The sequence below is a fragment of the Sturnus vulgaris genome, chromosome 6, assembly GCF_052056855.1.
Source record: "Sturnus vulgaris isolate bStuVul1 chromosome 6, bStuVul1.hap1, whole genome shotgun sequence".
In the NCBI taxonomy this organism is placed as follows: Eukaryota; Metazoa; Chordata; class Aves; order Passeriformes; family Sturnidae; genus Sturnus; species Sturnus vulgaris.
The window spans coordinates 32,487,617-32,702,854 of NC_142248.1; the positions used below are offsets into that span (position 1 = coordinate 32,487,617).

The 215,238-nt window shown below is 38.8% G+C and overlaps 6 protein-coding genes and 1 long non-coding RNA gene across 9 annotated transcripts; 2 read left to right on the forward strand and 5 right to left on the reverse strand.

Annotated features, from left to right (window-relative positions):
• Positions 1-34,396: 34,396 nt before the first annotated feature.
• Positions 34,397-52,500, reverse strand: TC2N (tandem C2 domains, nuclear). Its single transcript, XM_014869891.2, has 11 exons — positions 52,373-52,500; positions 51,478-51,711; positions 48,811-48,975; positions 46,971-47,062; positions 46,298-46,373; positions 45,010-45,110; positions 44,216-44,332; positions 43,174-43,365; positions 41,172-41,286; positions 40,499-40,698; positions 34,397-38,224 (listed from the first exon to the last, which is right to left on the reverse strand). Exons 1-11 carry the CDS (start codon positions 52,437-52,439, stop codon positions 38,114-38,116), a joined length of 1,470 nt encoding a protein of 489 aa, XP_014725377.2. The 5' UTR covers positions 52,440-52,500; the 3' UTR covers positions 34,397-38,113.
• Positions 52,501-82,856: 30,356 nt separating this feature from the next.
• Positions 82,857-125,790, reverse strand: FBLN5 (fibulin 5). Its single transcript, XM_014869895.2, has 11 exons — positions 125,303-125,790; positions 123,130-123,184; positions 120,697-120,748; positions 119,292-119,534; positions 94,699-94,821; positions 91,795-91,911; positions 90,746-90,865; positions 87,866-87,988; positions 87,193-87,319; positions 85,454-85,649; positions 82,857-83,692 (listed from the first exon to the last, which is right to left on the reverse strand). The coding sequence occupies exons 1-11, from the start codon at positions 125,392-125,394 to the stop codon at positions 83,531-83,533; spliced, it is 1,410 nt and encodes a 469-aa protein (XP_014725381.2). The 5' UTR covers positions 125,395-125,790; the 3' UTR covers positions 82,857-83,530.
• Positions 125,791-137,392: 11,602 nt separating this feature from the next.
• TRIP11 (thyroid hormone receptor interactor 11) lies at positions 137,393-164,971 on the reverse strand. The gene is made up of 20 exons (XM_014869896.2): positions 164,833-164,971; positions 162,351-162,427; positions 161,277-161,387; positions 159,920-160,195; positions 159,046-159,114; positions 158,198-158,363; positions 155,987-156,349; positions 155,246-155,286; positions 154,038-154,241; positions 150,041-153,070; positions 149,691-149,831; positions 149,283-149,476; positions 148,295-148,458; positions 147,885-147,988; positions 147,548-147,647; positions 143,862-143,943; positions 142,963-143,077; positions 142,216-142,338; positions 140,780-140,927; positions 137,393-139,479 (listed from the first exon to the last, which is right to left on the reverse strand). The coding sequence occupies exons 1-20, from the start codon at positions 164,969-164,971 to the stop codon at positions 139,271-139,273; spliced, it is 5,856 nt and encodes a 1,951-aa protein (XP_014725382.1). The 3' UTR covers positions 137,393-139,270.
• Positions 164,972-165,353: 382 nt separating this feature from the next.
• On the forward strand, positions 165,354-166,508 carry LOC148223404 (uncharacterized). The gene is made up of 2 exons (XR_015804677.1): positions 165,354-165,492; positions 165,771-166,508. It is a non-coding gene; the product is annotated as an uncharacterized LOC148223404 (long non-coding RNA).
• A 774-nt stretch (positions 166,509-167,282) lies between these two features.
• Positions 167,283-184,208, reverse strand: ATXN3 (ataxin 3). 2 transcript variants are annotated; one of them, XM_014869900.2, is made up of 11 exons: positions 184,097-184,208; positions 180,857-181,021; positions 180,291-180,335; positions 178,934-179,019; positions 178,444-178,510; positions 175,926-176,013; positions 175,568-175,700; positions 174,345-174,520; positions 173,832-173,955; positions 172,994-173,082; positions 167,283-172,468 (listed from the first exon to the last, which is right to left on the reverse strand). In XM_014869900.2, the coding sequence occupies exons 1-11, from the start codon at positions 184,118-184,120 to the stop codon at positions 172,374-172,376; spliced, it is 1,092 nt and encodes a 363-aa protein (XP_014725386.1). In that variant the 5' UTR covers positions 184,121-184,208; the 3' UTR covers positions 167,283-172,373. The 2 variants fall into 2 exon arrangements, with proteins under 2 accessions (XP_014725386.1, XP_088023602.1); XM_088167476.1 differs by lacking the exon at positions 184,097-184,208 and having other exon boundaries at positions 178,934-179,035; positions 180,857-180,997.
• A 509-nt stretch (positions 184,209-184,717) lies between these two features.
• On the reverse strand, positions 184,718-187,253 carry NDUFB1 (NADH:ubiquinone oxidoreductase subunit B1). 2 transcript variants are annotated; one of them, XM_014869901.2, is made up of 3 exons: positions 187,126-187,253; positions 185,749-185,893; positions 184,718-185,037 (listed from the first exon to the last, which is right to left on the reverse strand). In XM_014869901.2, exons 2-3 carry the CDS (start codon positions 185,886-185,888, stop codon positions 185,001-185,003), a joined length of 177 nt encoding a protein of 58 aa, XP_014725387.2. In that variant the 5' UTR covers positions 185,889-185,893; positions 187,126-187,253; the 3' UTR covers positions 184,718-185,000. The 2 variants fall into 2 exon arrangements, with proteins under 2 accessions (XP_014725387.2, XP_088022282.1); XM_088166156.1 differs by having other exon boundaries at positions 185,749-185,890; positions 187,126-187,229.
• On the forward strand, positions 187,230-201,602 carry CPSF2 (cleavage and polyadenylation specific factor 2). Its single transcript, XM_014869899.2, has 15 exons — positions 187,230-187,350; positions 187,881-188,066; positions 189,562-189,721; positions 189,806-189,911; positions 191,398-191,527; positions 191,826-191,941; positions 192,498-192,685; positions 193,098-193,388; positions 194,475-194,575; positions 194,910-195,110; positions 195,704-195,856; positions 196,408-196,633; positions 198,314-198,613; positions 199,576-199,710; positions 199,859-201,602. The coding sequence occupies exons 2-15, from the start codon at positions 187,918-187,920 to the stop codon at positions 199,949-199,951; spliced, it is 2,349 nt and encodes a 782-aa protein (XP_014725385.1). The 5' UTR covers positions 187,230-187,350; positions 187,881-187,917; the 3' UTR covers positions 199,952-201,602.
• The last annotated feature ends 13,636 nt before the right edge of the window (positions 201,603-215,238 follow it).

Genomic DNA, 215,238 nt, shown 5'->3' on the forward strand with positions numbered 1-215,238 from the left:
TATAGATTTACCCCATAGATAGCTGTGTTGTGAAAATAAATTAGTAACTTTCAAAGCAAAGATAGCCATTTAAAAGAATGCAGTAAATACCATGTTTGCACTGACAGATACATTTGCATTGCAAAATTTGCTGCTGCCTACTAATTAGTGCAAAGGTATAAAGGGACTTGTTTGAATTTATCTTGGAACCACTCATTTCAAACTGTCTTTCTCCTTCTGTAATGCTCCTACAGCAATGATCAGAAGACCAATTAATTGATTCCTCTGTCTTTGAAGAGTTCATAGTTCTACCTTTAATGTAATAAAAGCCTGATGTTAGTTTTCAGTGTATGTGGCAAGGCCATACTTTTACCAAAATTCCTTGGAGGAGCAGTTGCAACTATGAATTGGTAAAACTGGTAACAGAAATGACGTGGACAAGTATGGTACAAGCAGATCACAGCCACATGACAGGCGCTGATGTTATTTATGTGCTTGCATATTTTTAGCTATTGGCAATGCCTGTCACAGCAGAGAGGGGTGGTAGATACAAATGGAAAGAATACTTTGCAAAGGATGTTATTTTTATACTGAGCTTCTCATATTGCTCAACTGATGTTGCCTCAACATGACACTGAACACGGAGGAAAAGTGTCAGTCAGAAGACTGTAAGACCTGCCACACTGGTCGGATCAAAGGTCCATCTGTTTTGGTGTTCTGTTCAACTAAGTGATGTTTATAAAAAAGTGTTTCCCTTTTATTTGTTTGAAATTACTATACAGCTCTTGTACTTCTGAGAAACAATGAATCACCATAATTATACAACTGGTTTTTTGTTCCCTCCACCTTTAATCATCTTTTTTTCCATGAAAAAATGTGCTACTTGGTTTCCCTTGAATAGAACCTATTCATTATTTCTGATCCTCACTGCGTAACTTACCTGTATCTTATCTAGTGCTACTACATTGATCTTGGAGATCAATAACCAGAAGTGCATGTATTTGAGATCAAGGTTGATACAACAGCATCACGATGTTTTCCTGGTTTGTCCTCTATTCTTTTCATAAGGAAATAATTGTAATGTTCAGTTTGTCTTTTCTTGCCACATCGCATGGTGTTGCCTATTCAAATAACTCCCAAATCCCTTCCATGAGTAGTTACAACTAAGAGCTCTCTGTTTTGTATTTTTCTTTCAAGTGCCTGTGTTTGAATTTGATAAGCATACATTGTTTGAGAGGTTTTACTGTCTGGCTGCTCAGTGTTGGTTAAAATTTTATTCAGCTTCTTGCTGTCTGCTTTAGTTGTGGCTTTGATGCACAGCTAATTATCTTTGCAAACTTTCCTGCTTCAGTATACATCTTTATGTTGTAATTTGTGAAGAGCTAGTACAGCAGGATCTGGACAGCTGTAGATCCAGTAGAACCCCATTTTCTTTGCTACTTGTTGAAAATAATATTTTTTTTTTTTATCTCCTATCCATGGATTGTTTGTGAATGGATTATCTTTTCTCCCATTCCATGAGAAGTTAATTTCGTCAAAAGTTCTTAATGAGGTGCCTTTCTCAAATAAGCATTTTACAAAACCAAACACATAAAAATCATCAGCTCAGCCTCATAATTACTACATTTGCTGTGCAAATTTCTTCATCCAATACCATATTGATTGTTCCTTCATATTTTAATTTACTCAAATTTCTACTTGTTCTTTTTAATAATAATTTCAATTAATTTGCCACCCATGAAAGTCAGACCTTAGGTACTGTTGCTCCTCAGATAACACCAGAGATTAGTGTGGGACACATATTGAGAAAGTAAGAAAATTACAGCCTGAAAAATATTCCAGGCTGGAGCTTTTCAGCTCTGTTCCCAGCCGATAAGCTGGTCTAACTCAAGGCTAGGGAGAATTCCTCCCAGGGTGATAATTTGGTCAAAATTAAAAGGAATTAATAACAAAGATAAAACACCTGTTGTGGTGCATGACCAGGCACTGGGAATGAGGTGCCTTCTCTCTGAACCAATCACCTTTTCTCTACTCTTGGAATTGCGAATCATGCTATAAAACATGCTATAAGTGTGTTTCTGAATAAACTTGTCTCTTTCTTTCTGTCATGAAAAACAACCACGTAGCTGTGCATCTTATTTCCGCAGCACTTAAAGGGTTAAAACCCCTTTCCACGGCTACAGATTAGTAGTTTTTAAAAACTGGTGACATGTCTGTCATCTTCTGTTCTCCTGGTTGATTGAAATGTTGGGTTAAACACCACAGTTTTCAAATGAGGAATTTCATGTTTAAAATTCTTGAATGACCTTTCCATGCCCTGGCAGTCATTTACTATTTCTTTAACTGGTTCATTTGACAACTTTTCCTTATGATGAATCAGCATAAGAGAGTTCTCAGATTATTTTTCAGTTCTTGAAATGTGCCACTACCCATCTAAAATTTCCCTTCTGTATCAAAATAGTTCAATTCCATCAGAAGGCATTTTTACAAAGATTGATCTCACCCAATGCCTATAGTTTGATTTCCTTCAATCCTTCTGAACTACATCTCATATTTGCAATTAAATGCACATGTCTATGGAATCAAAGAGAAAGACCAGAAAGAAACTGACTATTTGGAGAATGATATAAATGAATACAAGAAATAATAAAGTAAAGTAATAAGATTGAACCAAAACCAGAAGAGGGACATTTCCTTTACCTGAAATTTCATAAAGAGTAGTATTTTTTGAACAGTTTTCATTATGTAGAGGAATGCTTTGTTGACATATATTAATAAATTATCCAAAGACTGAGGAAGGATGACCAGGGAATTTCAGTAAAATTTTATATAACTATATTTTACGCTATGTAAAATAAATAATTACTTTTTTGACTCAGTCTAAATGTAACTCTCCCATTTCCCAAAACTATTCCGAATAAAATTTATATTTGAACGATCATTCAGAATAAAAAATGTGGAAACAAAGCTGTTGATCAGAATTAATTTTTTCTCCCTTAATGGCTTATAATGGGTGCATTTTGTAAATGTAATGACTTTGCTGCAAACAGAGAATTCCAGTGTGTAGCTACCCATTTAATCCCAGTCCTCTTTTGATTCACTTCTGGTTGTGATTAATTGTGATTAATTAATTGTGATTAATTGCCAACAACAAGGTTTATTAAACATGTTTGAAACATTAGATAAGCTGTGAAATTGAGCAAGTTTAAGCAAATCCCAAGGAAAGAAAAAGAAATAATTCAAGCTTTAGGACTCACTTCCAGTCAAAGCTATGTGAATGGAATATGGAAAATTTCTTCATCATAACTGTGCCTACTTCCTCCATGACACCAGTTATTGCTTCTTTACCAGTTTGGCTGACTGGCTAACTAGTCCTTCATTGTACTGTAGCCAAGTAAATGAAAGTAACTGTGGAAGGATATTTAACTTTTTTTTCTTTGTCTGTAGCTCTTCCATCTGCACGTATTTCATGCTTTAAAATCTGTACAAAGTGTAGATTTGAAAGTTTCCTTTCTGACTTAAACTGCTCTGAGCTTTCCAGCCTTTGGGTTTAATTCTTTCTTACAAGGCAGCTCTCTCCCTCTTTTTGTTGTTCTTTTTTAACAGACACACACCCATCCACCCACACACCCATCCACCCCCATATCACAAACACTTCTTTTTAAGTTTAACCATGTTAATGCATGAAAGAAAATACATGCAAGTGTAAAGGAAATTCTCACAGCTGGTTTTCTTTGCTTTGATCTCAGTGAGGATTTGGGTACTAAAAATAGGATCTATTTGAGTTTCAAGAACAAAAAGCTGAGTCTGGGGTCAGAGTTTGCCTTTCTGTTTGGCTTCAAATGCCCACTGTTCACAGTAACAGAATAATTGAAGTTGGAAGGGACTTTTGGAGACTACCTAGTCTAAATCCCCTGCACAAAATAGAATCCACGAGAAAAGAGCTGTTCTGGATCTTGCCCAGTTAGGTTTTGAATGTCTCCAAGGATGGAGAGTCCCCAAGAGGTGTTTAAGCATCCTCACAGTAAAATAGTTTTCTCTCATGTTTAAATGGAATTTTCTTTGCTTGCTTTTGTGACCACTGCTTTTGCCACTGTGTTTTTTCAGCCCTTGTCTGAACATTAGCAAACCTGCTGTGGCCTATGCAAGTAACCTCCCAGCTCCCACATAAGTTAATAAGGATCCAAAAGTAAGTGGAGTGGCACATCAATTTCCTAAGGAGATTTGTTTTGTTGGTACATAGAGCTGGGTAAAAGGAATCCTAGGTGCCCCTCTTCAGTTTTAAAATGTGTGTGTAGCTATATTAGTTCTCCAAAACCAGCTGTTGCTTGGTATGCTGGTTGTTGGCAGTACAATTCTACTAGTCAGAGCACTCACTCAGAAAATTCAAGCTCTATGTTCAACTTTGTCCATAGCCTGAGTCCAAACCCTTTTCTCAAGAGACAATCCTGACTGTTAGCTTATAAAGCTGAGTGAGGATGTTACTGTCTCTATCTTTCCAAGTGCAGGAATACTTGATCTTAGGCATTTATACAGGTAAATGAAGCCTGTGAAATTAAGAAATACAGCATTTATGAGGAAGCATGGTGGTTCAACCTGTAACACTGCAGCAGGAAGAGTGTCCTAAGTTCCTGGCTGACTGCTGGAACTGGTTTTGATTTCCTACTCGAGTGACTAATAACAACAGTCTCAAGACCAGAGACCAGAGTTCAATGATTAGGCTGCAAAGTCATTGTGCAGTGAGTAAGAATCCAGAATGGACTCATCAGGTAGCTATGGGAGGGAACAATTTCAGCCAGAATTCCAGTCACGGCAAACAAGTCTATCAGTACATTTGTAGAGTAGACTAGCATCAGTGGCAGCAGCACAGTAGCTTGTTTCTTCTTTAAGAGGGAGATAGGTCAGACAGGTATTACTGAAACTAATAACTGGGGCTGAAACTAAGAAACTGACTATCAAGATTTTAGTGTTCTTGAAGGGTATGCATACTATATAAGCATCTTCATAGCTCACCTACTCCCATCATGATCAGCTGTAAATCCTGGTGTTACCCTGATCATCAGCAGGGTGCTTGCTCAGTGTAGGATAAAGGACTGCTGTGTCAAGAACACCTTGAATTCCTTCCTGCCTCCTCCAATGGGTTAAGTGCAGCTCACATCACATCAGATGCATGTGACAGGATTTTTCTCCTCTGAGAGCTGGGATATTCAAAGGTGTTCTTTGGGACCTAAGAACATAAATTTTGCACATTTCCTAAAGGGACCTGTATTCATAAATGCTGTAATCTTTAGGAAATATATCTTTGAAGTTTTTTTTCCTCCTGATTTAGAATGTTAAATTCTAGTATCTAGACACTGGTTTCCTTAGTGATTTGAACACTGCTAATACTATGTGCTTGTCTTTTCAACAAGTGGTCAGTCAGGGTAAACTTCAACTTTAACTAGTGAAGACCAATTACTGTAAAATTACCCTTCTCATGTCGGGGTGAGTGATGTTTATCTTAGTAATTAAGACGATCTCCTCCCAAACAATTTATCGTGCAAACTTTTACCAATAGAAATAACTTTCTTTATAAGACATACCCCACCAAAATCCACATTTTTTCCACATAATTAAAATAATTATCAAATCATATATATTTTTTTCTTAGGGTAAGATTCTAATTATGTACTGATCTCCGTTACTTACATTCACTTTATTTCTATTTTATTAATTTGACCTATTCAGTGATCTGCTAAGCACCAGCTATTTAAGAGGTTGTGTATGCGAATGAGGGGCATTAACTGTGTCCACATGGAATAGGAACTGTTGCCTTGCTGGAAAGGGTTGTTTACAACAATGTTCTTTTAAACCTCATCAGCACTACGAGTTTACGGAAGATAAGAATGTAACAAATTTACTAGACCTGTAGTATTGGTAGGTAAAGGAATCACCTTTCAGTAAGAGCAATATAAAAGAGTCAGCTTCTTTCTGAAAGAGACAAAATCTGAGGGGCCTCTGCCTCAAAAAAAGTCCTGGAGAAAAGTGGAGTACAAGCTATGCCCAAAGAGTAGAAATTGGCTGAAAGGGAGTGTTGCCTCAGGGAAGGTGAAGTAGAAGGATTAAGCAAAAACTCAGAGAAAAAGGAGCAATTACTTAAGAATTAGCAGAATAAACACTATGAAAAATGAGGTATTGAAGTGACTTGTGAGCTCATAAAAGATTTTTAAGTGCTAATAATCACCTTGTAGTTGACAACATCCTCATATACTATAGAGTCATGGAATTGTCAAGGCTGGAAGAAACCTTTAAGATCCTGAAGTACAATTGTAAACCCAGCACTATCACTGTAACTCCTAAACCACTAAACCTTATCACCCAGCATCAGGATCCAGATGCCTCTATAGTGACTACTAATTACTACAGTGATTTCTCAGAGGATTATGTAACAATGTTCAAAGCATATCACAAATAAGAAAAAACCCAACAGTTTAGAGCCTATTTGTTTATAAAGAGCTATAACCACATTTATATGCATGCTTGAAATAAATGGGAAATGTTTATGCATTTAAATCCGAATTGTTATGAGCTTAAAAGCTTGGGTTACAAGCTCAGCAGAAATGTGAGGCAGGAGCTGCTGCTCACAGAGCAATAGTTTCTGACATCCCTTGCTATTCACAACAAGACCAGGCTGCTTGTAGCATCCCGGCTGTGTGGTGGCGTCGTTCAGCAGGGACTTCTCTAAGTCTATTACTGTTGCTCAAGACAGGCAAAGCCAAGCATGATACCAACATGCATCGACTCCGTAGGGGTTTTGGCAGTTCAGCTGTGTAACTAACCCACACACCCCTGCAGTGGAGGAGAGGTCAAAGAAGGGCAAATCCCAGTGAGATCAGGGAATAATGTTATATACAGGAAGCTGAACTTAACTTCGATATCAGGAAAACTGGACGGTAACCTTGGTTTTAGTTACAGACAGTTGCATCAGTGAATCATCAGTTTCCAAAACTATTAACAAAGAGCAATGCCTTTGTGAGCCAGCCAGACCTACACTGGGGGATGGGGGGCCAGTGCATAGGTAGCTTGGCACAACATAAAGCATAAAAATTGGACAAATGATACATTTTGAAGAGAGCAACAGGCTTGAGCTGGCTTTCATCAATTTATTCTTTCCTGGTGACTGGGGATCCCCAGTGTCATGACAGTGAGCATAGAGGGACCAGCAATGAGAATCACACTACAACAGAGATTTAACTACAGCTGAATATTGCAACTGTTATATTATCCTTGTGCTGTGATTTCAACTGATTTTTGTAAAACTCTGCTAAATTGAACTGTCATGTAATGCCAACTATACCAAATAAGTAAATTTGATATTAAACATTAAACACTCCTCATGTGGAATATCTAAAAGCAGCCAGTCAGAGAGTATTGTGCTCTGACAAGCTACCAATTGCAAGAAGTAAATTTTGCATTTATAAGGTGTAAGATCTTTTGAGTCCTGTTGATGTCTGAACTGAGGAGAAACTGTGATCTGGGAGCTACTACTAATTGTCAGAGATGTAAAATACTTTGCATCTGCTAAAGGCAATGACTTTTAGCTGTTCTCTGAAACTTGCATTCCACATGAAGCTCTCAAAGAAGTGGTGGGCCTATTTTGAACAGGAAACAGTAGTATTGCAATACAGGACCACAATTCACAACTTGAAATAAGACAGAACATATATTAATGCACTCTTTACTGTAACAAATTAATGAGTCATGTTCAAATGCATCTGCATCTTACTAGGATTAGAAATGCCAGTCCTCCTTTATAAAATCCTTTATAATAGTTAACATTTGTATATGCAAGGACTTCTCAGATTCAATGGGAAACTTCTCCAGAACATTTACAATCATAGAGTATAAATAATGTGAACCATGTCCTAGTAAGAAGTCTATGACTACCAGAGCTGCTCCAACTGGTCAATAATGACAAGTAGTGTAATTTTCTTATTGTTTTGGATAATTCCCTAAGTAAAAAGGGTGTGCCTTTTATATTATTTTTTAAAATTTAGAAGAAAAAATTTCTGCAGTCAACACAAACAGGATAATACCAGATGTGGATGCCAGGTGACCTGCACAGATGAAACAATATTTGAGAGTAGGTCTTCATGCTACCAGCTGGTGGGACAGGCTTATATTCTGTCATTGTATGTCCTTTGCTCGTCTGCTGAAAAAGACAAAGAGCAATTATTTACCTTCTTTCTAGTAAATAGAGTTCATATAGCCTTGTCCATACATATTCTGCAGCTATTGCCGCAGTTATTGGCAGACGGTCCTGAGCTGTTCAGTAAGTGAAATAGTTGTATCAAATTCAAACTAAGAACCACACTAAAATTGTTTATAGTCTGTCTCTATGCACAGACATAGCCAGGATATCTGCATGCACATACACACAGAATACAGTTCCATAATCTCTCCTTCTAATGGGAGTACTCATAAAAAGCACCAGAAGTTGTTTTTTCTTTGTTAAAATGCATGGTAAAGTGCCTTATGACATATGAGAGAGCTGTTTTGGAGCACACATTCATGCAAGGGGGTACATACGTCAATTGAAATTGCCTGGTCCTTAAATAGGTCCATAAAGACAGCAAAGAATGTAAAAAATTTCTATACAATGACATCTGAAATGTACAGAGAAACCATTTCTATATATTGTGGTTTGGGGAAGAGAAAAGATGTGGGAATTTGTTATTTTTAAATGGCAACATTTCTTAAAAAATGTCCCAGAACTTTAGAATGTTACAAGAAGGTTAGGTTATGATGCACATGTGAGCATTATGGAAGACAGAGTGTGGTGGAGAAATTGTGTTAAAAGACCACCAAATTTTTACTCTGTTGATTTATTACTGACTGCAATAAATGCTGCTAAGCAAAGTTTCCTTTAAAATGCAGTATGGGATTGAATGCCCTATCTCCCCTCCATGTTTATTCCTACTTGCACGTACCTCTAAAAATTTGGAATAGATCAGAAAAACTGATACCGCTAGAGAGAAAGATAAAATACATCAGTTTAACAGTGGACACATTTGAAGAATCACTTCACACAGGGCCATGATTGTGAATTCAAGGAATACTTGTGGAAGAGAAATACTTACCTAACACACAAGAAAATAGGTAGAAACCATAGAGAATCTACCTATTGAGAATATGCAGCTTCTGAGAAGAGTTCAAATGATTTCCTAGAAAGGGGTAGCTAAGGATACAAATCTCTCAGGACTGACTGACATCTTTTACAATGCCTGTCAAACTGATTTTGTCAGCAGATATAATAGATTGTAAGAAGTGGTGGTAACCTAAGAGATTTTCTCAGGTAGTTTTGGTACTAATAATCTACTATACTCACTGATACTATATAGCTTTCTGATTCTTGTTGTGCATCTGAAAACTTCTGATAAAATAATAATACCAACAACAACAACAACATACATATTTAGGACTGATAATATAACTATTATGTGGTCATATTTGACCATACTTCCACAATCAAATTGTGAATTTTCACATTTGTTAGAACATTTATTATTTGCTTATAACTTCTAAAACACTATATCAAAAAAGTGAAAATAGAAGTTCTGAAGTAATTGGCCAACACCCTTTTGCTTGTTACTCTTTGAAAGTATTAAATACTAGCATATTAAGTATCCTCATCTTACCAAATTGTATCACTTAACCTATATAGAGGTTATGAATTTTTGAGCTCTTGATACCGCCTTTCATTCTGGTTGACCTATGCTCAAAAAATATTATATGCTGCTCAGTGATATATCATGGGCACAATACACGGTCAAATAATTTGTTTGCTTCCTAAAAGGGAAAAAAAAGTTATTTATTTTCAATTTCTACTATTACATATAAATTTTTTTAATGCAACATAATTCAATTTAAAAAGCTCTTGCCAATTGGAAATAATGAAAATTCTTAGTTTTTATAAAAGAGGCTGTTTCTTCACCTTGTAATGGACATGGTGCCCATAAAATAGACATCCTTTTCAAAGTTTCCTTTATTTGATCTCAAATGGTAGAATCTATAATACCATAAGTATTTCTTTTTTGTAGCAAAGGACTAGCTGGATTGTGGGACTGCTGTCAAAAATCCCTAAATAGCACCCAAGGTATTATTTTAGAACATTTTCTTACTGATCATTTAAATAGTTAGCAAAAATTAGTAGTAGATGGTACAAAATTTGTATTATTGGATGATGGCTGGTACTATGTAAATTCAGTAGGTGTAATATTGTGATGATGCCATTGTCAGCAGAACACTAATGGTCAGGAACAAAGCATGCAAAGGGAATTTACCTATGCCAGTACAAGTAGTAGCATTGCATGTCATGGGAGGGAGGTGACTTGTAGAGTACCCCAGTCCTTGCATTCTGCATGTTTGTTTTCAAATGATTCAAAACTGAATTGGAAGGAATGAAAAAGGTGATGAATGTCACTAATGATTCTAAGCACAGTAGAGACTGTATCTGACTATGGAGAGGGATGTCATGGTATAATGAGACTGATTATAAAAGAGCAGGTGAAATTCAATGTGGATAAGTGAAAGGGTGTAAGTCAGAAATGTAATTTTTCATATACAGTCCTGTCTCCTATGCAGCAACACCGAGCTGTGTTCCAAGAGTGAGGTGAACACAAGCCCTCTGCATCAGGCAAGGGTAACCTGGCCACATGGGCTGGATGAAAAAGCCTTATCAAGCACACTCAGTTTGGAGGGAATTGAAGAGGGGCTCTAAATACAGAGGTCAAATCATTCTCTTTGTGGTAAAATGGGGACTGGTACTAAAGGATTCATAGTTATCTCTTACCTCAATTTTACTCTGACTGCATTACTGTTGTCACACAGTCCAGCTTATACATTTAAAATATACATACAGCTATATATATGCAATGGCCTGGCATTTCTTCATACAGTAAGGATATTTTTGATTCAATTCCTTGCAGAAATCAAATTTTCTTGAAGCTGTGTACAATGACAAGCAAACTGTTCCTTGCAGATTTAAAGGATATTTTACCACACTTACTTGATTTTTTTTTGACAGCTGACCTCTACTGATTTTAAAACATTTAGCTTCTTTATTTCCAGCCTATCAGATTTTGACTTACTCAAAAGAGTTATATGCAAAGCTCCAAAAGGTTACAGTACAAAATGACAACACTTGTTAGTCTCAGACCTGACAAATGTTTCCAAACATACAAAACTGAAATATAGGCAAAAAATTAGAAATAAATAATCACATGAAGAAAAGAAAAAGATGTGCTGCTTAAGAAGATACACAATAGAATTGAGGTTCAGTACTTAAATCAGATCTCTTGCTTTGGCATACACCTAAAGAAACACTTTCAGAGCAAATTGGCAAGGGGAAGAAAATAATCTTTTCAGAGCAAATAGAGAAGTTAACAAAATAGAATGTTCTTTTCCTAAGATACTTGAAAAAATACCATGTACATTATCCTGCAGTGGTCATTGGAGTGAATACTTACATGTAATAAATTCAAGAAGGTTCTACAAGAACAAAGGGCTTTGTATCTGTATACTTATCTATTGATTGGAAAACATAGGGCTCAACTCAAAGCATGGGAAAAATAATGGTGAAATTCCCACTGATTTCAATAATCTTTTATACACAATTTCCTTCTTCCTAAAGCATCAGTACACATCTCCCTCAGTGAAATTTATGTGTGTACATTGAACTTGTTAGGTTTCTTTGTATAATAGAGGAGAAGTGAGCCAAATAGATTTTGTTTTTCACAGAATTTTCACCACACAAAAATAATGACACATTTTATTTTCCTTCATGGCAAAATATAGTATCAAAACATTCAATTAAAATCAGCTCTTAGATTGGTGAATCAGTGTTCTGTCACAGAAAGTGACTTCTAAAGAGTTCTCTCCTTACACAGGCTGTTTTTTGTCAAGTGAAGAGACTAATTAAAATACAGCTGAATTAAATCAATTCTTTCCTGATATCACCTATATAAGCCAATGTTATGCTAGTATGTTATATTTAACACACTACAACAAATGGCAGGGGAGAAAGGACAGTCTCTCTGTCAGGATTCAATCCATACAGTGACAGTACGAGTTATTTAATTACAGCCATCTGCATTCTGTAGCAGATGAACAAGGAATACAGGGTATATGACTGACGAGCTTGCTATGTCCTTTGATGACCTCTCAGCAAGTAATGAAGCATGACTGCTCATGCTTAGCACAGTCACAGACTACACTTTCCTTGTTTGTGTGTGGGTATCACTGTAGTACTTTGGAGCCTGCTGCTCTTCAACTAGGTGAAGGATTGTGCTTTGATTGTGCCAACTACACAACTAATTAAGCACATTATTAATGCTTTCTACGAATCTTGTCTCTTCATCAAGTATTCTAACCTGGAACTTCATTCAGGACCTACTAACAGGAAGAACAGGAACATGTTTATGGTAGAACAGTATTAACAAAGTATGTGTGGAGACTGGTTAATGCAGGAGCTTTTTCATGTAGCTGTCATGCCACGCTTCATGGCAAAAGCAGATTTAAATTCTGCACCTGCCTTAGGGAAGAAAAGGCTTCCCTTATCGCTCATGAAGGTGACTGAATGACTGTACACAGATATTTGCTTTTACAATTTTTTCATCTTCAAGATTTAATAATTGAAAACAATTGCCTCCATCACTAGATAACCACTCCTGTTAAATAAATGGCACTCTTAATTATTACATATGCCTAGAGGCAGAACAACTGCAGAGACTGCTTTTTAGTTAATTAATATTTTCTGGAAAAAGTACATCAAGTGTAAAAGTGCCATTTATTTTCATAACTGTAGATAAACTACTGTGCATAGACTAAACTGACTGAACACAGAACCTCATTTATAAAGAAACCTCCCCTGTTGATTTGAGATTTCTTTGTAACAATAACTGATTTACAGATAGCTTCTTCGGTAGTGTCTACAACAGCTTAAAATGAAGGATTTCCACACTAAAGGTCAATTTCTACTGATGGTACTGATGATGAATAACTACTGTTTTAGAAAGTTTCACAATTTAAAAGCAACCACTGATAGAAATAGTACAAACTCTGCAAAATAGTGAGTTTGGTAATTGAAAATGTGTGAAATTAATAATTTGGAGCTTGGTTCCTCTGTAAGTTCTGCTGAAAATTTGCTAAAACAGTTATGACAGCAGATTTGGACCACTTACATCTTTACCTTACTACTTTAGGGGGAAAAAAAGAGAAAAGGTTACGTTACACTAGAATTCAAAATTACTTCCTTTGTATACCTCATTTCCGTAAACAGAGAAAAATGACTATGTGGAAAAGCATTCCATGTGGCAAAAATCTGGTGTTTTGAAATAAAACCACTGGAAATGTGAGGTTCCAATTTGTGGCCTCCCATAGTGCAAACAGAACCATGAACTTGTGCTGAAGAAAAATAACATATTAAGCATCAATAGGTAGTAGCATAAAGGCACTGCAGCTATTACACAGACTACCAAGAAAGTTAGAGTAAACTATAAGCTAGGAATGAATCTAAAGTCAGGAAAAGACAAATACTACACATGTGTTGGAGAAGGAAAGCTGTAAATAAAAAAGCTTCTTTCTCTCAAGATCTGAGTAACGTTGTTTGCCATGAGCTATCCGGGAAAGGCTCCTCATCCCTCCCAGCCGTGCCAGGGGTCGCAGCTGTCCCTGGATGCAGCAGCACATCTGTGCACTAGGCGGCGCTGCACAGCGAAACGATCATTCTCTGAAAAACAAAAGGAAATCTCTCTGAGACCTCCAAGGAAATAGCACATGAATTATTCTCCTAGTCAGGAAACTGAAATGTCTGAACACAAACAAACAGCAGCAGCAGCACCTGCTGCTGGAGATCTAATTATTCTGATTATACAGAAGATCAAAGCTTTGTTCATTCTCTTTAAAAACATCCCTTTGCATTCTTGTAAGAATATTCACTAGTAGCATCCAAGTCAGATTCAAGCAGCTGCAACTAAACTCCAGGGTTACAATTCAAAGTTGTTTGGCCTACCCTAAAATGTGCACTCATTCTTTTCTGGGCAACACATATTCAGTACATCCATTTGTCTGGAAGTTTCAGCTTCTAGCTTTGCACTCCATACTTGTTTCTATTCTGCAACTTACTTCTTTGAAATAAACAGCTGCCACCTGCCGCTATTCACCTCACCTTCAATTCGCTATCATCAAGTTTCTTAGCACTGAACTTCAAAATACTGTATCAGGAATGAAGGAATGACAGTGAATGAAGCCTTCTTTAAACATGTAATTTGTCTTGTAATGGTCTCCAGTTCTGAGAGACTTGGAAAGATGCCTAGCAGACAAGACAAAGAATAAATGATAGGTAGTCATAGTCCCACAAGACCTGTGATAACACAGAGAATTTGTGAAACAAGCATGTCAGCATTGTCATGAAAACTAATTTATAACTTATGCAAATCACCTATATACTGGGAAAAACTGGGCATCCTGTTTCATTTTAAAATGGAAGATGCAAGAATGGGTGTTGCTCATGATCTGTTCGTTGGGAACAAGCCCTGCAGAGTTATATATCAGTAAAAGCTTATTTCTCATTTTCATATAATTCTCCTCATTTATACTATATAAATAATAGCTGGTTTTCTTAGAAAAATACATGTTTTACCTTGAGAAATCTTCTGCTATTCTTTCTTTGCAGTTAAACTGGTCAAATACTTCACAGATTTCATAGATGAATAACTGATTGAATTGGTTAAATTCTTGGCACACACCTTTTTTTCCTTGAAAGCAGATGTGCTGTAGCAATTCTGGGATCAGAGAGGCCATGATCTTAGTGAAAACAACTTCATATACATCATTACTTTCAGTCTAAAATTAACATTTGCAAGTTATGTGTTTTATGCAAAAAGACAAATTTAGGAGTGGAGAACACTGAGGATCAAATTCAAAGTTGTACGTTGCAATTAACTGAAGGTGGCAAATACGTATTTTCAAGGTGGAGATTTAAGCTTCATAACCAAAGTCAGAGTGCAAGACTGATAGCTGCTGACCTTGCTACAGGTACAGAAAAGAATCTGTGATGTAGTCAGTGCCATGGCAGGCTCAATTCACCCTCAAAATACACCCAAAGTCTTCTGACTACAGAATCACAGAGTGGCTGGAGTTGGAAGAGACTGCTGAAGGGCATCTGGTCCAGCACTCTTGTTCAAGCAGGACCACCCTGAATTTATTGCCCAGGCCCACGCTGGGATGCCAAGTCCAACAGCAAGTGCATGTTTCCAGTTACATTTTTCATAGAAAAACTGTGTGACATGTACATGACTGAAGATAAATTTTGAGATCACCAGTACTAGTCACATTTAATCAAGTAATTCTGTTCAGTTAAGTGAATCGCATGCTTCAGTTAAAAAATTTTGTAAATCTCATAGTACAAACTGTATGATAACTTCTCTCAACAGACTAAACAGATATTTAAAAATACTATCACTTCAATAAAAAATGGGCATATAAAAGAAAATCCATTATTCTATGCCTAAGAAAATCTAGTTTTTAAATGACATGTGGTCATCACCAAAATCAAAATAGTAGTCTGCCTCTGAAATGTGCATTAATGTACATTAAGGTTACTAACACAGAAAAAAATACATTACATTTTAAATTTGCTACTGGTAATGGCTCCCTGATACCCAGACCCCCTGAGAGTAAAGGCTATTGACTCTGTCTCTATTCACCCCTGGACTAACAGTCATGCCTCAATGGCTTCAGTCACTAGCGAGCTGAAATTCACCTGCATTTCACTTTTGATCTTGCGAAGACCAGCAGCAGCAGTTTAAAAATGTTGACAACCAGACCTGCCTGCTGCCAATCTCTCCTCTTGGGCAGTTAACGCAGCTCATTTCACCTTGGAAACAATAACGTGTCCTCACAGCCAGCTGAATGGAGGGGTCAGCAGCATCTGAAGCAGCCCTCACACATCTGCTTGCCATTATCTGCTCCTACTGTTAATTGGTATGAGGTACGTTATTCCTTCTGAAGGGGAGTGCCTTATGGCAGGTTTTGTATACACCAAGCCACGTGTAGAAAAGAGCAATATCTAAAGAAAATAACCAACACCCCTATTTTTTAAGGATGTAATTTCCTTTAGAAGTATCCATACTTATCCTTCTATAGACACTGAGTAAAGATCACAGCATCAGTCGGCTCTGAATGCTTAGCACTTTCTCCTTCTTACAGAACAGGGAGCCAAGTGTGAACAACCAGGTTACTGTACCATAAACAGCTGTGCAGCAATACACTGCTGACATGCCTGCAGTTCTACCAGCTGGCCAAACACAAACCCACAGGAAAGCCTTATTCATAGGTGATGACCTCCCAAGCTGCAAAGGAAAGAGCTTCAAATACGGGGTAATAAAACCAGGAAATAATTGGTCATCTGTGGCAAATATCCTGGAACAAAGTACAAAATGAGGAAGTTCAACACGTGGAAGCAAAAACTGAAGGAATAAAACCAGTAGTGACACTACTCCCCTGAATAGCCAATATATGCCCTGTATATATGAATGTATATGTATACATACATACAAAAAAGTTATTTATAAAACATCAGAAAAGCCTCTTAAGTCAACAGGACTGCAAAAGTAACAACAGCAGTAAGTCGACAGTTCTTACAACATACACTTTAGAATAACTTAACATCTCTATATTACAATGCTTAGCTATAGAGTTAATAGTAATTGCTAGTAACACTTGCAAATATGTTAGTGTTTTAAAAATGTCAGCAAGCTGAGTTCCAATGTGCCTGAGAACCAGACAGGCTCAGTGTGATGGTGAAAATGAGATACTGTGGTGAAAATATTAATTCACCAAAAATGTCTGATATAGGCAGCAAAAAAGACTTTTGATCTCAGAATTTCAATTTTTTGTATAAAACACTGATGCAAAGCACAATGGTAGTCTCTAAAAAGGTTTTTATGTATTACAGAGCCTGTTGACTCACTCTCTCAAAAATAAGATCATTGTTGTCATTATGATACTGGTATATTATCAGTGTAGGAGAACAATGCTTGCCATAGTGTTGCAAAAGCAATGATAAGCAAGTAAAACACGACAAATAAAATAAGCAATGAAAAGTTGTACTTAGTAAGGAAAATTGCCACTTAAAAACAGCAGAAAAAATATTTGAAGAGAAAAAATAGAAACAAACACAACTTTTATATTAAGGAGAATTCAAATTCAAATTAAAGAAATCACTAGTCATTATAACAGTAATCTTTAAGTTTAGTTCTCACTAGAAGGTTAATAATGAAAAAAATCCAGCAATCACTGAGAAGTATAAAGAAGGTCATAGCACAGTTCTTATTGCCAAACCAATTTCTTGGTCTCAAGGAATCTGAGAGAGCTTTCCAAATACTTACTGTAAATAGCACGCTCCTTTCCTATCACAGAAATCTAAAGGTCAGTGGTGTCCCCAGATCTAATCTCCGAATTTTCCATAAAATAGTTCTGCCTGACTTCTTATTTTCTAAATTTCTTGCTATTACTGGGTGGTCTCTTTGTATTCCTGAGGCCTGAACCGCTTAGCAGCAGCAGAAATGCAGCTTCAGAATAATACATGCTTCTCCCTCAAACCTAATCTAAAGAATCTGATGCTGAAAGAAAAATGGGTTTGTATAAGTTGATATTTGTGATAATGAGTTCTTATATTGTTGCAGGGTTTTAAGAAGTACAGATTTGTTCACTGTGAAATGGGTCATGGCCAGCAAGCATATTTCACAGAATAAAATACAAACCTGTAATTGGTAATTCTCGCTGTTCTCTGCTTCTTTTGGACCAGTGGTCTAACAGTGAAAGGTTGATCATTCAAGGGCAATCCATCAGCATCCAGCCCTTCACCTTATTCGTTAAACATGGATGGCATCTTGAAAATTTAAGACATCTGTGTTTTAAGAAGGATTTGGCTTTCTCTCTACATACTTTTTCATGATACTTGACCCTGCAGTAAAACTCTAGCAGCAAAGCTCATTTTGCAAACATGGAACACAGGATCACTGTAGACTCAGCCAAATGAGAAAACAAAGGTTAAGGAGATATATTTATCTTCAAATACACTTAGCTCCAGAATTAGCAGAGGCAACAGGGGAAGTGCTTGGCTTAGTGCATCCATTTAAAAAGGAATTTTTTAAAAGTTCATTCTAGTGTAATAAGTGTTTCTCGGCTAATGCTGGAATAATTGTTAAATGGGGGAAAGAAAATTTTCAGAAGGTCCTAGGTGAACTTCATCAGCCCAGTTATGTTCCCAGTTATAATTCTGTGTTAAAATGGAAAGAATATTTTTTTGCAGTGAAGGCTTTGAAATTTATGAACCCTCAAATTATTTGTCGGGAACATCAGGAAATGGCAGATTACTGCCATTTATCTCTTAGATTCTAAGTTCTGTGGGAGAGGTATTGCCTCTCTATTATGTATCTTTAGCTGAAACTTGGCAGCACAGAGACCTGGCCCTCGTCTGTGACCACTGGGTCAGTCAGGGGAAAAATTGCCATTAGCTTCAATGGGCAAAAAATGAGACTCCTCAGTAATATAAATATGATCCTTAGAGAGTAATACCTGGAAAGAGGGACTCAACAGGTTCTACGTGTTTATTTCAAAGATAAAAATGATTGAAAGTGTCTCTCTTATCAGTCTGGATGCTAAAAAGATGGAGAAGCCAACCCAGAAACCATCTGTTTTGCAGATGTGTAGTTGAATTATTGGAAGCACAGAGACATCAGTCTTCCTTTTCAAGAAACATGGAAACTAATTTTTTTCAGCAAATGCAATGGCATAACTAAGCCATATTTTTAAATTGTGCTTTTCTTGGACATATAAATTAAAATTAATACCATCCTGACTGTACATTTTGTGACCTTAAATGGAGAGAATTCCTTTTCAAGGAAGATCAGGAATTCATTCTGCCAAGTAGTATTAGAAATGGGATGGAAGGCAAGAGACTGGCTTAAAAGCCTGCCTGGACAATGGGGTAAATTTGAACTAGCCTAATCTAGTCTCTCCGTGCATCTTCTTCAGGTAAGAGAAGGTGGGCTGGTAAAGAGAAATATTTCCCAATCGATGTCTGTTCCGAGCTAAGTCAGAATCGTGATTAAATGAGTGTTTCCAGCTCATCAGACAAATGCTTCGATAGCTCCTTACCAAAAACTCTTTAGACATAATAAATTCAGTTCTGTGAATTACAAATCAAAAGAGACCATTCATACCCTCTGCAAAGAGGGAAGCAGCAGGTTCTCTCACCTGACTCAAGGCAGCAACATGTGCTGAAATTGCCAAACCAATTTGGCCTAATTGCTTTTGAATCATCTATATGAGGGTATAGGGCTACTTAATTACGTATAGGAAGTGCTTTTCTTGGTCGACAATTCCCTAATAGCCGTTGTTTCTGCTTTCAGCTGTTCCAGTCCGTCCCTAGAGTGGTGTCGGTACCATGCAATGCATGCAATTCCCCGTTTAAGGCTGGAGCTAACAAGCGCTTGCTGAGCCCACCGAGCCCAGTGCTCCTCAGTATCACCGTGAGGGGGGCACACGGCCCCTGAAGGAGCAGAGATGGGTTTGGCAGCCCTGATGGTTTTTGTGGGCCACTCCTGGTCCTGCCGCCTCAGACCAGCACCAGCCGCTCCTGGCTCCCAAGGCAGCGCTGATCCTACTCAGTTTAACAGATAAGAATGGTGTTAGAATAAATGAAACTCATCACTCTTGGTGTATATTCCCCCACCCCCCCCCAAAAGAAAAGAACAGCCGAGGGGCTTGGGAACAACGTGTGAGCTGACTCCGGAATGTGTCGATATGCGAGCCTGGATGGAGCCGGAGCTGAAAAAGTCGAAGGGGGGTGGCTGGGTGGGTTTTTACTTTTGTACTTCGAAATAACCACAACAGGGCCGGGTAACTAGATGTGCCCTCAAACCTCCCGATTTATCCAAGGCCCGCCAGGCGGTTTTCCGACAGTTCTCCACAGCAGCCACTGCGTGGCAGGAGAGATCAAGAGGAAGGTTTATTTTCTGCGGCGGGCGGCTCGGGAGGAGCGCAGAGCGCGGCTGCCGGCGAGGGACGGGCGCCATCTTGTCTCCGTGCGGGCGGCGTGTGGGAGCTCGGGGGGCCGGGCACCGGCACCGACAGCGGCGGGGAGAGCGCCGCGGCCCGGGCGTGCTGCTGCCTGCTGGGGGTTAACATTAGCGGGGCCAAAGGACCCGGGAGCAGGCAGCTCGGAGGGGACGGGCACAGGTACAGGCTGGCACTGCCGAGGGTGGCGGCCCCGGCCTCGCTGCCCGCCCCTCACAGAGCGGGGTGCCGGGGAATCGTGCCCGCGCAGCTCCGCAGTGGCGGCTGCGGGACGCGGCTGCGGGCCCGGGCGAAGCTGGTTCTGAACAGGAGCTGCCGGGATGCGCAGGACGGCTGAATATAAAATTAATCCCCTCCGCAGAAGATAATAAATAAAACTCCAGGGAGTTTCTCTTTGGCACAGCGGGAAAAATTAAATGGCTTTCCCCTTCTTACAATCCAGTAGACTAGGGAGCTGTATTCGTAGCAAATAATAGATTTCCTGAAAAACGTGCTCTCAGAACATAGTAATTATTATCAAAGTCATATGCCACTTAATAAGAAGTGTTTCTGGATACCCAAAACAGTACAGCAAAGGACTATGCATGTTGTTGCTGCAAAATTGGGACAAAACTATAGTTGTGAATTTACATTTCCACTGAAAAGTTGATTTTCCAGGTGATGCATAAAAGGAAATAAAAATAAACTCCTTTGTTTTGGATTGACTAAAATGTTTTCCGTTCTACCCAAACCAGAATTTTCCATTTGTTTAGTTTGGCCTCTGAAGTGAGAAGCTAGTATGTCATTATCCCCACACAACAGCAGGAAAGACATCTGAAGGACAGACAGGGTTTTAATTAGCTGCTCTTCAGTATTTAAGATTGACACTGAAAGGAATTGCAGTCACAATATATATGTCTTGGCCAGGCGTTTAAGGAAAAAAGGCTATTTTTTTCATGTTAATTTTGAATTAGATACTAAAAGCTTCAGGAGTGAGTCAGTGCCTCTTTGGATTAATCACACACGTATAGAGGAAAGATGGCACCGACTCAGTGTGCTTGTAGACAACAGATGTAAACATAGAGTTGGGTAATACAAAATAAAAGAGAAGTATGATTGGATATGATGTAGTGTGTGTAATAAGCTACAGTCTCAGCCATTTACTTAAGTATTGACATACTGAAAGACAAAACCATACCAAAACAACCCAAACCTACATCACTTAAAAGAAGTCATTGTGCCAAAACACATTTGAGGCGATACCAGACTGTTTAGACAACGGTGTTGAACATTACCATGGGAACAATTGATGTTGAAATCCAAGACTACAAAAAAGCACAAGCACAAAAACACACATATGGATTTACAAAAGTTCAAAGAAACATGATCCAAATTTTAAGCAATTGTTTTTTTTTATATAAACCCATGAAAATAAAAAAAATTAAGGAATGCAAATACAATTATTCACTCCTTATTTGCTTGTGTGGGAAATGTTTAGGAATTCTGTAAGGGATCTGTGCCTTATACCTTGTTTGGAGAGGACATGTCTTGCAAACCAGTGCAACATTTCAAAATGTTTGTCTCCCATTTCTCCTGGCAGTCTTTCCAGAACTATGATATTAGTTCTGAAAGACAAAATGCAGATAGCCTGGATTTTATAAAGTATGGAGAATGTATGCCCAGGGATGTGAGCATTAATCTCAGTGGGGCTGTTTGCTGAGAAACTTTGACTGAGCTGGCCTGCATAAGACTCTTAAGTCCCTCACTTCTACAAGCAACACCTTTGCACAGGTTAAACAGGTTTGCAACTAAACAGGAAAGAACTGTGAGAAAGTTTGATGTTGATCAACTGAAGACACTGTTGCTGCATTAAATTACTCTGACAAGACTGATCCTACTTCTTGGACACCTGATTCTCTGGCTAAACTTGAAGAGAGAGCTTTGGGTGTACATGGAATGAGGAAGCACAATCCATGTCAGAAATGGCCAAATGGAACAAACAGAAGATCCTAGAATAAGGAAAAAAACCCAAAAAGTGATTCAGATTTACTGAATTCACAATGAGCTATTTATTCATGTGATCTTTATACATGGGGTTCTTAAATTGATAGTCTTTTGAGACTGGTTTTCATTGTGCACTGCAAAGTGAAAAACAGAGAAGCACTTAATAAACAGGCCAATTTCTGCTCGTCTATTCAGTTACAGGCTGATTTTGAAGCTGTAGAATTTGACAGTGAATCTAGATTTTTCCAGATGCACTGCCTTCCCAAGCCTATGTGGCAGCTCATCAGCATGATACCAGCTTAGTATGCTATTCACTTGTCAAGAAGCTGAAGGAGAAACTGTTCATTCCATCATATCTGGATGTCCAAATATCTCCACTATTAGCTGCTAAAGCTTTGATTTAAGGACATAGAAGAAAAAGCCTTTCAGTGCTCTTATGGTACTATGCCAAGAAATGTACAAGAATGACAATTACAAGGGGAATTGTTTCTTTCCCAAGAGGCTGGAACACCCCCAAATGTAATTTTATATTAATTTATTATATTCTCTTAATATCTAAATTATTGTATTATATTAATGTATAATCCTGATACCTTTAGGATCAGTCAGCATTTGTATTGTGACCTCATTCACCTGCGGGTGTTACAAAATGTATCTTAAGATTATATTCATTATATACTTATTATATATTGTATCATATTATGCTGTATTATCTTATGTTTATTATATTTAGTATATTTATGATAGTGCATTTATTATATTTATTATATATTTATTTTATCATATTATCTTAGTGTTATTATATTTAATTAAGCTATAAGATTGATGAAAAGCTTGATTAGGGTTTGGCTCTTTCATTTGCCAAATGATTTGGGACTTGCTATCCTGAGGCATAGGTTTACATGCAACGCCAGAGGTGGGCTGATGATTTCTGTTAGACTTAGAATCCTCTACCAGTTGGGCAAGGGGTGCCTGGTTTTCTAGTCCCATCAGCTCCTGCCTTGCCTCTATTTCATCTTCAGAATCTGTCTTTGACAGCTGCTCTGTGTGAGCAGAACCTGGAAATTTCTGGCTCCAGGCACTACTAGTGGCCCCTTTGTATGTTTTTCTGATGAGTGCAAGTTTGCATTTTAAACAGGATGATTGACTTAGTCATAAACCTCCCACGTCAGCGTGTTGATAGAACCTTAATCCTTTTTCATGTTTACAGGTCATGGCAGTACATCACCAGGCAGACTCCAAGCCCTGCTCAGTCTTCATGCCACTCTGTATGTGACTTACCTGAGCACTCTCCTGGGAGCGTTTCTTTGCAGACTCACCTCTATAAGAAAATGCACTGAACACAGACCCACACTAGCCTTGTTATTTTGAAGATATGTGTGGTTTGCCTCATTTGGGAGCTGTGTAGATACATCCACAATTATCACAGAGAAATAGTTGCACTACAGTGACCTATTTCACTCCCTAGGCAAAAGGCACTGATGGTTCAAGTGGAAACTGTACGTATTCTGGTGATGTCCCAAAAAAGAGAAAGAATAAAAAAAAGTCACAAGGAACCTCAGAAACCTCAAGGATCTCTGTCACCTCTGAACCTCATCTGATCTCCAAGCAAAATGTTTCATACAGGCAGGCCCAAGTCTTCATCTGGGCCAGCAGGTTTCCGGGAACCTTGCAGCACCCAGTTTAGGACTTGGTGATTCCACTGCATTTGCACTGTGAAATGTAAATTCCACTATTCAGAACTTTTGATGTGCCACATTACAAGAGCAGCAGACCCAGAGCCATTGAGGTAGAGTTAAGATTCCATTTGTCTCTTAAGTGCAAAGGATCTTGAGGTTAGCATCTCTGTTAAGTATCCAAACACCAGCATGTACATGTAAAAAAAAGGAAAAACTAAAATTGTTGGAGAGATGGGTAAGAACCATAATTGCTTTTCCTATATACAGTACTTAGTGCCTAAATAAATAGCAAAAGTTAATATTTTAGAAAGCAATTAAGCATTGACTAGGCATGGGAAATCTTTTTCAAACAGATGTGCTGTTACGAATTACAGCATTTATCAGCCTACTGATGATACTGTTTATTGTAAGTCTGCTCTTTCAAAGTGAAACCTTATGTTGAATGGGAAAGAGTGGAAGCCAAATGTAAGATAAGAATGTTAAGCTGTGCTGATGGATATTTTGTGGATGAACTTTCTTTACAATATAGTTTAGGGTTATATAAATTCTAATTGGTACATGCAAACAAATGTGCAAACACCAGGTATAACATGATTTAAGTTAGCTGTCAGATGACACTTCTGGAAGATAGTGGGGTCAGTACTACCAGTTCCAAACTCTAACCTTGTATAGTTCCCATGTTCCAGGGTATGAATAATGCTAGCTTCAAAGGAGCAAGGAGAAAGACAAGTTGATAGTAATTTTTATTCCATTGCTCTTGGAAATTTTATATTGCAGGAAAAGGTGTAGAATCTTGGATTACAAGAGGAAGCCACATTTCCAGCTATTCCCTAAGAGTTCCAAAAGCTAGAGTCTAGAAAATGTCATCCTGCTGGTTCCTTGGAGCTGTACCCGAGGTTTCAGGGTTGGCTTGTGACTATGTCTGTCAGTGGTTGCCTGCAGTGCTTCCTTGGAGTTGCATCTCCTTACAGAGAGCAACTCCTAATAGAGGACAATGAGTCATTTGAGCTACAGCTCCCATAGGAAGATATGGGAGTATTTCCAAAGTGAGGCTTTTCAGTTTTTGGCTAAGAGACTATTTCTGAGTATTTAATTAGTTAATTCAAAAGAAAACAAGATTTTCCCCAGAAATCGGTATTTTTGTTTAAAAATGTGCATTTAATAAAGATCTAATTTTCTGCAAAAGCTGTTTCAACTGATGCTGGGAATTAGTCCCCGACAAAACTACTTGAAAATGGATTTCATAATGTAGAGTAAAATCCAGACAATTTTTTCCAGATGACTTTAGGGTGATGTTGTTATTACTCCTAAACTAAAAATGATAAACCAAGGAAACTTGTAATTAGGGTTAATGAAAAAGTAGCACATTAAAGATATTAAGAATACATCATTTGAGCATGAAAATTACTTCGATCTCTGCTTTCTCATGCTTTAACTTGATATTTAAGAAAAAAAGGTTTATTTGGTTTGATTTACTCCAGAGCATCTTAAAGCAGCCAGAGCACACTGAATAATCAAAGAGTCTTCAGAAATAGTTGGTATTACCAGAGTAGCACAAGTGTCTAGCCACTCTCAGTTCTATTGCCCGTATGTCAGCTGCCTGCTATCTTTCAGGTTTCTCTGTTCTTCTGGGGCCTTAATCTGTACACAATTATCTTGTGGTCCTTCTGCCAGTTTCTTCTACAGTTCCTTCTGCAGATTCCTCTGTAGATAGACACAAACCAGATGCATGAACATAGAGAAGCCCACGTCATCTTTTTACTACCTCATAATCATTTGGGCATGGCTTATTCTTATATCTTCTGCTTCTTTCTTATTCCATCTTTGTGGAATTTACCTGAGGCAATGAATAGTCTATCAAGAAAATAAATAAAATTAATGATGAATCTGTCACTTCTTATTAACAGACTTATTCTCCTTAGGAAAAGAACAGCATTAGAAATTAGTTTTCAGAAGTAACTCCATTGGTCTGTAAAGGCCTAGGACCTTACCTTGAAACCTAAACTTTTTAGAAAAAATTAGCTGTGGAGCAAAATAATAATAGTATTTTGTTCTGTCTGTTCCACAAAAAACATCTTGTGAAGAGAACATGACAATAAGTACTCAATTAAGGCACTTAATTCTGTTCCATTTTTCATGTAGGGCTTCACATACAAATCTTGGAACCATTTATGGCCATTGTTTTTTTAAATTCAAATTAATACTCATTCTGAGGAAGAAGGTCTAAGTAATTAGAAAATAAACTAGATCATCTGCATATTCATTTTCATCTGTAAAAATATATATTCATGATTTCTGCTGTGATGTTTTTATTGCAGTAACACAACCTAAGCATTTTAAAAGCTTTCTGTGCCCAGAGGAAAACTCACAAAATCAGCTGAGCGGAGATTGTATCACAGGTGTTATAAGAGCACCTAGCAACGCTGCATAACAAATGGAGATCGGAAATTGAAAACCACATTAAACACCTTTGGAAATTAATTTGACGCTTACTAAGGCCAAGTATGGTTATCGTGGTTGGCCTTTGTCCAGAGCGTACATTTATAGTAGTTATGTATTTGGTATCAGCTAAAATTTGTTTATGAACATGATCAAAACTTGTGCTTAAGCTAGAAACTGAAGACAGAAAGGACATTTGGGATTTTATAGCAGAATTCTTGCTGAAAAAATTCTATTCTGTTCTGTATCTCTGAGAGTATCCGGGGTTATTCATGAGGCAGGTACTCGAATGATGTCACAGCTAAGGCTTAGCATCATTTTCTCATAGACCAAATCCTTTCACACCCTTTTTAAACAAAAAGTTGGCATTAGACCACACAATATTACAAAAGGAGTCAAGACTGTATGCCATTCACACAGTGGCACGTTGCCAACAGGAAGCCCTGTAGAAAAAAAAAGAAATGGTTTCAATGTATAACTGAAGTGTAATAAAATATCATAATCAGAAAATCAACATGAGACATGGTAGGCCCGGTCCTGTTATACTGAACTTGTTCAGGAATTAGCAAAGCTGCTAGTGCGTCAAACTCTTAACAAATATGACTGGATGCAGAAGGGCTTTGAAATTCAGGATGTGCTTAATCAATTTCACCGGGACTATGATATATACACTATAAATGTGGGTAGGTTGGGACAAATAATAATGCAAATAAATTAATTTTAAAAGTCTCCATTTGTGCTGCTCAGGTTTCTAACTACGCATTACAGATACGTAAGCAAAACTACCTTCTTAAACTTTTCCCTGTGCATGTGTGCCATTAATACAGAATGTGGGAGTTTTAAAATTACCTTTTACTTGTTACAATTCAAAATATATTCGAGTTCAAGGCAGTCAACAGTTCACTAAGTTAAGGCAAATTCAGCTTAAAACCGAGAGCAGACTATATCTTCTTGCTGCCAGAGTTCTGTTCCACATTATTAGCATAGCTGCTCTCTCTGATGAAGTCCTCGCCATCCCCATAGACAGAAACATCAGATTCCAGCTTCTAAGTGAAAAAGAAACTGATGGTACCATGTGATGATACTTAAAAAGATAAAAAAGCCCTCAAAATTTAAGCATTTTTACTGATTTTAGTATGGTCTCATTTGCTTCAGGAGTGGAACAAATTCCACACTGGTTGTATACCACCATGATTTTATTGTAGGCATCTTCATCTTCTTTCATTTAAAGTCACTGTTAATAACTACACTGATGAAAGTGGGCTTGGGCAGTGAAAATCACTAGAAGAGCTTTCAAAATAAAGCTCTTTACTTGCTAAACTTTTTCAATAGTCCTTTATAAACTCATATTTCTGGCTGGTGGCTTGACCAACAAGTGCATACTTGACACACCCCTTGCAATGAAAGGTACCCAGGGAAGACGTGATGAGGCCCCTGACTGAGGAAGTCAATGAACCTTTGTTTTAGCTTTTTGTTCATACCTGATGTAATGGAAAGCTTTTACAGAGCAATGTTTGTGGGACAGAACAGACAGTAGGGAATTAATGGATTAAACAAAAGTGGAGAAGCTGTGTTTGCTGAAAGTTGTGCTTTATGGTAATACTAACATTACATTTACCATGTGGACCATTACTGTATCAGAAATAAATATCTACCCAATGGGTGAATTGTGTAAGGTTAATTCCTCATCAGCTGTGAGGTAAGTGCATCACACTCCCTTTGCAAAATTCACTTTTGGTCTGTCTTATTTCTGAATGCTGCCAAACTTTCATGAAAGGATTTAAAAGTCAGTCAAAAAGAGATACAATTTTGATGTCATTAAAATTTCCCATATATCCTTTTTGAACTACTGGCAAGAACTGTTTTTTAAAGACTCTTCTGCAGGTCAGCAGACTAAAGAAGTAAAGAAAACCACCTTCTCATTCATCTTCAGTAATAATCAAACTTTTAAGATACTCAGAGAGTATTGGAGAACATTACTTTTGCTTTAGTATCTTATAGAGATGGTAAAATATTGCTGGGACATTTAAAAAAATCAAAGCTGATATTTTGTAGCTGAAATTTCCTTGTTTCAATCTGTGATGACATGAGTATTCATCCCTGTGACATGAAGAACAGTCTTTGTCTTTCTTTTCCACAAACATTTGCATATTAGAATATTAGAATTTTATCTCAATGCTTTCTTTTCCGTCTTCAACCACCCAGTACCTTACTCCTTACTCAGAGGAGTATGGAGTTCTTGATGTCATAACTTCCTTTAAACTTTCTCTGTTTTGTTCTGTATTTGCCTTGAAAGATGGTGACTACAGCTCAACACTATTCTGCAGCTGGGCTTTCACAGTAGAAAGTGAAGCAATGCATAACTCTTTAACTCTGTCATCTGTACAAAACTCTTAACTATGGTCTCAGGATGGTACTTCCCTTTTATTTTTTTTTCAACATTAATATATTGCCAGTTCAAGAACCTTCATTCTGAAGCACAAAATACCAGTTTCACTGTCTGAAAATGTGTGCTGTGCCCATTTGTGCTTTCAGTATCAACCTCCAGAAATTACTGTGCTATAGCTTTGTCCTTACTGTCTCCTTCCTGTAAATTACAACAGGAGGCTAATTTATGACAGTTGTCAGAAGATGTTTCAATATTTTCAGGGTGTATGTAATTTGAGTGGCCTGCAATCAGCTTGGGTAAACACAAATTAAGCAATTAACCTCAGCACACTGGAATATTATCCCTGGTATGATTGCACACTCAAATTTGAATGGACTATAAAGAATCAGTGTGATCATATCATACCCCGATGGCTGTGTGGTACCAAAATGTGCCTTTCTTTCTGTTTGATAGTTGGCTGAATCTGTACTATCTCCATACAAATGTGACACTGTGCTATTCTCCCTTTGCACTTCAGATTGTTTTGTACCTTCTGCCTACACTTACCAAAAAGGCCTGCTGTCATAGTGCTAAACAGCCTTTTCCTGTGGAAATACTCAGCATAGGCTTGTGAGGACTACATGTCTGGGAGTGAATGACTGCCAGGTTGATAGCTGTAGAGAAAGATGCTAACTTCACTGGAGGAGATTATAGAAATTCTCTCTCCCAAAGCAAAATGTTCTCTTTGGTGCTGTGGCATTTGAAGAAAGTTTGATTTTTTTTTTTTTTTTTGGCTGGTTTACTTCTATTCACAGTAACAAACTCACTCAACAGCAGGACCACCTCCTGTGAGGCTGCTGCCTAAACCATTTGTCCCCCAGTCTATGGGTGTGTGTGTGATGCCAACTAAGTGACAGATCCCAGAACTCCAGAATAGCAGGATTTTTTCTTTGCCATCTCTGCCTCTAACTGACACCAAGGCAGTTGGATGCCAGTTTCCAGCACAAACACACCACCTCGAAGAATTCCTTTGGTGTAACAGTGTCACTGCTTCGTCTTTGCCCAGGGTACTGGCATGAGCAATCTCCTCTGTGGCTGTCCAGTCTGCTGCAGGTTTTGCACCTTTAGCAAAATTCTGAACATTGTCTTAGGTTGTGCCATTTGCTGCAGCATGGAGAAGTGTGGGTTTTTCTCCTATAATCTCTTCATTAGTGTTACCTGCCTTTGTTCTGCCTTTGTTCTTTAACCTTCTTCTAATATTTTGGTTCACCTATGTAATAGGTAGCAAACCTATAGGAGCTTCTGTGAGCTGGATGCCTGTTTGCTTTGCAAAGTCTAGTGGTATTATCACAAATTTATTTTATGGTTTTCAGTGTCAGTTTCTGATCTCAGTTTCCAGATGTGTTCTGATCTCATCTTGGGGCCTCAATGAACTGCTCCAAATTCAAAGATTATGACATGCTTCACCCTGTCTTTCTAAAAATGTGAATTTAGTAATTTTCCTTTTTTCATGTGATGCAGTCCATGTATTTCTGTAAGACAGTTTCATACATGGTTTAAGTTAATCTCACTAATTAGAAAATAGATCTCTGTTAAGAAGTGATAAAAGCCTGACCACCACGTCAGGTGTGCTCTCAGGAGACCAGACTCAAATGCCAAGCTCCCCCCTTTCCTATTTCTCTAGGCATGCCTTGGAATTACTGCAATCTTTATGTGTTGCAGATTCAGAACATTTCAGATTCTTGTTAGTGAAATATTTTTTAATGTCCCCAATTCTCTAACTTTTTTCCTTAGAACTAGGATGTGCTGCATAGCTCTACTTGGCTATGGCAGGTAAGACATTAGTTACCTGTAAGCCTGAGCACCGTGGGTGAGGATTGCTGGATAATGGTTTAGCAGATGCATTCTCAAGTATGTGTGTTGGCTCGTCTGTAAAAGACTGAGTCACAGAAATGGGAAGTCTCTACTCAAGCACTTCACTGGAATATTTCTGGTCTTTCCTATTGTTTTGTAACAGCTGCAGATGCCTTCTGAGAGCAGATATCCTTGGAGTGAAAGTGTTGCGTTATTTTGCAGACTGTTGAACAGCCCCAAACACTTCTTCCAGGGATAATCAGCTAGAGTCTTATTTGCACTTGTTGGAATTACAGGTTCTGCATCCCTCATGACCTACCCTTCCTGTAGATGCTTTGCCACCCTTGCTTCCAACAACCTATATAATTTTTATTTCACATGCTGCATACTGATTAATAGAAAATGTAATGTAAAAATTAAACCAAAATTCAGATTTTAGATCCAATTCATTACAATAAGTTATTAAATATTCTCTACAGATAGTCAGTTATTGAATGAATACTGCATGAGAGAAGTTCAGTCTCGCCCAGAGGCAATAAGGCAAATTTATTTGCATTGCTCAAAGTCAGAAATGCAGGAGTTCAAATGAAGAAAAAGCAAACATCTGAAAAAATCATTGCTAGCTTAACTCTCTGAGTTATTTAGTAACATAGATATGGATATATAATACTATATTTTAATGAGTAAGCAAACTATTTGCTGTTACTATATTCTAATTAATAAGCACTGCATTTTATGTAATTATTGATTTAGGTCTCTTCTGTGAGGCAAGAAAGAATTGTCTTTGTTGCATCACAAGAAGAAAAAGATTTGGTGCCCGTGTCAAAGAATTAGTTTGTTGTTTTTGTGGGTTTTTTTGTTCAGTATCTTAATATTTTCTGTTAGTGGCTTCCCACTTGCAGCTCAGAAAACTAGTTCAGAGAAATATTCAAGCAGCTTATAGGAGTGTTGACAAGGATCACAGGAAATATTCTTCCTTCCACCTTCTTCTTCTCTGTCATATCAAGAAATCCTGTTTAGTAAGACGGATACAAGTGGACAAGGCTTGTTGATCATGAAGCTGTATTTCAATCAGGAACCACTAAAACCGAGAACATAGATCTTGGATCTCTAGAGTAACTCTGCCTCAGTCCCATATTCATGTGAGCTGCTGAAAATATATTTCCAGCCCTGAACACTTCTGAGACCTTGATACACCCTGCTGAAGCTTTCCAAGAGATGAACAGCAATAGTCACAATCTCCTTACTTTTTCAGTGGAAGATTGTAGTTTCTGTGTCTTACATGTCCAGACCCCCAGATAAGATGAGCTATCTTGGATCTACCAATGCACAGTCCAGTTTACATTGCACCACCTGAGGATCTACACCCAAATACTGGATTCATGGCTTGTACTGTCAAAATTCCTGCTGAGGTGTTGATGCAGTTGGTATGGCTCATATGCTTGTACTAGTGCTTTGATCTGTTCATACAAGGGAACGTTTCAAGAAAGTGTTCATGCTTTAAGTAATGTATCTTTGGAGAGACTGCTTGAGTTGCCTTGAGAACTAGTATTGCTGGAATCAGGATCAGCACTGAACTGAAAAGCTTCTCTGGCCTGAGGCAGAGCAGAGGAAAACACAGTTAAACCCCAGGGTCCTGAAGCAGCAGAGCTTGCCTTCACTCATTTCTCTTCCACGGTCCACAATAATTTTTGAGCCCGTTAGTCATTACAGCCAAATTTGACTGATGGCAGAGATGTCACAGATAATTCTGTCTTCAAAGGATTTAAGAAAACAACATTCAGGTAGAAAAGGGAGAGCCAGTTCCCAGTTTCCTAAGTGAAAGAATAACTGCCATAGGCTCACCTCTTACTACAAATGAGAGAATCCATCAGAGACAGAAACTCTAATTATGTGATCTGCAGCAAAAAGACGGCAGAAGTCTACCCTGATTTGCATACCAAAGTCAATCAGCCACGAGGGACAAATCCATAGGAAATCAGGCATAATTAGGTCTAGAGCTCAAAGGTCAATGAATGCAGAAGAATGAAGCATTATATAAATAGAGAGGATGAATTCAGTCTCATGCCAGGAAGTATTGGTAGAACTTAAGCAAATACCTAAACACGTAAGCATCTATCTTTAGTTATGTGAAATAAAAGCTTTGTCAATAGTTACAGGCATGTTACCTTCCTTTGAAAAGCAATCGTTTTCAAAACAAAAGCACTGCTTTTATTTTACCTCCTTCGCTACTTCCCTCTCAACAATTCTCAACCCAACTTGCCCTTACTGCTGGAAAAGAGACAGCTAAGCATATATAGTTCCACCCCTGTGATGAAAAGACTAATAATACCAATGCAGAGGAAAGCCAGCCCTGTTCTGGGGTGTACATGCCCTTTTCTTCTGCTGTGTTTCACAAGTAAGAATCCACTCCCCTCCTACAACAAGTGACAAAGCTTGGCTATATTAAAACTAACATTTCTATGACTGTTTTATTCAAAGACCTCCAAGATCTTTTAGTCAGTTTTCTGCTTCACAGAACCATATAATTCCTCCTATGGAAAATGTCTCTATTTAGCCATTCCATAGCTCCAGAAAATTTGCAAGATAAGGGTAAAAAATACAATATGTATCTGACAAGGGATTTCAGTCCCCAGGCTAATGAGAGTTTCCCAGATCATACATGAAGGGGGTACAGGCTTCCTCCACCTGGAGATGCAGATTTTTATGACACTTCCTTAAGCCTTCCTCTGTCTCAAAGCACTGCAGTGGCAGTCAAACAACAGTACAGTCCTCAAAGGTTGGAAGCATTAACAGTTTGCTCCTTCTCATCACACAAAATTATTTCTTATGGTAATTTTTGAGGAGGAAAAAGGTGAATTAAGATACCCAGGTACACATAAAAATTACAACCAATTTGTCCCATTGTTGTATTCAATGGAGGTAGACAACACAGAAAATTTGAGGACCACCAAAAGGAACATAACACTGAAGCTGTGAACAAAAGTAGCTAAGACATGTAAAGTGTCAGACAGAAGCCAAGCCCTAGGATGAAAGGCTTCTGCCTGTAGTTAGCTCTTTAAACAGCAAGTTACACATGTATAACGCTGGTCCCAGTCCTAGGTAAAGAAGGGGGAAACATTACTAGAAATGCAGAAAGTTAATTGCAAAAATCAGACTTGTGTACATACTTATTTATGCTGAGGGAGAAGAGCAGCCTACAGTCAAATCAAAGGAAGGAAAAAAATGCATGCTCAAATATGGGAAAAAAAGAAGCATGGAGGATTTAAAGATTATGAAATCTATGGGAAGAATTGCATTACATTAAGATATGCAGACCCACTTTCATGTAATTCAGAAACATTCAGAAACATCAGTGTGAAGAGATTTTAATCTATTTTAAAAACAGATTAAAAAAAAAAAGTTGTGTGTCACCTTTTGTTAGATAAATCCTATTACCACTAAACCAGGTTTGAAGACTGATTGCTTCTGCTGAACACAGTGGGAGTTCTGCCATGGACTGAGAGACAATGGCCTGTTCCTCAGTGTAAGCTAGAGAAAAGAATGTACATGTGCTGGAGCAGTGTTTGTGAAACATGGTGCTGATTTTAGTGATGGCTTTTTCCATGCACCAAGCATGAGATCATGTACAGGGCTGTATTTACATGATGATGTAATTTTGCAGCAGAAGCTGGAAAAACAAGGAGGGTATATCTTGTCCAGGGTGATATATGCCAAGCTTTCCACAACTATGCAGCTGTGTCATATATATGTTGGCAGGATGAAAATAAGATGTGGGACAATCCTGCCCCAAACTTCTAGACAAGCTTATGTTTTGGCTGCAAAATCAACTCATGGCTCTAAAGGGAACTTTCATCAGGCAAACAATTTTTGAGTCAAACAGCATATGTACTTAATTGAATGCTTACAAAATCACCTTTTGTTTTATGCAGATGTTCTGTCAACAAAAGGAAAAGCCAGAGATGCCTAATGGATTTAACAACATGGCTCTATTTATGTTGTGATCACATAAGATCAGATACTCAAATACAATTATTTTCCAAGTAATGTTGTATGATAATGTGGTTTACAAACTGTTACATCCACTCATCTTCTGTGGTAGAATCTCACATCTATTTCCTTAAAGAGAATGCTATGGTGTGTCACTGAGACATAAAAACTTCAAAAATAAATTTGTTGACCTCATTTACATACAGAATGCTATTAGTCATAAATAAATAAAACAGGATTGTTTGATTACCCAGTGAAATTATACACACGCTTTTTGGAAAATCAGATGTCTATCAAAGTTTAGTCTATCGTTGGTTTCTAACTATGCAGGCTCAAATCTCTGTATGAATAACATTTAATATGAGATCATAACAGTTCTTCTAATTCATCCACATCCATTTGGGAGCTGACCAAAATAAAACTGGTGCAGCTCTGAACCTCTGCTGTTCTCATCAGATTTGTTTTAGGTTAGGAAACTGGGTGAGTCACTAACTAGAAGCAAGAGCAAATCCAACTATCAACCACGTGTGCCTTTTATCTACAAATAAAGTGAACTGACAAAATAGCTTTTAACAGTATTTTCAATGATAGTAAACTTGGATGTAACAAAATAGTGGCTGAGGATGCTTTAGAGTGACAACATACAGCTGTGACCATTAGAAGAGTGTCCCAGGACACCTCTTTTTCCTTCTTCTTGCATGTCGACTGTTAACTCATTGAATTCTTACATGAATGCACACAAATGCGGAACACACCAAAGCCTGGGAATGAGCACAGGATGGAGCAGTGCCTCATAGCAGTTCTTCAGAGTGCTGCAGTACCTGTGTGCATCTTGCAAAGAGAAGCCATATGGATCTCCTCCATGTGTCAGCAGTTAACTCCCCTACAGACAGCACTACACGAAACAGTATTTGTTTTCTCAGAGAAAAAAGTAGGAATTGAACTTCACTTTGACATGCTGCTAAACATTAGTATAAACAATTGGGAAAAAAAGAGGAATATTTGCTGTTCACAGTTTTTATTATGAACATATAGATTAAATATTAACATAGCAAAAAAAGAAAACAAACAAAAAAAAGAGATTAGTTAGGCCTTTAGAAGGGTAAGTGTCCTAAAACAGCCCCAGAAATAATTTTATACAGCATCCATTGAGTTGGCAAACTCTGTTGAACCACTGCTGTGGTAATTGAAGTCTACAAAACACTGGGATATTCCCTGTCCTCTCTTTTAAACAGAACAGCATTCTGCATCAGGAAACAGTTAGCTTGCACTTTTGTTTATTGCCACAGTGAATAAAATGTCCAGCCACAATGAATAAAAAAGATTCATGTATTCAAATAAAGATACTCCAAAAATACCAGTTCAGCCCACTTCCTTTTTCCATTTTACCCAGCAGGCCAGGCTCCTCCCAACTGTATTAACTGGCTGAAAATAATCAGTGTCAGTCAAGAACCTCTGAGCCTAATGGGGGCTTTGCAAAGAGTAAGAGCTATAACCAATGTTTGTTCTCCAAGTAACATGCAAAACCTTTTTTCAGTTCTTTTATAATGACTGGTTGAAAAGCAGAATATATATGAGTCTGTGAAAAGCTTTCTGTTTTCAAAATACTAAATTTCAACAACAACAATCTGGATGGTTGAAGTTTCAAAAGTTTCAATTATCAACTGATGAAAAGAAAAATCTAAGCAATTCCGTTTTTTCCTGCCACTCAAAGACAAAAAACTTGAAATAAAGATGCTCTGAGCTTATGCTTGAAGGGGATGTGCTTTCCTGTTCCAGCGTTTTCTCTGCTCCCCACGTTCCTTTGCCTTCCAGCAGCGAGTGCTCTCACTGCCACTCTAGTTCCTGTCAGATGGTGGAATCAGATCTAAGTTATGAAGAAAAGTAGATTTATTCAGCATCTATACAAACATACATATTTGCCCAGTCCAGACAGCCAACAGTAAATATGTAAGCAGTGGAGTTAATGAAATATGTATGTATTTTTTAAGCAGGTAGTTGAAGTAGTGCAAAGAGGTCTGTGCTTTTAGATTCATACATTATCAATTATATATTTGGCATTTTTCCCCTTTAAAAATAACTTTGAATAAACACCTGAAAATATGGGAACTAATAGAAAATATAATCTTAGGATTTTATTGGAAAAATACAATTTGCAATTAAAAATATGGTAATTTCTTTTTACTAGAAACAAGTAATAAAAACATACTCCCACACATAATTTTTTAGCATCCTACATATGTAACAAATGCCTCTGCAGTATCAGCCCATCCTTTAAACAAAGTCTGAATCCTTTACAGTGCTCCATTTTAATTAACATCAAAAAGCACGTAAGTCAGTAAATCTTTGCTTGCTCCTTTGTACATGTTAGCCTGTGTTTTGGCAATGTAATCAAATCCTAGAGCATGTTGACTAGATAGGAAATGGTTTACATATAAGTATTCTATATAAGAAAGCAATCTAAAAATACTGGCTCTGATCCTAGGCAGGGTCATTGCCTCTTTGTACTATTCCATTGATTCCAGCCAGAATTTACCCAAACAGAGCAAGTCTGGAGGGCCCCTCTTGTAAAAATCACTAAGTAAGAGGAATTTTTATCTTTCCATATCTCTGTTTTGAGAAAAGGATGGGGGCAAGTTCAAGCTACAGCTTTCTCAACAACCCTTCATCCAAAATGGAGATTAGAAAAGCCTATTGGTACTGCCTTATTGTGTACTTCCCTTTATGCCTTCTCCTGCTACCACAGCTTCCCTATGGGAATTGGGGTGGGCAGGCAGCTGGCTTCACTTGGAGATGTAGAGAGCTTCAGCTTCAAACTCTGGGAGACACCTAACTAGGAGGAAGGACATCCTTTGACATCCTGGTTAGAGAGCAGAAAGAAGAGTTGTCTCATGGGAATGAGTATGTTAACCAGTTTGTTAATAACAATATGTTGACAAGTTTGTTACAACACAAAGGTGTTGTTCTTGATTTTGATATACGGTTGGCTAATGGCCAGCTACATGTATGGCTCTGTTCCTTATCCTTGTTACTGAGTGGATCTGTACCCTTCACCCCATCTATACACCTCCGTGCTTTCTGGGTTTTGAGGTCTTTAGAGGTTGTCCTTGTACCATGTGGTTTCTACCTTTGTTATTTTAACATTACAAGTTCTTTGTTTCGAGGTAACTCCATTGTTCCAGTCTCTATATTTATGCCACGGACTTCCCAGCTGGCCTGGTTCTGTGCTCAGGCACATGTTACTCTGATCAAATGGTGTCAACAACCCCAGAGGCTCACAGGTACCAGAATCAAACCGCTGACCACGACCCATATCCTGGACTTTGGAGTCTGCCAAAGACAACGCTGCAGATGAGCATGATGTGAGTGGCTAGTGAAACAGAGTTGATTCAAGCAGCTTCTCTCCAAAACTGTATTTCTGGGCTTTTATGAAGTCCAAAAGGGGCAAATATCTTTCTTTCAAGGTGGATTCTGTGAAATCAAATGAGCACTTTTTCCAGTTCCTCAGTCTTCTTTTTAATAGTATTTAGCCAGTATTTCTCGTTGTGAAACTGAATTTTCCGTTTCCACAGAGACATGATGGAGTGGAGAACTTCTGAAGAACTTGCATAGACAACATGTTTCTTTTTATTTGTACCATTTTAGACAGCATATTAATTTCTGTAGAAAAAATAGTTCTGAATTTCATCTCCAGTCTTCAAGATGGACCAATGCTGTACCATTTAACAACAACTTTTTCAGGGTTTGCAATGGTATCTTTCCACTGCTCTACTGCTTCACTGTTGCTGCTATCAGAACTTAACCAGATCTGCATAAGGGGAAAAAAAAAAGAGTTTACTGATACAATAAAACTCAGCATTTTCTAGTTCCAAATAAATACCATGGAACTGTAGAACAAGCTACAACATATAGACTGTGACCAAAGCATAACAGCAACAAATACAGTTCTGCTAGTCCTAACATTTTGGCTGGGAACACAGGGAGTCTGTGTTTAAATTTAGCCTCTAAAATAGTTTAGAGAACCCGCTATATAATAATGTTTCTGTACTCAATAAGACGTTTTAAGTGAAGCATTCCTTGCTGTATTCAAATGCACATGCTGGGGTCAGGGGCTCCCCAGGCCAGCGGCGGCTCTGTGTGTTTGGACACAGTTGGCTCTGAGCCACGCAGCATCCGGCACGAGCTGTCCAGCATTTTCATGAGCATTTAAAATTGCACACTCCCACAGCCAGGGCCAAACCTGCATTCCACAGAGGTTACTAACATGCCCATACCACACATAGTCACGTAGTAAGGGTCCGTTTCTTCTCAGTATTCAGTTAGTGGATAGTGGCCATTAAATGAGGAAATGAAGTACAAGTAGGAAATTTTCTCCCTTAATATTATCACCAGCCTTCATTGCCAAAAGAATTCTGCTTATGTAAGTAGGTAACATTATTTACAGGACTCTATTTCCTCAAGTCTTCCAAGAATGAGTCCTTTTAAGACTTCTCAGAAACCTTGACCATGAAGTACATTTAGCCTATACTGCTGGGGCATGAGTCCTCAAGAAGTGAGAATAATATCTTCCAGAATACCGCAGACAGCTGATGTTTCATCCACAGAGATTCAATGTACATCTTGCTCATGATTAAAGACATGCCTGTAAAAGCAGCCTAATCTAAGTATTGTCTGCTTAGAACAGCATCCAATTAAACACCATTCTCTGAAGAACAAAGTTAATAGATGTAGCTATATTCATTTTTTTCCAGCTACCCGGCCAATTGCTCAAAGTACATTTTTCCCTGAGCCATGTTTTATGTCTTTATGTGTTATGTGGCAATGCCTGCCTTCATGAGCTGAAACAACCTTTTCCAAATAACCTCTGAGGAGCACAAGTTTTCCTCCCCATAAAAATAAAATTCACAATTAAGTGTAATGCATCAGATTGAGATTACTTCACGTACTGCTAGATGGCTGCAAAATCATACTCAGTTATTTTGCCCCCAAGGCAGTACAGCTAAGAAGAACATTATTTTTTCTTTTCCTATTTCAAATCTAATTTCAACAACAGGAAAATGGGACGTGCAACATGAGGCTACAAAAAATGGAGGAACTTCACATAACTTGCTGCACATCATTTCTATATCTGACAGCACATGAGCATCTCCTGTATCTGCATGTTTTCAGCAGGCACAAAACACATCACCAGAATAGGACAGTATCATTTTCTTCTACCTAAGGACAGCACAGTCCTCCATCTGACATGGGGCATTACAGCTGGGGGTCTCAAAATCAAGTCTACATTATTAATTTATGCATTTATTAAAATTCTGTTACTGCATCTAACTGGGTCGGGAAAAACACAGCGCATTAAGAACAGCTGTGGTTCACTATACCAAAAAGAAGAGAGAGAAAAGACAGTATGGTGGTAAATTAGAACAAGCAGGGAAAGAGGATGGAGAGAATAATGAAACCAGACTAAGTTTTATGGTAGTTAAATAAATATGATCACACAAATGCTTTCAAAGAGATACTACTGAAGTTGTGTCTGTTAACTAAAAAAAAAAGCTAAAAATATTTTGTGTTTGGAGTCTTATATTAATACTTTATCATACATAGACTATTGTACTGATTTCAGCATTGTTTTATGCAGGAAAGGAGTCTCATTGTAGCTGTTGATACTTCCTTTTACACACTTCTGTTGTGAGTGTATTGTTATGGTAAGGCAACACCCTCTTGCTGTACAGGACATTGTAGGTTATGGAGCTCCTGTGGGTGCTATGTTTTTCTTTAGAAAGCTAAAGGCAACCAGGTCCTATATAGAAGAGATCCTATATCTCTTGGAAGGAATCTGTCATGCAGTATTACTCCACACGAAACCGACTTTAGGATTTCTTTTTGAAAGAAAAATCAAGCGTCAACTCTCGTTCTCATTCTATGTTTAACAGCCCAGTACCATTTTTGCTTGGATTACATACAGAAGAGTTTAGTAGCATTTGCTATTTTTTTTACATGTCACCTCATTTCAAGTATTTAAAAATTCATACCAAGAAACCTGTGGAACTGGATTTTAAGTAAAGGTTATTTAGCAGAAACCAACCTGTCCTAGGAAGTGTTTTCTTCTTACTGAGCTTTTGCTGTAGAGCTTGATGAGAAAGCTAATTCCTTGTTCTGCTTGGCTAACTGGAAAAACCATCATTTCTCCCCACTTCACTTGGCCATTAGTGGACTTCAGAAGGCGAGTCTTCTTTTTATACATGATCCCTTCTGTACTAAACATTCCAACTTTCACAAAGAAATCTAGTATAAAAGGGAAAGAAAAAGGCATAGCACACAAAGGGTTACTCACAACACACCCAAAAAGGAACCAACAAGATCCATATGTATGCTTCAAATTGCATCAATTTCTCAGAAGTCTGGCCAAAAGGACTCCACAATAGCTTTCCTGACTAGTCACACAAACAGAGTGAGTTCGGTAATATTGGACTGATTAACACAGTATCCAAACAGCAAGTGCAAGCTAATGCTCTTGTATGTCAGGATTAATACTGGGATAAAAATCTTCCAAAATACATAAACACACATCTTCAAACCAAACAAAATGTAATCAAGTAAGACATCTGGGGAAACAAGCCTTGGCAATGGAAATCTACCACACAATACGTTCGTCTGAGGTTTGTAAAGAATGTTGTGAATTGCCAACTCATTTGAGCAGTAGTTTACCTGTTACAAATGCTTTCAGACAGGAGCATGAAACAGCTAATGTAACTTACGTGAAGACAGTGGTGTAGATGAAACAGGAAGGTTTTGTGCTTCAAGAATCTGTAACTGTATCCTCCTGTTTATTGCTTGAAAACAAGTTCCTATTTGAAGTTCTGCACGGCACACCTACAAGCAGAAGAATGTTGCCATAACCTCTGGATTAAGTTGCTTATAAACTCAGGAAACACAGGAATTTTGTCATATGTTGGGCTCCCACCTTTCTATCTGGGATTTCCTGGACAGAAATATAAGCATGTGTTGTATACAGAACCTGCAGAGGCACAGTAAGTGCATCTTGCACTTGTCATAGCTGCAGTACGTGTGCTCCACTGATGGGATGCTTATGTGTGCTGCACATATGGCCTTCTTGGGCTGCAGCCAGGGATACTGGCCAAATCACCTAGTCCTCAGTTTTACCTGGTACAGATTTTGCAGTGGTAAGAGCACACACATACAGGGGAAACCAGATGTGCCATTGCAACTTTACTAAGTCTGGCCGTGGAAGTGAGAGAGCACATAAGCTCTACTCACACAAAAACCTTCAGAGTTCCTCTCCCACGCTTTTGAATTTTGCAATATGGAGATATAAGCAATGTTTTCCATAGACACAAAGCCCTGTCACTTAAAGTCATGGGTGACTGCATACTGTGTAGTTTCCTGTTTGTGTTTTCCATGCCTACACACATAGACCACTGCCACACATACAGTGTATGTATCAAGATCTCCAGTCTGATTCTTGGGGGCATTTTTAGAATTTTTTCCAGTGGCAAAGTTGCACTGGCTCATCCTCTTAGCTCTCCTGTCACACTCTAATGTCCTCAGAATACTTCAAGAGCAGCAGGAAAAGGCCAATGGAGACCCACCTTTCCTGACAGCCTTCATGTAAATGGACTCTGCTAGTCTTTGTTGCCTCTGAGTTTTAATGCACTTCAATGAACCAAAATGCACAAAGCAAGAGAGCAACAGGTTAGATAAAGAAAAGTTCATCAAAGAGACCCAAATTCTCTTTGTAGTTCAGCCACAAAATTTCTGTGTAACCCTGAGAAGAAGACACTAAGTCGACTCTGAGCTTTGGCTATCTATTGGCAGAGAGGGTAGGGTTTGCTGCCTCACAGGGTACCACAGAGATGAATCCCCAGAATGTCTGGAGGGCTCTTGGACATGATGGTGATGAAAACCAACACAGACTGAGGAGCTATAAGATGATTCAGAAATTTACACTGAGATGAAATGCTTTCTAAACCAGCTTCCTCTGTCACTTATCTTACTGCTTTTGAAGCAATATGGTTATTCACATTAGAACTAAAAATGTCAAGTGTAACTTATGTTAGAAATCAAGAATATCATTCATATTACTCAGACACACTTAAATAAAATTTACTTTTGAATTACTAATTCAAGTTTAATTTGTTGAAAATACAAATGTCTAGACACAATCTATAAAAGAAACAAACAAAGTGAGGGTAAGGGGAAAGGAAATCCCACTGCGAAAACCACCTGCTTCTTATTACACTAATGGAAATGAACTGTCTGAATTATTACTTCACAGCATGCAATCTGAACATTAAATATATGACTGTCTCTGCAGTTTCAGGCCACTGAAGATCTCAGCACTTTTCTTCCATAACAAAAGCAGATTCCATTTGCTCTGAGCTCTTGCTGTGAGTCCTAAGGATCTTCTGATGCTTTTTGGTCAGAAAAGACAATTACCCGGTGTTCTTTGCTGAACATTTCCCCAGAATGTCCCTCCCTCAAGCTGTGAGCCATGGTGTGGAAGAGCTTGCTCTAGCTCTTTTCCTAGAAACATCTGCAGTTTATGACCAGAACAGCTATGGGCAGAGTTCAAAAGTCTGCATTTTTTCCCCATCAAAATGCCTTTCTCCAAGGAAGTAGGGTAAAGTGAAAAAAAAAAAAAGTTTTTTCTAGTTTTTACTACTGAATTATTTTACTTTTTATTTCCAGCAACCCTTTCTATCTGAGATAAGAGCATACTTTCACAGTATTGGCACTTACAGGTGCTTTGGAAGGAGGAGATATATCCAGCCAATGATTTGACTCCTGTGAGCTCAGCTCCCGCAGTGCCAAGGAACATTCTCCAATAGTTTTTTTCCTGGGAGTCTGTGTCTGGATTTTAAATACCAATCTGACAGCCTGAAGGCTTTGCAGTTTAATAGCAAAAACAAAAGTTTCCATAAATTCAATGTCCTAGAAAGAAAAACAGATGAGTAACATCATCATTTTAAGAGAACCCCACTGAGCCCAAATCCTAGAAACCAAGGCATCCTGGTTCTATAGCCACTGCTCCTGATTACCACTTTAGGTTGCCATGGAAAAGTGTGTTTTCATTGTGCAAAGTCCACACACATTCACCCCCACGTTGTCACACCTTGGCAGGGCCAAAGTTTTGAATTATTTTTCACTATCATAACAAGCTGTGGCCATCTCTTCTGGAGCTTTGCAACACACACACGTTGTCATAACAGATTCTCTAACGTTTTGCTATAGTCTCTCCAGCTAATTTTATTTTCTTTCACCTTTGGCTCACATTATGGGAAATTTATGTTGCTTTACCTTCCACCCCCTTAATATTCCTTTACTGCCACTATCAGGAATCTTGTCTCATGTGACCAATTTTTACTATTTTCTGTTGAGAGAAAGTGTGACTATTGTCTCCTGCCAGATGAGAGGCAGTACCTCAGCTACCTTCCCTGGAATGAGTGTGCACCTACAGGTGTGCCCAGTCCTCCTCTTGCCCCCACCACGGAGGTGCCAATGTCAGCAGCTCATGGTTCAGTCCCCTATGAGCATATCTGTCCTGCCAGCTTGTGAGAGGTGGGCAAGAGTACAGTGCAAGCTAGGATATAGAGGGAGGAAGTGGAATAAGGCTTTTAATAGGATTTTGAGAAGTTGGGGGAAGTAAAACACACCTGGGCAGTCACCACAGCAAATATAGCACAGCAGTGGATGTTTGGTCCATTTTAAAAATCCACATACATGTCACATTTATTTTTTGTGGGGAAAAATATTTCTCGGTACTTTGCATGCCTCTACTTACATTGCAGCCTTCCTTGGCAGAAGATTTGAAATGCACTGGCTTGGGCAGTGTGAGAATTCCCTTGACACAGATACGGGGATTTTCCCCAGAGCTGCAAGGCCAGCTCAGGTCTCTGCACTGCAACAGTGAAAACAGTCAGTTTAGACAATGCAAGGCTTACCATTTCATGTAGTTACAAGGTTTCTAAGGGTTCTAAGAGTTCCATTCCCTGAAAATTATTCACAGTTCCTGGAAGTATATAAAACAACCAGCATAACAGTATAACATTTATAACATTTGCTGACAAAAAGCTACCTGTCCTCGAAGTTCTATTAGGCTTCTGCCCTGAAGGAACTGTTAGATTTAAAGTCATGGAATCAAATTGTGTCTCCACAGTTGCTCCCATTTACTGCCTTCAAATTTCCACAGGAAAATGTCCATAACATGAGCAGCCTATGACCAGCTCAGCTTTCAAATCTGTGCTGAGTAATTCCTCACTTCACAACCAGAACATATGTTAACATATGCATAGTAACATGAGGAGATAGATACTATTTCTTCTTATTAACTGCAGCAGAACAGAGATTTCAACAGGAAAAAAAATTAAAGGAGAGGAAGATGCTTTGAAGCCTAGTATTACATTTGACTGAACTTTGTTTATATTAACACTTACAAATAATTTAATTTTTTTTTTCCTAAAAGTATTCACTGAAGTAACAGAGAAATATTTTATGACAACTGCCACTTAGTAGAATAATCATTGGTTATTGAAGTCATTATTTAAATAAATAATCAACTTATTTATATTTGCTTACACGTAAAACTGTGATCCAAATCTGTTCTACAGAAGAAACATAGCACAACTTCACATTCAGTCTTCCAAAGTCTCGTTCATCACCTGATAATGTAATAGTATCTATGGAAGAAAGCCAATTAATATTTTTAGAAGTAATGCAGTTATCTTAAAATTTCAGTCCAGAAATAAGGGTACTCATTAGTAGGTGGACTGCTTATCTTTGCAAACTTCTTTCAAAATAAGTTTGTGATATTTTAACACCTGCATTTCCAGGACAAAATATCCACCAAGTCCAATAACCTGACCTTCTGCATGGCTAAAAGCCCTCACATTTCATGGAATAGAATTATGTAATCATAGAATATCCTGAGTTGGAAGGCACCTTTAAGGATCATAGAAGTCCAGCTTCTGGCCCTGCACAGGAGACCACACCAAGAACTACACCACGTGCCTGGGTTATCTCTACTGAATTTAGTAACTTGTACTGTACTCAAACAACTTTTAGAAAAAAAAAAAAAAAAAAAGGATGTTCCTGAGACACCCTGAACACATTTATATCCTATCACATCCTTTTATCTCTTTCACTGTTAAGTTTATAAATTGGCCTCTCCTTTATCTGTCTGAAATTTCAATTCCAGTCTAGTAAACATTTTACTATTGTACTGTCTCCAAGTCAGAAGAGCCATTTAATATCCAGCATTTGTCTGTCAAGACTGGAACAAGGTCATTACCTCAGAATGCCTCCTTCTTTTAGGAGATGGGGTCAAATTTTGACTTATAGCAGGGTGACTTTTGTGGGGATTTGATTAATTTTTGAGGGTTTATTTTACCATATCTCCACTTCTTCAGCATTCTTTCATAAATAGGGATACTGGTTTTGCATGCAATATTCTTGTCTAATTACCAGTGTGATATGAGCATTGTATTTCAGGCACTTCACACAGAAAAATACTGATACATGAATAAGGACTAGACCTGGGACCTAGTGCTGCATTCTATCCTAGCATGGTGACTGTTAGTTCACTTTTTAATTTCTTAGCTCACTGGGTAGTAAATCCAAGTATGACTTTCTCAAAAGCATGAGAACTTCTCAAAGTCTCATTTGCTCAATCTCCAGACAACAGGACAGTGCAAGTCCAAAACTCTTAATTTCAAATTGCCAAGTCATCTCCAGCTGACCTGTTAGTCAGATTCATCTTTAATATACCCCAAACCAAGCAAAAACATCAACAGCAGAGTAGAAACAGCTTGATGTTTCATGTGCAAAGGGAAATATTTCATTACAAGGTAAACAAACAAAACATTACCCAGACTCCTGTTACTGCCTTGAGAATCCTTCCTGGAAGAGGTGCTGCTAGGTACACTGGAGACTGAATCATATCTCTAGAGACAGTAAAAAAGGAATCACTTAATTCAGAGCAGCAGAGATTATACCACCAGACAGGATATAATGAAAACGAAATACTCCAATTCAAATAATGCCCTCATTCCTTACTAGTTTCTTGATCTAGCAGCATGCAATTACTATTTTGATGCAACGAGCTAACAGAAGACCCATTTGACCAGCAGGGATTTTTTTTTTGCTCATGAAAATATACACAACTTCATTGCTGTGTAAGACATGATTATTATAGAAGGAATAAATAAACACAGTGTTTTGTGTGAATGGAAAGTTCCAGTGTTCCACTTCTCAACTGATGGGAGAAACCACAATATGATGAACCATGACATGCTGTCTGTCCTGTCAAACAGCCTGCTTGGGTTTCTCAACAGCCCCCCTGGGCCAGAACAGCAACTGCCAGAGGAGACACCAGGAAAAAGCCTCTTGAAATTGGTCAAGATGTTGAAATTTTCCCTCTGGTCCTCCCGGTGTACAGTGCAATGCCCTCCAGTGTTTGCTTTGGAAACATCATGCAACAGGAACAGATGCAGTGAGCAAGCTGAGTTTTCAGTTTAGCCTTGGTTACAAGGGGAGCTCACCTTCATGAATCGGTGGGGTGGGCTCCTGAGATCGAACATCGAACGACTCACATCAGCCGGTCCAGGCAAAGCACTGGGCCTTAAATCACTAACTAGTAAGACAAAGAGAACAATAAAAATCATGTTAACATCATTGTTAGGGGAAAAAACCCAATTAAGAATAACTCACAAACTACTGGAAGTTATCTGCTCAATCCTATAGATTGCAAATGACCAAAATGGTTTAAAGACAGTATGATCTGATGTTTCTAGCAATGTTTTCCAGGAACATGGGGATGGGGCAGGGGTGAAGAGATGGTGTAATTTTCAAAAAATTACATTATAATGAAAAAAGGTCAATTTTTATATAGAAAGCAGTCTGTAAAATATAAAAAAGCAGAAATATTTTAATAATAAAAATATGTTGTTTACCAGTAATAAGTAGAATTTCAGAAAAACAGTAATGAAATTACTTTTCAGTTTGTTTGTGTGGAGTTTTTTTTCTTAAGATGAAGAGAAGGGGCTTCACACTAAAATTCCAGAATTTAATTTTGTACCTTCCAAATAAACACATTCTGTAGTTCTAAACCCACACATGAGACATATCATAGCATGCACTGTGACAAACTAGGCTAAGAGTTTTTCTTTAATAGTCTATAGATGCACATGAAGTTCTAAGTTCTGAAACAGCTGTCAAAAAACTCTGGAGAAAAAAGTCATTTTAGGACTGTACTCTAGACACACTAGAATAACCTTTTCTGTGTTTTAAACTTACTAAGACAAAACCAGTAAAGTGTTCACTTTGCTTGAAGAAAAATGGAAAAAGAGATGATGAACTGAAGGGAAGATGTTCAAGACAGTTTAATAAAATCCATTTGGCTCCTACCACAGGTGCTTACAAAGCCTGGTAAAACCATATGTGTTAAAGGCTGCTAAAATTCTATGTGTGTTTTGTTCTCTTTAAAAAATATATGGAATAGTCTTTTCATGTAGTTTCTATGGTGATTCAGAATTATTTTAAAACAGGACACAGACTGAGACATTTTCCCCAGCTGAAAATAAGAAAGCTATACCATTCTAAATAAAACATCTTTTAAAATGTGAGTTATTGCCAGCTTCCGATTTCATGGAGAGTGTGTACCTTTCCTGGAGTGTTTGAGTTTTCTGAATGCATTTGCCTCAGCAATCACAAGAAACAACTAATAATTTACTTCAGTCTGAACAGCATCCATTATAGGAAACATGCACCAATGAACAGCACAGAAGATAATTTTTACCTAGGTAGCCAAACAATTTCTATCTAAACTTTTACTATCTCACAGCCCTCCCTTATTCTTACACACACTGAAAAGTGGGGACATGGCTGTAGCTTCAAAAGCAAACTGCAAAAAAGTCAGCATATAGCATCATGCTCCATTTTGCACCTGTTCTTATCATCTGCTCCTGAATGTGTTTTTGGTGCTTGTTCCTCTCCCCATTTATGCACTCCTCAGGCACTCCTGCCTGGCTTCCTTTTCCCATCTCCCTCACTCCTCTTACTGGTAGCTGAAATTTCCAGTACTGCATCCTGGTCTGGATCAGAGGCAGCTACAGTATCTCATTTTGCCGATTTCTCTACCCTTGTGTGATGCACACAAGCATTGTTAAGCCCCTAAAAGACAAAATATAACAGTGCAGCTGAAAATTAAGCAGAGCTGGCTCTGCAGATTGATTCACCAACCAAGGAGTGTCCGTAGCACACCGACTGGCTTGGGAACTGCTATATCCAAACAAATCTGTAGACAAATGGCTTTTATATCTCTTATGTATAAACCCTGAAAAAGGGAGGAAGACAGAGAAGCAAGGGTGTGGTCCCTCTCACCTGATCCGTATAATTTCCTGCTATCTGATTTTGCCTGGAAGCGCCTGATGAGATCAGGGGAAATGCGGTGCTCCAGGTAGAAGGGGTTGTACACGTCATAGCGGGGCCACTGGTACACACCGTGCAGCTCTGCCTTCCGGTCACCAAACGAGGCTCTGGCTGACTCTAGAGCACAAGTAAACACCAAATGCAAGAGTTCCAGACATAACACATGCTGCCTGGCTTCATAAGGCAGGCAGAGTGCCTTCAGGGCAAAGGACAAAATATTTCAATATTATCTACTTTGGGTAAAGAGGGAAAAAAAAAAAAAAGAAAACACTCATTCACATTCTGTCAGGTTTCCACAGTGTGTGAGCAAACACTGGAACTAAATTGGCTAAAAACTATGCATACTCTCTCTTGGGGTTTTGCAGTAAATGCCTAAGTAGTTCAATCCAGAAGGCTCCAAAGACAGATGGCAAAACTGAAGTTAACAGGAAAAGTAGCACTCTGTATACAGAAAACCTCCAAAATATTTCGTTACCTACCCCCAGCATATTTTTACTGAACTAATGAATCCCCAGACTTTCAGGAAGGTCTTGTACTGAAGATAATGCAGCTTGTGACTGCAGCCTCCTTATCTACTTTCCATGGCAAGTGTGTCCATAGTAAAATCACTGATCCAAAATTAATTGAATTGTTGACTGAGGCATAAATAGACATATCAGAGACTTCTTGAATCCCAGCCCTTTACTCAGCCCATAATAATTTCAGAAAAAACATGTATGCCTTGGTCAGCAAAACAGTGAAGAACACCTCTGTAGTGTTCTTTACTGGCTGGACTGAAATATAACAGCATATTAGATAATGGGGTGAGCTGGGTTCTGCCAAACTCTGACATTTGCTTCCTTCACTTCACCTCCCTGGACTTCAACCTATCCCTTAAAAAGTTCTTTATCCCGCAATAAAGTGCCTTCAGTTCTGCAAGTGTCATGCACCATAAGAGGCAAACAACCACTGCTCAAAAGTCCTCTCTTGCATGTGTTGGTAAAGTGAAAAAGTCAAAGACCGAGATGGAAATGGGAGGTTATAAAGAACACAAGCACAATGGTCTTGAGCACAACATAGACCAGGATGAACACTAGAAGTGAGGCCACAAAGAATTGTTATACAGCAGATGATGGAAAATCCAGTGTTCCAGACCGGGAGCACACTTCTTCCTGCTAGCTTACTTCTGAGAGAGCATGAGACACGCTGCAGTGAGCACTGAAGAGAAAGGCTGCCAGAACTTAATTGCTTTCAGAAGGGTTGCCAAGAGCTAACACTGAGCATGTTCTATTTCCCTAAAGGAAAATGGCCAGACATGCACAGAAAATGGTGAGGAACTGAGAGCAGGACTTGGACTTCTACAGATATTTAACAACAGTCTAAGAAAAAAGTACTCTGAATACATTTTTTGAGTATACTGGTGCTTTGGCTAATGTGAAAAAAGAATGACAGCACACTTCACTCTATTTAGTAAATCTCCCTAAAAAGTAAACACTGCATTTTTAAACACAACTTTATGTGGCTTAAAGCTGTACTTTAAAAAATTAATATTTATATTTGGAAAGATAAATGAAAGTTGCCTACTTGACATAAGAGTTACTTTTCAAATACTTGTTCAAAAATTTAAAATATTTGCTCAAGAGACTCAATTATGAAGAGTCAGGTCATCCTGCCAGAAGATCTAACAGCTTGCAGCCTAAAGGGCCACTCTGTACACCAGGTCCCTCAGAAATTATCAGGAAGCAAAATTCTCAATGTAGACAAGTCACTGACTGTTAAGATGGTGTAAGAACAACATGAACAAGGAAAACATTCATGAAAAGGCTGTTAGACATCTTCCTTCTCTCTGGAGAACATCCATGCCTCAGAGTTCTTGATGAACTTCTCTGTACAGTATCTTGAGGACAAGATAAGACTAAGCAAGGCAGAGCCTAAACCTAGACCCAGTAAGGAAGGGGGTTATCAGGAGGTTGTCCTGCTTTTTCATAACTTATCCAACTATGGGCTTAAAAGGCTAGCTACTGAAATAGCAGGCAAGTGGAAGATCCTGCTCAGAGATGGGGGTGCCTCACATGTTCTACCTCCAGCTCTTCAATTGCCTGTTAATGGCTGCTGACATGCCAAATGAAGCCCACTAGAAGACGTGGCACAGAATGGCCAGTCTGTACTGAGCAGCTTTGCTAGGCTGCTTAGCTTGGCTGTGCTGCCAGTGGTACATGCAGCAGAGGGTGGGGAAGAAGTTTGATGATAGCAGGAACAGGAAAGAAGGAGCAGCAGGGACCCAGAGAGAAGAAGAGGGAAAGGTGGGAATGAAACCCCACAAACACAAAAAAGTTAGGTAGTACTGCAACATATGGTTGACTTCTTTCAGCTATTAGGTTTTCACCTCCAGAAAGGAAATAAAGTCACATGGGACTAAGAACATACTACCAGCTTATCACGTCCTTGAGGCAAAGCAATCCTAGAGAAAACAACTGTTCAGATATGTCTCTGTGCTAAAATTTTCCCTGTGCCTAACTCTATGAAACAAGACCAGGCTTCTAGAAAATTCTGCAAACATATGCTTTCAGTAGGAATATTTGACAACATTCAAGGCAATGAAGCTAAACAACTATTTCAGCAATACTGTCTGTATTTTACCTTTAATCCCTCCAGCATGTGAGATCCCAGGAAGGTTCTTTGGCTGTACATAAGCCAGTTTGAACGGAGGGACCACAAATGGTACCTCCTGACCATCCAGGGGCAGTTTAGAAAGCAAATAATCCTCGGAACAGCCAACTTGACGCTTCACTGACACAGAAGACAATGGAGGCTGCTGTACAATAGTTGGCTTGCTTGCAGCTACTACTTCAGATTCCTGCACCATGGAAACTGCTAAAAATAAAGAGCAAGACAGACAGTACACATGTGCATTAATTTTTAACAATAGTAAGAAGAGATCTCTTTTATTGAATATCAGTCTGCTTGATACATTACTTAACAGCTGCTAGTATTCAATTTTACAGCATCCAGGACTAGTACAAGGAAAAATATTCATCCTTCTGACACCTGTACTGATCCAAACTCTTTGTTGCCCAAGCTTTTATATTTATAGCTACCTTCTTCTTAAGTTAATTTTCACAAGATACACTTGTATCATAGAAGAGTTCTTCAAACAAATAAGACACTAAAGAAAATCCTAATAGAGTTCAAAATATCCACAGAGTTTAAAAAAAAGCAAAAGAGAAAAAAAAAAGCACATTCAAATTCTGAGAGTTTGAAAGATGTAAGACCTTTACACAACCTTGGGTAAAAAGCTGGCTTTTTTGGACAGTATTCTAGACTGCAAAGAGAAGACTTCAGACAAGTGTTATTTCTCAGTTCCAATTCATAATACTAACAAGCATGTGTTCAATCTCCAAGTGGAGAAAGAATTTCAGATGTTGTAAGAGAAATCAAGTTTATCAGGGATAACACGGTTATTCTATTGATGGGAAATCTCATCACTAGTGAAACAGCAAAACTTTCATTAAACTCCCATTATGTCAGAACTCACGATCATTTTTTTCCTTGTCCATGCAGAAACACAATTTACAGCAGGTTTTTATACATTCTGTTGCCATTGTTTTCAGCGTTATAATTTAGAGGGGACCTCAATCAGTGATCCAGTGCAGCTATGAAACCTGAAAAATATAATAAAACAAAGGATAGTAGGTGTGAGTGAAATCAGAATGCAGTATATTGTCAGTTATTTAATATGCAGTTGCTTTTTTGTACACAGTCCCAGGATCAATCAGAAAGTTACTTCAGTCATAAAAGGATCAGAGCCATCAGATTTCTCTCACTGAGAAAAACCACTTTCATATAAAACACAAGGAAAGAGAAAATGTTAACATATGGCATTCGAATACTTTCAGTGATCCACTCAGAGAGGTCCCTGTCTTTTGAGAACACTAACATTCTCCTCATTTGTGTGTGCCACTGGGCTTTGGAGTTTACTCAGCTTTACAGCTGTTTTGACATGGTATTGTCAAGTCATTTGTAAGATGTGTTTTTAATTCTATTTCCCTTGTTCATGTTTCTCTTATCCTCTTTTACTCCCCTACTATTATTACATATATCTATACATGTTTACATTTTTCACTCGACATACTCCATACTTTAAACTTGAAAACAGGCTTTATGAATTATGCCAAAATTGCCTTCTTTGAGAAACTACTGCTTTCTCATAATTGTATACACATGAAACTGAAGACCTGGTTTATTATATAATTGTGTGCTGTGCACACAGAAATAAAGCACACTGACTTTCAGCAAAATAAGAGGCATGTAATCTACAAAAGAATGAGAACAAGTCTCTAACAGCTGGTTAACATTATAAGAACTTTATGGCAATGCTAACTGGCCTCATTTAAATGTCTTTATTCATATCCTTATGTTCTCTTTTCACAGAGACACAGACAGCTGCACTGCCTCCTGTCTAAAACTTTAGCTGTCTAAGTCTAGTCCTTTTACATCCACCTAAAGTAACCAAGGTTCTTAGGAGAACATACCCAAGACACAATTCTAACACAATTATGATTAGAAGACACCAAACAGAACATGAACATAGGTTGAAGAGATGAGGAAGACAACAAGTAAGATAGAGGGAGAAATCACAGAGAAAACGTGCAGTTTTACCAAAAAATGAAAAATTGACATGTTTGCTTAGTTATTTCAATTGCAAGAAATTTCTGAAAGCATCTGTGCACCAACACAGAAACCATTCTCACTGCAGCTTGAATAGCGCCATAATTTTCTTTGTATAGTCAAAGACAGCTAGACAATCACACAAAGTCTATGGAAATAACTGTAATACCCCCCAAATTTTTCTTGCATTAAAAGTCCCTCAAATTCTGTAGATTTCAAGTGGAGATACTAAGCTATGGACACTTCCTCTAACTCAAATTCCATTACTTTACACAGAATCCCTCCCTCAGTACTTGCCTTCATCTTAAAATTGCCCATGAGTGTGGGTACAGCTTGATATCTGCATCAAAAATCTTCAGAGGCAATGCCACCAGCTCCAGAACCTGCTCTGCATCTTTACAGAAGCATGACAGAAGGCACAAGAATTTCTCATTAAATTCTCTATGGTTCTAATGATAGATTTTCACTGCTGCTCCTCCCTTGGAGGCATACTCATGATAGCTAAGACTGCTAATTTACTCTGGGTTCCCTTGCAATGATTTGCCTTCCCAGCTGTTATCAGTACACAGCTGGAGTTAATATGCTTCACTCTTGTTCACCATGTTTAAACTGGACTGAAACAGCTGCTCTGTTTGCTCTAAGCTTTGCAACAATGGTATCTAAGCCTCAGTGGCAGTTTGCACAGGCAAAACAGACTTTTATCTCAAAATGTCCAGATTAAATTTATTTGCTACTGCTGGTGAAGAAACCAAAACGTTAGTACTGCTCTACTTTCTAGCTACATAAAGTAGAAAAAATAATTTTTTCTGCATCAGAGAAAATTCAGTTCATGTTAAGGAATTGTTTAGCTGGAACAATTAATGTGAGCAAATAAACAAATGGAAATCATCTGTTACAAGCAGCTGCCTTTCCTTTACAGGGGTCAGTGCCTTACCTTAAAGAAAGGGCTTCATATGGGCGTTGAGAATTTGACAGTCATAATGCAGTCCTACACCTCCTGTTCTTCTATCATTAAAAAAACTTGTTTTTCACAGTAATGCCAAGTCAGCTGTGATAGTCTTTAACCATTATCTTTTTTCACCTTTTATCAATATGCAAATGTTCATACATTTTTCTTCTATCTAAAGATAAATATAAAGCAATTCATTAGTGCCTACTGTAAAGAAGAGTTAGGATTCCAGATTGCTTTTTAGCAATAGGCAAGGCAATATCAATAGTAAATGCCAAAGTATATAGACACACATTTTAGAGCCTCCATTTCAGTTTTAGCTTAATTATAGGAGTTTGAGAAGAAAGTTCTATGACTAAGAGACTAAATGTTCTCACTGTTTACACTTCTTTAAGCTTAATGATGTAATCGCTTCAGTGACAAACCTTGCACTTAGGTCCCTAGACTTACTCTACAGCCACATTACAAAAAAAATAATTACTCCATTTGCTGAGGAACAGGCCATTTAGACATAGTGCTCCCTCATTCTGTGTAGGGCACTCTGCTTTGTTCATGAAATCACAACATGGATGGTCTCAATTACTTTAAAAAGTTTTAATTCACTTAATTAAACTACCATGATAAATATTGTTGTTTTTTTTTTATTTGAACAATCCTGGCAGTAAATTAGATGGCTTGGCTCCCAGTTAGTATATGTTCTTGTATCTGTATTTTCCAAGCTGCCTACAGTTATTCATACAACTTTCACTGCATGCAAAAGCTTTCTCTTAACCATGTGGGAGAGAAAGAAATTCAGCAGGTTCTGTTGTATATTTTCATTACTGAAAATAAGCAAAAACATTGTAGAAGACTAAGCAAGTATTTCATGATCTTGACAGAAGTTGACATTTCTATCAAAGGTTAAACTTATTCCACATCCCAGATCCTTTTGCTGGTGTTGGCTGACCATAAATCTTCAGTAGATAATTGAACAGTTGTTAAAAGGTTGTACTAACAGGAATTGATCTGGAAATATATTTATGAAATAAACCAGAACCGTAGAGACATTCGTTTGGTGCACCACCAAATCCCAAAGAAGTACTGACTTCCCAACAATGTCATCCATTTTAACAAGAAATTAAGATTCCTGGACACTATCTCAACTTTTTGGGATCAGTTTTTGTTAGGCAATATGCACATAACAAGGATATCCTCAATTTTTGAGATTTTAGACTGACAAAACAATGGTAGAAAAGAGAATTTGCCCTCATTTTCAGACAAATAATCAGAGAAAAATCAGTTTGCAGAAGAGATAACTGAACAGAGATCTTGTCACTCTGGTGTCAAATTCTCTCTTTCTTGGTCTTTTTCACCAAATTCAGTAAGCCATTTCATTTCTCTCTTCCCAATATCAAGCCAAAGTAAGATAAGCAAATGTAACTCAGCAACAGTACTTACACACTAAAGCAAAAAGAGAGCCAAGCTTATTAGAACATCATGGAAATGGCAGTTTAAAACCTAACCACACACATACACTGAGCCTAGAGAATTATAATAACTATTATTTTAATGGGTTTAGATGGAAAACATAAATTATCGTAATGATTTCCAGATTCCTCTGATAGAAATTTTGACTGAGCTAAAATCAGATAAACAGAGCATCAAAGGCTTTAGTTCCAAATGCCTCCAGAACGATTACAAGACAGAGATGTTTGGAGAAGAAAGTAAATATTTTCAACAACTCATTAAATAAAAAGAACATGATAGAAAACGGATGATGGCAATATTAAATATTAAAAGCTGAAAGCAGTCTGAAAAGAAATGTCAGGTCTTTACTGCCTTACAAGGAGAGGGTGTTTTGCAACAAGACTGCAGGTTGCCAATGAATGTTACTGCATTTAGTCACAGCTCTGATCCATACAAGTTGAACAGGTAGCACATTTATAACTACATAAGAGTAGCAAAGGTGAAATAGCTGTTCTCAAACAGGGAAGGCTGGCTAAACCAGTGGTTTCAAACATTTCAAGATTTATTGCCAGTCATAAATGTATACAATGCATTCTTAGATCTGCATTTTAGAAGCATACCACAGCAAAATTCTGGTAGCAGTACGCTCTCACACAGCAGGATGTGTAAAACAAAAGATCCGGAAATAGGGATTATCAGTTGTTATAAAGCATTTGGGACAGCTCTTGGGATGACATAAGCGTCTACAAATCCATGAGCCCCAGTGGAGCCAGGACAGTTTGCAACACATGAGGATCTGCCCTCTGGAGAAAGTGAGCTCAGGCTTGCTAGTTCACACCTCAGCCAAACACCCCGTTTATGATACCCCTTATGCTACCTGTTTATGCTCCCCTATGGCTTCTGCCTTTCAGATCCAGAAGATGCAGTCAGTCCTAGTCATAGAAATCCTTCAGAGAGCATAACAGCACCAGCTCAGGTCTCCAGATGTTTAACAGAAGCACAGCACTGCAAAAGCTGTTTTTGATGCAGGTCAGATGGATTATCTTTTGATGGTGCAGATGCTGCTAAAGGCTTAACTTCCACAGGCAGCTGTTTTGTGGTTTTGCTTCTGGGGGAGAGTGTCTGGGAGCTGTGCACCCCTCTCAGCACAGCTCTTCAGCTGAAGAGGGGTGGCTGATGGCCACCACGTCTCTAAACTGGCCAACACCAGTAAAACAGCCTGAATGGTTTTGACACAATTTCCTCCAAGTACTTGGCTACTACAGCAGCAAGGACAGCACATGCACCCACACACACTTAGCAAAGACATAAAGCCCACAGTTTAAAAAAAGCAGCAACTGTTTTATTTTGGGGACTGTAGGCAGGTCTGAGTTGTACTGCCCACACAGGAGAGAGAGGCATTTCAAGTGGGTCTGAGCATGTGAAAAGAGAGGACACAGCTTTCATTCCTATTCATCATAAACTTCGGCAGTAGCAGGACGTCTGCAGGGATAAAAAAAAATGGAAACAAAAAATGTCATGTCAACACACACCTACCAGGTGCATGATAACAATCTCCTTTCTATACCTGTTTCTGGAAGAAGCCCTCAGCAGTGATATCTGCAGTAACTAGTAGGTGTGTGTGTGTACATACACCCTCCTCTGCTTGTAGCCACAACTCTTGGAAGAGCACGAAAGCTCTGGAAATTTGCATGCAGAGATTATTCTGCTTCTTCTGCCTTCCAAGGAAATTAGGATTATGTGAAGCTTTCTCTTTTTTTTGTGACTGGAAAAAAAAGTTATTTCACCCTGAAAGCAGTGGGTCACAAAGTAGATGCTGAAATAACACAACACAAAAAGAGCAATTATAAAGCTTTTGAAGGACACAACCAGAAAGACATTTTTGTGACAGACATCTTACAAACAGTTCAACAGAAACATAAAAAAGAGATGTAAAACCCTCCTAGTCCAGCAAATTAATAAGAGTGCAATTACATATTTAAAACTGAAGAGAAGACCTTGCATCATTAACCTAGTTCAGCTGATGGAGATTTTATGACAGACTATTGCACAACCTGCCTTTGGCAAAGAGGCTCCCAGTGTTGTTTAAGCAGTTATGCAGTTGAATCAGGTAACAGAAATAGATGGTAAAGTCACACTCCATGATGCAAACAAACCACCAACTGCCTGGGCTCAGGAAGCACCTTCCCACGCTGGTAAATGATGACACAGCAGCCCATCAGGGGGAGTTTTATATACTCTCACTGACCACAAAAACAGGAAACTGAATAGAACAGATCATGGGTCTGAACTGTCACAGTTCTGTGCTGCAACATCCTCTCACTCATTAACAGTTTGCTAAAGCAGAATTTTTCTTTTGAAGACCAAAGGCCCATCAGGAGCCCTTGTCCCACTCCCCTCAGCTTCTGACACCACTGGATTTCAACAAGTTATGCCTGCACTACTCCCAGCAACTTTAGCAGAAAGACATGTTTTTATTTCAGAAAATATTACAATAACTGATTTCCTTCACTACTAGTATTTTAACTCTATCTCCAGGAACTATCCACCTCAGACTCAATAATATCATGAGATAATCTAAGGTGAGAAAATATTTAATTTAATAACATTTATAAGGACAAGATTGCTCTCGCTCTCACAGCACTGTATTGACATTCCAAACTGTTACCAGTCCACTATTGGCTCTGCATTTTTCTGACTGTATTTTGAGCAAGTGAAGAAGATGGGAAAGGTGGGAGCCTGCAGACGCTGTCTCCCTTTGGTGACTGCCATAGCATTCAGGTAAGAAACTGTTTGTTGGTCTCTCCTACAGTTGCAGGTAAAGTTTAATACTCTTGGAATCAGCAGGAGAGGTTAATGTGTTATTGCTATCAGTCATGATGTGACAGCTGTACGAAAATATTATTTAACTTCAGCAACCTTCTTTTGAGGGAAAGAAAAATACCTCAGCTATCAGTTCTTAGCTTAGGTGTGGTCATAGCAGTAAAAGCAGAACTCACTGTGAGCCCAAGAGCTCCTTTGCATGTTCTGCTGCCAATGAGGTCTAGCTCTGATTGTGCCAGGGCAGAAACGTCTCCTGGAGCAGCCCCACCTTCCCACATGCACTTTTGAGAGAACACGCCGTGTCTCACTCCAGCTTTGCCTTCTCCTTCCAGCTTCTCTGCCCAGACAAAGATGATCTAATGTATGTCTCTCTTCGTGCAGGCCCTGAGCTGAACCCTAAAGATCACTTGTGCAATCTAGCTGTGGTCTCGTTCAGCTCAGCAGCTGCTTCTTCCCAGGGCTCCTCCTGGAGGAGGCCAAATGGCTTTCAGCACATCTGCACATGCAGGCCAGGCACAGAGCACCAGAGTACACCACAAAGAAGAACTAATTGCTCCTGCCTACTTCCCCGAAGAAAAATAAAGCTGAGCAGGTGTGTGTGCTTGAGCTATTGTGCTACAGGAACAACTGCTTCTGCTTTTCAGGCACCCCTTGGAGAAGGGGAACAAACCCTGGCACGAGTACAGGATCCAAAGTTGTCCTTCTGACAGGGGCCCCAGGGACACCCTGCCTCTGGTTCAGCACTACAGCCTTGCACCTGCAGCCCTTAAATACAGACTTAATCCAATCCTACCTCAGTACGCAAAACATTCATAATATAATTTACAAGGGCCAAAAGAAAAAAATCCATAAATCTGAACCAGTTTTTCTTGTGCAAGATTTATATTCGAATTAAGATGGAAACATTATAAATCTATCCCATGATAAAGCTTAAAACTTGGGATTTTAATATACTGAATCCCCTATGCTCTGGGCTGTAACAGTTGATATAGTGTTTCTTCCTAGTGTTGCATTAGGCAAGTAACCAATTCATCCAATTACTGATCTGACATCAGTGTTCCTGTGAACTGAAGATAAATTCACTGACTTGGACAAGAATGTACAATATTGTATGTATTGGGGCAGTAAACACAAAAGAATAAATCCATTATGTTGGACTGCAGACCTTTCTGGATTCAGATGGAAAACAGCAAAGCAAGAGTTGAAGTCAGGACACCAGAAAAAGCTGAAGAGACTAAAATATCTGTAAAAAGAACTTGGCTTTTGATGAGAACATGGAAAGAATTCAACATAAGATAAGTCCTTTGCTCTAAGCAGATTAGGAACAAATCACAACAATCACCAATTGTTACTTTATAATCTAACTTAAGACTTTCTTTATGTATTCTGTGGCGGGTTTTAATCCAATTTTTTCTCTTTCTGCCAATAACGCCAAGAAGTCATGAAAATAGAACTGTCAGCAGTCCTTCTATAGCTCTGATACCAAAGAAAACTGGAAACATCTGGATTCATTTTTCAACAGGACAGCCAAGAAGAAGGTATTTTAGGCAAGAGCATCTGCCTGTGGAGTTCCCTAACATGGTTAAACGTGTCTAGTTTTGAAAAGATGGCCCTTGGAAACCAACTCAGTACAACACTGAAAAAGAGCATTAAATGGCATTCAGGACTCCTCAGGCACTGCCATGACCACAAAGTCATACAGAAAACACATGGATACACATATAACATCCAGACAGCTAATGCAAATAGTTCTTCTGTATATTTGGGGGGGAAAAAACCTAACCAAAAAAGAAAAGACAACAAACAAAAACCCCCAACAAAACAAAACAAAAAACCCAAGCAGTTTTGCATGGAAAAATAGTTTTCATTACCATTAAAACAAGAGTGAAGATGGACAATTTCATTACATACACATGGACACACACATCTACTGTCTTGTTTTAGGTGAAGCATTTTTTAAATATTTATTTTACACATAATTATTATCCTGTTTCATGATGAAAACAAAAAGCCCATCAATTATGGAGTTTCCAGTGGGTGAGGATTCCCTGTTCAGCAGTTCTGCTCCACACTGTCACTGTAGAACCAGTTACACAGTGCTGAGAGGAAGCAAACATGTAGATTGTACAGATGAGAGCTAAAAGACTAAGTCTGAGATCAAGAAAGGAAAGGTGACTCAAGTACATTTCATATATGAAAGCAGGTTAAATGAATGAATCAAGAACAGGAAATGGAACTGATCTTAAACAATTCAAATCCAAACCAGATTGGGGGTATGGCTCTGCAGGGCATGTGTACTGAGCTCAGGAAGCTGCCTAAACACACACTGAAATAAAAGTTCAGAAGGATACTGTCCTTATAAAGTACAACTATTTATTACTTTTTTTCATTAAATCCACCCAGACCAGGAAGCCAGAACACTTTAACAGCCCCAGCAGTGCCTCTCAGAGAGCTGTACTGGCTGGAGTTGTTGGCAGCTGCCCAGCCAGATGAGTGGTAACCAGGCATTGTGTAACAGAGGCATTTTTCAAGGAGTTTGCACAGACACTGGGAGAATGAGCAGAAATCAAAACTGTCTCAATTTAATGGCAGTATCTAAGATCCCAATCATTCTTGGCCAAATGCTGCTACAACTCTGGAACATGGTGGTGGGGCTCTGCTCCCTTCTGAGAAGACAGAGGTCCTGAGAGCAGAGGTTGGCAGCATGACACTACCATTCCCTGTTTTCCCTTAGGACAGAGTTGTTTAACAGCACAGTGAACACCAGCTACACCATAAATGTATGTTTTCGTTGGTTTTTTTTCTTTTTTTTTTTTTATCCTATTGAGTTTATTTCAGCACTCTTCCTAAGAGATTTTGGACCCATGATTTCATACACTGGTGAAACTAGATCTGGAAGCACATGTACCACTGAATGGAATGAAAACCAGAGTAATTTAGGCAGATGTTCTGTGTTTTATTAAGGCTTTATGGAAGAAATTCCTTTGCAACTCTGGTCACTGCTGAGAAGACAGAGAACCTGAATGGGAAAGTCTGAGAAAGTTCCCAATCTAGAGGTCAACAACTCCCTTTTGCAAAAGTAAATCATGGAGGAAACAAACAAACAAAACCAACATAGAAGTAAAAGTTTTAGAATTTCCCCCTATTGCAAAATTAAACTGGTCTTGAGAATGTTCTGTTGTCACTTAGGAGTGCTAAATGACAGAATTTCTTTCAGAAACCGGAGACACAACTTGCTTTTGTATCAGTTCACCACTAATCATAAAGGCACTGCTCAAGTGGCTTTTAGACCTTATCCTGACTAATTCTCCTCTCTGCACAGCAGGTGCTCTCCTTGTTGGAAAACGTGCAAACACAGTGCACTGAGTGCAGGCCTGAACTTCATAAAGGGAATTCTGCCACAACCTCGCATTTCTCTGCCCTCTCCAGCCCCTGGTCAAGGGCTGGGCCATCTCTGGCCACTTGAACCACCTGACCCAGCTTCACCAAGCAGGGTGGGCAAAGCCACATCCAGCCCTCCCATCCAGAGGCATGAGAACTCTGTGGGAGAGCGGGGTTGCATTCCTGCAGGGAATTCCTGAAGGGAGAAGGGTCCCCCCCAGCTCTGATGAAGAGGCTGTCCCGCAAAAGCCAGGCAGCCTTAGGCTCTCCATGCTTCAGCCAGAGCTGAGCATTATACATGTGCATTCCTGCACCCCAGCACACTCTGTGGGTGAGGTCACAGTGCCGTGCCCAGAGCCAGGCACCCCTGCCCAGGCTGCAGTACCTGCACCAGCTGAAATCCAGGTTCCAGGCTCCAAAGTACAGGTGCTAAATTAACGGAGTGCCATGGAGATTTCAAACTCATTGAGACACGGTCCTTATAGGCTGCTTTTTTGGATTTCAAAACTGGTTTAATTGCCAAAGGAGCATCTCCAGAACTCACTCTTCAGGCCATCGTAGTGACCACAAGGACTCCCCAAACATCAACACCCTTCATCCCTAATTATCTGTTCTCTCCAGTTTAAGTCTGGCTATTAGATCACTGACAAATAAAGATTCAAACAAAATCATCAGGGTACAATTTACTGGAAAGATAAGCACCAGATTGAAGACAATATTTTTTTGGCACTGAATCAGTGCAAACTTCAGCTGCAATGACAGGCAAACAAATACTCATACTAAGCTTAAGACAAGTATCCTGACTATTTCTGCATGGTTTGATGTATTAACATCATTAAAAATATAACGGAACACAAAGAAGATTAAGCAAACCCAGGTCCTGAACCTCTTCTACCTGAGGCTTCTCAGTTCAGATGTGAAGATCCATCCCAGCTGCAAAAGGCTATCAGCCTAACTTCTCTCTGCATAAGCAATTGCTCTGGTGGAGCCTGAGCAGCATTACTAACTAGAATGACAACATGGCTTGACTCAGAGATTGTTCTACTTCAAGTCAGAGCTTGCTCTGCCTTTCACTTTAAAGAGATGAGATCTTAAGTTCTCTGCTGACAGAGACTGGGTGTTGTCCTACTTAGATTAGAGAGAATATTTACCAGATTTAAGGTATCTGGGGAGATAGCAATTCAGAGTAAACAAAGCCATTCTTTTATAAAATTAAACAAGAGTTCAAAGAGGGAAGCAATAGGTCAGGATATGCATCACATAAAATTCACTAAATGAAGCAAATTTGGTGCCTAATCAAGCAAGAAAATGCAATAAATGTTTCACCAAAGTCAAAGTGTACTTCTGGTATAAGCCACAGCAGAGGAGAGAGATATGAAGACAGGAGGCCTGAGCTAGCCAAAGCCTGGCTTCCCACTTGAGGCTGGTCCTCTGGCTCTGCCCACCACACTTGGGGGCTGCATCTGCCTGTCCCAACTCGCTTTCAGGGCTGGCTGCTACTGGGGGGGCTGTTCAGCTCTGCCAACAGCCATTCCTGCAGGACCCAGTAAACATGCAGCTGCACAGTGAGTTGGCCCAGCTCACTGATTAGATACAAAATTAAATGACCAAAATAAACAATTTTTTTTTTCTCTTAAAAAAAAAAGTAGTTTTTCAACTCTCTCTGTGGTTGAATGCACAAGGTGGAGTCAGAATGCAGTGGGGGAAACAGGGGGCCAGAGCAGGCCATTTCACAGCCAAGCAACAGCCCTGGGGAATGCATTTGGAGTAACTTACAACTGAAACTAAACCACCCACGAATAGGATGAGTGAAAAGCAAAGCAGCTGATGCTAAACAAGTGACAGAACAAACAAGGAAAACAATTAAGCCTGAGGTTTAGGACAAAGAAAAAGAGACCAGTGCCTAAACTTTTTTCCAACATTGTAAATCAATAGCCTATGCACACATGACTGACTGAACAACCCTGCCCATATTCATTCTTTCCACAGCATAAGAAGAAAAGAGGAATTAATCACCTGGGGATCCATCATCTAATTTAAATGCAGGAGAGGGGAGTGGAATTCATGTGACATTTGTGAAGACCAACATACCCTCTTGGTGCAACCTTTTTAGTAGGTGTCATTTTTATAAGTATTGGCAAGAATCAAGGGACACTTCAGTAATAAATGTATTCTCTTGAAATTAAGTATTGCTTAACCACATGTATTCTGCAAATATATATTTTAATATTTAGCATACAGTTGGAAAAAGGACAAAACATTAAACTTCCCCACTACTGGATTCATGCCCTGGCCACCGAGTTGTAAGATCACAGCTCACCTTATGAATATTTCTGTACTGAAAGTAAGGTGAAACAGTTTCATAAGTAAGAAGCCAGAGACCACCAGCCCAGAACAGCACAAAGGTTTATGGGTCTAGCACTCTCTTGAGAAAGAGGCAAAATCAGAACTTGATTCTTCACATGTGTCTAACAGCTATAGACAAAACCTAGAAAGAACAGGAAGGGGAGAAAAAAGGCATGGCAATGCATTCCCTTGCCTGGTTGTTAAGTAGTCCTGATCCCGTGATATGTAATCTAAAGACACTTGGACTCTCCAAGACGAACTTATCAAGGTACACCTCACTTTTGGATGCCTGGATAGCTTGGACACCCAGCTAATCAACACTGTGAAAACTAAAGGCACATAAAGCAGCAAACCTCAATGCATTCAGCAAGTATCACTGGGAAAAACCTGAGCCTGCACAGATCAGAGACTGAGGGTTAGGATTGCAAGGGTCCAGCTCCAAGGAGCCGGAGCTCACAGGATCTTTTAGATGGGAAGGCACTTGACAGCTGTGGCCCCATGGACACGCCAAGATCTTGTTGTTTTCCTGCACAATTACAACAGACTGACTGGCAGTGTGCACTGTAGGAACAGTCACGATATTGACCTTTTCATTCTTATCTAGAGAAATCAAATCCACATCAAAGGAGAGTTACAAGACTAGCTTAATTAAAGACGGTATTTATTTCAGATTGCTATTTAACTACCAGAGTGATCTGAAACACCTAGGAATCCAGCTTCATGGTACACATTCAATAACTCTGAACAGGACAGCTTGAAACAGCTTACAATTATACCTGCTGCTTTAGCAGTGCTCTTGGATATAGCAGAACATAACTTCAGTAAATATGCGTTTTCTGATGCTAATTTCATCCCATACAGAGGGAAACTGTCTAGCTATAGTCACAATTTCCTTTGGAGTTTTGGCTAAACCTCATCTCTAACTACTTGAAGTGCTCCTAGAGAAGACGATCTAATTAGCTATTGCCAGCCTATGGCAACACTTACCTGTTAATTCACACAGAATATTTGAATTTTAGGCGGCCATTTTCATATAGCAACACCACTTTGAAACCGTTCTAAGCACAATCGAACCTCGGACCTAATTTATATGAAGATTCAATTCCCCAGCACTTCTAAATAGTTACTGCTTTCCTACCTGCCGACATCTCCCAAAGTGGATGGGAAGGGCGGACACCCGACCGCACACGGCCAAGCAGTTCCTGCTGCCGTCAGAACGGGGATCCTGCCCTGCTCTCCCCGCAGGACGGGGATCCTGCCCTGGCCCCCGCTCCCGGCCGGTACCTGATGGGAGGGCACGGCCGCCCCTCTGCCCGCCGGAGCTGCCTCGGGACGGAGCCGCCGCCGCTCTCCCCGCTCCGCCGCCGCTCTCCGTGCCCGCTCCCCGCCCGCCCGCTCTCCTCACCGGGCACCGCCGCTCCCTGTGCCCGTTCCCCGCCCGCCCTCCTCACCGGGCACGGCCGCTCTGCCCGCCCGGGCCGCCAGGTGCGCTCCCGCTGCGCTTACTCACCGATCGCTATCGCGGCGGGGGAGTTTCCCCGGCGGCTCGGGACTCTCCCGCCTCACCAGAGATACTCGCTGGGGCAAACTTACCTTCAAATGGCTGCCGGGAACTCTTTGGCGCTTGCTGGACCGTGACACCTGCAAAGTCGGTGCCTGAGCTGCCCCTCGCTTTGCTAGAAGCACAACCAAGCTTCTGTTTTAGAGAGAAAAAAGGATTTTTTAAAATGTTTTACAGTGTTCTTAGAAAACGACATGTCCAGTTGGAATATGGATCCGTGTCAAGTTAGGCTTTACTGGAACGCGTGAGAAAGCCCCTGCCACTAGAGTGCATAGTTTGTAGGGTAATTTAGGGATCACGCACAGTTGATTGGTTCAGAATTTTCACCTGGAAATTCTGGTTTGGAAATTTCCTTGCACTAAGGAAAAGATCTGTTAGTCTCAAGGTGGTTTCTCCTTGATTCTAGTTTTTGGTGACTGGAAATGCTAAAATGCCCCAAGAGGCAAATATGAGGAAAAGGTGGGGCTGGATTAGTAGGAAGAAGTACATATTTCCCCAAAGAAATGCTGTTTACACTCTGAGAGCATTAAAATTTCCAGTCATTGAAGTTTTGCACAGTTGCCCTAATGCCTCTTGATTTGCAGTCTTTAGTGGATTCCCCAACAACCAAGACTGTATTTTTTCTGTCACAATATTTTTCATTTTCATTTTAATAGCATCACAGATCTGCTGCTAACTAAGAATTTCATGCCTGTCATCATGCAGTGTAGCATCGGTACAGAGCTCCAGAGCCACCGTAAGGGGAGAGAGACCCTCTGCCAAAAGCACAGACTTATACATTTTGAGCTAACAAAGCATCTCTGTTCATCTCTGTGCAGAGCCAGTTACAAGTACTGGGTATCACATAGCAGAGAGGCTCTGATTCCTGTGAATGGAACTCATGAGAATATGCAGGGTCACTGTTCTAAAGAAATACCATACCTGGTAGGGTATTCTGGCATGCTTCCAGAATTATCTGAGTCCTCCTGAGGTGCCCATTCATCACATATTTCAAGGCATCTCATTGGATTAATTTACATGACGGAACAGCTTTATTTTCACTGTTCACAGAAGTGTGTTGTTTAACTACTGATAAGGCTCCTGTATGCAGCTTAACTATCAAGTTACCTCGGCATTGTCATGCTCAAGGGTTTTTCGGGCTGTCAATGAATTCCAGCCCTGCCTGAACGGCTCTCCAGATGCTGGAGTTGCAGTGCAGTAGCAGCCATCCCTTGGGACCACAGGTTGCCTCTCTGATGAAGGAAAAGGCATTGAAAATTGTATTTTTGACAAGACAATTAAAGGAAGAAAAACAGTTTTCAATATGATCTTCCTTCTTCATCGAGGCAAGACAGTGCCCTGTAATTTGAGGGGGCCTATTAACACATCCCTGTGGCTCTTTTGATGGTTTGGAACACACATTTCAGTCTTCTTTCAGCTGCTTGAACATTGGGAAGTTTGTTTCAATAAGCACAAAATTCAGCTGTGCGTGGTAAGGGGTGTGAACAATCTGATTTTATGTGGATGGGGAGAGCATTACTGTCCTGTGATGTTTTTAGCTGGGATGGGAGACAAACCTCCCCCCTTAAAAGATTTTTGCTCCAAACAAATCTGGTCTGAAGATCAGCAGTGAAACCAATTTACCCCTTTTCTTGTCAGCTCCTGGCAGCACCCAGGGTGCTCCAAGCTCTGCTCTATCTTTCTGTAGCTAAACCTTGCTGAGAAAGCTGGTGATGCTCCCCTGCCTCACTGACTCCTCCTGTTGGCCCCCTCTCCTCTGGTGACCATTCCAGACTGTCATCCTCACTAATTCCTGCTTCTCTGCAGCTGCTCTTGCTCCTTAGGCTGCCTCCACTCCAGGCACCCCCAGTACTAAGACCAAGCTAATAAACTGGGATGCTTTTGGCTGGCTCTGCCAAACCACAGGACTCTCAGCTCCAGAAATGCAGGGCTGAAATACTTGAGCAGACCCACGCAGGGCCAATAGAGGAGAATTTATTAGTCTGGGCTATGCTTCACCTCTCATATTCCCCAGTGAGGTCTGCCTCATCTGTTTTGAACCTCTGCAGCACAGACTTTTTCACTTGTTGCTGAGCCTGTTTATGCTATTGGATTACAACTTCCCAGTGTTTTTCTTGTTGAAAGAGAAGTAGCCAGAAGACTATAGAAAGTAGCTACAAGCAAGAGTCTATATTATCATCCCTGGGCCTCAAACCTTTAGGAACTGGACCTGAAATAATAAAACCCCCATGTATAAATACTGACACAAATCTCAAGTAATTATTTACATCTGCAAACACTTTCAAACAGATTAAGACCCTTTTTCTCCACTCTGCAAATGCTCCAGTGAACAAAGTTTTCAGCGGGAATGCTGATGGAGGCTGAAGCTTTTCCAGACTGAATTCTCCCTTGTGATCCTTTGCATCAGAAACCTGATCCCACCACCTGTGCACACTTACTGACCAACCTCCATGTTAAAAATCAAGAGGTTCAGAGGTTGAATCAATGTTTGCACAAAGCACACTGAAATATTTTAAACACAAAAGTAGAAAACATAATTGCTTAGAAGTTCTTGCCTAGTTTATGGAGAATTACATGAAATTCAGCAGCTGATGATTCCAAATAGATTTCCCAGCTCTCTCCCAGCTGAGAATCCTTCAGAGCAAGCATTTAACACTACTAGTTATGAAATACTTTAGTTTCAGAAACTAACATCAAGTGAGGTACTTATGATCAGAGTTAAATTCCAGTATATACTGCAATAGCCAAGTGATGAGCTCAGCCAACAGGACCTAAAAGCAGGGCGTTATCAGGACAAGTCCAGCACACAGCCTACAATGTCTCATAGCCAAACTCCGTGTGTAACCACTAAATTAAGTTTTCTGAGGAAGAGACTTTTTGAGAGAAAAAAAGATTTCGCAACTTAGATTTCAGTGAAATAGTAGAGTACTTTGCAGCTGAAGTCTCTAAGCAGTTAATACACCTTTGTTACAAACAACTTCTGCAGCCAGAGGATTTTACTACCATTAAAGTTTTTGTAGCAGTAATCTTTGTCCCCTGAGGGCTTTTTTGGGGAGAAATATGAAACTCTTTCCTCATCCTCTTTGTCCTGCTCTCAGCTGGAGCCTGTTTTTTTTCCATTCCCATCGTAACCTTTGGGTTTAGCTGACACCTTCCCTCCTCTGCCACAGATGCTGGGTGGGGTCCACACACTTCATTATAGAAAGCTGCTATAATTCAGTCCATGACAGTTATTTTTTATTTTCTCCTTTTATCAAATGCATGTGTAACATCACACTTTCTTGACATTACCTGTTGTAATTCTGTATTCTGTCCACCATCTGAGACTGCAGCCAGTTTCCCCCTCCTACAGAACTGCAGAAGGACAGCTTTATTACACAATGTCCAGTACCATTTGAAAATGTTGCTACAACGCTTAGACAAGTAATTACATGGAGATACTCTGCTGTTCAAATTAGACACTCTCTTTATCTCATTCAGATTTGATGTACTGTGAATTTGGAAACAGACTTTCTGGCTTGTTACATTTTGCCTTAATGCTGTAAGGCAGATTTTCTTTGCACACACACATCATGAATACATTCTGATAATAAATCCAAAGAGGGCTCATCCTTCATGCACCAGAACACTTTGGTCCCCTCTCTCCACAGCCAGTCCCAAATCTGTGTGAGCTGCAGCAGTTGCTTCTGCACTACACGGTGGCCTTTAACACTGTCAGTGACTGCCAGCCCCAAACTGCCCAAAGGCAAGGAAAGGTTCCAGGGTGGATAATCACTGAGGTGTAAGGGTGCTGCTCTGGACAGGCCATCAGCTTCAGCCCAGACTGATGAACAGGAGTAACTCTGGGTGCAGGAACAAATGGTTCTGTTTCCTCCTCAGGATACATTTGTTGCTGCTGCTCGTGTCTAGGAATCCAAGATGATGAATCCAATAGACTCAGGAGGCATTATTATTAACCTTTATGTGTAGTTGAGAAAAGGATGTAACTGAGCCAAGGCATGCTCCTTGCAGTGTTTTCTAATCATATCCTTTTCTTACCTGACTTCATTAGATGCTCCTAATCTGGCACAGGTTTGGGAGAACATTGCCATATCTACTGACGAAAGATAAGACTAAATATTATCAACATATTGACACATTCAGGTATTTTCTAGAGGTCTTATACCTGGAAGATTGTGGGTAGGTGATTCTAGCCCAGCTTTAAAGAGCTTGCTACATCAAAAATCAGTTGGCATATCAAATGTATCATTTAGATCCAAACAATTCCAGTATTTTCCTCTTTGTTTTGATGCTGTAAGACAATTTATTTATAGTCTGCAGTTTAAAAATTGCATTTTTCAGAGTTCAAGATAAAAGAGAAAATTAGAACCTTATCTGCAGCTGATTTCAGGAAAGATATGAAAGATGACTTATCTTAAAAGTTCCTGTCTACCTTTCAGTGCAGTAGTTGGACTTTGTTCAATAACACGGTTTCAGATTGTTCCCAAACCTTCATTAGGGGAAAGAAACCCTACAACAAAACAGGAAAGACCTGTTTCAGGAAAGGCTGCTGTATCACTGAAAATGGCCCATGGAACACCTGACTTTGAAACATGCTTATTTATTATAAATATTTTCCATGGCGTCACATTAACAAACATAAAAGGTCACGAACTCCTGTATTTGAAGAAAATGTGTTTGACATCTGGGATCTGGCAGAAATTCCTCCTGTGGGATAGATTGTTTGTGCAGAGCTTTATTGAAGAATAATATTAAGAATGAATTACGAAACATTAGTGTAACCTAGTAAGAAATTATTGTATTTTACAAGCCAGAGACATAATAGATCTTACAGAAAACTATTTCAGTTCATCTGATGTAAAAGCACATCAAGGAATGCTAGCTGTGACCAGTTAGCAGTGAAAATCTGCTTAAACACTGCAGTTAGAAATGGACTGAAGGAGGAAGTCCAAATGTAGGCAATGGTTTAAACGTACATCTGTGTTTTTGTACACCCCTGCTCCATGAAGGGAGTGAGGAGGGAATTGGCAGGGAGCCTCAGTAGCTGGAGAAGCCGATGGCTGAGTGGGAAGCCAGGCCACCCCTGTGCACCCCCAGGCAGTGAGCTGGGCAGCACCCCCAGCCCAAGGCATCAGACACCTTCCTGGGGCTGGGGCTGGGCTGGGGGGAACTTCAGGGCTGTGGGGAGCTGAGACTGTCACTCCTACACTTCATGGTCTCTCCCCTCTTTACCCATGCCAGTGAAAATCTCATCAGCACAGACCTTTCCCTACCTGGGGAGCTCTCCCTGGGCTGTTTGTCAAGCCCAGTCTCCCAGGGATTTGCTTTCCCACTAGGCTGGGATCATGCCACCTCATGGAGTACTTCTGGGACATGTCTCCAAACACTGTTAGAGTCCCACTTGTGATACTGCCCAGAAATGCCTCTTTCAGTGTGGAATAGGAGGCAGCTCACCCTGTCTTCCTAGCCTGCTCAGGCAAAGGGCAAACACCTGCCTGGGCCCTTTCCTCCCCTCTTCTCTTTTTGGGACCTCAGGGCCAGGTGCTGCTGCCCTGCCCTGTATTTTCACACCATCGTCTCTCTAGAGCCTGCTCAGAGCCTCAGGGCTGGCCTGTCTCCCAAAAGCAGACACAGGCTGCCCGAGGATGAGCAGATGTTCCTGTCCCCAGGAAGAAGAGGCCAGCCAGGTGTCACCCACGCACAGAGCAAGGGCTGCACATCCTTTCTGAAAGGGACCAAGTCAAGAAAAAGGCCCCAAAGCACAAAATAATTTACTGTTTCCAGTTGTAAAAAACTTTTTTTTCTTCTATTTTCAGGTGAAAGCAAACCTCATTTACCTTGCTGAAAAGGGGTGATGACAAAAAGCCATTACAGAAATCACTGCAGTTTAAAACCTCCTGTCCCCATTGAAGTAAGGGAGCTGGGAAGAAGCCATGGAGGCCATGGCTAGTTGCTCACAGAAGCTGGAATGCTCTTCTTCCATCAAAAATTACTTGGTTCAACAGGAGAACACACACTGACCTCCAAACTGCAGCTTTGGGCACATCCCTTTGGGAAAGGCAAAGTACTTAAAGCCATTTAAGAAATTACATAACTAGAAACAGAAGTTAGCAGCCTGCTCTACCCTAATTTTAACACTTGAACCCAGCTGCAGGTTGTTTTGCTCTGTTCCCAGCAAACACACCAGAAAACAGAACTCTTAAGGTACAGGAAATATGGGAAAACCAACCTGCTGCCCACGTTCCCAACCTTCCTGTGCAGGACTGGCAGCAGCACTGGCTGCTCCTCAGCCTTGCACCCAGAACCATTGGGAAGTAAATGTGCTATAGCCACAACCCTTGCTGACATCACTAGAAATTGTAGGTCAGGAGTAAGGATGCACTCTTCACCACAAAGCTGAGGATTTGCATGTTTAACCTCTGTTTGGTTACATACAAAAATACTATAGCCCTTGAGAGACTGCTGTGCCAAACAGACTGAAATGGGTTCCATCTTGGTACAACTCAGTCATACATCAGAGTGGATGGGTGCAGGTGTCACAAGCCAGTGTTTTACCAGGAAGTTTAACCGCTGAAAACTGCAGGTTATTTGTTCTTCGCAGTATTTTCTTGAGAGATTATTTTCAGGAATCCTGAGTCAGCACCGATATCTATAGATACAAATATTTATTTGTGGGACACAGCATATTTGCTACTCTATTTACCTGCACTCCCCAAGCCCAAAAGTTTATATATATATATATATCTATATATCTATATATATGATTAAGGCTGGCTTTCCATGGTGAGCAAATACTCACTTGCCTCAAGTTTTTTCAGTTGTCACTATTGCTTTAACTCTTAGCTCTATAAAAACTAGATTGTATGGTAGCAAGGAATTAAAGGGTGAAGGGTTAATTATTTCACTACAGCTCCAGGATTTAAGTTCATATTAAAACCACATGCATTTGTATCCAAGTGACATAGTGAAAAGTGTAGTAGAAGATAGAAGTTGCAGTCGTACAAGCAAGTAAGGATTTATTAAATTAGTTCTTCAAGATCTTAGAAACCCTAACCAAACACTTCTCAGCCAAAGCTGTGGCTATTCCTTTGCTTAAATGACATGGTGGTCCCATGAGTGACAAGGATTTTCATTAGCAGGCAAATGGAGGATGTGTTTCAATACTGGATTGCCTTGATGATGGTTTTGGAATGTTATGGTGACTGAACTGTGCCAGAGCCCAAGAAAGGAGGAATAAAACAGGACAGACAGGGTAAAATTAGGAGTGTAGAAGCGCTGTTAAAGATCAGCAACCAGCTGCCATTCAGAACAGTCCTCACAAACAGTGGCACAGACTATAAACATTATTGTGAAAGAGATGAGATCACACTTGCTGTCCTAATGAGTTACTGGCGTGAGAAAGTGTTCACCTGTATGAGACAGGGAACTGCTGTCTGACTTCCTGGAAAAAACACGTAGGCTCATTTTTTCCATCACTGATTTGGTTATGTGCAGGCTGACACCAAGGACAGTTTTACAACATCCAGCAGTACTTGCAGGCCTAAGGAGGAACTGGTGCCACCAAAAACAGAGAGGGAGGAGAAAGCAGGAGTTCTGGTACACAGAATACAGCCCATGGGATTTCTCAAGGAAATACAATTCATAGCTTACCCTTAAGGAAGTGCAGGAGGTTAAATGCCTGCAGGGTGTCAGTTTTATAGCCCAGCAAAACCCCATCTCTCCAGCAGTGCAGTGTCCTTTACCAGCTGTCTGGATAGCACTGACAGAAGATTAAATACAACCTACTTCAGGTTTGTCTACATTTGTGAGTCAGCTTTGGAGAGACCATTTCCTTATCCACAGAGCTCTACTCCCTTGGCTGAGAGGACACAGAACAGATTGGTTCTGCATAGTGAAAAGAACAATAAAGAGGAGGGGATCACACTATTCAGTCCCATGTGCAGCCCCATGGCAGACAGACATGGCAGCCTGTGTAAGAATAACATCAGAAGCAAATTCTAAACAACTAGAGAAAGAAAGATAAAGTGACTCAGGTGTGGAAACCCCATATTGGGCTACTTCAGCTGTATGTCAACAGCAAAGTCAAAGCAGCCGTGTTTTGTGGAGTGTCCGCTCTTACCACATTCAGTGGAAATCAATCCCCTTGTTACCTTCACTCATCAGCCACTTCAGCCAGGGGGGACTGTAGAAACATAAGTCTTTGATCAAGGGTCACACCTACTTTCTCATTTTCTTTGAGTAGTTCTAGAGTGTTGTTTTCTTCTCTTGAAGAGAAATTTTGCAGCTCAGCATTCCTGCACTTGGCCTCTCCTTCAGTTTGCACGTGTGCTCATTTCAGTGTAATTTTCCTTGAGCATGTGATTCAGAATTAATGGGTTTGCAGTGTAGTGAAGGGAAATGACGAGTCCTCGTGATACTGGAAATGAGTGGCAGCACTTCCTTTGAGTGCATATCAGCTTTCTGAGTGCCTTGTAAATCATCACAAGCCCAGGGAATGGCGTATTACCTACCTCACTTTGCAGAAAATTATTTGAGTGATAAGAATGTGAGAGAGCAACTGTGTGACATAAGTTCCTTCACTTTCCACACAGCAAACCAGGGCCGGTTTTGGCTGTCCTTGCAAATCGCTGAAATAAGAACATTCTACCTGTAAAACACAAACTCAACCAGCAAACTCAAACCTCATTAGGCATGGGTCATTGAGTATCATGTGGGTGGAAAAGCCTTTGTTGTACTGAAGTCATAAGATACGTAGTGCAGGCGGGATGAGAACTAGCCACTGGTTAATGATTTATATACGAGGAAACCAGTTCAGTCTAAATTATCTTATTTTAACACTACTTGTTATGGAGACAAGTTTATTCTGCCAGTTGGAAGCCAAATTCTGGCGGTACCTTCATGGTCACTGTACAAACACCTGCCTTCATTGGCTCCAAAGACCCAGGACAACTGGGAGAGGGGTATGGCACCATGTCAGGCTGGGAGGAGAGCTCATCTCCTGGGATTCTCTGGGAACAATTCCAAGGCATGCAGCCTGTACACCCTCCTGTTCACCCTCCAAATATGCTGGATAAAGCATGGCTGGTGCTTGAGGGGGAGCTGGGCAAGGGAGCTATCCCCACCCTCAGAAGCAGGGACCTACTCCATCCTTCAGTGAAACTGCAGGGGAAAGAAACACCTCAGATACATCAAGCTGCTAGTACAGATAAAATAGTATTACATACAATGTTGATTTGGGCCTTATCAGACAAAAACCCACCAGGAAATTGAAGGTAAAATACATACATGTACCCCTAGGAATGGGAAACTGTACAACATAAAAATTGTGGAAAAAATTAGCCTCTGGAAAATTAATTGTATTTTGCTTTGAAGTTTTCTCTACTACTTTACTGCCTGTATGTTACTAGTGTTTATGACCAGTAGGTATACCACTATCACTGATCCTCATTCACCTTGCTTTCCAAATAGGTTACATAATTCTGTCATGCATACTTGCAGTGATCTTGTAAAAAAACCACTAAACCAGTTAATGATCAATATAAGCTAGAATTCAAATATAATTTTTGTTAGCAACATATTTATTTTTTTAAAAAGACTTTAAAATAGTCCCTATTAGTGTATTCAATGCAAATTGTTAATGAGCTATAGAACAATGGAAGACTTAAAAGCTCATTTTCTGCTAGAAATGAAGTAATGATTATAGGCTAAAGGGACAGGATAAGGGACATTGAAACTATCCTTTTAAAATTACAGTACAAAATTATTCTTTAAAAAAAATAAGAAGAAAGGAAGACTTCAAAATATAACATGTTTATTAATCCAGACAGGCTGCAAGTAAGAGTTAGGGAAATGACTGTTTCAGCAGCAACACTAAGGAGCATCCTTTGAGCTGGAAAGTGAGTCCTCCTTCCACCTGTACTGGCTGCAGGATAAACTCTCGGTGTAAGGTGGTACTAAATGTGCTATACCTAAAATTGTACTTAGAGGTTTCTGGTAACTAGTGCATCTCATTAGGTGACAGATTGGCCAGGGCATCATTTTTTTGACAACTGATTCTGCATTCAAAACAGGAATGCTGCTGCCTGCCTGCCCCCCCCTTTATTGAAGTGACTGTTAGTATTTCCCAAGCAGAGCTAAAATGCATCATACAGCAAGAGAGATCTACCTCAGAGATCCTGCACACAGAGAGCAATCTATAGGAATTTTACATTATCTTGGTGTGTCTCCCCCTTGCCTTTGGCCATGCCTGCCTTTTTCTTGACTCAACCATCAAACAGCCATTGTGTCTGTGTCCTGATAAGGATCAACTGTGCTTAATCCTGCTGTGGGAGACAAGGATGCTAGAGGTCAAGGAGTGAATTCTTCCTTTTACAGATGTTGTCTGGGATGTTTTAATTTCAGAGCTATTTATAGGCTACATGGCTAAAGAGATAATCTCCTTTTAAATATTTTTGTGTTTCTGGTTGAATGTTTTTGTCTATGTCAATTACATCATAACCAAAGCATTGAAGGTTAACTAATCAGTAGGCTCTTTTTTATTAACTTTCTGGTTCAATTGTAATTGTATCCTTCTGTAATTCTCTTGCATCCATGGGTATGACTACACTGCTGTGAACCAGCTGCTGTCACACCATTGTTAACTCACACCAAATTAAAAGTGAGTACAACCCTGAGGAAAGGCAGAGGGACACACTAAAGCTCCCTGCATGTAGTAGATGTCTGCTAGGAACCAGCTTGGTCCTTTTAATTTTGATAATCTTAAATTTTCCATTTATACAGATGTATAAATGCAGTGAGAAATTTTATCGACATTATGATGTAAATCTCCACTTGATATCATTCAGAAGTCAGTGAAATGACCTCTCCTTCATCTCTATGTCTCTGAGCTTTGTTTCTTCCTCACTGACCTGGTGTGTAGACTTGGGCTAGCAGGTGCTTATGGTCACTGTAGGAGCCCAGGGATCTCTGTCCAGCAGCTGCTGTTGTTTTGGAAGCAGTCAGTTTTTCTGCCCCCCTGCACCACTTGAATTGCATCAGATGTTAGGGTCCAAACAAATAGTTTAAAATTATGAATTATATTCTAGTAATCCTGGGGATACTGATTTTAGTAACAAATCTATGTAATCTTGGCAGGCCTTCTTCCTTATTGTTTGCATTTGACATAATCTACAAAGTAAGTTTACTGACCAAAATGTTTCTGAAAAACAGGAATTTCTCATGAAGACTGGGGAACTCTGGTCCTGGATTTTTGAATTGCATTTGCATTATGTGTAGGCAACCAAGAAACACCATGCTTTGAAGATTTTTGTCAAAAATTAACCTTTGTAGCTATGGTTTCAAGTGTTAGTTGGAGAACGTGTGCAGAAAGTTGCTGATGAACAATCTCCAGACTAAGGGCCCAGTCTGGACAAATGCATTCATGGAACACTGTAGAATCTCAAGGAAATCAACATAACCCCTCATTGGTTACAGAGAGGAGCAATTCTGATTGATGTGACTATGCAGAGGCTTGGGTGTAGCTTCATGTTTTAACAAAACAGAATCTAGTGCCTGGGCTGGCCTTTGAAGAGCAGGAGTGAGGAATCACTCATGGAAACACATCAATGAATGTCTTGAAATACCAGAAGAAATTTTGAAATGTTAAAGGTTATCTCAGGAAATCTCAAAGAAGCCAAAGATAGTGCCCACAAAGAAAGAGATACTGCAACCATACTCATATTTATTTACAGGAAAGAAGCTTTCAACTCTACTCTAAAAATAAGACATATCTGCTTATATTTATACACTGACACTGAGATTTGAGGCTTAAAACTGGGTGAAATCCAGACCTGAGGTGAGGTGTTTAGTGATCACTGACTTTAGTGTAGTGATGATCACATTGAGCTCTCTCTGATTTGGGCCACACACTCTGTTTGCAAATTGGAGAAACTTCTTCTAAGGTTTGTAAAGCCTAAGGGTGTTGTGTAAGCATGTCCTTATCAGACTTCTTAAAAAGCCTTGAGACTATTAAGTCAACACAATAACAGATGCCATTTCCAGAGAAAATTGGGACCTAGAAGAGCATCTTTCACCTTCAAAACAGAGAATTCGTGGGTTTTTTTTAAAATCCTATTAATGAAGCCAGGCTCTATCAGCAGGCTGGGCAATCCCTTCAGCCATTCACAGCTAACACTTTGCTGTAAGAGTGCTCAGAACTTGGCAGTGCCTGCTTCTCCAGTGAAACGCATGAAAAGCTTGCACAGCTGGTGGATGCAGAAGAACATGGTGAAATAATGGATCTGCCCTGGATATGAGAAGAGCAATTGAGGTCAGTCAGGCCCTAGAAAAGACAAATAGCCTACAACTAATCTCCAAAAAGCAAGTGTTAAATGGTACGAGAGAAGAAGGGAAGTTCACTCAGCATGTGCTTGCAGTGCATGACCATAATGAAATCATTTGTCCAGGACAAACCACAAAGGGAAAATGAGTGATCTCTGGGATATGGGAAAGGGAATTGAGTATTTCAGGAGCTCTTGATTGCTGTAGTGTTTCCTATAGATCCCTTCACTAGTCAGATACATTCCTCAATTCTCACACTGAGGTTATTGCATCATTATTTACTTGTAAAAAGTTGTAAAAGGTAAAAAAGTTGTAAAAGGTGTAAAAGTTGTACCCAAATTCTCCCTCATGTGGCTTCACCAGTATTGGTTGAGTTGCCCAGGGGAATCAGTTTGCAAACCGCTAGAGGAATCTCAGAAGTTTGAACTAAGAATGGGAATAGGTGAGATTTCCACAGCTGATGTGCACAGTTAAAAACTTCAGTTACACTCTGCAATGAAACAGGTGAGGAAAGGGGCAGGTGCAGATAGCAGTCAGCTCTCACTGACATCCCCACACAAATACCTCTGGACCATTACACTCCCTGTGGCACTGGCCCTTCAGCACATGTCACCTTTCTGAGGCAGGCTTTCTGCCACAGGCTTTCTGCAGAATCTCCAGAAGTCTAGTTATGGCCATCATCCTCAATCTTCATGCATGGCATTTGCTTTGGGGTTGAGCTATTCAAAATTGGTTCAAAGATTTAAAACAACAAAATGTAACAGGTATAAATCACTTGTCTGGGCTTGTGTCAGACGAGGAAACAGAATTTGCTTGTGTCGTTTTGTTTTACAGCTCTTTGACTTCCAAACGCAGAGCCACATGAGCACTTCTGTAGCTTCTGTAAATTCTCTTGTATACAGATAGGTGTGCAGTGCTTTGCACATACTCAGGGAAGATTCCAAGGACCTTGTTATCTTTTCATTGAAAAGCATCCATCATGCAGATTAACACTACCTGAGGGTTTTGTCCATCCAGGATAGAGATTTATTTTGACAATAATGCCTGTCAGGAATGAATAACATTAGGGCATACTGTTATTCCCTTTTTTTTTTTAAACATCTTTATGTTATGACATTTTCATTGTGCTCTAATACAGCTGCATGCTGTGGAAGATATTCAGTAGCATATTCTATGAATAAGCCAGACTGTAGAACTTTCATGACCACAAATTTTACTGATTGTATTGTTCTGCCAACTCTAGACAAGAAAAAAATTATTATGCAAGTTCTGCTGATACTGATAACATGTTTATGAGACAATAAAAGTTGGCTCTTCTGAAGGCTAAGGAAAAAAAAAATGGTAAATATGAATACAGGCCCCCAACTGAAGATGAGAGAGCTCAAATGAATGGCCCTGGACATTACACTCAGTGATGGTGGGTGACCAGGTTCACGAAAGAAGTTGAGTTATTTTTAACAAAGTTATTGTAGTCAGAGAAAATCACCAGTTGAAAAGCAATTCTATGGGATCCAGGAAACTCTTGGGTGAAATAACATTTTGTTGTTTATGTCAAAAAAGCCAATACCCTAAAAATATCAAACAAGTCAAACAAGTCAGATGATGGGACCCATTCTATTCACTCTGGCACCTAACCTAACTAGCATGAATCAATTTGTTGATTTATCAGAATAGCTTCTTCTTCCCAATCATTTTGATCTGTATCAAAGATTACTGCCATATCTGCTTTCTTTTATCTTTACTTCAGTTACTGCACTGGCAATAGGTGCTGTACAAACACACAGTGGAGGGCAGTTTTTCTGCTGAGGACCTATGTTCAAACAGACATGACAGCTGACAGGCAGGAGAGGCAAAGAGCTGTCCCTTCCCTGCTTGGCAAGGGAACAGCTCTGCCAGCCTGAGCAAGCAGAGCCAGAGGGAGGCCACACACACCCAGAGCAGGGTCTGTGCCCTCCACTGGTGCTGGTCAGAATACTGAACAGTAACCATACAGCAAAACTCTTCATGTTAGTGGGTTAGAATAAAGAGCAGACCTGGAATTCTGTCTGCTTTTGACCTCAGATTTCTGTCTGTCCTGGCCTCAAAGAAGATCATGGATATAAGCAGCAGTTGCAAGTTTACATTTTTAACTTTCATGCTGTAAAAACCTGACATGCGTAGTCCTCCTTTTTTATTTGGTGAGAATTGCTGTAATATTTGAGTCTGCAAGGGTCTATTGAAAACAGACCCCTGACTAGGAAACAGAGAGTTTAGATGTTATAAACTGCTAGTAATTTATTATTTTGAGATTGGCATATATTTTGGCTAAGTTTAAGTTGGCTGGAGTGATAGTGAGTGATGAAAGATGTTATGGCGGTTGAGAAGTGGCTGAATTCCTTTGTTTCCAGACTTTTCACTTCTTTTTTTTAAGGCGCAGAATGTTTATATAGAAAGTGTAATATTGTTTTATGAGTATTTTCTGGACCCTGCTAAAACCAAGCACTCAAGCTCGGTTCTTTTAACAAAGTGTTTTGTTATGGAATTCCTCTGGGTTTTGATGTTTCTAAATTAGGGTTAAATCAGGTTGGCATGTGGGGGCCATGGGAGCACAGGCCAGAAGTGACAAACTGTCTGATGTCTAGCAGGGTGTACTTCACTCCAGGAGGTGATGTGGTGGCAGGAAGAAAGGACTCCTCAACTGGGCATAAAAAAGCCATAGCATAGGGGCACAAAAAGAGGGGAAGAGGGGATTTTAAGCACTGGGAAGGCTGTCAGCATTTTAAGGCTTGGACATCTTCAGTGCAAGACCCTGCCTGCTCCTCGACTGCTCTCTGGTCCACCCTTGCCTGCATGTTTCCCATGTTTTATTTTCATCATCTGGAATAGGAGCACTTTTAGTCCCATGATTATAAATTATCATTCTTCCTTCCTGATCATCTCTATTTTTCCCTCCAAGACTGTGGTACTTGATGAGCCATGATACACTCAGGAAACAAATTCTTGTTTCTGATATTTCTCTGCCCATTTTCTCTGCATTTATCTCCTCCAAGTTGACTGCTCATAAAACTTGTTGGCTTTCTGCCTTCAGCTTGGCTCACTAAACCCTGGAGTCAGTCTCCAGCCTTTTTGTTTTTACAATAAAAGACAGAGCTCTGAGGCACAGCATCCTGAGATGTAGCAGCAGAGAGAAAACCTTTAAACCATTAAGAAACGGAAGCTGCTAAATTCAATGTTTCATTGCTGAAAGCATCAGGGCTTCCTTCAAGCTGAGTACAAGGAAAAAGAGCAGAGTCTACCAATTCACAAAGCTTACTAGGAATAAGAGTCAGTTTTCTCATTGTGTCATGTGCTCTGTGTTGCAATAACTTTCCAGGTCTGTATTCTCCCATTTAATACTCCACTTTAATGAAGGCCTCACATTGCTACTCTGCTCCTAGTTGTTCACGTTATAATCTTTGTAAACTCCTTCTCCCAAGCAGCACTGAGCACTTCCAGTTCTCAAAAGACAAAGCAAAGTTTATCCTTCCTGTTCTAGCAATGCTAGAGAGCCAAGAAGCCAGTAAGGAAAAACCAAAGCAAAAGAGTTTGTTTCAGACAAATTTAAGAACAAGGCATATTAAACCCTCATCTCTATTAAAGTAAAGGACCAAAGTGCCAGTGGCTTCAACACACATTACATCTTCCAACTATACAATTTAAAATTTTTTTCAAACTATTCAACATATATATAGATTTAGCTTAGCACTGAGAGGTCTCAGCTGGAATACTTTTCACAGTTTTGGGCACTGCGCTTCAAAAAAGATGTGAACCAACTGGAGAGCATCCAGATGAGAGCAACGAGAATGATCAAAGGTCCAGAAAATGTGATGTATGAGGAAAGACCAAAAGAATGGAGTTTGTTTAGACTAGAGAAGAACAGTCTGAGGGGAGACATGACAACAGTCTTCAGACACGTTAGGTTGCTGCAATGGGAAATAAACTGCTCTCAATTTCTACTGGAAGTAGGCTAAAACTCAACAGATTACAATGGAGATTCAGATTAGACTTTAGAAGAAACTTTCTGTTGGTTACAGCAGTTATACCTGAGAAGATAATGCCCATGGAAACTGTGGGATCCCCTTGTTTGAGACTGGGTACTGGTATAGTCTGGTCTGTGGTAGAAGCACGAATAAGACTGATCCTAGTCCTTTTCAGCTACTTCCCCCCATGTTAGAAATGTAGGAGAGAGATTGCAAGTGAAAAAAGCAATTCATATTTTCTGAAGGAATTTGGGCAGGTCTGACCTAAGCAGTCTTGGAACAGGAGATGATTTGCAGCCATAACTACAGGGTTAGTATTATTACCTTGTGGCCATTGCAAATTGTTTGCTACTATCACACTCTGGAAAACAGGGAAAAATAAGATTCTGATTCTTATCTGCTCTAAAGTCCCTACTTATGCTGGATGCTATTCTGGCAGTGGAGGCCTGTGTCAAAGATCTTGAGTGTAAATAAGCATGAAATCCTAAATGTTGTAAAACACACCATCCAGTGATAGATTTCTATGAACTCTGTTATATAGAAAGATTTAATACAGAGAGGAACCCAAACATGTGACACTTCATCAGAAAGCAAAAGATTACATAGTACAACATGATTTTTGGAATGAATTTACAATTAATTTTAACTATAAAATAGAACGAAAAAACCAGTTGAAACTAAGACAAATGCAGGGTGAATTGAAACAAAGTGCCTGATTGATAATTCCAGAGATAATTTGGAATGCAAATTAGGACTTCTGAGGTCCCTTGTTTCAATAGGTGGGGTTTTTTTCTGTTTCTGCTTGTTTGTCTGCTTTTCATTCATAGTGAAAACAAATTTAAAAGGCAAGATTGCAAAAGCCAGCTTTTTCCTCAGTTTTTTTGGTGTTTTCTGCTAAGCAGCCTTGGAGCTACAAAGGTTCACAGTCTTTCACATAGACTCATGCCCTAGAAGTGTTTACAGTGAGAAGAGTCCTTAAAATACATGACCACACAGAGAATCATATAGGATCTTCAGGTGTTTGCATCCTGGTCAGGACTGTGCATGAAGAGGCCTCCCTGCTCGGACAAGCACAGGTCACCGGGTCTGTGGAAATAATGATTTGGTCTGGAGCTGCTATAGGTACTGGCTTTTGAGGAGAGAGTTCTGCAGAGGAGGAACTGTCTCTTTTGGCTGAATGTTTCCAAGGCACAAAGTGGAGGTTTAGAAGGAGTACTGTGATACGAATATCCTCAGCCGGATGACAGAGCTTCCTCTGAAGTTGATGACAGTGTTAACAGTGATCATTTCCAAGTCCAACTCAATGGTACGGGGCCCCTTCACGGGGCGGGTCATCACCAGAGTAGCACTGATTGGTCCTGTTTGCTGTGCATAAAACAGGAGAAAGCTAGTGAGATTGACAAAACTAGTTCTTCAAAACTACTGTCTCACTACAGTCTTCAAGCAGCAAAAATAGATGTTTTCTGTTTCATTGTTTGAAACCACTGCAAGTGATGGGACAGAGTTTCATTTCAGCATTTGGCTTCTTCTCAGTGTAAACTATTACCTTCTACTATTTGTAAAGCCTTTGGGAGCCCTGCACATTGAAGTAGCTATTGAACATAGATGCTTGATATTGCCCAAAAAAGATGAAAACTTGGATCTAGGCTATAAACAAGTAATGATACCTTTTTCTTCATTTATTTGTTTGTTTGTGGTACTCTTTAGTTTGATGTAAAGAACACTGTTACTGTGAAGCAGTGGACACCCAGAAGAAGTTTTATTAACAGAACGTGGAGAACAGGTGTTCCCATGTGAATGGGGCCTGGGTTTGTGGTATATTGTGTATATTGATGGCACAAACCTTACCCTCCAAAGAGAGCTATGAATGTGAAAAGGCACTTCAGAAAACCAGTCCTATATTAAATAGAAGCAGACCTTTGTAATATCTGACCAGAGCAGTGCATTATGTGCATTTAAAAACCAAAGCTGCTGATGTTAAAACCAACTGCAGTTTGTTTTCCATTCCACATAGATACAGTGGGTCCTGTTTTACCTGTCCAGTTTTACCTCAAAACTAGGTGTTTGTTACCTTTGATCAGAGAAGGCTGACATAGCCATGAGGAGGTGCTGGCATGTTGCCTGGTCCATGCCAGGCTGAGTCCCAGAGCCTCAGCAAGGGCACAGTGTCCCTGTCACCTGGCCATGCCTTCCCACTGCCCAGCACCCTCAGCACCTGCTAGGTCAGCTCAGATGAGGGGAAAAGGTCAGTGGGATCAGTAATGACTTTGCAACAGGAAAGCTCTTGTGAGATGTAAATTATTGTAATGGGACTGCTTGTCAATTCAGGATTTTGGAACATTTTCCTTTTCTTACAGTAGGAATCTGAGGTTCCTGTGAGAAATACGTCCTGGAATCTATCCCACTACCCATGTCAGTGAGGGATGGGAACCTTCAGTAGCCATAGAACAGGACTTAATCAACCTCCTGAGTGTCACAGTCCCTTATGGATGTGCCCCACTCTCTGTAGACACCCCTGTAATCTCAGCATGTCGGTAGTCTGGCAAAGATTACTAGGGAGCAAAGAGATCTTCTGAGGTAAACAAATTAAAAAACCTCAGGTAATTACATTTCCTCTAACAGCATCTACATAAAATATGTGTTCTCAGTGAAAAAAATTCATAACAAATGAAGGCAAAGAACCCAGAAAGTCAATTGTTGGCATAAAAGAAAAAAAATTGGTTTTTACTTACTTTTTTGGTTTTCACATTTTTCAATTTCCAATGAAAAAGTTTAATAAAATAGACAAGAAACATTGAGTCTTTTGGTGACAGTTGTTGATTGTCCATCAAATAAAAAACAGTTCTGCACAATAGTTTCTTTTGAGCTTGGGAGACCTGAGCTATTCTTAGACATGGCTACAGCTCTGGGCTTTCCTAAACCTACTGTCTGTCTCATAGGAGAAGCATGTTTGCTTTGGGTAGGTTACTCTCCTGAGATCAGCACACTGCTCTGCACGTCTGTGTGTAAGAAAATGCCTCATACTGAAGGTTTAAGTGATGGCCATGAAAAGCTCAGTTGTGCTATCAGGACATTCAGCTAATGACGAGACACTCCCCGTTTTCCCCCATTGAGCACTAGACTTACCCGCATGTAGAATTCCCTGCCCTCGTTCCCTGATTTGATTTGGAAGATGTAATAGGCTCCAGGGTAGCGAGTTGTTGCTTGCATCTGAAAAATGTCTGAAGGCACAGACCTCCCAGACACCATATCCATCACTCTGTACAGGATGGTGAACGGCTGATCTCTGCATCCAGGGTTTTCAGCTGGACACATGCAGCGGCTGATTGTCAGAGATAGAATTGTCATCAGGGGTAACAAATTGCTGTAATATTTGATTCTTTATATGCTAATATAGGTGTATACATAAATAAATAATGTTGTTGACCAGCTAAAAGAATAAATGAAACTTTTAATGAATTTTCTCACTTTTAGCATTCTCTGTGTTGCTATTCTGGCCTATATCCTGCCTCCTTTTTCTTGTCTTCTTGGCCAAAATACCTTGGCATTCTCCTTAGATCACTCAAAAATGTGAACTTTCTTTGAAGCAGCCCTGCAGGTGCAGAATACTCAGTACATGCTTGTTCGGATAGTAATTTAAACTGAACTGTCCCCAAATTATTATTAGATAATTTCAATGATAGTGCTATGTAAATGTTAGTAATTTTTGTTTCACCAGATTTTTTTATACTACATGAAAATATACAGTAGACATCCTGGATCAAACCAAAGCTCTAACATCAAATACAGTGCCTTAAGGAAGAAGAAGAGAGCAAGCCAAACATAGGACACTTCCACCAACAGTTTCCAATTGTTTGTGACTCAGGGAATCATTGAAACAAAAATTTCTTCTTTCTACTTTTCAACTATTAATGCATTTCTTATCCATCAGCTTTTCCAGCTCCCCACATGAATGTTTGGCATCCACAGCCTCCTGAGGCTTGGAGCTCCACAGCCCCCTTCATCTCTCTGCATGGCCTCTTTCTGACTTCACCTGATGCTCCCAGCTGTTCTACTGAAAGGAGAGCAGCCCGTCAATCCCTGCTCATCCTCCACACCCATCTCAGGGCTTCATATTTGACCCTGTTCATGGCTGACATGCTTTAACTTGGATGTTCTTCACGAGGAAGCTATTCCATACTTTTGATCATCCTCATTGCTTCTTATGAACCTTTATCCAGTTATATTTCTTTTGCCAGGAGGGGAAGGAACTGCACAGTCTTAAAGATGTGTTACACAATAGCATGTGCTCCAAGGATATTCTCTACCTATTAACACTTGAAATTCAGATTGTTTTTCTGACCTCTAGTGAGTACTGCAGATCATGGAACTAGAATCCTCAAATCTCAGTTTGCATGGATTATGATCAAATAAGAAACTATTTGTATGCTGCTCTAACTGTCCTCTAGTATTTTAAAGTACTTCCTAGGCATAAACTAGTTACCATTTGCAGGAAATATTCTTACTAATAAACAGGCTGCATCTGAGAATATGTGAAGTCAGTTAATAATGTGTCTCTTATTGCATCACAATCCTTGCTGCTTTCTCAGCTAACTGGTATCTGTTTTTCCAGTCTAACTTTACATACATCTGAGTATGATATATCATATCATATAGTACCTGGTGACCTGGCAAGGAATTGCAATTTATTATTTTTATAAAGCTTGCCAGTGGTAAAGGTAGCAATAGCATATATGTATAGCTCTTTAGACAGACTTCATGGCTGTGGTGTAAAATTACAGCTTATTTGGTTTACTTTAGATTTTGCTTACTTTACAACTCTCACAGATAGAATTTGCTTTTGTGGCTGTAGGTATGTTACTCACTTCTCATTAATCTGGAGATAAGGCTCCTCGCATCGTACTGGGTCTAAACATTTATATTCTCCTGGGATGTTGAAACATGTTTGCTGTGAAGTGCAGGTGAAGTTTCTTATTTCACATTCATTGATATCTAAAACATAAGGAATGAGAGAATGGCTAAAGGAGGGAAATATGTACAAGATACCACTCCTACAAACTAGTTTCCGTCTTAAAGAATTACGCCAAAATTCAAAAAACTCTTGCACTGTGAAAGGTGGCTTTTTCATAACTGTCCCCTCTTTTAAGACCAGTTTTTACTCCATTCATTTCTGCTTATTAGAGTGCTCCCTCATGCTAAATGCTGAAAAAAAAAAAAAAAAGGGAAAGGAATTGGCTGCTCAAACTCTCCAACCTTAGAGAATGGGAAAAGTAGAGATGTGCAGCCGAGGAGAGAGCATTTGAGGTCTTTCCTGAGTACTGTTTCCTAGCCAATAAACCTTTACTTAAAAGAACCCACCAATTAATCTCATCAGGAATATACATGTAATGACATTCTTACCAGAATTGAATAATTGGCCCCTACAAGTATTTCACTGTGCAATGCCAAGACCAAGCATCTCAATTCTTGAAAACCTCTTTCTAGACACAGGATCCATTTTCTGGTCCCTGAGGGTTTTAATCAGTGCAGGAATGTTACCTTGGCAGCTTCTACTGTCGTCAAGCAAGTTATATCCTGAAGGACAGGTGCAGTAGTAAGAACCAGGCCCATTCACACACTCGTGCTGGCAGAGGAACTCTGAGAAGCTGCATTCGTCCATGTCTGCAGTGGTAAAACAAAGTTTAGTGTCTTTGGCTTTACTGTGAAAAGAGCAGTCCTGCAGGCAGGTGGCCATCCAGACTACTTGCCCATTACATCAGCTGGAGGCTCCCTAGGGCTCTGCAGCAACCTGACAAAATGCTATACAACAAGTTCTTCATTAAACACTTTTTTCCTAAGGAAAGCAAAGCTGCTGCTGAACACAATGTATGGCTTTTATTTATTTATATTCTAATACCTGTCACCAGTTGGCCATGTTTTAATTTCTGTTTTACATCAGAGATATACTCTGACAACAAAGCTGCAGCTGTAATTTAAAAGGAAGGACTTGGCAGTAGTTTGTTTGGTTTTAAAATTTTTTTTATTTTTTCTTTTCCCTTTTTTTTTTGGAGAGAAAGCTTCACTTTCCCAGGACCACATGGGTTCCAGCAGAACTCCTGCAGCCAGCCCTGTCTGTTTTATGCTTCTTAGCCTCTAGTCAGTTACTTCTGAGTCATTCCAGAAAGTCTACAAGAGTACATCCCAGCCTGGGTCAGGCATACTGGGTCCCAGAGACCCAGGAAGCTAGGCAGTCTGTCAAATATCTGACTGAAAGCAGAAACTGTGCTTTTTGCCCCTTGCACCCATGAATTAACCAGTCATTGTGTTCTGCAGAACTGTGCTTGAGTGAGAAAGATGAACTTGAGAGCTGCCCATGGAGGCATGGCTGACTGAGGGGAAAACACATTCAAAGGCACACGGCCCAGAGAGGCTGCCACTAATCATTTCCTTATTTCCCTGTTCAGGGGAAGAAAGAAACAAAGGCCAGAGCCACAGCCAGGAACTCCCAAGTTCTTATTCCCAGCTCTGACATATTGACTCTCCCGGGCAAATCACTTTTACTCTTCAGACTGAATTTCCCTTTCTTCTACACTGGGCTCAGTCCATTTATCCACTTCTGGTGTTTTGTGCAGATGAATTGGAAAGTATTTGAAGTTGAAATATATCCAAGTGGCTTTAGGGCTGAAATCAGATTATCGAAAGGGAGATGAAAGGAACTCTACACCTACATAGTCCTGTTATTGTGTGAGTTTCCCCCATGAGTTCACTGAAATAAACATCTTCTTTTAAATACATGGACTGAGGGCTGACTCCATAAAGTGACTGAGATATCAGGCACCCTCTGGCATGCTGGCCCACACCTCCAGCATATTGGATTTGTATAACTGGTGCTTGGCTGCTGTCAGGTGCTGAGGGACTTAGAGCCCTGAGGGTCCTACATTTCTGTTGTCGAGCCCACAGTGCTCCTGAACACTCCTGTCATTCTGCTGACTATGTGCAGACAACAGGAGGTTGTCATTTCGGACCATATCTAATGCACTTGGAAGACCTCTGTGATTAGGAAATAATGATATTGGGGAAGCCAGATTGAAATCTCTGCCTCTCTCTTTGAATTGGGGCAAGAATGGCTCCCAGGTTCAAGGTAAGTTGGCTGCTAGGCCATGGAATAACCCTGCTCCTGTTGAAGTAAATCTGAATCCTGAGTGTCTCATAAGAATGTCCTCCCAACCAGGCATTCCCTCTGTGAGCCTCAGATGTCTATTTTGCCTCAGATTTCTGGGAAGTGGAAGAAGCTCATCCTGGGAAACTTGACCCTCTTTGTCAAACATTTTCTTGCACAAGATTGTCAGGAAAAGCTTTTCTGCTCTATATCTGGATGGTGGAAAGACCCTTTTGCTGACATTGCTCTCAGACATGGATGAGGCTCAAGCACCACCTTATTGGGCATTGCAATGAACTTAATGAACTTATCTGGTTCAGACCCCCAGGTAGCTCAGGAGGTGAACACATAAAAAACACTGAGTCTAACTTAGAAGAAGAAAATCCATCAGAAAGCAGAACACTAAGTTATTGCAGTCTAAATGTAAATTCTTAAGACCCTTTAGATATTTATTATTTGTTCCTTCCCTTATAATAAGGAGATTTGCAGGAAAAATATCTTGGGAAACACTAATCATGCACACTGCATCTCACATGTCTTCTCTCTCAGAACAGTATGTTACATCTCTTTACTGCAAGTTAAAACTCAAGTATTTTCCAGAGCATTTTTCCTCCCAAAAATATTGGCTGAATTCTCTAATTTTATCAGGCTGATGGAACAATAAGCAAAGAAATAAGTATTGTCTTCAATTAAAATAAAATAATAAAAGAAAAAGAAAAACCACAGAGGAAAAATTACAGTGACATAAGCACAATTTATTCTACTGTGTGCTGAACAGGTCAGCAATAACTGTACTTAGAAATCATATATTGTTTCTAAAGTGAAGCCAGAGCCATACAGGGGAAACTGGGGAAAATTTCAGGCAGAAGTGAGCAGTCGTTAAGAACAAGAGAAATACATGCATTCAACAGACAAATGGAAAAGTGCTTTATATAAAGTATTTCTTTAATCATGGAAGAATGTTCTAGGACTATCTCTACTTGCTCTAATAAAACTTCCTGTTCAGCATTACAAACTGCTTTCCTATGTTTTGCTGTTACCTTGGAGCTTTTGAATATTTAACTTACTTCTTTAAAACAATTTATGGCCCTCCTCCACTGAGCTTTTCTGGGTATTTGCTGAATGCTTTAGCTGGAAAGAAGATCATATGAGTTGCAGCTATACTGACGCTACCATGGACCAAGGCAAATAACTTTTAAAAAAGTATGTACAAAACAATAGCTTTGAAAAAGTAAACTTAATGGAATTAAAGAAACCAAAACAGTAAACTGGAGAGTTACCACTGCAGTTAACTCCATCAGCTTCCAGTTCATAGCCAGGTTCACAGCGGCAGAGAAAAGAGCCATAGGTGTTGACGCACGTCTGAGTGCAAGGGTTTTCACTTGTACATTCATTCACATCTATGGGAAACCAATGCCAAATTCATCAGTGACTTCTCCCCAAACTCCATTTTCATTCTTTTTACTGCAGAGCATTTCAAAGAGATTAGCTACACAGTCAGAATGATTTGTTCTGAAAAAATATAACCAAGTCAGTGTTATTTATTTGGATTCAGATTGATGCCTGGGAATAGCACATTGGAAGCCCAACACGTGTGGCAGGGAAGCATTTTGGGAATATCTTCAATAAAAAAAATAACATGGAAGATGGGGATGAAATTTTTATTGCAATTGTTTCTGTCTTTATCCTGCAATTTGCAAACCATTGAACCAATATTGTCATAACAGACCTGAGAAAAAATGCAGCAGGATTTTCCTGAGAAAGATAATGTAATGATGAGGGGTCGTTATGGATACCTCAGGTTAAGGCAAATATTTTTTTCCTTGTAGGACATTAACAACTTCTGGGCATCATCAGCACAGACCTGCTCCCACAGCATGTGGGAAGATGCTCCCTGCTTTGCTATGGAGACTGTGAAGATGTTGTGTTGACTTTGAGGTAGCACACCACAGCAAAAGATGGTCTAATGCTTGGGATTATAGTCTGGGTCTTGAGAGACTCTGATTTACTGGTCTGATAAAGGTTTCCTGTCTCAGCTGGGTCACACAACCTCAGATTTTAATACCAAATTCAGTGCCTGAATTTGGTAATTCCACTGAATTGAGTGAATTGAGGTTTGGGCCTCTGCATATTTCTTCTGATACACTGGTCATGCTGCATCTGAACCCCTCAGAGGTACTGTAAAACTACAGAAAAACCTGTCTGACAAACCTGTGAACATTTTCAAAAGCAATGCTGGGAGGGTTACTTGTGTTCCAAAAAGCAAGCAAGTTTTAAGGGTGTGGCTGAAGGGGGCCCGAGGTTCAGCCGTGGTTTACCATACACATACCTTGGCACGATCTCCCGTCGTCATTAAGGGTAAAGCCAGGGTTGCACGTACAGGAGTAGGACCCAGGCACGTTGGCACACAGCTGCTGGCAGTAGCCATAGCGACATTCATCTATATCTGTGGGTGGAAGGATGGAAAGTAGAGTGGTCTGCATTTCCATGTGAGATACAAAGCAGCCAGCACACCGAGCCAGCAGTACTGATAACACAGAAATAACCCAGCACACTGGTCATGGACATAACAGCCAAACTTGCAGGCGTTCAGACATGGAGTTAGACTTAAAATATACCTCTCCCCAGTAGAATGTGGTAACGTGGTTTTATCCACATCTGACATTTACAGTGTGTCTGATGAATTGATTGTCATTGCTGTAATCTTCAGTTTAAATCAGGCAGCGCAGTTTGTCCCTTTAAGCAGCTCCCTCAAAGGATACCTGGCAGCACAGGCTGCCAGCACAACCACAGCCAACATTGCAGTGAAATTTTGGCAGAATCCAAATAGAAACCTTCTTTGCCTCCACATATACCAAAGCTGCTCACTGGAATAGCAGTGTTTGTTACTACAGGCTTCTTTTTTTAGTGAGGATATTTTTGAAAGATTATTTTCCAAATAGTCACATTCTCTTTTTCATATGAATTTTTAACTGATAAATTACTTTATAAACAGTTAAGTTAATGCAAAAGAGCAGTTTGGGCTGAATTGCAGCATTAGCAATGCATGCCACTGAGTGCTATGAGCACAAGAAAATCCTGTAAGATATATAAGATGGTAAGTGCTAGAAGATTTTTGCCTCAGAACTAAAAACTAAAATGAAACACCTGGAATAGTTATCCTTTCAAAGCCCTAACATTTCCTTTTGTATCAACTGGCTTTTGATTTACGGAGATTTTTAAAAATGGCTGCTTTAAAGCTTTGAAACTAAATTTATGCAATAGAAAACCCAGTATATTATATGCAGTCAGCAAGATAACCTAAAGGCCAAGTCAGTGGTGGTGAGCACACCAGCAGCAGGCTCCACCAAATCCTACAAAAATAACACAGGTTTTAAGTAAATTAATTCCCCATTGCACTGACACAATGCATTACATTAAGTACATGCTTTGTCTTTTGCAGGACTGTTATCTCAAGAGTGCTACATTTTGAGGATAAGGAGTTCTACACGGCTGCTTCTTTGGGTGGGTCATGGGGATAACTCTGCATTGGCTCCTCTGTGTAAACTTCACAGGATAATTGAAACAGCTAGAAGTGGAGGTTTTGTAATGGTGATTTACTAACACTAATTGGTAATTAGTAATTCCACTGAATTCCACTGCACTACAAACAGTGCACCAAAAAAATCTGTTTCTAACTCCTAACTTGGCCCTCTGATTACAGCAAATATTCCTTTATGGCTTTATGGCAGCAAAAATCAGTTCTCCAAAGCCAGTATAAAGTATGGAAAACTAATACTTCTTTGAAATTTAGGGAAAAATAAAGCAACTCTGAACACAATTTGCTTTTCCTTTTTTGCATTGCCTTGAAATAATCCACCCCATGCTTACTTAAATAGGGCAATACTGGGATGTTATTCCCTATTTTAAATAGCATAATCAGGTACTCAAATCAATTCATCAATGCAGCCATTTCAGTTCTCTGCTATAACCATCATGCAGGAGCGTATTTTAGATTTATGTTCAAATCCTGAATGCTGCATACAACCCTTTCATTTGGCCTGTAACTGGGACAAGTAAATGGGTAACAGAGCAGGTAATGCAGAGCAGAATCTGTCTTCCTTCCCTCCCTCATCCCCACCCTATCACATATGCCTGTACATTCCCCAGCACAAGCTATTTTTTCCCAAGAGAAGTTGGTTTATTAAGGAGCAGTGGCCTTGGAGATTTCTTATCCCAGGGGAACTACAAGACAGGGGCTCCCTGAAGTGGCTCTGGCTGCACAGACCCCAGCTTGGACAGGGCTCAGCCTGGTGCCTGCCAGGTGAATTATACAGCAGCTGCTTGCAGTAGTCAGGAAAGCAGCCATCAATGAGTCCTTCACCGAATTGGTACTAGGGAGAAAGCTGGAAAGTAACTGGAGATGCTCCAGGGAGAAATGGGCAGGGAAAGCCCATTCTCCTTCCAGTGGAGGTGTGACAGGATGGTCCAGCTCTGCAGAGCTGACACCAAACAGCCTGCACTGTAGGGAAAAAACTAATAATGGGCAAGTTTTCTTAAAAAAGTTGTATGCTGATTCCTAGGTCCTACCTGTGTACCTAAAATTAACTTCTACATCATCATCCCATGAGCATGTCAAGTCAGGGGAAAGGGCTGGAGGAGATATGAAAGTCTTGTTTACTGTGCTGTTTGTTGGGAGATGTTTTTTCAACAGGACTGAGCTAAAAGATGAACAGGACATTGCTACAAGGAAAATAATAAAATTGAAATAAAACGCATGGAAGATTGTGAAATGGCACCCAGTCTAGAGGTAATTTTTTTCTCACCCCCAAACAAAATAATTGGTTGACTAAGGATTTACTGCCAGTCCCATTTCTTGGTACCAAATACAGACCCCTTCAGGTCCACACTGTTACAGTAAGGAAAGCACAGGTCTGTTTGGGCAAAAATCTTTATGCACACATGCTTGCAATTGATCTTACGTGAAAGGGGGTCCTTCAGACTAGGAATATGAAAAGCCCAGTTATCACACTATTATGATGCTAGTCATATGGCATTTACATCTACAGTTTTGTCCTGTGAGGGAGTCTCTCTGCCAAACATCTCACTGGCACTTACAGAGACAAAAGACAGTTTCCACATAGCTGAAGGTTTAACTGTGTACTTGCCAAAAGTTCTTAGTGATGTTATTTCAGGGAGTCAGAGGTACACATTCATGGATACTCAGATACCATATATCACATGAGGATTTTACCTAAACACTGGCCTTCTAACAGCCAGTAGCCTTCAGTGCAGGAACAGGTATAGCCCCCCTCAGTATTTATGCAGATCTGGGTGGGGTTACACTGATGAGAATCTGAAGCGCATTCATCTATATCTGCAACACAGAAATACAGAAGGAAAATGTTAGAAATAGCAACAACAAAAGATTTTTCATACTGTTCAGTGTGTACACTACCTCTGTGCACGGAATCAGAGTTTGGAGGAGAAGAAAGAATGACCATAGCCTGAAGGAAAATTCACAATAATAAACATCTGAGGGTAGTGAGAACTCAGGATGCACATCAAATCTTTCAGCTTTGCAGGTGACCCAGTGTTTCAGTTTTTCTCCTCAAGAAAAGTCTCATTTTCTTAAACTTTTTGTTACTTCCACATTTGTTATGTCACTGAGCTGGGATTTCCATGCTACAGGGCAGTGTTCGGTCCCAGGGAGAGGCTGCTGAAAGGGTTGTGCAACCCCACTCAAAAGTAAAAGATGAAGGGGAGTTTGAGAGGTGTACAAACACAACTCAGAGACATCAAAAAAATTATTTCCTACCCCCACCAATGCAAACCATCTCACTGTAATTTTTGAGACAGAAAGTTCAACCAAAAATCAACTTTTACCTGATCAAAAAATGTATACTTCCCTGGAATCAATTTCCTGACAATAATACTATTTTCTTTTAATTTTTCCCCCCATCTTTATTTGGTTTAATGTATTTGGGTTTTTATTACAACCCCTTAGGGTGTTTTCGTTGTGGGCTTGGTATTTTTGTTTTGTTTTGTTTTTTGTTTGGTTTTTTTTTTGTTTTTTTGTTTTGTTTCTTGGGGGTTTTTTTTTCGGTTTTTTTTGGGGTTTTTTTGGTTTTTTTTTTTTTTTTTTTGCAAAGGAGGTGAATAGCATTCCTACATTTATATAAGCCAGGACCCTGGAACCTAACTGATTAAAAATGCCTTTCAGAGTCAGAAGTTCATTTTGAATTAGGCCTTGCTCAATATCTTTCCTGATGTTTCAGGCGTCAGGTTTGCCTCTAGATGTCAGGAATGGAAATGCCAAAAGATAAATTGTGTCATTTTTCCAGCCAACCTAAATTTCTATGTTTTATTTATTGATACCTAACTATTTTTTATTCCAGCATACTGTGCATTGGCCTCTGCTGAAGCACTATGTCATCGTAGCAATGCTACTCCCTTGATCCTCCCCTGATTCTTATTAACCCAGACTTTGTTAGGTCATGACTGAAAGTATCTCACCAATGCCCTAGGCTGGAGCAGGCAGCAGAGGGCAGGAATTACATCTCTGTGTCTACCCCCAAGGCAGCAAGCACAGCTGTACAATGCTAGCAGTCATGAAATAACTGATCCAGTCTACCACAGCAGTATATCTAACATGTTCAGATATTATAAATAAATCCATACATATTATACATATGGAGAAAGTCTAGAGTTCTTATCTTGCCAGCATCTGTACTGGAGCAATTTATGGTGAGTCAAGGCTGGTAAGATAACAAGAGGGGCACAATTAGAGGTAATTAACTCTGTCAGAAATTGGTTCCCATGTATTTATTGGCCAGATGAAGGTTGGCAAAATGGTGGGGGAAGTGGGAAAAGGGTAAGATAACAAGTCTAGACTATATAGGTCCATAAATATGTTGCTCAGTTCTGCCACTGCTTGTACGATTGGGCTAAAAATCTGGATCCTCCCTTCATAACATATCACACATAATTGGTAGTATATAAACAGAGATTTTATCTAACCATAACTTTAATAATAACGACATTAATGTTTTCTAAATGGAAAAGCTTTCTATTTGTCATGCCTGCTTATTGTTTTAGGAGTGGTACCTTGGGATCTGGCCAATTCTGCTTTTTTTTAATCTGCACTAAGCTTAAAAAGGAGATTTTTCATTTTCCATGTTCCCTGCTTCCAGTAATATTAATAGGTGAAGTTAAAACAGAATGAGGGTCATGGTCTCACCACATATGGTAGTAAGACTATTTGAAGATGACAGATCCTCCACTCTTCTGTGGTGCATTTTTCTTGCAGGGGTACAATGTCTTTCACTTAAAGCAACGGGTGCCTATGGGATTGGTTTTGCTCCTAAGGCATCCTTGTAGCAGTTGTTTGAGCTCCACCCCAGAGAAGTAAGATGTTGATCCTATTCCATGTGCTTAATAAAAAGCAGATTTGTTTGCTTACTCCCAGTCTTCACCTTTTGTGGTGGTATTGGAAGTGTATTTCATTTGAATGCAGCATTTTTTACAATGGAGGCCTCCTGTGGAATTTCTGCCAGAAAACCTGATGATCCTGAAGTTGTCTATGCAGAATACCTTGACTCCTCACATTTTGCACTGAATAGTACCTTGGTGACTTCACTAGAGAAGTTTTATGCAACCAATAGGTATAAACAGCTTTACTGGTAAATCTTGGTCAGGCCTGAGTGGGCACACTCAGTTCTGTACTTCATGTCTGGCATTCTCTAAGATTGCCCCTTACCATGAGGTGCCATTAAACTCTGACTGACCCAGCCAATACAGTCAAATAAAGTATTTTTGGCAAGCAGCCTTCACAGTTGAAACAGGTAGTATAATCCCAGGCTGTCTGCCCTGGATTATCCACATTATATGAGCTTACTAAGTGAAAGCAGATATTTGCACATTGAAAAAACTATTGGTGCAACAATTGGCCAGACATTAGGTATCTTCTTGAAGGATATCAGACCTGGGAGACAGAGGGTGTCTTGCCCAGCCCATTTATACAGAGCAGCATATGGTAAGAGCAGATGTGGTTGGTAAAGTCAAAACTAGACATTTGGAAGGGAAATGAAAAAAGCTCCAAACAATCCCAGATTATTTCCACTGGAGAGAAAACAAGCCATAGAACTTCAAGGGATTGCCTATAATGGATAGACATAGAAGTTACATTAAAATACTTCCAAGGCATTTTCGTTTGAATGGAAAATTGCAAGAGGTTGCAAGTCGAACACGACAATCCATCAAAAAGGTGTGAATAATTTATTCGTGTGGTTGCAAAGCTTATTTCTGTCCCATTTAAGCATAAATCTTAGGTGTCTTCATGCTCTGGGACCTCGAAGCCCATTTGTACTATCTCTGCGTCTGTGATGGGTCATACACAATACTTGAGCAAAACTGTGATGCTAATTGTACATTAATATAGATTTTCAATACTTTTGTAGGTTCAAAGCAGATAAGACAAATTCAGAGAACAAAAAACTGTTAACTCAATGCAAGGATGCACCCTGAGGTGCATTTTTCTGAAGTTTGGAAGAGCATGTCTGGCACAGCCCAACCTGTGTCACAGTCTTCACCATGGACGAAATACTGCAAGGAGTTGTCATCTGAGCCCCTAAGTAAAGTCTAATCAGCTGGAGAGCAGAAGAGTTATTAAAGAGGAGCATGCTAGCAAGAAACCCTAGAAACCCACTGCCCTGCATTCAAGATGTTAACGAATTTTGATGTTTGATGATTTCAGCATCAGTGCCATGAAAGCATCAGGGGCTGTTACCCAACACTGATAATCCAAGGATGATTTTCATTACACCAAACCTGCTTGTAGTTATCTTTCATCACCATGATCTCCAGAAAATCTTACCTGCATCCAACAGCAAGTCTAGTTTTTAATAATAGCTACTGTTAGGGGAATACCTCTTGTGATTTTGGCTAGATGACTCAGTATATCGCAACAAAAAAGAATTACTGTGAGGTGGATTGGGAAGGAAATACAAATTAGATCTGTCTTCAGTGAAGATAGACTAAATACCTGGTGGTTACTGTGCAGGACAAGGAGCCAGCACAGATACACTGACCACACTGTAGCTCATGGGCTGAGAATTTATCTTTTGGGAACTCTTCCTTGCTTTTCATCTTCCATCACACCCTGCTTCCTATTTGAAAAACGGGGATTAGAAAATCCATAAAAATCCATTATCTCTGCCATAGTCCAGTCTCCCTCACTGTTTAGCACCTAAAACTCTTCAGGACAGGGCTTGTCCTCTTACGTGCAAGCACTTTTCACAGTGAGTCTATTTTTATTTGATGCCTTCCAGTCCTAATATAAACCAAACTGGACTACAAAACCCTGCAATATCCCACTTGGTGATAAATACCAATGTACCTGGATTTTAACAAGGAAATTCAAGACTAAGGAATTAAAGGACAAGCCTGTGAACAAAACAGAAACAGGGGAAGGTCAAAGACCTTTTTGTCTTGTAGTCTCTCATGTACAGCCTGCCCCTCTTATATGAACATTTCAAAATACCACTTTTTCAGAAATTTTATGCAGACTACATTGGCTAGTGAGATCTAAAATAAAAGATTAACCATCATTCCGAAAGCATTATTAGTTCTACTAGAGGACTTCAGAAGCATCAAAATTTCTTTCAGCTAAATTCTATGGTACTCAGAACGTTGCTGTTCTACCCTATGTTGCATGGAACCTCAAAGATTCTGGTAGTTACTGAAGCAGAAAGAGAATTATTGATGTAGTCCATGACAAATTAAAAGTATTATCTGTTTTTCACACCCCTTCTTACCTTTACAGACAGGACTGTGAGTGTTGCTGTAAAATTACATATGAAAAAAAAAATGAGGATGTTAAAGTTTATCCAACCTGATAATTTTGAACAAATTCAGATTTTCCCAAATGACTAGTGACTCTGAGTGACTCCTTTGAGCCTTTGAGAGATCAGTTGTTCAGCACTTTGTAAGCCCACTAGAGAAACCAAGGCAGGATAGATGGATCGCTGTTCAAAACTTCTCTTGCCAAGGAATGCTTGGCCAAAGCTGGCTCTAGTTGTTTCAGCTCTTGATTATCCTGCTGTGTGCTATTAAATTAGTGGTCATCTATATTCTCTCACCCATCCTTCCAGTTGTATTCACTTCTCTTACCCATCTTTCCAGTTGCTGTATTCACATTACTGCTCCCACAGCTAATTCCAAAGGCAGAAGTTCGGGCAGGACTCCAGACAAATTAAAATCTGACTTGAATTGGGAACAACTCACTTTGTTATTTCCCAGAAGAATACTGAGAGCAACCACATGGCCCATCCACACCACTGCTCTCTGCCTCCTAAGAAATACCACCTACAATGAGCAGAACCTCATGTCTCCAAGCCATGAGTTTTAAAGATCTCTGGGCTACTGACAGAACGAGAGAATAGGTAGATGTCATCTCCATATCCATTTGTAAGGAAACATGTGCTGCCAGAGCTGAAGCCTGAACGCTCCAAAATTAACCACGTCTCTCTCTCTTAGACCAGTGTGTTTGCCTTAAAAAATTATGGCCTGTGGTGGTTTGGTTTAGCAGCTCTGGGGTGTGATGTTGACTTTACTTGACATTTTGACAAGAGGTGAGGTGGCTGGGGCAATGGGGTTTCATGTGGGGATTGCAAGGGTGGAGAAAGGTTTTTTTTGTATTTCTGGCTGGCTGCCTGCCTTTTGTAGGATGTGATGTGCTGATGCTTTGTTTTTATTGGTACAGATTGTATTTTTAATGGATGACGGGATGCCTAGTGACTGGTTAGGTATCACTTACAATGTCAAAATAAATACATGAACTAATTGTGTTTAGCATATAAATTACTGGCTTTGTGTTTTATCATCTTTAAAAGCTAATATTAATGGATATTAGTGGATTCTTTAGAATTTAGCCACATCATAGTACAATGAATGAAATTTTAAATTCACAGCCCATAAATTAAAAAAAAAAGAAATAGTTTAAAAGCCATGCATACACAAAAAAAGGGGCAGCATATTAATATAGAAAGGAAACCTAGATGTGAAACTGCAGCACAACACTACATGTCACCAGGAAGGATAATTCTTATCAGGAGATTTTTTTTTGGTACTGACTTATGTCCACCCAGAATGCAGGACTGAGACTACTCTTATTTATATCAATAATATTGCAAGAAATCACAGCATAAAAAGAAAACCAGCACTCTAATCCCTTGAATTAAGACCAGACATATTCAGTACTTCCCAAACCAAAGAGACTAAGACTAGGAGTTCAATAATCTCAGGAGAGAATCATAAATGTGGAATTCTGAGGATCTGGTTTTGGCCCACTGTTTTCCACATTTGTGATAAAATGCAGATGATCACAAGCTGGTGAAGTTAAGAACTAAAATGTCAAATTAAGTCTTATAAGAAAGTATTTTGCTAGGTATGGTGGGCACATTTGAAAGTGTTTTTCAAGACAGATAAATGCAGTCATATATCAAGATTAAAAAATGTCGGTCCAAAAAATAATTCTGGGGTTGTTACAGATAATCACTTGAACATGAACTTTTCCTGACATCATGTTGCTGAAAAGACAAGCATAACCCTGAGAACACTGAATAGACACAGGAAATTGTTCCTACCACTGTACATTGAATTAGCGCAATAATTACTGAAATACATTTCTGGTGTCAACACTTCAAAAACTGATATTGCAAAGAGATACCAAGAGATTCCAAAGAGTTATTCCAAGCCACAAAAGTTTATCTTAGAGCAAGATAATGCTCCATTTAGAAATCTATTTAAGAAAAGGTTCAAGGTATATTTGCGTGTGAGCTGTAAGCCTCTTCATAGAAACTATGATCTTATCTGGAGATGGTCACTAAAGCCAAAGCAAAAGACATTAGATGTTATTCAGTGTTTAGAAATCAAATTCGAAATAAAAATAAGACACATGCTTTAGTGCTTCTGATTCAGCCTCTGAAAAACATAAAGCACATGGTAGATGGTGCATGGAACCTCAGAAGTTTCCAGTAGTTACTGAAGCAGAAAGAGAATTCTTGATGTAGTCAATGGCAAATTAAAAGAATTGTCTTGCTTTCACACCTCTTCTTACCCTTACAGATAGGACTGTGAATATTGCTGTGAAATTACATATGAAAAAATTAGGGAGTTAAAGATTGTTCCTGTAGTTTAGGGCCTTATACCTCAACAGTATTTATTCTCTCAAACAGACTTCAGAACACCATTTGATGGGTAAGGATCTGTGTCCTGGATCACAAAAAATGCAGATTATGTGGTCAAAGCAGTGTCTTAAAGTGTTCACTGAATAATTTAATGCCCTTCAACGTTTAGTTATTTTTATCTATATCCATAACCATCATACCTGAGATTTTCTGTTTGCCTTACCTCATTTTCCATTTCCTAAAAACTGATTTTTAGTGAGAGAAATTGTATCTCTAATGCTTTCAGTAACTTCAGAAATATGTGGAAAACATAGAAAATGTTATTAACATTTTTGTGCTAGAAGATGTTAAGTCATCAGCCTGAGTATGTTGGGCACACCAACCACTTTCCTTTCAGTATACACACATAAAAAAGTGATTGCTTCTTTATGAAGGATAAACCAAGTAAAAAAGAATCCAAGTTATTACCAAAGACAATTTGTTGAATCAAAGAGCCTCAAGAGGACTAAACTGCAGGTTAGAGGATGTGTTCATGCAGGAAATAGTAGATTTTTCAACACTCTAAGTAACTTTAAGAGGTGGATAGTCAGGGGAAGAAGCCAGCAGAAAACATGGGAGTTCCTGCCCTCTGGAAAGTGTGGTTCAAAAACTGTAAGCAAGGACTGCTTTTCTTCTGCTCAGAAAAAAAAAAAAGGTTTGTGCATAAACGGGACTTTAGGCATTAAAGCATACAGAAGGAAACAAAGTCCTTAAGATCAACTGATCAGTTCAGAGACTTTTCAGAGCCCTTCAAAGTCCAGAGGTAGGAAAAGGTTTTCTTGACAAAAAGCTACTTTTAAAGGAAAAAAAAATCTTGGTACTTATGAGCATGTGATTGAATACCACATGACAGACTAAATGCACAGAGTGGAAAGTTTACCAAGGAGGTTCCATCCCAAGAAGATGATTTGCACCTGCCCCAACAGGAACAAGGGAGGCTATTGTCCTTCAGTCCATCCACTGGTGTTGGAAGTGGTGGGATCTGTGACTGCACTTACCCCTGCACAGGCGTGGTCTGTGCTCAGAGCACTCTGACCATTCCACTCCCTCCATGGCAGCACTGTCCCAGCTGGCTGACAATGGAATAATAGCACTAGCAGAGAGCTGTCATGGAAGGATATGGGCTTATCATCTCTGAGCTAGAACCACGCTCTTGGAGACTATGACAATTAGAAGTGAAACTTTGCTTGGACTCTGTGATGAAGGCAGAAGCCAATGTGGACAGCAGATTTCCAAGACAATATGCTTTTGGCAATGTGTGCTGTTTCACAGATGGACTGTTACATTTTGTTCTCTTTGGAACATATTTAGTATGCATGACTTCCTTTCTTAAGTAATGAATTCTGATAATCGTGCTACAAATTTCTGTGGGTCACAGTAGTAGCTATGGCTGTGTTTCCTTCTTTTGATCAACCATTGACAAAAGTGAATGTGTTTTTGCCATCATGATTATTTGAGAGCCACTAGCACCATGGGGTTCAACATAGTAATACTGAAGATTAATTTGACAGTTGTGAGAGCACATGTCTTGCAGATTGGAAAATATTTGCCATGGAAAATCTTCTCCCTTTTACAGGGAGTTGTGGGTGATTTTGGGGCCCTATGTCTTTATTTTATTCTGTCTGTGCTTTAGTCCCACTGTTTTACTGTCACAACCCCAGGAGCTAACCCAGCTCTTAAGATGCAATGTTCTGGAAGAGAGGCTCAAAGCTGAGAGCTCGTTCCAGAATCTCTGTCTGCTCAAACACTAAAGCTCATTCGGTCATTTATAACCCTCAGGGCTCCATTTTAAAATAATACAAAGATTGGATGTCTGTATTTTATAGGCATAATTTCAGGCCAGGACTAAACATCCGAGCTCAGTAACATGGGTATCAGTTCCAAGATTACTTGGAACAGAGCACTTTCCCCAAACTTCTCCCCCACTCCTTATTTGGATACTGAAAAATAATTTCCTCAGTAGTAGATTTTTACTCAGTGAAATCACATGTTTTCTCAAAACTTTTTTTTCTCAAGATAATTACATTTGATAAGAAAAGGGAAGAAATAACAATGCCACATTCCTAAAGTGCAGACTGAAGCCAAATTCAGACTGCTGCTGTGTGGGGTCAGTGTTTTTTCCAAGGACAACCGACCCCGCTGAGCTTGGACACAATCCAAGATCAACTCCCTAAACACCTGTTTAATTGCATATGTCACTGTCTGAGGACTGGCCATTGATTGCTGAATTAATTTTTTATCTGCATCTCATATGCATTAGGTTATTGGCTGATGACTAAACAAGGATTAAAATGGGTTTTTTCACACAGAGGGTCAGTCTGGAAATGGATACTAAATTAGTGTGAGGCATGAATCTGTAATTCTGCTCCCTCTGCCTGGTATGAAAATTGCTCAACATGTGTCACAGGTTCTAGGTCTCCTGCCAGCTATCTGAGCCTTTCCTTAGCAAGCACACTTTTCGTATTACTCAAAGATGAAAAACAACAGCTAAACTGTGAAGGACTTTGCTCTTCGAACAAAGTTCTAGTTCTAGTCCTACTTTTGTGGCTGAGATTTACAGGATAGCCATGCAAAGAAGTGCATAGTAAGGGGATTAAAGGGCCAGCAGCCTCTCCCCTCTCTGCTCAGAACAGATCTGTGTGTGATCCAAACACTTGGCATCACCTACGTCACCACAGATCCTCACTCTCACAATTCCCAGGGCTCCCTGTTGGTACAAGATCACAGCCACTTGTGTGGACTATTCCTGGTGTCCCATGAGAGATTTTGCACAAATGCACAGGCAATATGCTGACTCTGGGATAAAAAATTAGACAAGTTACTAATCTCAACCAAGAGCTTTGCTTAAAGATGGAAACTCCATGGACTGGAACATAGCTGTATTCTCTTGATTCATTATTTCCTGCTTCAGGTTCTGCACATCTTATGAAATGTATGATCAGTGCATTTGATTTGGGAATTTCAGCTATTTTTCTGCTGCAGTCATTCTATGTCAAACAGCTGCAGTACAGCAGAACAAGAATGACCCAGGTATCCTGCTGAAGTGAGGTAGACACATTACCATTCCACTGATGACACTGAACCTGCTGAATTGGGAGGCACGAAGAAGTTTTTGCTCAACATGATTTTATTTTCATCATCAGGAATATATTTTTCAGCTGAATAAATGTAGTGTTATTGTGGTTTCTCAAAATTGCCTATTTTGTATGATCACATGCTACACTGTGATCTCCTGGGCGGGTGGTAAGGATAAGGTGAGTCAGTGAGGTTTTATTGAGAATACTCCCAGCTGCTGGGAAGTTATCTAAGTAGCACTTTCTATTGCAATGGAAAGAAAAAAAGTGCAGTCAGAGCCAGGAAATGCACACTCAGAAATAAGAAAAAAGATCCTTAAAATCATCAGTTTGCTGCATGATATGAAATAGTCTCATGTAAGAATCTCTAGAGAAGGCTTATAAAATTTTACAGGATTAGAGCTATTAATAGTGAAGAAATGAATTTTCTATGGCTGAATTGTATATTTTCTCTGCAATACTATGGGTTAGTTAAAAAAGACCCTGGAAGAAAAAAATATATCAAAAATATATGCACTTAAAGCATTATTTATAAAGCTTTTAAACATGTCGGTCAAATGCTATTGGCTTCTCCTCCAAAATTTTCTTACAAAGACTTTTCTGTTAGAGTACAGAACATGAGAGAACTAAAAGCAGAGAACTGCTATTCCCACTTTTGTTCCCTGGGGAGCTTTGAGAAATCTCAAGCACAAATAGTCCAGCCAGCTGGTTTAGCCAATTGGTGGTCAGTTTACATTTCCTCTAATAAGTGAACTTCTTGACCGTACATTTTAACTGAGTCATTAAGAGCTCCTTTTCCAAGTGTTTTGGCAGCCTAGAGAGGTCTGGGACTGTGAGTAAACCACAATAACTAGTAAAGAAGAGAACAGTCCGACTTTTAATGTGGCAGAAGAAATTTATCCAAATGGACCCAGAAATTAAAGCTACAGTGAAAACAAAGGGATACAAATATCCACCTGCAGGTTATAACAGAAGCTTTTATTGGAAAGGCTGCTTCTTCCATTAAAATGCAGCCACTTTGGATGTGCAACATCAAGTGTGTTGTGCAAACAACTGAAAATACAAGTGAGATTCTAGGTGAGTAATATGTACATACTCATTGAGATAATTCAAAATGAATGCTGTAGTCACTCTCACAGGATAACTTGAATTCTTCAATATATATGAAAAAAAGGCAACAAGGGATCTCAATCATGGGAAACTGGAAGAGTAATATGGGATTTATCACTAACTGATCTCTCACAAAAGCTTCAGCCATAATCACCAGCATCACATTCAGGCTGGATTCAAAACTGCTTGGCTTAAGCATACAAGGAGGCACCAGCTGGAGGTGGCATGGCTGTAGATTGCCTCATGTCACTTGAAACTGTGTGAGTCGTGCACATATACAATGGGCACTTTGACTTTCTCCAAAAGGCTCTTACCTTATTCCCTCAACCTAGCCATTAAAACCAGGGAAAAGAGTTTGGGTTGCAGAATGTGTGTCTGGAAGCTCATAGAGTGAAGTAGAAATAATTACCAGAAATGTAAGATTTTTTTCAGTTTTTCAGTGAAATGAATCTTCAGTTTCATGGAGAGAAAATTCAGTCAAGACCATCCAGATTAATATCTCTGTTTCATGCCAGGATCAATACAGAGGAAGAGGATCTGCTCTTATCTCAAATGATTCATTGATTGACAGGTGGGGGTCAAGATTCCTGCAAATGTTAGGTAACTTTTATTGGAAATTTTCTTTGCTGCTGTTTCAGCCTCACATCTTGTCCTGTCTGGGAGTTTTACAACTATCTAGTATTTGTCACGGGCCTGCTCAAAACTGGCAGTTCTAGGGGCTAAACAAAACACAACTTTCTGCCTCTAAAGGCTCAGCACATCTCCTTTGAGATCTTGCTATATCAGAATGTCACAAATCTTGAAATTTTCTGTCTTAATTTAGGCCCTAAAGGTAACGGAATGGGGAGAGAGAGAGAGAGAGAGAGAGAGCTGTCTGAGATGAAATACTTCTTTTTCCAGAGAGCCATGAACTGAAAGTAAGGAGAGCAGGAAAACTGCCAGTAGACATCCACATCACACACTAATTGGAACAAAGTAAACCTCCCATATCCACACAGTTTTCATTTATCCAGGACGGTTTGCAACCCAGTTGGCTGGCGGCAATTTTTGGAACATTACAAGAAAATGTAGTTCAAGCAGCGAATGCCAAATCTGAGTTAAAGCCAGTTATTTGAGCACGGCTTATAGGCATTTTCCAATGATCACCACCACTGAAATAAATAAATAGATGGCTTGCTATGTATACACTCAGAGGGGAATGTTGCCCAACATTCATAGCTCTTTGCTATTAAGAGTAATGAGGACACAGCTGTCTGAGTCTGGAAGCCAGTATTTGCAGATATTTTTCTTCTCCACTGGCTTTCTTCCACTACCCATTCTTTGCTTATAAAAGAGTCCAAAAGGTCCTAACATTTATACAAGAATTACCTTGGCTCTGTGGTGTTTTTGAGATTGCCATAAAGCATGCTGACACATGGACAGATTTGAAACTCAGATGAAATATGAAGAACAATTTTCTCCCCTGATAAGGTTCCTGATGCCCTTAATGCTAAGCATAACACTCTATTTAGTCAATCATGACAGCTCCTGGAGCAGTTGGCAGGAGTTGCTGCCATGGGCAGAGATCTGAAGGTCTCCCTTCTTGAAAAGGACTTCTAATTCTCATTGCAGACCCTGGAGTTGTGATGTGAGTTTTGAGTCACACTTAACTGGTCAGCTACACAGAGCCTCCAAAATAAATATAAAAGCACCCCGCCCCATCCAAAGACCTTACATCCCTTTAAAATCAGTGCTAAAATTCATAGTTGTAGTGGTAAAGAGAATATAATTTCATTTTATGGGAGCCTCCAATACATTAAAGGCTAGAACCGGTATCAAACACAGGCTACTGCACTTCAGGCACTGCGCTTTCAGAACTGTGGGACAAGGCATGTTGAAGTTGACTTCTGTAAGTCATGTGGTCCCAGCCTCCACTCAAAGCAGGGACAATTCAGTCAGGCTGCTCAGGGCCTTTTCCAGTTGAGGTTTGAATTTCTCCAAGGGTACAACCTTTAGCTATAAAGTTTTTGAACCTCTGTTCCAGTGTTTGACCACCTTCACTCTAATAGCATTTCTCCTGATAGCTCATAAAAATTTCCTATGTTGCAACTTTTGCCCATTCTGGGCACCTCTGGGCACCTCTGGGATGGATCTGGCTTCATCTTCTCTACACACTCACATTAGACAGTGGAAGGCAGCAAGCAGTACAGTTCCCTCATAAGCAGTACAATTCCCTCATAAGCCTCATGCTCTTAAGGCAGGTTAAATCCACTTCTCTCAACCTCTCCTTGTATGACATGTGCTGCCACCCTCTAACCACCACAGTAGTCCTTTGCTGCACGTCCTACAGTGCTCCCAGCTCTTTTTTATGCCAGGAAATCAGAATGATTGGGGGAATTGGGTGTCTGTGAAGGCAACAGAAATCGACTGCACGTTGAATTTTTCCCTGAAGGTAGTTAAGAGAAAAATACTTAAATGTGAATCTGCTTAATTTAGTAGTAAGTGTTGAGGTCAGTGAACTATTTCATTGTATGCTGAACAAAGAACCAGACTGCACTACTCACACATACAGAACTGCACACTTTTGTCCCCAGATTTTCAAGGTAAGCCTACCTTCTTTATACCAGAAGTCAGAAATTCCTAACTGGTGCTAGAAGCTGACCAGACTAGCCACATAACCAGTGTCACAGGCTGTCCCACCAGCTCTCACATTATCCATGAAAGCTCAGAAAGACACATGTTCACACGGAGCATTCCCAAGCCAAATGGTTAATTTCCAAGTGGCCTGGCCTGGAAAAAAAGCCCCATATTCTCCTTAGGTAATTAAAAAAAAGTAAATAAATAAATAGAAGAGTCAATGTTCCTAACCAGCAGGAACATTTAATCTCTGTGATTATTCCTGGAGCAAACTCCTGCTTTTACTCTCTAGAAGGCACATCCCAGTGAATTTTCCATCATGTGGGCCTGCTGTACTGGAAAGTTAATTTACATTTTTTTTCTTTACCATAGTACTTTCTTTTCTTTTCTTTTTTAGCCCCTTATTGCCACAAGGTCTCAGGTCATACTGAGTCACACAAGGGAGCAGCTCCATTTTAGAAGGCACAGTCTCCAGGACAGAAGCGGGCATAGCAAATTCTTGGCATGACTAGCATTCTACAATTCATAATCTTTCTAAGAATCTCCAAGCAGATACTGTGGACAGTGCTTAGTTTAGCATTTCATGTCCCTCCCCAGGTCAAAGGGAATGAGATGTAGATGGATCACGTATTTCTGAAATAGTTTCATGTCCCAAACTTCTAGATGTTAGCTTGCAGTTTTTGTGGAGCAGAATATGACAGCATTTTGCATCTTTAGATGATGCACATCACTTACCAGCTCCAGAATGCATGTGACCCGCTGGGGCATTAATGGATGTACTGCAAATTATCAGCTGCTCATTATCTTTAGAGGTATTATCTCTAGTCTCTACGACACAACTATGCCATAGTTCTCTGGACTCAAATCTATATTGGGGCTTATTGCCTGAGTGACATGGAGATAAATGTTTAAATTCTTTTAATTGAATTCATGGGCAGTATTTGAAGTTTTATGTGCAATCCTGTAAAATTCTCTTATACCACTTTTCATCTATAACTAGATAAATCTCTTGAAAATGTTAATGAGAACAAATTTTGTCCCAAAATGCAATGTACCACTTGAGAAACATAATACAGGTTTTAAAGAACTCTATCTTCAAACAGCACTGATTTAGTGGGGAAGAGCACCTCCTTTCTAAAGCTGGCATGCTACAGTCTTTTGGGATGAGTGCATGAAATCAACTGATCGCTGTCAATGCACAGTTCTGGGCTATTCCATGACAAAGCCGGCCCTGTTTTTAATTAAAATAATTTCAATCTGCTTCTGAAATAAAGCTCCAGATGCAGTGCTTAGTGATTTGCTGGCAATAAGTGTTGTATATATTGCTGCAGTCTACCTCTGAAGAACAGGAGCATGATCCAAGGCTGCTCCAGCCTATGCTGGGTTTGGGATTCCCCACAGGGTTTGCAATGGCAGGAAATTAGCAGCATGCTATGGCTTTGGGATCACATCTCCTCTCCCTGGCCTGGTTCCCGCTCCAGGATTAAGGAGTGGCAGTCTGGCAAACGCACTCTGCACTGCTCCAAGATTCCTCCTTTGGAAAGGGGATGTCAGGCTACCCGTTTAAGCTATTGCAGCTTTGCATTGCTCAGCCACAGTGACAATAAATGTTAAATGGGTGGAGGCTCTTACCCATACTATGAGCTTTTCTCTGCAGAATTAGATAAAGCATACTGTCTTCTTTTGTGCCTCTGTGCACACTGCAAACTGGAAATATATCAGAGGCTGAAAAGTACAGCAGCATACACCTGACAATATCTATCACACCCCCAACTTGTGTGAGACTCTTTCTTGCTAAAAATTGTTCCAGGCAGCTTTTAAATGATTCTACTGTTACATTTTGTACTATTCCTCCACTACAACATACCTAGTGTGTTCTTGTATAACCTGATACACTGCAGTGCCATAAAGGGTTTTACTATTCAGTCTGAAAATAATTTTCCTTCCTTTCAGTAAATTATAGCCTATTAAGCAATAATCATTCTTTTGTACCACTCACCATACAAACTTCTGCTTCTCTGTCATTTACAGTTCCAACTACTGTCATCTTACCCTAAGTTTTACAGTACACTTAACTCTTTTGATCAAAGTCAGCCTCAGTAATGCCCCAGCCTGCTGCTGCTCTATACTGAGATTTCCATAAACTTGTCTACATATATCTGGTAGTAAAATACTTACATCTAATATCAGTAAGTTGGAGCCATTCTCAACAGAACATACTGAAGTACTATTTGCTCTCTGTTCTGGAATGAGAAGTCTTAGCAACACTGCCAGAAACTGCCTAATGCTACACTGCTCTTGATATCACTGCCTTCTATTGATCATCTTCCACCAGATGACCATGTGTTAGGTTACCTTTCCACCTACTGCTGAGTTCCAGTCCCTTAATTTCCTGATCACAATTGAGCTTTCCTAGACTTCTGCGTACCACTGTTTATGCAATCTTCCCATTCAATGTTACCTACAGATATGCTGGTTAACAAAACCAGTTAATGCCTTTGATCCAACCAGCAATTTACTGGCTCACAAGTTAATGCTTCATTTACTTAGGGAGCTGAATGGAAAACAAGAATTTTACTGTACAAAAAAAAAAAAAAAAAAAAAAAGGAAAAAACCAGAAAATAAAAGCAAGCTCAAAAATATTATAAAAAAGCAGACATTAAAATTATTTTAAGGAAAAAAACCAAAAGGAAACAAAAAAAACCCCAAAACACCACAGTCTCAGACCAAGCAGCAGATTGTGGATTCTTTCAGACCCTGCAAGTTTATGTGCATTCCTCTCCCTCTCCTCCTAGACTCTCCCTGTTTAGCTGAAGTACTTCTTTTATTTTCAGTATCTGAATGCTTCATGAGTACAAACAGATTTATTCTCACTGTAGTGGCATGTTACAATGGCTCTCTGACATAGAGCTAATGCATTGAAAAAACAAGAAAATTTTCCATATGGACTTAGAAGTTTACATGTTCAAACTTGCAGATGCCCAAGAGAAGACACCATTCACACCCCAACTTTCAGTAAATGCTAAAGGTCTCTGCCTGAAAACTTAGACCCCTCAAGAGTTTCCAGATGATTGCTTGGATATCGAGATTCCTCAGAGAAGTAATCAGTTCTGAAAGCAACATTGAGCAAAGAGGTCTGAGGTTGCACTGTCAGCCTGTGACAAAGGCTGCAGACCAGACCAGTGGGCATTTATGTGCTAAACTCCCACAAAAGATGTAGGTCAGTGAGAGCAGGGGACTTAACCAAACTTCAGGGACCTGGGCCTGCATTTCAGGTGTCCTGACACCTCTGCTACTGCCTGTCCTCTGGACAATCCTTCTCACACTGCAGTGAGCACCACAGAGCACCTGCAACCATGAGTTACAGTTGAAAGGAGAGAAGGTTTTGCTGGTGTTAAAAATGAAGATGGATTTCAGCACATCTTGTCATCCTCAATGGGCAGAACATCCCAACTAAGAGGTGGAATGCTGAAACAACTGCCCTGAACTGGGCTGGTTGTAACTCATATTTATCTTCTAGTAGCTTTATTTTATTTGAAAAATTCTCTCATGCCATTGAATTAGTAAAATGGAAGGCAGAGAACTGGCAGATTAAGGGGTCAGAGCAGGTTAAACTCCACGCAACATCTTACTCTAGGCAGCTCTTCTATTTCAGTATGGCAGCTCTGTCATGGGTTGGGTGTTTTAGGGACATGACAAAAGAACAGTGCCAGCACATTATCACTTTCTATAGAGTCTGGCAAAACATATGGGCCATTTGGCTGATTTATACTGGCAAAGAAGAGAATTAATATTTTCTATATATTTTGGCTTAACATCTATATTGTGACATACAACCATGGCCAATTTCAGTCTGGAACCAAATGAAAAGAAACAAGACTGACCCAAAAAATATAAGGGAGAAGCCAAGAAAAACAGTGACTTTTAAGTCATTGAGAACACTGCCATCTCTAGGCATTGTGGGTGATGCAAATATATGCAAAAATTAACACGGGCCTGAGTAGAGTGCTGGTGCTATGAAGGGCACTGAAATAAATCAGCCTTCCAGGTGGGGTGAGATTATCATGTACTGAACTCTGCACATTATGCCACAGGAAGGTAGAGAAAGTGTCACTCATAGGAAAGTGAGAGAAAAACAAGCCAAAGAGCTGACAGGCTGGGGAAGGGTACTCATGGCACCTGTCAGTTCTCCACCATTGTTAAGTGACTTGATTTTCTTTCAAGCCCTGGAATTGTGTAGTTGGTAGGACTGTCTTGCATGACAGCTATTCCATAAAGGAAAGCTCATGAAATCTACTCCAGAGCATACAGAGCTAATCAGTACATAGTGGCTTTAACTGATTTGGCACTGCTGAAATCCCTGGAAGTAAGACTTAATAAAGTCAAAGTGGAAACAAAGCCCCACATATCAAACCACTGTTACCAGTGAGTCTAAGGAATCACTCAGAGATTAATGGCAGGGGTGTGAGCCCTGCCCTGGCCTGCACATGCCAGAGGAAATGGCAGGCTGGGCACAATTACTGTTTCTCTGAATTGAGTCAGATATAACCTCCTGCCAGCTAACTCTGGGTGACAACTGAAGTCTGTGTATTGTTTGGCTCAGAGCCCAGTGACCAATAACCCCCAATTCAGAGACCAAGCATAACTGAGGCCTTTAAACCAGAGTATAGGTTAAACTTCTTTTCCTTGCATACTCTTTCCCTCTGTAGTCCACAAATCTCAAGGGAGATGAGATTCCTTCGTTCTTGCCACTTTGTATACCAAAGTATCATACAGTTCCAAGAAAGAGGGAAAATTGAAACACATCTTGTAATAGAGAGGTCCAGTCTACAAAGATTTTAACCTTCCTGTGTCTGGACCGTAGCCTGCACATCTAACAAGACGTAGACACTGACCCTGCTGTGCTTATGCCCCTTCTCTGCACACAAACCCATTTATGTTATGTAACATGACCCATTCTCATTCAGCTGTCCCCCTCAGTACGCCACTCCTGTACTTCCCCCCTGTAAAAAAGAAATTAGAAAACTTTCAATCACTCCTGAATGGCAGATGCACGCTTCCACAGACAGAATCAGTTTAGCTCAAGGTAAAGTTGAAACCAAATTCAAACACTCCTGGTGGTCACAATTTTTAATCATAAGATGATGGTCTGGCCACCTGTCTATTCTGACCTCGAAATGTCAAGGAATGTCACAAAATCTAGGAAATCCTTATTGGGGTATCAGTATTTTACCAGGAGAAAAATATGGTACCTGACTCCCTGACCATAAGATACTTATGGTTAGGTTCAAGACAGCTTAACTTAAACCTAATAAATTCACTACAACAACTCCTACTTTAAGAACTTCACCAGTCTATAGAGACTGTAATCATGGGTCTAAGTGTTTTTGTCTCCAGTTGTTGTCCAGTTACCTACCCAGTATGACTGTAGTTCATTCAAGTTTAGTTGTGGGTATACTATAGTTGTATTTATTCTGTTTTCACTTTTCACATCATCACACATAAATACAGTCAGTGAGTGGAGCTTGAAAGGCGCTGACATGCACAATGATGGGCTTGCTCCTCCTGTTACACTTTGGATACTCAGGAGCCTGCTATTTTTCATTCCAATGCACAGAGTGCCCGTTTGCTTAATAACATACCAGCATTATTGGCTTGCATGTTATATTTCTTGGTTCAATTCTACTAATTTCTTTGTTAGTAGCAGAAGTTTCACAAATAAATGAAGCATTTGCCTGTGCTTTAACCACCAGACTGTACTCCTCCCACACTGCACTTAGGGAGGAATGAAAGCAGGAACAAGCCAAGCCACAGCAGGCTCAGTTTACCTTACTACAGATTGATATGTACAGCAGCTTTTTCTATCAAGCTGACTTCTCTACCACAAATGGATTGACTTCTGTGAAAAACAGCATTTCAACTCTCATTCCCCATGGCAAGCAGGACAGGATACCTTTACTGATGGTCAAATTTCTGTAGGAATGAATCTACTGATGGACCCTACTGTAGGGGCTGAATGAGTCTTGCCTTTCCTCAGCCCCAGCCCAGCCTCTGTGCTGCAATGGTTTCCTGAGGGAGGAAGGAGCTCTGACTGTTTGCAGATGTACCTGGTAACTCATGATTATTTTATAGTCAGCTCGTCATTACCTTACAAAGATTGTTGAGATTGTGAATAGATCAGGCAATCAGATCAGAAGCACAGAAGCTGGATCTAAAAGATTTATAGTTATGTTTGTCTGGAGCTATACAATGTGGGTTTATCCAGTGGGACAGGATTATGTTAAGTATGTCTGTACTCCAAGATGTTAATGATCTTTTTTCATTGCTCTCCTGACATATGGTCTTGTACCTTAATGTATATAGGTTTTATTTTCCACATGTTTATTTTACCTGGTTTGTCTAGTCTCATTACATTAAATAACCAAGAGGAAACCATATTGAGTTTTGCTAAAACATGAAAAAAATTCAGCATAAGTAGAAGATGATGGAAAAACTCCAGGATCAAATAGCTGCTGAAAACTTTTGCAGCACAGATATTCCTGAAGCAAACTGGAGATATGGGAAAAGGGCTTGGACTTCCTCTCTTCTCTGATCTATGCAGAAACATAGACAAAAGTGGCCACTGAATTCCAGCCAGGTTAGTGCACTGATGTCGTGGCTTAGGAATGGTGCTTTCCAATTTAGTACTCCCACTAAAAAACCCTCAGGCTGGTCCCCCTCCCCCAGGTTGAGACAAGAATTACTTACTGGAAACAGCGATGAGATAAGAAAATGAACAATAACAGCAACAATATTAATGTTACAATTAATACTACAAGAAGAGAGTGATTCACATGCAAAAATGCTCACTGCAGCCTGTGACAATAAACAACCCTGGATGAATTTTCTCAGCTGGAAGGAACGCCTTCTTCCTGGAGGACACAGTCCCTTTGCCCATCCCCAGCAATGACATGGTGGGGGTAGAGAATAATCTCTGGGTCCTGGCTGTGCCCCCTCCCAGCTACTGCAAAAAATGAACCCTGTCCTGCCTGGAACCAGGACAGCTGGGGAAGTAACTGAAGTAACCATGTCTTACCTTGAGCTTCACTGCTGTAGAGTTATTAAACTGGACCTTTTCCTCCTGTCTGTGTATCTTTACATGATACATGCCTGGAAGTCACCTCCACACCTATCATCCCCTTATGAATTACCCTGAGTATAGTCCTGAAAATGAATAAAATTTCACTTGAGCTCCAAAATACCCAGCACAGAATCACAGAATAATTTGGGCTGGAAAAGATCTCTGAGACCATTGAGTCCAACCTTTGACTATGTTGTCCCCTAGCCCATGGTACTGAGTGCCACATCCAGCTGTTTCTTAAATATTTCCAGGGATGGTAATGCCAGGAATGGCACACTTTATGGCAAAGCCAGGAACTGAACCCAAACTCCTCCAACCCAAGCCTTAACCACCAACTATAAACTCTTGAGAGGAAACTTTTCCATTGCTATGGCAGGAGGTCTCAATTCATGTTTCCTCATAGAAAGCCCATCAGGAAAACCATACTACATGTAAAAGCTACATATCATGGCCCTTAATTTAATCAGGAGCTGTCAACAATTACCTGTACTTCCAGAAGTCTGAGCTCAGCCTCTTGCAGAATCTGTTCTCATGTAATCTTTTCTGGTTAATTTGGGCATGATGGCAGTCATTCCCTAACAGGGATCATGCATAGCCTCCAGGAACTGGCCCTCTGGAGCAGCAAAAGAGATTGTCTCACAGACCAAGACGAAAAGGGAAAGACATAGAGCTGAACCAAATAGGGTTAAAAATAGGCAGTGGCAGGAGTGGATGCTATTTGTCTTTACTTTATATAAACTCTTCTAAGGCATAATCTCCTTCCTGCATTTCCCTACTTTTCTTCCTCCTGTTTCTATATGCCCAGAGAAGTCACTAGGAAAGTCATTAGGAGAAGGCAGCCTGGCTTGGTGGCTAAACCATTGGATAAGGAACTCTGGGCTCTATCCCAGCACAGCCATGAGCCTGATGCAAGACCTGGGCACCTCCTTTCAGTTCTCTGTCTCTTAATTTCCCTCCCCTTTCTCCACACCGGCACATCTGGTTCCTTCATTTTGCTTGAAAACTCATCTAGACATAGGCTGCTCTTAATGAGGTTGGGCACAAGGCAGGGCAATACAATTGCAGGCTTGGATCTGGGGTTTAGGTATGCTTGTAATATAAATGATAGTGATCTAAAACCCATCTGTGCAAAGGTAATCTTTTGAAATCTTTTGTTTCACTCCACAAATGTAGGACTGGGGACCCATAGATGGGGAATGTAGGAGGTCCTGCCAGTCTTTGAGAAATGAGGAAAGCTGAAGCAATGACTACTGCACAAATGGGGCATGAAAAACAAGTCTCTCTTACACTTAGAGACAGCATCCTTCCATTTCCTACTTCCTTTTACCTTTTGCTTTAAAAATAACAATTATGATTTTTTAAAATTACCTCCTCTTCCCTCCTCCCTTCTCTCTGTCTCTAGGTCATACACATCTTGCCTTATGCTTCTACTTTTCCTAACATTTACCTCTCTGTCTTTGAGGTCTGCTTTCTCTGATCTCTCTATTCAACCCACTCCAACCCCATCATCTCCTCACATTGTGAGTTTGCATTAATTGGAGAGAAAGCAATAATAAGAGCCCACCCAGTACAATTCTTTCCACAATGCCCAGAAGGATCTGTGTTTGAGGCATGTTTTGAAGATCATTGTAAATCAGGAAACAGCAAGGTGGAGTGAAAGGAAACTGGAAAGAGCTCTCAGCTTACGAATGTATAATGCAAGAACACAGGCCCTCACTCCAGTAAACTGGAGCCAACAATTACTAGACCAAGTTCCTTGAGCAAAAAGTCATTATTATGACTAACCCATTCTGTATTTATAGAGAAGTAATGTTAGAAGATAAACAGTTCAAACAGTACTCTTGCACTAGATGTTCTTTGCTTTTTTCTGTATGTGGTCTTTTTGCTGTATGTGGTCTTTTATTCCAACATTAATTGTGGTTATAAATCATTCCCAACCTGCTTTGGAATGATTTACAAAAGCTCTGTGCTGTTGAAAACACTGACCACTTACATATACAAAATATAAAGCACCCAGCAACTCCAGGGGTAAAAAATACCATGAATCAAACCCACAGAAAACTTAAGAAGTAATTATCATTAAAATATTTCTCTGTCTGCTACCACAAATGGCTACAGGTACTTCTGCAGCACACAGAGGACACTGGAGAGGGCAAAGCCATCACTGACAGGTGTCTTTGAGAGGCACTTGAACCAGGAAAAGTTTTGTTTTCACAAATGACAAGATCTGGAGAGGAAAGAATCTTGGCAAGACTGAGTGGTGATCAGGATAGGGAAGGATTGTGGACACTTAACCACTGCTTATGACCATCCAGGCCAGAAAAGAAGAGGCCAGAAAGCTTAAAAGGGAGAAGAATGGGTTATATTTCTGTTTTTTTCTGCATTGAAACATATCAGCCCCATGAGGGGGAATGTTATGTGAGCAACCAGGGGTGCACATTCCCTTGAGAGCCAAGGAATGTGGGGCCTTGGCAGGCAGGCCAGGTGCCAGACTGGGACAGAGCAACCTTCTTGCAGCCTCCCTACATTTCGTGGAGAGGTAGAAAAAAAGAAAGAACTTGTTAAAACTCACACAACTTTCAGATCAAATTTTTGTCCTGTTTCACTTTGGAAGTCTCTTAAACAATCTCAGTGCTTCCAAGCTGAGGCTGCAAAGTTCATTGTAAAAGTTCCCTAAATCTACCTGTTTTGATTATTCTGATTTGTGTGGAGCAGACCAGACAGTATAATTCAGAGGTTTCAATTCCACTTTCATTTCAACACTTCTTTTCTACCAACTACCCCATTTCCTGCATAATCTATAGCAAAGTGAGCAAAATGAAACCACTCCTGGAAATCTAAAAATTATTAGATAAAATAACAGGTTGATCAATTTGCTAAGATGAAAAGGACTAGAGGCAATTTTCAAAGGACCAGACAGTAAAAATGCCTTTTTAAAATTTTTTAAATTTTCCAGTCAGTATTACTTTGGATGTTGGTTGGAAAATATATTTTTCCCACACCTTGGAAAGTACAATGATTCAAATACAGAAAATGTGTCCCTAGGCAACTGAATTTAACTCCAGACTTTCAAGGCCCCTATGAAGCTTTTGTGGTCTCCTCAGTAGGAAAACAAAGAAAGTGCATCATCTGCAACCAAGTCCCACCAGAAATTTTAGACAATAGGGCAGAATAAGCCCAAAAGACAAGGCAGCTTTAGCTCTTGTGTTTTTCTGCAGCAGTTTTCAAGTAAGTGCTGTTCCTTAGTGTAAAGAGATGCAAAATTTTCTGCTGAAAGCTCATGGCTTCTCTGGTTTCTTGTCAAGACCAGCTCACATAAAGCCAAGAAATGAATGAAGTTTCCCTAGGCCCCATCTAACACTTCAAATGAAGGGCCACCTTCTCTCTCAGGAACAGAATCACAAGCATAAAAAGCCTGACAGATCACCTGCCATCAGACTATTGTTTATCACATTAAAACATTACTTCTTTCATGAAAGTGGCTTTTCTGCTTAAATAATAGGATTGAATAATATCTTAGTTTGTATTGAATAATGATGATATGAAACACACATCTCGTATCCTTAAAAAAAATTGGACTTCCAAATACTGGGCTTGACTGCTGCAATAACTGAAGGAAAACTGCAGGACAATTGTTTCTCCAATGCCAGACAAACTTTAATATAAATGAAAATATAGAAGAAAGATTTCTACTACTTACCAGCACACTGATTGTTTTCATCCAACTGGAAACCAAATCTGCAAATCAGAGGTCTTGTAACAGTAGGGTAGTTAGGAACAGGGCCTGGTGCTGGGGGCGGTGGATAAACATTGGAATAAGGACTCAGATATGGAGATCGATACACTGGGTTTGTTCGGGGGACACATAAATAGCCACCATTCTGGTTGACACACACCATGTCTCCTCTGCAGGCCTCAGGAATAGTCCGACATTCATCAATATCTGGAATGAAATTGCAAAAGTTTAAAGAGTCATTGCTCCTCAATGGGACCCATAAAAAAAATTAACATGTTTTTTGCAAAACATTGCAAAAAAATATTATATTCTCCATCACAATGGCTAATCCTTCCTTATGGAGCCTCACTTTGAAGTTAGATTGTACTAAAACAGGAAACATCCCTTATAATCAACATATCTTGTGATCTACGCATTTTATTTCACTATTAGAGGACAGAGGGAGAGGACAAGGCTTGCTTTGCTATTCCATAGAAGTTTGGTTTAAATGCTGATTCACACATGGCTGCAGAATGCTACTGCCTGTTCCTGCTAGAGGGTCTGTCCAAACCACAACATGCAGATCAGGATTTCAGAAACTGATGGTTTGGTCTGCCCAGCTGTGAAATTTGGATCCTGCTTTGGAAGTTCCGAGTTTCCTCCCATAGAAAAAGTTAGGGATGCTCAGATCCGGGGACACAGTTCAGCAACAGTCTCAATCAAAGCAAGAAAGAGGCCTCTCTTTCTTGCTTTAATTGAGATTGTTGCTGAATTAAATTTAGAAAGATACAACTTGTTTAGCCAAAGTGAACATTCCCCTGGTTCTTGGGCCACAGAAACAGCAGGCTATGGCAGGGCAAACAATCTGCTGCAGGGTTTTCCCTTTTTGTTTGGGTGACGTTATTGCATGTAGAAGATGCTGCCCTGGAGACTGAATGCCATTGACAAAAAGATGCTACTGTGCAAAGCACAGATTTCCTTACACTACCTCAACTTACTAGAAGTTTCAGTGCTGAGAATGGAAGATTATCTGAGCCTGCAGGTAGAGACAGGCAACAAAGACAATAAATCCTGAGTTTGAAGGAGAAAGAAAAGGAGGGTGAACATCCTTTGGCAGCTATACTGAGCTCCTATTAAATGCACCATTGTTGTTTGAGTAGCCCTGACAACCTGTTAGTATCTCAACAATGTCAAAGATCAATGCTATGTAAAGACACACACATATTTATATATACACATATTTTTGTATATACATGTATACAAACACACACATTTGTCACACAGTAAGAACTTTTCAACTAGAACATAGCAAGAGAAACACAATGTTAACTCAATAAATTCAGGATTTCTGAACCCAAATTTAAATGTATTGATTTAATTAAAGTCTTACCTAAGCATTGCCCAGAAGTACGGTCCAAGTCAAACCCATTAGTGCATTGCTGCTAAAAAGAGAGAAAAAAGGACACTCATTGACTGTGAAATGAGAGGTTTGCAGAGTCAAATGTTCATCTGGATTATTATGATTAGTACAATTGTTCAGCATGGTACAGAACGTCGAAATAAAGTCCCTTCCCCAGAGGAAAGTCAGCAAGGCATGAACTGAGGCTTCAGCACATGTTCCAGCCCCCAGCTGAGGAGTGGCACACGCAGGTGGTGGCAGTGTCAGGCTGCTCCTCTGCCCAGGGGTCACCAGTGTGCAATGTGTTATGAGCTGTTGGCACAGAATTACAGTCTTCTAGTTTGGGGTCTTGTTTTTGCGAGAACAGGGGGGTTAATCACAAAGGTTACTTGCTACATCTCTCACAGGCTCTAAAGCTCCCCAGACAGCCCATTCAGCACACAATATGTTAGACATTGACTGATCCAGAGCCACAGTTGAAACATAACAAGATTAATAAAAATAAAGCTCTTCCTTTCCACCAAACCTTGTAATTTTTAGAGGATAAATCTTTAGATAACATGTTATAGGCATTCAAGGTTATGGAAGCCTTGTCCCTTCCTATTCTGTGGTGCTGGTCATTATCAGGGCTGCAGCCTTGAGTCTTCAGTACCTCTTCAGTGACTTCAGTATTTCTAAATGGATGAAAGTCCTAGTGATGATGGTTTCAAAGCCTGTTAAAATGATTTCCTGTTCTTCCTAAATTTTGACTGGGCCTCCAGCTATTTAGTAAGGGGACAAGAAATTGACACAAGCACAGGATCTTCCAATAAATAGGTTGTACTAAGGAATGTAAGCAAAAGATATCCAGGAAACAGGAACCACTGAAGCAACCAGAGGGATGAGTGTGTTCAAGATTCTTCCCATTTTTGTTGATTCTTAATGATAAGGACACTTATTTTTGGACTTTATGGAAGAAATGAGTGGAAGAGTAAAGTACTTAATTGACGTTTGGAAAAGTAGTAAGTTTTATATGGGAGACCAAGAGTTAGAGGGGTGAGTGAGTGGAAGCGGGTCATTGCAGGACCTAGGGACAGGACATGAAGTGAAACACATGGCACTGTTTGGACTGCACCGGCCACTTGCACATATGAATACACAAAACCACTGCAGATGTGTCAGACAAGTATGGAGGAATTCTGCCTTCATTTATATTGGCATTCCAAGATGTTTCAGTATCATGTTGTGGAAAGCCAAGATATTCAAATGGGAGAATGTATAATCACCCTCATGTTTTAAAGAATGCACGTACTCTATCTTTGTTCTCCTTTTTGCATACATACACTATATCTAGGTTAGCTGGAAAAGCTGAAATAGTTTTAAATAAAATTATTATGTTTTGATCAATAAACAATGATTCAGAAACACTGAATCTACTGTAGAACTGGTTTCAACAACTTTCTAGAAAAGATTCCAATATTGTCAAAATTACCAGTTTCAGTATCTCAGAAAGAACTCATTGCTGTCGTTTCAGCTTCAAGTTGCTTTTTCAAAGCAACTTCAAAAATCAATTTATGTTACAAGATGTTTTTATAAAAACTACAATGTAAATGGTATTTTTAAATTATAAAAACAAACCCTTAAAGACATCTCAAAAATTCTCCAGGGGCACGGAAAGCATTTCCCATACAGATCCAATATTCACAAAAATATTAATAAGCATGCCCTATGCAGGAAATTTTCAATGTAAGAGAAGAAAAACAACTACATTTCAAACACTTTTGGCAACAATATTTAGAAACACAGCTCTGGACAGCGAATAGATCTGGACTACCAAGTAGAAATCCAAACAACATGCCTTTAGGAACAGTTTTTCCTGATTGAAAGTTACTTGGAGCCCAAGCACACAAAGAACTAATAATTCTGCTATTTCAAGAACTGGACTGCTTTACTTCCATCCACCGTCTTGAACAGAAATGGGTTTGGGCATAAGTGAAAGTAAGTCATTCAGGATCACTGTCCAAGATTAAACAATCTTAAGACATGGCCCTGCTAAACACAGAAAATGTGTATTTATATGAATGAATTTTCCAAATATGGATGTTTCTCACAATAGAACTGAGCAGTCTCTGGTCTCATGGGATAGTTTTTCTTATTTCCTGTTCCAGAAGTGCTCAGTTTAGAGGCAGAATCAGATTTTCATTCAGGTCCAGGTTTCTACAGGGATATTTTGCTGAGCTGGCAAGGATGAGTCAATAAGCTCAATCCATGTTGAACTCCAGAATTCTGCTGGCTCCAAGTTCTCCCCTCTAAACCCTTAGACCACACAACTTCCTTTTCATGTAAACCCCAGACCACAGAGCTTCCTATCCACCTGCTAGCCAGTTAAGTTTCATGCCATATAGCACTTCAGTACAAAACAGTACATACATCTCTGCATCTCACCTGTGCTTTTCCAGGGCTTGAAAGGCAGACAGCCAGTGTGAAAGCAGTCAGTATCCTGTAATGTGCATAGAAAATAGGCTGAAAACCTTCTGATATCCAGGCTTATTACATATAATTAAATACATATGGACCAATTAATTTCTAGTGACACTTCAGTGTATTCCACAGTTTGTTAACATGAATTTGGCCTCTGGAGAAGGTGTAATATAACTGTGGGCCAGATTCAGGTCTCAGAGCCAGTGACTCTGATGGTACTTTGGTTTTATGTAACTGGGATTGAAACCAGACTGTACATGTCTATGGACTAATCTAATTTTTATGACACCCCATGCAGCAGCTGTTAAATGAACAAGTGTGCAATATTCAATAAAGTGGTGTTGCCCCTCTCTGACACCTTTCTTTTGCAAAAATGAAAGCTTTTCTTGCACACTGTGCACGTTTTACAGATGGGTAAACCAGAGCAAGGCCCTGCCTGAGCTCACAGTGAGAAGCGTTGGCAGGGCTGCAGGCACGTCACGCAGGAGGTCCTGAATCCAAGCCAGCTGCTCCAACCGCTAAACCGCATTTCATCCCCAGGAGGCTCTATCTGAGATGAATCCATTTTCTTGGGGCCAGATTCTGTCCCTTTACTTAGTCTTGAAGGAGACACACTGTGCCAGGTCACCAGCTACCAGAAGCTGTTATCTTCAATGGAGCCTTCCCCAGGTACATCATCTTCACATCTAGTGGTCCCTACTGGGTCTCACTCCACTGCAACTGAAAGAAGAGGATCCCTTGCTAAAAGAGCCCTACACCTATTTTTGGAGCTCCTTACATGGAACATAAAAATTATGGTCAAATAACCTCCCACCTCCAAATATTTGCTAAGAGATAGAAAACCACGAAAGCACAATCAGAAACTACTTTTTTCTAGGTCCTCTGGATTTCAGTGTTTTGCTACTGATTTGTATAAAACTTCCCGGTACCATTAGACCCACACCTTGCTTATCTTGGATTGTAATTCTAAATGGCAATTGTATACAATACATTCCTACAAAACCAGTACAGGAAGCAGGGGATATTTTAGATAGCCTTAGTTTTCCTACCCATGTGAGCTGCCAATTTTCTCTCTTAGAGCTGTCCCTGATTTCCAGAGTGCAAACTGAGCTGCTGAGAAAGACCTACAAATGCATCAGACAAAACCACACACAATGACCGACACATTACAACAAATTTGTTTTAAATGAGGAGACGGGGACAAGCTCTGAAAAGTAAACATAAACCCTAAAATGGTTGTTCATAGTGCTTTGGAGACAGATTGTGCTTGTTGGCAACTTTTGAGTGACAAGGAAAGGCAAATTCTGCACAGAGTTTTCCTTAGAGTCCAATGTAAAGCATTTGAACTACAATTTTATCCATTTAGGATTGCACTTAATTTATTGATTCCTCAAACCTTTTTGAAGAGATTTAAAAGTATGCACTTCTATAAAGACTGCATGCATGCAGCAAGAACAGCACCGGGAGGGAATACAACAGGTTATAGCAGAAGACTGACATATGCAGCAACTGGGCTATGCTGCACATCGCTGCAGGACAGTGCACGATAACAAAATACCCCATAAAACAGTCAGACAAAACTGAAACATTTTTAGACAGTCTTTAGTTTCCTTTACTACGAGATGATATATTATTTCCTCTTAATGGAGGGAGTGACCTTACTGCCTCATACGTGTTCTGTCTGCAGCCATGATCCCAATTTACTCCTTACTTTAGATCTAAAATCCCCTCAAGAACTATTAACAGACATGCAGCACAGCCTATCAACACTATATGCAGCTGGTCACAGTAGCTCGCCCAGCAGGCAAAATATTTTAAACTAGTAATTAACTTCTGCAATAGTAACTAATTAAGTTCAATCAATCAATCAATCACTGTAGCCAGTGGGATCCTTGCTGCTGCAGTTCAGCACTCCCGCAGATGCGCAGAGTAAAAGCACAGATCAAGAAGGAACTCGTCAGACACAGCACAGCTTTAATAACAGGCAGATCGTCTTTCCCCACCTCTGACCATTGAGATCCCGTCTCTTTGCAAATGGCTTTTGCAAGTGGATTGGCATAACATGTCCCTGCCACAGCTATTTTCCACAAGTAGTTTTCCCGTCAGTAAATAAAGAAGTTTCATGCATACCACTTACCTTCTTAATCCTTGCATGTCCAAAACCGATGGGGAAAGGTAGAAAAAACCCAGAGTCTGTGCTGATGAATAACTAGAAAGTTTTCCAAACATTACCCTCTGCTAGCACTTCAGTTCCTCTGTCATTTATAGTCCAAAGAATGAAATGGCAAGTAATGGAGAAGATCAGGAGCCGTCTGTACCTCCTCAGACACTGGAGAGAATACAGAGAAAGCACCTGGTTTTGCTTAGTTCTCTTCTGTAATTCAGCATTAAACCAATTGGAGGAGGAATGTTAAAAATGAACACTTCATTTTCTAAGTATGTTAAACAATGCAAATGGGGGCCTCAGCCTGGGACAGCTGGTTTAGATTACAAAGCTCACCAACTGGCTAGACTCCTCACAACAACCTCGAGGAGCCTGCCAGGATAAAACACTAACAGCTTGAAGGAAAGCCTCTCCCGCTGCAAACTTCACAGTTAAATGTGCCTCAGAGCAGAGAGCACCGTTATTGGACAGAAACCCTTATCAAGGGACTGGAGAAGGGAAGGGATTGTTTTCCTTGCTCTGAGAACAAAAAAAGTCAGGCTTTTTTGGAGGCCCTCTAGCTGGTGTCCTGGACAATGAATATGCAACACTCGCTGCTCTGTGCCAATGGTGTACTGATGAAAGGTCTGACCCTCTGGGAGGTGAATAACTAGAATTCATGATGATCACAGCTACAGGAACTATATTGCTTGGGGATTATTTGAAAACAGGAATAAACAAATTAAACATTCAAAGGAAAACAAATGGTTTGTCTGCAAACACTGGCCCTTCTTAAACTGACCCCATGCTTAAGGGAGCAGTTTATGATATGAAATATTTCTTCAGAAAAAGCATAACTTGCAGATCTCCAGTTATGACTGAAGAGGAAGGAAATAAAGTGCTTTTTCAGGTGTTTTGCAACTTTGCCACAGGCAGAGCTTTAGTAGGTCAAGCAGAACATTTATGGGATGTAAAAGGTAAGCAATCAGATGCAGCAAAGATTATAGTAGATCCAAAGATGAACACTGAAATTAAACACAGACTGGGGCATTAAACAGCTAGTTTGAATTTCTGTTGAGTGTCCCATTTGAGAAAACCCTTTATTTCTACACAACCTGAAATTATTATCATACATCTCTGTGTACCAGATTGAGAAACAGAAGTACAGTTGATATAACAGATAATAATAAAATTAGCCTCTAAGCATCGACATCCAGCTTCAGATACAAAGATTGAGCTGCTTCGGGGGTCCTGAGCCCCCACAGGTTGTATTGGGGCCAATGGGAAGCTCAAGAGCTCTGTATCTTGTTAACTGGCTATAATTGTCCAAATTATCTTTCAAAAATGACAGCATCAGAGGCTCTGGGCCATTTCTGAGTTTGTCTCTCAGTGACTTGCTTGCATCACTTGCACTGCATGGAAAATTAAACACTCACCTGGAACCATTCAGTAGCTACACATTTGCAGATAAACAAGAACCAATTTACTTACTTTAAATAAAGTTCCCAAAAGCCTAACAAAAATTCCCACAAGTGGCTTCTGAAGCTGCTGGGCATGTTGTGAAGGAGTTCTGTCATGGGTCAGAAAGCAGGCAAGAGAGGATAGAAAGCAAAGACCAGGAAAATTTTCATTATGGTGAATGTTTAACAATGAGTATTCTCACTGCTCTATACCACCAGAGTTTCTCAATACACTCAGTAACCTGGAGAGCTAACAGATGTAAGAGTAGTAGTGCTTACTGTATGTTAGAAGTGTGAAAATCTACTGAAACAACAAGAAACAGCTTTACAGGAGAGCAAATGCTCTGTGAATCCAGCTGTGTGGATGAAGAGCTTGCTTCATCTGATGATACTTCACTTGCTAATCCACTGAATTTTTCTACAATCACATGGTAAAATCATTGCACGCATGCCAGAACCACTGTATGAGTGCAACACCAGTCTGCTCCCAAATAATTGCCTCAGAGTTCTGATCCATCAGCCAACTGGCAGAGGTGCTCCAGCCCTGGAGACAGGAGGTGAATCCAGATCTCATCACCTAAGGGGCTCCCTTAAGAAGAAATACTGTACAAATGTTTTGGTTTTTCCTGTCTCCATCTGACAGCTGGAGTGGATAAAAACCAGAGAAGAAAAAGTGTACCAAACCACAACCTGGGCTAGTTTACAGCATGGTGACTGTTTTTTTTCCAAAATAAAAGGATTTGATGTTGTGGCTAAGTGGAATTTCTGCAGTACCTTTCTGTAACTATCATCAGTCACAAAACAATGAGATGCAGCCACAGCCTTTTCACAACTCAGTTTGGTATGAAGAGCTGCATAAAGAAAGGATTTTGTCGTGCATAAACCCCCTTTTGTTCACCCTATAAAAATGGGCAATTCAATGCATCTTTCAACACCCTGTGGTGACACCTTCAGCATTTATGCTTAAGGTGGTGGCTAAACTTCATGTGTAGTGGTGCTCTCACTTCAATTGTCTCAAATATCCCTCCGTGTTATAAAATCCAGTACTTTATTTAGATTAGTTTAACACTGCCTTTGTCTTCATGAGGAGGTGCAGAACTGTCCCCAGTATAAAATGGGACTTTGTTAAATAACTGTGTTCTCAAAGTTTGCTTGAGAAACTCAAAACTTAAGACTTATTAAAACAATTAAGACTTGGGTTTTGAAAACTGTGTAATATATAATAAGAGGGATGTAAAGTGTGTTGTATAACTTTACTCTCTTTGGATGAAACAGCTGCACACATGAATTGAACCATGCTCCTGCAGATAAAGCACAGCATTGGATGAACAGGAGCCCTCAGCACCGGAGAACATAATCTGACAAATTCTAAATGCTAAGACAAAAGCTGTAAATAGGTCAGGATACTTAAGAATAGTTAATTACACTCAGCATCCTGAACAGAAAATCTTCCTTGCAGAAATAAGTCTTCATCCTCTAAGTTTCACATTTCATCTTTTTTAACTCTGATTTTGTTCTTACAATTCTCCTGAACCACATCTGTCAAACACACTTCCTGGATGTTCTTGTAATTTTTAAAAATTCTCCTATTCTGAACATTTTCAAGAAAATTTTTGAACTGTGAGAGGAGTCAAACCATACAAGTCTGTATGGTGGTAGATCTGTGAGCCCGAAGTCATTCTACATGCCAAGTCATAGACATCGTTTACCCTGCCACACACACCTAATTTCATTAAAAGAATTTTCCAATAACTGACACTTTAGGCCCTACATGTCCAAGCTTTAGATGCTAAAAACATTCACTTTTGCTCCTACCAAATCTTACGGAACCAACTGTTTTTACCAGCAAAAATAGTAAAATACTCAGAGCAAAACTGCTGGGTACTTGCAGAAACAACTGTGTTTTGATGCATATAAGTCCACGAGATTCGCAAGTTGAGCTTTTGCCTGACTGTGGAGATTAATCTAAGTGTTCTTGGAGACTGCCAAGTAAGCAAGCTTTTGATACTGTCACATGTTGATGTTACAGTGATTTGACATACTCACATCTCACCCTACTGCCCCATGAATAGCACCAAGCACATAGGAAACATGGTCTCAAGCCCTAATTCCACCTGAGAAAGGGTCCTTTCTTCCACCTACCAGGAAAGAATCTCAGTTGCAAACTCCTGGTGTTTGGGGAAGGTTCCCTAAAATTTGTCAAAGACTACTGTAGATTATCAGCTGAGGTCTGGTTCGTTCACTGTCTGAATTACGACTGCTATCTCATAACATGAATGATGCAATAACGTGTTCCAGATGGCTCAGGCCAGAAGCTCAAAAGCACAGCCCGACATATATTTTCCTTTCCTAGCCAAACATAACACAAGCTAGAATTAACAGTGAAAATTAACATAGTATGTAATTGTAAAGACATCAGTAGTGCTAATTAAAATGTACTGGGAATGTAGGGTCCCTGAGATGTTGTGGTATGTTGATCTGCAGCTCACAGTACAAGTTTTAGGAAGGAGAAAATCTAACAGTTCCTGTTGTGCTGCCATCTCTTGGGGCTCAGCTGCCTCAGTGTAGTACAGTTCCCACCTGCATGAGATATCCAAGTAAAACAGGGCCAATAGAGCACCCCTTCCTTTCTCCTGTACAGGGATGTCACCTGTCTGTCTGAGGCACATGTTCCTTTGGGCAGAGCACACTGCTGATACCATGGCATCCAAAGAGCAGCGTGCTGAGCCCCACTGCAGTGCTGTACTAGGTGGTCTCGCAGTGCCCAAGCACATGGAATAAATACCTAAAGTCCTTGGTTTACTCTAACTCTGCATCTTTGTCCTGGTTTCAGCTGGGGTTAAACCATACCACCTGTTCTCTCTTTACAGGTCTATGGTCACTTCGGTACCAGTTTCCAACAGCCAACTTCTTTTAGGATAGAAATTACCAGTGGAAAGCCTTGGTATCACTGGATCCACTCTGAAATGCAACAACTCTAAACATGGACTAGGATCTGACTTCACTTTATTACTTTGAAAACTCGTTACTTGTCCCTTTAGATAAGGAATATGAAGATCTAGCAGGTACATACCAAAACCCAAACAGTTTAAAACCATCCAGTGAACTGTAAGACAGAATAATTTCAGAAATATTCCCTTTAGTGAGATCAGGTTTGATGTTCATGATCACCTGTTTATCCGTAGCACTTTCTAGGACAGTCTAAGAAGATGCCTGAGGCAAATGAGAGTAATATTCTTGGAAGGATTCTTCAGTATTGCTCAGGGCTTTTTAAACCCAATAAAATTAAGGTAAACAAGCAAACTAAATGATTACTGTAACTTTCTCAGGAAAAATACAGAGCCCTTCACAGAATTTTTGGTGTATGTGACAACTCTCAGCAGAGAATAATAATTATTAGTAGTAATAGTTTGCAACAGCCTGCAACATTTTTCTTGAGTTTTCAACCCTTAGAGGACTGACATTTGTACTTTTAAAATATTTTCCTATAAAAAGTGTATAGTACATCATCCTGTACCTAAAGACAAAAGATGTACTTGAGAACTCCTATCTCCTCCTTGGTTGCTCTGAATATCCAAGAACAAGGTGTCCCAGCCCACTGTTCATATTTTACTTCTTTTTTTGTTGAATCTCAGCATAGCTCTGGCAACTGCAGTTCACATTTTGCCTGAAACTAGACAGATATTTGAGTTTGTTTTTGTTTATTTTATAAGATTGACATATACATAATCTGGGCTGTAGCCTTCTCTGCATTTTTCAAATGGTCTAGACAATATGGTTGAAAACAATGCTCTTTAACCTTGTCACAAAATGTTTACCAGCCCCTTTTAATGGCAAGCATAAACTCTTTATGACCCGTTTCAGCTAATAATGACCTTCCATAAATAAAGACCTAAAACTCTTAATTCTTCTGGACCAAGACTAAAGTCTGTTTCACAGTTGGAGCAAGCCAACATTCAGTCTTCACAAGTGCCTGGGATACATAAACCATTGGGCTCCAATTACGACCAGACAGTTAGAAGTATGTACTAAAACCTTCCTCAGAAATATTCAGGACTGATTTATTTCATGCTAAAATGCCTCAAGACTGCTGTGTCTTTCAGAGTTTCCCAAGCCCTTTACTAACATAAGCACCACACTGGGTGCATCTGGCACAGCAGGACTGGGCAGCACCTTAAAATAGCTGACTGGAGACAGGGGTTCACCTTTACTGGTTAATCTGGCAGCTTTCCCTGGCTGGATTTCCCTGGGCATTAGTGCCGTTAAAACAGCAGCTTCACCTGTGCTTTCTTGGCTCCCAGGTACTTTAATTCCACCACATGAAACTTAAATTTTAGGCAGGCTTTTTGTTTGGATTTTTTTGTTTTGTTTTGGTTTTTTTTTTTTGTTTTTTTTCCCCCCAGATTTAGTTGGGCATCCTTTCTCTTTTTTATTGTGCTTTGGCAATTCATTTTGTTTTTATCCAGAGCAAAAGATCAGCCACTGTAGCATTGAGCATATTCTGTATTTTCCATTAAAACATTTCAGGTTCTGAATAAACCCAAACAAGTCTGTGGAAATGCCATCTCTCAACGGGGGTGTTTGAATGTTCATAAGTATGTGCACTATTTTTGTAAGGGCACCTGCCAGAACCCTGGTGATGAATCCAGAGTAGAAAATATTTGACATCAACCCTCTCTTCCAGAGCTTCTCTACTTCCAAGTGGTGGAAAACATTCCCTTTTTAAACATGCTTCACTCTCATAGGTTAATGAATACAATATAAGCAAGGACTTCTGGCTTCTTTTTCCAGTAAGACACTTGGCACATCTTTGGGTCTTTTTCTTATCTTAAGATTTTTGGGGTTATATGTTAGTCCAAAATAGGAGTGGAAGAAAGTTTTCCTATAAGGAGGGAAATAATTTTGACTGTTTTGTACTTTCTCAACTGCTTTCCCAATCCCAGAAGACATTTATAAACTTTTCTTCGATTTAAGAACTACTACACTTAATTTACTTATTCCCACAGTAGGGATTACACCATCTCACAAATTACCTATTTACTTTTCTGACCTAACCATGCCATTCATAAGAATTGGCTATGAAACTGCATGGTAAACATTATGTGTGTTGTCTGTTTTCAGACTCATTATTCATTGCTTTGCAGCAACAAGTGCTGCTGTAAGGCAGCAATTTAGTGTGCTGAACATAGAAATTCCACTGAGCAGGGATGTACTCCCATTTTCTAGTTGTGCTCTATGTGCTGCAGAGCTTACAAAGTATTGCAACAGGATGCAGTTTCTAACACACAGTGTTTGGGTTTTTTTTAATCTTCTGGCCTTTCCCTTGAGTTGCACTGGTTGCCACACCAGAAGGAGCAGAGTAGTACCAGAAGTTCCCCATTCAGAAGCAGTCTGGCCATGCCCAGGGCTCCCATCCATTCAGGAGTTGTGGGGTACCAGAACCTCAAGCAGCCATGTGAAAAGTCAGTGGAACTGGGCCCATCTTCCTACAGAGGCACTTGTAGTGTGAACAGTCCATAGCCAGAGCCTGATAAATCAATCAGTCCCCATTTTGTCCACAGTTCCATAACAAAATTCAAGAAGTTGAAGTTGTGCCAGATAAAGAAAATAGAAAAGAACAAAAACTCTGACAGGTTAAATGTGAAAAACAAAGTCAGGCCAAGAAGGTTTGAGAAACAAATCATAAGAAGCATAAAAGTTAATAATAAATTCTTTTTCAGACACACCAAGAACAGGAAAACTGCCAAACAGTCTGCAAAGCCAACAGATGAACAAGGTATAAAAACAGTGCTTAGAAAAGATAAAATCACTGTAGAAGGTGAAGTGTTTCTTCATTTGCATTTGCTAGAGAAACTTCAAGAGATTATCATAGTGGAATAAAAAAAAAAAGAAAGAAAAAAGAAAAAGAAGCAAAAAAACCCCAAATCCAGTTTGGGAGGATATGTCTAAATTGAAATGCCAGCAGGAGAGTTGTATAACAAATAAATAAAACGACGAAAAACCATTCATCAGAACTCACTTAACGTTTAGAAATTAAGTGTTCTTAACTAAATTAAATATGACCATTTGCAACAGATGAATTGTTTCTCTGAAGTGCAATCTCTCACAAAATTACCTTGGTGCTAGGAGAAGACAAAGTACCAAATGCAATCCTGTATTTCATAGGTTTATATACAATGGTTGATAAAATACAGAACAGTAAACCCAAAATATCTGGAAATCAGTGGCATAGCACAGGAAGACAGTAAAATTCAGGAAGAATTTCATCATGGAAAGGGTTGTTAAGCATTGGAATGGACTGTTCATGGAGATGGTGGAGTCACCATCTCTGGAGGTGTGAGTCATCAAGAGTCATCAGTCATCAAGAAATACTGGATGTGTCACTTAGTGCCATGGTCTAGTTGATGGGGTGATGATCCATTAAAGGTTGGACTCAATGGTCTTAAGGGTCTTTTCCAACCTTAATGATTCTGTGATCTTTTAGGCACAGATTTTCTTGGAACCTATCCTTAAGAACTATTTATCTCAGAAAAATAGCTCTGCTCCAGGGCATAGAGGTTTATTTTTGTATTTACTCTAGCACTGTGCAATTGAAACCAGCTCTAGCCAACTCCATTTGAGTTTCTAGTGAAAACCTTTCCTTTCATGACCTAGATCACCTAGTCCCATTGGAACAAGGCAGTGAAGGCTTCAGGGTGCCAGCAAAGCATCAGGCTATTTAAGTACCTGTACAAGGTAGCTGGAACCATCGACTCAGTTCAGGAGAAAAACATCAGAGCCTGAGTGCAGCAGGCTCCCTGAATCTCCAGCCCTGCCTACTTGACAGGTTCTGGGAAGCACACAACAGTTGCTGTTCTGTTCAGAGTTCAGTAATGACAGAGGTACCACCTGCAACCCCTCTACCTGCAGTGGCACTCTGCAGGTCCTTCATCCAGAGCACTCTGCAGAGAACATGCTATTCAGTCTGCACTTGAGGCCAGAGAGATCTGGCAATCCTAGTTCTGACTCATTAATTTTCTTTAGAATCCTGTACTCCTCTAATTTCTGTAGTTTCATAATAAGCCTTTTCTAAGTTAGCTGAAAACTGTTACATCTGTTACTACTCCTATTGTCCAAAATAAGGCAGTGTCCTGTTTGCCTTCATTTTTATTGGCACCAACTACTTAAGCCTAGAGTGAAGTGCAGCCTAAATATTTTCCAAATATATTTCCAGAAAAAGTTTCAGTTTTAATTACTATTTTTCAATGCTCCAGTCTACCATTCAAACCACTTTCTTTACTATAGTTTTACTCCTCCTACAATTTAGTGTTGTATCCATGGTATGGCACGTAAACAAAAACACATAGGTGAACCAGAATCAACTCGGTAATTTGCTTGCAGTTCTGAAAATACCCCTTTTATTACAAACAAAAGCATCACTCGAAAACTTTAATACCTTATAACACTAAAGAAAAGTACTGCAGGAGATAAGGAAACAGTTTTATATAAAGGTTAATTTTACAACCTGTGGTTGGCTTTCTCCATGACTAGCTGAAATCTGAATTCCTAATTTCCCTTTCTCTATGCAGCTTCTTTGACACCTACAGCCAAATAGTGTCTGGAATCACTCTCATGATATCTATTCTTCTGAGAAAGTGACCTTATCAGTCTCTACAACTACCTGAAAGGAGGTTGTAGCCAGATGGGAATCAGTCTCTTCTTCCAGGCAACCAGATGAGAGGCAGCAGCCTCAAGCTGCCCCAGAGAAGGCTAGGCTGGACATGAGGAGGAATTTCTTCATAGAAAAGGTTGTCAAGCAATGACACTGTGCCATGGTCTAGTTGACAAGGTATGTTTGGTCAAAGCTTGATGATGAACTCGATCTCAGAGGTCTTTTCCAACCTAAAGGATTCTGTAAAATAATGTTTGCAGCTTATAGCTCATACTTGTTCCCATTTTGCATCTTATATCTCTTATACTTGTTCCCATTTAGGAACTAATATTCTTATCCAACTTCTTACCCCCGATTTACTCAAAACTGCTACTACCTCTTACTTTGCTCTATTTACATCCAATTGCCACTTTGTTGCTTAGGCTAAATGTATTTTCATTGGTAATACTACACTAACGGTTCAGGAAATTCATGGATTCAGGCTGCTTAAGTTGTACAAATGAGGGTAGCTTTATATACTTCTAAAAATCCAGCTGCCTCTGCCAAACAATGTGGGCTTCTGTCTTTCTCAGCAGCCTTGAAAAGGTCAAAATCCTTTTCAAAACCTTAGAATAACCTTAGCTGTCTACTCCAAAAAAGTTAGTTTTGAAGTGTTACAACTCTCAGGCTTTCTGTTCTCAGAGGGTTATGTTTGACACTGCTTCTCATTCTAGAGAGTCAGGAGATGCCACTGGTCAGTTTTTACTAACACAAAGTCAACCACCTGACTTTGCTCACCTTGTAGGAGAGCCTTGGCAGAAAGCTGCCAAACAACAAAATAGGCACCACTTGGAGTGTGTTACACACTTCTTTTTCCTAACCCCTTGGACTATTCCATCAACAAGCATTAGCTACTAAGTGGATGTACTATAGTGCTAGCGAATAGTTACTGTTTCATAAGTGACATGAAATAAATAGTTCCTAGCTGCCTCAGATCTGTAAAACCTCCTTGGTCTGTACTCCCATATCTGATCATGCTGCAATTCAATCCACATTGCACAACCATCTAGAAATTCACTGGGGGAAAATGTATCTGATGTCAAAAACGAAAACCTTGGGGTTAACCACACAGTACTGCCAAGATTCCCTTTAAATTTGTGACACTGGCTGATATTGAAACAGTATCCAGGCAGCTCTCTGAAGAGTTAGATGTTCTTTACACTAAAGGAGATAGAACATTCTAGGTTGTTGGTACAAGGGTCAGCTCTCTCATTTTGTTAACAAGAAATAGGTGTAAGTAATGTGTCCCTGATACCATTGCTCTGTAGTCTGTCAGTGCTTGTTGCAATGGCACACGTCACAGCGCTTCTAAACTCTCTTCTATCAATAACTGGCAAAACACTCTGATAATAATTGAGCATAACACAAATATTTTTTCACTTTTCCCACAGAGTATAGATTGAAAGAGGGTAGGGTTTGATTAGATATTGAAAAGAAATTCTTGACTGTGAGGGTAGAGACATTGGAACAGTTTGCCCAGAGAAGCTATGGATATCCTCACTGAAGTGTTCAACGCCAGGCTGGATGGGGCTTTGAACAACCTGGTCTAGTGAAAGGTGTCCCTGTCTGTGACAGGGGAGTTGGAACTCGATGATTTTGAAAGTTCCTTCCAAACCAGGGCATGTCATGATTCTGTGAAAATACCAAAAACCCAGAAGTATATCAACACAAGCAATAAGATGACTGCAAAGCTTTCATGAGCTATGTGATAATGTAAAATACAAGACAAGCATCTTCTATTCTGTCTCTTCTGCTTTAGCCATCAGTCATTCCTATATGTAGTCCTGATCGCCTGCCTTATTAGTAACTGCTTATGCAAAATGGTCAAGAATGACAAAAAGAAGCAATAATAAAATGCAGGGGACTGGCACTTGGTAAAAATCCCCAGTTCTTTCTATACTGGTCATTATAATGTGTGAAATCATATTGCTGTGTGACTAGCAGGTGTAATGCAGGAAAGTTAAATAAAAAAAGCAAAACCAAAAAGCCCCCAACATTCACTCCCCCTAATAAACTCCCAAACCCCACACCATGCATTCCTTTACAGATGCAATCAGAAAGATCCACCAGTTACTTCCTTCTCTTTGCATGGAATGCAGGATAAGCAAATTAGAAAGTTTAAAGAGAAGAACTGAAAACCCTAACCTTCATTTCCCCCCCTTACATCAAGCTTGCAAAATGAATCTGTTATTAGAGATCTGTTACCTTACCACTAAAAATGACTGACAGGTTGTCAGACCAAAACTAGGAGAACCAGACATCTTGCTTTCCTTGCAAAAGCCACAAAAAACAATTAAATTAAATGAAAGAATGAAAAACGTCAACTGCTGTACCTCATTCATAAATTCCAGAGATTTTTTCCTCATGCTGCTGTGTGAAAAACCCACACAATTAACAGGACAGACTACATGAGTCACGTATGTACATGTGGGAAACTGGTAATGCAACTATATATGGAACAGTTATCAAGAACAAAGTAAATACAGAAGAAAAATTAGAGGAAAAAATAGATCTACTAATCATTCAATGAAAACAAAGCTTGAATGGTTGTTATGGTCTGTGGAACATTCAAAGAAGGAAGAAAGAAACAAAGTAATGAAGTTGTTCTAACTCTTCTGCACAAAAAGTACTGCATGGAACACAGAGCCCAGCTGATCTCTAACAAAGCATCAAACCTCACCAATGTACCTGTGGAAGGAGCCTTAGAACAGAAACGTCTAAGCCATGAGGATTTTCTCCACAGCTCAAGAGAGCTCACCTCCTAGGACTTAAGGACTGAAGTCTTTTGTATCTCTGCTGTAGAAGATTTTCTTCTCCATCAAGGAGCTTAACGAGGAACTCTGAAGTTCTTCACTACCTCTGCTTGGTATTAGATTTCCCTCTTCATACTCATAGCTTAGTGTATAAACGGAACTGATTCACAGTATGCAGAAATAAATGGTCTTACTGTGTTTTCTTTATTGGCATTTAGAAAGCTTCCTGAAAGAGAAATGCGTACATATTAAGTTCTCTGCAGTTAAAGAAGAAAAAAACGCATTAAAAAAGTTAAGAACTGCTCAGTTAGTATTTTCAGAGAATAGCGAGCAGCATGACTCCATTTGTAATTTACAACACCTAAGTCACATAATTTTTGAAAATTAAACATTACCTTCTGCTTTGGCTCACCAAAAGGCAATTTTATTGCGAAGCAGCTATATATCATTGAACAGACATGACTACTAGACCAAGAGAGATTGCACAGAAGCCATCTGATTTCACTTTTCTTTATAATTCTATGGAGAAAAAAAGGTAGCTGTTCCACTCCAGTTTAAATGAAGAAGTACATTTGAAGTACCTAACTGCAGCATTCTCAACTGAGGTAATTTGAGATTCTCATTATATTTATTACATAACACAGAATTTACCTTCGTAAATATGTGGCTGCTATCTTTTCAGAAATCAAACTGCCAATAATGTCCATAATGGGTAAAAATTTAAAATCAAAATCCAATACGGTAAGTCAATCCAGTTACAAGTTGGCTAAGTCTTCCATGAAACATTACTATACTGAAGAAAAGGGTATCAAACAGCTCTTACAGTAAGCACAGCAATTAAAAAAAACCTTTGCTAGGTTTCAAGGCAAAGAATTTCAAAGAAATTCACTATTTGACCTCTATATAAATAAATGCAAAGATTTCTTGCATTATTTTGGTTGATTCTGTACAAGTTCAGTAATTAATTTTATTTAAATATAACTCTTACAACAATCTTATCCAGGACCTTAATGAAAATGAAGAAGGTTGACAGTTCTAATATAGAACTTGCACAATAGTTATCTTAACACTGACTTAACAAGGAGAGGCATATAAAAAGACTTAGAAATTACACATTTTCAATGGAAAGATGTTTTATCTCAGATTCACTATGAGGATGACTCTTATCCTTCAGTATGCAACTTCATTCTTTACCTGCTAAACAAAGTGTACAAGTTATCACAGCAAAATTTACAGAGTAATTGACTTTGGCCTTGGTTGTACAAAGACCTATTTACACATTGGAGATAAGCAAGCACCTTCCTCCCTTTTAATTCTATACATGTGTTCAAGCTGTAAGTCTATATTTGGATCTACAAAATCTTGCAAGATAAAAAAATCTATCAAATATACACCTTGGACCATTAGAGCACAGTGTCTTTGTATATGCAAATGTATCACTTGCTAAATTACCCACTCTTCACATGGATGTGAAGCCTCACTGCCATCTTTAACTCCTTGGTGCTGATGGGTTAGACTGCTGAAGACAACCATTAGTCTGGGGTGGGGGATATATCAAATCATTGTGCAAAGAGATCAATGTGCCTCAAATTGCCCCCAAATGCAATCAAACTTGTAAGAGATACATGTCCAAAAAGTACATTAAATAAACACCATTTATTGGGTGCTTTATGTATTTTTTTAGTTCTGGTTCTTGAAGGTAGATAGCAGATCAAAACAAATCTCAACACCAAAGAGTTAATGCTGTCCATGCATATCTGAAATAACTCAGTATACCTAAGGTTTAAAAATCCTTTAATTTGTCCTGTGACAATCTAGCAACAAGATAGATTTTTTCTCAGTTAAATATTTAACCCACACCCAAAATGAATGCCTGTAATTTTTCATTCCACCATTAGAATTTCCGAAGCACTGATAAGTTTGTAAGTACAAGAAAAGCAAAGTACAATTACAATCAAATACATTTTTTTACAGAAGGCCTCATTGTGGTAAATTATATACAACATAGTGTTCTCATTTTCCTTAAAGTGCTACCATCATCATACTGATACAAGATTATCTATTGTTTTAGGAGGTCTTTTAACACAGCACCAGCACTGGCATCAGGGGACACTGGCAGTGGTGTAAAAGTAGGCAATGCATCAGAAATAGGTTTCATAAGCAGATGTCCAGAACTACTAGCTGGTGTTATGAGAGGCACTGCTGCAGATCGAGGTGCTAAAAATGGATTTGCATCCGGTCTTCTACCCATTCCCGACACTGGAGAATCTGGAATATTAAAAAACCCAAACCAACAATGAAAACACTTTGTTAAAAAACATTCCTAAATCTATCCAATTTTTCAGCATTTGTTCAGAGAGATGTTCTAAAATTGCCTATTACTTCTGCAACATGTAAGTCCTTGAAAATCTTGCTGTGGACTGTACACACCATCAAAGACTTACTGTCTCTGACTACTCTCATAGAACCACAGAATTATTTAGGTTGTAAGAGACTCTTAAAATCAAGTCCAATGTTAATCCAGCAATGCCAAGACCACCACCAAAATTCTGCAACAGCTCAAGCTACCCAAGAAAATGTGCACATCTGACAGGCAACATGAACACCCTTGGCAGTTCTCTTCACCTCTGCAATGCCAGACATGAAGTATCTGTCATGCTGACTCCAGCCCTGTGGAGAGTTGTAAGGGCCCTGGCACATTCACTTCCAATGCAGAGCACAGGAAGGTTTCCCAACACACAGCACAGCTTCCCCAGCCCCAAGAAAACCCCTACAAATAAACACTTGAACATCTAACTACTTTAAGTGAATTGAAAGAGGGTTTTTTAGCATCTCTCCCTATCTCTGTGCATACATATAATATGTAGGGGTTTGGTGTTCGGGGGTTTTTGGTTTTATTTTGACTTTACAGCTAAATTTCAAACAAAACAAGTCTGTAAACCAGCAGGCCTATATTAAGGTGAAGTCTTAAACACATGTAAAATTCAGAAAAAACTGGACCAGTTAAATTGAAGATTTGAATCTTAAATTACTTTAGACAAAAGTACATTGATTTAACATTCATAATATAAGCCAAACTGCTCTCTTAGAAAAATCAAAGTCAGGCCATTCACTTAACTGATTTTATTTTGGTCCTCTCACAGCAACCAGGTTCTACACACCAGAGAGACACTGTAAACTTGTATTACTTGCATTCTTCACCCACTTCAACACAAGCTGATCAACAGGGATGCTGAAAATCAGGACTGGGTTCACTGCTACACCATAAGAAGCTGTCTACAAAGCAACTGTTTGGCTCTAACAGGTGCTGTTAAATCCTTCCCATATCAAAGAGATATTTTAGTTCCTCTAATCTTTTGTATTGAGAGTTTAGAAAGTGAGGTATAGAGGCAGTGGGATGGAGAGATAGGAGAAGAATTAAAAAAAAAAAAAAAAAGAAGACAAAGTAGGACATGGTTGGGGAGAAGAAATCAAGTTCATAATTTACAAGTGAGGAAGCACAGAATCATTAAAATTCTCTTGAAAATTCTACCCTTATTTATGTTCTGTGTAAAGATTCAAATGTTACCTTGCATTTGACTCCTGGGTGGAGTACTGCTAGTTTTACCAGTTCCTGCTGCTCCTAAAGGTTTCATGTGATGAACAGAGAGCTTGGGTGGGGGAAGGCTTGGGCAAGATTCAGTTTCAAGGAATTTCACAAACAGTTCTGAAAAAGACTATAAGAAGCTAATAGTTATTATATTTCACTGATGTTCTGGTGAAAAGCACTAAATCAAAAATACATATATACATAAAACAAAAAGCTCTCAACAGCCTGAAATCAATTTGTACTTGTACTAATTACTAAGCAGTCTTCAGTGAGTGACAATGAAATTTATTTTCAAAATACACTCTTTGTCGCTGTCTCACTAAGAGATGTTTATATAAAATTGATAAACTCTAAAGATAACACACATACTTCTACCATGGTTCCATCATTGCTTTAACTAATTATTTCAAGAATTCTGTGCTATTACTAACATCACAGTATTTCCTTAGTCTTTGCTCAACCAACCTCTCCTCCAGAAACACATAAAACCCAACCTTTTCTCTTAAGCCCACGTATGCTTTATTTCATAAGGAATCTCAAATAAAGGAAGCATGGAATGATTAAGGTGTCAGTAGCATGAAAAGATAAAATTTGCCTTACTAAAGCCTATTCACACAAAAGTACTATTCACACAAAAGCATTAATTTTTCTCTATTACTTCTATAGGTAATCAGACCACAGTCCTGTAGTGGCCTATGTACCTGCACTATTTTAGGGGGAAAAAACCCAATCCCTACACTTCAAGATGATTTACAGGAATCCATTCTCAACATTTGTAGCTCAACTGCACAAAAAACCAAAGTCAATCCAAAAACTCCAATCCCTCAGTTTTTGGTCCTTGAGTACATTATTTACTGGCCTGCAAAATGGAAAGTTCCATAGATAAACTGTTCCCATGGATCATGCTAGGAAATCTGTTGCTTTAAAGTATTTGAAAACTTAAATACCAGTTTTATATGCTGTACATAAGAGGCACTAGCCACAGCAGCGGAAAAACCTTTTCAATTTAAATTTAAAGGACATATGGGAACACAAGCATCAAAATACAATGTCACGGTTTTCTACACTGTTGAGTTTTGTGGAATTCCATACTCTCACATATTATTTTAACTTCCAGCATTCGTAGTTTGCAAGATGAAGTCCATACTGTAAGAAGAGTGATGCTAGGAACCAGCGGAACAGTAACTGTCTTCTGAATTAGCCCAAGACTCATCACTGTATAATTTTCAATGTCACAGTATTTCCTTAGTGCAGGGAAAAAACCTTTTGCCAAAGCAGTTGCACAGAACAATAAACACAAGATACAGCAGCATCAGTAAATGAAGCTCAATATACTGATGAGCCAAACATGAGCATTAATATGCAACTTTCCCATTTTTCTATTCAAACCAAGATAATGAATGATTAATTCTTACACTATTAAAAATGTTCTGATGAGTTGGTCTCAAAGGTGTATTAGGAACACTCTTTGACCCAGCTCCTCCACCAAGCCAGCCAGTCACCCATCTTGTAACGCCTCTTTGCTCTTCAGATAATAACTAGAGAAGTATTTAAAGAAAACAAAGTTAGGAAACAACAAAAATAAAGCAGCACATAAAAGAAAGTGAATAAATACGAGCTGCAATGCCACATAACAATGTGGCATTCTTAGAGATCAAGAAACATTTTTATTATTGTCAAAACCATATTCTCCACCTCCCAAAGACTGGCAGTCTACTAACCTGGCTCTTTATTTAAAAACATAAGCCTCACAATAACTACTGGTACAGATATAACAGGGTTACTTTTCTGTAACTGATATATTACAGCTACTCTACACAATAGCACAACGTTAAATCCTTTCCTTTATGCATTAGCATTCCTCAGCAAAATGAATTCTACCCTATTAAAATGTTATCGAAAGATTAAGATCATCATATAAAAAACTTTTAAAAACGTCCCACATAAAAAAAAAAAGGTGAGATGAAAGAAGAAAAAACACACTTTCTCCACAAAATGTGCAGGGACAGTCACATTTAGTTCAGCAGCAAGTTATTCTATTTTCAGGTAAGGATACTGAAAGAAAAAAAAGAGGAGAGGAGAGAAGAGAAGAAAAAGAAAAAAATAAAAAGAAAAGAAAAAAGAAAACAAAAAAAAGTGCCTAGTTTTCTGCAAAGTATTACCTGATCAAGTTCATCCTTTTTCAGCCCCAAGATACTTCCCATTAACCTTAACACTTCAACACGTTTATTTTTGGGAGTATGAAAATGTCCAACAAAGAGATTTCTCATCAACTGTCTGCAGAACAAAAGAAGGTACTTATACAAGCTGCTAGTGTGTAACAGCTATACCATAATATCGATGCATTTATTCCTCATACTCTTGCCTGATTTGCAGAAATACCAATAAACACATCAAATACAAATAACTAAAGGGCACCTCATCAGTTTCCTCCTTCTGTACGTTTGACATTTCTTACACAGTGTGGATGTGGACAGTATTAGCAATATTGTATGCAGTAAGGTAAAACTGAATGGTAACATGAGCAAATTTGGATGTGCATACTACAGTCAGGGAAAATGCTTGCTTTAAGATCTTGATTCAGGAGAGCATTTAAAAAGAAAGCTCTGTTCTGTCCCAACCAAGACAAAATGAAGGGGACAGGGGAACCCATCTGCTTATCTCTGTTTCAGTTCTGTTGGGTAGAGAAGAAAGAAAAGGACCAAGGAAGAAATTTACATGATATCCAGGTGATGCAGACACATGAAAAGGGTTGCTGTTCACACCTTGACCGTTATTAAATACATTCATTAAGAACTCTAATCCCCATTTGCAGAGACTATGCTACAGAAGTGCACTTCTACTTAAGAAACACATCAGTGAGCCAAGGTCACATTGGTTTTACTAAGTGACTATTTATAACCACCAAGCAATTGAAAAACGTCAAAATAATAGAAGTGTAATTACAAGACAACATACAGAAGTACAGTCCTGTACTACTCTAGCAACTGTGAGTGCCACATCTATACATTGAGAGGAATAAACCCAAAAACTTAGACCAAATCTTTCATTAAAGACTTACTTGTCCACTTTTCCTTCTGTGCTGTTCATAAGGTTCATTAATTTATTTTGTACATCTTCTAACATTTCTCTTCTGATCTCACCTATAAATGTAATGTCATGAAAAAGAAACAAAAATCAAAACTCTGAAACATTGTTGCAAAGTTTATCAATAATACATGCCTTCTTAAATATTGCTATGGTGTTTTTAAATAAAAAACAAAATCATAAAATTGATTCGATTTTTTTATAAAAAGGTGTCAAGTCATCGCTATTTGAAACCACAAGCTGAAATTTCAGGAATGAAACTCAAAGCCAAAGTACAGGACCACACACTGCAGAAGGTCTGATGAACTGCTGTTTTCTATCTAAATAATACAGAACTGGAAAGAAACTTTTCAGCAAGGTCTGTAGTCCCATAGTAGCAATCTTTTTCATAATGACCAAACTCCATGTTGGCATCAGGTCTTTTTGATCTCTGCCCTTAACCTCCAATAGTACCCAAGCCCAAGTATTCTGTGTCAGGTTGCTACAGTCTTTCAAGCACCAAGGAGTTCTCACGTTTCCCAGATGAATTACTGGCTAGCAGAGCAACATCAGGAGCTTGTTGAGGGTCTGTTCTGCCTGGACCTTTCCCACTCCTGTGACAGATGCAAGCTCTGGAAACAGCATGCTGGGACACACTAACACATTGCAGAAACAGTGCTGTGCTTCATAACTCGGAATACTGGCAAGAGAGGCAGACATATGCAAGATTACCCATACTTTCAGGAAAAAAAACATGAATGGAAGAGATGAAAGGCCACAGCTACCATGAACCAAAAACAAGACTGACAGAAAAATGGCAAACACCTCAGTCAGACATCATGGCCTGCAAGCTGAATAAATAGGCCAGAATTATAAGTCAGTGTAATTTCTCACCAAACTGGGGGTCTGCAAGATACTACCTCTGAAGCCTAACAAAAGTACAATTAAGCCTTATTCACACACAAAAACTTGACAAATATACTATAACATGGATTGTCCATGCAAAGACCAACTCTATACCCTACAGATATAAGCAGACAGGATGAACTTTTTCTCCTCTCTCTCAGTGAGTTTTAATGCTTATCTCCAAATCCTTTGGAAAAACTGCTGATCAACTTAGATTTCAAAAATTTTTGGGCTCATGTTAATTAAAAATGCTTCATTAAAAAGCCACAAAAGACACACTTTTCTTTTATCTATCTTGTAGTTAATTTCTAAAAAGCCTGAACATCTTTGTAAGAAAAATGACTTCTATTAATTTTTACAACCTCCATATAATTTGTGGCGCATGGAAAGGATTCCCCTCATTTTCAGAATTTTCAATTTTTAATAAGTGCATGCCACAACTATGTTGGCAAAACATGGTTTTCTCAATTAACACCATGAGAATTCACACAGAGATTTTATATATATACACATCAAAGAGCCAGTCTGTGAAATGGATACAACCTAATATGCCCTGTTCAAATACTCCACATCTTTATACAAACACTTTACTTCACAAATATGAATTTTAAGGAGTACAGAATAAAATAAACTAACTAATGTCATGCTGGGAAGGTTCTTATCCAAGGAACACACAGAGTAAGCTCCTCATTCAAAGCAAATTAAAAACTAAAACAAAACATGCATTATACAACAATATATTTTTTAACAACTACATCCATATGCATCAAAATCCATTCCAATAATGTGACTGCTCTTCAGCACTCCTCTCTCAACACACCAGGGTGAGGCACAGGAGAATTAATTCATGGTTTCAAAGTTTACATTTACTTAAAATTACGCTACTTTGTAAATGTGGTTAAATAGGGCACCGATACCTGAAGGAAAACAAACATGTATAATTATAGAATGATACAGTTGCAGGAACATACATAGGTGGGTTATTTGGATGCCCAAAGAAAAGAAGGGAATAGAGTTATACTAGCAGTGCCACAAAAAGATAAATAAGCAGCCTTTGATAACAAATTTCAATTAAATTTTACACTGTTGACATTTCTCTACAAAGCAGGACAATTGTGAGTTGCTTTTCAATTTTTATTCACTTCATTTATTCCTTTATGATGGATTTTAAAACAAAAGTATTAATAATTTAAACAAAATAATAAAATATTAATAATTCCAAGGAAAAAATATTTTATATCAACGAGAATCAACTTTTCAGGACCACTACACAGCGATATTTCATCCATAGTGACTATGCAACTTTATCATTAAACGTGATTTTTAAATGGAACATTTACCTCTAAAATAGAATCCTACAGCTGAAAAAAACTTAAACACATACTTCAGGTGTATGAAAAAACTAAGTAGCAAAAAGGTCCTGAGCCAAAATTCAGCATGGACTGCTGTAAACCAGACATTTACAGTCTCCAGTAATTTGTTAACCATTTATGGCAATCCAGAAAACTGCATCTGGTACATTTTATACTTTTCCATTAAAATCACTTCTCCTGCCAAAAAAATCCATAAAGAAATCCTTCAAAAGATTTGGCTAACAAAACTGTGTCTGGGAATGTATTTGGCCAATTTGCAATAAGACATTTTATGTTTTCTTGTATAAATAGAGAATACAAAGTGATATGTTATTTCTATAAAAATCACGATTTACTCTACAACATTAAAATGCTGTTTCCTTTATGCAACAATTCCATTTCAATTTTTTTATCAAGTAAATTGTTTGCCAATACAACACTGCTTGATACTCAGCTCTCTCTGAGTTTAAACCTCTCCTTAAGCAAGAGTTGAACATCAAAATTAAACAGTAATGAAGAACTTCCCATTTAAGAGTGCAATATTTGCCTATGCCAAAGTTAATTTCAATCCAGAATTTTTGTGAACTTTTGCTGTGAATGTCTGTAGCAAGACACAGATGTACAGATCAGTCAATTCAAAGACAGACCAGTAGTTGTACATTATGTAGCAGTTTGAAATTTAATTTAGCTTATAAAATTCATATGTGAACTCAGGGAGCAATTCTATGATGCCCACCTGGATGCCAAATTGAACTTAGAACTAAATTTAAGTAAGTACACATTTAAATATGTAGCAGAAAAGTAGTAACTTTTTTGTAGAGTTCTTGCTGGAATCTTCAAGACTTTCAAATGAGATCTCATGCCACCTATCTGTCATAAGCAAGACTACTTCAAGAAAACATCACTTATTACAAGAGTAAGACTGATTAGCATTTAAAAAGGAATAGCCATAGTTAGTTGCATATGTTCAAAGCGTGACTTACCCCTGCATCCAGCAGAGATGGCAGTCACATCTGTGCAAGAGCTGCTGCCTCTGCATCTCTTACCAGATGCATACTTTATCTCTACTTCACTCTACTCCTGTATCTATGTCAAATATCTACTTTGGAAAATCTGACAACATTTGGTATTTCACCAACTTTTGATAAAGACACTTACAGAGCTAAATCAAGTGTCTTGGTATTTACAGGGAAAAACCCCCCAAAACCCAAAAAACTTCTACAGGGCTTTCTTTTGACAAAGTATCCCTAACAGAAGGTAAACGTACATTTTCATATTTGCTTTATAAACAAGGAAGTTCTCAGAATATGGCACAGAATTAGTCTCTCATAGGATATGAATTTTGTTAAGTTTCTAGGAATACTACATTGCCTCCCTAGCTGCTTGAAATATTTTAAGCAGAAATGAAAAAAAATGTAGTTACCTTCTTTCTTAAGCTCTTCAATCTGCTCCTCTTTGATGTCAAGCTGCTCAGTAAGCCTGGATGCTGCATCCAGGGCAGAATTTGCCTCTTCTAAACTCATCTAAATAGAAGGTAGAAAAGGGACAAAAAGAGAAGCAGGGAGATCACTACCACAATTACTCTAATACCACGTACATCAGACACAACAGATTAAGAGACTGCAATCACTTCTTCTTTCAAATAACTGGATTGTAAACACCTTCAGAAAATAGAGGGTCAGGAGAAAAATGCTAGTATGCTTGCTCAGTGAAGAATTACAATTTTGTTTCACAAGGTTCAATTTCATTATTCAGCCCACCTGCAGTGATGCAACTTTTTCTTCTAGGTTTTCTGCTTTCTTTTTCCATTCTGCACTCTGTTTTTGGTGTCTCTCCAGTTCTGCTGAATACATAGCTTTTTCTTCTAAAGGATTAAAAATAAGAGACAAAATAATTTACAATATGTAACTCTTCTTGGGATATGCAAATGCAAAAGCTCAGCATTATCATATCTGGTCCTCATGAGGTAGAGGTGGAAATCAAATTTCATAAATGAGATATTGATCAAGAGTTTTTACAGAATTGTTTTTGTAAAGTTTTCTAATATTCTGAATTTTGGGCTATCAAAAAGGAAACAAGGTAACTAATACTTAAAAAGCACCAAAATATGGTAATAATTCCAGTTGCAAAATGCTTGTTGCAATCTTTGCTATTTCTCGATAAACCTTACCCTGTTGGAACTGCTCTAGTACCATCTGCAGGTTGGCCAGAGACAGTGCATACTGCTTCACTTGGTCCTGGGAGATGGTCAGCTGCAGCACAGTTTCATCTCTCTGCTTGGAAACGAGGTTTAACTGCTCTTGCAAGGATTCAACTTGCAGACTAGCCTGATGACTTAATGAAAACAAGATACATTACTTAAATAAAGAAGTTCCCACAAAGAAAAATAAATCCTAGCAAAAAATAGCTTACCAAATTTTTTCAGCTAAATTTACAAAAATTATGGCATTTCCCCCCCAATTCCTCTTTAAAAGCAATCAAAATCAAGCTAAAAAGAGATTTTAAAGAAGTCTGGCAACAAAACGTTGACAATCAAAGAAATAAATACCAATTAACTTCTTTTGTTTGAAACGCATTAGAAAAAATCCTTGGTTTTGTTCATTATTATAACAGCATCATTACCCCAAAAAAAAGAGAATACATATCTTCCTAGTTGTCTGATGCAATTACTAAGAATCAATAGGTCTTTCTATCAGTTTTTACTTTAAAACCCAATCTCAGAACTCAGCATATCTTGCTATTACAGTAATTTGGAGGGAGGGGATTTACATTTTCCATTTCAAGAGGTTCCTGTCTTCCTTAGAAGACATCTGTCTTTCAAACTAAGACAATAAAATAAGACTCTTTCAAACTGAATGAAGCCTTGACTTGAAAGTCACTCTTTTCTAACACACAACTAAATTGATGGGTTAAGGATTTTTGTTCAAGTTTGAAGCACTGTTGACAGTTTCAATAGGTTTCAATAGTTGCTATTAAAAGGAGAAATACATTAAATTCTCGACAGCAGACAAGTATATTTCAAATCACCCTCTAGATTCTGGGTAACAAAAATTCATATGTTTTTGTTTTCTCAAGTGCTTAGTATGTTACAGAATGGCAGCTCAGTATAATAGAGGCATCAGCACCAGTTTAGTTAACTGTGATATTTAAAATACTACCTGGCATTCTCCACTGCAGTAGATGAGGATGCAAGTTTTTCTTCCAAAATCAAAACCTTTTTTCTTAGCTTGACCTCTCTGTCTTCTGCAGCTAAAGCTTCTCTGGTGTAGGAGTCTTCCATTTCTAGAAGGTGATTCCGCAACCTCTCCAGCTCCTGATTTAGGCGCTGCTCCTTCTCATGCAAATGCTGTACCTATGTAGAACATACCTCAAGTTGCTTGGACTATCATTTCTTATAAAAAAAAAAATTAAGCAAATGTAACACATGCCCATTGAAGTACATTGCAAGTGTATTAATTTTAAGTGCTTTTAACAAGTGATTGCTACAAAAATAATCAAAAAAATATTACAGATGCAATTTCTTTTCTTTTTTCATTTATTTCTTGCAACTATATATTTGGTGGTACCTCACTCTGCAGGGCACTGCTCTCCATTTGCTTCTGTTTGAGTGCTACCATGACTTGGTCTCTCTCTTGCTGAAAAGTAACAGCCTTTTCCTGCATTGATTTAACTTCATTTAACAGCTGATTCAATTCTCCTGTCTTGCCCTGTTAAAGACATAAACAAATATTTAAAACATAGTCAACTATTTTACCAGAGGCATAGTCTTTGCCAGGAAGAATGTGAAGATACTACTGATCTAACAAGGAAAAGGGCAGGACATCTACAGCTTTGCAACACAGAAAACCACCCAGGAAGAATATTATTTTGAACTCGTCTAATCTGAAGTGATAGCCACAAGTATGAACATACATACCTGCTCTTTGTCTTTCAACAGCTTCTCAAAAGCAAGAGCTTTTTCCTTCATCGAGTGAGACTCAAATTCCTTCTCCTTCAGCATCATTGAAAATTGCATATTAGTCTCCTGAAGCGCACGGAATTCTGTTTCTTTTTCCCTGCACCTTGCAACTATTTTTTCATTTTCTTCTTTCAGTTTTTTAATATCCATTTCTAAAATTAAATTTCTTTCTTTTAGATTAGTTACAGCTTGCTTCAAAAGCTCATTTTCATTTTCTTTGTTACTAAGATTTTCACTCACAGAAAGCAACTGATCACTTTTAGATTTAATTAATATATCTTTTTCCCTAAGTGACTTCTGTAACACATCATGTTTTTCTTTGATCTGCCTCATCTCTGATTCAGTCCCTTCTTGACTCTTTCTTTCAATCTCTGATGCTGTAGCGACAGAATCAGATAATCGCTGATTGTTTTCCTGAAGAATCCTAATAGTGGAATCTTTTTCTTGTAACTTTTTTTTCAGTTGTTCCAACTCATTTTGAAGGAGTTTACACTCCTCACTGAGTGCTTCAGGAGGACTGTATTGAACACCTGAAAGCTGTGAAACGGTGGAAACTGTTGCCACAGATGGTGTTACCAAATCCAGTTTACTCAGGAGAAGATCCTTGGTGTTATAAAGCTGTCCTATGTTGTGTTGAACTTGTGCTAATTCCTGACTAAAACTTTTCAGCTTTTTCTCATTCTGCTCATAACTCTGAATCAAGCCATTATAATCTACCTGCAGCCTTGAAGTACTATCACTTTCAACTGAAATTTGTGCTTGCAGCTTTTGTAACTCCTCTTGGAGGTGAGCTGACTCATGCTGCATGTTCTGGACTGTGGTTATTACTTGTTGTTTCCACTCTTCCATTTTCTTTACTTGCTGTTTTAGTTTATCACGTTCTTGCAGAAGTTCCTCAAATTGGTTACTGTTCACACCCCCTGCCCCATTATCAGCACCTGTACTCGATGTCTGCAAGACAGTCAATAAGGTTTGGCATTTTTGACTTAGGGCATCTATTTCAATATCTTTTTCTCGAATGATACGGGATAAATTCTGAATAGTTTCTCTAGACATATCTTGACTGCTGTTTTCAGATCTATTGGATAACCTTCGGTTCTCCTCTTGCAATCTCACCAAAGCTGCTTCTTTAGCAGCAACCATGTCCATGATATTACGATACTCTGTTTTTAACTGACTGTTTTCCCTTGTCTTTTCACTTAGAACTGCTAGTACTTGTTCTCTTTCCAGAACATAAGCTTGCAGCTGCTGCTGAAGGGAAAGAACATCCTGTCTGCAGGAAGCTGAGGAAACTCTAGCATTAAGAGCTTGTATTTCTAGATCCTTCTCTTGAATGATCCGAGTAAGTTTACCAACTTCATCCTTAGACAACTGATCAATTTGCTGACTTAGAGAAACATTCTTTTCATTTAACATCTTAATCTCCATCTCCCTTTCCTTAATACCTTTCACCAGTCTTTCAATTTCAGCTTTAGATAAGTCATGTTTTTCATTTCCATTTTCTCCATTAAGAGTCTGAACTTTGGTTTCCTGAAAAAGATTAGAAGAATCCGTCTGAATGATCTGTCTCTCTTTGTGCAACTGAGTTTTAATTTGTTCAATTGTTTTCTGCAAATTTTTGATTTCTTCATCTTTCTCTAAAAAGAGTCTTTCATGTGTGACATTCATTTGCTCACACTGAAATTTGGACTCATCTATTTCCTTTTGCTGCTCCTGCAGTGACTGCTGTAGTTTCACTGTTGCTTGATTCTGATCTTCTATTGTTTTTTTGTGAACTTTTATTTCTTCTTCAAGATTATTTTTTATCACTTTTAACTGTGTTACCTCACTTTCAAGTTCAATAATAATATCTAAAGTTTTAGGCTCAACCACAGGTGTAGATCTACTTTGCTGATCCTTAAGGCGCTCGATTTCCTCTTTCAAATGATTATTTTCTTCCTTCATGACTGCAAGACTTCTGTCTTTTTCCTCCAAGTTCTGCTTTAAGACATCCTGCTTTTTTGAAACTTTCATATATTCCTCAAGTTCCTGCTTCACCTGTAAGGCTTCGTTTTTGTATTTTTCAATGAATATCTCTTTCTCTTTTATGAGATCTGTCAACTGCTTTTGTCCTCCTAAACTAGTAGTCAACATCTCTTTGGTTTCTTGATGGTCAATTTCCATCTGCTCAATGGTCCTTTGAAGCTCAGCAATCTTAAAGTCTTTTTCTTGATGAAGCTTAACCAGGCGCTCATGCTCAAGCTGCAATGCAGTGGTGTCCATACTACGTGCCTTTGATAACTCCTCAATAGTTTGCTTATAATTATGTGCTTGTTCCAAAAGCCTCTTCTCTGTCTCATTTAATTCACTCTCTAAGCGTCTTTTTTCCATTTTCAAAGCCTCCACAACAGTGTCTTTTTCCAAATAAACTTTCTTTTTCTCAGAAATGGCATCACTTAACTCCTGTTTTAATTCTTCAATGGCTGCTATCAGCTTTCCATTTTCTGTCCTGAGATTAGACAGAGATTTCTGTAGATCTTCATTTATTTGTTTATTTTCTGAAACATCATTCTGTAGTTTTTCAATTTCTACTTCTCTTTCTTTCAGAATCAGATCTTTACAAGTGTAATGAGATTCCTCATTACTTTTTTCTGTTAACTTGCTCAAGGATACACGAAGTTCCTCCTCTCTTTCTTTCAATCTCTGTTGCAACTCTCCAATTTCTTTTTTACTATGCAAATTACAGTCCTGGGCTTTCCTTAATTGTTCCTGAAGATCTTTAATACTATCTTGTAGCTGCTGCTTAGTTATATGTAAATCATTAAGTGCATATGAACAGTGGCTTAGTTTTTCTTTCTGACTATCTAACTCTTTAATGGTTTTCATCTTCTCAGTTTCTAATTCTGATACTTTCTTTCTTTCACAATCTATGTCAAGTTTCAGCTGTTTGATGATACTATCAGTTTCTGTGTGTTGCTTCGACAGCTGCTCTTTCAGTGTAATCATATGCTGGAAATGAACATAAAACAGAATTCATTAGGGTAGCAAACCCAGCTGAACTATGCATTTCATTCACTTTTATCATCTACAAAAAAAAGAGGAAAAAATGTTTCTTGGTTGCTGACGCAACTCAGCAAGTAGGATCAACTAGTCAATGCTAAATTAATTAAAACCAAAAATCAAATAAGGACAGATTACATGTCACTACAAAAGAAAGAACACCACCTGTAAGAGAACTGTAACTACCTAAATGAGGAAATAAAAAAGGGCTGCTTAAAAAAAGAACTGTTAGTATTTGTCAAGACATTTGGAATTCAGCAGACATCCATTGCTTAAAAAAGGGTGGCATTACATTTAAATTATCTGTATATTCTATTTTCAACTTTTTGTTCCAACATACTAGTTTGGATTAGTTGCATCGGTGATTCATTGGTAAATCAATAATTGAAAACACATGGCTTGCAACTCAAATTTGCAGGTCAAATGTACTAGAACTGGGACAAAAAGGTATAATTTAATTCTGATATTATATACAAATGTTCATATTAAAGAACTTGCAATAAAGTAACTTCAACATTATTAAAATCTATAAAAGATAAAGGTTCAAAAATCACTGTAATGCATACTGTCATAAGACAGATCAGAATATTACCAGAATAAATTTCATCTGAAATGTTGCAGTGGAAAATCAGGCACTATTTAACTGGACTTTGTAAAGTATCTCCTATGGATAGCTGACATGCCATATTACTTCTTTGTCTATAACAAGTGGGCTTTATTTGCACTTCTGAATTTCAAATTGAGGGGGTGGATATAGAGGAATACTGGCCCCAAGCATTTGTTTTTAGGCCTCAAAATATAACTTCTATTTCCCTGCAATCTATGTTCAAAGATCAACTTAAAAGACAAACACACATACGCACAGAATTCTAAACATTTATTCAGCAGTTCAATAATTAGTTGTAGTATTTATTACCTGAGTAGCTTCTTGATTCTGCTTGTCTAGTTCTTCCAATTCTGCTATTAATGTTTCTCTCTCAGCAACACTTTCATCTAATTCACGTTCTTTCCTTTCCAAATCTTGTCTTAACTGATTTATTTCTGAATTCTGATCCTCTGTATTCGAAGAAAGAATATTCTCATGTTTATGTTGTGCACTTGTCAGTTCCTTCTCAAGTCCCTCAAAATAAAAAAAAAAAAAATTGTAAGTATCAGACTTTATCTTGCTGAAATTATATTAAACTCTCAAAGCCTACTCCAGTTAAAAATTCTTTTCTGTGAAGTATTTCTCTCTACAATTCATACATACACATTTATTTTTCCATCACTTGGTTTAGGAGTGTAGTTTATAAACTCTTGCACAAAAAGCCATGGTATGGTAAGAAGTTATATCCACCTCTCAGATATGGATTGACAGCTTGGATAAACTATTATAACTGCAAGAGCCACCCTAAACATAGCAGGCTGCAGGGTGAGACAGGAAGTTTTAATCAAGAGCATCTAAAAAACATCAGCATGAAAAATGCTATGGGAACTCTTGAATGACTGCAAAGCACAGAAAAACTCAGTTGAAAAATACTACTGGATACATAGCAAATAAACCAAATCTCTCAAGTCTGAGAGTTTATAAAGGACCAAGACAACACCACCAAAAGCTAAAGGCACGTTACGTTCCACTGCTTCACTTTATCCTTAAGCTGGAATGCAGTATTATTATGAGTACTACACAGAAGAGGTAAGTATTTACATGTGTACATATTTCACAACTGGTAAGTGCCAAAACTGAAACATGCTAAAGCAGAACTGAAAAAATACATACGTTACAGAATGTAAATTATAATAGCACTTTAAAATAATTAGTACTTTAAAAGTGTATGTTACAGCTTTCTAGGTAACAATGGGACAGGTGGAACTTGAATGATTTTCCTAATAGAACACACTGTGGAACTTCACAAGGAAAAATGCATTGTTTCTATAAATTCCACATATAATTACAGAATTAAACTACAATTTTTCCTTCTAAATTACAATGTTTTTTATGTTGAAATGCAAATGTTAAAAAAAGACCAAACAAAAAAAACCAAACCAAACGAAACAAAAAAAAAACAAGCTACCAAAACATATTTTCCATCAGTTACTACTGTTATGATCTTTTTTGTTGGCTTAATTTAGAAATTGCTTTACCTGATTTAAACTGGAAAGTCTTGCTATTTCATTTCTTGCTTCTATAAAGGAAAATAAAATCAAATAGATAATTTACTACTTTTCAAACAACAATAAAACAAAATCAAACAAAATCATTCTCCCATCTTGTCCCAAAAGAACTCTGCTGCTCAGAAGACAATAGTTACACAGCATTTTGTGAAGACAGGCTCAGTACCATAGAAGATTCAAACATAGAATCAGTCACCACCACAAGAACAGAGTATTACTTTCACAACTGATCCCACACTGGGGGGGACTTTGGTACTAAAGTTTATCAGTTATGAAATATTAAAATATTTTCTATCTACAGATATGTTTCTTAAACAGGTATGTTAGTGTTTTCTTAAGTAGAAGACATTAGCAACTGAGTACCTTTATACACACACACAAAGATGTACTTTTTGAATTTAAACAAACAACTTCTATTGAGGCTTACTTACTTTTAAAGGAAAAACACCCTACCAAACAGTTGGCAGATATGATCACTTCCCTAATCAGAAAACTCTATGATAGCCATGCTAGTCCTAACAACGTTCCCTTTTCTGCTTCACCTTACTTCAATGGACAACGTTTTTCTAAGAGAGCAATACTTCAGAGATACATATTCTCATATTCAGTTTTAAATTCATAAAATAAATTTTGAGTTTTAAAAGCGAAAATCCGTGAAAATATACTAAAAATAGAAAATAATAATAAAAAAAAAAATCATAGTTTTAGTACCTAACAATGCTTGCTGTAGGCTGACAACATCCTGTGGTAGTGATGTCTTGGATTGGAGCTGCCTCTGTTCTTTCAGGAGAGCATCTTGCTCTGCCACAGATCTTTGAAGTGCATTAAAGTCAGATTTAAGCTTTTCATAATCTTGTGTTATTTGGATTTTTTCTAGCTTTGCTAATTCTTGCTCTTTCAGAAGATTTTTGTTTTCTGCTTTGGCAGAAGACAATTTGTGATTTAATTTTCTTATTTCATCCTCTAGATCCTTTACAACCTGCAACTCTTCCACCTGTCTTCCATCTAGACTCTGAGCTTCTTTTTTCTGTTCTGTAATTTTAGAGTCATCCATGGCATCAGTGCTCACACCATCTATAAGACAAAAAAAGATTATTTGCAATATTAACCAAAACCACCACTTCTAGATCTTTTACTTCTCTTCTTTCACCTCCTGACAGAGAGAGCTTGACTAAAACGAAGACATGGTCATCATGATAGAAAGCTTGGTTAAATAGATTTAACATTTGAAACTGTGCTATACATATTACTGGTAGGAAAAGTAGCTTTTTTTGCATATTTTCACATGCCTGGCTCAAAATAATTTTAAATGGTAAATGTTGCAAGCATATTTTGTTTGCAATTGAATTAGAATTAGATCAGAATACTTGATCTCCATCTCTCTTGGTGAGGAGATGACAATCTAATTTACCGGGATCTGGAATCTCAATTTTTTAAGAAAAATTTATCAAATGCCATCTAATTCAGATTGATGCAAAATCCATTTACAATTTAATTATTTACATTTCAAAGATTTGACAAATGGTTCTCATAGGGAACAATTTGCTCCAAATAATTTTCTAAATGATGTACAAAAGTTTTCAGCTGAAGAAAAACATTGTTCAGAATTAATCTTTTTACAGATCCATCATACTGTCACACTACACTGACATTCATATTTCTGTACAATATTCTATAATTTCCAGGTAAGTTAGAGAGTACAAAAAGGCATCATCAGAAGAGTGCAGGGAAAAAAAAAGTTAAACGAAAGCACACTACTTGTGAATTCACTTCTGTGTCAGCTCAAACACTTGACCCTGCCCTAATCCCTATTACGTTGTCAGGCAGAATGAACAAAATAAAAATATAAAATACTTTAGTTCTTCAAAAGTCACTAACAGTATTTATTTTGCAGATAAGTGGTAATGTAAAAGATAAGGGACTTCTGCCTTCAACTTCCTTAATTTAGTCTTGCTGGTGTATGTACATGAAGTGAAAAAACATGTACATCTTAACAGGCATCTGATTTTCAGAAAGAAATTCCCTATCAGTACTACTTTTAAAGTTAGAGAAGCTGTAAAAATACTTCCCTTCTTTCCAAGAAGGGAATAGACCTCTCATTCCAAAAGGTGAGTATATACTCTTTAGAAGTCCAAGTTTCACCAGGTAAATACAGAGGTCTACAGGCAAAGCTTATGTATTTGTGCAAAGAAGCCTCTCAAGAAACCTAACTGACATGACTATTTTTAGGGAGTATGAAACACAAGGCAACAAAAAGTTATTTGCAGGAACTACTGAGCTTCTACATTGCAGTTAGCTCACACACTAAGGTGTGGTCCTTGTGGCAATCATAGAATCACAGCATAGTTTGGGTTGGAAGGGCCTTTAGAACATCTAGATTCAATGCCTGCATCATCACAGGCAGGGATGCCACCCACTAGATCAGGTTGCTCAAAGTCCTATCCAATCTGGCCATAAACACTTCCAGAAATGAGGCATTCACAACTTCTCTGGGCAACTTGTTCTAGGGTGTCATCACCTAATCTTTGAGCTTTTGTCAAGTAATTCAATTGGCACAGAGTACTTCTCACAAAAGTTATTTTTTGTCTTGTTACTTTCTTATTTTCAATTCAGTATGTCTCATCACTACTATATTCAACATAAGTTAAAAAACGAGCCTAAAAAGTGCAAAATTTAGAGCACAATTGGTAAGTGTAGAAAATGACCCTCCAGACTGATACATGCCACAGATGAAATGCTATCATTCCAATGTTCAAGCAAAACAGAGTGAATAAAAGGAATACATGTCTTAAACATGAAGCTGAACTGAAATTGAAATTCTGAATATCATATATTTGATATTTATTGTACTGCTACATGCATATTCAACATTTTAACCAAAATTCATTCAACATAGAACAGAAAGCATGTGGTAACAGACACCTTGCTGTAACCGATTCTCAAGTTCTTCAATCCGCTCTTCATATTCACGCAGCTCCTCTCGGTGTCGGCGACTCATTTCTACTAACTTCTGTCTGTGGGCATCCTGCAATACTGACAGCTCATGCTGATGTTCATCTATTTCTTGACTTAAATTTTGTTTGAGCTCCTAAAAAATATCATTAGAGAAACAAAATGACAAAATAAAGCACAGTGTCGTCTTATGAAAAGAATAACACAATACAAGAGAAAGAAACGTTTTCCCTGGCCTAATTGAAGGATTTATTGAAGGATTTCTCACAGAAGTCAAGTTTCTTGATTTCTGTTGATTGGGTTTTTTTAAACATGTGGAAAGAAATTACTTTAAAAATACGTTTACACAAATAGTATGCTCTACACAACAGCAAATATTAAACCAATTACAAGTCTTACATACAAAGTTGATACACTAGGATGCATTTCTAGAAACTTTCTAGGATGATATATAAAATCCATATTTTGCATCTTCAACAAAAAAAGGCAAGATACTTCTGAGAAGTGAGAAATTATTCTGTATATCTAAACTATAGTCTCATAACTCATCAACAGCTTCACAAAGTGATTTGCCCTCATAAGCACTAATGTCACTGTTTCAAGCTAACATACTGTAATTATCAAATCATACAAACACCCTTTCTCACAGTAACTGTTTTTAAATATTGTACTGCTGACTGAAGTGTTGCTATGCTACTACATGTCCCTGTGCATTTTTAGTAATGTTATAATAGTGCTAGTTAAAATATTTACAAATCACGTGACCATATGCAAAACCATGAAGAGTCAAGCACAAGAAGACTAGTTTGTCATCTTACCTTAACAAGATTTTGTAGTTTGCATATTTCACTTTGTTCAGCATCATTTGTGCCTTGCACTTTGGAAGACTGAAAAAATCCAAACCACATATCCATAAGAAAATTGAGATAAACACATGTATTTTTTATCTAAGTGGTTCCTCTATTGATACTCAAAAGTAGAAAACAACAAAGCTAATGTGAAACAAAATAAAAATCCATTGTAATCTTGATTTTTAAAAGAAATACATTTTAATGGAAACATTTTAATTTTTAATGGATTTTTATTAAAAGTAAAAGTTTGGAGTGGCCGTATTATTTTTTATAGTAAGACAACAGGGTTGCTTAATTTTGAGTATTTTCACATAGGAAAAGCATACCTACAAAATCAGTCTATACCTTGAAAAATGGCAACTCCCATCAGTGGTAGCTCGAAAGATTAAATTCTTTTGTGTCTCAACAGACCATGAATTATAACTGATGTATCAAGGATTGGGAGAAGGGAAAGTATAAAAAGTATGCAAGTATCCAACTGTTCCTTTGAACAGTACTGCACTACCAGTAAAAATCAGTATGGTAGCCAGGAGGAAGAGAAGTAATTTTTTGAAAGGCTGAACAAAAACAAAACCCTGAAATAGCATTCTAGGTAAATGTTCATGAAACTCTCTACCTAACTTGACAAATCATGCATAAAAACGTCACAAAAAAGCATTTGCAAGTTAGCCACCGGATGTGTCCTTAGTCATGTTACAGCATGAAAGGTTTTAGCTTTTCCATTGAAACATGATGCTTCTAAAAATTTTTCAGCATGAACTTTTCAAAGATCCACCACACGTAATGAAAACAATAATTTGGAGGGGAGAGGGAAGGGCAGAGTAGAAGAGAAACCACTCACCACTGCAACCTGCTTCCAGTGGTGAACCTCTGATTCAAGCCTGGAAACTTCATTGGATAATCTGTTTATTTCTTGTTGTGACCAGATTATATCTCCAAAATCCATGTCATCTCCTTCAAAACCTGAGGAATGTCTGACCTCTGGAACAAAGGAGGCCGATGCAGTGGCTGCTGGCAAAACACCAGCTCCCAACTGAGCAGTCTGAGCAGCTGTCTGTACTTTCTGCAGTTGTTCCTGTAGTGCATTCTGTCTGGCTTTTAGATGGCTGATTTCCACCTGAATATACAAAATAAAATGCATTGTTTGAATAAGAATATCAAAATACACTCTACTTTACCCTTTGTGGCATTATGAAATGTGAACCAAACAACACCCCCAGCACAAATAATTGATCACTTTCACTAAAAACCAAAAACTACAAATATTCTCATAATGGAGGAAAAAATCACCCTTAGCTCAAGTGTTATAAAGTAACTCACACAAAGACACAGGGGTATTTTAGCAGCCAAAATACACAAGCAGTACAGCAATATCCAGGCTAACCGGTTATACAAAAAATTTAAATATATAAAGAGGGTATTCAGATATGAAAGTTAAGCAATATATGATTTTTACAGTTTTTTTCCAGTTTTATTTCTATTACATTTGATTTCTTTTATGCTTAAGAACTCAATGTACTGAAAATTTACTTATTTACAATAAAGTGAAATTAGTTGCATGTAATTTTCTTGTAACAATTCTGTTATTGTACTTAGCAGAATTTTATATATCTCATAGTTCTGCTTCCTCTAGCACCCACTTGAATTTGTGAATAAATCAGAAATAAAACTCCCTTTTGTGTAACTCTTGGCATGCTGGTAACTTTTTTCATTTAGGTCTATGAAATCTCATTTTATACAACAGGCTACAAAGCTGATGCTTCCATCACAAAAAGACATTTCACGAATTTTGAAAGCTAGCTCTGTTCTCTTTAATTGTATATGTTAAAATAAATAATCATATCTAAACACAAAATAATTGCTTCAAATAGGAATTTGTTCCTGTTGCCTTCTTTAAAAGTAACTGAATCAGAAATACAAAGCAGTAGAGTGTTCTCACAGTGATCCCAGAAACAACAGAAATTCTGACAGCTGCACGACATTCCCAGAGCGTTTTCTCTTGTCTCAACTATCTCCTGGCAGCTTTGCTTACATTACACAATTCAATGAAATATGTCTTAGTCTACACTAACAAACCAAGAAACCATAGCTATGACCAGTATTTCCACTGGAAGAGAACTGACACTATAACAAAGGCCTTAAACAGAAAAACAGGTAAGTTTATTGAACATACTGAGAAATTTCACTCTGTGTCCTACCTCTTTCTGTTGAAGCTGATTGCGGTACTCAACAGACAACTGCTTTATTTGCAGCTCTGCTGCTTCATGCTTTTCTTCTAAGTCACTACAGACTTTTTTCAGTCTATCATTCTAGAAAAAAAAAGAGAAATTAATGTTGGTAAACTCGAAACAGTCCTTAAAAGATCAGGAAAGCACAATGCTATCGGGCAGCAAAGAAGCTGAATTACAAAGATTTCTCATGTTATTTCATTCAAAACACACAATAACAGCAATGTGTGGGCCCAAAATCACTGTCATGTCCAAGCTTTCCATTTTTATATGGCATGGACAGTAGCTCACTTTCAGAAAAAGGTTTGTGATGACCAGAGATAAATGCCAAGAATTAAAAAACTCAGGGCTGAATCATATCTTAGCAAGATCCACAGGCAGAATTTAAGAACAGCCACAAAGCACAAATTGGAGCTAATATTCAGTGTATTCTCTCTGACCCCAGCCAAGAGCAGATGGCAAGAAACTAGAAAGAGGACAAGCAAGGAACAGTTATGTCCCCAAAATAGTATCTTCACAATGCTCTTGAGTCTGATGACATACATGAAAATTGTTTATTTAGAGATATAAATAAAGTCACAAGACTAACAAGTCCTTTTTATAAGAGTTCAGAAAGTCACTTTTCATTAGGGTATACAAGATTTGTAAGAGGTTTTGGAGGTGCACGAGCAGCCTGTGCCAGAATGACCAAACAGTAGGACAAGAGAGAGAGAACAGAACCAGGTAAAACGCTCACTCTTTTCAGAGCCAGGCCTACTGCTGCAATCCAAGTCCATCTGATAGGGCAGGGACAGTCACAGTTAGCAAATGATGAAAACTTGCAGCACATGCATTCAACAATAAACATGTGTGTCCCTAAATAAAATGTGTGTCCCAAACTGTGATGGCAGTTTGGTACATAACCAAAGTCACATTCTAACACCACTGTCACCCTTGTTTATGGATTCACCCAGGGACAAACAACGTCAGTGCAATATTTCAAGTTAATACAAAACAAATCCTATGCATTGCTTTTAATTACCATAGTGATCTAAAATTTCTTACTTCAAACTTTTGTGCTGCATTAACACTTTCTATTTCTCTGAGTCTAGCATTGGACACATGGAGTTCTGTTGCTGCATCTGAAAGAAAGTGAAAATTTTCATTTTAATTACAATCCTTCCAAAGACCAGTTATTAATAAATATGTTACTTCAGACTGCTTTAATGTTCATTCCCAGGTAAACAGCAAAAGCTGTTTTTATCAAAACACTGTAAGAACTGTTTTTCAGTCTTTCTGCCTCTCACATTTAGGCTTTAAATCAAATCAAAACCCTAACAGATTAGTATGGATTTAAGCTTTAAAGTAAGGGAGATAAAAACATTTTACTTGACTATTTTGTGTCTCTGAATCTGTTTCTCATTTCAGACTTGTTCCTGACCTGAGGATTATGTGTTTCTCTGTAATGCCATGTGAAGTTTCAAAATAAGTACTAATTCCATTAAATACATGTAACAGTGACTGAATTTGCAGAATAAAAAGCAAACCACCCATACCCAACAAAACTCACATAACAAAACATCTACCCTATAAGACTCATTGTCTCTAAACAGGTGATACATCTACCACCCTAGTTTATCCAACAGAAAAAGCACATAATTCCAGATACATTTTAATGAGCAATTGTCCTCAAACTGACTATGTTTACTTCTCATATGTCCTACCTTTAATGGGCAGAAACAGCACATTTCCTTTTAGCAATGAGAAATCATCCTCAATTGACTATAAAGCAGCCTTGACAATACTTCAAAATTTGAAATAAGTATAATTTCCAAGAAAATACTGTATTTCATAATTTTCCACATGTTGTTTAAAACTGAGATGGCTCAAGTACTGCAGAGGCAAAAATCTACACATGACAACTGTGAAATGGAAGATGTGCAAGTCTATAATCCACAAACAACTGATGGGAGTCAAAACACTGAATGTAAGGGATAATATTAAAATCTAGGAAACTTTTACCAATTAGGAAATTAAAAAACCAAACTGTAAGGAAGTACTTGAAAAGTGTTATTTAGGCCATGCAGTATTTAAAGGTCTTTACAGAAGAGTATTCGGATGTCACTAGATTTTTTTACACCTTGGAGTCTAATCACCCATATGAATGTACTACTCTGAAATTTTTAGGAAACTGAAGTGGTTCACAGCAGTATCCAGCAGTGAAGTACACCTGGAAATAACGACTAAAGATCAGTACATTTCTCTTGCACAAACTCATGCACAAATGTGTGAGTTCACAATTTATCTTTCAAAAAAGCAAAACAAACACCATAGACGACTACACAGCTCAGGAACATAAAATAACTAAACTACTACAGATTTTGGAATTTAAAACATTACTAAGTAAGTCTTTCAGGAAAGTGAAAAATATAAAAAAATACATAGTTGTCCGAATTTCTCTCCTCTGAGCATTTTACCTGTGCAGCAAAAAGGCCATCCATTGAGACCCATTATATCAGTTTGCCAACAAGGTTTACACAACATATGTTTCTATAGCATTCTTTCACAATGCTTTATAGATGAGAGATTGTAAATTAAGTAGAATTGCTTAATTTCACATTTAAGATGACTATTCAGAAGTCTTAGCTGTTCTTTGTGGTTTCTATTCTTAACAGCATTTTGAGAAAGCTAACTTTTAAAATAATTTATAGTTACAAGATGGTAAACAATACTAGGGGTATTAATCTGTTGATACTTATTACCACATTATAAAACTGCTTTACTAAAGCTTTTTTCAAAAATTTGTAACCAAAGTCATTATTAAAAATATGAAGAAAATTTACTATTATAAATTAACTATTGGTTTATAGAATATCTTACTCTGATGTCTCTGCTTTATTTTTGTTCTAACTTTCTGTTTTAAAGACAAATCGTTCTAGCCTCTAATCCTTAAAAAGCAAGGGCCACGTTCTCCTACTTGGCTGTAGGAGAATTGTAGAACTCGACAGGTTTCTCTGGGCACAACTGAAATATAAACAAAACAATGACAAACATTGAACTTTTGCCTGTGTGACACGTCAGACTTAGATCACACCAGTGACAAACAACCTCTGTAACTACAACTCTACAGTTTTATGGAACTGGCGTAGAAGCAGCTAATTAACTTAGTTTAGATAAACTAAGCAAACAGAAAGGAAAATGAGTGTTGCTTGAGTGCTGTCATTCCGGAGCAACATAACACTTCACGGAATTCAGAAACCTCTGAATAGTAAGCCTAAAACAGGTCCACACCTGCTATTAAAGCCTGGGAATATATTTGTGTATTCTCCAGACACTGAGATCACAAGAGCGGAATAAAAACAAAAACAAAGGCAGCAAAGCCAGCAGCACTGGCGAAAGGCACTAAGCCACGACCAGCTCGCTCTCGGCCGGCGCGGACAGCGCAGGCCCCGCCGCTGTCGGTCCGGAGGGGACCGGCGGCTGGAGGAAGAGGAGGAAGAGCTCCCTCCTCCGTGGCGGAGCCGGGCCCTTCCCAAGCCCCCCTTACCGCCCACTTCCTCCGCGCCTTCCAGAAGGATGTCCTTGGTGAAGCTGGAGATCTGCCCGGTGAGCGAGGACAGGCTGTCGCCCACCTGCCCCAGGGACTGACCCAGCCCCGAGCCCAACCCGCCCAACCACGACGCCATCGCGGCTCGGAGGGCTCCGGGCCTCGCTCGGCCCTGCCGGGCAGTCCTCGCAGCCGGTTCCTGCGGGCCAAGTGGCCGCCGCCGCCTCCCTTCTCCTCGCTACAGCGGGTCGCAGCTCCTGCTGCGGGCTTAGCACACCGGACTCGGCAACTGCTCCGCCAAAGCCGTGCGCATCTTCCCGGCTCCTCCGGCTCAGCTGCTCCTCCCGGCTTGTCTTGTCCCGTCCTGGCTCAGCGACTCCTCCCGGCGGCTCCGGCCACTGCCACCTCGACGGCCGCCATGACACCCCTCCCAAACACCATCGAGTGCGGCAGCCCGGGCTAGAGCGCCGCCTCGGAAGCGGATATGGCGTGTGGGCGGAAGAAGAGGATGCCGGGATGGTGGCGGAGTAGCGCGGGGCTGGGGGGACGCGGACAGCGGCGCGTGGCGGCGTGAAGCGCCGTGTGGTTTTCGGGAGCTCGCCCGCCGGGATCAACCTGGGCCATTAGCAAAACACTGTGCTGTGCAAGGAATTAGACACGGTTTGTGTTTGAATATGTGTTCTCACAAAACACACAAGATTCTGAAGCCCCGGCCGCATTTGCTGTACGTGGAGAGGACAGGGAAGGGAAGAGGCGACTGAGGGGACCTAATCGGTATCTAGCAGAGTCTCAAGGAGAGGTGCCAAGAGGCTGGGTCCGGGCTCTGCTCGCTGGTGCCCAGCAACAGGACAAGGTTTCTGCAACCGGCAGAAACTGATGCACAGGGAGAGCCACCTGAATATCAGGAAAAACTTGTTTGCTTGTTTACTTGTTTCCAGTGCCTGCACATTGGAACAGATTGCCCAGATAGGCTATGGAGTCTCCCTCACTGGAGCTACTCAGGAATCATCGGAATTCTGTGCAAGGCGCTGTGGGATCACCCTGCTTGAGCAGAGAGGTTGGACCTGATGACCGACTCTGGTCCCTTCGAACCTGACGCATTCTGTGATTCTATGTGGTATTTCCTGCCAGAACCCCAAAACTGCTCCAATTCAAAGTTCTTTCTGTTTTTGATCAAGTGAGGTATTTAAACTTGGGACTACAACGAGTACTGCACTGTTACAGAAAAAGCAGTTTTGTATTAGAATGATACTGTTATAAAAAATGCTGATACTGGGAAATAAAATACAGGACAGCTGGCTCATTGCCCATTTCAAATCGATAACTGTAAAAAGATGCATAATTAAAGAACGACATCAACGCCAAAATGAAGCTGAGAAGAGCATTTCATGAGTAAAATCTTAGATTTTTAGAAGTCTGAGAATGCAGCAGGCACAAAACACAGGCTCTAGTTACACGCTGCCAAACATTACTGGACAGTCATGAACAACCTGCTTGTTGCTTCCCAAACAATCTTGCAGAGCCTTGGGGAAGGGTTCCTGACTGGCCTGCAATACTGTATTACCTTTTAGCTTTACTGGCCTCTGCCACTCACAGGCAACTCTAAGGCTGGGCATGGTATGTGGTCCAGAAGTTTAGAAATTAAAAGTTCTCTAATAAAGGTTGTTTTCCCTCTTCTTCACTAAACAATTTTTAATGGAGATGAAAAGTTTACAGTGCTCGAAAGACCCTTTATCATTGGTTTAACAAAACCCATATGGGTCCTCGTGAAGAGTAAAGATGTGTCATTTAGTGTTTGGCGAAATAATTTTTAAGGAAAATTCTCTTAGCATTTTTCAACATCACGGATATTCTACAGACATTTAAAATATTTAGGAATGATAAAAATGTCTTCTATGGTGGTTAATTTTATAATACCAAGTAAGGCATATAGTCAATAAAGTAGCACAGAAGACTTTTGGTACCACTCTTTTTAATTACTACTGTTGCAAAACTAGAAACTATTTAGCATTAAAAGTAATTTTTTTAGCTGACTGACTTCATCCACTGTTAATAAGGGCAGAGAAAAATCATCCAGTATACTCTGTTTTGACTAAGCTACAAGAGCAATGCATTGTGTCACAGAAAGAATGAGTATTCTGTCAGCAAAGCAGGAAACTTCAGCTTACTTTAAAAGTTAGAAAGCATACCATTTTTAAAGACGTAACATAACAATAATTGGCACCAACTTCCTTAACGATAGTGTCTTTACACAACTTTTGGAGTATCAACAGATGCAAAGACATCAGAGATGATGAAATGTCAGCAACAGAAAACTATCCTACTGCTCAGTCTACACACCTGAGGTGCAAAGCCCACTGATACCAGGGACGAGATTTCAACGTTTGATGATTCTGTGCCCAATCCGCACATAAGGGAAAGCACAAAGGCAAATACTTAAGAGAGAAACATTAGAAGCTATAATCATATTTATTTAAAAAAGTGATATCAAATACAACCATATATATTCATGCCTATTTGGAGAGCATTTTCAAAATATCGAACAGTGCTGCCATTTTCCAGTCAAAACAATGACAAAGCATTTCAGCTTTCCCTTTTTAAATCTTTTCAATATTTATGCTTTATATACACAAAATAGGCAAAATTATACAGGAATCCAGAGCCAAAGATGTGATATGAAAACAGTTGACAAAAAAAATCTTATTAAGAATGATTTCTAAAGTACACAACTATTAGGCAAGAGATGAAAAATTATTCCCTTACAAAATCCTAACTCTACACTGATTTGTACACAAAGGGTTTCATGTAGCAAAAAATAAAATTTTATCAAAGCTGACATGCTTTAAAGACAAGATCAAGGTTTTTCTCTTCTATTTTATTTTCATTTAGCTTTTGCACAGTAGCATTTAAATATTAGATCACTTTTTTCAACTCTTACAAGTCACCTCCTAAATTCACACAGTGGCTCTACTGAGGATGGGGGAAGATAAAAGAAAGGTGTAGGTATAATTATTTTTCTTAACAAAGTGTATAAGTATTTTGATTTGGTGAAAGTAGTTGAAGAGTCACATGTACTAACTGTTTGAAGAAGTGTAACTGGGGAAGGAGGTGACTATGGCAGGTTAAGTACTCCAATTCCCATCTCTGAAATGCAAATAAGGCAAAATGTGTGTATGAAGATTAAAAAAATTTATTGCAGAAGAGCTCATGCTTTTAAGATGAAAACCTGAATACAAGATAAAGCTACCAATTTTAAACTGAAGAAGTAATATTTGGACCTAGCCAGTTTGAATGTATTCAGTATTATTCTCACTTGAACAAGTGATTGTGTGTATGGAATAGGCATGTATTTATTACATGTTGGACTTACTTTCCTTTTTTTGGTAATGATTTTTGAATAATTATCAAGATTTTCCAGGACTTACGTTTGTTCTATGCAAGACAGTAATGGCTTACTATTAAGTGAACAACATAATTTTCTATCTAAGCCCTCAAAAAATGTTTCCACATCAGTTTTTCTTTTCCTTGGATTATTATTTCAATTCCTTCTAAAAGTGATGTGTTGGTAATGCAAATTTGTAAGTCTGAGTTCTAATTCTCTGATCATATTCCCTTATACTGTATTTTTCAGTACAAAGGCCACCATTTTTATGTTTTCATCATTATTTGAACCAATTATTAATACTAGAAAATTTCACATTTTAGACCTGTAACGTTCATTTTCAAGCCTCTCAATTTTGTAGTAAGACAGAGCAGATTGCAAATGATAATATTTGTCCACTAGACACCTGCAGAAGCCATTTTAACCTGCCCCACCATTCTATAAGTTTGTAATAGAAGCAATTAGACATTAGAAGGTATCATAGATTTAAATGTGTATTGTTTGTTTTCAAGTAGTCTGCAAAGTATAAAGTACGACAAGTAAGAAGAGTACCTTAGCTGAAAACTACACTTAAATTTGCTGCAGTTCTTTGAAGGGCACAGGAAGACTAAATGTTAAAGTAAGCCAATATCATATCATATTAGTTTCAGGTATAGAAAAATGTAAGCTTTTAAACAGCTCATATTTATACTTGTTGTGCCAAACAAGAAGTGCATGCAAGCATGACTGCATTACAACTCTTGTTCCTCTTGCCTGCACTGTAAGACCATGAAAGCAGTTTGCAGAATTATACTTAGAGAAGTAATTTTGGAAGATAGTTATTGTATCACTCACTCCCCTTGCTCGCTCCTTTGATTTCTACTGGCAGAAAACCATAATTTATGTCACATAGACCACTGGAAAATAGTAAAAATCTATTGAATGAATGAAGTCTGAAATTTCCTCAAATATAGTTCTATAATTAAAAAAAACAAAAAACAATGTCTGCTCCCTTACAATGGACTTTAGTCTAAAGCTGTAACATGGGAAAAAACCCAACCCTTCAGCTTGACAGGGCAGATAACACTGGAAGTACACTCTAAATTAGTAAATTAGAAGCATAGTTAAGCCACACTGACAACTGGTTATCATTGAAAGAATGCACAACCAAGTGACAGCAGTGTTTTATTGACAGCTTCTTGGCAGGTCCAGACATTATGAACTTGAGACCTGGGTTATAAAATACATATTGTCAGCAATCAATATGAGTCTTTTCCTTGGGTACAGCTCAAATAGAGACCCTGTCACTCCCTACAAGTCCTGGAGGTTGTAGTGTGCTGGGTGTCAGCCTCTTCTCCCAAGTAACAAGATGAGAGTTTGTACCAGGGGAAGTTCAGGTTGGGTATCAGGAAGTATTTCTTCCCTGAAAGGGTTGCCCACCATTGGAACAGGCTGCCCAGGCAAGTGATTGAGTCCCCTCCCTGGAGCTGTTTAAAAGAGGTGTAGCTGTGGTGCTTATGAACATTACATTTAGTGGTGGACTGGGCTGGATTAATGGTTGGTTTCTTGGAGGTCTTTTCCAGCAACAGAGATACATGAATTAGCAGATGTATCTTCAATTGCTCTCTCATAACTGCTTGTCTAGATAGATATGCCTACATCATTCAGCTTGACATTTCTCTAAAAATCAGACTGGTATTTGTTGAGTGACAGTGTTTCTCCAAAGAAAGAGAAATGGTTGGCCGTGTGATCACTGACTCAGCTGCACCTTTCAGGAACTGACATTTTATATTCCTTCCATATTAAAATACTTGAATGATGAAATGCCTTATGATGTGACATGAACGTTCAAAGCAAACCTCCATGTTTTAGTGCTTATAAAATCATGTAGTTGGCCTGGGTTACAGTCAGTGAGATTTAAGGGGCTGAATGTTGTTTGTTTGTTTTTTTTTAATATAGGGCTGCTAGAGCTATAGAAATAATAAAAATATTATGTTCTTATAATAGAAGATAAAAGATCTGAGTTCCAAGTACTGCCATCAGATTGTCAGTCTACACCTATTTATAAAAATGACTCCTGTTTCAGAATTAGTTTATGGCACAACCAGAAAAGAAAAATTAAGCTGTGGTTAATTGACAGATGAGGAAAAAAAAAAAATCAGTGCTTTAGACACCTTTCTTGCTTTCAGTTTCATAGAAATTTCAAACTGAAAGCAGAAAATCACACCCTCTAAAATACAGCATTTCAAAATGGCATACACACACATGGACTTTTAAAGTCATTGTTCAGCTATATTAACTTGAGACATTGCAAGTAATTATTATGTGCATGACAGGATTATTTTAAAAAGACAAAAATCAGTTTTTAAAAAGCAATGCTGTCTCATGTCAAAATCCATATTGTGTAACACATACCAGTGGTTCTGGTGACATTGGTGAAAATCCAGCACATAGATAAGAAAAACAGAATTTAGCCCAATTATGTATAATGTAATATCCTAAGCTATCAGGAAACCATTGCTGTAAACAGATCTTTACTGAGAGGTAAGAGCCCTTTCATGTACAGTACTACTTGATGCTGAATGTGTATTTCCATCTAGCTACCATTCATTTCCTACTAATTTTAATTAAATGTTACTATTGTGCAAAGATGTAACTTTAGAATATTTTGATAAAGAAATTTGGGGTTATCTTTGAAAGATTCTTAGAATGCCTGTGCTAACTGTTAATGCTTTAACTGGACTACAGCTTATATACTCTATCTACAACATATTTCCATATAATTTATATGTAAACAGAATTTGTATCTCAAGCACCATTTAGGAAAATGAAACATCTCTCTTCTGTTGCACTGAAGTTCAAAGTCAGGTTTGGTCATCCTGTTACACATTCATCCTGGATATCAAAGCAAATGTCTTACAACCAACAGCATAAGCTATCTCACATACTTTGTTTCCCAATTTTTCTCAGGATCAGAAACAACATAATAAAAAACTGTAAGGTGCGTGAATAAAGGCCATTCCTGAAAAAACTGCAACATTCTGACAGACACTCATAGAAAGCTTTTCAGAAGGAACATCCACACAGGCATAAATATTCATTCTTAAAAGAACTACTTGCACAGGGGTCATTTCAGATTGCAGGAATGCACCTTATGTATGTGGCACTGACTTTATGGCACCTAAATCCCCTCCTACTTTCTCCTAGACTCAGTTGCAGCTCTTTCATAATGAAAGGCCATAATGAAGGGTTGGGCTTGAAGAGGTAAAGACTCTGGGAAGAGGTAGAAGAGAAAACCTGTTCAACCCAATTGAGTATATGCTGCTTTTGTAGCAAAAAGACAGTGGCTTTAACAAGAAAGAACTAAGAAAACAATGATTAAAACCAAACAAGAACAATAAAACCCCAAGCCAAATAAGATATCTGCTAAAAGACAGTATGTTAAACACGGACCTAAAATTTTACAATTAGAATTGAAGGTAAGACCAAAAATTGTTAGAAAGTCAGAAATCACTGAGAGACTTAGAAGTAACATTATAGTCAACAATACACTGATAATTTTGTCTTGAATTGGAAAGTATGAAATTTAGGGATTATTGTTCCTCCTGCAGAATGGATCATTTCAAAATTAGACAGCAGGATCAAAAAGTTGACATTGAGTCATTCATAATAAACGATCACAATAAATTATTTAAGATGAATGGAATTTAATTACTCTCCCCATTTTAGAGTGATCTATATTAAAAAGAATTTATGAGCATAACTTATTACTTGTATCTGTTTTTCCATTAGTATTTAAAAAAATAACTTGATGCTGTTTTCAGCATCGTTTGTATCTTCTGTAGAATTCTTCAAAACAATTTAAACTTGCTTTTTTAATGCAAACTTAAAAGCTTTACTTTAAGTTACAGCTGCTACCCTTGTCTAACTTGGCATTAATAGTTCCAGTAATTTTAACACACTACTCTTGTGAGCAGAAGTTTTGTATTAGGAGTGCTACAGTTCTCTAAATTAGTGCAATCTTTTTTGTATTTGCAGATCCTCTCTAAACTGATCCCCAGAAACCCCCCCTTTCATTCCTGCTTCCAGAACTCTGAAATGAACCCTGCTTGTGCAACATTCACACAGTAGAATTTTAATGGAGACTTAGCGTTTTGACAATAAGAGGGAAAAAATGATGTTATTTCTCCTCTTCTGAATTCAAGTGGTTTCTAACAGACTCCAGAGACATATTCATGGCTGCTTGAAGCATATCTTCTTCGCTCATATCACCTCCTAAAGACAATACATGAACAGTAAGTTCACAGTTCTTAATTATAGTTAAATGCTTTTGTTGTTCCTTTCATCCACACCCACCTTTTCCTACCCCACCCACAAAACTGGAACATGGAACATTTTGCAAATAGTTTTTCACCAAAAGTGAGTTTGTAAAAATACACACCAATTTTGGATCACCAATACCTAAAACTGGTAACGTCTACACAGATGTTCTGAAAACTAGTTCCAGTAGTTTTGTCAGATATTACTCCAAGTTGTCATACAACTTTAAAAGTAATTTAGAAAACAAACAGTTGGGGTAATAGCAATGCTCTTCACTTTGAAATAGGATATTGACATTCAAAGGGAGGAAGGCTTTTCAGGAAAGTGATCCTTTCCTTCACTGCCAAAACAGTAATGGCTGTAATACACAATCAGAATGGCTGCCAAAGTGACAAAGTCGGCAGACAAGGAAAATTTAGAAACACCACAAAGATGAGAAAGACACATTCCAGTGTTGGATGTAAGGTTAAAAAACAGTACCTGTGCCAGGTTCTGGAGTGCTTGAGCTAAGAGTTACTTTGTCCTGTAGATCTGGGGTCTGATCTTGCTGCTGTAGCTGTTGTTGCTGTCTGAAAGGATCATAAATTTTTAAGAAAATAAGATTAACATCAGTATGAGACCTGAATCAAGTTCACTTCACATTAGGAAGGCCACAGTCAGAAGTGGAAGCTGTTGTACAATAACACCCCTGTGCTCAAAATCCCTTTTGTCATTTCACCCTGCTAACCTTCAGATACTGATCTTCCCAGTACTATAGTCCAAGCTACAAGACTATTTTCCCAGGATTTGGAAGCTCTGCATTGTTATGCCACCATGTGAAGTCTAACTCCTCCCATCCATAGCATTTCTCCTTGGTCTTCCTCTATTACTATAAGATAGAGATAAGGAAAAGCTACAATAACTCAACTATCTAATAAAAAAATACACCAGAACAGTACATAAATACGTATAATGCTTTTGTGTGATGCACAGGAGAAGCATCATTACCGAAAGCGAAGTCTTAGAGAAATAGTATTTTTTGTTGGGAAGATAGTTGTGGAAATTTATAGGATTTAATTTCAAATACTTCTATAATGTATGTTTTCTTTCTTCACAAGACTTGCAGTAGTAGCAAGACTACTGCATTATTAACAAACACCCGCTTACTAGAGGTTTCTTTCTAGGAACCATCTGAGAACAGTAAATTCAGGTATTATTTGGAAATCATGTTAAGACAGAAAAGTTGATCTGGACCTTAGTAAGAAACCCATCCACACCCCAAAAGCACTGAAAAATACACCATGTACTTTCACGTGCAGTTTTCTATCAGCTACTTTACTTTTCAAAATATGCTTGTCTTCTCCTTCGCAGTTCTTCTGAAGAAAGGGAGTCTGTCTGACTGCTGTGAGACGACTGAGGAACATTCTGTGGTAATGAGCCTGAGAGCTCACTTCGACGACTACCTAAAAGCAGAACACGTCATATCCTACTAATTATAGTAAAATTAAATCAGTAAATTAAATATAACTAAAAATGTCTTCAAACTTGAGAAGAACAAAGAATTTTTGGAGAACTAAGCACCTAGTCTAATTTTGCTTCTCCTTACCTTAGGACTGTTTCCCTTTCCTCCTGCCAACCTTTACCAATTTGTTCTTCCTTCCTAATAATCAATACCACCATGCAAGCTACAGCTTTTCAAAATGCAGGAGGGAGATAGCTACAGGCAATCCTGGATTGTCCTTCCATGCCTCACACCAGTCTTTCCAGAGACATTGACACATGCTGGAAAAAGTGCCTGACTGATTCCAGGGGCTGCTTAAAGCACTGTAAGAAATTTAGATGAGCACTGCACCTTGCATGCTGAGCTGAATGGCTCTGCGAAGATCAGCTTCTTCATCCTCCATATCAATCTCCTGCCTACTTAGAGCAAGGGCTCTCTGGAAATTCTCTTCATCTTCATCTAACATGCCTGTTCCATCAAAAGGATGATTAACTTCTACTGCTTGGTCCACGTCACTTCTGGATAGCCTGTGATATTCATACATTCATAGCAAAATTCAGACAGAAATTATATTAGATTTTATCATGAGGTTTAAATTAGTATGTTCTGCCAATTTAACTCTAGGTTTAACTTAGGGAAAAATATTTTTCTTGTTAAAGTCTGTTATATAAACAAGTATTTTCCTGAAAAATACCAAAGCACTGCAAGCAACTGCAGAGCAACCTTAACACATATTTGCCACACACTGACTTCTAAAGCAATGCACACATTGACAAGAAGATGTTAGATAGTAAATTGTCAAAAATTGTAAGCCCACAAAAAGCCATGATACATTTTATTCAAACCTACTGCTATTTAAACAGTTACACCAGCAGAAAGGAGTGTATATGGTCTCTTTCTCAGGAGGCCTTGAAGGCTACACTAAAGCAACAGACCCATGTAAACTGTACACACTTTCCATGTTACTGCAAATTATTTCATCAATTTACAACATCTTTTTAACTTTACAAAAGGGAAGAAATAATTAATTCCTCTGAGAAGCCTAAACGTTTTTATCAGTATGCAATTTGTTCACTATGAACATGCAATGAAATCATTGCAAAAGTACATAAAGTACTACCTTTATATGCTTTCAATGATATTTTATATTAGCAGAAGGCATAAAAAATGAGCAGCAGCACAACGTTACAGTGAAATTATTCCAAAAGGGAATGCTGTATGATTTATATGATGTGGAATTCAAAGATCAGTTTCTCATTCTTTTCTACTTATGACAGAATGCACAAACCAGTCTTAATTATAGAATAGTTACTATTAACAATAGTTTATAAGATTTGCTAAACCATTTTCCTCCCTAAGTAAAAAATCTACACTATAATATGCTTATGCACATGGAAAGACTCAATCCTTATCAAGGCAGCTTTTACCTGCTTAAAAACACACCATTTGCTGTCTATCAACTTACTTTTACTGTGTGCAACAGCAGTAAACATTGAACTAAAGGTACTTATTATTTCCAAATTACAAACCAATCATACTGAACATTATTAAAATAAAATCTTTATTTACCTTACCTCTGATCTCTTGACTGTGCTGCCTCTTCTCCAATCAGTTTCGGCCGCTGCATCTGCTGTACCCGAATCATCTGCAGCAGCTGATCAGCCTCACAGTCTGGCAGGTCACCTTTTACTACAAATATGGAATAACCTGAGAAAAAGAAATCGTAAGTCTACAGCATTAAAGTGCAGATATAAACACTGTAAAATGCACACTATATGGAATACAATCATGTGCAATTTAAGATGTAAGACTCTACCTTTCACTATTTCAATCATAAAACTCAGGTAGTTAACTGAATACATAAGTTCTAAGAAATAATGATTATTACCTACTTTTAATTAATGAGATTTAACATCTGCAAGTTACTATTACCTTCCTGTTGTAATTGAGCCAAGAAAAGTGCAAGATATGTATCTGATATTAGTTCTGGACCCATCAAGAGAGAGTTCAAGTTAAACCACTGTAATTAAGAAAAAAAAAAAAAAAAGATTGAGAGAACAAATTAGCATGAAGATTACTTGGTAATCCATTCCTGTACATTGTGGTAATTTTTTATTATGGAATATCTGAATAAATCTAGTAAAATAAATTATCAAATAAAAGTTTCTTGAATAGTATAATAGTATAATACTTATACTGTAATAGTATAATACTTATACTGTTAAAGGTTATCCTTCAAATACTCTAACAGGACATCTGACGTGTGGAAATTACTGCATGCTCTCTCCCATTACTGAGTACTGGTACCCGGGAAACACATTAAAACAGATAATCCTTAACCACTGTATTTTGATTTATTTCAAACATCATTCTAAAATTCTGCTTAATCCTAGTTTTAAACCTGAGACTAATGAAGTAAAAAACCCTTCATCAGTTAATGCTATGTGTTAAGAAACTAATAGATACAGGAAACAGACATTCAATAACTTCCATTAAATACTTTCATTGAATATTCTACCTTTAATAGCTGGTGATGCTGAAAACGAATGTTTACCCTTCTCTTAAATAATTTTTAAACTTAAAAATTAAGAAAAATTTACTCAAGTTTAATTGAGTACAGGACTATATTACAACAGGGGACACTTCATATAAACGTTCACAACTCATTTCTAGTTCCCCAAAGACCATAACTAGCAATTTATAATACTTCTAATACAGAAACAGTATCATACTTACATAAAACTTCCAGAGAGAAAATATATTCAATGTGAAACAAAATATTCTACCTTTAAACTCCCTATACATTCCAATGAAGCTAAAGAACTTTTTTTTAGACTTAACTCATTCAGTATTACCCAGTTTTAACCAGAAAGCACCATTTGAGTTAGTGGAAGGAGAATTCAATCTCCATTCTCCCAGAAATGCAACCTGATCTACCCAAACTTCCATATATGCACCCACACACTTGCAGCCAGGCCCATACAATAATATAAGTGACTATCTACCACCCTGTCATGCAATCACTTAATTTGACAAAAACACTCTTTGCCACTAGGAAAGGGTAAGAAGACCAACAGTGTAGAAGTGTAGGGGAAAAAACAGTTCTGTAAAAAACTTGATGGACAGACTACAGCAACTTTTAAAAGACATTATGGAAGAGAGAGTTTTGTTAAACTAATTTTGCTTTAACTGTAACAGAGGAGAAGCAGGTGAAATAAATATAAGTCAACCTATTTTGTCAAATCTTCTCATTATCCTTTAGATAACAGACAGCTAGCATTGTCTTCGCATGGTTACAAGCCAGGTAAAAAAGGAAAAAGGCATCCCCCCTCCATCTTAGGAAGTCCTTCCTAGGTTAGAATGCTTGCTCATAAAATTCCACCTAACATGTTTGCATTGTAGAATAAGGAGCATTTCCATAATTTTAAGAGAACATCCAGCCTTTTTGATATCAAATAAAACAAAAAATGCTTGTAAACATTAGCCATACTTTTAAACTAAAGCAGAACAGTAGAGTTTAGTTTTCTCACTCACAGATGATTTTTCTTTCTTTTTTAACCTGGATGACAATATATGCAGCCAGAACTTGCAAAAATGAACCAATTGGGCAAAAAGACTCCTGTCCCACTATTACAGACTCTAAAAGCTGTTTTCCATGAATGTTTTCTATGAAATAAAGCCCTGAAGAAACCAAACCAGCTCATGTTGTATAAAAGCTTATGAAGTATGATCCAGAAAAACGATTGGCTACTAATACAAAACACTAAATTGGTGTTTAGAGGGACATGGATATGAACTGATTTGATACATATCTACCATATACTAATATGGCCATCCCTTACCTTTAGTAACTATTACCTACTTAGAATACAATTGTTTCAAATTTTTTTATAATATTACAAAATTGAGATTCTAATTCCCCAAAGTAGAATGGATACTCATTCTAATGGATACTCTTTTGAGTATCCATTACTATCCATCAAAACCTTGACCTTTTCCTTATATCTACTGCCCATTTAGACTAACAAAATTATTTTACAATACCAATATCTTATGGTATTAAAATAAGTTTGAATTCTGTAGGGATCCTAATCTTTGTTCAGGATTCCCTATTCCTCCCGACCCCCCAGTATAATTTTTCTTCAGTATTTCATGTAGGAAAAAAAAAAGAAAATAACTTAAGAAGTCACATAAGATCCTACCAGAGCCACAGCTCCCTAAAGGACAGATTCACTAGGGAACTGATCCTACCGTCTTTTCCCAGGCTAACATTTACAAAGACCTGCCTGGCATTTTTGTGATAAAACCAACATTTACCTTTTTTAAAATGTGGGCTACTATTAAACCTTAGTTCAGCAAAAGCTTGTAAAAGGGAAGCACAATCTACTTGCAACCGCTTTTCCACACCCATTTCTGAAGTAAATTTTAAAATAAAAAAAGACAGTGTCACCTGTTTTCCTAACTTTCGAACTGTAAACCAGTGTTCCTTATAATTACAAATAAATGATTTTTCATTTCTGTAAAAAGAAAAACAAAAGGTATAAATAAAATTAAATACTCTAAAATCAGAGTACATAATAACGTTTAAGATCTTTGCTATCACTAGTTTGAATTTACATAATAAAGCTTCAGTAATACGACCATTGATGTTACATTACAGAATACTCATACTGCTTTTATAACACTCAGGAAGTTGTCAATATCATTGAAATCTTCATATCTGATGCAATGTATCTGTGATGCCACAGATACTAAAATATCATAAAAGGCACAGAGGGCAGATGTTCTCATGCACCCCCAGAAAGAAAAATCAAAGCCAGGGGTAATACAAACATCAAAATGCAACAGAGCATGAAACAGCAATTTTAAAGAAATATTTTAAACATAGATTAAGAGTATTTTTTTGGTAAAATAAAAGCATGGTGCTAAAAGAGTCTTACATAGGATCGATCCCAAGTCTCTGGTACTCTGGGCTGTTGAAGAGGATTAGTTCTAAACCCCACACTTTCAAGGCATTGCTTATAACCTGCCAAAAAAGAACACTTTTCATGAGTCAGACAAGTTCAAATCTAAATTCAAGCAATGCAACCATCTTAGCTGCACTAAATAATTATACTGCTTTCATAAAACTTAGATTTCAAAACATTGCCAGGAAATCTATACTCAAAAATGCAGCTGTCATGAATCTACATGCAAGCCTAACACTCATATCTTACCTAAGGAGAAGTAACAAAACTAGGATTTAACCTAACTGTGTTAATGAGCTTACAACCTCAAACAAAGCTGTAATTTCACCTTTCACAGATACTTCATAAGTTGTCATCTCTCTACTTGCAATGCACTGCTCTGCCCTTACTTCCCCACCTCACCTCCCCACATAATCTCAATCTTTCTTCACAGTTACTGCTGGAAATTTTGTACCACTGGATTATCACAGGACCAGTCAGTTTATTGATCTAAGCACCAACTCTTTTACAATAACTCTTTAAAGCTACACGAAATAATGCTGCAAGAACCTTAAAGTTAACAATTCAAATTCATTTCAACAAGCCAACTGTGCCTCAAAGGACAAAAGAGTAGAGGGAGGAAGCAATTTTTTTCAGCTACTGAAGCAGCTCAAAGATAGCAGGATAGCCAAAGTGTTAATAGTTTCTTGCTAAAAAGAAAAACAGCCGAGCCAGCCATAAGGAAGAGAGGCTCTTAAGAGAGTCTGGAGCACTGACAAGTAGCACTGAAAGCTTGGGAGACAGCCAAAGATACCTAGAGCTCTGATCAAGACAAAAGCCTCAACTTGGTATTCAAAATTTTTTTGTTGTTCTTCTGGTTTACGTATTTATTATTGATTACTTTTCCCCTATGGCCTTTAAAAAAACCACAAAAACACCCCCAAAAATATGCAGATCACTATGATAACCCTGTAACTATTGCCAAGGGCTTCCCAGTCTATAATTTGAGAAAGCAATCTGAATTCTGCTTTTTCACCTGCAGTCTGTGGGAGCCAAGGTCGACACCTGAAGTACCCACAAGAAACAGCTTAGAAGTCCAGCTTATTGCCAGCAGGTGTCATCTCACAGTTCCTGAATCCATGTTTCTCCTATGTGTTTGAAGGCCCATGAACTGAAGAACAGCAAGTCACTGTTCTTAATGGAAAACACTCTAAACATCTGGAAGTCCAGCACTTAATCCCATTAAGCCCACAAACTGGTAACTAGATGGAAAAGTTCAATGCCATTTAAATTATATAAGAGAACATATATTGCAAAAATAGAAACGGTGTCATAAGAGAGCTGTGCTTACTTGAATTGAAAAGAATCCACTATCATCCATATTTACAGAAGGCTGCTGCTCGATGAGAAGTTGGGAGGGAGAAAAGGGAAAAAATGGTGTAAGTATAAAAGGTCAAAAATAATTGGGTTTTGAAAAGAAATCTAACTGCAGATTCTTAAAGCAACGATTTATGCCCTTGTCTTTAAGGCTGATTACAATGCTCCAAGTACACATATTAATTTAAAACTCAAACCTTTAAAGATGTTCAGTGCTTAAAGGGCAGACAGACATGGGAATTTCTGTTCCTATCTGACACTGGCTTACAAAAACAAAAGGCAAATTACTGATGCTCCTCATCATGCCTGATCTTTCTACTTGTAAGATGAAGGTAAAGTAGCTCTTTGTAGAATTATTTAAAGCTGTCCTAGTAACATTTGAAAATGCCACATCCAAGATGCATGAATGAAAAGGCCTATAAATTGAAAAAGCTTTAGCACTAGAAAATTAACTTTTTCTATCTATGCAAGAATAGCAGGTCTGTGCTAGAAAATATATTGCAGGCAGCATCAAGCAACCTCAAATGAAGATAATTTTACCTGTAAAAATGTTCTGTATTCTTCACTAGATACTCCTCCCTCTGCCATTCTCATCCTTTCTTCCTCATCCAGTTGCTGTGCAATAGAGGATAATTCAACAGGACTAAAGTATTCCCCTTGCAGCAAATTATTCAGACAGTGTTGAGCACACAATGAGCCTTCTTGCTAATAATGGAAGAGAAAAAAACAAAAAAAAAACCAAACAATGAAAAAAAAAAAAAAAGAAAAAAACCCAGGTTAGTGCAAACTGTATCTTCTTCCAAAACATCAATACATGAAAATCAAACAGTTTCAATCTCTATTTCCTAGTAACAAACATTTTCTATAACAGATACTCTCATTATTTTTTAGCTTTTCTTCCCTTCCAGATGTGGCTATTGACAATCTGCTCTCCACATTTTTGATAGGAAAGTAATTAGGAGCTGGAAGAACAGTAAAGATCCTTTTCCACATGAAATTTACATATAGGAAGTAGATAAAATAAGGCCATCCAGCACATTACAGGTAATAGAACTATAGCACCACATTTTTAAAATGTCAGCACAAATTTTGTAACAGCTAATTAACAATGTCATTCATGATTTTGGAGTACAAATTTCAAAAATCTCTGATCTGAATGAATGCAAGACAGGCTCCATCATTTTCATATGTGAGATAAAATACTGCCTCGTTAAAAAAAACACACAATGTAAACCAACCAAAGCAGTTTCCCATGAAAAGCAACCTTTTTCAACAAATAACTGCAACTCTAGGTGCAAGACAAGTAATAACAGTTTTAAAATCCTGCTTTTCACTTTTGTTTTAATCAATCTTCATTTTTATTTACATTAAGAACTCCCCTACACATGCTCTTTGTTAAAAACAAAACCCCTCAAGAACAATACAGAACACCCCTCCCTCAAGCCAGACCCACAGAAAATAAGAATACAAGAGAATGCCTTTGAAGAATACTCTTTAACATTCTATAAAAGCATCATACAAATCATATGTAGAACCCTCCCATGATCTCCCTTACGGCTGAGACCTTGAAAGTTCCCTTTACTCCAGTATCTTCCTATGACTTCATTACTCAGTTGAGGAACGAGTTATTAAAGCTACACTGGCTGCACAGCCAGGCTTCAATGGAATTCAGAAACCTCCTCCAGCTCATGCCCTTCCTGCAACAAGAAACTCAAGACTAAACACCAGCTTCTGTCCCTCTGGGACCATATTCCTGCTGCTGGTCATACGACAAAAATGTAACAGAAGAACCTGCTCAACGATCACAGGCTTCCCCATTAGAGTCATATGAAACTGGTTTAGAAACAGAGAGATAGTAAAATACCACCGAAAATTAGTTGTATTACATGCTTACATGCTAATTTCACTAAAAAGACCTTTCTGTATTTGTAGTATTATCGAAAAGTAATAAACCCTAATTTTCATATGTAAAAGTTATACACATTAATTGCCAAATGCAGAAAACAGATCCTACAGTATTTAACTGACACAAAGTTCTATTACTTTGTGCAGAGAACATTGCTTCTTTTCCGTAACCTGAAATCCCCTCATGGAAACCTTTCCTGACATAAAACGCTGCCCTGCCTTCAGTGCTTTCAATCACTTCTATCTATCAAGAAAAGGACAAACTTTTAAGATTGGGACTCCTGAAGCCCCATACTTAAATCCTACTTTCTGCAACTGTAATTTCTCTCTAAAAATGCCACATTGCTGGTTGTTTTATTAAATTTTCTTAATCGACACCATGTTTCTCATGTCTTTTTTTATCAAAATGATTGGGGAGTGCAGACTCAGGAACATGCAGCACTTCAAAGTATTCTGACAGCACTTGATAGGGGAAAAAATACCCCTTAAGAAAAAAAGACAGTAATTCAGTCAGATTTTCCCTAACATAGTAATAGAATAAAAGTATTTGGTACGCCAACTTTTTAACTGTTACTAACTTACCAGGGAGTGATACATTTCACATCTGTCAACTCACCCTTCCCCAGACTGCATAGGAACCACAAGTTACCATCATCTCGTACCTCTGAATGTATTCTGCTTTGTCACTTTAATTTCAGAAGTGTTGTTATTTAACTAGAAAGCAACTTAGTAACAAAAAGTTAATTCATACCGTGATGAGCTAGGCCATGTAAGAAAAGAGTACATTTCGTTAAACTGTTTTCAAAGCCAGACTGATTGCCACTCAGAGGCAATCACGGCTGAAATCCAACAATCTGAACAGCAGCTACTTAACACCACAACACTTGCCAAATTTTGCAACCAAAACCTACTCAGAAAGAACACTCCTCAGTTTTGACGGATTTCAGAACAACAATTTTTTAAAGGAAAGTACACAGCTATCTTATTTGACTTCTAAAGGAAGCCAATCCTAGGCATCAAAACAAAGTAACAGAACTACTGCTAACTTTAACACAATAAAGTTGAAGAGACATTGGCAAAGTGCAAGAAAAAAATCCAATTACAATTTGACCAGCATTTAAACAGGAATAGGGCATATTTGGGAACCTGGCTATATCACAGCAGTTCACAGAAGTGCTTTGCCCTCCAAAACAGGAAATACCGTTCGGCACACGGAAGCACACTATATGAACTGCGATTTCTTTAGCAGCTCTCCCACTCCCTGCTCATTACACAACCACAGCCAAGCCAGGCTCAGTGACGAGATAGGTCTGAGAGCACAGGGACAGCCCTGCCTGCCGCTGCTTATCCTCATACTCATTACTCAGCCATGTGAGCTCTCTCTCAAGAAATACAAATAGCCGCAGCCTACACCTCCCCACACTTGGGGACTGTTTCTGCAGTCCCCAAAACACAGTCCCCATGCCAAAGCGGACGCCGAGGCTCAGCCCTGACTCTCCTTTCTCTGCAGGGCTGGCAGCGTCCAGCCGGGACGGGCCATAGCCACAGGGACGGGCCACATAGGGACCGCCGCGCGAGGGCCCTGGCTCTCCCCAGAAGCAGAAGACAAGCCACCGCCGAAGGCTGGAGGGATGCCAGGGAGGGGCATTGCGGCCCAGCCCGACACAGGCCGAGCGCACGCCCGGAGCTCCGGGGGATGTCCTGCCGTCAGCGCGGGGACGGGAGGCCCAGTTACCGCCCCAGTAGCTCATCAGAGAGAACTCGCGCGTCTCCCCCGTCTCAGCAGGCCGGACGGCCACAACCGACGGCACTGTGCCCAAAGAGGAGCAGGCAGCAGGACGGGCGGTAGGATCCGCCTCACCCTCCCTCACTCACCCGCTCGTGGAAGATCGACTCCATGTTTACTGTGGCGGCCGCAGCCCCCCGCCCCACGTGACCTGTCCGGCCAATCGCAGCGCCCACCGCCTCTGGCCCGCGCGAGGCAGGCCCCCTTGGCTGCCCCCGGCCCGGCCGCCGCGCTGGCGCCCCCTGCCGGGGAGGAGGCCGGCGGGCTGAGCTGCTGCTGGCCGCGAGCGCCCCCGCGCGGCGGCCGTGCCCGCAGGGATCGACACGCGCCGCCCGTCCGCTCCTCCGCCGGACAGCCCCGCTCCGGCCCGGTACCGCTTCCCCCCCGCTCCGGCCCGGTACCGCTTCCCCCCCGCTCCGGCCCGGTGCCGCTTCCCCCCCGCTCCGGCCCCGGTGCCGCCCGCTCCTGCCTTGTGCTCACCAGCTGCCCGCCCGCCCCTTACACGCTCCCAGTCCGCTCACCAGTACTTGCTTAACCACTATTGCAAACAAGCTCACAGAGGAAATCCAAAAAGAAACTTAATCAGGTTCAGCAAAAAAAACCTGTCAACCACATTCTGGGTTTATGAAGAATTCCTTTAAAGGCTAGTTCTTGAATTAGCTACGTGGATTCCACATCATACACAACAATAAATGATACACAAGCATAAATGATTTTTGCATAGTTTATTCTATAATTCTTCCTCTCCTTTCCAGAGTAGGGAGGAAGAAAATTTTTTCAACGCTTATGGACTAATGGAATTCTTGAACACATATTAGTCATGTAATTAAATCAACTTCAAAAAATAACACTAGAAATTAAACTAGCACTGATTAATTGCAGATGTCCTTTACTGTAGTATCCTCTCAGGGTCAAAACCATTTTCCTGTTCTTTCAATATGTGAGATAAGGTGATGAATCAAACAGAAATGTCTTCCTTGTCATCATCAGCTTTTATCTCCATGTTACTTCTTCACCAGGCTTCAACTTCCTGTGCAGAAATAAAAACCAAGAAGGAAGAGACTAAAATTAGTATCTTTCTTTTTAGAATAATTATTAATAAATGTAAGTATTTATTTGTGTTAATTTATATTCAACAGTACCTTGATTTTGAGATTTATGTAAAAATTTAACTTTCCTTGTAATTGTTGTCAGTTAAAAATGCAACAAATGCATTAAGAAAAGTATCAGTGGGGTAAATTACATCAAAAGCTTTCTTTCTTACTCAAAATTAATTTAGGTGAGGCCAGAGTTGGAAAAAAAATCCACTGGCATTGATAGCACTCCTACTATCAGTTTATTCAACATGACTTTTTTCCCTCTTCTTTTCTTAACCTGATGATCTAATACAGAATTAGAACTGGCACAGATGAGTTAATGCCTGAAGTTCTCTGATGTAAATTCTTCCTGAGAAGTCACAGCCAGAAAACCCAAACTGATCAGTGCATATAATCACATAATTCATGGTTTCCATATTTCATGACCAATAGCTTGATAGCAGTTAATGATCCATTCTTTCATGAAGATAGCTCCTAAAGATTCCATTTTCAGAAGGTATTACTGATCTAAAACACTTCATGAATGCTTGATATTTTTAGGGCTTTCTTTCCTTTTTTTGGTTATGCTTATAATTGTAAAAAAGAACTGAAAAGCACTTTGAAAAATAACTATATATGTATATAAAAGGCATAATAAAGCAGACCTTTTATATAATAAGCTCTTGTTTCTGAAGGCAGACAATCTTTCATCATTCCATCTGTCCAAGTAGCATCCAATCACAAATCCTAAGGGAACAAGGATGTGAACCCAGTGTTCACGCACAGCTTGGGCGAAATTCACCATGACTGCTAGAAAGAAAAGCGTAACAGTAAGAGGTAATAATGAATCTGCACTTGGAAACTGTTGCGTGCTTGGCACCTTTACTCTCACTTACTAGGATTCTACAATGACATAATACACATGAAACCTATCAAACACTTCCTAGGAGACACTGTTCTCAAACCCATACCTGGGTTTCTTAGAAATAATACTAACTGTTGACCCTGGGAAAAAGGATTTTCTCCTAAAGCAGGAGAGAAATAGAACAACTCTTTAATTTACTCATTAAAGCAACTCTACAGAAGTTTTCTGCTCTGTAAAACATTAGAAACACTTTCATAAGCTAAACTCGTGTAGATGAACGCTTTATTACCTGTGTCAAGTCTCAGAGACAAGTTGTGTATTTAGTGGGGAACTGACAGATAAGAAAGGACATTTCTAAAATAACGAAGAACATTTCTAAAACCACAGAATGACAGAATCATTACAATTGGAATGGACCTCTGGAGATCATCCAGTCCAACCTCTCAGCCAAGGCAGGATCACCTGAAGCAGATGACACAGGAACATGTCCAGGTGGTTTTCGAATGTCTCCAGAGAGGAAGACTCCACGACCTCTCTGGGCAGCTATTCCAGTGCTCTGCCACCCTCAATTTATAGAAGTTATTCCTCGTTTTGAGGCGGAACTTCTTCTGTTTTAGTAATGGCCATTGCTCCTTGTCTTGTCGCTGGGCACCAACGAAAACAGTCTGGCACCGCCATTTGCACACATTAAAGAGATCCCCTCTCAGGCTTTTCCCTTCTCCAGACTACAGAGGCCCAGCAAACCTTTCCAACCCAATCAAAGCCTTCCAGATTAGGGAATGACACGCGACACCAGTGCAGTTTGTCACATCCAGCGGCGGGCTCAGAGCCTCAGCCGGGTCCGGCGGGCGAACACCGCCGGCGGCCACGCACCCATCACCCCCTGCGGGAGAGGCGGGAGGCGCTCCCACACACACCCCCCGCCCCGGGCCCGGCCGCTGACCCGCGACACGGCCCCGCCACCTCCCGCCTCAGCCGCCTCCGGCCTGCCCGGGACCGCAACCGCCCCTCCAGGGGCAAGAGCGCCATAAAGCCCCACGGCTGAGGGGCACTTCCGCCCGCCGCCGTGTCCCTCCCGGCCGAAGGGGTAGGGGACAGGGCGAGGCGCTCTCAGGGAGGTCTGACAGCGGTTCCGCCCCCAATGCCGCTCCCGCCCCGCACGCGACCCCGCCATTACCGCTGCTAGCGGCGCCGCCGGGATCCGCAGCGGCCGCGCCAAGGGCACCGGGAACGGGCGGGCCGGGACAGACCACGGGCCGCGCAGGAGCGGGGGAGGAGCGCCCTCCCCCCGGCGCGCTCGCAGTGGTGCCGCCCGCCACCCTTCCGCCTGCTGCCCCTCCTCCCTGTCCCCCGCAACATGGCGGCGAGCGCGGCGCGGGCTGGGGGTGGTTGAGGGTGCCAGGTATCGGCTCTTTCACATCATCTTCCTGTTCCCCTTGTTCTCCTCGCCTCGGACGGGAGTGAGCGCAGGGCTCGCCCCCGTGACGCCGTCCCCGCCTGACGAGGCTCGTCCCGTCAGGCCAGGCCCGGGCGCCGGGGCCTAGTGGGGCGCTGGAGCCCCGGAACCCCCGGCCCACCCCGCGCTGTGCCCCTGGTCGGGCAGGCCCTGGGTTTGAGGGGTCGTGGCCCTGGATGTGTCATCTCTGGGTGCCCCGATTCAGCTACGTGGAGCTGCTATTACCTGCGCTGCTCCTGGGGATCCTTTTAAAAATTATTCTTAATGTGTATAGTAGAAAATTAACTCCACCTTTTTCTAATAAGATCTGCAACAGTAGAATGTTAATGTGAATGAGACTTAATTGGTATCAAGCAGCTGTATTGAACAGTATTAACACCGTTAGCCTGCTTATTTTTAGAAATACGTGAAGCTAGATCTAAGTAAATGGAATTTTTCCTTGTGTCAGTCAATGAAACATTTTGTCGCCCATTCAGATTAATTCTTTTGGAGAGTAAACACTTGGAGAGGAAAATGACATCGATTATCAAGTTGACTACGCTCTCAGGGGTGCAGGAGGAATCTGCACTTTGCTATTTGTTGCAAGTAGATGAGTTTCGTTTTCTTTTGGACTGTGGCTGGGATGAAAACTTTTCTATGGATATTATTGATTCTCTGAGGAAGTAAGTAGTTCAGTTCATACACCATTTTTTAAAACAGGTCTTGGTCTGTCTTGAAAGTTTTCAAAATTCCACGCAGTGATATAACGTATGGTGTTGCTAAATGCAGAATTGTTCCTTTTTTTGTTTTGTTTCATGTATGTTTTACATTAAGAGAATCACTGAAACATTGCTGAAACATTTCCTGCAAAATCTTGGGATTTTTTCCTTGTCAGTCTAGTGAGTTGTGTCTCTTAACTGTAATTCTCAAGCTGTTCCGTGTTTGTTTTGGCTTGGATGATTTGTTCGTTTTTTATTGTCATAAATGTGACAAGGTTTAGGGGAGACTGGCCTTGGCTCTCAAATAATTTGGAATAGTTAACTAAGTTTTAAATGGGAGAGGAAGCCTTTGTGTATGTAGGCTGAATACAAAGCAGTTCAACTCTTGGCTCTTGTTTTAAGTTGAATAGACTGTCAGGAAAGCACCTTCTGTCAGGACACCAGCCCTGCAAAGGGGAAAAAACCCCTCCAAACCAAAATCTGTCTAGACTTTAATACTGAACTTCTGCAGGTGTACAGCAGGGAGCTGTGCTGATTGCCAAGCTAGGACTGAAATACGGAAATTTGGGAAAGAAACTGAGTTTTTTGATACTAGTTTTATAGTATTAACACACTTGTAGTGTTTGAAATCTTTTAAGTGAGGATTGTTAGGTACTAAGGATATTTTATGAAAAAGTTTTATAAAAAGTGTCTTATCAAAGAAGCAATTCAATAAAATTCCCTTTTTCATAACAGCCATCAAGAAGAATGTGTGCGCCCCACTTACTGTGCAAGGGAACAAAAAGCTATCAGTCTAGCATGTGTTTTCATTTGTTGCATGTGTTTTATGCCCTCAATTATTTTTCAATTATAATATGTAGAAAGGTTTTAGTCTGAGTTCTAATTTTATGCAACACTTTGCAAGGGAAAAAAAATGTCATTAAGAGTAATAAGATCCCCCAAACTGATGTGCTACTTTTCTTAAATGATATGTTTGAGCTTTTCTATATTTAAAGAAATATATTTTGATTTGATCTTTATCAGTTTAAGGATTGTTGTGTCCTTGGTCCTGTTACTTGGTCACTCTCATCAGAAGAAAACCTGTAGTCTGTTTTGTGGTGTATAAGCAATTTGTGGCACATCTGTACTGGTAATAATTTCGGTCCCTCGGGTAATTTACTTTCTGGTGTCCACATATATATTAAGGTCCTTTTCATCAGGATTTTGATGTGAAAGAAACTTATATCTTCAGATCTTAAAGTTATGCTTTCTGAAATCACTTGGGTTTTAAGTACTTGAACATTAGGAAACACCTGTAAGTTTTAATTATGATTTTTAAAACTGTCCCAAACCTTGAAGGGCTTAAGTTTCATTGTTTGGCTTTCAGACTGTGGATATATTCTCAAAATAGCCCTAGCAGAAGATATACAAAACCATACAATATTCCTTTCAATGACTTTTGTTGGCCCTCTTTTTATAGGCATGTACACCAGGTTGATGCTGTTCTTCTTTCCCATCCTGACCCTCTACATCTTGGTGCACTTCCATATGCAGTTGGAAAAATGGGGTTGAATTGTGCCATTTATGCAACTATTCCTGTATATAAAATGGGACAGATGTTTATGTATGATCTCTACCAGGTATGCTTAAGTTGATACTTTCAAGCACAACATCTTTGATATGGTGGAGTGTTTGAATGCTCTGTACCTCTTTGTTTGTTTTAGTCCCGCCATAACACTGAAGATTTCACACTCTTTACATTGGATGATGTAGATGCAGCCTTTGATAAGATACAACAGCTGAAGTTTTCTCAGATTGTGAACTTAAAAGGTAAAGTTGTCACCAAAGTCTCAAGAAATTACTTTTAGTGAAAGGCAACAGAGTAGTTAAGAGTTAAAGTAACTTTTTAAAAGGAACTGAGTTCTGAAATACTATGTATTTTGCAGTACTGAATTAATTAGCCTCATGTCAGTCTGTATCAATTGCCTCAGCAATTGTATTTAGAAATGGATATAATTTTCACTTAATGTGGAGAAGGTCATGCCAAAGAATGTTTAGATGTTTGCTTCTCTTTGGTGTTTTTGTAACTTTTCTTGGAATTTACTGATGTCTATTAAAAGTATTTACTTACATCTAGTGGCGGATACCTCAGAACTCTTCATAACCAGTAACATAAGGGAAAGCTTTCTAGAGCAGGTTGCAGAAATGAAGTTACAGCATGTGCATGATTTAATGGAGAGACCTTCAGTGACTCAGATCATACTCAGTGCAGTGTATTGCTGGGGCTCAGGGCAGTCAGCAGCTTTCCACTCGTGTTGAATGTAAAGATAAGTGTAAAACAAAAACTCTCTTCTTGAACAGAGACACATAGAAGCTGACCACCAGCAGTTTGTCTCTGAAGTGCAGTATTTTACAGGTTCATGAATAATGCTGCCAAAATACTTGCCTTCTTATTTGGAAAATAGAAAGAGGATGTTGTCCTTGAAAGACTACTGGCCCCTTTTTGAGATAGCCTTGCTACAACTATGTCTGCAATTTTTTCATCTAAAGAGTAATTTTAGTGTACAGCTTTTTAAAAACAACCAACTTCTTTTTTATTTAATGGAGGTGATTTGAAAAGACTCGATGGAGGCATTTAAGATGATAATATATGTTTAATTATTACTGTGCACTTCAGGCAGCAGAGTCAGTGAGTAATGGTTGTGGGTGGTCTCATTTTAATCTGACAAAAATACAGGCTGGTATCAATGACAGGGAACAGCGGTGCTTTAGGAAAATGTATCAAGAGCTGAAAAGTTCTGTCATCCCTAACTGCAGCACATGAGCACCTTTTCTGCTGTTGTTTGACTTGCGTGTTTGTCATTCTGGAAAGCTTCCAGATTGTGTAATTTATGTAAGCTTTCCTAAGTACCTCAAATGTGAATGATATGGTAAACACTTAGTGTTGCCCCAGAGAGGAACCTGGCTTTCATCATTGTGCTTGCTTTCTTGTGATATGTTTTTTCTATAATTTACTGTTGTTTATGTCTATAGTTACAGCAGCTCTGCAGTGCCTCTGAGTATCAGTGGGAGGTGGAGGGAAGAAGTGATCTTTGCTTTAGTTTCTTTTTTCTGGAGGAAATATGAAAGTGAATTGCAAAATATTTTGATGTTACTGGTTAGATGGGAATGACAGATATTACTGCCTTTTCATACTTAATTTGATTTTTTTCTCAGTAGTAATTTAGGCATTCAGTTGTTTTAAGTTGCTATCTCTTGTTTAGAGTAATGGATTTTAATATGTGTAATCTACCTAAAATTTTGAAAACCTTTGTAGGCAAAGGACATGGTTTGTCAATCACACCATTGCCAGCTGGTCACATGATAGGAGGCACAATTTGGAAGATTGTAAAGGATGGGGAGGAAGAAATTGTTTATGCCGTTGATTTCAACCACAAGAGGGAGATGTAAGTTCAACATAGTAATGTATAGTTCCTAGCCGTGAGGTGAGGAAGTAGAAGTGCATTTCCAGTTCTAATAAGACCACTAATTTCATTTGCATCCAGATTAATCAGTTTGAAGCAAGCATTAGCTCTGAGTTTCTTTATTCCATTCATTTTTATTAATTTGTAAATTTGAAGCAGGAAGCATTCAGCAGCTGAGCAGTTTGGTTTCTGTACATGCAAATATCTGGAATCTAGCTGTCTTATTTTTTCTTGTAAAATAGAAATGCAGAAAAGTGAGATTTTTCCTTTTTTTCCACAGCCATCTGAATGGATGTTCCTTGGAAATGTTGAGCAGGCCTTCTTTGCTTATTACAGATTCATTTAATGCTACTTATGTGCAACCCAGGAGGAAGCAAAGGGATGAACAGCTGCTGAGTATGTATTGTTTGGGCTTCAAAAATATCAGTAATGTGATTTATTAGCCACTGTAAATTATTTTTCTATGAGAAATTCATCAGCATTTAAGCTTAAGAACCCTTATTAAAATGTAACAAGTTTTGAATTACTCTTTTCTGATGATACTGATCTTGTGAGTTAAATGTTTTCCTAACAACAATGAGCTGTATTTGAAAACAGTGTATTTTACCCAATATCCTTAAATCTCTTCAGGGATTTTTAAATTACCTTCCTCAGCACTTTCTTTTTTTTAGCTCCATTTTATGTTGTTTTTTAATGAAAAAAGAACCAAAAGGAAGAAATACCAAGGCAGTGAGATCTTCAGAGCTACTGAGAAAACGTCAGCTCCCTTTAATTTTGGTGGAAGTGTGGATTTGGATCTCTTTTGAAGTTTCATTTGTTTCTGTGCTTAGTATGCTTTTGAATATGATTGCTAGTGTGATGTAACAAAAAAAAAATTCAAGCCACACCACAAACCTTTTAACTTTGGTTCAAAGTATAAGTAGGTTTTTGTTTTGTTTTTAATTCTTGTTAGCTAATGTTTTGGAGACATTACGAGGCGATGGAAATGTATTAATAGCCGTGGATACAGCAGGCAGAGTTCTGGAACTTGCTCAGCTTCTTGATCAGATCTGGAGAACAAAAGATGCAGGATTAGGAGTCTACTCTCTCGCACTTTTGAATAATGTCAGCTACAATGTAGTGGAGTTCTCTAAATCACAGGTTTGTTTTGATTTAAAAATCCAATTATGAAGAGTAAAGGAACATTTATGCAAAAGCTTTTCTTTTTAATGGTAAAAAATGGCAAAACACTGGGGGAACGTCCTTACTCTGTAGTGCATGTTTGTGTCTCGGCTCATTTGATCAAGTAACACGGCATCCAGGTGTGACAGTGGGCTTGTTTCTTGATACTGATTTCTGGTTTTATTATAACATTTGTTAGCATAGTTTATAGTTGTTAAAAAAGAGAACTGAAAGTACTTATTTCAGTATTAGTTATGCTCAACATTATTTCTACACCTGCTGAGAAATACTGAAGTAATCATGGGTATATTGCATCCTGTACTTCATATCAAACTTGTACTGTTGAAGAGCTTGTATTTGTATAGATAACTTTCTCTAATACATATTTTAGGTTGAATGGATGAGTGACAAGTTGATGAGGTGCTTTGAGGACAAGAGAAACAACCCTTTTCAGTTCCGCCATCTCTCCTTATGTCACAGTCTGTCTGATCTGGCTCGAGTGCCTAGTCCAAAAGTTGTTCTTGCCAGTCAGCCTGACTTGGAGTGTGGGTTTTCTAGAGATCTTTTCATTCAGTGGTGCCAGGATTCCAAAAACTCCGTAATTCTAACTTATCGCACTACACCTGGAACATTAGCACGATTCCTGATTGATAATCCTTCTGAAAAAGTTATAGATATTGAGGTAAGAGTTGTCTCTATAGTTCCAGGATTTTATTGTGGGGCATCTGGAGTCATGTGGGCAAAACTGAACACAGTTTCCTTTTTGACTTTCTGGACATGCTTCTAGTGATGGAGGGAAACCTGAAATCAGTATGTTGCATAATTATCAAATTGTGGATGAGTTTACATAAAAGTAGGTCTCCTACTGATAACTGCAAAATGCTTTTTCATGGTGTGTCAAAATTAATAGAGCTGAGCATGAAGTTCCTTTTAAATATTTCTTTGTAGACAACTCTTTCCTTTGTGTTTCTATTATAATAGAAGAAAGTCTGCTTGCAGTTGATGTACCGACCACCACATATGATGGGTTAGTCATGCTGGAAATTCTCCAGGCTTGGATGAGGGGAGAATCATGTCAAATTAGTATAATATATCCCAACAGGATTAGAAAGATAAGCAAATGCTGGGAGTTCGGAGATAATTAATTGCTATTCATGCTTTCAAATTGTTTTCGATAATCTGTACACCTGTGTCTACTTTCTGGTGCACATTGTTAATTTATGGAAGTCCCCTGTGATTGCAGTGATAATTCTAATACTGATGATGCAGCTTTATTTTGGTTTTAGATTAGCTTGAAATCATTGAATTACAGGATGAGATTATTACTAGTATTCAGTTTATTCAAAGTGACCTGTACTCAGAAAACAAGAAACAAAATCTACCATTGTTTTGCCAGCTAGTATGACTTACCTAGGTCCTTCTGGTTTGATGTTGATGATAGAAAAACTAAAAAAACACTGCTCGTTTAAGTATTTGCCTTTGCTTATTGGAGAGATGCTTCCTGAAGACATTTTCAGAAATTTTTGGAAAGCTTAATCGATTTTAATATTTTTAGAAATGCTTGCATTTAAAGTAGACTGTCCAAATTGGCACCATCATGACTTTGCCATACCAAACTACCACATTTTTCTCATAGTCTTGTATATGACATACAATTTCTACTTGCCATCAGTACCTAAGGACAAATATTTTTCTCGGTGGCATATAGGAGAAGTATTAAAGCTGTGTTAGCTATTCACAAGAACATTAATTTTAATTCTATCTGCAGCTGAGAAAACGAGTCAAGTTGGAAGGAAAAGAACTTGAAGAATACCTAGAAAAAGAGAAACTAAAGAAAGAGGCAGCTAAGAAGTTAGAGCAGTCAAAAGAGTAAGTATGTTTGCTCATTCTGCTGTTATGATCAGAGTTGAGATTTCTGTGTGATTATTCTGCTCCTTCAACTCTTTCCAGGCCTAAATGAAAATTGGAGTTTCAGTAGCCTTGTCTGAAGGCTCTGAGGAATCAGGAGTGGTTGTTTTTAATCTGTTGTTCCAATAGACCCAGTTGCATCTGCCATTTGACTGTGAGCTCTTTCTCAGATACATAAACTGCCCTTGGCCTTGGTTAGTGTTATGTCAACTGTTATTTTATAGTCAGTGTGTTTATGTAATATGAAATCTGAAGAAAAAAAGAAGTACTAGGTTTTTTTGGAATGTCATTTCAGGGCAGATATTGATTCCAGTGATGAGAGTGATGCTGAAGAGGATATTGATCAGCCGACTTTGCATAAGACTAAACATGATTTGATGATGAAAGGTGAAGGTAGCCGGAAAGGAAGCTTCTTCAAACAGGCAAAAAAATCTTATCCAATGTTTCCAGCTCCTGAAGAAAGAATTAAATGGGATGAATATGGTGAAATTATCAAGTATGTGATGGTAATGTATACTAACATAGTAGCTACGAAATAATCAGAAATTAGAAGGAATTAAATTCACCGTTTTGTCTTTTCCACAGCATTGCTCTATGCTCTTCAAACTGCTAAGCCTTATAGAAAGCTTATGATAAGGATTGAAGCTGCTGAGTGCTGATCCTTGACCTGTGTTCACACCTCTTAGGATGTGTTTTCACTCTAGGCTTTTTTAAAAAAATCTTTTGAGATGGAAGATTTTAAAGTCTTTTAACCTGACGTTTTTCTGCTTTAAATTTCACTTAATGTTAAATTTGTGAGGTGAGAAAACACTGTTTATCCTAACAAAATTTAGTGATATTTGTCAGCTTTGCATAAGGGATACTTGGTAGAAATCCTCAATTTGCTAGTATTTCCTAAGTTATTCAAGTTCTTTTTTAAGATAGGAAGGTCATATTTTCCAAATCAGCTCTGTTCAAGGATGAAAATACTTGGCAGGTGTAGTAAAATTGCTGGTAATAAGTTACAAAAAAATCCTAGTAGTAATAATCAGCACTGTTAGGTAGTGCTTTGGTTTTACTCTAAAAAGCAAAATGCCTTTTATTCTTTAGACCTGAGGATTTTCTAGTTCCAGAACTTCAAGCAACAGAAGAAGAAAAAAGCAAATTAGAGTCTGGTTTGACAAATGGAGAGGAGCCTATGGACCAGGATTTATCAGATGTTCCTACGAAATGTATTTCTGCAACAGAATCCATGGAAATTAAGTGAGTGACTTTCTTCTTCTCAGTTCTGCTAGAACAGTGGCATGGGTACAGTGCAAATTAGGTAAAAGGGTAGCTTGGATTTAAGAAAGTGGGAAAGGACTTGATTTTTGTTTATATTTTTCTCCAAGCTATTGTATTTTACTAATCTTTGTGGGAACACAGAACAGTCTTATGGTTCCCCACTCTTAAGAAATTTGGTTTGTTTCCTGTCTTATGGAGACAACTGGAAGAGCTAGAAGAAATTATACAATAGCATGTTAGCATAGATACTTAAATATGTTTTGTTAAAAGGACAACATATTCAAATATGCTTATTTAATGGATAACTTATTTTTTGATAACTATGTAAGTGAATTTTGTGAAGGTATAGTGTTAAATACACACGCTAATATTTTACAACTGTATTTTACAGATCCATAATACACTTTGTGCTGACACACATTGTTGATGTCCAGTAATTTAAAAATACCTTAATGAAGTATTTTGGAGCACTCGAAGGTTTAATCTTTTAAACTAAAACATATTATTCTCGGGTTTTTAATTCAAACTAGAGCCAGAGTTACATACATTGACTATGAAGGACGTTCAGATGGGGACTCAATTAAAAAAATTATTAACCAAATGAAACCAAGACAACTGGTCATTGTCCATGGACCACCTGAGGCCAGTCAGGACCTTGCAGAATGTTGCAGAGCTTTTGGTGGAAAAGATATTAAAGTCTACATGCCCAAACTTCATGAAACTGTAGATGCTACAAGTGAAACTCACATTTACCAGGTAAAGTACTGGAATATTTTAGTTGTGTAACTACTGTGGACTGTAGTAGATCTGCATGAGCAGAATGTAATTTGTCCTCTTTTCTTTGGGACAGGAGAGGTGGTACTACCTGTGAGTATAATTAGTTTTGTGTGATCAAGGCATTAGCAGTGTTTTTCTGTCTTCTAGATAAGCTTTCTGCTGAGGCTTATTATTCATAAGTGTTTGAAAACTTGAATGTGAGATCAGTGTGTTTTTACCTGAAGTGCAAAAGGCAACATTCACGTCCACAGGGCCATCCATTTGCTTTTTTGAAGTATTTACAAATTTATAATGCCTGTATTTAGAATACCATTGTATACTAGCTGAAAATCGGGATTCTTTTTGGAATCTCAAATGGAGCCTTAAAGAGCTAGAATTAAAAAATGCTTCATACTTAATAGTACCTAAGCGTGAACATGTACAATTAGGAGCAAATTAACGATAAAAACAAATAAGATACCCATACCCTCCAAAAACTTAATGCGATGATTCTTGGAAAATAAGGTTGTGCTAATGTATTGCTGTGTGTTAGCCATTGAATTAAATGCAATATATTAAGTTCTAAATAAGAAAGCTGGAGTAGCTTGTGTGAATTATGTGAAAATTATGTATGGTCCAATTAAATTTTTGAAGTTGTTTTGAGGAAAGTCTCTCACATACACTTTTTTCAGTAGTTCTTCATTCCTTTGTTTTTTAAAGTTAACAGAATAACATTGGTAGAATTGTTGAAAAAGGTACTTCTGTTTCTTTCCAGAGAAAAATCTGTTGCCCTCTAGGAAGCAGAAAATTCCAGTTATTAAAAATCATCTAGTTATGACTGCCTTAAAATAGCATGTTTTCTGCATGTGGTGTGTTGGGTTTGGGTTTTTTTTTGTTTGTTTTTTAAGGCTATGTGCATTGCTAGTGTGTAATAAATGAACCAGGAGAAGTGCAGTGGCAATGTTGAATTTGAAAATAGTAGATGAGTGAAGTGTCAGTGTCACAGTATGATTTGTGTGGGCTGTGCTGCACATGGGTGTGTAGCTGGTGGTTGTATCTTTCACATGGTTGCATCCTTGATTGCACAATAGGAATCATGGACCTTCTAATGTAGATAATCTCTAAGGGTAGAGCTTTATTTAGAGGATTAAAGTCCCAGAGTCCACCAGAGGAATCAGGGTAAGGGCGCTTAAAAATCTTATATTTACAACATCCATTCTTACAATAAAATGGTAATTATAAATTTTTTGAGGGTTGAAATTTTGAACTATTCACCGGTAACCTAAATGTATCTATTGAAACTTCATCTGAATTTGCTAAGACCAACTGAGTAACAACTCAGTTGCAAAAAAGGATTCTGTTTTTAAAAGGAAATGATTGCTCTTGCTGTAATTTTAAGTCATGTTTGCAATTCTATAGGTTCTCTTTTTTTTATTTTAGACAAGATGAGAAAAGTGTTGATCTCTGCTGCTTTTTGAGTTGTGATATGAGTGTTACACATATTAAATTTTAAAGTATCTTGCCTTAGTGATACCAGTTCCATCCTTTCTCTCCACAAGAGTGCATGAATCAAACCCTTTGGAAAGATGGCAAAAAGAAACTTGCTAATCTTGAAAGCTTGAAGTAAGACCTCTGTAATTTTCATAAAACTAATAGTACTTTTATTTTTGTGCAACCCAGGTCAGGTTGAAAGATTCTCTTGTCAGCTCTCTTCAGTTCTGTAAAGCCAAGGATGCTGAGTTGGCTTGGATTGATGGTGTTCTGGATATGAGGGTTTCAAAAGTGGATACTGGAGTTATTTTGGAAGAGGGAGAGTTGAGGGAAGATGAAGACTTAGAGATGCAAGTGGATGTGCCTTCTTCAGACTCAAGTGTGATTGCACAACAGAAGGCCATGAAAAGCCTCTTTGGTGACGATGACAAGGAGATGTGTGAGGAGAGTGAGATCATTCCTACTTTGGAACCTCTGCCACCTCATGAGGTACAGAAATGATGCTGGTCTGGATTTCTTTTATGATGACCTCTATATTAATTTGTTTTTTTCTCATGCTTAGAGGTTGATACTGTGATCTTACTCAAATGAAAGCCTAACTGAAACTGGGTTTTCATGTTTGGGTTTCTCTTTGTTAAACCCGGTACTGTTCATTGTTCAGCTTTTATGCTTTTCAGTGAGGATGATCTCTCACATCCATTAACAGTGCCTAGCATACAGTACCATGTATTTATGAAATAAGATTTTAATTATTGTGTGTCATATCTGTAATTAGTACTTGCAGATAGAGAAATCAGTTGGTGTTAATCACTTCTGGATTTTATTATGTTTTGTTGATGCTATGGAAAATAATATACCTGAGATACAGATCTTTGACATTCATATGTCTGCTTCTATAGTAGTGATTTGAGAGTTCATTAAATTTATCTTTTTTATAAATTTACCCTAACTCTTAAAATACTTGACGTTTTAGGAGGTATTATTTTATCTTTCTGTTGAATGATTCCAGTACCTTTTAATCCTAGAGTTGCTTTTTAATAGTCTCTTTTTCACAGCCCTAAATGTAGTCTGTTATGGGAGATAGAGAGCTGTGGAGACAACTCTGAAGTCTGTTCAGATTCATGGCAACCATCATGGCACCCTGTACTGATCAGCAGTACAGCTCACTGCAGCTCGGTCCCTAGCATAGATAGCATGGTCTGGAAGAGGGATCTTCATTGTAGCTTTCTATTTGTCTTCAGTATGCGAGCAAAGAAAAAACTTTTGCTTTTTGTGATGGATAACTTCTGAGGCTTTTCTGTCCTGAAGATGTATTGCTGCAGGTGAACAGAAATAGAACCAATTTAGAGTGCTGTAGTCTTGGCTGCACTGTTGCCTATGCAACAATGAGATCTTTGGAAGAATGGAAGGTGTTAAATAGAAGTAGTAAAATTGTGTGTGTTGTTTTGAAGGTTCTTGGACATCAGTCTGTGTTTATGAATGAGCCAAGACTGTCTGACTTCAAGCAGGTTCTCTTGCGGGAAGGTATACAAGCTGAATTTGTTGGAGGAGTGCTTGTGTGCAACAACCTGGTGGCTGTCCGCAGGGTAGGTGTTCTGTGTTTCAATCTCTTTGGCAAATAATGTTGTAAAATAATACATACTATTTTAGTAATAAATAAAATATTATTTTAGTAATAAAAGAAGTTTCTCGTTAGTGTAAAGATAATAAATTGAAACTTGTTTTTTGTTTCAGACTGAAACAGGTCGTATTGGATTGGAAGGCTGCCTCTGCCAGGACTTCTTTAGGATAAGAGACCTTTTATATGAGCAATATGCTATTGTCTAAGAAAAGTGCTGCAAAGGTGTTCTCACTTGAACTTTTACAGACAATGGAGGTTTCTCCTAGTTCTGACTTTTTGTAGTTTTCTAATTTATACAGGGAAACCTAATTCATAAGGAACAGTTAGCTGCCATGAACATGTAAGTAACTGCTACTGTAGTTCATAAATATGTTGGTACATTCCATGTAGTTGACTCCTAAACTGTTACAACTTGGCATCTCCCACATAACACATTATAAATGAGTTTTTGACTATGAACGTTTCTCAGGAAAGGTTCAATTTGTCAGGGCATATTTTGGTTTCACAGATTTCCTGTCAAAGAGTATGAAATATGTAAAAGTCATTCTTTTATTCTAAAATAAGATGGGATAAAGAGCTTTGGTTTCTTTGGTTTTTTCGTTTTGGTATCTGTCTGGTTGTTTTTTGTTTTGGTTGCTTGGGGGTTTTTTAGTAAGTTTGATTTGGGGAACAGTCTCAAATATTTTCCTTTTTTGCTTTTAAATTGAGGTTAGTTGAAGTAGATTGTTAACAGACCACTTAAAGCTAGACTGCCTAGAGTTTCCCAGTGTTAATCTGGCTGCATCTTAACGCTTTATCTGTTCCATTTTACTGCTTTTTTTCTGGAACAGAATTTCATATTCTAATCTGCAGGATAAAAAAATTACTTGGGCAATTACTGTAAGAAGATTGGATGATATTTTCAGGCAGTTTAAAATGCAGTAATTATGCTTCAGAGTAACTTCTGCACAAACTTACAGAATTTGTAACTCCTAGCTCTTGCAAAATTATGCCAATTGTAAAACCTTTCCTGAGTTCTGATTTTAATACTTTTCAAAGTCTAAAGCCTTTATCCATGCACTGCTGTTTGTTCAGAGTGCCATGAGCCAAGTTCAGTAAGACGTTTTCTCTAGAAATCTGAGTTCACATGATGTATTTAATGATTTTGTGCCATGTTCTGTTCTAGCTGACAGTGAGACTTATTGTAGCTGCTGATGCTAGGAATTTACCTTACTATTAGGTAAGGATAAACACAGTTTTGAGTTCATTAATTTCTCAGAAATTAACTTATGAAAACAAATGGCTCCTTGAGTTTATTTAATCATTTTCTCCCCTGTCCATGTGTGAAACATCTGCTTTGGCAGTGGAGAGTTGTTTGCTTTTACACAAAACAGTAATGTAATATATGCTCTTTGTGTGTATGCTTAAATAAAAGCTTTTGAAAAAGTGGCAAAAAATAGCCCTGTGGGCTATCAATGGAAAGATAATTTACTTTGCAATTCTCAACGAAAAATTTCTATCTGATCTACATACTATTCTGTTGGAAATAGTAGCTTAAAAGGGAAGATTCTATTAAACATTTGATAGAGCTATATACTAGAAATGTAAAAAAACTTGAAAATATACTGAGTGAGAATGTATTTTCTTACACAGAATCTAGGAATAAGTAGATAGCTGAATGTTGTGGGTTATTTTCCTAACAGTCTAGAAAAATGTGTTTCCCTTATGTTGTCAACCAGAACTTCATAGAAATGCTCTGGTTTTGTAGCAATGCTTTGTAAATCTATATGATGCTGAATACTTGATGCTGAATACTATTGTATTACTACTGTTGCTGATACTAGTAAACTTTTATAAAGTGGGTTACTTTGTACATAATTATATTGGCCTTAGGACTTTTACCTTGAGGGTTTATGATGGGAAGGGATCACATACTCCTGCATTGAATATGCTAATAAAGAAAAAACCCCTTAGGAAGTCAAAATAGTGCTGTTTTTTAAAAAAGGATAAAGACAATACAGCGTCATCATAAAGCTTTCTATCAGTTTTGGGGTTTTTTTCAAACCAACTGATACGAATTCAGCTGAGATCACAAAATTTTAGTGTTATCAGTCACTAAATTCTAGTGTGTGCTGACAGAGAATCCCAAATTAGTGCCATCACTGAGGAAAAGGCTCGAGTGTAAGCAAAACAACTGACTTCTTCCTTGAGTCTATTCAGCGTGCGTGTGGCTGAAGTGTGAAATCAGACCTAGAGAGCTGACATGGGAGGTGAAAGTAGCCAGCTGAGTGCTGGCACTGGAATTCTGGACGTCTGTAGAAAGTGTACCACAGGCTGCACTGGTGCTGTGGGGCACGTGTGCTCAGCTGGGCATTCAGTGCTTGTAAAGCACCTGAAGCCAATGCCCTTTCATTTCGCCTATTCTGCTGTCAGTTCCCTGATAGGTTCTTAACTATGATTTGTTTTAGACAGTAATTGAACTCCTCTCCATAGTTTTCAGAGTTACTAGTCTGGTTCTTGTTTTTATCTGAGTGAAAAGATTAATTTCCCTTTACCGTCACAAAATGTCAGTACTGCTGTGATCCGCAAGTTGTATTTTTTGGGCTTCTACGTTTTCTTCATTAGCAGTAAAAAAGTAACAAAGAATACTGTTTCTTACTCTGTGTCATTGCTCCTGAGGGCAAGAATATTAACTTCAAACCTAGTTTTGGTGTTCACTAGTTAAAAATATTTCCTTCCAGGGCTCCTGGATAGTTCAGATTCCTCAGATAAGAAGACCCAAGGGTATGTGGAGACATGAGAAAGGTGGAAACTTGCTTCCTCCCCTTGGAACCTTCTTCCATCCCCCAAGTCTGTAGTACTTGTGGGGAAATCCTAGTTTTTGTAGTCTCTTCTTCCTATACTTATGTAGTAATGCAGTAGAAAGACATGTTTTAAAAGATTAAGGGAATGAAGAAGCAGAACTCTAATGATAAAAAAATAATTCTAGCATTAATTATTATGCTGTTCCTATTATCAAAACATAGCTTTACTGTGAGTTAAATAACAATCTTTGTGATAATTTCATTTTGAATCATTTTACTTTGACAATATGGGCTGGAGGTGAAGTGAAACTGAAAGGCTTCTCCATCCTTGAACAATATTTAGATTTAAGCAGATCCACGTCTCAAAATACACCATTAATGGAAAGGTAGGATGCCCAGCATTCTGTCAGAGTAACGGGCATGTGAGAGCATTTGAGATCTTGCTGCTCCAACTTGCTTGGAAATGTAGGAGTTTTCCCATTCTACTCTACTAGCTTTTAATTGGAGTCAAATGCTATTCATAAGGAATTAACAAGCAGAGACATGCTCCCTCCCTGCCCTCCAATCTAAATAATTGTTATAGATGTTTGTACTCTAAAATACTTGTTTTGTACAGAATCAAGATTTGGTAAGGCATGACATTAATATTAATTAGTATTAATACTGCAGGTAGGAAAGCGGAGTGTATTGCTGGAGAAAACATTTAAACCTGGTTCTGGCCAGGACAGGGTTGATTTTTGCAGCAGCCAGGAGGGTCATGGCCAGGACCCCGGGGTTATTCTATGCCACCTCAGGTCAATTTTCAAGAATGAGGAAGGGATCTCTTCTTGGCAGAGGTCAGATATTGTGCTCCCTTTGGTGCAGTGTTGAGCATTCACATGGGAATCACTCACTTCCCTTGTACACTTTTGTTACTAATGCTGTTGCTTGACTGTTCATTTTCTTATTTCATTGCTGTTTCTGGTAAATTGTTCTTATCTCAATTCATTATCTTCACTTTTTGTGACTCCAGTTCTTCTCTTCAGCCCAGAGAGGGGAAGGGGAGGAGTGAACAAGTGGGCACATGGTTTAGGGTGTTTTGGTGGGAACACTAAATGGGAGAATACCATTCCTAAACCTTGAAAACTACTAAAAGTTTTTGAGTCTTTGTCAAAAGTAGTCTTACTATAGGAACCTGAATGTTGCATGATATTCTGTTTCATGGCTTTTAGAGAGGTTTTCATAGTTTTGAAAAGGAAATGCTGGGGAAGATGATCTCACAGTCAAATCTGATAAAGAAATATATCTAGTAAACAGAATTGGAGTTCTTGGTCTGAAAACTGTGCAAGTAACCAATGGTGGTTCAAAATGGGATAATGAAACTAGATTAAAAGAATCTATAAAATTTCCTGTTGACATTTATTTTTAAAAATACTTTAAACAGTATTAATTCTTCTCTTGAGACTCCTTTTGATTGGGTAAGAGATACAATACAAAGATGAATATTTCAGAGAATTGTAGAATGGTTTGGAAGGGGCCTTAAAGATAATCTGGTTTCAGTGCTCTGCCATGGGCAGGGACACTTTTCACAAAACTGGGTTATTTAAAGTCCCATCCAACCTGGCCTGGAGCACTTCCAGAGATGAGCCATCCACAGCTTCTCTGGGCAACCTCTGCCAGTATGTCACACTCACCCATAGTGAAGAATTTCTTCCTTGTACCTAACATAAGCCTGCTCTCTTTCCATTTAAAGCCATTTCCCCTTGTCCTATCACTCCACACCCTTGTAAAAAGTCTCTCTCCAGTTTGTTGCAGCAGACCTCTTATTATGGGTAGAAATGAGCCAAGACATAGACTCATTCAGCAACATGAAAAGGGTCCCAGTTTATTCTTTATTACAGATTAGCCATCCTGACTAAATACAGCAAGCTCCTACTGCAGGGACTAACTGCAGACTCTGACTGTGGCTATTTCCTGCTGAACTGTGACTGCAAATATTGGTTTGCAGACTCTGAGCACTGGCCTTTACCCAGCTCAGCTATGACTGCAGGTTCCAACAGCAGGCTCTGACTCCATCAGACCCAGACTGACCTCACAGCAGATCTTTTACTGCTGCAATTCTCTTCCTTGTTTCATTCTTCTTTGTCTTTCTGGATTGTTCCTCCAAGCTCACCCTGCCTAGCCAACCTTTTATCACACTAAGTTTTATTAGCCACAGCTGTGACCCATTAAGGGCAAGGCTGTTCCTCTTCTTTGGTAATTAGTACAACTGTGACCTATGGGGCAAGGCTGCCTGTAATCTCTTCTACACCTACAGAGCTCTCCTGAAGGACCCCTTTAAAGGTACTACAAGGTTCTCTAAGGTTTCCCCAGAGCTTTTTCTTTTCCAGGCTAGACCACCCCAACTCTCTCAGTCTGCCTTTATGGGAGAGATACTCCAGCCCATCTTTGTAGCCATCCTTTGCAGTTGTTCCAACAGATTCGTGTCCTTCCTGTGCTGAGCACCCCAGAGCTATATGCAGTGTTTCAGGTGGGGTCTCACCAAAGTGGAGTAGAGGGTAGATTCCCTCCCTCACTCCACTGCTCATGATGCTTTGCAGTCCAGGATACAGTTGGCTCTCTGGGCTGCAAGAGAACATTGCCAGATCATACCCATCCTGCACCACCAGCATTTATTTTGGCACTCTTGTTGCCTGGCTTGCTTAGAGCAAGTACAGAGCCAGGGTGGTTAGCTGGAGTTGAAGTTAGCAGTAATCATCTTTTTAAGCGTATTTTTTTATTTCCAGTGAAGTTGAAATCTTGCATTATAACAACACAAGCTTTTGTAGAAACTCGTTTCCATGAAGGGTACTGGAAGGGCAAATATTTCACTGAGTGATTTGGATGATTTAAAATGGCATGATGAACAGTATATATTGTGAGCTGTTAATGTACATCACACTGGTTGACCAGTATTAACCAAGGGATGAATGAGCTTGTTGTTTCAGATTAACTACATTAATTACATCAATAAAATTCTTAATTTCGTATTGTAAAGGGTATCTTAGTGTTTTCTGGCAGAGGAGCTCTTGAGGACTGGTTGCAGTTCAGTGGTAAGTGTACTGATCCTTCCTTTCAGCTCTAACACTTCCTCACATTGGTGAGGAAGAGGAATGTAGTTATAAGTATTTGGGAGATTGTTTCATACAGTGAACTTCAAGTTTTACTGTCTTTGATAGGTTATGTATTACCACTGTGATAAGCAGTAAAAAATCCAAAATACAACCCCTGTCCTATTTAGTAGAACTTCCAGTAAGCCCTGTAACTGTAAGAGAAGGATACATGCAAATTCTTAAGGTCAGAAGAAACAAGTTTGCTCTATGAGCTTTAAGCAGTAAAAACCTGCCTGTTGTATAATCCTCTTAGGTGATGCAAGCTGGATCTGTGATTCAACAGCTGAATGATAATGAGCTAAGCATCTGCCAAAAAGTATAGTTTGTAACTGCAATCTGGCAGTCACCAATTTTGGTAATGAACAAATTCATTACTTCAGTTGTGTCGGCTTTTTAAAAATATTTTTCATTTTCAGTGTAGCTTTTTAGAAGTGATAACTTCTCTAAAAGCTATTTTTGACAAATGATTGTAAAGAAATTTTCAGTGGTGCATATTTCCACTAAAAAACAATACAACCCAAACCACAACCTTTCTGTTGAACTTGCCCAAGGGTGATACCAGTTTTTGTAAAACTGACTCTGGAAAATTACATGGAAAACCAATGGAGAGCATTCATCATGTTGTGTATTAGTGGCTAGCAAGCCCTTGCTGGTATTTAAGATGTAGAAAATGAAGCATAACATTCAGTGTCAATAACAATGTCAGAACTTTTGCAAGTAAATAAAAATTCCATCTTCAAAATGTTGGAGGTTTTTATTTTTAAAGATAACAAAAAATATTTTTTCTTTTGTTTATGGCTAATTAGTTTACAGGACTATATATAGGTGTGAAGGATGAGCTCTTAGCAACACAGTTGTTAAGCAACAATTCTTGGAGTGATCGATTTCTCAAGTGGTTTCGTTGATACCTTCTTAAAGTTGTTGCTTAATTCAGTTGCCTTGTCTGCAAAAAGTCTTGTTTAGTTGTCTCACCAGTTCTGAACCATGTCATGATACACAGCACAGTCATTTACTCAAGTGCTTTATGGCTCTGTAAATAAGAACAAGAACTCTAATTTGGAGTGAGGCAGTTTAGATTGCTGAGTTCTAGCAAAGAAAACAGATTATTAATAGCCTAGAGGTTGAAAGATAACCTTTTATTGGTGTTTAAGGTTGTAGTTTTATGTAAAACCATTGCAGTTAATCTAATCCAGAGAACTGCTTCCTCTCCAGCTGTTTGTATTTTTAAGAAAGAACAAAAATGTGACTGACCAGGTATCACACCTTATTTTCCAGTATACTTTATTTTACAATTGTTGCTTCAAAGTGTGGGGATTTTAGTCCTTTAAGTCCATCTATATAAGTTTTGTAGTGTGCTCATTTCAACTGTTATTACCAAAGTTTCTTAAAAATAATCCTGAGGCAGGTAGGTAATATGTCTTTATCAACGGTAACACTCAAATTGTGTATTAAAATTGTATTAGAGGATTTTGAAAGATCCTTGAAAGGAAAAAAGGGGGCATAGAACTTAATCATCACTAAAACTTAGTAGGACTGTCAGCCATTTAATTTCTATATCTATCTAGGATGCAATGATAGGAACAGGCATCTCAGGAATGCTGATGTCACTGCAGTGAGCTGTCAAATAAATAAAATAGAAAAAAAAAGGTTACCCACATTTACCTACCTAGCCTGTTGCATATACTTCAATATGTGAACCTGAAAATGTTTTCATGGTGTGGATTACACATCAAAAAGTGTGATATTGGATGTGATAACATTGCCACTCATTTTGTAATTTTACTACATGTCTGGGACAACAGGCATAGCATATCCAAGTAATTATTTCTATAAGGGCAGTATTGTATTTTCTGTTGTTTTCAGAGAACTTGTTTAACTTTCATGGAGAAAAAAACCCCTGAGCATTATGTAATCAATGCTTCCTAAATTATTGGCAGGTGCTCTGCAAGACATAGTAATGAACTTCTCTGAAAAATCACCAGGGAATTACTTTTTCTGCCGTTTTGCAGCTCGTGAAGGAGTTGCACAGCTGGCGGAGCATATTGCCCGTCACCGTGCCAGACTTGGCATTTGAAAGGCTGCCAGATTGCTTTATGCTGTTGTGCTAGTCATGGATCAGCAGTTTGCAACAGTATGAAGATAGTAAGCGTTTTATTCTTTGCCCTTTGTAGCATCACGCAAGTTAATACTGCATTTATACAGGGTCCAACCTATTTTCTGAACCTACCAGGTACTTCAGTTGCATTACCTGGTTAGAGTCATCTTCATGCCAAAAGAATCTATAGAGAAGTTATGTTTTGGACATACTCTGGTAAAATTTCTCTTAATATCTATTTTCAGAGTCACTCTGCATAGCCTGCTTTTTATGTTTTATGTAATTTTATTATGCTTTAGTATTTCTTTCATAATCTCCCTGATTTTACTAATGCACAATATTGCAAAAGCAGTATAAAACTAGTCAACAGAGTTTAAATCATTTGTGTATCTCTAAACCTCTTATGCTGATTAAAAGTGTTAAGGCTATTAGTATTTTTTATGTAACTGGGTCTAAATTTAGTTTCTGTTGCAGTCAAAAAACACTCTGATATTGCAAACCATGATCCTAATCTGCTTCCTTTTGGAGTTGATGGTAACAGTTTTTTCAGCATAGCTTTTGCATTTCTGTGTACTAATGACTTGAATAGTTAACACGGTGTTTATTGTAGAAATTCAGTGTGACTTTTCATTTTCTGATTTCTTTTTCAGGAGTGTCAAAATACTACTTTTGATGTGTGGAATATGATTTTATTTACTTCTGGGCATTATTTTTTTAATTCTTAAATTTTTAAAAGATTATTTGAGTAGCCCATAGGTTACTGCTCCATTGGTTGAAAGGACAGGACTTAATTAAGAAGTTAATATTTTTCCTTATGTAAAATTCTTCTGCTTCTGGTATGGAGAGGCAAAAAGAAAAATAAATGCTGAACTGGAAGAAGTTTGATAGCATGTATGTAGTCCATACCTTCCTAGCTGATTAGCTGTAAAGTGCCTTCATGATAGTCTCATCCTGTATAACTGCACCTAATGTCCACTCTGTGTAGTCTGGTCTAACTGTTTGAATAACCTAGTTATTATGAAAAAGTAACTAAATTGTGCCACCACATATTACTCATTTTATTTCCTGCAATATTGTGCACTGCCTTTGGCCAGTTACAATGTGTGGTCTTAATTTCACATGTACACGAGTTTTATGTCATAGCTGACAACTTGATGCAAAAAGCCATCTTAAAAAAAATACTGGTGTGGAGGTATTAGAATATCCAGTGAAGGAAATCATAGCTTTGTGTTCAAGGAGCCCATTGGAAAGACTGAACGTTTTGAACATTTGAGTAGTAGCCTTGCTGGTATTTACATATAAAAATGAGTGCCTTTAAGCTCATGTATGGAAATGGGTGATTAGCAGTATTTTTTTTTTTAAACACAAAATTGAAGACTGTATTTCTAATGCATGTGTGCATGATCTCAAAAACAGCTTGAGACTGCATTGTGTGAGCTGTACATACAAGTCAGTTAAATACCCAAGAGTACAGCACTTGAGTGTTTCTGGTATTTTTACTCCTACATTGGCAGGACTGTTCCGCTGATTGTTTTCTAAGAAACAAATAGTTTCCAAATTATCCAGTTATTTTTTGATCTGTGAATGGAATTTTTCTTTGCTTGTCAGAACATAGGCTCTAACAATGGTGAAGTGGTTCTAAAATAACTCATCTATTCAGGGGGCAATATGTTTTCTTTAAAGTTGAGCATTTCTTTGAGACTAGGAAAAGATATCTGCCTTGGTATTCTTGGTTTGAAAATACAGTATGGATGGAGTGAAGAAAGAGCTTTAGGCAACATGGAAGGAAGGAGAAATACCAAAACTGTGATGACTTTTCTAGGGAAATGGTGTTCTGCTTTGCTTGAGAGAGTTATGGATGTTTTGTCAATTATTCCCATAGAATTAAGCATGAGTTTAAGCTTTGGAAAGATTTAGTGGCTAATTTTTCAGCTTTTGCAAGCCTGTCATGTCAAAAGAAGGTAATGGTGTATGCTTTTTTCCAGGATGAGATTAGGTTAGGATTATGAACATTGTAAAGAATTAAATTCATTGATCACACAGCAGAGTCTGCAGGTCTAGGTTAGATGGCTGCAAGTAGCTTATGAAGTGTTCTGTGTGGGGTGATTTATTTGATTCATACATCAGGTTATGGCTAATGGCAGGGCTAGGGGCACCAGCTTACAAATGGAATTTTTGTGCAGTCTGATGGGGAGGGAAGCAAAAATGAGGTTTAGTATCAATGACACATATGCAGAAGAGCACTAAAGGCAAATCATGGATATTCCTGGAAACTTCCACCTTATCAACTGATACTAGGTTGACACCAAGAAGAAATTACAAGATTATTTCTTGTCTATTTATAAAGTTTTAATAAATGCAGTGCTCCACTGTCACTGCATTTTTTTTTTTAATATACAGTGTTGGTTTTGAAGATACAGCGTTGTGTAACTTGTTGGACTAAGCAGTATTTACTTCTGCTTTTTATTTCATTGTATTGATTATATCGGTCTGTCATTTAATTACTCATTAGATAGTTCAATCATAAGCAATGTAATTGTATGAAATCCAGAACTAGAGAGAATTTTATAGTTGGGCTGATCAATACTGAAAAATCTTCCTCGTGTTAAATGACTTTTCATTATGCTGCCTTTTTTAAAAAATTCCATGAGCTTTCTGAAATAGCGTTTCAAACAGTGCTAATTTCCTAAGCATATACTTCTTTAAGCCTTGATTTCTGATTGCAAATGCTCTGCCACATCTTCTGTGTATTGTCGCCCTAGATGCAGGGAAATCTCTGAATAGGGTATTACACTTTGAAAATTTGCTTCATGCTGATACATGTACAAGTGTAAAATCTCTCTCCTAGCAGTGCCACACACTGCTTATTGCACAGAGCTTTGGCTTCTTTTGTGTGACTGATGAGAACTGCTAAAATGTAGCATTATTTACATTATATTGAAAATTGTCAAGTCAGATGCTTTGCTTTGACTCCAAGGTTTCTTTTTTTTGATTGTCTGTCAAATTTGTAGCCCTGGAGTTGGTAAGTAGTTTGTGTCACTATGCAAGCAGCTGAAATTTAGTAGCAAGGCACCTCTAATATCTAGTGTGATTGGGCATCTATCTATGTTGATAAAATGGTATGCTTTGGGGAAGAGATGGGGAAAAGATGGAAGTGGTGAAGACAGGCGGATTCCTACTTGGCTGACTAATTATATTCCTGTGGCAAATACTTAAGAATTAGTTTCTGGATTGTCAGCTTCTGCCTATTTGTGATGTATGTTTTCAATACTCTGCTTTAGCATAAGTACCTCCTCTGGGCTTTTTTCTCTTCACTGGAGGGTAGAAGTGTTCTACTCTATGATCTGCTGTGGTGTGTGGGTAGAAGAGCACTTACTCTTTTACTAACACCAGGTATATCATGTAGGTGAATAGAAGCCTTGCTGCTGAACAGTGCTCCCTTGCTGCATATGGAAAGTGGAGGATGTTATCCAGAGCATGAGAAGCTGAGATCTTCCCTTGGTATCATCTGGGTCTCTGTGCATTTCTTCCCCTTAGGAGTCTCTGTTTATCCATGGATACAGTGGATGGATGATTGTCTCAAATGCCTTTTTTTTTCTTTTTTTTTTTTTTTTTTTTAATTAGTGGGACTAAGCTCAAGAGAGGAGTACATTAAAGCAGCATCCTTGAATTTCTTACTCCAGTTTACAGTTTCATACATTCTGGCTCTCTCAGACGCCTTGTTGGTTCACTTGGGACACTCAGCAGTTCTGCTTTTTGGTTTTTTTCTGTGAACTCTTAGTCAGCTCAATGCTTTGTTGTTTTTCCTTTTCTAGTCTTTTCCACTTGTGCCAGTGGCAGTTCTGAAATCAAGCCAAAATTAGGATGTAGAGTCTCAGTAGCCCAGAAAGCTTGGGGGTTATCTTGTAACACTTGTGGGGTATTGACTGTTCATTGAGAGAGGAGTTGCTGTTCTTTGGGGATGCATGGATGCCTGCATGAGACAAAGCTGTCCTTGGTTTGAATGCTTCGGTTTCTAAATAGGCTATTAGAAAGAATAGGATAGAAAAGAAATTGTCTGCCCCTGCATTGCTGCTTATTCTTTACTGTCTGATTAAACATGCAGCAAATGGAATAAACATTTCAATAATACAGTCACAAAATGTGTGGAAGTTACAAAGACTATCAGTCATTGTTTGAAGCATGAAGTTTTTTCCTTGGTTCTATTCTTCTGGGAATGAAAAACACGTCTAATTTTCTATGACTTCTAGTGAAATATGATGGGCAGAACTGTCTTTTCAGAATATTGCATTCCTGAAGATAATAATGCTGTCTTGAATAATAAAATATGAAGGAGGTTCTAGATGTTTTTGAGTGCTTTTCATCATATCCAGAAACTGTAGAAATAACTAATTTCAGAATCCTTTTGGCTACTACATCATTAAAAGAACATGGTAGAGCACATTGCAATTCAGAGATGAAAAGTACATTTTTCTGCAATGGTCAGATGAAAGTAAGCAAAGAATTTCAGTGCAAACACTTTCTGTCCTTATCATGTGTTTGAAAAGAATTCCCAGTATAAATGCAATTGCAAGCCTTTTGATGGTTGTTTTGATGGTTGAAAACCAAACCGAAAGAGAAGAAAAGGCAGAATTTTTGATACAAGCTGGCCAGAAATCAAAACTGGTATGGCTGATACTAGTGAAGACCAATCCTTTGTCCTAGAAACCCAATTCCTATGTCTAGGCTGTGTGATGTCTTGCCTGCCATGTTCACCTGCCCAGTTCCAGGTTCTGTGCTCTAATACCTGCAGCACCATCAAGGTCTGCATTTGTGGCTGCAGGGCACATATCGTGTCTCAGGGTGGTTTAAGGCTGGAGCTTTGAAGGCCAAAGGACGTTGATGATGCGGTTCACTGTGGACATTAAGGAAGCTTCTTTGGAAAAAGAGGATGTTTGTGTGTCTCTGGTGCAAATAAAGTCTCTTTTCAGGAAAGTATGTTACTGGAATAATGGAAACTTTTCCTTCTGAAATCGCATTGTGTTTGAAATTGCATTCTGTGTCTGAACAAACTCACCCATTACAACCTTTAAGCCGTTTAAAAAGTCTCACTTCTGATACCCTAGTTAAAAGGATAATTTATTTTTTCCTTTTTAGCTCCCCTTTGTACAGTTATTTGAAACCTGCTGCAGAAAATGTTAACTTGTTTTCAGTATGTATATTTTTAAAACGTGAGTTCCTTAGTAAGTTATGCAAGCCTTTGAAACAAAAGCTACTATAAAAAGAAATCTGAATGAAACCATTTGCATAGTAATAGCAGCCCAGTGTTGGTATATATGCTAAAACAAATGGAAATCTGCAGGGGGAAAAATACCCTAAATCTAGAACAGATAAATAAATCTGAAGTAAATCATGACAGGATTTTCCACAATTTCATGTCAAAGACTGCTGAAGTATTAGTGCTGTTCTACTTTAATATTTCAATATTTTGACTTACCTAGTGCTGTAAGAGCAAGGGTAGACTGAGATTGCTTTTTTTATTTTGTTGGTTTGGTTTTTTTCCTAATAGTTTAACACTTTTAAGCTGTGTGGTGCAGAGCAGCCGGGCGCTGCAGAGCCATGTGTGATTGTGGGCGGTGGGCTGCGTGCCCTGCCTGCCTCGTGGTGCTGCCAGCCAGAACGGGCAGCCCGTAGTGTGGGCAGCCCGTGGCCATCAGCACTGATGCCTTTGAGCAGGAATGACAGCTCCCAGGGGCACCACACTGTGAGGGAAGGTGCTCTTGGAAAGTGACCCACACCGAAGGAGGGATCCTTTGAGGGACAGAGACTGTGGGTGCCTCACACCAGGTGAGGACCCATCTAAGTGGGCACACTGAGCTGGAAACATGAAGACATGGAGTGCCAATGGAAAAGCAGTAAGAAGGGGAGAGCAGTTGGTGGGACTGGTACTAACCATGCAGCCCCAGCCACCTGCCTCACCCACTGCCTCTGCAGGGCACTGAGACTGTAACTGGTTTGTGACCCATGAGAAGCTGAGATTACAAAGGGGGAGAACTGCTGTTCATGGAGGTGTTTATGTTTTCCCACCCACCCCCTAGCACTCAGATGAGCAATCAGAAGTTGATGTTAACTGGCAATAAATTACAGTAGGAAAAAAATACTGAAGTTCTCAGAGTGTTCTGCCTGTGAGAGGCCTGTGACCACCCTGAGAGTGTCCCTTTGGGCACACTGGCCCAGCGAGTAGATCCAGGCAGTGTAAACATCCAGTGGTATCAGCCTCTGGTGCTTGATTAGCAATGTTACAGACTGCTTGAGACATCCCATTTGCTATGGCTGCCTTTGAAAGGGTTGCCAGTGTATGATTTTTCACCAGATGAGTAAATTCCATGGAACATGGCATTTCTTGGAACCAAAGTGCTGTTGGGTTAGTCGTGTTGCCTGCAATATGGCTAGGCCGGCGTGAGCCAGCTAAAGTCAAAGCAGCAGATAAACTTGTCATTTAGGAATAGGCACTAATGAAGTGTGAGCTGCAGCCATATGTGGAACAAACATCTTTATGGTGTCAGTCGTGACTTTCCTGTTGCTCTTGTTGAGCTGAGCACTGTGAGGCACTGTCTGCTCTGGAGGAGGCACATGGGGAGAGCCTGGCTGCCTAAGCTGTTAAAACAAAGCACTGGAAGTTGGGGGTTAGTGCTGAAGTTTTGGGCAACATGTGATTTCTGCTAGAGTTCCAAGAGAAAGGTCTTTTTTTGTTTCAGCTGGTACTTACAGCCTCACACATAAGGAGTTGACAAGCATTTCTGTGTCCCTAAATTTTTTATTACAATGTGCTTTAACTGACTATTTAGTGTTGTACTGCCTCATCTTCCCAGCACGTCAGGAATCTTCTGACCTACACCATTCTTATATTCACCTGACCTTGGCTCAGGTGGTGAGGTAGAGGCACTCAAGCATTAGTGGTAGGGATTTATGAAAAAACTGGAAACATGAGCCTTTTCTCCAATAAATGGTTGTGTTAGGACTCACATGGTAAGAGTGATATCACTTCAGTTATGTGTTGATGTGTGGTGTATGAACCCTTTTTTCAGATGATCCTGAATTTTCTCAAGTGTAGGAGGCACTTGTAGGGAGCAAAAGAAGTCAGCTGGCCAAACTTTGCTCCGCTTTGCAATCAGAAGCTTTAGAAATAGGATGGCGATAGAGGGGCATTGATGTCAGACCATTTCCTCAGTTGAAAGCAAACACTTGTCCTTTCACCCCTAAGGGGATAAGGGGAATTGTTAAGGAAAAAGAAATCATGGAAAATTGAAAAACAAGGCCACATGGTGTGCAGGGAGTGGACTTAATTGGTTGCATTGGGAAATCATCAAGAGAAGTCCCTTATTTTGATTTGACTCACTCCAGACTGTCTTTCTCAAGTTGTCACTTGCCTGTGTGTGTGGTAGATTAAATTGCATCTGTTTCATGTTGCTGTAGAAGTATGTCTGAACATAGGAAGTAAAGGT

Coding starts and splice junctions, on each gene's coding strand:
- TC2N (XM_014869891.2), bottom strand. CDS start 52,439: ATGGCAACAGAATGTATAAAAACCTGCTGTAAATTGTGTTTCTGCATG. Junction 43,366..44,215: donor CTGCCAAGGAAGGCTGCAAT/GTAAGTAGAGGC, acceptor TTTTCTTTCTAG/GACATTGAATTTATGGAAAC. Junction 38,225..40,498: donor GAAAACACTTCCTAGGACAG/GTTGGTTTCTGC, acceptor CCCCTTATGCAG/ATCTGGTTAAGTTCTGATAG.
- FBLN5 (XM_014869895.2), bottom strand. CDS start 125,394: ATGTTTGGAAAACTTTCTAGTTATTCATCAGCACAGACTCTGGGTTTT. Junction 91,912..94,698: donor GTTAGAAGGCCAGTGTTTAG/GTAAAATCCTCA, acceptor TTCCACCCACAG/ATATAGATGAATGTCGCTAT. Junction 90,866..91,794: donor CGACGGGAGATCGTGCCAAG/GTATGTGTATGG, acceptor GGTTTCCCATAG/ATGTGAATGAATGTACAAGT.
- TRIP11 (XM_014869896.2), bottom strand. CDS start 164,971: ATGGCGTCGTGGTTGGGCGGGTTGGGCTCGGGGCTGGGTCAGTCCCTG. Junction 143,944..147,547: donor TGAAGAGCTTAAGAAAGAAG/GTAACTACATTT, acceptor TTACATTTATAG/GTGAGATCAGAAGAGAAATG. Junction 139,480..140,779: donor ACCCAGGAGTCAAATGCAAG/GTAACATTTGAA, acceptor TTAATATTCCAG/ATTCTCCAGTGTCGGGAATG.
- ATXN3 (XM_014869900.2), bottom strand. CDS start 184,120: ATGGAGTCGATCTTCCACGAGCGG. Junction 178,511..178,933: donor AGACTTGGGATCGATCCTAT/GTAAGACTCTTT, acceptor TTCTTTTTACAG/AAATGAAAAATCATTTATTT. Junction 175,701..175,925: donor GGCTCAATTACAACAGGAAG/GTAATAGTAACT, acceptor TCTTTTTCTCAG/GTTATTCCATATTTGTAGTA.
- NDUFB1 (XM_014869901.2), bottom strand. CDS start 185,888: ATGGTGAATTTCGCCCAAGCTGTGCGTGAACACTGGGTTCACATCCTT. Junction 185,038..185,748: donor AAGAGCTTATTATATAAAAG/GTCTGCTTTATT, acceptor ATTTCTGCACAG/GAAGTTGAAGCCTGGTGAAG.
- CPSF2 (XM_014869899.2), top strand. CDS start 187,918: ATGACATCGATTATCAAGTTGACTACGCTCTCAGGGGTGCAGGAGGAA. Junction 194,576..194,909: donor AAGTTAGAGCAGTCAAAAGA/GTAAGTATGTTT, acceptor ATGTCATTTCAG/GGCAGATATTGATTCCAGTG. Junction 199,711..199,858: donor ACCTGGTGGCTGTCCGCAGG/GTAGGTGTTCTG, acceptor TTTTTGTTTCAG/ACTGAAACAGGTCGTATTGG.